General features: G+C 43.2%; 1 protein-coding gene and 1 pseudogene across 2 annotated transcripts; one reads left to right on the forward strand and one right to left on the reverse strand.

Moving 5' to 3' along the window:
* Window positions 1-1,354: 1,354 nt before the first annotated feature.
* EEPD1 (endonuclease/exonuclease/phosphatase family domain containing 1) lies at window positions 1,355-145,388 on the reverse strand. Of its 2 annotated transcripts, none has more exons than XM_077119891.1 (8): window positions 145,297-145,388; window positions 143,131-144,200; window positions 64,371-64,422; window positions 21,721-21,831; window positions 18,606-18,740; window positions 16,155-16,293; window positions 5,880-6,074; window positions 1,355-3,301 (listed from the first exon to the last, which is right to left on the reverse strand). In XM_077119891.1, the coding sequence occupies exons 2-8, from the start codon at window positions 144,006-144,008 to the stop codon at window positions 3,102-3,104; spliced, it is 1,710 nt and encodes a 569-aa protein (XP_076976006.1). In that variant the 5' UTR covers window positions 144,009-144,200; window positions 145,297-145,388; the 3' UTR covers window positions 1,355-3,101. The 2 variants fall into 2 exon arrangements, with proteins under 2 accessions (XP_076976006.1, XP_076975996.1); XM_077119881.1 differs by lacking the exon at window positions 145,297-145,388 and adding an exon at window positions 144,635-145,039.
* Window positions 145,389-254,695: 109,307 nt separating this feature from the next.
* On the forward strand, window positions 254,696-257,639 carry LOC143680993 (DNA mismatch repair protein Msh6 pseudogene; annotated as a pseudogene).
* Window positions 257,640-276,973: the final 19,334 nt, after the last annotated feature.

The raw sequence follows: 276,973 nt of genomic DNA on the forward strand, positions 1-276,973 counted from the left end.
ACTCAAACGTTGTGGTTGTCTCAGGTGCTGTGCCTACCTCCCATCCCCCAGGCGGTGGAGACCCACGTCACGCTGTGCAGGGGCACAGCCACAGATGCTGGAGAGGAAAACCCAGGACTCGGGTTCTCCCTGGATGGTATCTGCAAGGTAAGAGGACTGCAGTCATCAGAACAGAGATGTGCAAAGAACACATCTTTGGAAGGCTGCAGCTGTCTACTAAGGGCTAACCCCGTCTGCCTTGCCTTGGCATCCCTGGAACAGTGGTGAGGGACTCATAGCTTGCGCTCCGTTATTTAAGGCTCAGAAGGGCTGCTGGCTGCCCTTCAAACCAGCCCTGATCAATCTGTGAACAGCAAGAGGCAGGGCTGGTGCCAGCTGAGTAGACAGAGCGGCTGTGGGCCCTGTTTTGACCATTTCCTGCACAGACAGAAAATGACAGCCGTTTCTCATAGGCTCTCTTGAGGGACAATGGGCCAGAGAGAAAGAGTCCATTAGGCAGTGGCAGGAAGGGAGGGGCCCCAGGTCTCCCAGGGCACCCTGTGATAAGGATCCGAAGGCGCCAACTTGGTGTGTGGGGGTGGGGTGGGGAGGGGGGCTCTAGAACTCCTCTAGAGCTTAATTCCTCCACGCCTTTACCACCCCCGCCAACCTCAATTCCAGAAACCCAGCTTAGCTCAGCGGACGCCCCCCTGGCTTCTCCAACAAATGGCTTCACCATTATGCCCCTTCTCTGGCAGTCCTGAGAGGCAGCAGAAAGGAGGGCAGAAGAGAGCTGGAGGGAGGAGAGGAATTTAACAAAAGCGTCACATCTGTGACAGAGCTGGCGACAGGGTGGGAGGGAACTTTGGAGACAGATAGGCTCCTCAAACAAAGAGGAGCCCATACCAAACAAATAGAGCCAGAAGACACAAACAAAGAGGGCTCGGGCTAGAGTGCAAGCAGCTCTGCCTGTAGCCAGACTTCCTGAGCGACAGCTGGATGACATGCTGCCTGGGAGCTGGGGTGCAGCTGGGCTTTGCAGCCTCCCCGACTCCCCACTGCTTGCCCCGTACATATGTCATTTCATTGGCTAACAGGATTGAGGCATGTGGCTGGTGGATATGGGTGGCTGTATCTAGAGTTAAAATCTCCACCCGTACCCACCAGCCAGATGCCCAAATCCTTTGAACCAGATCTTTTTTGGCTCAGCTGGGAAGCAGACTTTTCTACCCCACTCCCAATACTTCTAATTCTAACATGGTTTGCGTCCAGGCTCAGCCTTCAGATGGAAGCCTGAGAGCATGGGGGTGGAGCTGCTCCCCCTCCCACCAGGGATCCCCCCCTCCCATCCCCCCACCCACCCCGAGTGGGCACATCTGATGCTCCCTGGAGCCAGGTGGCTCAAATGGCTCACCTTTGGTGGGAAACCGGGCACTGCTACCTTCCATACCCCACTCTGGCCCCAAGCCCCAAGAGGCTCAGGAGAGCTCCTGGCTCCTGTTTGGGACATGGGTCCTCATAGAGTGTTTCATGCGGAAAGAGGAATAAACCCTCAGCTTCCACATAAATGGGAATAACCTAGGTATTCTAACCACCTGACTTATACCTTCACCATTAACTTTTTTTTTTTTTTTTTTGGGGCACGGGCAGGCACCGGGAATCGAACCTGAGTCTCTGGCACGGCAGGGGAGAACTCTGCCACTGCACCACCATCGCCTGCCCACCATCAACTTTTGTACTTTTACAACATTATTGTTAGCAAGCATAAAATTGATATGGAAGCACGGGCTTTGGACTCAGAAAACCTTGAGTTTGAATCCATCTGTTTACTTACTACTGTGGGACCTTTAAGGGGTTAAGTTTGTTGAGCCTCAGTTTCTGCAGCTGTGAAATAGGTATTGCAATCCTGGCTGGCCTCATGGGTTGCTATAAGAGGTCAGTGTGATAATGCACCGAAATGAGAACTTAGTTTGTGCAGGATGCCCAGCAGCAGCTAAGGCAGGCTTGCTCCCTCTCTCTCACCCCCTGGCCACAAAAAAGGAGGCTCCTTTGACACTCAAGGGTCAGCTTAGCAACCCGGTTTTGGCTTTGCTTCTGGGCTAAGCTTCCTCATGTATCTAGGATCAACACGTATTCCTCAGAATCAAAGCGAGGCTCTGAGCAATGAATCTAACTGAACATCAGGGTCAGTGAGGAAGGGGGAATCATCCTGAGTTCTCGACTCCTGCAAAGGGAATCTAAGCCAGGTGGCTCAGAAGCAGGAATGGTGCTCTAAGGCAAAAGAGAGCCCACGAGGCAAAGGAGTCAGAGATGAAGGGCCAGCTGAGAGGGAGGAAACGTTACCAGCTCTCGTCTCACTTCCATTTACCATTTTATAAGGATCTCAGGTCAGCAGTGGGGACACGAGAAGCACCTCTGCAAGGTCTTGAGGCAGGGGTGTATGTGGAACAGCTGCCGGGAGGGGCCCGCCCAGGACCCCGCCAGCCTTGAGGCAGCTCCATGCCAGAGGCAGGGGAAGAGGATGGCAAAGTGCACGCGGCAGGGAATCACCCCAGGCTCTCCCTGCCCGCAGGCAGATTCATCTCTGTTTATTATTATTTTTTTTCAAAACAACACTAAAAATCACCACTCAAAATATTTGAGAAGAGTGCTCATCACAGATAAAAGCTTTAGATAATTTGCTGCCAGAAAGTCCCATCCCACTGGTCAGAAATGAGCTTCCCTGTCACTACTCAGACGTCTGGTGGGCAGCCAAGAGGTCTCCCACCCTCTGCTCTTCTCAGCCTCCGTTTCTGCTCTCCTTACACGACACCCACTGAAGAGGAAGATGCCCCAGTCCACTGCCGAGGTTAGCAGCATCCATCCAGTAAAGGGCATTTCATTTCTTCAAGGGGCTTCTGCCCTGAGCATCCAGGTACAGCAAGTGTCCAACACACTGCCCTTCTCCCCGAGGAGGGGTCTGAAGATGACCATGCGGAAGGCTGGCAGGCCGAGGCCCCCCTGATGATGCTCTCAGAATGAAGAGGAAAAGGCAGTCGGGTCCATGGCTGCGTCTCCTCCACGCAGAAGGGCCTTGACTGGGCTCTCCTGGGTCAGAGGTTGGAGAAATCGCTTTAGTGCCATCATCGCTCATGCTTACTGTTGGCTTCGCTCTGCTCCAGGGTGACCCCACTGCCATTCCGAGGGCCCTCCTTTCTGTTCCAGTCCCTTTCGATGTAGATCTCAGCTAGCACGGGGCAGTGTTCAGAAGCCACTCCACCCCAGGACCAGTTATCTGGAATCCAAGGGTTGGTGAGACCTTCTCTTACAACAGCCCAGTGACCTGCAAGGAGAGAGAACAAAGGCCCAGAAATGAGAACAGAGGGCTGGCTGGGATTACGGGCTGGGAGGTGGAGGGGTTTTGCTGCAAGGCTGGATTCCCTGACGATACATCTCAGTTATCTGGTTTCCTGTGCAAAGGGCATGTCTTGCCAATTGGACTTTCTGGGTAAATAAGGGTTTGCACATTTGGGCACCAAAACTACTCAGGGGCCAGACTTCCTGCCCATTCGAATGCAATGCCACCATATAGTTTACTGCCTCATCCTTTATGACCCCCTTCTAATCTGATCAGCAAGAATATGTATTTGACACAAGGACAGATGCCTCATAAGGATATCCAAAGTTAAAGTCCTACTTTGCAAAGCAAAAGACACAATGGGGTGAGGGTGGGGGTATAATTTCTTTCTATAAAAAAAGGTAAAAAGGAGAAATTTACAGTTTTATGAGAAGGAACAGGTATTTAAAAAATAAAGATTTACAAATACATAAAACAGGAGCAGGAGGTGTACTTGAAAAACAATTAAATAACAGTTACAAAAATTACCGAATGGTTTGAAAGCAATGGTTGTGGTCATCAGCGATAGGCAATATCACATTAGTGTAAGACCCACGGGAGACAGAGCAGGGAGGGAGGTCCCAATACAGCCTGGGCTTTGGTCAGCCAGCCCAACCCTGGGATGGCAGCGGATGAAATGATTTCTGACCTCCTTCCAGCTCTGTCATCTCCAGCTCTCTTTCCAAGAGCAGGTGCCTTCCATGACACTCATGCCCGGGAACCCAGCAGCTCAGAGCTGGGTTTTGCCCCTGCCAGGAGCGTGTTTCTTCAGACTGCATCGTGCCCAGTTGGATGATCAAGTCATTTTCCCTGAGACCATGTCCATCAGTCTTTGGATCCTCCAAGGAGAGAGAATCCAAAAAGAAATCGATGCCCAGAGAAAGGCAGAAGAAACTGGTGGAAAAGCCCAGACTGGAAATTCTAGTCTTGAGGCTCTCAACCCCGGCTGCACATTAGACACTCTCACAGCGAGGCTCAGACATTGGTCCTTTCCCCCACTCTAAACTCTTGCTCAGCGTAAGATATGTCTGCTGGCTCTCTGTGAAGCTTCCAGCCAGCATTGAGAAGTGTTGTCTTTGACTTCCATCAAGAGTCCCTATAGAATTTTCAATATTTCTGATGAATTCTTCATGATCCAAGTCTGCTCAACAGGTGACTAGCTTGGGGGCAGAGATCTCTGCTTTTCAGGGCAGAGATGACACAGCACATCCTGGTTGCAACGGAGTCCTTCCTAAAGCACTCTCCCATCCACTGTGAGGCTCGGTGACGTGCCGCCCTCCCCCAACAGGGAACTGACAGCAAGCCAGTGGTCCTCATCCCACAGCACTGCGCCTGAATGCTACAGGGCCTGATCAACACTTAAGTGTCCTTAGAATTAGGGTAACTAACCAGTTTATCTCTGAATTAGGACCCTGCTAGCCTAAAACCAGGTGACCACGCTTCACAGTTTGCCTGGGACATACCTGGTATACACCTGTTGTAGATCAAGGAATGTCTTATTATTTTTAACACCCCCTTTTACTCTTAAAAGTATCTGTCATGGTCAGGTTCATGTGTCAACTTGGCCAAGTGTTGGTACTTGTTTGGTTGGGCAAATGCTGGCCTGTCTGTCGTGATGAGGACATTTCATAGAATTAAATCATGATCACGCCAGCTGCATCCACAGCTGATTCCATTTGTAATCAGCCAAGGGTAGTGTTTTCTGCAGTGAAATGAGTGATGCTCAATCTAATCACTGGAAGCCTTTTAAGGAGGATTCAGAAGAGACAGGCTCTCTTCCTACTTCACCCGGCGAGCCTCTCCTGTGTTGTTTGTCCAGACCCTCCATTGGAATTGTCAGCTTCACAGCCTGCCCTGTGGATTGTGGACACTGCGTTCCCACAGTTATGTGAGATACTTTTATACATTTTATATTTGCGAGTGTTTCCTACTGATTCTGTTTCTCTAGAGAACCCTAACTAATACAGTATCTTTCCGTCAACAACCAGATAAACAAAATATGGAACACCCAAACAATGGAATAATCCCAGCTATAAAAAGCAATGAAGTCTGATCACAAGCGACAACACAGATGAACCCTGAAAGCATAACATTGAGAAAAATAAGCCAGACACAAAAGGACAAATATTGTATGACTCCAATTATAGGAGATATTCAGAATGAACAAATTCATAGAGACACAAAGTAGAAGATTAGAGGTGCTTAGGGGCTGAGGGGAAAGGAGAATGGGGAGTCATCTCTTTGGGGTGACGGAAAAGTATTGGTAAAGGACAGTTGCTATGGGAGCCCATTAACACCACTGAACTGTACGTGTAAAAATGATTAAAGTGGCAAATTACATATTACATGTATGTTACCACATAATTTTTTTAAGTGTCATTGCTCGAATGATGATTAGACAATACCTGAATGATAACCCTATAAATTCCCGACTGCCCCCCAAACCAGCCCACCTGGAGCTGTGAGTGCAGACGGCCTTTTCTCAACTCCTGTTCTGAGCAGGAGCGAGTGATTTCCCCCTCACCTGTGAAGACCTTCTTCAAGCTTTTACTGATCCAGATGTTGTCCAGAGACTTTGAGCCTTGAGGATTCTTGGTGCTAATGTTGGTGAAGGTGCTTGCAGGGATCAGGTGGTGGAATTTTTCTTTCCTCAAGATGTCACAGTCACTGCTATCTGGCCCTTGACCGAAATCCCCTAAAATAATCACATCTTTCTCTCCTGTTAGTGGAAGAAAGAGAAAGAGAAATTTAAGCGCTGGTGGGGAAGAAAAGCCTGACAATGACCACAGCCCATTTAAGGGCATCTCCATTAGCTAATGGACTTCCTAGGGTCAGGAATGTGGGCATGGTTCTCACTCTCGCAGTTTTTCCAAACTCCTGGTAGAAATAAACAACCTATCTTAAGCATTTAAGAGTAGGTTAAAAAAAAAAAAAGACTAAGTTAGTAGTGCATTTGGAAATGTAGGGCTAGGGTGGGGTGCAATGCAGAGATCAATTCAGGCCCCTGGGCTCTCTTGGAAAAAGGCCTAAGAGTCTTGCCAGATTTTTTTTTTTTTTCAAACAGTCAACAATGTTGAGTTTATTTTGACAATGGAAACAAACTCCGCCAGTGACATCCACAGAGGGCACTTTATGGGAGAGGGGTAGCATTTTCTAGTTTCCTGAACTAGTTCTAGTGCCCATGAACACTGCATTGTGAAAAATTTATTATTATTTTTTAAATGCTTTATATTGTGAAATACGACATATACAAAAAGTAAAAACTAAAAATAGATGCAATAATTTTCAGAGTATATTTTAACAAGTAGCTACAGAACAGATGTCAAAATTGGGTATGGGTTACTGTCTAGTTGCTCCAAAATACAGGAGGCTGAAAGGATCATCAATATAGTGAGTCATACTCTTCTGTTAAATCCTACCTTCTCTATTATATCTCTTCCTTCTCCATTGATCCTATCCCAATCTATTGGGTCTTGGGGCTCAGCCCATTCTAACCTTGTCATGTTGAAAAGGGATATCGACAATATAGGATAGGAGGATGGAATTAGTCAATGTTCTTGGAGAGGCTGGTCCCTCTGGGTTTCAAGATTTATCTATGCTAAGAACTCTCTGAAGTTTCAAGAAAGTAAACTTAGTGCATGAACTTTTGTCCAGTCTCAGTTAGAGCCCAAGGTGTTCTTTAGGGTTAACAGGAGTGAAATTGGTTTGGGTTTGGCAAACAGTGGCAATGAGCAATATCTAGCTGAAGCTTGCATGAGAGCAGCCTACCAAATAGCCTCTCAGCTTGAACTCTCTTAGCCACTGACACCTTATTTTGCTAAATTTCGTTCCCCCTTTGGTCAGAAGGCATTAGTGATCCCATGATACCAGGGCCAGGTTCACCCCTGGGAATCATGTCTTACATTTTCAGAAACATGCAATGGGGAGGGCAATACTTTTACTTGCAGAGCTGTTGCCCAGATTTTTAATGAAGGTTCAATGAAAAGTACTGAGCAACTTCTTAGGGCCTACATGTGCAGGGGACTCAGAGATGAATAAAGTACAAGCTCTGCTCTCAAGGAGCTCACGACCTAATGGGAAAGACACACTAGAAAACAGACAAGAGTAGCACACAGGAGAAAATTAAAAAAGATGTACAGAGACTAATGTAGCACAGGGGAAGGTGGTCAGGAAACGTTCCCTGGAGGAGGAAAGCTTGATTTATGTCTTAGAGGATGCACAGGAGTTAAAAGCAGTCTGGTTGTCTGAAGTGGAGGAGGGGAAGCAGTAAGTAGTGGGAGATTTCTGGAGTATCAGATGATAAGAAACCAGCTGCCAAGGATAAGGCTGAAGATGCAAGCAGCAGCTTCCCCTTGATTTCGAATGTGTGCTCTATCTCCCTGAGGGTCAAGTTTAGATCAATGGACCTGGGAATGGTTGGGTCTTCCTGGCATTCAATGAGCAGCCCATAGCACTGATTATAATGTACATAATTTACCATTCTTTTGCCCTTGGTCTTTTTTTTAAGCTGTTTCCCAATATTCACTATTGTAAATAATGTTGAAGCGAATATCTCATTCAAAAATCTGTGTCCCTGTTTTCTTTATGTCTTCAGTGTAGAGTCCCTGTTAAAAAGTATGGCCACTGTTAAGGACCTTGACACATGTTGTCAACCTGCTTTCCAAAGGATGCTCCAATTTCAACATTCTCTAGCAACTAGGGCCATACCCCATACTGTACCAATGCTATTACCCTTAAAAAAGAAATTTGAATGTGGAAATGGTGCCTTCTTTCTGTTTGGTTTCTTTGATTACACTTTTATATGCTCATCAACTATTTGTATTTTTCTGTTCTTACAAAGTATTAGCATTTTATTTATTAATTTATATGAGTTCTTTAAATATTAAAAATATTAACCCTTCATCATATGGAGGAAATATTTTTTGTAGTTTGTCATCTGCCTTTTCATTTGGTCTATGACCAAATTAAGGCACACAGGAGTTAACATTTTCCTGGAGTGCCTCCTCAATCAAAGATTCACTTTCTTCATGGTTTTGTTTCTTGAACTTCATTTACTCTTTAAATCTACCTGCAATTTATTTTAACACAACAATGTAAGGAATAAATTTAATGTTAAACCACTTGTGTCACCATCGTTTCTTGAAAAGATCCTTTCTTTCTCAACTGAATTGTTATGTCATTCTTCAATTTTATGGAAACTAGGTCTGTTTCTGAGCTTTATTCTCCTTCATTCTTTTTATTTTTATGGTGGAAAAAACTTACATTTTGAATTAGCCAGCTGGACTCATCTTAGATGATCTCAATTCCTTTGGCAGCACCTAAAGCATCTATTTTGGTTTGCTAAGCTGCCGGAACACAATATACCAGAAAGGGAATGGCTTTTAAAAAGGAAATTTATTACATGTTTACAATTCTAAGGCCATAAATGCACACAAACTAAGGCATCCAGAGAAAGATATCCTGACTCAAGGAAGGCCATGCGTTCAGAACACTTCTGTCAGCCGGGAGGCACATGCTGGTCCTTTGGCTGCTGGTTTTAAACAGCTTCCTCAGGGGTATTTTCTTTGTATATCTCCAAATGTCTGGTTCTCACATTGGCCCTAGGGTTTCTCCAAAATGTTCCCTCTTTTAAAGTTCTCCAGTAAACTAATCAAGACCCAACCTGAATGGAGGAACTCACACCTCCATGAAAACAATCCAAAATTTCCACCCTAAACAATAGGTCTGGTCCCACAAACCTGGATTAGAATTAAAACATGGCTTTTCTGGGGTAAATAATAGTTTCAAACCGGCATAGCATCACAGTAGGAGCCTGTGGAATATAAGCCTTCTTCTCTATCAGGCCTCATCCCGGTGTTGACCTTGGCTACTGTCAAGGTCACAGAGCTTCTTCACAGCCTGTCCAATGGTCCCTGTTGGCCTTGAGGTCCACAGCAGCTACAAGTCTACCGTTGTCTTTGATTTTCTTCACAGCTGACTCAGTGGTCAGGGGACACTTGATGATGGAGTAGTGGACAAGCTCGTTTCTCCTGCGGTGCTCACCTGAGGATATACGGGCTGTCTTGGAGATGCAGTGTCTGAGGCCACCAGAAGGAGGTGACGTGCAGATCTTTTTGCTATGGACGCCTGTCAGTACTGCCTTCTTGGCTTTCACAGCCTTTGCTTTGGCTTTCATTCTGGAAGGGGCAGGGACCTCCTTCTTCACTTTTGGTGCCATCTTCATGTAAAGGTCACTTCCATTCTTTTCTATGTCTATTCCTGAACCAGTCTCAGTGTGTTAGTTCGCAAGTTGCAAGCACGCGATAGACCAGAACTGGAGTGGCTTTTACGTTTGGGGTTTTTTTTTTTTTTTAATTGGAGTGGCTTTTAAAGAGGGAAATTCAGTAAGTTACAAGTTTACAGTCTAAGTCTATAAAAATGTCTCCAATAAGGCATGCTTTGAGAGATACCTTAATTCAAGGAAGGCCAATGGAGCTGGAACCCCTCTGTCACCTGGGCAATCACAGGGCTGGCATCTGCTGGTCCCTTGCTCCAGGGCTCTGTTGCTTTCAGCCTCTGTTCCTGTGGGGGTTCCTCACTTTGCTTCTCCAGGGCTGACTTTCACCTCTTGGCTTCCCTTGGCTCTCTCCAGGTTCTGGCTTGCTCAACATCCCACAGCAACATCTGCTGGGCTCCAAGCATCTCCACACATCCGTGTCTCTGATCTCCAAGTGTCAGCATCTGTGTCGGCTCTGGGCTCTGTCAGCCCTGAGGCTTCAGTCATTGCTGTCAGCTCTCTCCAAAATGTTTCCTTTTAAAGGATTCCGGTAAACTAATCAAGACCCATCTGAATGGGTGGAGTCACATCTCCATCTAATCAAACGTCACACCCACAATCGGGTGTGTCACATCTTTGTGGAGATAAGCTAATCGAAAGTTTCCAGTTTACGATACTGAATCAAGATTAAAAGAAACAGCTGCCTCCACAAGATTGGATCAGGATTAAAACATGGCTTTTCTGGGGTACACTATATTTTCAAAGCTGCACAACCAGAATATGCTTTAATATTATTCTCTTCAACATGTTTACATAGTCTCATGGCATTAACATTTTGATTATGAACTTTTGCAATTAAGCTAATATTAACTCTCTCGAAGAGCCCTATTCTTGGCTGCCAGAGCAGGCTGCTGCCTGTTCCTTGTACCTCCTCCTCGATACTCTACACATATACGAGCAAACCCAATACTTAATTTCACACAAATGATAGCAGCTTCAAATATCAGTCTCTACCTTACCTATTTCAATTATTCAAGTATCCTAGAGATGGATCTGCTTCAAATCAGGAGTTTTCAAATTTTTCTTTTTCTTTTTTTCAAATGGGATTTTTTTTTCTTTTTCAGCGGACATTATTCCTTTTTCAAACAGGGGACTCCTTGATCAAATGAAATTCTGTAGGAAAGCCCACAAAATAAAGTGGGAAAACGTGGAGGTGTTGTGACTGAAGCAGGGGAACCTCTCTAAAGAGCCCAGAGGGCAGTAGGGGCTTCAAAAAATATTAATGGTCGGGGGGTTCCACCCCCAGACACTGGGGTCCCTCCAAAGTTCTGAGATTTCGCATTTCCACTCTTTCTGGGGGTAGCCAGGCTTGTGAACCACCTGAGGCCACTAATGAGCTCACTTTGAAACCCATTGTGGCAAACCTACACCGTACATTGGTAATTCGAAATGCTAAATCTCCCCCAAGAACATGCTGTACTCCTCCATTTATTCACATCCTTTAAAAAAAATGCTCTTCAATAAAATGTCATAGTTTTCTTCATTTTACTATCATAGTTTTAGGTATTTTATATTTTTAATTTTTTATGATGAATGGGATCTTTGTTTTCTCCTACTGTATTTTCCTACTGGTTACTGCTGATATGTACAAAAGGTACTAATTTTTTGTATTTTCATTTTGTAAACAACCACCACTGAAAATTCTCTTATTGGGACTAATAGTTTCTTAACTAACTTTTTAAAGTGTAACAAACAAAAAATTATATCATCTAAAGCAGCAATAATTTTCTCCTTTCTCATCAATATTTATATCTCATTTCATTTTATGGATTAAAGTCGGAGGAGGAGTGGTCACAGGGAGTTATTAAAAACAAAACAAACCCCCAAGGGCAGCATATTTGAAAGCAGCGGTTCTTGGTCCTTGTTCTAAATGAAAGTAGCTTGATGGTTCTGGGTGTAGAATCTGGCTTTGCCACATAGCAGCTCTGTGACCTTGGGCACATATTTTCCAGTTCATAAAAGAAGAGAACAATCACTTTCCCCCAGGTTGTAGTGAGGGTCGGATGAGCTAATGGAAGTGCTGGTACAGGGCACCTCGCCTTTAATTCAGGGTCCCCCTTCTCTTCAAGTTTCTTGAGTCAGATCAACAAGAGTTTGTTAGAGACATCCAGCAGAAGTTAATTATTTGCATATAAATAATGAGGTCTCCAAGGCGATGTCAGGGCAAATATGGAAAGGTTTTTCTCTTTACAGAATCCTAAACATTTCCCTCACAATTTTATTTGCATTAGTAAGTGGGAAAATAATGAAGAAAGAATTTTTCCAAGCCAAGTGAGCAGAAATTCTGAGAGAAGGACCCCCAGCCCAGTGACTGTCACCATAAGGGGCGGTATTTATGCCCAACTCCACCCCACACCCCTACCCCCTCACCCCTCCACCCTGCAAGTTCCGTTCCTAAAGGAGGGCCAAAGTTATGCTCACACGTGGCAAATCTCTTTCCTTAGAGGGAACTTGCAGTATTAGGTGCTGGAAGGAAAAGAGAAGGTGAAATGAGAGAAGCCACCACCAGAGGGCACTCATGCCTTCCGGATGCCGGCCGTACAAGAAGGCGCGAGTAACCAAAAGGAGTGGGAAGGAGACTCCCTACACCAGTTGTGCTGTCGCCCTTTTTTTAAAAAAGCAATTTAATTCAGATACATTCATATACTATATAATCATCCGAAGTATACAACAAATGGTTCACAGTATCATCATACGTTGTGCATTCATCACTACTATCAATTTAGAACACTTTCATTACTCCAAAGAAAAAAAAAATTTTTAAAGTAAAAAAGAACACCCTAAGCCCCTTAACCCCCCCACTATTTTTTTATTTATTTTTGTCTTTATTATCTTACTCATCTGTTCATACCCCAGATAAAAGGAGCATCAGATGCAAGGTTTTCACAATCACACAGTCACATTATAAAAGTGATATAATTACGCAGTCTTCTTCAAGAAACAAGGCCACTGGAACACAGCCCTGCAGTTTCAGGTACTTCCCCCCACCCACTCCAGTACACCACAAACTAATAAGGAATATCTATATAATGCATAAGAATAACCTCCAGGATAACCTCTCGACTCTGAAATCTTCCAGCCACTAACACTTTATTTTGTCTCATTTCTCTCCTCCCCCTTTTGGTCAAGGTCTTCTCAATCCCTTGATGCCAGGTCCCAGCTCATCCCGAGAGTTCTGTCCCATGTTGACAGGAAGACTTACACCCCTAGGAGTCATGTCCCATGTAGGGGGGAGGGTAATGAGTTTACTTACAGAGTGTATGCCCTATTTGTGCATCTCACTTCACATCATAAGCACCCTGGCACCCACGTCCCAACTCCCAACAGGAAAGTCGAAAAGAACACGACTAAGGATGACCACTCCTACCTGGACACCACGATCGGCCCTTTGCTGAGCCCTTATCATTGTGTGCCAGGGGTGGTGCTGAGAAGTCCGTCAGCTGCACCTCATCCAACTGTCACAACCCTGTGGGGCAGGTGCTCCTACCCCCTTCTCTGCAGGTGAGAGGCTGAGGCTGCTCCCAGTCGCCCAGCCAGCCCTCAAACCCAGGGCTCCTAACCAGGCAGACCGACAAAGGGTGAGAGCGGAAGCCCCACAAGACCTAGGCAGGCATCTGCTACGTTACACAGTGCCTGCCCTGTGGTAGACCTCGACACGCAAACACAAGCTGAAGGAACAAACACACGAGCATGAGGATAACACCTGAGAATTACACTGCAATTTGTTTCTGGAAGAAAAAAAGAGAATGATGCTATGTTTATTGAATACGAAGGAAAAATGAAGTTCATAAAAAAGACGGAGGCAAAGGTCCCCCTAAGAGGAGGGGGATTTGCATTGGGGTACAAACTGAAAAGGTCTGGGCTAAAGGAGACGATTCTGAAACTAGGATGGATGCTAGTGACAGGTACCAGTTAACCTGGCTCTGAGTAGTTTTAGGAATGAAAACAGCAGTTTGCTTTTTGCAAATCTGGATGCAACTAGATTTCCTATGACACATCTGCTTCTGGGTGAGTCTGTGTTGGTGATGACAGCGAGGCGGGTCTTATCTCTGAGAATCAGAAGCCTGCTGGGCAGGGGTCCCCATTCTCCTCCAGAGGCCATCGGTCTGGGGTAGAGGCAAGTTCCTATAATTATAAACGCCAGTGGTAACAGCAGGAACCGGTCCCCAAGAAGGGCTCATCCTACCCACAGGTCGAGCATCACACGCGCCTGTTTCGCTCTTGTGGCTTTCCCAGAACAAGACCCACTCCTCAAGCCGTGGTGGGGTCGGACAGAAGGAACTTCCACCAGGGGCTGGCACACTACCCACTGGCATGCACATTCCAGGCACAGGCAGGAAGCTGCTATCAAATTGGCTTTGTTTGCTCTTGTGATAGAAGTCCATGGAACGAAGACAAAGCCTTTGTGTTAGCTGACCCTCCTCTGCTAATCCCTTTGCCCTTGTTTTACCTCGGGCGGGCTGGAGCACTGCCGGGATGGCCGGCTGCAGTGTCACCAGTCAACCATGAAGCGCATGTGAATTACAAGCAGGGGGGCGTGGACAACACGAGCTGCAGTTCATACGTGGACATGTCAAGGTCGCGCCAGGCTGCGGATCGATAGTCCCTTGGAAACCTGAGACAATAACCTGCCCAGGTTTAATGGCAAACACCTGACCACTCCCTGCATGTCAGAAAAAAACAGTGACGGCCTGAGGCTATCAGAGACCTTACGACTGGCATCTCTCCTTTCTGCTTCCGCGGAAAACAAAGCTGGAGAATGAGAACAACAGAAATGTCCATAGATTCTAAAACGTCACAAAGTCATCCTCTCAAATGGGTTAGAAACTAAATGTGGATGAACAGTTCCCCATACAGCTACTGTTTGGCTAGAATAGCAAACACCTTTTCTGATTTTATTTTTAGCCTGAGGATTCATAATTTAAATAGACTGTTGGGTAGAGCACATCCTAATTCATTTATAGGCTTGCACTTTGTCTGAAATATATTTGAAGCTGACTCTTCATGAGCCACCCACAGTGAGGGGCCAGTTTAGTAAGGAAAAGCCTTAGGAAGGCCAAACAATATTGGTCAAGACTCAAGAATATAGAATTCCAGGCCTCCAGTGCAAATATTCCCCAAAAGAAGGTTGGTGCTTTGAAAGCCAAAACCAAACTGAAAAAGTCGATGACCTTACGGCCTTGTCAAGTTTTCCTTTGGTTTCCTAGTAAACCAAGCACAGAAAACCTCCTCTGTTAGTTAGCAGCAGAATCTAGAAAGTGAAGAGCCCGCTTTTCTTCTGAAATTCTGCATTTTTCAATGCTCTCTTAATTCTTCTGGTGTTTTAATAGTTTAGGTTCACTGAGCCCCTATCACATGTTACCCTGTTTACCCCCTGAAAATCCCCGAGAAGTAAGCCTTGTCAGTTTTTATTTACAGATGGGGCCTCGACATGGTCTGGGGACCTGAGTTCCTACAGTGGGTAAAGAGGCTGAGATTAAAGTCCAGCTTTTCTGCAGGCTCAGAATTCCTTCGGTGCTCCCAGCAGGCAGAAAACCTCAATGTGCTACTACTCAGGAATTTAACAATGCCCTTGTCACCTCCCCTCCCTCTTTTATCAGAAGAGCACGGAAATTTGCAGGGAGTACCACTGAAGGGGTCCCCCAAGGCAGCAGATTCAGGATGAGTTGTCCTAGGGGGAGGGTTTCTGACATTTTTTTGTTTCCTTAATTCTTTTCGTCAAAGAGAGGTGGAAGAGCCAGAAACCTGATAACTTGGAACCGATATGCTTGGTCAAGAAAGACAAAGTTGTGGGAAGGCAGGGGTGGCAGGCTCCATCAGATGCAGGGTACTCTGATTTGAAACTATTATGTACCCCAGAAAAGTCCTGTTCTTCCAATCCTGATCCAATATTGTAGGGTGGGATCTTTTGATTAGGTTGTTTCATGGAGATGTGATACTTCCGCTTGTGGGTGTGACCTTTGGATTAGATGGAGGTGTGACCCCGCCTATTTAAGGTGAGTCGTGATTAGTTTACTGGAGTCCTTAAAAGAGCCGACACAGAGCTCAGATGCAGACATTAGGAAATGCTTGAAGTGGTGACACACAGACGCTTGGCAAGCTGTTAGAAACCAGAGCTCAGCAGACACTGCCACGTGCCTGCCCAGCTGACAGAGGAAACCCAGATGCCATCCAGCCTCTTTCTTGGGTCAAGGTAGCTTTCTCTGGATGCCTGAGTTTGAACATTTTTTATGGTCTTAGAACTATAAACTTGTAACTTAATAAATCCCCTTTATAAAAGCCAACCCGTTTCTGGCATATTGCATGCCGGCAGCATCAGCAAACTAAAGCACAGGGGTTTGCTCTTCCCCTGTACCCATGGTGTGTGTGACTGCGGACAGGACGTCCAGGCTGAGTGATGGTAACCGGGCTGAGGAGGCAGCTCTCTGCCTGCCCTGCGAAGTGGGAGCTGTGGCTGAGCCACAGAGGAAGACCATCTCCTACCTTTCAGGGTCTCCTGCAGGGTCTGCGCAAAGCTCGCTAGCCGGTGGCCATCACTGTGATTCTTGCTTGGATTCTCACCCCCTGGATGGGTCAGGGTTGCCAGGTGAAGGTTAACAAGGGTCAAGTCGTTGCTTCCCACCTGGACAACAGGAAGCAAAGGAAAAGGGAAGGGCTTAGAGGCTCATGTTTCTTGTGTCAGTTACAACCACCTCCTACACAAAGCTGGCCCACCAAAAAAAACAGGGCTAGCTCACACCCGGCAAGATAATGCTTTGCAAGATGTTGCAGTTTCACATTTCCCCGAGGCACCTGCAGGAACAACCCCTATCTTGTCCTAAAGTCCAGGCCCCAGCACTGCATTCCGACTCCTCCTTAGGGCCTGAGGAACAGGGGCACAGCTAGAAGCATCAGGATTTGTGTCCTCCTAAGCAACCATAAAGGAGGAGGAGGTGGCTCCAGCAGCTGGCTGTTATCAAGAACTTAGGGCTCTTACCATCTGGCCAGGCTGTGAGTCCCTTGCTGGGACCCACTGCCGGGATCCACCTCTATCCCCTCCTCCACACATCCCAGACTCCCCGGTGTTCTGACCCCTCTGGAGATCACTTTGCCTGAACCTCACTTTAATCTGATTCCCAAAGTGCGAAAAAGCAAAGCTCACTGAACATTTGGCAGCACAGGACGTGCATCCCTAAGGCTAGATCGTGGGTGGTTTCCAGCACAAAGCATAAGCACTAAGGCAGAGTATATCTCCTAAGCACTGCAGCGTTCCTCAGCTGCTCAGGGTTTTGCAATCCTACCCTTCTACTTGCCATGGCAACAAACACTGCACACTGCCAGGAAGGGAGTGGGTGCAGGGGGAGCCCCCAGGAAGTGGAGATGCCCATTTTGTCTTTCGGATGTGGGCTCAGTTTATCATCATCATCTACACCACCCGACCTGAAAGCTCTGCAGCTGCAGCTCTCTGACCGCCAAAGGAAGCATCTTAGGGTCCTGGGGTGGGAAAGCCTGCGTGGGGAGGAAAGCCTGTCTGCACGGCATCTCTGCAACATGCCGCTTGCCTGCCCTGGAATGTGACATGATGTATAAGAGGCTGAATGCCGATCTAGGGGGCTGCTTTATTGAAAGGATTTGGGCCAATCACTCACGACACAATAGCATCTCCTGAGATCCCATTAAGAAAAGCCTTTTAGTGACATTGGCTGGCTCTGGCTAGTGGCCGCTGGCCAGAGCCAGTACTGCCACCTTACATAAAAAAGGGAGCCAGTGTGGGGCTAGGAGGCTTTAAAGAAGACTCCTGCTAACTTACACAGAACCCCAACGACATGGCAGCAGCCGGTGTGAGAGGAGCCTGGGCCTGGCTGCACACACCCCGGTGTACAAGTGCACACACACACACCTATCGACAACCACAGCCACGAGTGGGAGAGGCGCTCTGGGCCTATGTGAGTTCCCAGCCAGCCAATTCCAGGACCACAGAGCAACTGCGCTAGGGTTTGACGAGGCACTCAGGCTCCACAACTGCTTTGGAGCCCACGAGGCGGAGGGAGCCCCAGCACACAGTCGGCCGGGCCTTGCTGGGCTCTGCAGCCAGGGCCCACCCATGCAAAATCCCGTGGTTTTAGAGGTAAGAATTGCCGCAGGCGTAAGGTCCCTCAATCACCAGCTGGGGGATGCGTTTTGACTGCTGGCATCTCCTCCCTCCTGCTGTCCAGCTTTGGACCATTTTGCTGTTGGTCAACACTTTCCAGGCGCGCCGCGGGGGACATCGGGGAGGCAGTGCTGAGGTCTCGCTGCTTCTAGACTCTGACAGCAGCTCCCTTGAGGAAGAGACTCATCTGGGTATGTCCTTTTTGGGGTTGCCCTGGCCCCGCATCCCAGAAACTCCTCCCAAATCCCCTCTCCCTGGCCCTGTAAATAGAAATGAGCCCCCCAGGACTCCTCCTCCTCCCTGGTAATAAAGGAATCAGGGCTGAGAAACAGTGGTGCAAAAGAGGCAGCTCACAGCAGCTCTGCTCACCAGCGGTTCCCAGACCTTGGTATCCAGGGGGGCCAAAAGAATCCTTGAAGGCGTTTTGAAAAAGTGACAATCCTGGGCCCTACCCCAGAAATTCTGGTTCTACATGTCTGGGATCAAGTCCAGGAATCTCTGATTTAAAACCTTCCCAGACATGAGTCAGCTCTGGGAGCTGGCATCTGCTCTCCTTCCTTCTCTTTCCTGCCCAGATGTTGTAGCAGTTGGTGGAGCCCGGAGGCCCTCGGCCCCCTTTCATTCCTGCCCTGGGAACCTCAGGGCTGGGTGCGGCCCCCACCCTAAGAGAGGACAAAACCAAGTCAAAAGGATGGGGCTCCTCTCGCTCACAGTTTTAGAAAAAGAAACTCGGCCCCCCCCCCCCCCCCCCCCCCCCCCCCCCCCCCCCGCTGGTAGGAAGGAGCAGTGGAGGCTCACATTACCTTGAAGCGTGCGAGGTAAGGGCTGGGACTCGCAGGCTTCCCGTGCCCGTTGTTTGGCGCACTCTCCTGTGAGCTGGCATCTCTCAGCTCCACACCAGCCGAGGCGTCCCACAGGAAGCCTGGGTAGCCCACGCCCTGCAGGGAAGAGGGAGGCAGAGCTGGTGAAAAGCAGGCGTGCAGAGGGGCCTGACCTGCTGTCGGAGTTGGAGCCACAGGTCAGCAAGGCTCAACCCAGCCCTGGCATGGCCGGGCAGCAGGGTCCGCTCCGAGGCCCCGAGGTGACAGGCTCAGGGGCTGTGGGGAAAACAAAAGCAGGCCTTGGAAGCCAAGGCACATTCCTCTTGCACCACCCCCACTACCCCCTCCCCCCAAAAAAACCATTTCACACAGCACCAATTTCAGGCCTTTAGATAGAGTCAGGGTTACCTGGGCTCTTCCTTTTGGGAACAGTAGGCCCTGATGAAGCATGGTGTTACTGTTTTAATTATCACAGCCCTGAGGAAGCAATTCATAGCCCCACGAGCCAGGGGTGTGTGTCGGGGGGGGGGGGGCTGGGGGACGCCTACAGGGGCAGAGAGATGGGGCGGTGTGGGCAGGCCAGGTGGCACTGCTAACCCTCATTCTCTAGCTGTCAGAGAAGTCGCTCTGAACCTGCCTGCTTGTGGAGAGAGGAAATGCTCTCCTAGACAGCACTTCCCCTGCAGTGAGCAGTGTCACCTGAGGGATGACACCGTGAAAGGGGGGAGAAACGAGTGCCTGGCCATCCACCCCGCATTTCTGCAGACCACCAACCTCAGCTCAGGTCGGCACACCCAGCAGCTCGGCCGAAGGACAGGTCCTCAGGAAGGGGCAGGGGATGGACGAGGGAATGCCACCAGGCGCTGTGCATTGCTACCTACTTGCCTATCCACGGGAGACAGCACTGATTTACGACCGAAGACCTCGGTCCTAGTCCCGGCCACTTCACCACGGGACCTCGGGCGAGCCACTAGGTTTTTCTAAACCTCTATTTCTGCTGGAATAAAATGAGGTTAACTATGATCTGCTGTGTCAGCTTCCAGGCATTAACTCCCCATTTACTGCCTCCTATGACGTGCTGCCAGACTACCCTTCCTGAAGGGTCCAGGTCTTCTCCTGCTCAAGCACCTTCGGTGGCTCCCGGAGGCCCCTTCACCATGCACCCCTGGCAGCGCTGAGCCCCTCTTGCTTCCACACTTCTGTGCCTGCTGTTCCTTCTGCTGCTGGATTCTTACCATCCTCTGGGAGCCTCTCCAAACCCCCTGACTCAGGGTGGGGCCCTCTCTCTCTCTTCTCCATTCAAATACCTGGACCTCAACAGGAGCCGTGAGAGAAGCAAAGCCTTTAGAGGCCGAGAGTGCTAACTGGGCTTTCACATCCAAACTCCACCTCCCTTCCGACGGCTGGCTTTTAGGCAAATCATTTAATCTCATCAGATCTCCTCATCTGTAAAACTGCCCCTCCAGCTGCGGTGGGAGGATCAGAGAAAGGAATAAGCGGCGCCTGTGGACATCAATCCAGGCCTCTATCTCTCCGAAAGCAGTTGCTCCTACCATTGTCACATGCTTTTTTTAGAGTAAAAACTGAGTATGAGTGACCTGTGGAAGTATTCTGTTTGGCCCACACAGAGTTTTAACTTTTTTTTTGGATTACTGGCCCACATTTAAAATTCAAGAAATTTCACACTAAAATCCAGGTATTTGCATCTCGTGAGAAACTGGGAGATTTGGCCACCAGGGGCTGGCACCCCTCCATGATGACCCTGGAGAGACAGGGACCCGGCGGCGGCCTCGAGAGAGGTGAGAGCCCGGGTTCCGCCAGCCGTGCCCGCCCTGCTTCCTCACGGACACTGCTGGCCCCTGACCTGTGTGCTGTGGACGAAGCACCGCAACCCGCCCTGCTTTACAGATCCTTCTGGCCACGCAGCAGCTCAGCCGACGGACACATCAAGCTGAGGAAGGGGCCATTACTCCCATTTCACAGTAAGAGAAGTGAGGCTAAGTGGTTTAAGCAGTGAGAGCTCAGGTCTCCCTGTGCCCACACACTGCCCTCCAATGGCCTTTGTGCCTCGCCCTGGACTGGGCGTCCCCGTCTTGTCCCTCCAGCAGGCTCTAGGCTCACTGAAAATGCACTAACAAGGAAATCTATAAAGACAGAAAATAGATTCGTGGTGGCTTAGGTCTGGGGGAGGGTATACCTATTTTTAAGCAGCAGCTAAAAAGATGGTAAAGGCTTATTGTCAATAAACAATAAGATACTTTAATCTAGTATACATTCATGACTGAAAGCGCAGCTTATCAATGTCAATCACATAAATGCAAGTCATGTGTCTGTAAACATGACACATATAAGGGGTTGCGAAGAGCCAGATAATTAAACAATATTAGGTATATTGAGATAAAAAACCTATCTGCATTGATAGGAAAATTATGTAATGACATATAACTATTTATCATTAACTATAAGAGTGATAAACTATCAGGAACGTTGTTTAAAATCTGATTTTTAAAAATCTGAAACTCTAATGACCTTGAAAATTCCAAGGTGAGTAAAAACGAGTCTTGATGATGATACGGAAGAGTAAAACTGTATTTATATACAGAGATTTGCCCACATCTGTGTGGGCGATGCTCATGAAAGAAAGCTCAAAATCAAAATCTACTGAAAATATCAATAGAACATTTCTACACGCACAAATTTCTCCAATGAAAACAAACAATTCATGTATGAATTAAGGAGCATCTGAAGTTTTCAGTCAGTGAACAATGGGGCAAAGCTGCAGAGTGAGGACTGTGGTGATGAGAAGATGAGGACACAAAACAAAAATATCCCGTTAGCTTTTGGCCCCTGGCAGGACTTCCCCTTCCCCTCAAGTTCCCAGCACCCCATTTCCATCTGGGCAGCATGCCATTCCCAATTTAAACATGAAAGAAAAGATGGCATTCTGAAAAGAATAGCAAAGATTGAAAAAAAGTGGGCAGAAATACAAAATTGCATGGACAACGGTGGCAAAATAAACTGTAAAATGTCCTAGCAGCAGGAAAGAGCAAGTTCAAACAGAAGGACCTGGAAGCCCAGGTCCCGCAGACGCGCTCACCTTCCGGAGCCGGCTGGAGGGCTTCTCTGCCACCGCCACCTTCCAGCATCCTCGGGGGCCCCTCCACTTGCGGATGTTGGGCAGGATTGGCTGGTTTAGCTCCGTACAAAACTGCGAAGACAGAGCAGAGGTTGGGATATGTGCCTGCCATGGCAGGCCTGAGAAGCCAGAAGCTGGTATGGTTTGGCTTCACTCAACAGCCCTACCCAGAGACTTCTCAAACTCCATCCCTGTCTTCTCAGAAATACAGGGGTTGCGAAGAGCCAGATAATTAAACAAGGACCACAAACAAAAAAGCAAACTGTCCATCTATGAAACACAAAATGATAGCCCAGGGACTCTCAGATCATAGAAATACAGCATTTCCTCCACAGTGTTCAAAAAGAGTCATCAGAATCCTTTCTTTCTGTATAAAACCAATGGATTCAAGATCCCTGGAAGGCTCAGATAAGCTTTAAATCCAAAGAGGAGAGAAGATGAATACATGATGTCTCTTCTCCTTGGAGCTTAGTTTAGAGAGGACAAAAAAGCATCCCTGGCTTCATCTTGAGCTACCATTTTGTTCACTTGGTTTTCTTATGAGAAGAAAGCCACAGTGGCACGCATGGCCACTATTTCCCAAGGATGTGGGTGCAGCATGGACTTTTAGTTTATGTTGTATCTCACCAAGGCACAATAATGTCCTATCTGCACAGGCAAAATTAAGCAAAGTGTTCAAAGACTACCGACCTTAGAGTACATAGATAGTTTCTCTAATTTATGCCTCAAGCACAGCCCCCCTGCCTGCACTTGGTTCTTTTGAGGGTTCCCAGAAGTTGGCTCTGCTTTCTAGAGGAACTCTGACCTCCTTGGTGACATCCATTTCCCCCTTCACTTTCTGCGTCTGGGAGCATCTCACTAACCTCTTTCTCTACCTAGCCCTTCAAGCAAGGCTCTTCTCGGCATCTTTCTAGGCTTCTCACCTTCTCTATAACAAACTGTCCTTAAATAACCTTTTTTTTTTGTATGCTGTATGTTGGGGGTCACATTTCATTCTTTTTCCATGTGACTATCCTATTACTGCAGCACCAATTGCTGAAATTTTTTTTGGGGGGGGTGATGGGAGTGCATGGGCCGGGAATCGAACCTGGGTCTCCCGCATGGCAGGTAAGAATTCTACCACTGAACTACCCTTGAAACCCCCTAAATAATCTTATTTAGTCTCTTATCTAGAGGGCGTGATGGCCACATAGACATACCACCTCTGCGCTTCTCAAAGTATAGTCCAGGGACCAGTAGCATCAGCACAACCCAGGAGATTGTAGGAATTTCTCAGACTCATCCCAGACCTACCCAGTCCGAACCTTTGGAGAGGGGCTCAGTGATTTGTATTTTAATGAGCCTTCCAGGTGATCCTCCCCCAGCATCTGCCCCAGATGCCGTGTAGACAGCGTAGCTGCCAGCCCCCTCAAGACATGCTGTCCAGGGTGTGCTCTTTGCCCTCACACAGCTCATACCATAAGGGGGAAGATGTGACATAAGCAAGTACTCAGTCCATAATTTCTATAGTGACTAGCACTGTGGAGAAAATAAAACTGGACAAGGGGAGGGAAAGTGCTGGAAGTCTGCTTTAGGTAAGGGCTATTAGAGTGAGTTATGCTGCTTTTACAGTTAGCTGTTTGTCTGTCTTCCCCCAATAGGGGATGCCATAAGTACAGGTACAGTGCTGAATCATCTTTATAAACTCCATAACTAGGGCCGAGCCTGGTGCCCAGCAACACTCTCCAAACATTTGCTGGGCGCATCAGTAAACTCAAGGGGAGACCACAGTCTTCAAATCTGTGCGTGGCAAATAAAAGGGAGATTCCTCGTTGGAGCTCATTTTCAGAATATATGCCCCTACTTTGTCTCACCTTTTGCACAAAAAATGCATTCTACACTGCTTAGTTGGTCTGGGGAAATGTTCTCTTCGGACTTTGGTCATTGGTGGTTTTATAGGTCCACTTTCAGCACTGCCCAGAGCAAACCACGGAACAAACGTGGGCAGTGTCACTCCTGACAGGGGGCTCGCGACAGGCACCGTTTCGGGATGGAGAGCGAAGCTCTTTGGGAACCGCAGCCAGGATTTATAGACTAGAACACTTCAGGGATCCAGACAGTAAATGTGCTTCACAAAGGGTCCAATTTCCTGCCAGGGAATCATCTGTTTGCTGAGTGATCCTCCGCGCTGAATCTAAGAATCATTCCAAATGAGACCCGCTCTCCAGGGCATCTCTGGTGCCTCCTGTTCTCCACACAGGGGGCCCCCACACCTGACTGCTCATCCGAGTCTCCTAGGCAGCCCCCCGGGAAGCTCTGTTTCTTAAAACCCCCCAGGTAAGGAGACCAACCAGCCCCATTAGAGCACCCCAGCACCTCGGCGGGCACCTGCCTGGCTGTGAAGGTCATCTGCAGACAACCTCTGTCAACACAGTGGTTCTCCCTTGAGAAAACCACCCATCTGTTCTAACCCCTCAGAGGACCCTCAGAAACCTTAGGACCGGTGAATCTCCCATTCGCTCCCCAAACCCCAGCCCGGCCTAAACATTCCCATATCTTCACCATTCCCGGCAACACCAAATCAGTCAGAGAGTCTGGAGGTGGAAGAGGGGGCAGAGGCTGACATCGTTGTTGTCAGCTCTCAGAGATGGTCTTTCGGGACTAAGGCTATTCTGGCCAAAGTGTTGGCATCGGCCTCACCTGGGAACCTGATAAAAATGCAAGTTTGCAGACCCCACCCCAGACCTCCTGAGTCAGAATCTCGGGGTGGGGGCAGAGGGCAGCAATCTTGTGCTTTAATTGGCCCTCCGGATGATCCTAACACAAATTAAAGTTTGTCTTCCTGGAAGAAGGAAAGACCTCTTCATTGTTCTTTGGTTTTCAAATTTTACGTTGTATATTTTCATATTTCAAAAGCTTTCTCTAACAGGTGAGCTCCAGGGAACCTAAGGAACCATAAGATCCCTGAGCCCTAAGGGCCGTCTTTACTTTTACATCACAAACCTTGTTCTGTATAACCTCCCTCAGCACACGGAGTACATCATCCCTCTCTCTGCCCCTCCTCCCTCATCTCTTATGTTACTGGGAAATGAGCCATAATTTAATGGGGGATGGGGGGAAGTGTTTATGGCTGAAAGCATTTTATACCCCAAATTTCATGATCGGAGTTAAGTAAGGGGTAGCTACTTTCTTCTATTTGTAGGACCGGAAAAAAAAGAATTGTGAGTTTGTTCACTTGGCTGACTCTTGCACTAACAATTTACAGCCAGCCTCAAGAGGAAGCACCTTTTAGATCCCTGCCCCTCAAAGTGTGTGGTCCATGGACCAACAGCTTGGCCCTCACCCAGGAGCCTGTTAGGAATGCAGAATCTCAGGCCGCACCTCAGACCTGCTGCATCAGAATCTGCATTTTAAGAGGGTCCTGGAGTGATGTGCAACACGGTCAACCACCCTGGGCTCCACTGGTTTCTCTAGTACCAGACCCGATGGGGGTGGGGGGTGGGGGATGTTGACATACTTTAGCCCCCACCCACCAGCAGCTGGTCAGAACACCTGATCAGCAATGCCTACTCCACCCCACCCACCGTCGCCACATGGGGCTGCAGAGTTAGAAATGTTAACCCCCAAGTCCCAAATGCCCAAGGTACTGCTATTTGCAAATGTCAAGCCTTCAAAGAAAAGGTGACTGTGGGCTGTGGCCTTCGGCTGCAGATATTCTGCATCTCAGATTTGCTCTGAATCAGCTGACTCTGATTATCTCAGTGACAAAAAAGGATTGTCACTGCAATTTTTGCTTGCAGATCTTTGGATATTTTTTTTCCTTTCTTTTTAGCCTCCCAGTCCTGAAAAGAATATTCTTTAATTCACCTGGTGCTGACTGGGAAATAAAAATAGTACAGGAGTTCTGACTTTACTTAGTGCCCTATACAGCCCCCACCGAGCTCGTTAAAATGAAACCAGTGTTAAAATGAAACCTGGTGCCCCAGGAGCAATTTAAAAGACGTCTCATTAGTGGTGACTGCACAAGTTAGGTGAGGCAGAGGATCAAGAGTATTTTCTGATAAAAACTTCCAAAAATTTCAAATGGTCACCTGCATTCATCCTGCGTCCTGGGCAGGGTGGGGTTGGGGTGGGTTGCTGTCACTTCGAACCCTCAGGGTCAAACTTCCAGTGGAGGTTGCCTGAATTGGATGTGTTTCCCTTGCTTTCCTAATTCTGGAGGCGACTTTTCTTTGACAACGAGTTTTTCACATGTGATCAACAAATTTCCTTTTCACACTCAGTAGAAGCTATTGAAAACATAATACATTTTGGTAGCTAAAGAAGCATAGGTGAAGGCGGGCCACAGTGGCTCAGCAGGCAGAGTTCTGGCCTGCCATGCCGGAGACCCAGGTTCAATTCCTGGTGCCTGCCCATGTAAAAAACCAAATAAAAAAAAAAGAAGTAAAGGTGACTTCTGCTTATAACAACAAAGTTCCTTCACAGAAGAAAGAAACAAGCCCCCATCACAGGTCCTGCAAGATCAAGAGACCGAAATGTCACCTGAATCCTAAGTGTAACAGTCAAGTCAGAGAGACATATTATTGGTGAACGCGGACTTGGTCCTTGTCAGCACCTTCAAGCATATGAATGTTATGGCCGAGATTGGGAGCCAGTCCTTCTGTGGCTATCAGCACGTGATCACATGGAGGTGTGAACTTCAGGAACAATAAGGGTCATTAGGAAATGTCAAATGTACTCTGAAAGAAAATTGAGTAATGCAAAATTCAAATTAGGTCTCATGTAGACCAAATATTAAGTAGAACAAATAAGCCTACCAAAGTTTTCCTGGAATATTTAGACTTTAAGATGTTGACATTTTGAAAGCCTTATGTCCCACCAAGACAGAAATATACTTACTTGGCTTAGTTTGACTAAGCATTAAGTACCTTAATTCCTATGAAGAACCTCAGAGGCTCCCTGTGTTGGACACTGGCTCTCTGCAGAGATACCACCACTCAAATGCAGACACAGGGATGTACCCCAGGTGGGAAGAAAGGTCCAATGTGTGACAGAGAACAGTGTCTTGTGGCTCCAGGACCACTCTGAACTGCTCACACAGTTCTGCTAGAGCAATGCCACTAAGATATATTCCCAGAAGCCCAGGAGTCTGTGGAGTGAGAAAAAGGAGGGCATCTTCCTTGGAAGCTCAATGAGCAAAATTTTTGCGCATCAAAAGAAAGAGCTGGGGCCATGGCTCAGTGGCAGAATTCTCACCTGCCATATCCAGAGACCTAGGTTTAATTCCCAAGCCTGCCCATTGGAGGAAAAAAGAAAGAAAGAAAGAAAGAAAGAGCTGGGCTTTTGTTTCCTTGAGGCTTCAGAGATTTCCTTGGAACACCAACCTTTACGGGCTGCTCAGGTGAGAGAAGGGCATGGAGAAGCTTTGGGACCCTGGGCACCTCATTTAACACCTCTGAGTCTCAGTTTTCCCACCTGTAAAGTGAAGGGATTGGAAAAGATTGCTCCATCCAAGGGCACTTATGGTTCTGAAGTTATACAATTCTAGAACTCTAGGAGGGGAGGGTGGAGAAAAGAGGGCCAGGCTAGAGGAAAGGGGGAGAGAAGTTAAAAGTGGAAGAGAAAACACAGGATTCTAATAAACTTTCAAACCCCTTTTCACCTCCGTTCATGTGACCGTGACCATGACCATGCACATGCTACAAAGAACGGGACCCTGTTGAGACGACATTGGGCTAATTTTCCAAAGACTTCGTTCCTCTAAATAGGAAGAGTGTATTCCACCCTTCAAAAAATGGACAAGTTCCACCCAAAGACCACAGCTAAACTGCCTGGGATAAGAGCTTACTATTAATAGGCAGTAATGATAATAGGTTAAGTTTGGGTAAATCCAACAATTGTAAAAAGACACAGGTGGCCAATAATCTAAAGCAGGTTAACTTCAAAATCCTGTAACAATTACAGGGAAAAGGAATGGGGAGGGGAAGGGAAGGGATACAACATTTATAAGTGCCAGTTATAAGGTAGGTGCTTTTCACATGTTATCCCATTTAATCCTAATGACAACTCTGTGAGACAGGTAGTGACATTCCCATTTTACACATGAGGAAACTGAGGCTCAAAAGGTAACACTGCCAAGGTCACTCACCAACGGGCAGGATGAAAACCCAGTTTTGGTTATCTAATGCTCAAATGCATTGAGACAGGAAGCTCAGAAAACACTAATTAAAGCAATTTACTGGTGCAACGTGTGTCTGTATATGCACACGGCTCCACACATGTTCCAACTTTCGGGTCCTCTGGAGCAAAACCCTGACACAACCAGCACACTGCTGAAGTCAGATTCGTCAGTTGTGCCCCAGGTGGCACAGGAGCTGGTGACCCGGTTCTCAGAAGGAAGCCAATCTTCTTTCTAACGAGGCCTGGAGTTGGGGGTCCCTGCTGGACACATCCACACCAGGTCACACAGCCCAGTGATCAGAGCCTGTCAAGGGAGACCCTTCTGGAAAGGCCCAGACCGTGTCCTTCTTTGTAAGGCAGGTCCTTCATCAGTCCATCCACAAGCCACTCCAAGGTCAGCTCTTGGACATGCCATTTCCACGGGGCCCAGAAAGGAATTCTGGATGACTTTTCATCCTTGTTTAAACATCCTTATCATGCTGAGGAAGATAAAAAGCAAACAAGGAAGCATTCCATCCACCCCACAACCAGCTAATTATTAGCTGTTTTTACAGAGCCAAGGGAGTGACACACATGCACCCCTGTCCATGGAAGGCTGCTGGATATGTTAACCGCTCTGTGCTCCCCAGTGATGACAACCACATGTTTCCTGAGCAAGACGGTTAAAAATAAGGAAGGGAGAGGGGAGGTCTTCAAAGGTTATTGAAGGAGGTTTTTTTTTTTTTGCAAGGGTGCTTGTAAAACCAAAAGCAAGAAGGATTCAATGCTTCCATGGAGACTGAAGCTCAGGAACAGGGAGGGAGACACACTGGGCATGGAAACCCCTGTGTTAGGGACTGTCCCCTTCAGCACCTGTCATCATCATTCATTTCTCCAAAGGTCTTTATTTATTTTAAAAATATTTTTATTGACAAATCTTCACACCTACAGTCCACACATAGTGTACAATGACTCACAATATCAACATATAGTTGTGTATTCATCACCATGATCATTTTTTAGAACATTTGCATCACTCCAGGAAAAGAAAGAAAAAAAGAAAAAAAAAAAAAAACTCATACATCCCATACTTCTTTCCCCTTTCCCTCTCATTGACCACTAGTATTTCCATCTACCCAATTTATTTTACCTCTTACCCCTATTATTTTATTTATTTTTTATTCATTTTTTTTATCCATCTGTCCATACCTGGATAAAAGGAACATCAGACACAAAGTTTTCACAATCACACATAACGTAAAAGTTATATCTTAATACAATCGTGTTCAAGAATCAAGGCTACTGGAACACAGCTCAACAGTTTCAGGCACTTCCCTCCAGCCACTCTAACACATGCTAAATTTAAAAGGGGTATCTATATAATGTGTAAGAATAATCTCCAGGATAACCTCTCCACTCTGTTTGAAATCTATTAGCCACTGAAAGTTTATTTTGTTTCATTTCTTTCTTCCCCTTCCTGGTCAAGAAGACTTTCTCAATCCCTTGATGCCAGGTCCTGGATTCATCCCAGGATTTCTGTCCCAAGTTACCAGGGAGATTTACACCCCTGGGAGTCATGTCCCACATAGGAGGGAGAGCAGTGAGTTAACCTGCCGAATTGGCTTAGAGAGAGAGAGAGGCCACATCTGAGCAAGAAAAGAGGTTCTCTGGGGGTGACTCTTAGGCATCAATTCTAGTAGGCTTAGCTTATCCTTCACAGGCATAAGTTCATGTGGGCAAACCCTAAGATTGTGAGCTCGGCCTATTCATTTAGTTGTCCCCACTTCTTGAAAGAATATCAGTTCTTCAAATAGGGACGTTGAATATTTCCTCCTTCCTCCCCAGTCCACCAAGGGAACTCTGAAAACACTTCTTTATTCACTGCCCAAATTACTTGGGATATATCAAATTACTTGGATATCACATTAACCTGGACAAACCAAAAAAATCTCAAGTCCTATTCAAGATTCCATGTATTTATGGTGTTCAACTAAACTGATCATATAAGTTAGATTAGGTAACGCGCTACCCAAAAAATAAATTTTGCACCAAATAACATCTCTCCCTTTGGTCTCACACAGAAGTTGAAGTTTAAAAATATGGGCAATATCATCCTTTACCCTGTATTATCATCTACCTTAGTCCTATCCAGATCAGCTTCCTTCATATCTCCAGTTGAAGCCTGATCCCTTTTTCAACTTTCCAAACAGTAGTTCCTATATGGGGTACTGCTGACTTTCACAGCTTCAGAGCTCTAACTCCGAGACTAAGACGTCACATAAATATCTGAAGTTTCTGGGAACGACCAGGATACATACAAACTTCTCAGTATCTCAGAATTTAGAAATAACAGTTACAACTCCTGAATATATGTGACTGCTGAAAGAGCTTACAATTTAGGACCCTTTACAACAGGCCCCAACCTGATAATCCATGTTCTTGACTTCAGTTTACCGAGTTTTTATATCATAGTTCGTCCAATTGAGTGAGGCCTGATAATATTTGCCTTTTTGTTTCTAACATTTCATTCAACATATAGTCCTGAAGGTTCATTCACCTGGCTGCATACCTCATAACTTCATTTCTTCTTGCAACCAGTCAGTAGTCCATTGTATGTATATAGCACAGTTTTCCCTTCCTTCCCTCAGCGGTTGAAGCCTTAGGCCACCTCCATCCATCCTGAATCACAAACACCCTTCAAAGGTCTTTAGATGCTAAGACTATTTTTTTTAAGACTTCACTTCCCTTTTATAATGTGATTTTAAATACTTTTTAAATATTTTTAATTGCAAAACAGATAAATATATATAAGTTGTTAAACTTTTTGTTAAAATGCACTTTGAAATGTACTACAATAAATATAAACATATATATAACATAAATAAATATAAATATGTATAAATTTCAAAGTACATTTTAATAAGAAGTTTCAGAACAAATTTCAAAGTATGGTATGGATTACAGTTCCATTATTCCAGACATTTCCTTGAGCTGCTCTAAAATACTGGAGACTAAAAAGAAATATCAATATAATGACTCAGTAGTCACACTCATTTGTTAAATCCTATCTTCTCTGATACAACTCCTCCCTCTTCTTCGATCCTTCTCCAAATCTTAAGGGATATTTGGGCAATGACCATTCTAACTTCTTCATGTTGAAAAGGAGTGTCACCATTTGGGGGTAGGGAGACAGAACTGGTTGATATTCTTGGAGAGACTGGTAATTCTGGGTTTCAGGGCTTATCTGGAATAAGAACTATCTGGAGGTTATAGGTTTCTGGAAAATAAACCTAGTGAGTGAAACTTCTATAGAGTCTCAGATAGAGCCTTGGGAATTTTTTAGGGTTTACAGGAATACTGTTGATTGGGGCTTGACATACCATGGAAATTAGCAATATCTAGCTGAAGCTTGCATAAGACTAGCCTCCAGAATAGCCTCTTGGCTCCATTTGAAATCTCTTAGCCACTGATACCTTATTTTGTTAACTTTTCTTTTCACCAGGTGCTAAGACTCTTAATCTTAGATGGGAGTTAAGGCTGATAGTAGCTTCATGATTTTTTTCACTTTCTTTTTCTGCTGGCACTTTTTTTAAAATTAAAAAAAATTTTTTAAACATAACATACAAACATGAACATTCTTACCATATGATCATTCCATTCTTGGTATATAATTAATAACTCACAATACCATCACATAGTTGCATATTCATCACCATGATCATTTCTTAGAACATTTGCATCAATTTAGAAAAAAGAAGAAAAAGAAAAAAACACACATACCATACCCCTTACCCCTCCCTCTCATTGGCTGCTAGTATTTCCATCTATCCAATATATTTTAGCCCTGGTTTCCCCTATTTTTTTCTATACCTTTACCACTTCCTTTCATTGGTCACTAGCTTTCAATCTACTAAATTTATTTTAACATTTGTTCCCCCATTTATTTTTAATTATTATTATTTTTCAATTTTAAATAATTATTATTTATTTTTAAATAGTTATTATTTATTTTTAATCCATATGTTTTACTCATCTGTCCATACCGTAGATAAAAGAGCATCAGACACAAGGTTTTCACAATCATACAGTCACATTGTGAAAGCTATACCATTATACAATCATCTTCAAGAAACATGGCTACTGGAACACAGCTCTACATTTTCAGGCACTTCCCTCCAGCCTCTCCAATACACCTTAACTAAAAATGTGATATCTACATAATGGGTAAGAATAACCTCCAGGATAACCTCTTGACTCTGTTTGGAATCTCTCAGCCATTGACACTTTATTTTGTATCATTTCGATCTTCCCCCTTCTGGTCAAGAAGATTCTCTCAATCCCTTGTGCTGAGTCCCAGCTCATTCTAGGATTTCTGTCCCATATTGCCAGGGAGATCCACACCCCTGGGAGTCATGTCCCAGGTAGAGAGGGGAAGGGCAGTGAATTTGCTTGTTGTGTTGGCTGAGAGAGAGGCCACATCTCAGTAACAAAAGAGGTTCTCTTGGGCGTGACACTTAGGCCTAATTTTACGTAGGCTTAGCCTATCCTTTGTGGAGATAAGTTTCATATGAACAAATCCCAAGATTGGGGGCTCAGCCTATTGCTTTGGTTGTCCCCACTGCTTGTGAGAGTATCAAGAATTCTCCACTTGGGGAAGTTGAATTTTCCCCCTTTCTTACCATTCCCCCAAGGGGACTTTGAAATACTTTTTTACTCACTGTTCAAATCACTCTGGGATTTACTGGGGCATCACTCTGGAAAAACCTACAAAATCTCATGCCCTACTCAAGGTTCCATGTACTTATGGTGTTCAATTAAGCTGTCCACATAAGTTATATTAGGAAATGCACTAGTCAAAATATAGATTTTGTACCAAATATTTTTTGCTTTAGTCTCACACATAAGTTAAAGTATTCTTCTCCCTCATGCAAAAACATTTTTAAATTTGAACATTAGAGTATATCATTATACACTCTAGGCATTCCTAGATTATACCATATCAGTCTTTATCATCTATCTTACCTTCTGATTTCATTTGTGGCCCCTGGCCTCCTCCCTCTATCATTCTCACATTCAGCTTCATTCAGTGTACTAACATTATTTTATTACAGTTAGGTAGTATTGTGCTATCCATTTCTGAATTTTTACTATCAGTCCAGTTGCACAATCTGTATCCCTTCAGTTCCAGTTACCCAATATCTAACCTATTTCTATCTCCTGATGGTCTCTGTTCTTACTTGAAATTCTCCAAATTCATTCACTAATGTTAGTTTCTATCAGTGAGGCCATACAGTATTTGTATTTTTGTTTCTGGCTAATCTCACTCAGCATAATGTCCTCAAGGTCCATCCATGTTGTTACATACTTCATAACTTCATTCTGTTTTATAGCTGCATAATATTCCATCGTATGTATATACCACAGCTTGTTCAGCCACTCGTACATTTATGGACATTTGGGCTCTTTCCATCTCTTGGCAATTGTAGATAATGCTGCTATAAAGGTTGGTGTGCAAATGTCCGTTTGTGTCCTTGCCCTCATGTTCTCTGAGTAGATGCCTAGCAATGGTATTGCCAGATCATATGGCAATTTCATACTAAGCTTCCTGAAGAACCACCAAACTGCCTTCCACAGCAGTTGTACCATTTTACATTCCCACCAACAGTGGATAAGTGTGCCTCTTTCTCCACATCCTCTCTAGCACTTGTCGTTTTCTGTTTTATTGATAATGGCCATTCTGGTGAGTGTCAGATGATATCTTGTTGTGATTTGAATTGCATTTCCCTAATAGCCAGGGAAGTTGAGCATCTTTTCATGTGTCTTTTGGCCATTTGTATTTCCTCTTCTGAGAAGTGTCTGTTCACGTCTTTTGACCATTTTGTAATTGGGTTCTTTTGTCTTTCTGTTGTTGAATTGAACAATCTCTTTGTATATTCTGGATACTAGACCTTTATCTGATATATCATTTCCAAATATTGTCTCCCATTGTGTAGGCTGTCTTTTTACTTTTCTGACAAAGTTCTTTGATGCACAAAAGTGTTTAATTTTGAGGAGTTCCATTTATTTATTTATTTCTTCAATGCTCATGCTTTGGGTGTTAGGTCTAGGAAACCGCCTCCTATTGTAAGATTTATAAGATATTTCTCAACATTTTCTTCTAAAATTGTTATGGTCTTAAATCTACTGTTTAGGTCTTTCATCCACTTTGAGTTAATTTTTGTATAGGGTGTGAGATATGGATCCTCTTTCATTCTTTTGCATGTAGATATCCAGTCCTCTAGGCACCATTTATTGAAAAGACTGTTTCAATGAGTTGGTTTGACTGCCTTCTCAAACATCAATTGTCCATAGATGAGAGGGTATATTTTTGAATAATCTATTTGATTCCACTGGTCAGTATATCTGTCTTTTTGCCAGTACCATGCTGTTTTGACCACTGTAACTTTGTAATACATCTTAAAGTGAGGTAATATGAGACCTCCGACTTCATTTTTCTTTCTCAGGATATTTTTAGCTATTCGGGGCACCCTGCTCTTCCAGGTAAATTTGGTTATTCATTTTTATTTCTAAAAAGTAAGTTTTTGGGATTTTAATTGGTACTGCATTGAATCTATAAATCAATTTAGGTAGAACTGACTTCTTAACTATATTTAGTCTTCCAATCCATGAACACAGTATGCCCTTCCATTTATTTAGGTATTCTGTGATTTCTTTTAGCAATTTCTTATAGTTTTCTTTGTATAGGTCTTTTGTATCCTTAGTTAAATTTATTCTTAAATATTTTTTTCTTTCGGTTGCAATTGCAAATGGAATTTTTTTCTTGATTTCCCCCTCACATTGTTCATTACCAGTATACAGAAACACTACAGATTTTTGAGTGTTGATCTTGTAACCTGCCACTTTGCTGTACTCATTTATTAGTTGTAGTAGTTTTGCTGTGGATTTATCTGGGTTTTCGACATATAGTATCACATCATCTGCAAATAGTGAGAGTTTTACTTCTTTATTCCCAATTTTGATGCCTTGTATTTCTTTTTCTTGTCTAATTGCTCTGGCTAGAACTGTCCACACAATGTTGAATAACAATGGTGATAGTGGACATCCTTGTCTTATTCCTGATCTTAGGGGTAAAGTTTTCAGTTTTTCCCCATTGAGGATGATGTTAGCTGTGGGTTTTTCATATATTCCCTTTATCACGTTGAGGAAGTTCTTTTCTATTCCTATCCTTTGAAGTGTTTTCAACAAGACAGGATGCTAAATTTTGTCAAATGCCATTTCTGCATCAATCTAGATGATTATGTGGCTTTTCTGCTTTGATTTGTTAATATCATGTATTACACTAATTGATTTTCTTATATTGAACCATCCTTGCATATCTGGGATGAATCTTACTTGGTCTTGGTGTATAATTTTTTTAATGTGCTGCTGGATTCAATTTGCAAGAATTTTGTTGAGGATTTTTGTATCTATATTCACTAAGAGATTGGTCTGTAGCTTTCTTGTAATATCTTTGTCTGGCTTTGATATGAGGGTGATGTTGGCTTCATAAAATGAGTTAGGTAGCCTTCCCTCTTCTTCAATTTTTTTTGAAGAGTTTAAGCAGGATTGGTACTAATTCTTTCTTGAATGTTTGCTAGAATTCACATGCAAAGCCATCTGGTCCTTGACTTTTCTTTTTTGGGAGCCTCTTAATGACTGATTCAATTTTTACTTGTGATTGGTTTGTTAAGGTCATCTATTACTTCCTGAGTCAATGTTGGTTGTTCATACCTTTCAGGGAAGTTGTCCACTTCATCTACAGTGTCTAGCTTATTAGCATAAAGCTATTCATAGTATCCTCTCATTACCTCCTTTATTTCTGCGGGGTCAGTGGTTATGTCTCCTCTTCCATTTCTGATTTTATTTATTTGCATCCTCCTCTTCTATTTGTCAACCTCACTAAGGGTCCATCAATCTCACTGGTTTTCTCATAGAAGCAACTTCTGCTTTTGTTGATTTTCTCAGTTGCTTTCATGTTCTCAATTTCATTTATTCCAGCTCTAATCTTTGTTATTTCTTTCCTCTTGCTTGCTTTCAGGTTAGTTTGCTGTTCTTTCTCTAGTTCTTCCAAGTGGACAGTTAATTCCTCAATTTTTGCTGTTTCTTCTTTTTTGATATAGGCATTTAGGGCAATAAATTTTCCTCTTAGCACTGCCTTTGCTGCATCCCATAAATTTTGATATGCTGTGTTTTCATTTTCATCTGCCTCGAGATATTTACTGATTTCTCCTGTAATTTCGTCCTTGACCCACTGGTTGTTTAAGAGTGTGTTGTTGAGCCTCCATATATTTGTGAATTTTATGGCCCTCTGCCTATCATTGATTTCCAACTTCATTCCTTTATGATCTAAGAAAGTGTTTCGTATGATTTTAATCTTCTTAAATTTATTGAGATTTGCTTTGTGACCCAGTATATGGTCTATCCTTGAGAATGATCCATGAGCACTTGAGAAAAAGGTGAATCCTGCTGTTGTGGGGTGTAATGTTCTATAAATGTCTGTTAAGTCTAATTTGTTTATTATATTATTCAAATTCTGTTTCTTTATCAATCCTCTGTCTAGATGCTCTGTCCATTGATGAGAGTGGGGAATTGAAGTCTCTAACTATTATGGTAGATGTGTCTATTTCTCTTTTCAGTGTTTTCCTCATGTATTTTAGAGCATTCTGGCTCAGTGCATAAATATTTATGATTGTTATTCCTTCTTGTTGAATTGTTTCCTTTTATTAATACATAGTGTCCTTCTTTGTCTCTTCTAATTGTTTTACATTTGAAGTCTAATTTGTTAAATATTAGTATAGCTACTTCTGCTCTTTTCTGATTGTTTTTTGCATAAAATATATTTTCCAAACCTTTCACTTTCAACCTATATTTATCCTTGGGTCTAAGATGTGTCTCCTGTAGATAGTATACATATGGGTCCTGTTTTTCAATCCATTCTGCCAGTCTACGTCTTTTGATTGGAATTAATGATTTAATCCAGTAACATTTAGTGTTATTACTGTAAGGGCAGTACTTTCTTCTACCATTTTGCCTTTTGGATTTCATATGTCATATCTAATTTTTCTTCTCTTTACTTTTACTGATAGTCTTCATTTCTACACTCTTCTCCACACTTCTCTCTCCTGTCTTTTCCTATCTGTCTTTAGTGCTCCCTTTAGTATTTCTTGCAGAGCTGGTCTCTTGGTCACAAATTCTCTCAGTGCTTTTTTGTCTGAAAATGTTTTAATTTCCCCCTCAGTTTTGAAGGACAATTTTGATGGACACAGAATTCTTGGTTGGCAGTTTTTCTCTTTGAGAATCTTAAATATGTCTTATTGGGCCTCCCTCATATGTGATGGATTATTTTTCCCTTACTCCTTTCAAGATTCTCTCTTTCTCTTTGACATCTGACATTCTGATTAGTATCTTGGCGTATGTCTATTTGGATCTATTCTAGTTGGGGTATGCTGTACTTATTGGGTCTGTAATTTTAAGTCTTTCATAAGAGTAGTTTTTCTCCCCCTTTTTCCTTCTCTTCTCCTTCTGGGACATCCACAACACATATATTCATGCATTTCATGTTGTCATTCAATTTTGTGAGTCCCTGCTCATATTTTTCCATTCTTTTCCCTGTAATTTCTTTTGCTTGTCACATTTCAGATGTTTCATCCTCCAGTTCACTGATCCTATCTTCTGCCTCTTGAAATGTAACACTGTAGGTTTCCATTGTTTTTTTCATCTCTTCTACTATGCCTTTCATTCCCGTAAGTTCCGTGATTTGTTTTTTCAGAGTTTTGATTTCTTCTTTTTGTTCGTTCCTTGCCTTCTTTATATCCTCCCTCAATTCACTGATTTTATTTTTTTTTTATTAATGGAAAGAAAAAAAAAAAAGAAACTAACACAACATTTAGAAATCATACCGTTCTACATATGCACTCAGTAATTCTTAAGATCATCACATAGATGTATGATCATCGTTTCTTAGTACATTTGCATCGGTTTAGAGGAACTAGCAACACAACAGAAAAAGATATAAAATGTTAATATAAAGAAAAGAAATAAAAGTAGTAATAATAGTAAAAAACAACAACAAACAAACAAACAAGCAAACAAAAACAAAAAAACCCTATAGCTCAGATGCAGCTTCATTCAGTGTTTTAACATGATTACTTTACAATTAGGTATTATTGTGCTGTCCATTTTTGAGTTTTTGTATCTAGTCCTGTTGCACAGTCTGTATCCCTTCAGCTTCAATTACCCATTGTCTTACCCTGTTTCTAACTCCTGCTGAACTCTGTTACCAATGACATATTTCAAGTTTATTCTCGAATGTCCGTTCACATCAGTGGGACCATACAGTATTTGTCCTTTAGTTTTTGGCTAGACTCACTCAGCATAATATTCTCTAGGTCCATCCATGTTATTACATGGTTCATAAGTTTATCTTGTCTTAAAGCTGCATAATATTCCATCGTATGTATATACCACAGTTTGTTTAGCCACTCTTCTGTTGATGGAGATTTTGGCTGTTTCCATCTCTTTGCAATTGTAAATAACGCTGCTATAAACATTGGTGTGCAAATGTCCGTTTGTGTCTTTGCCCTTAAGTCCTTTGAGTAGATACCTAGCAATGGTATTGCTGGGTCGTATGGCAATTCTATATTCAGCTTTTTGAGGAACCGCCAAACTGCCTTCCACAGTGGTTGCACCCTTTGACATTCCCACCAACAGTGGATAAGTGTGCCTCTTTCTCCGCATCCTCTCCAGCACTTGTCATTTTCTGTTTTGTTGATAATGGCCATTCTTGTGGGTGTGAGATGATATCTCATTGTGGTTTTGATTTGCATTTCTCTAATGGCCAGGGACATTGAGCATCTCTTCATGTGCCTCTTGGCCATCCGTATTTCTTCTTCTGGTAGGTGTCTGTTCAAGTCTTTTTCCCATTTTGTAATTGGGTTGGCTGTCTTTTTGTTGTTGAGTTGAACAATCTCTTTATAAATTCTGGATACTAGACCTTTATCTGATATGTCGTTTCCAAATATTGTCTCCCATTGTGTAGGCTGTCTTTCTACTTTCTACTTTTTTGATGAGGTTTTCCATGTCTGTTTGAACATTATGAATTAATTGTTTCAACTCCTGTATCTCATTTGAATTTTCCGTTTGTTCCTTTGATTGGGACATATCTTCAATTTTCCTAGTATGATTTGTTATTTTTTGCTGGTGTCTAGGCATTTAATTTCCTTAATTAGTTTATTTTGGAGATTGTTTTCACTTTTCTTACCTAGGATTTTCTTTCTGGATGACTTTGTTGTCTATCTGTTCTTTGACATTGAGTTCAGCTTATTCTAGACCTCTAGCTTTTGTTTAGCAGATCAGAATTTTTCAATTCTTGTTTTCTTATTTCTTGCCCTGCCTGCATGGTGCCTTTTTTTCCCCCCTTAGGAGGGTCTATTTAGGTATTATAGACCCCAGTCAGATTTCCCCAGACCAAACTAGCCTCCTCTCAGGAGGAAAGAGTCACCTGCATCAGTTTTCCCTGAGGATGAAACCCAGCAGGTTGAAAGACTTTCATATGAAGTCTCTGGACTCAGTGTTTTTCCTATCCTGCCCAGTATGTGGTGCTTGTCTGTCTGGGGGTCCCACCAGCATAAGGTGATGTGGTACCTTTAACTTCAGCAGACTGTCCCTTCTGGGGGTATGGTGGAGACAGAGGAGAGGTTGTAGGCTGGCTTTAATTGCTTCACTTTTCCAGACCCTGGGGTCTCAATTCCTTGACGGAGGGATTCCACCTGAGCTGGTCCCTACCCCTTTCCTGAGGAAGGCAGAGGCTCCAGACAAATTCGCAAACAAGCTTAATTCTGCCCCTGCCTGGAGCAGTTAGGAGCCTGAGAAGCCCTGCAGCTGTATCCAAAGAATACTCAAGTCCTAGAAACACAGCCACAAAAAAGAAAAAGAAAAAGAAAAATCCTTTTCAGAGCAGGACCTCCATTCAGGTTTGCCAATCAAGAGCTTAAATTGGTATGTTGCTGTGTGTACCTCCAGGTCCTATGTGCCCCCTCCTTTTCCTTCAGGGCCCAGACCCTTTTGAGTATTTCATGCTGTTTGATCCAAAAAACCTCTGTTTTATTTTTCTTTTTCCGTCAGCCCTGCCCCCTCTGCACAGGGGCAAACCCCAACAACTTCAGCTTTTACTCGAGGTTCAGCTGAGCTGGGGACCTATTTTTAGTAGTCAGAATTTGTTAATTCCACAATTGGCATTTGGTTGTGCTCAGCCCCTGCTGCTGGTAAAGTCTCTTTCCTTTCCCCTCTGGGAAGCAGCCTGTTGGAGAGGGCGCTGGCCACCGTGGCTTGAGGAACTCATGGCTCTGGGGGGGCTCGCAGCCGGTCCAGCCAGTCCAGACTGGGGTACGCTGTGTGTCTGGTCACTGACGGGGCCCCTGCAGTTGTTCTGTACTGTTCCTGACTATTTACTAGCTGCTCTGGAGGACGAACTAAATCCCACACCTATAAGCTGCCATCTTGGCTCTGGAATCTTTCCCTTCCTTTTTAAATTGAGGGCTAGTCCCTGAAATAAATAAGTACTAATTCATTATAGGATAATTTGGAAAACAGAGAAACAGAAAAAATGACATACAATAACCACGTGCAAAGACAACTACTGCTACCATTTTTGGTAAATTTCCTTCTAGGTTCTTTCCCATGCATTTTATTAAAATAATGATCTCTATTCAAACACACACGTGTGCGCACACACACACACTTCAGCATTGTGCTTTTCCCACTTACAATTGTGCCAAATTAGTAGAAACTCTTCTAAGATCCCTTTACAGGCTAACATACTCTCCCATGGATATAGCTTACCACCCCCTGCTGATGGAAGGAGTTTTTGCCTTTTTGAGCCTCATGTTTTTTTCCATTATAGATACCCTGAAGATGCCTTACAGGGCAGCAATAAAAGCTCATTCATTCTACTTTCACATCGTCAAAATTTTCATCTACATTTTTTTTACAATCCTGAGTCAGGAGAGTTTAAACATAGTGTATTTTTTTGTGTGAAAGTAAATGAGTTATTTTAATTATTTTGATTTTTAAAAAGATACATAGGTGTGATGAGCAGACACAGCACAGCCTCGAGAATGAATGGCCAAGGATGGTGACCCCTTGAAATGAACCATCAGAAGGAAAGTGGCACTTCTTTTTTAATCTCTGACCCACACAACAGACGTGAGTCTTCATAAATAGCTTAGTTTCTTTCATCTCAAGATAAACAATTCTCATGCTTATTTTTCTCCCCTTTGCTTTGTTTTTAGTAAAACGACTCTGTATAAGTTGTCTGGATGGCAACCTGTACTTTTTGGGCCCTCGGGCGCTTCTGAAGCCACACACGAGCTGAGTGTTTGGCCTCTGGTGTTTAGAAGGGCTGGGGGGATGGTACGTCAGGATGCAGTGGGAATGTCAACCATCTGCCCGGGCGTCTTCAACAGAACCTGCCCGGACTAGAAGGATATACTACCTCCTTCACTTGGATTTCTCTTCTGTGGAAAAAGAGCCCTTCCCACCTTTTAAATGCTTAGGTGGGGCCACATTCATCCTTTAATAGTGAGGCTAAGAACAGACTCTACAAAATGCTGCCTGGATTCAAATTCTGCACCTGCCACTTGCCAAGAATTTAGACTTTGGGCACATGACTACCTTCCCTGTGCCTCAGTTTCCTCATCTGAGCAAACAAGCATTGTCCCCACCTTACCAGTTTGACATTTCTAAAGTAGGTGGCAGGGGGCCTGGCACACAGCACATCTCCCTATGTAGTGCAGTTATTCTACAAACTGGGGCCACCCCCTCCAGACTGGGCTGCAAAGAGAAGGATCCCTCTTCAACTTTCCATATCTGATGGCACAACTTCCCAAACACACCAGTTTTTTGTTTTTTGATTTTTTTGGGGGGGGTGGTTTAGGAGAAAGGGCCTAGAGTCAGTACATTGCATGATAGGAAGTAGAGTTTCCTAAAATAAAGCAATGCAGGCACAGATGAAGGGACAGGAAACTGTAGTTGCCAGTATTCTCCTCTGATGTGGAGAATGGCTTCATTCAATTATTCAGTGAAAAGGTGACAAGCACCAACTGTGTGTCCATCACTGAGCTCGGCTCTGGAGCTACTGAGGTAAGCATAAGGCACAGTCCCTGCCCACCCTGAGGTTACAGTCCAGGGATGAGGAGAGCTGGGGTGGGAGAGGGAGGCCCATAGTTAATAACCAAATAATCATCTAAATGATTCCATCTAAATGGAATCAGTGCTCCAAAGAGGTGGTTTAAGGAGCATGTGTGCTCCTTGAGGGTGGCAGTGGGGTGATGCTTGAGTTCAGAACTCAAGGGTGAGGAGTTAACTAGGCAAAGAGTAGAGTCCTCTATGCAGCAGGGACAGCACATGCAAAGGGCCTACGGAGGGACAAAGCGTGGAGAATTTGTAGGACAGATGGTGAGGGGGCACAAAGGGAGATGAGCCCCAAGGGGAGGTCAGAAGCTGGATCATGAAGGCCTCCAGGAGTCCTGACCGGAATTTGGTCCTGATGCTACAAGGCATCTCACATTGCTGGAGCGTGTGAGCAGGGGTGAATGACTGACTGCATTTTGAAAAGATCATGGGGCTGCAGTATGAGCACAGATTGGATTAGCACTAGAGGGTTTGCAGCTATATCAGCCAAGTAGTGCGGCAAGAGATGAGAGAAGCTTGACTAGAAGGAGAACCATGGACAAATTTGAGATACAACTGGGAGATAACACTGACTTGGGTCTCAGGAGCCAGCTGATCAGCCCCAGGAGAGGACAGCACTCCCTTTGTCTAGCAGCCAGGCAGGACTGGGTCTGACCTCTGTGGCAATCTGCAAAGAACCCAAAGACCCCTGTTCTGGGTCCCTTTTGTCCCTGTTTGTGAGCACACATAAACACACACACACACATACACGCACCTCTTGAGACCTGGGATCTTTTCCGCACCCCAGTTCCTGAGTTGGATGACCACATCATGCCACAATGTCTGCTCAGGGCAAGCAGCCTCTGCTGGGTCTCCCAAGGCCTGGGAGCCTCCCACTGAGCCCACAAATGCCACAGAAGTCCCTGTTGGCCACCCCCAGAGGCACCTTCCCACCTGGAAGCACCCAGAGCTGACAGCTGTCCCCTGCCATATCACAGCCCCCCAGAAGCTTGGGGGTTTGGGGGTTCTGGAGCGCAGGACCTTCCTCTTCCATCCATGCTCCCTTCCCTTGCTTTCTATGTATACTTTCCTAGAATCTTTCCACTTTTTTTTTTTTTTTTGGCATGGGCAGGCTCCGGGAATTGAAACCGGATTTCTGGCATGGTGGCACCTGCCATGAAGGTGAGAATTCTGCCGCTGAGACACTGTTACCACCACCTGACCTTTCACTTTTTTAAAAAAACTGGTTTTGTGGGGGAGAATAAGGAATGTTTATCTTTTTTCCTCTTTTCTTTTTTTTTCATAAATTTCAAAGTATAGTTTGTAACAAATAGTTATAGAGCAAATTTCAAAGTATGGTATGGGTTTCAGTTCCCCAAATTCAGGTATTTTCTTCTGGCTATTCTAACACACTAGAGACAAACAAGAAATATCAATATAATGATTCAGTTGTCACAATCATTTGTTAAATCCTAACTTCTCTGTTATAACTCTTTCCTCTCATTTGATCCTTCTCCCAATCTTTAGGGGTACTGGGGCAATGACCATGGTAACTTCATGTTGAAAAGGGGTGTCGACATTATGGGGTAGGGGGACGCGACTAAGTGATGTTCATGGAGAGGCTGGTGCCTCTGGGTTTCAGGGCTTATCTGGCCTAGGAACCATCTAGAAGTTTTAAGTTTATGAAAAATAAACTTAGTGAGTGAAACTTTTATGATCCTTTTATTTTGTAATCCTGGGCCAGGTTTAAAAAAAAGAGCGAGGTGACTGACCTTTTACTTTTTTCAGTGACCACATTTTTCTTACTAATGTACCTAGAGCTGTTTAAATTAGATTAAATTTCTCTTCTGGAAACACACACACACACTCAAAGTGACTTGGCTGATGGATGAGATGCTGAAGGCAAAGCAGAGGAGCCACTCTTTTCTGTCAGCCAACACTTCTGCAGCATTTTTAGTATGTATCAGCTATTACTCCAGGCTATGGATGCTCAAGCCGACCGTCCCTCATGGAGCCCCGTCAGGCGGTGAGCAAGGAGGTCAGGCCCACCGCACTGGGGAAGCTGCCTCTGGACAGGGTTTATTTACGTGTTCTTTCCAAGCAGAATTTTCAAGCACCTATGAGAGGAGCTCACGGACCCGTAATTCTTGGAATACTGGCTCTTTGAAGCTTGTAAAAGACAGTTTTAGGGCAAATAAAATAAGTACATATTCCCAAATTAGGCACTAAACTTATGAGTAATGATTGAAACTAATTATTCTAAGTGGAAGCTGGTCTGAAAACAGAAATGAGTTTTAGAGGCTTTCGTGGCTATTTTGGGAATGTGTAGGAAAGCTGCAGGCAGACTTCAGCACACCCTGAGTCACAGCAGAAGTGCTGGGATGGCCACGCCACGGCTCACTCCCAACGCACCATTCCACAGACTCCAATGTTTCCGCAGGCATGATGAGCATGCCAGTAACGAGGGGCAGCGACACAGACTGTCAACTGCCGCTTCCTGCTGAAATAAACCAAAAATTTGAAAGGAAATGTCAACCCTAGATGTTACAATATGTATTGTAAATAAATAGGCAAGAAGGTATCGTCCTGAGCGTCTGAGAAGAAGAGAACTTATTTCCTAAGAAAAGCCATGTTGATTTTGTCAACCATAGAGCTTGCTTTTCTAGAGCCTTCTCCCCTTTTGAATATTTTCAGGTGACTAAGGTGCAAAAAATAGGGAAACTGGTTGTAGAGGAGTTGCTGTCTCTGAACCCAAACAAATAACCCCCAAGTATAATTTATTATTAGAATCATTTTTATCACTGAGTTTTCAGAAGTCAGATATGACACCAAAAAGGAGAGAGACCAAGAAAGGAAAGATGGAAGGAGACAGAAAGTTGACACAAAAGGAAAGGAAAATGATTTTTAGGTTCCTAAATCCAAAGGAAACAACTTGCAAGTAGAAGGAAGCTGGCAGTTTACCTGACCTCCCCATCCTTACAATCGTAGACAAATACCCCAATTTTTTTTAAACTCCTGGGATATATATTTTTCAGCCCCTAAACACTGAAGACTAGCTTGCTCTTAGATTCACACACGACTGCAAGGCTCCCGAACTTCCCACATGTTTCTGTGAACAACCCAGAGTTATTTAAGGACCTGCACATTATAAAGAATCAGTACTTATGGGACCTCAGGGAAACTGCTCTGGTTGCCATTTTTCCTGTAAAATGCCAGCCTTCAGCTGTTCTAAATGGTGCTTATGCAGTCTGCTTTCCCCAGCAGCAATAATCAAAGAAATAAAGACTTCAAAGCTGTGGGTGAAAGTATTACTGATTCATAACTTATTTTATTTTGATTTACATATGCCAAATCTTAATTTTTAAAGCTTGCATATTTCCTATTTTATTTCAGGGCAAACCACCTAGATTTGATTGTTCTTTTTTGGGCGGGCAGCAAGGAGTGAAAAAAACATGCACTTTTTCACTCCCGGACTCTTTATGACAATAAGAACTTTAGGTGCAAATTCATGAAATAGCAATTTTCTCATTTTGGTGAACGTCTTGAGACTTGTTGGTTGGAAAGTCAAATCCCCAAAGTACCTCACAGTCAAACTTCTTTTCCATTATATCTTTGGCCAGAGGCACTGAGAAACAGGCAGACTGCCTGATGTTAGCTTCAAAGGTTTTTCTTGCCCCTTCCAACAGACTGAGAGTGGGCGTAGTGAAAGCAAATAGGACAAAGAGAAGACGGCATTAAAAGAAAATTGAGTTGAGTACTCAAAGCAAGGGCCTATCACGGATGCCATGACTGTGCCCTGGAAGGAACAAGGAGATGCATAATGTTAATAAATCATCATAACCATAGCGGCTACCATTTAATGAGTGTTCTCTGTGTGTCAAGCACCACTGCAGGCCCTTTACACCTGCTGCCTGGGAGTACCCCAAATGTGGCTCTACGAGGGAGGCATTATCATCACTGCTGAATCAGTGAGGACTTGGGGCTGAGAGGGGTTGAGTAACAGGCTCAAGATCACCCAAAGGGTACGTGGCTCAGCCTGGATCCAAATCTGCATCTATCTGACTCCACGATGCCACTTGGCTTCCCTCTGAAGGAACTCTAAGGAGGGGGATAATATGATCACACTTGTGTTTTAGAAGGTAACACTATAAATGAGAGATTGAAAAAAAATGAAATTGGAGAGACCAAGTAGTAATTTTACGTGCTTAAATTTTTTTCTCTGCTTTCAAATTTTCTAGAAATTTCACTTTTCTAGCCACAGTTTAAATATTGGAGTTTGAACCTGAATTGGTTCAAATTAATTGATTTGAACCTTACCCTTACAGCAGACAAACACATACACAGACACACTCACAATGCTCTTTCATTAATACAAGCTGATTGAGGTAAGGCTGTTGCTAAGTGAATTAAGCACAAGAAAAAAAAACCATGAAAAATGTCCCTGCCACATCTTGAAATGAAGGGCACAAACACTTGTTATTTCTTCCCTTACTCAAAAATACAGCCACACAAACTAGGTGTATAACAAGGATGTCTGGGTGAAGAGAAACACAATGAACAATCTATATGGAGCAATTCATTCACCAATTAGGATTGCAGAGAGTAGGAGGGAAGACAGGGCTTGCTTTGATATAGGAGATTAGCAACAATTCAAAGCGGGTCCCTTCATTTTGTTACCAAAGGCAAAAAGGCTTTAATGATCCTTACAGGGAACTGAATCATGTTCTCCACCAAAGACATCTTTAAGCCTTAATCCCTTGTTCTGTGGGGGTGAACCCATGTAAGTAGGACCTTGGCAGACGTTATCATTAGTTAAGGTAAGGACAATTCATTATTGTGGTTGAAACCAACCAGTACTTGATCTTTGTTGTAGCAACCTTGGCAAACTAAGCTCTCTCTCAGCAAAACCCCAGTAACCATCACGTTCTTTTATAGGTTCATCCCTTTGCCTTGTCAATGCTGAGGGTCTTGATTTAATTCTTGGCACTTTAAAAAAATATATTTTTGTTGATAAATGTTCACACACATACATTCCGTACATGGTGTACAATCAATGTCTCACAATATCACAACACAGTTGTGTATTCATCACCATGATAATTTTTTTTAGAACATTTGCATCACTGCAGAAAAAGAAATAAAAAGAAAACAGAAAAAACTCTCTCTATATATATCCCATACCCCTTAACCCTCCCTCTCATTGATCACTAGTATTTCAATCTAACCAGTTTATTTTACCCCTTACGCCCCATTATTTATTTATTTATTTATTTATTAATTATCCGTTTTTTTTACTCATCTGTCCATACCCTGTATAAAAGGAGTATCAGACACAAAGTTTTCACAATCACACAATCACACTGTAAAAGTTGTATCGTTATACAACCATCTTCAAGAATCAAGGCTATTGGAATACAGCTCAACAGTTTCAAGTACTTCCCTCCAGCCACTCCAATGAATCATAAACCAAAAAGGGATATCTATATAACACATAAGAATAACCCCAGGACAACCTCTTGACTCTGCTTGAAATTTCTCAGCCACTGAAACTTTATTTTGTCTCATTTCTCTCCTCCCCCTTTTGGTCAAGAAGACTTCCTCAATCTCTTGATGCCGGGCCCTGGCTCATCCCAGGAGTTCTGTCCCATGTCATTTGGGAGATTTATACCCCTGGGAGTCATGTCCCATGTAGGGGGGAGGGCACTGAGTTCACCTGCCGAGTTGACTTAGAGAGACAGGCCACATTTGAGCAACAAAAGAGGCTCTCTGGGGGTGACTCAAGCATAATTATAAGTAGGCTTAGGCTATTCTTTGCAGCAATAAATTTCATAGAGGTAAACTCCAAGATCGAGGGCTCAGACTATTGATTTGGTTGTCCCCACTTCTTGTGAAAATATCAGGCCTTCCCCAAATGGAAAAGTTGAATATTTCCTCCTTTCTCCCCAGTCCCCCAAGGGGACTTTGCAAATACTTCTTTATTCACTGCCCAAATTACTCTGGGATATATCAGGGCAACATACTAACTTGGACAAACCAACAAGATCTCATGTCCTTATTTAAGATTCCATGTACTTACGGTGTTCAAACAAAAATGACCATACAAGTTAAATTAGGTAATCTGCTACCCAAAACATAAATCTTGCGCCAATTAAACATCTCTCCTTTTGGCCTCACACAGAAGTAGAAGTTTTAAAATACAGTCCTGGGCACTTTTGATCCTTGCAGATCCTGGAGCTGAACTCACTGGAAAGATGCTCCGAGGCTCAACAGTGAATCTAAGGAGCCATTTAAATAGAACTCTTAGATGTCTACTTGTGTAGAATGCCAGTAACAGATACTGAGAGGACAGATCATTTTAGAGTAACTCACAGATGGGCTACTGCCTTGTTTTCCCTGGCTGTCTTTTTCTGTCCTAATTAAGTCTGCATATTAAAATGAGTCTGCAATTCACAAACAAGAACTAGGTGGGGAAGGTTTAGGGCAAGGGAAGGAATGGGGCAGCAGTACAATTGGAGTATGGTGGGGAAGTTCAAGATTCAGAAGAGAGTCATGGATAATGATCATAAGGGATGTCAGCATATTTTTCTGAATTTCTACAAAGAGAGATGAAAAAGTTTGAGAGCAGGCCAGATGCTTTCCCAGAAGTTCAGAATCTTGTGAAGGACGAAACTCACCATTTCAATGCCTTCTGAAGGCTAATAAAAATATTTTATCAGCTGTAGGAATTACTCATTTTAAAGGGGTAGTTAATTTGACAGAACCTCACTGAATTAATTCTGGCAAAGCAAGCCCTACTGACCAGCTCAATCTGGATATTTTACCCGCTGAGAACATCTAGCATAAATGCTTTCAGCAATTCAGCAAAGCAATTTCACCTGTCTGTCCTTCTCTTTCATTTAAAATTACTGGTTAGACAAAATTTTGCTGAATACAAAATTATGCTCTAAAGAAATGAATGAATGAATCATTCACAAAAATCTCAGAATTCTCTAAAAAAATGTGAATTGAAAGTTCTCTCAGTACCAGCTAACTGCCAGAATTTCCTGATATGAGAATGTGGACTGAATAAAACTCGAAATTGCACAACTCCCATCACCCGGACCATGTGTGTGTATGTGTGCATGTGCGTGCGTGCGTGTGTGTGTGTGTGTGTGTATGAGGAGGAGGTGGCTGCATGTGTCAGATTACGACGGGAGAGAAATGAGTTAGTGGGGTATTTTCCTTCTGTGGAAAAGCAAGGCAGAGTCAGCAAATTAACAAGTCCTTAGGCAGGAGAGAAAAGTCCTTAGGAGATAACCAGAGTAAGCCCTCTTCCCCAATTTCAAGCTGTAAATGGACAAGGACAGCAGTTTTCAAACATTTTGACCATGACTTACAGCAATAAATAAATTTTTACATGGCATCCTGGTATGTTGTGTCTGTCCATCCATCTGTTCCTTCACACATGTATACATATACATATAAACTGAAACAAATGCTGGTTGAGGTTCACTAAACTGATTTTACGACCCATGATTTGTCAGACAAGCTTAGGTGTGTCTAAATATGAATTCTTTGGTCCTTTAAGAATATCATGCCCTGGGTGCAAATTTCTCTCCTTTCTTTTCATCCTCTTTTTGCCAAAACCATATGAAATATTTTGTTAGACTTTATGCAAATAATGCCTTAGAAATCTCCTTGGCAAAGGAACCTGCATTACTAAAACCAGAGTAGCACTGGGATATTGAGGAAGTGTGAGTTACTCTTCAGAAACCTGATAAATGAAATAACACCCTTTTAGTAAACATGGTGGCCACCACCCCCAGGAATACACCCGGCTTTCAAAAGTCACTCATTCCCAATAAGCTTAACAGTTCCTTAGGAGAAATCATGCACACCACAGGCAGTGGAATGACTGAGTCAAAGAAAAAGAAAAATCATGCAAACAATAACCATAAGAAAGCTGGAGTGGCTAAATAATATCAAACAAAGCAGATTTTAGAGTAAAAATTTACTAGAGATAAAGAGGGACATTGTATAATGGTAAAATGCCAAACTAGCAGAAAGATATAACAGTGTAAACATACATGCACCTACCAAGAGAGTCCTAAAATACATGAAGCAAAAAACAGGTATGAAAGGAGAAATAGAAAATTCAACAAGAATGGTTGGAGTTCACAGTACCCTACTTTCAGTAATGGACAGGAAAACTAGGTGGAAGATCAACAAGGAAACAGAAGATTCGAACACTGTAAATCAACCAGACCTAACACGTAGCTATAAAACATTCCACCCAACAACAGCAGCAAACACATTCATCTCAATTGCACGTGGAACATTCTCCCGGATAAACCATATGCTAGGCCACAGAACAAGCCTCGATAAATTTAAAAGGACTGAAATCATACAAAGTATGTTTCTGACCACAATGGAATGAAATTAAAAATCAAGACAGAAAGAAATTTAAGAAGCTCACAAATACATGGAAATTAAGCAACACACTAATAAATAAACAATGGGTCAAAGAAGAAATCACAGGGAACATTAGAACATAAGTTCACATGAATGAAAATGAAGGAATGAAGGCACTACTTATATGAAACAGCTAAAACAAAGCTTAGAGGGAAATTAATAGTTATAAACACCTATATTTTAAAAATAAAGATCTCAAATCAATAACTTAACTTTACACCCTAGTTTGCTCTTCTTTTCTCAAAAGAGCACACTAGAAACAAAGCATAGAATAATAAAAAAAAATCTGTTAAAAATAATATAACAGAGGAGAGAAAAACTATAGAGAAAAATCAATGACACCAAAAGGTGGTTCTTTGAAAAGATCTACAAAATTGACAAACCTTTAGCTAAACTGACTAAGAGAGAGAAGACCCAAATTACTATATAATGATAGAGAGGTCATTACCACCAACCTTACAGAAATTAAAAAGATTATAAGGGAAGGCTATGAAGACCAATAAATTAGGTAACTTCGAGGAAATGGAGAATTTCCCAGAAGTACACAAAAGTCATTTGTAGACTAGAATGAAAAGCTCTGGTCCCTTCTTTTCTGCACTGCTGCTAAGATTTTTATCATAAAGCCTACAATAGTAACGTTTTATTCCTCTGAAACATGGGACACAGCCCACAATTGGCAAAATGTGTTAAGTCTGGCCAGAGTATTGGCAGATGCAGCTCATGTCTTCTCCTCTGTATTTTCCATTTGCGACCAGGACATACTGCACTGGCTCTGTGGTTTCTCCTTCATTTCTACATCAGCTTGGAACATTCTTCCCCCTGCCTATCTGAAAATATATTCCACACATCATCTCCCTGATGCCTTTCCTGGAGTATGAACCTTTCTACCTCCTTTCATGCCCCGCCCCATACATATTTCTTTTGGGCACATATAACATCTTATTGCATATTCATGTCTGTTCCCCTCACTAGCCTGAGCTCCCTGAAGACCAGGACCCCTGTTTTGATATTTCTCCCAAAGACCTCCAGTTTCTGCCTGTGCTTGGTTGCCCAACAGACTTGGAAGTATCCTTGGAGGGAAAGAGAAACAAGACGTGGATCTTTCCCAAGGCTGGTTCCTTCTTACAAGGATCAAATCCCCTACAGTTTCTGCCTGTTTTGAGCTACTATCCAATGCCTTCAACAGTTTTGTTTATATTTCATCCAGCATATCTAATTCTTATTTGAGAGAGGGTCAATCCAAAAGAAGCTACTCTGCTATTATCAGAACAGGAACTTTCAGATACCCTCACACAAGAGGAAAGGGCATCTGAAGAAGAGAGGATCAGCATGGAGAATGTTTTAAGGCGGACACACTAAGCTTAAAGTCATGGGCTGTGCAAATTCATAAAACCAGCTCACCATTTATGAGCCACATTGAGAGGCCAGCCAAACTCTCCATTTGATGGCATTAGGATTCTCAGTAAAACATGGAGAGGGGTGATTTTTCAAGGATCACATAAACCTGGCTCTCCTATATGCATCTGGTCCTGAACTGACCTTGAGGTCCCAATAAAATGACTTTTCTGCCCTTGCTGTAGGCTCCGCCTGCTCCTGAGCCTGAGATCCATATGGTCACTGTGAGATTTCCATTTCTTTTATCTTTAGATTTAGAAGCAATTAGGGGGACCAAGAAGTAGTACTGGAACTTCTAGAGTATGCACAAAAATGAATCAAAACAACAAAGATAGCATCATCAAAATGCAACTTACAATCATTGTACCTAAATGGCTTTAAAGCTTAAAAATACATTTTTACTATAAAATTAATATATATTTATTATAACAATAGTAATAGGTATACAGAAGTTATGAACCTCCCCCCAAAAATTGCAATATAAATTAATTCCATGTAAAATTATTTCACAATACTTTTTAAAAATTGAAAGAAACATTTTTAAATTAAAATTTTGCAGTTTATGTTAGAAGTTGGTATGAGAAGCTATGATTTATCAGGTTAACTGGGACAGGGCCTGGCTCCCGAGCATTATGGACAGCTGACTAGAGATAAAGGCTGGATGTAGGGTGAGATTTTACTTTCAAGAAACCTAACAGTAGGAAAAAGACGAGAAATAGGACAGCAACAAAGAGGAAAGCAGGGCAAGCACTGACATATTTCAGGTTTAGGGAGACCTAAGTATGTCTGAAGTTACCAGTGAAGTTACACAGATCCTTTCCAAACCAGAAAATTCTCCTGGAATAGCCAGTATGGGACTGGACCATAACCCACAGAAAGATAAAGGAAGGGATGTTGTTTCTGGGCAAATGGGACACAGTTATGCCTTAACCCTGACCTGAATCTACACACAGCTATCCCTCCCACTGGCCTTGGGCTCCGTCCATGCCTTGCTGGTAATGGTTGATCTTTCCCACTACTGGAAACCCTTCCTCACTAGGCTACTGTTTTGGAGCTGAGAGAATATTTTCCAACACTCCCATGGTGGAGAAATGAATCCTATCTTCACCATGGACCAGAGCTATGAGCCTTAGGGCAACCTGTAAATGCAACTGTATTTTTTTTTGGAGGGGATGAGGGTTGTTCTAGTTTGAAAGCTGCCAGAAAGTGAAATACCAGAAATGAAATGGCTTTTAAAAGAGGAAATTTAATAAGTTGCAAGCTTACAGTTCTAAGGCCATGAAAATGTTCAAATTAAGGCAAGGCTACAGAAATGTGCAAATTAAGGATCCAGGGAAAGATAGCCTAGTTCGAGAAGGCCAATGAAGTTCAGGGTTTCTCTCTCAACTGGAAAGACACATGGCGAGCATGGTGAAGTCTGCTAGCTTTCTCTCCAGGCTTTTGTAATGGCTTCCTCGGGGGCGTTTTCTTTCTTCATCTCCAGTGGCCTCTGACTGTGGGCTCTGGTTGCTCTCAAGCTTTTTCCAAAATGTTTCCCTCTTTAAGGGCTCCAGTAAGCAACCCCACTTGAATGGGTAGACACAATCTCCATGGAAACCATATAATCAGAAGTCATCACCCACAATTGGGAGGAACATATCTCCATGGAAACAATAAAAAAGATCCCACCCAGCAATACTGAATGAAGATTAAAGGACATGGCTTTTCTGAGGCACATAATAGATTCAAATTGGTACAAGGGCATATAGCTTTCACCTCATACTTAAAGGGGTCACTGGCCAAGCATCACTGATCTAGAGCAGATGTTGTCAAACTCCCTCTGGGGAAAGGGACGAATAGTAAATATTTTAGGCTTTGTAGGCTATACTGTCTCTGTGGCAATTACTGCTGCTGTAGCACATAAATGAATAGGCTGTGTTCCAATAAAACTTCATTTATAAAAATAAGCAGTGGGCCGGCTTTGCCCCACAGGTTTGCACTTGGTTTGCCCCCTCCACATCCCACGCCCTCACTTCCATCCCCTGCAAGGTCTCCTGGGCACTCGGAGGTTCCTCTCCAACCCTGTACCACCTTACTCTTTAAGTTCCCTGGTTCTCTTCAACCTCCTTGACCCTTCTTCTTGCTTTTCCAACTGCCAATGCCAGAAGGGGTAACTCAGTCTTAAAAAAATTGACTCCAGGAATAAGAAACAATGATAAAGGAAATTTAAAATGGAAAAAAAACACCCTTAAGTCACCTCATTATGGTTTTTCATATTTCCTTGACATATGTACACATTAGGATAGGGTCCCATCCCAACACCTGGTTGTGGTCTGTCTTTCTTTTCTTTTTTTTTTGCAGCTCTTACCACTATTGCACTTATCTAAACACGTGTGTAACTGTTAATGTTTTTCCCACTAATCACAATTCAAGTTCCACAAAGATAAAAGTTTTGGTCATAACTGTTTATAGCTTCCAGACTAATACAATGCCTACCAAGAGGTGCTCAATGAATACCGGCTGAAACAATAAATGCATAACTTTATATAGTAGTGATCACAGCAGGTATAACAGGTCATTCTCCCTTTTTAAAATAAAAAGTATTATATCATCAGCATTCCACAAAGCTGTTTATAGTGGCCACATACCAGTGTCCATCAGGCAGAGCTAGCACAGATTGTTAAACCACTCCCTTCCTACCGAGCACTGGACTTCCTTCCAAGTTCCCCTAATTATAAAGTATCCTTTAACGTGCTTATTATTTTTCCATTTTTATGGGCCACTTCCTGGAACGGAATCACTGGTCAAAGGGCTGGGGCATCTCAAAGGCTCAAATGTTGCCAAAGCACTTATGAAAGGACAGCACATTCACCGGCCGCCAGCAATGAATGAGGACCCTGGTTTCATTACCACTTCAAGATTACATGTCATGGTTTTGAAAACTTTGCTAATGGGATAAATTTAAAATGACCCCTCCTTGTTTCACTTGCATCTCTTTGACAGCTGATGAAGCTAAAAGGAATTGAAAAGTTCTTTTGGGAACTCTCCTGTCTGCCCACTTCAAGTAAAAGCTTGTCATAAAAACAGGAAGATCAATGCCAATTTACATGGCATCTTGTGATGATTTTAAAAGAATAAAGAAAATATGCATCATCTTCCTTTTTTAAAAAATGAACTGTGAAGCCTGACTAATAATTCACCAGGATGCAGTTGAGGAATTGAGCCCTGCCCGCCCCCCACCTCTGCAAGCCAAGAGAACTTTCTGCAACAGAAAGGAGGGGTCCAAGCCTGTGGGTCGCTAAGCAGAGTCTGGGAGTGGTTGTGGAGGCCCCAGGAGGAACCTGAGCTCGAGTCCCACACTAACTTCCCCAATTCTGCTTAATGGCCCTTTCAAAGAAAAATAGCGAGCTTCCGCCGAAAGGGATTTAGCCAGAAAAATAACTACAAGTTTAATCACGAATAAACGCCGATCTGGTTAAGCCCACAAAAATCAATCCAACAGATACATGAAGACTGAACACTCAGAAGGGCATTCCAGATTAAGCTCAGACTACATGAAGCATGGGAGAAAATCTGAAGAATCTCATTTGATACTTTTAAAAGAACACGAACTATTATGCTAGCATGTAAATAGAGTCTGGAGGCAATTCACTTTGACAGAGTCCAAATAAAGGATGTGTCTGCTGCATGTCCTCAGCCTTTCCCTTAGTCTTCCTTGGACCTTACACTGGGTGGCCAGGCAGCCCTCACAACATTGCACTTTCCTTCACCCTGACAGTCTCCACATCTGCATTCCAGAACTGCCTACTGCCCAGTCCCCACCCCCTACTGCCCCTTCAGCTGGACTAATTAGTGCTTGTGGTAGTTAGATTCAGTTGTCAACTTGGCAGGTGAAAGCACCTAGTTCTGTTGCTGTGGACATGAGCCAATGGTACGTGAACCTCATCTGTTGCTCATTATATCTGCAGTCGGCTAGGAGGCGTGCCTGCTGCAATGAATGATGTTTGACTTAATTGGCTGGTGCTTAAATGAGAGAGCTCAATGTAGCACAGCCCAAGCAGCTTGATATACCTCAACTCAGCACTCTCAGCTCAGCCCAGGCCTTTGGAGATGCAGAAAAAAATCACCCTGGGGAAAGACATCGGAACCCAGAGGCCTGGAGAGAAGGCCAGCAGAGACCACCCTGTGCCTTCCCACATAAGAAAGAACCTCAGTTGAAATTTACCTGCCTTTCCTCTGAAGAACTAACAAAATAAATCCCCTTTTATTAAAAGCCAATCTGTCTCTGGTGTGTCATATTCCGGCAGCTAGCAAACTAGAACAGTGCTCCTGGAGACAAACAGCAAACGTTGCTGTTTCACTACAAGTAACACTGTTGGGAGAACTGGGTCTCAGTTCTCCATCTTCTGAGCCAGAACTGACTCTTGGGGCCTGCTTCCATCCCTGGAAAATGTGGACACAGAGACTTTCACTATGTCTGCTAAGGCTGATGTTTAGATTAAATGAGATCATCTGATGATCTCATTAAATAATGGAGACCAGGCAATTGGGTTGGTGGTTCTGGTTCAGCCAACACACCTGCTACGGGGCCTGGGGCAGGCAATTCAACTCCCTCGGCCTCAATGTCCTGTCCGCAAAATGACAGGTGTTAAGGATTGAATTGTGTCCCCCAACAAAAGACTCGTCTGAGTTCTAACGTCCTATTCTGTGGATGTGAACCCATTTGTAAATAGGAACTTTGGAGATGCAGTAAGTTAAGGTGAGGACAAAGTGAATAAGGGTGGGCCCCAATCCAGTATGACTGGGGCCTTTACAAGCAGAGGAAATTTGGATGCAGTCACATTAGGAGAAGCCAGAGAAGGAGGGAAGGATCACCATATGATGGAGGCACAGACGTACCTACAAGCCAAAGAACCCCAAGGCTTGCCAGCAAGCAATACCTGAACACTACCGACTCCAGGAGAAAGCACGGCTTGGTAATAACTTGATGTTGGACTTCTAGCTTCCAAAACTGTGAGACAACAAATCCCTGGTCGCTTAAGCCAACCAGTTTGTGGTATTTGTCACAGCAGCCTTGGCAAACTAAAATTACAGAGTTGGATTAGATGGTTTTCAAAGTCCCCCTCAGTTCTGACATTCTGGGATTCCATACATGCCACTCGATTTTGAAGTATTTTTATAACTCTATCTCTTTTGGCACATAGGGCAATTTAGGTACACAGCAAGCCCTCAACTGTTGCCCAAATTAAATTAATTGGAAGTCCAAATTACAGTGAAAAGTATTCTGAAAGCATGTAATAAAAGATCTTATACATGTGCATGTTCAGAGAACATCAGCAATTACAGATCTAAGATCTTCGCATCCTGAGGTTATTCACACACATCTAGGTAAACACGGGCTACCTCCCATTTCCTTCTGAAAATTCCCAGGAAACTTCAACTTCTAATTCCAATGGTTCCCATCACAAGGGTTCACCTGGAAGAGCTGCTGACTAACCCACAGTATGCAAAATTAAGTTAGATTTTTCTTGTCCCTGAATGTATACTTTATCACATGCCTAAAGTGCCAAAAGAGGTCTTAGAGACATCCGATCTACCTGCAGGAGAAATGAATGGAGCTTGACCTCAAAGCTTGAATTCTAAGAAAGAGACCTGGTAGCAAAAGGCCTGGAAGAAGTGTTAGGCACCTTCTCCTAGACAATTTGATAGGTTGTGTGTTGGGGGTAGGGGACAGCTTCTTTCTTAACATCTTCTACTGGCAATAGTTCAATCTCAAGTTGACTTCTCAAGAGAGGAGAAGTAGAGGAGAAAGAATACAGTAATAATGATGATGATGCCAAGAGCAGCAGCTAATTAGTGGTAGGGACAAGATTAGCTTCTAGTGCTCTGATGCCTACTGTGTGTGTGTATGTGTGTGTGTATATCATCACTTTTATTACACACATTGTTTCAGTTTGCTAAAGCTGCTAGAATGTAATATACTAGAAATGGATAGGCTTTTATAAAGGGGGTGTTCTAGTTTGCCAGCTGCCGGAATGCAATACACCATAAATGGAACAGCTTTTAAAAGAGGGAATTTAATGAGTTGCTAGTTTACAGTTCTAAGGCTGAGAAAATGTCCCAATTAAAACAAGTCTATAGAACTGTCCACTCTAAGGCATCCATCCAGGGAAAGATACCTTGGTTCAAGAAGGCCAATGAAGTTCAGAGTTTCTCTCTCAAGTGAGAAGGCATATGGCGAACACAGTCAAGGCTTCTCTCTCTCGGCTGGAAGGGCACATGGTGAACCCGGCGTCATCTGCTAGCTTTCTCTCCTGGCTTCCGGTTTCATGAAGCTCCCCGGGAGGCATTTTCCTTTCTTCATCTCCAAAGGTCACTGGCTGGTGGACTCTCTACTTCATGGTGCTGCAGCATTCTCTGCTCTCTCTGAATCTCCCATTCTCCAAAATGTTTCCTCTTTTATAGGACTCCAGTATACCAATCAAGACCCACCCAAATGGGTGGAGACATGTCGTCACCTAATCCAGTTTAACAACCACTCTTGACTAAATCACATCTCCAGGGAGATGATCTGATTACAGTTTCAAACATACAGTATTGAATTAGGAATTGTTCTATCTTTATGAAATGGGATTTTGATTAAAACATGGCTTTTCTAGGGGGCATACATCCTTCCAAACCAGCACAGGGGGTTTATTAGGTTACAAATTTACAGTTTTAAGGCCATGAGAATGTCCAAGTTGAAGGCATCAACAAGATGATACCTAGCCTAGGAAGAAAGGCTGCTGGCATCTGTTAGCTGGGAAGGTACGTGGCCAGTGTCTGCTGGTCCTTGCTTCTAGTTCATTGTTTTCAGCTTCTGATTCCAGCGGCTTCCTCTCTGTCTCTTGTGGGTTTTCTCTTAGCATCTCTGGGACTTTTCTCTCTAAGCATTTGTGGGTCCTCTCAGCTTCTGGATTTAATTTCTTAGCTTCTCTGCTCTCTCCAGGTTCTGGGTCCTTCAGGCTCCGTGCATCCTTGCTTCGCATCTCCCAGGGCATTTTCATCACCAAGCATCTGCTCTTTGAGGACTCCAGTAAGCAGATTAAGATCCATCTTGAATGGGCAGGATCACATCTCCAAGGAAGCAACCTAATCAAAAGGTCCCATCCAACAACAGGCCTACCCCCACAGGATTAGATTATAAGAACATGGCTTTTCTGGGGGTACATAACAGATTCAAACCAGCAAACACCATAGCATGGAACGCTTACACAAGTCCCAGTGAGCTAGGTATTAGTGTGGCCCCCATGTTATTAAGAAATGGAGGCTTGTCAGCAAGCTGCTCAAGAGGTCACCCAGCAGTGACCAGTAGAGTTAGTCCAGCCCTGTCTTTAGGGGCTCAGATCCCAGTCCTAGAAAGATGGGCAGGAACTCAGTGGGCTTCTGATTAATAGGAAGGGTCCTGGATTTGGGGGGAGGGACAGAGGCTAGGACTGGGGGTGGTTGTGAGTGGGCGGCCGTGCCTCCAAGGCTACCTCACACAGGCAGCTTTTCAGGCAGGCCTTGGTCTGTGGTCGGGTCAGCTGCGCGCCCCACCCTCCAACCCTACCAGGGAAAGGATGACCTCCAGCTGCAGTCACCAGCCAAACTATTGTTTGTAGTTTTGGAGGAAGCTGTTTGAAAGGGTGGTTGAAAAACGATCTTTCTAAATCAAGCTGTACCAATATTTTTATTTCCTTTCATGCAATACCATGTTTAGAGGAATTAGATGGGCTTGTTTATAAAGCCTGGGAAACAAGTGTGTGAGACTTAAGTTTAGAAAATCAGAAGGGTTCCACTCTTCAAGTAAAGAGAACAGAGAGCTTTATGTCGGGCACCTTTCTTAGAGCCAGTCCTTGGTCTCAAGATCTAACGAATGTTTGATCAAAAGGCACTTATAAACCCCAAATGCCTTTTCATAGAAATGTTCCACATCCTGACATTCACCCATATTAGATCATCTGCTCATGGTTTCTACAAATTTTTAAAAGAAGAAATTGGTGGAGAAACACAGATCAGTTAATTGTAAGGTCTGCAGTGTGTAGTTAGAGTCAGTTGTCAACTTGACAAGGTAAAGATGCCTAGTTATATTGCTGTGGACAACAATCAATGGCATGTGAACCTCATCTGTTGCTGATTACATCTGCAGTTGGTTAGGAGGCGTGCCTGCTGCAATGAATGATGTTTGATTTAATTGGCTGGTGCTTAAATGAGAGAGCTCAAGGTAGAACAGCCCAAGCAGCTCAGCATACCTTATCTCATCACTCGCAGCTCAGCCCAGGCCTTTGGAGATGCAGAAAGAAATCACCCTGGGGAAAGTTGTTGGAACCCAGAGGCCTGGAGAGAAGGTCAGCAGAGACCACCCTGTGCCTTCCCATGTAAGAAAGAACCTCAATTGAAAGTTAGCTGCCTTTCCTCTGAAGAACTAACGAAATAAATCCCCTTTTATTGAAAGTCAATCCGTCTCTGGTGTGTTGTATTCCGGCAGCTAGCAAACTAGATCAATAAGTAAGGGATCAATGCTGCTTGTCTGGCAGCTGGCTTTATATAATGTCTGTGGAGAAGAGAAAGGGAGAGACTTACCCCCAGGTTACCCCAGTCTTCTCTCCAATCTACTGCATCTAAATTAACACAAAGGATCTGAAGAGGTAAAAACTGGAACTTCCCAACCGTGTGACGGGTCACTGGGCATGTGCTTGCCTCTCACCTCTTCCCAGAAAGTGTGGGCTGATGGTGAGTGGGGCAGACGAAGCCAAAGGTCCAGAGCTCAGTAAGGAATACTGGGGTAAGAAGTGAGCAAAAGGGTGGGCCGCGGTGGCTCAGCGGGCAAAGTGCTTGCCTGCTATGCCGGAGGACCTCGGTTCGATTCCCGGCCCCAGCCCATGTAACAAAAACGGAGAAACAGAGTACAATAAAACAAGAAAATGTTTAAAAATGTTTCCCTTTCTTCCTTCCTTCCTTCCTTCTATCCTTCCTTCCTTCTCTCTGTCTTTCCTTTAAAAAAAAAAAAAAAAAAAAGAAGTGAGCAAAAATTCTAGAAAACTAAGCAGAGGCAAATCTCCCCCTCTTCACAATATGACCAAGGACCCACCCTATAAAATGAAAGCAACAGCAGGAAGGAACCGCAGAAAAGCAGGCTGTGAGAGGAGGAAAGGAGGCCCAGAGAGGGAGGCACTCCGCCTGGTCCTGCTGTCTCCCCAGAGCTGGCTCTACATTCTACAGAAACCAGGAACATCTCAGCATGTCTGAAAATGGAAAGGCCTTCCTAAACCAGGTGAAGTACTAGACAAATGGCTCAGAACCATAACCGGAAATACAAAGATCATGATAACAATAAACTAGATACTCTAGTATTAGCAGGAAAAAGCCCTAGAAGTCCTATTTCCTAGACAACAAAACAACACTGCTCCTTTTCAGCCTTTTGTATTATGTTTTAAGTCAATGGAGTATTCTACTATGTAAACTGAACCCACATGCACATGATGAGAATGACCCCTTCGGAAGAACGTCCATTCGGAAGCATGTTCAGGTCTCCACTACTGGGACTGACTGTCCAGAAATGAACCCCCAACCGGGCCAGGTCTCAGGAGCTCAGTGATAGGGAGACACCATGGTCAGGTGCCATTCGAATTCCAGGTGGAAAATATTCCGAGTTTTGAGGTCTGCTGGATGCATCTCATTGAAGCCCTTCTTGCTGGTCCTACTTGTGAAATGACTATTTTCTTCAAGAGAGGAAGAAGCAGGCAAACTAAAGTTTAAAATGGGATTCTGACAAACAGAATGGTGACGTTTGCTTTTTCTGTTTTGGTGTGAGATAAAGAGCTTAATTGGCCCCAAAAGCAAAAAGGTGACACCTCCCAGGCTCTTTCTGAAGCTGGACTAATCAATACTAGTGATGACAAATGATACTCTAGAGCAGCACTTCTCAGACTGTCATGTGCAAGTGCATCACCTGGGGTCTCCTTAAAAATGCACACTCTGGTTCAGGGGCCTGGGGTGGGGCCTAAGATTCTTCTTTTCCAAAACTCTTCTGACGCTGCTGGTCTGCGGACCACACTTGGAATCGCAGAGCTCTATCCACAATTTACAAAGAACTTCTCGGTGGTTCAGGTACAAGAGAATCTCTAAATCATGAGGCTCTTTGGGGGAACTTATCTTATTCCCACATGTAAACTGGAACAAACACATACAGAAGATAATACCATACCATGTGCCACTTATCATGTGCCACTCAAAATGGAACACACTACCAAGCTCAGGATAACCAGAAGGTGGAGGAAGAGGAGGGGAAGGTGAAAACAACACACACAGCAGCTAATTTTTGGGAACCACTGAGAATCAGGCACAGTGCTAAGTCCTTTACTCAGCACTGCATTGCTGGGCCACTTAACCTTCTCAAAACCTCTGTGAATTGGGGATTACAACAATTCTCATTTCACAGGCCAGGAAACTGCAACACAGAGAGGTAAAGCGACCCAAGATAATCCAGCTAGGAAGGGGGAGGCAGGCTAGGATCCAGACAGGCTGAATCTCTACTTTACCCAGCCTTCTCCCTCAAGATAGAGTCCACAGGGCAGCCCAGTTGGCTCTGAAGCCCCCACAGCAAGCTAGACCCCATTGTGCTGTGAGATTTTGTCATCAATATCCATTCACTGGATTGGCCAGGTGGCCTCACAAAATTGGATATTAACAAAGCTGAAAAGACCTCATCAATGGTTCTGGTGCCTGTGTTTTCATTATACTAACGCATCTTAACCACGGGGAACTGAATGGGTTTGCCAGCTTTCTCTGATGATTTTTATTGAGGAGCAAAACAAGTAACTTCAGCAATTACTGAGAAGAGAAATTTTGGGTGGGGTAACTGCTTAAAAATAACTTTCATACACCCTTCTACCCAGAATAACCAAACATTTCCATTTTGCCCCATTTACTTCATCTTTCATGCTTGTCCTTTCTCCCTCTGGTTCTCACTCATCGATAAACACTCACTTTTTTTTTTTTTCAGAATCACTTGGGAATACGTTATAAACATCATGCCCCTTTACAGTTAAATTTGTCAGGGTGTAATTCTTAAGAACAAGGCCATTTTTCTTACACAATCACTAGACAGTTATCAACTTCCGCAGAAGTAACACTGATGAAACACTTTTATCTAACCTGCCATCTACACTCCAGTGCTGTCCTACGGCCTACGAACATCCTTTATAACCAGACTTAGTGTTTTTTCACTGGTTGGATATATATATTAAGAATCAATATAAGTAATGAAGAATTAACAGTAATAGAGCGTTTGGGCATTACCTTAACTCCCTGGGTCCTCATGTCACCTCTCTGAGGCCAGGCAGGCAGCCCTCTCCTTGCTCTACCCACAATGGGAATGAGGCTGAAGGGACTTCAGTACAGAGCAGAGCTTGGTCCCTTCCTTTTACATCACTGCTTCATTCTTATTTTTAAGACTTTACTTGTTTTGGTGTCAGCCAGCAGGTAGACAACTAGTGCAAAATTGTAAATCCTAAAAATAACACATTATATTTTGAGGGCTTATCTCTCCAGCTGTTTTATTTTATGTCAATGTTATAGATTCTAATTAGTACCCGTAGCTAATACACACTCAGGGAGGGACCTAAGCTACCCCAGGGAGCAACTTGGTGTGAGCTGGGAGATCCATGGGGCTGGGGGGAGGCAGAGTGGAAACAGGAAGGGCCTGTTTGGCACCTGCCCAGCCTGCTTCGTGGAACCCACCACACCCCAGACCCACAACGACAAAGGAGTCCAGTTGCACACTTGACTTGCATGTAGGACGCCTAGCCAACTGGATGTCTCTTCCAGGGCATAGTAAAAAAAATTAATTTGGGAGTGGGGATGGCATTTTCCAGTTCTCAGAAATAGCCTAAAAAAGGACTCAAACTCACGAGCTTGCTTGTTAAATAGAAAAGCCTTGCTTTTAGAAATGGAACTATTAGGGTTCAAATCCTCCTTCGGCTATTTAGTTTTCCTTGGGAAAATCACCTGACCCCATAGAGCCCGAACTCCTTCACCTACAAACCCAGACGATGCGCACACTGGGTAGCAATGGTGAGAGAAGCGCGAGGATGCAGAAACGGCTGGCCAGTGCAGAGTCAGGCACATGGGAGGGTGTCCAGCAGGACAAGCCTCTGCTCTGCACACAACCCAAAAGGAGCCCAGCAAAGCTGAGTCTATATGTGCTAATGGGATATGAGCACTATGGTAAGTTTTGATGAAAATCCTATATGATTCACGGACCGTTGAGATCACAAAAAGAACAATGTGTGGTAAGAGCTGCCTCCAGTGACAGGGAGTTGGATTTTTCCAGTATGTGGACTGGAGGAGACCCCGGCCTCAACGGGGAACTCTGCTTTAGCTGGTGAATGTGGGATAGAAAAAGTAAAATAATGTACCTTTTCCAGGGCCTCTCTGTCAAGTAGTTCTTGCACAGCTAGAAGCTTGATGCTGTAAGAGAGAAAAAGAAAAAAACTCACTTGAAAACAAATAACTTTATGTCACCAGGCATCACACAAGCCAGAAGAACAAAAGTCTGAAATTTCAACCTGTATCTCTATATCACCTCCCATCTTAAGGTAACCTTTAGTTTGAACTGAGATGACCATTTCTGAACTATTAAAAATGTTCTAAATTCTAAAAGTAACATCAGGAAGATTAAAAAACAAAACAAAACAGTCACCCCTGTTCAATATGCACCTGCTGTCCCTTTGGTGACAATGAGAAAGGGCTTAAAGTCGCTACTTAGAAAGAGGGCCTGCTCAGGTGTGAACCAAACATTTATTGCACCTAACTGTGTGCAGGTGGCCAAGGACACAAGAAGGTTATGACACAATCCCAGCCTGGAAGAACTCATGGTCTCTGGGAGGATGTGGTGGGAACAGGAATAAAACATGCATTGTGACAAGTGGACATGCTGGGGAGCCGAGAGAACCCAGCCAGGTGAAGATTGGAAAGAGGGGGGACTTGCCCCAAGGGGATCTGCAGTGCAACACAGGGTCAAAGGCTCCAGGGGGAGATGGAGGGCCCGGGGTGTATATAACTGCCCAGCTTCCAGCTTAGTGACCTAAGTCCAGACTGCAACCGGCCACCTGGATGGATAAGCAAGTTCAGAAACAGGTGCAGCTTCTTCTGACCTGTTGCTTTCGAGATGCTTGTGAACACACTGGGTAGGCAGCTGAAGCTGTAAGGGAAGCTTGGGCTGGACTCACCAGCATATGATCTGAAACATGAGATTTGATGAGATCTTTTGAGGGAGTGGGTCTGCTGCAGGTGGTGTTATGATGGCCCCTTCCCAACCCATCCTCCCGATACCCCAGCTAATCTGCTTGTGGTCACTGGTCACTGTACCTCTCCCCCCACCTGCCTGGCCAGGTTACACTGAGAGGAGACAAGAGCTCAACTTGTACCATGAGTGCACCACAAAAGGAGTTATGCCCACGATAAGGTTCTCCTTCATTTATAGAATTCTTCACAGCCTCTGTACAAGTAAGCAAGCACTGTCCAAACAAATGCAACAGCTTATTTAAAAAGCAACTCTGGTACAAAATAAAAGTTTCTGTGGCTGAGAGATTTCACACAGAGTTGAGAGGTTATCCTGGAGGTTATTCTTATGCATTATATAGATATCCTCTTGAGTTTATGGTGTATTGGAGTGACTGGAGGGAGTACCTGACTGTAGAGCTGTGTTCCAGTAGCCTTGACTCTTAAGGATGATTGGATAATGATACAGCTTTTATAATATGACCGTGTGATTGTGAAAACCTTCTGTCTAATGCTCCTTTTATCCAGGGTATGGACAAATGAGTAAAAAATATGGATAATAAATAGATAATAGGGAGAATAAGGATTAAAATAAATTAGGTAGATGGAAATACTAGTGGTCAATGAGAGGGAGGGGTAAGGGGTAGGGGATGCATGAGTTTTTTCTTTTTTCTTTTTACTTCTCTTTCTGGAGTGATGCAAACGTTCTAAAAATGATCATGTTGATGAATACACAACTATGTGATGATATTGTGAGCCACTGATTGTACACCATGTGTGGGCTGTGTGTGTGTGAAATTTGTCAATAAAAATATTAAAAAAAAAAAAAAAGCAGTTCCAAGAAATGCAATAAGACTTTGAAAGCTTATAAGATATCACCGCCACCAATTTAGCAAATCCTGCAGCAGATGGATAGGCTCTGGGCATTCACTCTGCTCCAACCATGCTGGCTTCTGTTGTGTCTCTGGACCACTTTTATTTTTGCTATTTCTTTGGCTTAGAAGGGTCTTATCCAAGATCTTTACAGTACTGACTGTCTCATCATGTCATTCTGTTCTAAACTCAGATGCCATCTCCTCCAGGCAGCCTTCACTGAACGCCCAAGGTAAGGCAAGATCTCAAGTCCCCACATTTTATCTTCTTCAGAGCACATATTGATACCGAAGGCATTTATTTGTTTGGGTGCATTTATGAGTCTCCTCCCAACGAGTGTGGAACCTTCCTGAGACCAGGGACTCAAACATTATTGCTCATCACTACATCTGCAATATCTACAAAGGACGTGAGGGAAACATTCAAGGGATATTCACTGATTGAATGAGTGGGCCTGGAGGCCTGTAGACCAAGTCATGATTACAGCTCACCCATTCCAGCTTGGGTGGATAAAATAACAGCCCAGGCCTCAGTTTCTCCATCTCAAAAAGAGTGCCTCAAACAAGAGGACTGGATTGATTTTTCCTTGGTGGAAGATGCTATGTGCATTTGCATAATCACTGCCATTAACAAAATATGTCTGAGGGCAGGTCAAAGCTACCAGTTAGTCCTGTGCATGTTCTGGTTCCCAATGGACTAATCTGGATGCCAGTTTACTGATCTGGAAAGCAACATATATGCCAAGTGTGAGTTTCCAATTGTACCTCAAGTTTCAGAAGCTTAAATTACCTCTGAAATAACCACTGGAAAATATTTATACTGGAAGGACTTCCAGTTCCTAGCTATGGTTCCTCCCCTCTTCTCTATGATCCTGAAGTCCAATTTAGTATCCGATATCAATAGGTAAAAATACTGCTAAGGTATTCACCTCTCTTTTTCTCCCTGTTCACAAAGATGCTACAATTCAAACCACTATAGAACATAATTTGAAAACCAAAAGTTTCATGCTCTTGAATGAAAATGAAAACAACTTAAGTGAGTCTTTTTGAAGTCAAACCTTAAGAACACCACACACTGACAGGGAAGTAGATTGGCAAACGATGGTGTATGCTTACGAACAAAGGTTGTGCTGCTACAAAAAGGAACTAAGTTGTGAAGCATGCAACGATGTGAATGAACATGTGGGATATTTGGTGAGACAAAATAAGCCAAAAACAAAAGAACAAGAATGGTATGGTCACCTTTACAGAATGCTTATAAGAAAACAGGGGCCTAGATTGTAAGCTTTTAGAGCAGACATATTAAGTCTGGAGTGGGGATTATTATTTCTGGATTTTGAGTGGCTGTTTTATATATATAACCTGATATTTAGAGATAAGAACGAAGCGACCAGGTTGGGGTTAAAGTAATTCAGAACATAAGGATAAGGAAGACAGTGTCTATATTTTAGAACCACACATAGTCTTTGAGACCAATGGAAGAAAGGTTTATTTGGTCTGGAACTGAAATGTTCTGTAGTGCATAATCTAACTCAACCTATCTGTATAGCTCATTTGAACAACTGAAACACAGGGAGCCCAGAATAAGAAAGAGATCCTTTAATCCTGTATAGATTATTGTAATGCCTGGATATATCCTAGAGTAAATTAAGCAGATAATCAAAAAGTATTAGCAAAGTCCCTTGAGGGATGGGAGAAAGAATATGGAACTATTAAACCTTACCACCGGGAATCCCCTGATACTGTCAAACTTTAGAAACACCCCAGTCAATAGGCCATGCCCTTGATCATGAAGCTTAATCTTGTGAAGCTTCTATAGGTCATGAAGAAGCTTAGACTACCTATAGGCATGCCTAAGAGTTACTTCTGGAGGACCTCTTTTGTTGCTCAGATGTGGCCTCAGTCTCTCTAAGCCCAACTCTGCAAGGGAAATCATTGCCCTCTCCACTATGTGGGACATGACATCCAGGGGTTAAATTCTCCCTGGAGATGTGGGAGAGGACTCCCAGGGATGAATCCAGACCTGGCACTGTGGGATCAACAATTCCATCCTGACCAAAAGGGGGGAAAGAAGTGCAATTAATAAAGTATCAGTGGCAGAGAGAGTCAAATAGAGTTGAGAGGCTACTCTGGAGGTTGCTCTTACACAAGCTTCAGTTAGACCTTGCTACCTATCATAGCCTGCCAACCCCCATTCCACCCAAGCCTAAAGAACACTTAGGACAATATATAAGATTCCACAAGAGTTCCAGGCACCAGAGTAACTTTCCAGAAACCTACAACCTCCAGATGGGTCCCTGGTCCAGATAAGCCCTGAAACCTAGAGGGCTCAGCTGCTCCAGAAGATCAGATAGTTCCATCTCCCTACCTCATACTAGTGACAGACCCTTCCAATATGAAAAATTTAGAATGGCCATAGCCCAAACACCCCTAGAGAGGAATGGAAAAATCAAAGGTGATGGTGGAATTATACAGAGACGATAGGATTTAACAAATGAATATGAATGCTGAATCATTAAATTGATATCTCTTTTAGTCTCCAGTATTTTAGAGCCACTAGAAGTAAAAACCTAAAAGTGTGGATTTGTAACCCATGTCAAACTCTGAAATATGTTCTACAACTAATTGTGGTGCTGTGCTTTGAAATTTATAGCTTTTTTGTATATATGTTATTTTTCACAAAAAAAGAAGGAAAAAAGTTGATTGTGATGATAAAAAAATATTTAAAGGTGCATGGGTGGTTCAGTGGTAGAATGCTCACTGTTCATATGAGACACCCAGGTTCGATTCCCAGACTGTGCACCCAAAAAATATATATATAATTAAACCTTCTAGCCTCCTATATTCTGGAGCAGCTAGAAGGAAAAGTCTGAGAGGATCATTTGGTAGCCCCTGACAAACTCTGGCATCTGTCCTGTAACTAATTGTTGAAGAATGCTTTGAAAACTACTGCTTTTTTATTTCTTTGCTTTGTATATATGTTATACTATACAATAAAAAAATGTTAAAAATAAAAAAATCTTACAAATGCAACTCCCTGCTTTGAATGCTTTATTTTCCCTTAGAATGGGGAGACCAAAGACTTGGTATGCACATTGCTACTCAACTCCCACACCCCTTTCCATGGCACTTTTCCCCAGTGAAGTTGGATAAGCTTCAGAATCCTTCACAACACTCCAACGAGGCACAACCGAGCTACTGAAATTTGCATGTGAGATGAAATTTATTAAAAGTTTGCTCTAAAACCAATACCAATTGGTATCAGTGTATCAATACATTGGGGAAGGGGCCAAAAAAAGTAGTGACATTTTCACACAACTAAAACACGGCAACAAGGGATGGGATAGCTCTAGGGACAGAGAGAGAGGACATGGAGATGATGGGACAGAAAGATCTATACAGTTAGTGTTTCAAAATGAGGATAACACTTGTTAAAAAGCTACAGCTCTAGCTGTTTGTGACCCTGGACCTCTTCAGCAGGCCGTGCTTTTTCCTTCTTCAAGCTAGAGTCTTTAAAAGTACTCTAAGATGTTTCCTGTCATATTCGCCATCCTGCTGTTATTTCTTACCTTACTGGAAACACTCCAAGTGCGGGGTATTTATTTTAGTGTTTGTGATAACAGATTCTTTCAGCGCTTCAGATACTCCCTGGGAGAAAATTTCACACATGTGAAACAGCAACGAAGCCATTTCTCAACCGTCCGTGCGCCATCACTGAACTTCTCGATGTCTTGAGAGTCTGATCTCTCATATTCCATTTTGCCGCTTCGTTCCCTCCCTCCTTCGTTTTATTCCTTCCTCCTTTCCTTTCTTCCCCATGCTTCGAATATCTCCTGTATTTCAGAAACCATGCCAGGCAGCATGACGATCAAGAACACGGTCAAATCCCTGCCCTCAACAGGCTCCGAGGAGCAAGGATGCTGCCTGGGCACATGCCCAGTGAGGCGTCTGAGAAGTCTACTGGGTTCCAAATGGACCGCAGAGCTGGGTAAACAGAGCATGTCTGCCAGGCAGCCCGGGAGTATGTCAGCATGCTCCAAAAACAGCAGCACACAGGTCAAATGGGAGCTGCAATTAACTGTCATTCCTTTTTCTGCACTCTACTTTTAGAAGAGGGACCAATCACATGAAAGCAGGTGGCAGCAGCGATTTAGAAAAATGACAACGTCAAGGGCAAGTCCTGAACACACAAACAGCTCAGCCGCCCATGAGGCAGCCTTAGAGAGACCTAAACATGTGCAGTTCGTATTTGCTAAATCAACTACATGGAGGTGAGGTGGTTAAGGGCGGGTATCTTAGTGGGAAATCTGACACAGTGAAGTCTATCACTGAATGAGGAGAGGTGATGCGGAAAGTGCCAGCACACACCAGCAGGAGAGAGGAACAGAAGCAGAGCTCAAGGGCAGAGGAGAGAGGCCACCCCTGCAGTCTGGGGGTGGACGGGGCTACACACGGAGCAATCTTCAGAGGCCCCTGGAAAGGCAGATATGAGATCATTCTAGAGGTGCTGCAAAAGCACTGACTGTCCAGAAACTCATGCTTCTAGGATGGATTAAAACTTAAAGGGGCACCAGAGTCAAGAATCATTCTAGCTTCCTTACCTCTGAAAATTCTAGCACTTTGAATTTCACCTCCATGTATTAAGTGACACAATATAATGTATGGGATATAGTAACACAATACATGCATAAAGAAAGTAATACATGGATGGATGGATCCATTCGTTCATTTAATGAATGAAATATTTAAAGGTGACAAATTACGTGCCAGACACTAGTGGGTGCTGGGGATACAATGATGAACAGATGCAGCCTCTACCTCAAGGACCAGGTGAGGTGAGTGTTTTCATGAGGCAGGTGTAAGGGCTATATGGCAATCTAGGAAGGGCATTTCACCAGTGCAGGGAGGCTTCTTGGGAAGTGACTTCTAAGCTGATGCCTGTGGCTTGTGAGGATAAGAGAAGGATTAGAGGATTCCAGTTAGGGTGGAAGAAAAGACACACGCAAAGGAAGAGGTAGTGCACTAGCATGGCCCACCAAGACAGCAGGCAGACCATGGAACATGCGGTGCCTATGGGGGCCTACGGATCATTCTGCAGAAGCAGGTAGGCCAAGGCTACTTAGAGCTGGGTAGGCCACATGAAGGAGTGTGGGTGGTATTTGGAGGGCAAGGAGTAGCCACCAATGGTTTAGGGCAGTCGTATGGGATAGGGCCAGGACATGGAAGATTCCCCAAAAAGGGATAAGGATGGCTGCAAGTCTGGGGAATGCTGGTGCTAAGTAAGAGATGATGGTGGCTTGTACAAGTGGCAACAGGCTAATTCTAGATGATCAGCAGTTGGCAGGACCTGATGTCTGAGTGGAGGTAGGGGATGAGAAAGACATATCCAGTTTGTGAAATGGGAGCTACAGGAGCCATCTGCTCAGGGGGTAAAGCAGGGTGGAGGGGCTGAGGTCAGCCTTGGATGTGCCTGGGGTACCCTTGAGTGGGGATGTTATCAGGCAGCGGGCAAGTTCTGGGCTCTAGATTCGGATATCACAAGGGTGTAGATGGTCACTGAAGGGACGAGCCTGCCCAGGAGGCTGTGTGGAGTGAGGGGACAGCCAGGGGCAGAATCCCAAACAGCATCAACATTTGACAGAGAGGCAAAGAGGTAATGAACCGGAGCCTGTAATGGAAACAGAGAAGGAACTGTCGGACAGATAGTAGGGAAACGCAGAGCACCTGAACAAAAGCCAAGGGGGAGAGCAGTGCAAGAAAGCAGGGAAAGGCAACAAGTTCAGATTTTTTCAGAAATTGAGGTAAGTTAAGGTTGCTGCTCTTGGTGAGAACAGTTTTGGGGGGTGGGAAGGGGTGGGGTGGAGACAAAATCAGGTGTCAGTGGTGATGTGTGAACAGAGATGAAGACTGAAAAGTAAAGAGCTTAAAATCTATACAGAAGAGGTAAGGAGGTAGCACTATTTGCCATGGAGTAGAATGCAAAGCTGAGGTCTCACCTATCCATGTGGTAGCTGCAATGAATGAAGTGCAAACAGCCTCCCTTTCTCAAGGTGGTATGGCTCTCTCTCTCTCTCTGTCCCCTGCCCCCCAATCCTCCCACCCAACAATTGCAGAGCCAATTTTTCTCTCAGAGCATAATCACCATTTCCAAGATTGGTGGGGTGGGAATAAAGGTTGTGAAGGTTTTCAACAACGACTGCCCAGGGGTTGTTTTGTCTTCCAATACAGTATTCCACAATGTCCTCTGCAGGAACAGAGGAAGAAAACATGAAGACACTCAAACTCAACAGCCCACATAAAAAACCAGAGTCTCCAGCTACCCTGGCCATGTAAATTCTACATCCAGTTTACCAGTCCAGATGGTCTTGGTCTCAGGGATTAGAACAAGGCAAATGAGTAGGGGGAGGAGTTTTCACAGGCATCTTCAGTGTTCAGGCAGCCTTCTAGGAAGGGAGAGGAGGAACAAAAGGAGAGGATGGAGAGAAGGTGCAATCACAGCCAGGGCTCAGTGACAAGGGACAATGGCCAGTCTATCACAGGGTCCCTGTGCAGGACACTGGGATCACTTTAGGAAGTTTCATGGAAGGGAAATTCTATAACTGTCAATCTAGTGGTCTCCCTTCCCCTTCACTGAAGGTTCCAAATAACTTCCTCTGAGTAAAGTAGAGCTCTTTTTCTTTTCCCTTGATCACCAGATTTTAGAAGACCATAATGGTGTCTGAGGCAGACTTGTGTCTCTAATGCTTTATTTTATTCCACCATCAGCTCAGGGCTGGGAAAACCAAGGTGACCTCAGCCTCAGGAGGTCAGTGACATGCCTGGAAGAAGGGAACAGACTCCTGGGGTAGGTGCTACTTTTCTCAGATATTTCCTCTACCAGCATTGCTTTCCCAACATTGCCAAAACACATGCTTGCAGGCTCACCCCTTCCTTTCCAAAAACAAATTGCTGGATTAGTATAATTTTAGCACCAGAGCAATCTAAATAAAATTTAGATTTAGAGTAGCTATTTGGCAGGTTTTAACAAAGAAGAGCCTGCAAAACAGTGTGGGCAAGAAATTTCTTTCCCAAGAGTCCCCCATGGTTTTTGTTTTATTCAAGTTTTCTAGCGCTTGTGCCAATTACAGTAATTTCTATTTTCTTGGAAAACTGTTCAAGCCATTCAGATTTTCACATTTTTTGAGCACAGTAATTACATTTAACGTAAAAACATCTGAATCTATAGTTTTTCTGCCTTTCTCATTCTTCAATGTGTATAGATTATTTTTCCTCTTTATAAAAATTAGATTTGTGATAAATAAGTCTAGTTTTTGTTATTCTGAAAAAAACAGCATCTGGATTTATCAATTCTATTTTTGCCTAATTAATTAAGATCTACATTTATCTTCATTAATTCCTGTCTTCAACCTCCCATTGTCTTCTTTACTCACTCTTTTTATATTCTTGAGTTGGATGTGTTGCCGGACAAAGGTGGTCAATTCTTTTGCACCATGTGCTCAAATGACCCATTCCTGAGACACTGAGGTCTCAAAGCAGGAGAGTTTATCGCTAGATGCAAAGCAGGAGATCAGATGGCCTATCGGCCTAAAACTCTGTCTCTCTGAACGGCAGCAACTTTGATAGTTTTATAGTATCAAAAGATGGGCAGGTTTTGGGGTAATGAGCACAATTGCTCCAGAGGATGTAGTAAGAGGTGATTTAATTACTGAGCATGCACAGACTGATTACATGCCTTATCAAAGAATGTATGTAAGAAATGGTGGCTTTATCTTGAAGATGGGCATGATTTTTAGTATTATAACGAGGTATAGGTGACTTGAAGGTTAAAGGTTAAGCTGTTGTATATGTCAGGTGGGGCCCATTTTGTTTAGTTTCAGCTTCGGTTATCAAGATAACTTTGGATTTGGGGTGGGTTAATGCTGGACTGACCCAAAATCGTTCATTAATAAACACTAGGGGCTGTCTTTAGTGATCACAAGACTCTAAAGCCAAAAAAAAAAACGGATAAAATGGATACAAGTGAGTGTCAGTCACAAGGTCTTCAAAATCATAAGAGTACATGATAAAGGTTATATAGTCCTTATCAGAAATGAAGGCAGTGGATTACAGTTCAAAGATTTCAGGTATTTTCATGTGTCTACTCCATTATACCAGAAAGCAAAAAGGAATATCTATATAATGTTTCAGCAACCATAACTATCCCTTAAATCCTAACTTCTCAGTCACAGATGTCCCTTTACTATTTAAATCATTCAGATTTCTTCTCCATCAGGCCATAAGAATTTCTCTAAATATATATATTCATCCTTATTTCAAATTTTGTATGCATCCTTCTCCTTGTTACTTTCTACATAGTCTGCAGCTACAGTTTTGCTCTCTTGTTGAACCCAATAGTTATTCAGATGTGCTTTTTAAAATATCTCTAAGTAATAGGGTTTAAAATTTTTTTAACTTGTATTTTCTATAATTTTAGTGCTTTGAAGTTAGAGGAAGTACTCTGTACATTTATACTTTTAAAATGTATTAGTACTTCTTTTTGTTTTTGCCTAATTTATGAAGTTTTACTTTTCTATTTCCCAGTGTTTCGGTAATCCATTCACTTGTTTTGGGGGATACCAATTTTTACCTTTAAGTTTTCATATCAGTGTAGGGGAAAAATAGAGGGCCCTGGAGTCAGTCTGCCTGGGGTTTAAGTGGTACAACCCACTGGTTGTAGGATCTTAAAGAACCTTTAAGAACTCAGCAGGAGGGAGGCAGGGGGGGGCCTGCCACCCACCTTAGCTACTATGAGGAGAGATGGCGATGGGAAGTTCTTAGCACACTGCTTAGCTCATAGTAAGCTCCCATAAAAGTTAGATAATATTACTAACATTACTCAGCTCTTTCTTTAGCCATTAACACTTCTCTAAAGATTAAAACAAAGAACGACACATTTTTTTGTTTGGTCTCCAACCTACTTCAGACAAGTAACATAAACCTTGATCTCCCCTTCCCTTTTTATGACATTCATTAATAATACTTTAGGGTTTAGATCCAGAATACAGTCCTATCATTGTCTTTCCATTATATAGCTTATCATCAGAACAATTTGTGACATTTGTATTTATTAGATAACCAGAATTGTAAGAATTTAAACTGTATCTAGTTTTACTAATTCCAGTCCTTATGTGACCTACTCTTTTTGTGTGTGTGTGTGAAACATATATACAAAAAAGCAATAAATTTCCAGGTACATTTTAACAAGTAGCTATAGAACAGATTTTAAAGTTTATGGGTTACAGTTCCATGATTTTTCATTTTTTCTTCTAGCTGCTCCAAGACACTGGAGACCAACAGAAATAACAATTCAATGATTCAGCAATTACACTCATTTCTTAAATCCTATCTTCTCTGTTATACTCCTCCTTCTCTTTAAATAGCATATATACATAAATGCAATAAATTCTAAAGTACATCGCAACAATTAGTTGTAGGACAGATTTCAGAGTCTGGTATGAGTTACAACTCCACAATTTTAGGTTTTTATTTTTAGCTGCTTTAAGGTACTGGAGGCTAAAAGAAATATCAGCATAAGAATTTAGCACCCACTCTCATTTGTCAAACCCGACCTTCTCATGTAACTCCACCATCATCTTTGATCTTTCTCCCACTCTTTAGGGGTTTTTAGACTGTGCCCATTCTAACTTTTTCATGTTGGAAGGAGCTGTCAATGATGTGGGATAGAGGATGGAACTAGCTGATGTTCTGGAAGGGCTGGTCCCTCTGCATTTCAGGACTTATCTGGTTCAGGGACCTATCTGGAGGCTGTAGATTTTGGAAAGTTACTCTAGTGCATGGAACCTTTGTAGAATCTTAAATAATGCCGTAGGTGTTCTTTAGGAGCGAAAGGAATGGTTTCAGTTGGGGTTTAGCAAGCTATGATAGGTAGCAATGTCTAACTGAAGCATGCATATGAGTGACCTCCAGAGTAGCCTCTCAACCCTATTTGAACTTTCTCAGCCACTAATAGCTTATTTGTTACACTTCTTTTCCCCGTTTTGGTCAGGATGACATTGTTGATCCCACGGTGACAGGTCAGGCTCATCCCTCGGGGTCATCTCCCACACCACCAGGGAGACTTTCATCCCTGGATGTCATGTCCCACACAGGGAGTGGGCAATGGTTTCACTTGCAGAGCTGGCCTCATGTGATCTATTCTTGAGTTCTATTTTGCCTCTTGAGCATTTCTGACATATCTTTAAGCAAATTTTACAGAAATGAACTTGTTTGTATCTTTTTCCAAGTCCTTGTATATCTGAGAAAGTCTTTCTAATTGGCTTCATACACAAAATACAACTCAGTTGACTTTAAAATTGTTGGGTTGCAACATAACTCCTAAAACATTGTTGACGGTTTGCAAACCTGTTAAATGGAAGAACTTTTTAAGTTTAAGATTCCCAGGCCCCACACCTAGGTAGTTATATTAGAAGGCCTGAGGATGTATCTGAATTAAAAAAAAAAAATCCCGATGGCTCCATTCTTCTGACATGTTCAGAAGCTTCTTTGCATACATCACTTCTTTATAACAAAGTCAATTTGATTATGGTTACTCGTTTCTCTGCTTGGAAGCTCATGACATACTTTTTTTCCTTTATCTCTGTGATTCTATACTTTGCACAGGGCATGCCCAGATGTGAGCTGCTTTTCTCTGAGTTTGGTCAAGGGGTGGTGAGTGATACTCACACACAGTCTCTAACACAGCTCTGATGACTGATCACTAATGCTGAGAATCTGAATGTTGGCTGTCAGGTGTTTCCCAAGGCTATAACCTCATCTTTTTTTTTTTTTTCTTTCTTCCTTGTATTTTCCAGAACAGTTTCTCATCTTTATCTTTTACTCATATCACGGTTAGACCTTTCATAGCATAGTATCAGTGTCCTGTGGCTGCTGTAACAAATGACCACAAGCTGGGTCTTAAACAACAGACATTTATTTTCTCACAGACTTTTATTTTCTCACAGTTCTGGAGATCAAAAGTAAAAAATCAGCATCCCTGGGCTAAAATCAAGGTGTCTGCAGGCTGTGCTCCTGTTGGCGGGCCTTGGGGAGAATCTGCTCTTGCCTCTCCCAGATTCTGGTGGCTGCTGGCATTCCTTGACTTGTAACTCCATCATTCCAAACTCTGCCTTCAGAGTCACATTGCCTCCTCTCCTTCTGTCTGTCATCAAATCTCCTTATAAATCTCCTCTTATAAGGATGTCTGTGCTTGCATATAGGGCCCACCGAGATAGCCTCAACATCTCAAGATCCGTAAGTGAATCACATCTGCAAGTCCTTTTTTTTTTCCTTTTGTCATATAAAGTAACATTCACAGGTTCTAGGGAGTGGTATGGAGAGTACCTTTTCTTTGGGGAGGAAGGTTTTTTAGTTTCCTTGGCTGCTCAAGCAAATACCAATGCAATGGTTCAGCTTTAAAAAAAAGGGAATTTATTCACTCATGTTTTGAGGCTGGAAAAAAATAAAAATCAAGGCATCATCAATGCAATGCTTCCTTTGCACAGATTAATGTTCTGAGGCTGAGTACAGGTGATTCTTGGTCCTTCGCTTGTCACATGGTAAAGCACATGGTGGTGTATGCTGGTCTCTCCCTTCTCTTCTGGATTCCTTCAATGTTCAGCCTCTTGCTTCCTGTGACTTTTCTCTCTCTGTTTGAACTTTATTCTGTTTATAAAGGACTACAGTAATAGGATTAAGACCCATCCTAAATGAATTGGGCTACTCCTTAACTGAAGACACCTCATCATAAGTTCTTGCTTACAATGGGTTCACACCCACAGGAATGGCATACACCTAAGAATACATTTTTCTGGGGTACATACAGTTTCAAACTTCAGCCTACCTCACATTAATGTCATTTCATACTCTTGATAATTCAGACTGTAGTGCTTCTATTGGATGTTGTTTCCTCAAAATCTTTCCTTACTTAATCTACCTCCATTTTGCTTCATTCTGTTGCCTTTTTACATCAACACATTCTTTTCTTATGCTTTTCTGTTCCTATTCCAGAGAGGCCATGTCTTTTTGTAGAATACTGAAGATGCCACACACTTTCCCAAAAAGCGTGTTGCAGCCCCTCACTTTGGGGGAACACAACTATTAGAATGCACGGAAACCATGTCAGTTTCCCCCTACTTCCCATCTGGTAGTATTCTGGTGTTTTTCTTTCTCTACTTGTTTAACTGTGGGGTAGAAAGGAAAAGTAGATCAGTTCTATACCTGCAATTTGCCTCAAGTCCATTTGTCAGGAATTTAACAATGAGAAGGTACCAGATTGATTTCTGCTTTTTTGTTTTTCAGGTGGGTTGGCGGTGGTTGTGCAGCGGGGTCTCCTCTTCACGAATCTTCCTGTCATGAGCTGCGTCCTGGGCACAGCGTCCTCAGTCCAGCACCATTTGTCGCACCCCTAACATCAGCCTTCCAAGATGCTAGTATTTGTCAGCACTCCTTAGTTTTTGCTGGCTTGTGAGTTCGTTATTTTCCTGTGTTCTCAGGAAGAAATGAGAAGGGGCTGCAAGCCACAGGATGGAGGCTATGACTTCTTGAAGCCGCAGCTAGTGGTATCCGCAGCAAACACTTCCAGAGATGGCGCGGGAAAAAGTCTCTCGCTCTTTCTCTCTCTCACATACACACACACACAAATACACAGGCGGATTTGTTTTTCTCTCAGGAAGGTTTGGCTCCTCAGGTTCACAGCAGCTCCCGGCTCTTGAGTACCTGGCAGGCACCCCCCGCCTGGCTCCCAGGGAAACCCACAGCCTGGACTCAGGACCTGTGCCTTCTGGCAACCTTTTCAAGCACAAACCACTGGAACTGCAAGGTGAGGAAGCTGGCTGTCCACTGAAAACAGCTGAAGGCAAGAAACCAAAGGCCTGCCGGCTGGGCACTGGAAGGCAGTTGGCTCAGTATGGAGACTGGGAAACAGCTTTTCATATACCCACATATTTTTGTCCAGCAATAAACTTCCTACTTAATGCCACTTTTTAAAAGGTCAAAGAAAACACTTAACCTAATTTAAAAGGGCTTTAGGCCCACGGAAAGCCCATTAGAAAGCTAATGGCATGGTTTAACTGCAGGTTAAAACTACAGTACACTGGGAAATTTTATTCCTGGGGTGCCTGAAAGAAAAGAAACAGGAAGTGACTGGCATGTGGAGATAACCAATAAAGAGAGAAAGAAAATGCCATGACCCGAGTGCCTACAAGATGTCAGGGTCCGCTAGGCCTTTATTATCTTATTTCAAACTCTGGGATTGATTATATGATTTATATGTTAAAATATTTGTTTTCCAACATTCTCCTTCTTACTCCTGGTTTTTGGATATTTCAATCCTCAATTGGACAGGGAGGGAATTCAGTTCTCCTTTTACAGCTTCAGAAAGATTAACTGGCTTGTGAAAAGTCCACAGAATTGGGCCCAGGTCTGTAGGACTTAAAAGCACTTGCCACTTTTTATTCATTCAACAAATATTACTGAGCCTCTACTATATGCCAGGCAGGGTTCTAGACACCAGAGTAGAGCAAGGAACACAACAAAGCCGTTACTCTCAGGAAGCTTATATTCCACTGGGAGGCGGGGAGCAAGGTTCTGCTGGAAAGTGTCTAAGCACTGGCTCTCTGGGGTCTGCACTGCCTTGGCCCATTTCCACGGTGGAAATACCACGGCCCTTTTCAAGCCACCAGCCTGAGGCGACTGAACATAGAGTGGGGAAGAGATGTGCACAATCAGCTTTTGTGTGCCTGTTCACACCAGCTCCAGCACACCAACGGTGAGGAGGGGTGACAACCGATAATCATACAACATGCAGTATTCTACTGTAGATCTTAATTATGAATTGAATATATGATAAATTATACAGTTATAGAATATTTGTAGTGGTGATGAGCTTATAAAAAATAAAGCAGGGTACAGCAGTAGTGAGTGGCCAGCATACTGTGGACAAGCTATTATATATGAGGTGGTCATCTGTCTTACCAATGACCTCGATCAGAGACCAAATTTCCTCATCTGTAGCATCTGGATAATGGTATTTCACAAAAAGAACTTAGATTACTTCTGACTAGCTTCTAAGGAACTCCTCTCATATCCCTGTGGACTTCCAGACCCAACCGGAAGCTCTGGGCTCCATGTAAAATCGCCACATTGTTTCTCTCCAGCGTATCCTGTCAGGCTCTAGTCTCACGTGTTTTAAATTCAGAGAAACCTGTTAGTTTAAGGAGTTCCTTTTATTTACCAAAGGTCCCTCCTAATCTATACCAAATCACCATTTTTCTCCTTCCATTGGTCCATCTCTGTCCTTCTCTTCTTCCTCCTAATGTTTCAATCCTGTCCGTCAAACCACACGAAATGAACTGACTTTACACTTGCTCACACATTCCCGGCCAAGAAATGTGTGACATTTGCACGGAATGTGCAGTATAAAGAATTCCTCCTGGGGAACTTCGGAGGAAATGAGGTCCGCTCTGCCCTCAGCCCCTCCCGCCCAATGCCCAACTCTATAAAAACTAGAGCTACAGTTATGCCTAGCAAAGCTTATATAACTACTGTTTTTAGCTTTTCATTGCCACCATCTTAAGAATTTAGGCCTTTACTTTGCTGGGAAGGATAAGAGCAATGAACTGAATGTACAAGAGGGAAAAAAAGAGAAATTTCCGCTTTCACAGCACATTGGGTCTTGCCTGGAAATTGGAAAATTATTTGACACAATACAGTGTCTGTGATTCTAACTCAATGCTCCAGCCAAAATGCTTCATCTGGACTACAGTGCTAACCTTTCCCCTCTTGTCAAGGTTTCTCTTCCTTTTAGGCCCACGGAATTCACCTCTGGGTTTTGTCAGAGGCTTGTTAATCAGCAATGAGCAAACGTCAACCCTCACTGTAAAGCAAACTGGTCAGTGAGATTCTCTGGGCAGGGTTGTTTGAAGCAACAATTGTAAGGGTGTACTTCACAAGAAGCTATTTTTTTAAAGAGATAATTTACAATGTACACATTTATTGCAGAAAATTTAGAAAACACAGCAAAAAATTAAAGAAATAAAAGAAACATCAATGCTAATTGTGCTACCCAGGAATTACCACTAACATCTTGATGTGTATCTTTCAGACTTAAAAAAAAAAGTGTAAACATTTTTAAAAAGTGAGATCATATTGTACATGCTATTTTCTATTATATTTTTTTAGTAGAACAAAAACAAAAACCCTCAAAAGATTTCACATTTTCTATTATTTTTTAAGTTGCCATCAAGTGAAGTTATAAACTATTGTTGTTATTACTGACATACAGTTTCATGTCATTGAAGTATCATGTGATAATTTTAATTAAGATATATATGCTATCATGTAATAAGCTTTGTTGAATATCAAGGCTATTTCAAATTTTTTACCATTTCAATGATTAGTTGGGTAAAAGGCCTGGAGCATGCTACTTTCTGCACTTTACTAGACTTAAAGAATAAAAAATAAATTCACAGGTGTGCTAAATGAAGGGCTGTGTTCATTTTTAAGGTTTTTGATAACTTTTACAGACTACTTTGCAAACTGAGACCTCAACCAGCAGTTGTAATAACTCATACTCTCCCTGGCCCTGGGTAATTTTTTTTAAGCCTTACCAATCTGCTGGGTAGAAAACGGTCTTAAGGTATTTAAGCTTATATTTATTTGGCCACTAGAAGAACCGAACGTTTATTGGCCATTTTCAATTCTTTCCTCAGAACTAGGGAGTGGTGTTGAAGGGAGGGTGCAGTCCCAGGGAAATGCCTCCTGCCTCACCCCTCTCCCCACCAGGCAACCTGAAAAGCCCCAGGGCCTGCAGCAGCCCTATTCAGCAGAATCTATTAACAATCCAGTTTCTGTAATTGAGCTGAAGTTCTGCAGCCTTCTCTAACCTTCCTCTCCTTTGTTAATTGAATGTATTTCTCTGGATACTCAGAGGGCAGATTCTCAAATATCCTCAACAGATATAAAATATTTTGCCCCCAAAAAAGTTCTGCACAGAGGTGGGGAAGGGCAAGACAGCGTGATTAAAGCCCACTTACTGGGGAGGAAAAAAAAAAGAGGCATTTGAAAAGATTTACACATTTGCTTCAAATCATATGGTAAACTAGAACCAGAGTTCAGGCCTCCCACCTTCCCTGTGACGCTGGAAAAGAGGACGATTTACCCACAAGTGTAGTTACACAGCCTAGCCACCCACTTTGAAGGAGGGAAAGAAAATCAAACCACAGACCCCATATGCTCAAGGAAAACAATTCTTCCTCCTATCAGGAATTTTTTAAAAAAAGGTTCTTAAAGAACACCAAATGCTCCAAGCTCAATTCCAAAGCAGGTAGAAAAGAACTCAACTAAGTGCAAGGAAGAGAGGCCACCTGCACAGGGTACGGAGACAAAGAGCACACAGCCAGGGTCTGCAGGAAGCTCATGGGGTTGTCCAGAAGAGGAGAGAGGAGCGCCCCAGCGACAGCACACTCACTCACTAACCCTTTCTTCCCACCCAGGAAGAGCCCTAAAACCAGGGGAAGGCGCTTGGTCCTCGATCCTCAGGATCTGCCTTGCACGGCAACTCTGCGCTCCACTGTGCAGAACCAATTGGAACAAAATTGCCAGGCGGCCAGACACAACTGGGCACTTAGACTTGGCTGAGGGCCTTGGTCGTCTGTGAAATTTCAACCCCTAGTTTCTGGAGTCAAATTCAGATGTGTCAGGATCTGTTTGTTCTTGGGGAACCGTACCTCTACACTGCAAAGAGGAGGGAAACCACTCTCTCCGACAAAGAACATCTGCTGCAGGATGTCAAGCTCCTTGAAAGTTAACAGCTGCAGCGGCAGTAGCAGCCAGCCAGGCGGGCTTTTATCACCCAAGGTACGCTTGGGGGCCTGAGGACCCTGTATGGTGTGTGCTGCCCAGACCGAGATGCTGCGGGACAGGGAGCCAGCTGGTGGGCCGGCTCTGGCTTTCGTTAAGCAACGACATCTCACCGTGGCTTCAAAGCTACGGGTCCCAGACACCACCGCTATGAATTCCAGTTGCTCTGGGTGAAACCTTATCCTACAGCCTGTAAGGCTGGCCCTCTGATCCTTCAGTCTTTGATTTAAAATGCCAAATTCAGAAAGGAACAGGAGGCCCCCGCCCCTCTTCCTGGCTCAGAACCTTTGCGGTGCAGTCAGGCAGGCAGAGCTGCCTACCCAGCAGAAACTGCTGACCTGGTCATATGGAAACCTCTATCTTTGTCTGCCCAATGCTCCAAGCTCAGGGAATTCCAAAGCAGGTTTTAAGTTGACACCTTCAAAAGCTCTTCCAAAGTGAAGGCTGGAGGGAAACACACAATCCTTTCTTGGAGGCTCCAGCATAAATGTCAGCCCATGCTAGCTAATTTTGCTACAACCGCTTGCTCGTAGTCCTTGAGTCAGGACAGTGGCTCTCAAGCTTTAGCAAGAGGCTTATTAAAACTCTCGTTGCTGGGCCCCATTCCCAGAGTCCTGAATTTAAGTGGGTCTGAGAGAGGGCCCAAGAATTTGCATTTCTAAAAAAGTTCCCCAGGAACTTTAGGAACCACTGAATTAGGGCATAATATTGAACTAATAATGCCATTTTCATGAAGATTTCAACACAGCCAACTTTACATAGCACACATTCAAGATTTCTCTGATCAGACTTATAGGGTGGAGAGCACAACTGAAAGGCTGTCAGAAGGACACAGCAATGGCTCTCTGAGGGTGTAAGATGGAGTAGGACAGCTTTAATTTCAAACATCTACTGCCTCCATCTTCTAGCAGGACATCTACTTCCTACTGACACTCTGAAAATTCAAATGTCTATAGCCTGGGGTCAACCCAGGAGTCAACCCAGATGACCTTAAGTCATGATCAATTTGCTCTCTGACCTCCTTCTCTTTCTTACATATTCCTCATACCCTCTCTACTGTCCCTCTCACATCAGAAGACCTTCTACTCCTTCTTTCCAAAGATCTGAGCTCCTAACTGACTGATCAGATTTACCCCTTTCTCCTAGAACCTGCTTTCACCCCAACTTTAGAACTGCTTTCTCCATAGATCTATCTGGACCTTGTCTTCCTTTTTTCTTTCCCCCCTATTTGGCGCTTAGAAAGCCAATTCTTTCCTAGGAAAAATAAGCTGTTCCTATATACTTTCCTAGTTGTTTTATGGCTTAATTTGAAATGTCTAATTGGACTTTATTTTGACATATGTTGTTAAGAAGAGGATCTAATTATTTTTGCTTTGGTCATTTACTAAGCTGTCCATCCTTCTCCACACTGATTTGTGAAGTTCAGTTGCTGTGTATTAAATTCTCAGAAATGCTAGAGTGTTCTACTTTTCTAGCTGCTGGAATGAATGCCATACACCAAAAACAAAATGGCTTTTAAAAGGGGGAATTTAATAAGCTGCTAGTTTACCGTTTTAAGGCCAAGAAAATGTCCCAACTAAAGCAAGTCTATAGAAATGTCCAACTAAGGCATCCAGGGAAAGATACCTTGGTTCGATGAACTTCAGGGTTTCTCTCTTAAGTGGAAGGGCACATGGTAAGCACAGTCAGCATTTCTCTCTCATCTGGAAAGGCACATAGTGAACACGGTCAGGGTTCCTCTCTCATCTGGAAAGACACATGGCGAACACAGCATCATCTGCTAGCTTCTTCTCTCCTAGCTTCTGGTTTCATGAAGCTCCCCAGGAGGCATTTTCCTTCTTCATCTCCAAAGGTCACTGGCTTGTGGACTATCTGCTTTGTGGTGCTGCTCTTTCTGAATCTCCTATTCCCCAAAATGTTTCCTCTTTTATAGGACTCCAGTAAACCAATCATGACCCACCCAAATGGGTGGAGACATGTCGTCACCTAATTCAGTTTAACAACCACTCTTGACTAAATCGTATCATCCAGGGAGATGATCTGATCATAGTTTCAAACATACAGTATTGAATAGGGATTATTCTACCGTTATGAAATGGGATTTTGATTAACACATGGCTTTTCTAGGGGGCTGTGCTGGTTTGAAAGGAAGTATGCCCCCTAAGAAAAGCCATGTTTTAATATGGATCCCATTTCTTAAAGGTAGAATAGTCTCTATTCAATGCTGTGTATTTGGGACTGTGATGGGATCATCTCCCTGGTTGATGAGATTTAGTTAAGAACGGTTGTTAAACTGGATTAGGGGACGACATGTCTTCACCCATTTGAGTGGGTCTTGATTAGTTTCTGAAGTCCTATAAAAGAGGAAACATTTTGGAGAATGAGAGACTCAGAGAGAGAGCAGAGAATGCTGCAGCACCACAAAGCAGAGAGTCCACGAGCCAGTGACCTTTGGAGATGAAGAAGGAAAACGCCTCCCGGGGAGCTTCATGAAATCGGAAGCCAGGAGAGAAAGCTAGCAGATAATGCTGTGTTCACCATGTGCCCTTCCAGCTGAGAGAGAAACCCTGAACTTCATCAGCCTTCTTGAACCAAGGTATCTTTCCCTGGATGCCTTTGATTGGACATTTCTATAGACTTGTTTTAATTGGGACATTTTCTCGGCCTTAGAACTGTAAACTAGCAACTCATTAAATTCCCCTTGTTAAAAGCCACTCCGCTTCTGGTATGTTGCATTCCAGCAGCTAGCAAACTAGAACAGGGGCATACATCCTTTCAAACCAGCACACGGAGTTTTCTGAGTTGTCTGTTCTGTTCTTTTAATCTGGAACTCTACTCAGACATTAATCATGCTAGTTTAATTACTGTACATTTATAATGTTTTACCATCATGCTTTCATGTATTCACTCAACAAATATTTACTCAGCTCCCATTATGTGCCAGGCACCTTTATGGGCACCAAGGATACAGCAGCAAACATGCAAAGCACTTTATCTGTGTGCTCCTTGTCCAGTGAGGGTGATGAACAATGAACAAGTACTCCTAACCAGCACCACCTCCACCACTGAGTGAATATGTCCTCTGTATGCCCAGCTCTGTCAGGCACTTTCATGTCACATTTAGTCCTCACGACAGTCCCATGACATAGGTTTTACTATTTCCATTTAACAGATGAGGATAACTGATGCCCAAATGGGCCACACAGCAGGAAGTGGCAAAGCCAGGTGTGAATGCAAGCCATGTGAGTCACAGCCCATGCTATGAACCACCCCGCCATAAATAAACTCTCTGGTTCAGATGAAAATGGAGATTAGAGAATGCAAGGAAAGAATGCTACTTAGAGCTGCCAGGGAAGGCCTCTCGGGGGAAGTGGTATTTGAGCAGATAACCTGAATCATAAGGACTGAGCCATGAGAAGGCTGAGGCCAAAAAGAAAAAGTTCTATTTGGAGGCAGCATCATATGAAGTGGGTATTGTAGGCTGAAGTGTGTCCCCCCAAAAGATATTCAAGTCCTAATCACCAGTACCTCACGTGACTTCACTGGGAAAAATGTCATTGCAAATGTAATTAGTTAAGATGAGGCCAAACTGGAGAAGGGTGACCCCTATTCGGTTCTACTACTGTCCTTATAAGAAGAGGAAATTTGGAGACAGATACACACAGCCAGGAGAGAACAGCATGTGACAATGAAAGCAGAGACCGGCATACTGCAGCTGCAAGCCGAGAACACCAAGGCTTGTTGGCAAACCGTGAGAAGTCAGAAAAGGCAAGGAAGGCTCTTCCCCTATGGGGAACACGGACCTACTGCCACCTCGAGGTTGCCCTTCTGGTCCCTACAACCACGAGAAAATAAACTCCTGTTACGTCAAGCAGCCAAGTTTGTGGTACTCTACTTCAGCACCCCTAAATTAAACTAAGACAGTGGGCATGAGCTTGGTGTTTTCAAGGAAGAGAAAGAAGCCTGAGCAGCTGGAGCTCAGCAAGTGTGAGGACCGTAGGAGGCGATGTCCCTGAGGACAGCCAAGGGGCTGGTCCTGGGAAAGAATGGAGATTTTATTCTAGGATGCCACAATTCGATGAAATCTGATTCACGTTTTTAAAGAGATCACTCTGGAGGGTGTGTGGGAAACAAACTGAAGGCGATATCATTACCCTTGGTAAAAAGCACTTCTTGGCTATTTTCAGCTTTTTAATTCCTTTGGGAGAAGTTTAGAATAATTCTGTTGTGTTCCCAAAAAGTCCACTGGGATTTAATTAGAATCATTAAATTCCCTATGTATTAATTTGGAAGAACTATCATCCTTATAAAATGAGGTCTTCTCTTCCAGGAACCTGGCATATCTTTTCAGTTATTCAAGTCACTTAAAAATCTATCAGTGGGGTGGGGATGGGGGGCGGTGCAAGGGTGGATCAGTGGCAGAATTCTCATCTGCTATGTGGGAGACCCGGGTTTGAGTCCCAGCCCATGCACTTCCCAAACAAACAAACAAGCAAACTAACAAATGAAAAACCAAAATAACAAAAATTCAGCAAATGGTGCTGCAATAAGGGGATACTCACATGGAAAAAGAATGAAATGTGACCCCGCCAATACAGCATACCAAAAAAAAAAATCTATCAGTATGGGTGCAAAGTTGGTTCAGTAGTAGAATTCTCGCCTGCCATGCAGGAGACCCTGGTTCAATTCCTGGCCTGTTCACTTCCCTCCCCCTGCAAAAGAAAGTTCAACAAATAGTGCTGCAATAACGGGATACTCACATGGAAAAAGAATGAAATGTGACCTCCACCATACAAAAAAAATATATATATCAGTAACAAATTTGAAGTTTCCTTCAAAAAATCCAACCTGCATTTTGGGATTTTCATTATCACTCACCTGCACTAAAACTGGGGCCCCCTTCCCTCGATTCTGTCCCCGCCTGCCCCGCCTGCCTACTAGATGTCCTGCCAGGCTCAGAACCCACAGCCGGCTTCCTGCCATTGGAGGAGTCATGGCCCCCCTCTCCTGCACTGAGTGAACTCAGCTGCCCCTAGAGCCAACCTGGGCAACGCGCCCTTTCCTGGAAGACCACATGGCTTCTCTGAAGTGAGAGGGTCCTCACTGAGACCCACTGTTCTTCCTCCTCCTCCCCTCAGGGAGACCCTCGCACTAATAAGGGCTGCCCAGGTATGTCTGCCCTGTGAACCTCCAGGAGCCCACCTCATGCGAAGGTTGGATGAACAAACCTGTCAGGGCCTACCTAATGTCTTCTCCTGTCAAAGGAATGTAACGGCGATTCTCTCTCAGCTTCCCCAGGTAAGTGAGAGCAAATGCCAAACTTCTCCACAGCGTCTCTGTGGTTTTCAGGTTCAGGCATCAGCTTGGCCGGGTGATGGTGTCTTGTACTGTTTCTGTGGACTTGAACCATTAGCATGTGAAACTCATCTATAGCTGAGTACCTCTGTGGTCAGCTAAGGGGCATGCCTTCCACAATGAGTGACGGTTAATTTAATTAGCTGGGGGCTTAAAAGAGAGAGGGCAGAAGAGAGCTCAATGCAGCACAGCCCAAGCACTCAGCTCTCGTAACTCAGTCCAGGTGCAGCAATCGCCCAGGGAAAAGATACTGGGACCCAGAAGCCGGGAGAGAAGGCCAGCAGACATCACCCTGTGCCTCCCCCTGTAAGAAAGCCTCAGATGAAAGTTAGCTGTCTTTCCTCTGAAGGACTATAAGTTTTTAACTAAATAAATCCCCTTTTATTAAAAGCCAATCCACCCCCAGTGGATTGCATTCTGGCAGCTCTGGCAGACTAAACCAGCTCCAACACTGTTCTGGAAGGGAAGCGAAGGTCAGGATGGAGGTCCTGCTCTCCCTAGGAGACTCAAGTAATCTCTCCGGGAGACTCCCAAAGGTGCTCCCTGCAGGCAGTACCTCAGACTTCCTGAGGACAAACGACCTGCGCCCATTCACTGCTGGAGGCAATACTTTGGTGCTGTGGGAGACACCTGCCCTGCTGTTCAAGTAGCAGTGAACACCCCATGCGACGTCACCCCCTGAAGTGGGTGCAGGTTTGGGACAATGGTGTTTAATTAGGGCCTCGGGGGCCACAGAAGGCAAGTCGACCAACTTCCAGGCCTCGGCCGAAAGCCATGAGGAAAAAGACTGCACCCATGGCAGTACACTTGAAAATGGAACTGTGAAATCACAGGACAGAGAGAAAGGAACAAAACAGCGTGGGAAGAGGGAGGGTCATGGTTGTTATATAGGACTTAATGGGAAACAATGCAAACATACAGATTTGACCTCAAGAAGAGAGGAAAGAAGATGCTGGGTGTTCTACTTTGCTAGCTGCCGGAATGCAATATATCAGAAATGGAATGGCTTTTAAAAAGGGGAATTTAATAAGTTTCTAATTTACAGTTCTAAGGCCAAGAAAATGTCCCAATTAAAACATGTCTATAGATATGTCCAATCAAAGGCATCCAGGGAAAGATACCTTGGTTCAAGAAGGCTGATGAAGTTCAGAGTTTCTCTCTCAGCTGAGAAGGCACATGGTGAACATGGTCAGGGTCCCTCTCTCATCTGGAAGGGCACATGGTGAACATGGCATCATCTGCTAGCTTCTTCTCTCGGCTTCCTGTTTCAAGAAGCTCCCTGGGAGGCATTTTCCTTCTTCATCTCCAAAGGTCGCTGGCTGGTAAACTCTGCTTCTCCTGGCTATGTCATTCTTCTCTGCTCCCTCCAAATCTCTCATTCTCCAACACATCTCCTCTTTTATAAGACTCCAATAAACCAATCAAGACCCACCCAAATGGGTGGGGACATGTCTTCACCTAATCCAGTTTAACAACCACTTTCGACTAAATCACATCATCCAGGGAGATGATCAGATTACAGTTTCAAACACACAGTATTGAATAGGGATTATTCTACCTTGATGAAATGGGATTTTGATTAAAACATGGCTTTTCTAGGGGCATATATCCTTTTAAACCAGCACACTGGGAAAGGGACCTCTTTCTATGAATATGTTGTTAGAAATAATATGTTGAGGATAATCTGGACTTAGGCAGACTTATAATGACAGGAGACTACAATTATTCCTCCACCCAACAGAGGCAGACCTGTCCCACAGAGGGCTCCTTTCCCAAGCCTGTTGGGCCTTAATGATCTTGAATCCCAATAGCCAATGCTGCCCATTTTCCCAAAGGCTACACTGGAGTCCTGGAACCTACCACTCCCATTCCATGTCCATTCCAATGGGACAGGGGCCACAGCTGCCACAATGGAGGGACAGGCAGGAGATGGCATGCTTCACCCAGAGCCAGGAACCAGTGGGCCTCAGCTGCTCATCCTAGGCCTTGGCTGGGGCAGGATCACCTGGCTTGGTGGCTTGTGAGAAAAGAGAGAGCTTTTGAAATGCAGAGAAAGGCTGGCCCTGGGCCCTGGTGCTCTGGTCTTGTGAGTAAAAGAGGACAGAGAAGGGAAATCAAGGGAGACAGAGCTGAGGAAGCAAGTTTAGTCTTTGATTCTGGAAATGAAGGTTGATGAGCATGCCAACAGATGTTCCACTGAGAGCTTCAACCACTAAGACTGTAGCCAGAGGCAACATGCTGGAAATTAATGCCTGTCCTTCCTGAGCCTTAGTTTTCATATCTGCAAAATGGGGCTAAAAGTAGTTATGATGAGACATTCAGATGCTCAGTCAGCCTCTACTGTGACCACAGCCACCCCCCAAGTCCCAAAAGAGCCAGCCCCAGGCCAAGTAACTCTTTAATCACTAGGCCAGCTGTGGCTCACAAACCACAATGTGGTCTCCTGATAATCTGCACTCAATGGCACACAGCCCATACGATTCCTTTGGCCTGGGATACTCAGTGTTGACTCCCTTTAAAACCCAGTAATTCATGCTAGCCATCAGAGATTCACACTAAATCGACTGACAACAACCAACAGCAGGATGGGAGAACATACTCCAACCTTGTGCACCCATGCAGATGACTCTAACTGATAAGGGCACTCATAAGCTAAGCTCAGGCATGGCCTTAAAGTCCTCACGACCTTTCCACACAGTCCCTACAATCAAACAAGAGCTGGTGATGAGCAAGAAAACCCCCTGCTGGCCTGGGTCAGCTGCCAACATTTTTTTGCAGAATGTGAAGCTTAACACCTCAATGAATTAGGTTTCTAAGTCAGCACAATAAAATGAGTGGCTGGCTTGAAAGTCAAACAGACCTAGGAGCCAAGCTGGTTGACTTAACAAGTTAGAGCAAATACTTTTATAGTGTGTTTACCATGTGCCCAGCACAGTCTTCACTTTAACACCTATTCCCCACCGTAATTCCTACACTGAGCTGGTAGAGTAGGTAGTGCTATTACCCCCAGTCTACAGATGAGGACACCAAAGCACAGACAGATAACCCAATTTGCAAAGGCCGAATGCCTAGCAAGTGGCAGAGCTGAGGTTTGAGGCCAGCCAGTCTAGCTCCAGGTCTGTGCTCTAAACCTCACTGGTATAGATTCCCCAGCTGTAATGGGCATCAGAGCTGCCTGGAAGGCTGATGAAAGCACAGCTGGCTGGGCCCCACCCCGGCGTGCTCATTCAGTAGGTCTGAGGTGGGGAAAGGAATGTGCTTTCTAATAAGCTCCCAAAGGGATGCTGACTGCAGATCCAGGGGACAACTGCCTCAAATGAGGATAAGCTCAAGGAGCAGCTGTGTGCCATTCATGGGGCTACCTAGGAAAAGTACTTCACAGGGCTCCTGGCACAAAAATATTGTTTCCTTTCCCTCTGAATCAGGTGAGTTTCACCATCAGCCAGCAGAGGGGAGGGGTAGGACATCTGCTTTCCTTTGTTTCTAAAACTCTATCCCGTGGCACCATCAGAGCATCAGCAGCCACTGCTGACCACTCTATTCCAGGGAAAGGGCACACCCGCTAATGCACAACCACTGAGAACTAAACCATCTCCCCATTACCTGGGCCCGAGGCATCAGCATGGATGAAATCTCAGCAGAGGCCACACTGCATCACCATCAAAGCCACTAGGCACAAATTCTACAAGCACCGAGTGGCACCCATACTTAGAATTTTGCATTTCTAAATATCAATATCTAAATTTTGCTAACTTTGCTAACTCTTTAAAAAGAGCTGCCAGGAAGGGGGGGGGGGGGAAGGAGGGGAATTCAGGCCTCAGTTTGTTTGTATGTTTGTTTGTGTATGTATGTATGTATATATGCATGTATTCATCACCATGATCATTTTTTTTTTTTTTTTTTTTTTTTTTTTTTTAAAGGAAAGACAGAGAGAAGGAAGGAAGGATAGAAGGAAGGAAGAGAGGAAGAAAGGGAAACATCTTTTAAACATTTTCTTGTTTTATTGTATTTTGTTTCTCCGTTTTCGTTACATGGGCTGGGGCCGGGAATCGAACCGAGGCCCTCCGGCATAGCAGGCAAGCACTTTGCCCGCTGAGCCACCGCGGCCCACCCCACCATGATCATTTTTTAAGAACATTTGCATCACTCCAGAAAAAGAAGTAAAAAGAAAAAAGAAAAAACTCATGCATCCCATACCCTCTACTCCTCCCTCTCATTGACCACTACCATTTTCATCTATTCAATTTATTTTACCCTTTGTCCCTCCATTATTCAGTTATTGTTATCCGTATTTTTTACTCATCTCTCTATACCCTGGATAAAAGGAGCATCAGACACAAGGTTTGCCAAATCACACAGTCACATTTTAAACGTTATATCTTTATACAATTGTTTTCATGAATCAAGGCTCTTGGAACACAGCTCAACAGTTTCAGGTACTTCCCTTCTGCCACACTAATACCCCAGTTTATTTTTAGCAGAAGGTTTTCCCAGCTCCATAACTTGTCACTCTGGCAGGCCCCGTGGGCTCCCACCCCCAGGACGGCCACATCGGGGATCTGCAACCCCTGAAACCTGGCCCAGGGCAACCTCTGAACTGGAGTGACCTGGCCAGCTGGCTCAGCCCCAGGCAGACAGCTCACTCGGGTCACTAGCATTCACACTTTAAAAGGAGGAACACACTGATGAGATAAAAATAAACTGCTGAGCACAGAGGAGGCTCACCACTGCTGCAAGGCCTCATCCCTCTTCCACCCTAGTGGGGGCTGAGGGCCTTGTGTGGACAAAAGGCAAGGGCCAGGCTCCATATCTGGGTTAACAAATCCTGCACCGAGATTACAGATGGGCAGCCAGTTCACCCAGGGTTCTACGCATCCAAGAAACACTGATTTCTCCTCCCGGGGGGCCTCCAGATGTTTCTCCCCAAGGACTTCCAGACAACTATAATAGAAACCCTCAAGAATTTAAACTCAAGAATTGAGTTTAAAGCTAGCATCTTTAGTGCACTTTAGGTGAGGATGCTGCAGAGATGCATGTAAAATATTCTTATTGCAGACATCAAAACAAAAACTGGGGAGGCTGCCAGCAGGAAAGAGCCCTGGAATTGAGGTTACCTGATCAGCAGGCCCCTCTCACCCCGCCCCCACCCCACCAACCCCTTCTGAAGACCTTGCCCAAGGAATCCCCTTCTCCAGATGAACAGCCACTCTAGGATGACTCGCTGAAACTCCTGGGCTCCAGGCCTGTCTCCTGGTGAACCTGCGGTATGATTTCAGGCAGGTGGCCTCACCTGTCTGGGACTGTGACAGGAGGCATACCTGCCTTGGAAGTTCTCACCCAAGTGGCACAGGGTCGGTACACCCTCATCAGCAAAGGTCTCCCCATTCTTAACTTTCTGCCCCTTAAATATCCCCTCCCCAATGTCTTGGGCAGAATTAAAGTGTCTCCTGTGTTTTCAGAGCACTTGTTCATATGTTCTCACTACAGCTCTAAACACTGACATCATGACTTGTCCTTTTGTTCCTCCAGAATCTCCACCCCAACAAAACAAATCAGGGTCTAGCACCTAACAGACCCCCAACAAATATTTGCTGAAGGAATGGCACCCGCCTGCCTCCTTCAGAATTTTAGGTACGAAGGGAGACGTACAGGAAATTTCCTATCAACAGAAAAGCCCTATGAAAATATAAAGAACATACTGCTGTCTGCAACTAGGGTTATTAAGGTTTAAAGCTTTTTTAAAAAAATGGTAGAACATCAGGGGACCCTGTGTCAAATGCTGCAGTGATCTCGCCGGCTCAGGCAGCCACCCTGCAGGCTGTCCAGCCTCTCTGTAAGGGGCCGAGTGACAGAACTTTCTAGATCTGCAATGTCCGATAGAGACGACACCTGTGGCTATTTGGCACTTGAAAGATGGCAAGTCTGAACTGAAACGTGTTATTATGGGTAAATTACACATCTGATTTCAAAGAGTACATGAAGAGAATGTACAATATTTCATTAATGATTTTTAATATTGATTACATGTACAAATGATAATATCTTGGATACTGGACTAAGGAAACATATTAAAATTAATGTCACCTCTTTCTTCTCACTTTTTTTTGAATGTGCCACCTGAATATTTTAAATTACACATGTGGTTCACACTGTATTTCAAATAAACAGTGCTGTGCTAGCTTGTACTTCAAGAATCATTCTCTCTGATACAGCACCGGAGCCCAAGGACATTGGCCCATTTCTTTGGATTCTTAGGATGAAATCCTATTCCTTAATCTCTCTGTTCTAGGATTTAGCCTTCATTCAGGCTTCTGGAGCCAGAAGAACCTGTGTGGCCCAGGTCAGGGTGGTCCAGCTTACAGACAGCAGTCTGCAAATCCTCTGGCCTGAACATGCACGGGACCAGCGGGTGAATGAAGAAGCAGTGGCCTCGATTCAGCTGGTCCTGGCGGCGTGAGCTCATTTGTACTCGTCGGATCCCTGAATTTATTTAGGTCAGTGGCCCCATTACCCCAGAATCCGAGAAAGAGTTTCTATGGGATTTTGTCTTTGCCACTCTGCCACCTTTGTCCCCTTGTTGCAGAAAACACCCTATTTCTAAGGTGCTAAAACTGTAAAAAAAATAGCCAAGATCTGCTTTACATGTGATTCCCATTAAAAATGGGCTGCCTGCTTTGGGATCCTGTTACAGTTTTCAAAAATTAAATATATAATTCAAAAAATAAAAATAGCCCTTCAGGGCGGGCCGCGGTGGCTCAGCGGGCAAAGTGCTTGCCTGCCATGCCGGAGGACCTCGGTTCGATTCCCGGCCCCAGCCCATGTAAAAAACAAACAAACAAACAAAATACAATAAAACAAGAAAATGTTTAAAGATGTTTCCTTTCCTTCCTTCTATCCTTCCTTCCTTCTCTCTGTCTTTCCTTCCCTTCCTCCCTCTCTCTTTAAAAAAAAAAAAAAAAAAAAAATAGCCCTTCATTGGAGAGAAAAGAATCACACTCCATGTTTTCAGTCCGCAGGTCCGTTTTCCAGATCATGCTTAGCACAAATGCATGTCCCGTTCCCTGCTCAGGGCTGGGACTGAGAACCAAGGGCTGCCATAGGCAATGGAACTCGAATCTCCTTGCAAAGCCCAGGAGAGGCCAGAAATATATCACAGGCCACTCCTTCCTGTCTCATGCAAAATATAGGACATGTCTTCCACACTGCGAAATAATCATGAAGCGATAATGAAATAATATAGAGGTGTGAACAAGAATGAATCTTCGGAGAGCCTGGAGACAAAGACGAATTCTTTTCTTCTGTAGTTTTTCTTCTAAATTATTTTACATTTATACAAATAATACATGACTACATTATTCTTATTAAAAATCCCAATAACACAGGAGTGAATGAAGGTTCATACCACTGCCACCTCCAGACCCTGGTCTTGGTTCAGTAATGCTTGTTCCTGATGAAATGTGATGACCGTTTGCTCCTTGAGCGTGGGGCTCCATGCACACCTAGCACCCCCACCCTACTGACAATCAACATGGCTAGGAGGTGGGGTGACCCCCCACCAGACAAGCTAGTGAGGGGGAGCAGAAAAGCCCTTGGAGCAATGCTCCCAGCTTTATGCACAGGTAACCTTTTATCCCATCTTATATCGATTACTGATTGGTCTTCGCCGCCAGTTCCTAGAGGGTAAGAGCCATGACTTATTCATCCCTATGGCCCCAGGATCCAATACAGAATCTGGTACCCAAGAAGTAACCAACTAACATTTGCTACACTGCTCCGTGGCTCACCTTGTTTTGCACAGTCACAGAGAAGTTTCCAGTCCCTCAGGAACAGAAGGGAGGCCCTCCAGAAGCAGAGGTGAAGGGAAGGCAGAGGGCAAGCGCACCCAGGAAAGTGGCAGCCCCAGCTTGTGCAATATGGGAGAGCATCATCTGCTTGCTAGGCTCAGGACTGCAAAGAATCCTGGGAGCCATACACCCCTGAGCGATGTGGGGGCTCCAGGAGGCAAGGTTGGCACCTCGTTAGGCGGGCAAACAGCCCACACCCATGCACCAAAGGGACTTTCTGCAGGGGGCCTACTGGCTGGGGAGTGGGCCTGCTGGAGGGTCTCATGCACAGTTTCCACCCTCCAAAGTCTGTTTCAGCCACCAGCAAAATCTACATTAGCCCACCCATATTGCCTAACACTGCTTTTATCCTCCTTGCCCAATCAGCAAACCTTTACAGAGCCAGTACCCTGCTGGTGGACAGGGTTAAACTGAAGACATGGGAATTTTCAGTCTAATTAAAAGACACTAAGCCAAGGGATTGGAGTTAACTAACAATGAGAGGCATAGGATGGGCAGGGGAGTGATCCCGGCCTAAGTGGTCGAGGGCCCAAAGCCTTGCTCCCTCCCCAGATCCCTGGGCCATAAGCTCCTGTATTCAGTAAACTCACTGGGAATACCTCTCACCTCACAGGCCACCATGAGGTCACTAGCCAGCCAAACAAAGGGAAGAGGATAAGAGAGAAGGGAGTGGAGACTTGTTCTATACAGGACAATAGGGAACATATACCAAAGCTGAGCAGTACACATTTCCAGCATTAACTTATGGGAAAACTTATGCATCATAAAGACGCATCCACCAGAATGCTTATTACAGAGTTGTTGAAAACATCAACTAAACAAAAGAAAGAGGGAAAAGCTTAAATGTCAACTGACCAAGATTAAACCAGATTAAAACAATACCTATCTCATAGGGTTGTGTGATGATAATGATAAAGTGAGTACATACATAAAGCTTAAAGCTTAGAACAGTGTCTGGCACAGGCACGTTCTATATAAAAGTTACTTATCATTTTTGCTACTACCATTCTTAGATAAATTATGATGCTTTTATCTAATGCACTCATTTTAAAAGCTACAAAAAAAAGAGGATTTAATGACACAAGGAAAAGACTGAATTACTACTGAGTAAAAAAGGTGGTTTATAAAACTACGTATCAGTGTGACCCCAATTTTGTAATACAAACATATTTATTTGTGAACACAAAATAAAGGCTGGAACTGCATATGCTGAGGTAGTAAGAGCAGGTATGCCAGCTGATGGCATCAAGGGTGATTTTTTTTTTTAGTATTTGTGCTTTTCTGATGCCTCTCAATTTTCACAGTAAAAATGTATTATTTTTACAACATTTTTTTCTAATAAAAAATTGAGAACAACAAATTTTGGCTCATTGCCCAATTTTCATTATACCGACTGGCTGATTTCTCTTAGCTCTTGCAAACGAGAGTTCAGGGTCTATTTTTACTGTCATGTCTCTATCCCCCTAGAGATAATGATTACTCCCACGGGCAGCTTTTTAAAATGACTATACAGTCCTTCTATAACAGCTAATTACCTCTGAGCCCTTCAGTTGAGTCTAAAAGAGAACCAGAATTTTAAAAACACCAAGCCTCACACGCACCGTGGAAAGGATACCCAAAATTGCAGGGGCATTAATTTAGAGTTTCTGGTGGTTTTCCGCTTTCCTCTGCTCCCCTATTAGTAAGGGAAGTGGAAGGGAAGGAAAATGACCACAAATTGGGAAAGGGAAGTATGGTGTGGGCACAACCTCACTGAGCTCTTTTCATCCCATCTGAGCTCAATCGGCACCAGCCCCAGCCCAAGCCCCAGGGAATGGATGTGCCAAAGCCCTTGTGTCTAGCTGGAGGGGAGCTACAGGTGCTACACAGTATATCCCATGCACAGGAACAAAAAGGGAGCGTTCTGCCTGGTCTCCCAGCTGCCATTCTCCCCCTCTTTGGAAAACAGAGACCCAAACCCAGAACCTGACACTTGCCCTTGACACGCCGTGAGTGACCACCAGCACATCCAGCCCCACCAGAGAGCAGTGGGCAAGTGCGGGCACGCAGGAAGATGCCTGCTGGGTCATCCCTTCTACCCTGTTTCAGACCCCAAGAGAACGGGTCAGCATAGCTTAAGGTTCAAGAGCTGGGCTCTGGACTTGGGGAGCTAAGGGTTCAAATCCCAGCTCTATTTATAAGCTATATGGCTTCAGACTCACTAGAACACTTCTGAGGCCCAAGGTCCAGGGTGGCCCCACCTTACAGGGTGGTGGTGAAGGTTAAGTATAAGGCAAACAAAGCACATGCCACGGTTCTCGTGCATACAGAACCCTCCAAAAATGTTAGCTTAGTTTCGAAATAACCTCTGTGCCACCACATGATTCTAGCTGAGAGGTATTAGCTGCAAGAGCCAAGGCTCCATCATGTCCCATGGACACCCTCATGGCAGCTGGACTCCAGCCCCATTCCCACAGAGCCAGGCTACCTTGGTCCGCAGCACACGTTGACCTTGTGGAGCCCCAGGCGTGTCTGGCACAGCCCAATAAACAGGGTGAGAAACCCAAGCCCCCACAGAGAAGAAACAGCCCTCCCCAGCAAGGCTGTAGCCCAGGTGAACTCAGGCAAAGGTCCTGGCCAAAATTCCAGGCTGCGGGCAGGACCTCAAGTCCCCTGTAACCCCTGGGGAAGAGAATTCCACACAAGTATCTGGCCTGGGTCTCATGCTGACATTTGCTCTAACTCATGTTCACATTTCTCAATTGTCCTATGCACTCTTGTTCCACTCTGGGCCACTCCCACAAGGAGAAGGCAAGTTGCTCTCTTGGCTTGGGAACAACTTCTGTGTCAAGTCCTTGAGTAGAACAGTGTCTCAAACTTGAATCTTAGATCACCTGGGGATCCTGCTAAAATGCGGACTCTTTACTCAACAGGTCTTGGCTGGGGCCCGAGATTCTGCATTCCTAATGAGCTCCCCGGTGAAGCCAGTGCCACTGGTGCAGGGACCACAGCTTGGGTAGCAGAGGCTAGAAGTCTTTGAGTGAGAGCTCCTTTAGGAAGTCAGAGCTGGTAAAACAGCAGTTGAGCTAGGAGCTACCAGGACTCATGTGGCAAGAACCAGAGAGTTTCTCATCTGTGGAACCAGTTTTCTAGTCCTTAAGAGAATATGAATGTACAGGTTTCTGAAAATACCACAGGAGAGTGTGTGTGAGTCGGGGCTGGCAGAGATATGGGACAGGTCAGGGTAAAGGACGGAAGGTGAGAAAGAAGGTAAGTGATATTTTAGGAAGGGGGCAGGAGAAAGGAGGAGAAGGTTGAGTCCTATGGGTTAACACAGGATACAGCACCTCCTTTATCATCCCAATAACTCTTAGAGGCTGGCAATTTATTCTCATTTACAGGCAAGGAAACAGATGCTTGGAGAGGTAATGTGACTGCCCATGTCACACGGCTAATCATTATCAGGACCAAGATATAAACCCAGAGTAGTCCTTTCTCTCTCCAAAACCCCAGAGGTTTCCCTCCACACTTTGATATGGAAACGATGTGGGGACCCTTCATCCAGCTTCCTCAAATGTTAACATCTTACATAAGCACAGAATAATTAACAAAACCAGGGAATTTATGCTGATACAATGCTACTAATAACTTCACAGACTATATTCAAAGTTGACCAACCATCCACTAATATTCTTTTCTGGGTCCAAGGTCCCAAATCCAGGGGTGAGTTGTCATATCTCCTTGTCTCCTCCAACCTGGGGCAGTTCCTAGTCTTCCTGTGACTTTCATGTCCTTGACATTTTTGAGGAACACTGGCCAGTTACTTGTAAGATGTCTCTCCCCTTGGGTTTGTCAGTTGGTTCCTTCCGATTAAATTCTCACGATGCATTTTTGGCAAAAATACCACAGAATTGATGTCCTTGTCTCAGGGCATCATACCAGGAGATCCATGAGGCAGATCTGTCTCCTTATTGGTGACATTAACATCGATCTCCTGGTGAAGGAGGCGTCTGCCAGGTTCTCCACCGGAGCGTCAGCACTTCCCTCCGTCATTAATGAGCATTTGGTAGGAGATACTTCGGGATGTTCACATCTTAACAGGTGACTCTGATGCACTCTCCTGTTTGAGAATCACCCATCTCAAGGAGCAGTGTGTACAGACAGGACTCAAAACCCGGCTCCCTGTCTGCTAGCAGAGAACTGGCACAATGGGCCGACCTGCAGAAGACTCCAGCAATTATCTGCAATGACAACTCAGGCATGAACCTGGCCTGGGAAATTCCATGACCTCAGTTACAAAAAGCAGACCAAAACAAAACAAGAATATAAACAAACTTCGGTATCAGCCTCCCGGCAGTTGAGTAACAAATCTAGCACCCCACAGTGTCGCTGCTAATAAGCTGGAAGGCACAAGTAAGGATTCCCTAAAAAAAAGTTTTTCTTTCTAGAATTGGGCTCTTATTTTGAGGAAAGCTGAGCATGCTCAAAGACAGATAATACGGAAGACATACCTATCGTTCTGAGATGAGAGCAGGGAGAACTGAAGATCTAGAAGGGCAGTAATCAAGGCTCCATTTATAAATGCCTCTGTATGCATTGGGGTGGGACGCCCCAAACCCACAGGTGTGGGGAAGGGGGTGAGGGGCATCATAGGCACCTGGGGGCTTTTCCCGAACCACACTGTCCCTCACATACAGCCCCTCTGTTCTGATACTCACCCCAATCCATGCCCTCCAGGTACAGCAGTCATCCCCCACTGCTGGGGGGTACCCTGGTTTCCCAAGGTGGTTTGCCCAATGCTTCAGTATGTATGGTGAAGGCTGGTGCCCTCTGTGACCACAAGTGATATTGTCTTCATGTTAAGGAAGAAGATGCTGTGACTCAGAGCAGACGCAACTGCCCAGCAAAGGGGGAAGTAGAGAGCTGAACCCGGCCTACGCACTGGCAGACTGTGCTCTCCCCTCTATTTTCCCAACAGCTCTGCAGAACTGGCCCAGGGTAACCCACATGCCCATCCAGAGAGCCCAACGGCATCCTGGAAGTTTCAGGAGAAACCATGGAATTTAGCTGGGGCCACGAGGCCTGTATCTCCCATAAGTGCCATGCTCCTGCCACACCTAACCTCTCAGCCAAATCCCAACCCACACCCCACCCATGCGCCATGAAAATAAACAGAAAAATTTAAATGCTAAAGGTAGAGGATAATGAACTTTTAGTAATAATAATAAAAATATATTTCCCCTTTCTATCAATTCTTTATCATCAAGATACTCTTCTTACTGGAAAACCAAGGTGACTCCATTTCTTTTTTTTTTTAACTCATGAAAAGACATCATTTATCTCAAACATGTTTACTAGTCAACTTTCACATATTTTCTTGGTCTTTTTATATATATATATATATATATTTTTTTTTAATTTATTTATTAATTTAAAAAAATTTAACAAATTCACAGTATCATCACTTAGTTGCATATTCATCATTTCTTAGAACAATTCAGAAAAAGAAATAAAACGAAAACAGAGAAAAAAAAATTATACATACCATACCCCTTACCCCTTGCTTTCATTAGCATTTCAAACTAAATTTATTTTAACATTTGTTCCCCCTATTATTCTTTTTATTCCATATGTTTATATTCCATATGTTTATTCCATCTGTTGACAAGGTAGATAAAAGGAGCATCAGACACAAGGTTTTCACAGTCACACAGTCACACTGTGAAAGCTATATCATTATACAATCATCATCAAGAAACGTGGCTACTGGAACACAGCTCTACATTTTCAGGCAGTTCCCTCCAGCCTCTCCTTGGATAACAAGGAGTGATATCTTGGATAACAAGGTGATATCTACTTAATGCATAAGAATAACCTCCAGGATAACCTCTCAACTCTGTTTGGAATCTCTCAGCCATTGACACTTTGTCTCATTTCATTCTTCCCCCTTTTGGTTGAGAAGGTTTTCTCAATTCCTTGATGCTGAGTCTCAGCTCATTCTAGGATTTCTGTCCCACGTTGCCAGGAAGGTCCACACCCCTGGGAGTCATGTCCCACATAGACAGGGGGAGGGCGGTGAGTTTGCTTGTTGTGTTGGCTGGAGAGAAAGGCCACATCTGGTGACTCCATTTCTTAATTTCCAAAGGAGAAACTGCTGGTGAGGGGTTGTCCTTGATAAATGTGCTCAGTTGGCATGTGCCAAGTGCTGGCAAGAAACTTACTTCCAGAGAACCTTTTTTCTGATTTCTTTGAGAAAAAAAAGAGCCCCTATTCCTCAGGACACACCTGCACATGTGGCTCAAGCTCCAATGGAAAGCATTCTGCAGAATGCACCATGCAGAACTTCTGTGTCTCAAGTTTGGACCGGCCTGAAGAGTGTGAAATCTTGAGGCCTGCGGGCAGTGTGTAGGGCCCTCTGCCACCATGCAGGAGGAAATGGGGAAATGAGAAGGTCTCCTGGGGCCTCAGCTGTGGTCCCTGTCCTCCTTATGGAGAGCTCCCCGAAAATCTAGAAAGGTACCTCATATACCACTGGCTATGCTGTGAGGCCAAAACTGAAAGTCAATTGGTCCCCCAAGAAGGTGGGACTGGACAGGAGGGAGATGGGCTTCAACAGAGTGACCCCCAATCACACACGCACCCCAAGAGACAGCCTCTCGCTGGAGCCTCTGGGGAATGGGGACTATGAAGACCAAAGCACCAAGAAGCCTGCAATCACTGCTTGACAGATGGTGTTCACCTTGTCTCCCCATGCTAAGAAAAACAGAATCTTTCAAAGCTTTCCTTTTTATTTTCAGAGAGGAAGGTATTGACCTTACAGCATGAAGAGCTCAGTAACGTGTGTGCAGACTCAGAGAGTACACTGCTGACTTTCACACGTTTTCTCAGATTTCTTAAATAAAATTAGAAAGGTCACTACAAACTCAGAGCACAAAGGTATCAGGCCATATCTGATGGCCTCCTTGGTTTCCTTTATAGATCATCAGGAGGGAAGGCATTGTTCAGGCTCATTTTCCCAGTGTGAAGTGGGTAAGAGAATCGCGGACGCCAGTGTTCCATCAAGGAAGCTGCCCACCGGGCCTGGCTCTGACCCGGACTTCCTGGTCAGGGGTGCTCTAGGTCTGGCAAAATTTCCCCGGGAGCAAAACAGGTGTGCTTCTCCTTCCCCCTTTCCTACCCAAGGTCTGTAAAGCCTCAAGTCCCTTCAAGAAATGCTTCACAAAGGACAGCCCACCGTCCATCTACCCCAGAACATTTGGGATTTTATTAGAGCTTATGATTGCTTGTTCTGACCCCAAATTTACTGAATCAGTAAGGGACGCTGCATCACTAAAGAGATGCCCAAGTGAATCTCTGGTAGAGGGAGATTTGAGGACCACTGCTATAAGCCAGAAAGAACAATCAGAGTTGGTATCTTCTGTCATCCCTGGATTAGAGCAGAATTTTGAAAAGCCATATAGGGGCTTTTCCTGGGAGAGTAAGATCTGAGATCAGAATATGTGAGCTCTGAGGGGATGAGATTCAGAAAGCTTACATTCTGATGCAAGGGGAGCCTGGAGGTAAGTACCAGAAAGAAGGTGGCAGCATGAGGAGTGAGGACTGAGAAGTCCTGTGTGTTACCCAGGCACAAGGGGATATGCATCTTGGAGGACAGTCCCAAGGAATGGAAGTAGCAGTATGCCAAAAGAACTATGAGGGTAAAAATCACCTACTTAAAAATTCTGCCTCAGGTTGGAGCTGGAGTTCATTTTTTCTTTCATTCATTCATTCATTCATTCATTCATTCAAGGATTTCTTCTTCCAAAATGCACTTGAGGTGTCTGGACCTGAATCTGACTCTAAAGCATGAAGTTAGCTCCTCATATGTCCAAGCTATTGCTCAAGAGGCCCTTAGGTTCTGGAAGATGCGCGAAGTGAGATGATGTCTGTTATTAGGGGCGTCCCACTGAACATCAGTACCTCAGATGTCCCTGAAGGTGTTCTTAAATAAACGACCTTGGTTCTTTATTTTTGACCTAACAAGGGAAACAGCCATAATTCTTCTAGAATGAAAACAGCTGAAAATTTGTAGTTCTATGTAAACAAAATAAACCAATCTCAGGAGTGGCAGGGACAAACTGGGTAGGGTTGAGAGGCTCAGGCAAAACTCTCCAAACCTTGGATATTATGTCCAAGACTTAATTCTACTTTCAGCTCCACCACAGCATGGTGACATGTCCCACCCACCCCCCAATCTGCCTTAGAACAGAGTGACCATTATTCTGGACAAAGCTGATTGGCTACTGGTTACCTACGAAGGTGGAACTGAGATCCCGACACCTGAGTTCCTCAGAAAACACAGATCTGGGACATATTTCCTTAACCAAAGTCTGCACAGCGTGGAATGCAAAACGATACCCCACAGTGTCTTAAAGGCAATGTCTGAAGGCCACGTACTGGAGTTTTTTAGACAGTTACTCCTACTCGGAGAGAATCTGGCCACCTCAGAGTCCTACACCCCAGCAACACCTAATAATGAACACACCAGAGCTTCCCTGGCCTTCCTGCCCCATCCTTTGCTCCCTCTACACATCCCTCTGCTCTCAGGGCAACGGCCTCAGCTCTGAGCAGCCTTCCCCAGCTGCAGGGAGCAGTCCCTCCCTTCCTGTCCAGCCTCCATTCCCCCATACCTTTCCTCAGACTCCAGCCATGCTTCCTTCCACCTGCTGGACTCTCTCCTGCCTCCAGGCTTCCGGGCCTCCATGCCATCCTCCCCTCTAGAACTCTGTCCTCTGGGTCTCTTCCTGGTCTCACTTCTTGCTGGCACTTCACATCTCATCATTCACTATCAGTTTTTCCAGGACCCTTCCCAGAACCTACCCACCCCAGGCCTGTTTAGCATCACTGTCATCACACAGGCTCAGGGCTCAAGAGCCCCACACCCCAGGAGGTCTGGGCCCAGCCAGCATCAGCCCTGTGGTCCTGACCCAGGAACGGTTCTGGGCCCGGCTGTCCCTCCCCAGAGGGTGAACCCTCCCCTGCACACCTCGTTCTAATGACCTGAACCGCATACAGAAGGTAGGAGAGCAGAAATACTCCATCAGCAGGCCACAACTAGGGACAGGGAAAAAGCATGCTCCCCACTCAGATGCTTTCCATTGCTTGATCCAGAAGGTTTCTGGTTTCATCCATGGAAGCACAACCAAATTCCAAAGGTAGTCCAAGGAGTACCATTTCTATTACTCTTAGATTTTAATCTCTTTTTTTTTCAGATAAAGGGAGTTGGGTTACATAATATGACTTTAGCAAACCAGGTCCACCCAGTATCCCTTAATGTCGAGACACAGGCCAGTGATCAGTTAAGATACTTGACCCGATTCAGTTTGGCACCCTTTATACTACCACATCAAGTGGTGCACTTGTACATTTGTGATTTCTGTACTTTTCAGTCTATACATGTTAAAAATTATTCAAATTTCTTTAAAAAAAGAGAAAGTAGAGAAAGAAATGCATGCACACAAAAGATGATCGGCATCACTGCCCTGAAATTTGTTAAGGACAATGAAGGGCTCTTTGCTTTGTATATATCTTATATCACAGGATAAAAACAGTTAAAAAAAAACACAATGAAGGGTGTCAGCTCCCCCCACAGACAAGAGTTTCCTGCCCAACCTGGTCAAGCTGGCGTTCCCTGTGCTGCTGCCCAGAAATGCCTCATACAGAGTTTCTCCCTCGATTCACATGACCCCAGGAGTTTGCTGCATCTGTTCTTCTGCGTTCTTCCCTTTTAAAAATAATTTGTGGTTTGTGTGTTTTTACACAATACAGATTAGCCTGCTGTGGATGCGTCACTGCTCACAGGCCGTCACTCACGGCTTTTAAAAATAAAAATCGCATCTGCAATGCAAAGCTCATGTGCTCCCCTTTTTAGAAAAGGGCAAAAGATCTGGGGGCCTGGCGCCTGCTTTTAGATTCGACTCAGGCCTCCACAGACCCATGAGCAGCCTATAAAGAGAAGGCATTTTAACCTTGGGAAAAGACTTGGCACTACTAAACCTTTACCTCCCTGTCAGGGGCCGGGGGCAGGAATCAGCTTCAGGAAGCCCAGACTCAGGAGCCAGAAAAGGTGGCTTATGCAGTGTGGGTCACAAACTGTCCCCATGATCAGCTCCCTCAGATTAGCAAAAAAAGGACGACCTCTTGAAAGGCATCTGACCAGAGATGGAGCACTCCTCTCTGGGCTGCACAGAGCACCTGGCTGAGTCTATTTTTAATCGGAAGTGCCTGGGACTTGTGCTGCCCGGAAGGGCTCAAACTTGACCATGCAGCTGCACACACTGAGTCATTCATTCACCATCTGAGGGGTCATCTCTCTTCTTCAGGATGTGATGGGGGAGACGTCTCACAACAGAAAACAAAGGATATTTAGTTCTAGCCAGTCCTACCCCTGGGTCTCCACTGGGGTGGGGCTAAGACTCCTCAGCCCAGGTGGCAGCTGCTTCCAAGGTGCCGGAAGCAATGGCGGAGCCACTGGGGTCTCTGTCCCTTGTCTCCATCTCTCTCCCAGTCTGACTCTCCGCCCTTTCCTCTCCCTCTTTCCATCTCTCTGATCTGCAGCTCCTACCCTCTCCCACATTTACCTTTACAGCTGTGCCAGAAAGGTCCCGCCTATAGCAAGGGATAGGGGCTGAACATACATTTGGGGTTTTTTAATTTATTTTTAAAATACTTTTACTGACAAACCTTCACATGCATATAGTCTGTACATGGTTACAATCAATGGCCCACAGTATCATCACATAATTGTGTATCCATCACCATGACCAATTCAGAACATCTGTATCACTCCAGAAAAAAAAAGAAAAAGAAAAAAATTCATACATCCCAAACCTCTTGCCCCTCCCTCTCACTGACCACTAGTATTTCCATCTACTCAATTTATTTCACCTCTTATCCCCACTAGATTTGGGGTTCTTAAAAAAACATTTTCAGACTGGCTAGCCTAGGGCCACTGTCTCCTTGCCCTCTTACTCACTCTTGTCCTTCCAAGCACTGTGCTAAATCTTAGAACCAGTCACCAAGCTGCCCAAGACAATGGATCTGGAACAAGCCAATACTTCTCAGGAGAATCTGTTTCCTTAAAAGAAACAATGGACACTTCCTGATCTGATATCAATATGGTTACTTCCAAGCACTGTTTGAGCCCATGGCCAGACAAGGGAACTTTTAGGTTCCTGAGTAGAAGAGAATGTAGAAATCATTTCAAGTTGAGAAACCTCTTCAGCAGTTTTCTGGGGAAGAGGTCACTGACCGGTAATGACTTAAGGGAAAGCGGCTAGTAAGTGACCAAAAAAGAGGAAGCCCAAGTGTTCTAGGTATGAGTGCAAGTCACACTCCAGCCAGTCCCGGGTCTACGGTGAAGGGACACAACCTGAGAGGTCAGAGCCCCAGGAAGAATGTGCAATCATTTGGGGGTGAGTGGGTTTCTCCCCTCTAAAAACAGTTCTGGGGATAACCAAGCTCCAGGCTTTATCCCCAACCTGGCCCTCTCCCTTCCAAAGAGCTATTTGTTTTATAACGGTACTCAGATTAGTATTATTTTTGTATGCCAGGCTTCCATTTGGAATCAGAGACTCAGGAGAACTAAAATAAACCTAATGGAACAAAGGCACCTTGATGGAAGTTGCCAGATGTTTTCCCCTCTTGCAAGTCCAAAACGGATGCCAACCTGTGTGCTCACTGTTCAAACAGCTTTCATCCACATGAATGGAACATGGGCTTCAGAATGAAATGTGCAGCACTTGAAAAAGCAAACAAGAATCCTTTTCTTCCAGGGGTGAAAGTCTCCCTGGTGGTGTGGGAGATGACTCCCAGGGACGAGCCTGGCCCTAGCACAGTGGGATCAACAATGCCATCCTGACCAAAAGGGGGAAAAGAAGTGGAACAAATAAGGTATCAGTGGCTACGACAGTTCAAATAGAGTCCAGAGGCTACTCTGGCGGTGACTCTTATACAAGCTTCAGTTAGACACTGCTACCTGTCATAGCTTGTCAAACCCCAATCAAAACCATTCCAGTCAATCCTAAAGAACACCCAGGGCAAATCATAAGATCCTACAGAGGTTCCATGCACTAGGGTAACTTTCCAGAAACCTACAACCTCCAGATGGATATGCGGACCAGATAAGTACTGAAATGCAGAGGGGGGCCAGCCCTTCCAGAACATCAACTAGTTCCATCCCCCTTATCCCATATTATCAACAGCACCGTTTACATGAAAAAGTTAAGAGTAGGCATAGCCCAAATACCCCTAAAAAATGGGAGAAAGATCAAAGGTGATGGTGGAGTTATACAGAGAAGGTCAAGTTTAACATACGAGTATGAGTGAAAAATCATTATACTGATATTTCTTTTAGCCTCCAGTACCTTAAAGCAGCTAGAAATAAAAACCTAAAATTATGGACTTGTAAACCATATCAAACTCTGAAATCTGTTCAACAATTAATTGTTGCGAAGTACTTTAAAATTTATTGTTTTTTTGTATATATGTTATTTAAAGAGAAGGAGTATAACAAAGAAGATAGGATTTAACAAATGAGTATGACAGCTTAACCATTATATTGATATTTCTGTTGGTCTCCAGTGTCATGGAGCAGCTAGAAGAAAAAACAAAAAATTGTGGAACTGTAACCCATACCAAACTTTAAAATCTGTTCTATAACTACTTGTTAAAATGTACTCGGAAATTAGAGAGCCTCTTCTGTTGCTCAGATGTGGCCTCTCTCTCCAGTCAACACAACAAGCAACCTCACCACCCTCCCCCTGTCTACATGCGACATGACTCACAGGGGTGTGGACCTTCCTGGAAACGTGGGACAGAAATCCTAGAATGAGCTGAGACTCAGCATCAAGGGACTGAGAAAAACCCTAGAATGAGCTGAGACTTAGCATCAAGGGATTGAGAAAAACCCTAGAATGAGCTGAGACTTAGCAGCAAGGGATTGAGAAAACCTTCTCTACCAAAAGGGGGAACAGTAAAATGAGACAAAGTGTCAATGGCTGAGAGATTCCAAACAGAGTCGAGAGGTTATCCTGGAGGTTATTCTTAGGCATTAAGTACATATCACCTTGTTATTCAAGATGTAATAGAGAGGCTGGCGGGAACTGACTAAAAATGTAGAGCTGTATTCCAGTAGCCGTGTTTCTTGAGGATGACTGAATAATGATACAGCTTTCACAATGTGACTGTATGATTATGAAAACCTTGTGCCTGATGCTCCTTTTATCTACCTTGTCAACAAATGAGTAGAACATATGGAATAAAAATAAATAATAGGGGGAAAAATGCACTTGAAAATTTATTGCTTTTTTTGGTAATTACGTTATATTTCATAATAAAAAAAATGTTTAAAAAGAAATAAGAATCCTTTTCTTGGTCAGGATGATCCTGACTTTTCACTGACTATATTACAAGAATCAGGGTGTGAGTCCAAACAAAAAGTAATGGTTAGCATGTTTACTATCTATTGGGACCCATCCTAAAAATGCAGAAAGGTTCATTTTATTACCTTAATTTTATAGGAGGGGAAACTGAGGCATGGGAAGGTTACATAATTTGCCTAACGTGTGAGACACACCAAGCATCAGACATAGGCTTTAAACCAATTTAACTGACAGATTCCCACTTTTAACCAAGGCTAGAGAACCCGAGTAGGGAAACGTGAGATAATCGATTTCTTGGGAGCCTTCCTTGCAGGTCATCTTGGGCAGTGGTGGGGTCGTGCACTTTTTTCTATCCCCAGAGCAACTTGTGGACCTCCTGACCCTTGGCTCAATAAACACCTACTGGTTGGATTTCAAGATCTGCACATTCACCAAAAATCTCCCTAGAAAAAATAATACAGTAAGAGAACTTCAAACAGATTTAAGAAAATTAATGTCCACTCAATCATAAAGAAGTTGGGTATGGTTCGCCATAGCTATTGCATATTTAACACCACCACCAGTATTAATATTTCCAGACTAAATAAAAACCATTTGCTGATTTTTTTTCTCTAGGACTTGACATTAAAAAAAAAAAAATCCCTATTTTTTCAACCAGACAAGTGTTTCCTTCAGAATTGAGATCATTAGTCATCTTGGAATTTCTATTAATTGGATGGATCCACAAATTATCCTGAGCCCAGTTTGGGCCAGTTGCTGGCTAGGTCCCTTTCTGGTCACGAATGCAATGGCTGTCCTTGTGGCTTTTCGCCTCCTGTGGTGGCTGGTCCATTGGAAAGGGTCTGACTCCACTATCACCACCACCTGCGGGGGCCAGGGCAAAGGGTGGGAATGTCTCAAAAGTGTTGGTTACTGCATCAGATTACTGAAGCTTGCCACTCACTGTGACTGCCAGTTGAACCCACTGAATGACACTCAATTTTTCATGCATAAACAGGTATTTTTTTTAAACACAGAAATCAATATTCGGTAATAAGTTAAGAAGCATTTCCAAATATTATATACATTATATAAATCTTTCATAATAACATCAGAGGTAACCAATGGGACCTCACAAGCACTTTTCTACTTGTTTCCCAAAACACATTTAAGAATAAATTTCAGTAATTCGCTACTTACATATTTCAGAGCTAGATTTTTTTAAACATTTTTATTGCAAACAACAAACAAAAGTACAAACATCCTTGACATACAAACATACTTGACATGTTATAATCAATGGCTTCCAATATCATCACATAGTTGTATATTCATCATTGTGATCATTTTTTTTAACACTTAGAGCTCTATATTTTTTAATGCAATATGTTTTCATTTCAGCAGATAAACAGGAATAAGGGCAAGAGGAAAAGGATATAGCATGAAACACAACCTATTTACTGAGATCTTCACCTAAGAGAAAGAAAGGTGCTGATGAGAATTTTAATTTTTATTGAAGCTGATTACTGATTTATGAATCTTTGGAATTAGCCAGACCCTAATTCCAACACAGAGGAATCCCTGTAGGACCAGATGACAGCCACTGAGCCTGAGTGTCTCAGTACCAGTTACAACACCTCTGCCTGCAGCATCATACAGTTTCCCAACAGTGTTGGGGGAACTGAGTACCACCAGCATACCTTCTACACTGCAAACTCCATAATGTACTTACAGGGGCTACACACAGAATACCAACACCATTACACTGCTGTAACTGACCAACTTCAATGAGAACAGAGGTGCCTCTTTCTCCCATTTCTGGAAAATACAAAAAAAATCAGTTTTGCTATGTTGATTACCAAACATAGCATATGTCCTATAAAATTCTGTGGTAATAACCGAGCTTATGGGAAAAAAAGATAGGGACAGACCATTCAAGATGGATGCAAATTTGTGCCTAGAAAATTAATAAGACAGTATTAACTGCCAGTATAGCTTTTAAAAAATGGGTAATGAGTCATAAGTTAAAAAAGTAAAAAGGTGAAGGTGGCTTGATGGAGGCAGAGGGGAGCAGAGGCTGTCGAGATTTAACAAGAAGGATAAAATGCACAAAGTTCAGAGAAACATGCAAAACCATTTGTGAAACAGAGCATGTGGTCAAAACAATTCAGGAGGAAAGTGAAAGGGTACCTTGCATTCAGCTACTACAACATATTAACATGCTGGGAAAAACTTAACTTCCATTATAAGATGACATCATTCCTACATGTGTGACCATCATAGCATATAAGCCAACTTGGAAGAGAAACACGTGTTGTAGCAAAACACGCTGGTATCTGACATTTCCAGTAGTAGTTTAAGGCTATTAAAAGAATGGTGAGCTTACTGAATTTTAAGTAGTCTGAATTGTGCCTACACTTCCACCCAATAAGCACACACTCATGTATCCTTAACCGAACATTCATTTTGAATTACTTTTAATGGCCATCCTGGAGTCCTATTTTCCCTAGATCAGTAAAGAAATTTTGACTTGTTCTTGAAGACATAAACAATTAGGATGCTGCTAAATTTTCACAACATAACTACACAGAAGGAATGTGAAGACTCATTTTTGCTGCCTTTCAATGAGGCTGACAGAATCCTGTAAGATTCCTGATGAAGGCTAGGGATGGGGCCAGAGAAAGGAGCCATGCCTCTCCCTCTGGGCATCACACTGTTCTCAGGCTAACCCTATCTATGGAGTCACTTTCCAAAGAGACCCCCTGTCCCACGGATCTTTCCTCACTGGTCATTTCCACCCTTCATCGAGCCAGCAGTTAGAGGTGACCTGGGGAAACAGGAGACTGCATAGATACCGAGGAAGGGGAAGACTGTATTTGCTTCCTAGGGCCACTCTAGCAAACCACCACAAACTGGATGGCTTGAAACAGAAGAAATGTATTCTCACATAGTTCAGGAGGCCAGAAGTCTAAATCAGGAAGTCAGCAGGGCCACGTTTCTAAGGGCAGACTCTGTCCCATGACTCTGTCCTGGCTTCTGGGAGTTGCCAGCAATACTTGGCATTCCTTGGCTGGTAACTCCATCTTTCAAACTCTGCCTCGTCTTCACATGGTCTTCTCCATGTGTCCGCTCTGCACCTCCGTGTCTAAATTCCCTCTCTGCTCTCTTACAGAGCCACTGGTCACTGGCTTTAGGGTCTACTCTACCCCTTTATGGTCTCCTCCTAACTTGCTTATACCTGCAAAGATCCCATTTCTCATTAAGGTCATATTCGCAGGTTCCAAGGATTAGAACTTTGATATGTCTTGGAGGGGGAGACAAGTGAACAGAAGGAAGGAAAAAGGCAGAAGAAAGAGGTGTGCAGCTACCCAGAGGCGGCCAAGCCCAGAGGAGGTGCTGCAGTGGGGCCTGAGCACCCACAAAGCCTAAGCCATGTGGACTCTGGATCCCAGGGGATTGCAAAACTAAGATCACATGTTATGTTGCTGGTTTTCTGCAAACGTCAGCAAGAAACCACTCCACTAAGCAAAATAAATACAGGCTCCAGAAAAGAAAAGGTGACGTTAAATGTGTTTCAAATATCTATTTATGAGTAATAGCCAATTATACTTTTTCTGGGGTTAAAAGGTCTCTTTCACCAGTGGTAAAGAGATATTCTGATTTAGGCTGTGCACTGTAATGCAAGGTAAGGGCTTAAAAGAAACCTGATATGGAACATCTGATCTCTGCAAAACCTAACAACATGCAAAACAAACATGCTGCCACTGACACAGAGGGCACAGGGTGAAGCAACAAGGCTGCTTAGGAACCACGTGCAGACACAGATGTGTGATTTTCCTTCCCTTACAGGATGCTAATATCTGATGAGAAGCCTTCATGCATTGGAAAAGGCACTACCATTCTAGGGTAGAAATATGGTGGGCTGGGCCCTTGGGAGTTACGGCAAGAGATACAGGAATTTGCATGCGCTACAACCACTGGTAACTCACATTTGGCACACAGACGCATGCTGCTAGTGTGAGCAATAAAATAAAATTCATTTAAAAGCATTACTCAAATTGTAGCAACTTTTCACCAGGTATTTTCTCAATCAGATACCAAATGCTGGCCATTCTACTTCTACTTCTTTCCCACATGCACAAGACACATACAGGAAGGTCTGGAATAGTCCTCTTTGTAATAACCAAAAAAACCATGGAAGCAAACCACACCCACCACCAGTAGAGGGGATAAGGACATTGTGGTGTGCTCACACGGCGGGATGCTGCACAGCAGTGAAACTGAATAAGTTAGCGCTTATGTGCCCCAGCATGGATGAATCTCAGGCAAGCTGCAGAGGAATATAGGGTGTGTTATTTCACTTATGCGAAGCACGACAGTGCATCTATTTACATAGGCAGTAAAATTCTCAAAAATAGCAAGGGAATGATGAACACAAACTTCCAGCAAGCAAGTTATCTCAGTGTGGGGTGAGCTCACAGGAAACCTCAAAAATGACGATGCTCTTTTTCTTAAGTTGGGTAATATGGGTTGTTTACTGTATCAGTAATTCAGTAAGATAGCTTACAGATACTTCAGAAAAGTTTCATTTAACAAAAATGCTTTTTTTTAAAAGCAAAAGAAGTCAATCTGCTGCCTGCATGAGAGAGAGCTCTAAGGAGTCTTTTGAGCCACAAACTGAAGGGATTGCAAATCTTCAGGAGAAGGAAGAGATGCAGATTTGTTGTTCCACAGCTTTCTCCTGTCCTCACCTGGTCTCAGGTATGATGCTCCCAGGGCGCACCGGAATCGAGACTCTCTGCCATCACTCAGAAAAGAGGGACTCGGGACTGAACATTGTCTGTAGGCTGCTGGTTCTAACGCCACATATTTCTGAGAGGTGGTCAAAACACAACAGTGCCCTGCGGCAGGGGTCAGAAAACTATATCCCCTGGGCCACATCCAGCCTACCACCTGTTTTAAGGATGGTTTTTACATTTTTAAGTGGTTGAAAAAATCTCAAAAGAAGAACATTTTGTGACATGGGAAAATTATATGAATTCAAAATGTCAGCGTCCATAAAGTTGTATTGGAGGAACACAGTCACGCTCCTTCATTTACACAGTATCCACAGCTGCTTTCGTTACACAACAGTTGACCTGGGTAGTACAACAGAGACTACATAGCATGCACAGCCTAAAACTTTTACTACCCTATCCTTGACAGAAAATGTTTGTTGACTCCTGCACTAGAGAAAAAACTGGAGGAAAAAAAAATTGGCTCAACCACAGAAGAACCCAAGACACAGAATTTGCTTCTTGGCTTATACTGAACCTCATCCCACAAAGAATCTGTGACTGCATGTCAGAATATATCACAAAATATGTTATAGGTAAAAAGCCAGAGGCAGGAATAATGTGGATAGAATGGAAAGACAGGCCTACAGAGGGCTGAGGGTACAAAGTCAGCACAATTATCAATACTTTATAGAATATAAAACTGAGTTTTGAGCCTCCAGAGCAGAAAGGAATGTGACTGGGGAAAAAATCCATAGCCTGAGGAAAGTAAACAAAAACATAATAGTTCTTGGAGAAGATGCTCACTCTCCCATCAGATGCAGAGCCAACACCACGTACCTCTTTAGAGGCCGTCACCCACTGGCATGTCCTGACACCATCCCCACCGTGAGAGCAGCAGCAGGCTATGGGGCTTCCTGCAACAGACGCCAAGTGTGTCATCCTCCAGCAAAACCTGAAGGAGGCAATTCTGCAGAGCCCAGGGATTCAAATGTGAAGCTGCTCTTGGGCTGATCCAGAAGACTGATGTGGCTGGATTTCATCAAAAAGAGACGCATGCTCAGGCTTATTGGATCTTCATCATCTTCTCCTACGAGCCAAACTAAATCACGTGCCGGCCCAGTACAGAAATACGTGCTAAGCAAGCAAGGTTTTATTCCCTGTGGAGAACATGATGCTATGTGCGTACCATCTGCACACCCAGAGATACTTAAGAACAACCCACACTCAGCTGCTTAGATCTGGTGGGTGAACAGTTCTAACAAACTGGCATGTGAGCTGGCTCAGAATTGGGGAATTTATGACACGAGGATTAGCCACCTCTTGGACCCTCCTCTCTCTGGCCTGCCTAACTCCTGCCCATCTAACAGCTCCTGCCCACCTAACCCCAGAGCCTTAAGGTTGCCATGGCTACAGCTATCCACAGGAGAGAAGGAGTCAAATGTCACCATAACATCAACAGTCAAGTATAACTGGAAGTGGATACCAAAGGGGCATCTATCTACAGATAATGAAGTTCAAGCTGAGTAGGCAAAACTTTAAAAGGGCAAGAAGTCATGCGATTCTAGATTTAACATCTGGATGCCATTTGGTTTCCGGCATCTGCACATTGGTCCAACATCCATTTTCTAAAGGTCCTGCAGTCACTGCTTCCGTTTTAGGACAGCATGGACCAAGCTCCAAGTTCTGACCCTAACTTGGTCACCATCCAATTACAAGGTCCCTGGGCAAGTCCATAACTGTCTTATAAAGACTTGATGAATGGTGCCTGGATGCTCCATTAGAACTTAGGTAGTGCTAAGAGCTGCTGGTGATCAGTTTGGTTCTAATTACAGAAGAAGCATCAATCCATTTATGAAACTCTTTTGAAAAAACACATTAAAGATGCCATGTCTATTTATATATAATCTTTGAAGGGTAATATATTTTACTTGGTTAAAAAAATCAAGATGCTACAAAGAGAGAGATATAGAGAAATGTGGTTCCCACCCTCTGACCCTCCCTTCCTACAGGCCACTATGGAATACCCACTTTCTCTATTCTTTGGTGTCCAGCCAATGTCTCAATGCATTTATGGGTAAATATAAATGTACACTCTTCGTTTTTCCTCCCTTTCTTACGCAAAAATGCACGTGATACACACTGTTCTGTGCCTTACTTTTTCCCTTCAATAGTGTAGAATGGAGATCTTTCTATATGGGCCCCTTGGTCCTGTATTACGGCTGCAGAGTATTCTACTAGAAAGAGGCACCATGAGAGATTATTGTGGATACCTGGGCTGTTTCCCGCTGTTACAGACAAACCTGCAAGGTGCAATCTTATCCATATGTCGCTCAATGTGTGCAGGTTGGTTTGTAAGATGAATTTCCAGAAGCACATCGTAGGTTTCCATTTCCCCCCATGCTACTATTTCATATATCACCTTTATTTTTGTCAATGGCTCCAGTCAATGCTGAGAAATGTAAGAGATGGGAATTGGGGCAGTGAAAGTCTCAGGAGTCCTTGTTCTTTGTTATATTAGAGAAGGAATGATACATCAGGGCAAGGCAGTATCATCTTCCTGCCCTTTCTCCTCTCCCCCTTAGTAATACTGACAAAGAGGTGAAGAAAGGACAACTGAGCAGATGGGATGTAAAAATAAGTGTCCTTAACAAATGAAGGAAAAAGGAAGCTTCCCACTCCATTTAACATACAGTTCTATGGTGCTGAGGTCTTTAGGGGGTACTAAAAAACAACCTGGGCATTTCTTAACTCTGATGCCATATTTATTTATCCCCTACAGATTTATTTAGGCATTTACTCACATTCCCTCTAAAATGGGGTGGGTGGAGGTAAGTGAAGCAAGTAGAGGATCCACAGGGTAGAGGTCAAATGCAAGGTGCTTCTCAACTTGGCCACCCTCAACTTACAAATTCAACTCAAGACTTCTTTTCATGTCTCTCATGTGCCAGGCTGTGCTAGATGTTAGGAGATCTTAAGAAGCCCATGCAAAGTCAACCCTGGGAAGGACAGTACAATTCAACAGTCACCGAAACACACAGGTAGGCATGCGACACAAGGAGGGAATGGAGGCATGCAAGGAACTGCCCAATGCACCTTTGTGGGTACCCACTGCAAAGTGCTCCATGGATGAAAAGGAGCAGAGGCACAACAAGGGAAATAAAGGCAGTGGGGTGCAGGGGAGTGGGGAGTGGGTTGCAAGATAAAGAGGACATGTGGACAGGAGCCTGCTAGCAACCTGGTGGCTGCTCCTGTGGAATCAGGATGGTCTCCCCAAGGCTAGAGGCCTTCAAACTTCTGCCTGCACCAGCATTGCCAGGGAGCTGGTCAAATGCAAATTCCCCAGGGTCACCCATTCCTGAGGTGGGGCTCAGGAATCTACCCCCAAAAGCACCCCAGGTAATTCTTCTGCAGATTATCCAAGCCCAACTTTAGGAAAGTCTGCTGAAGGCAATGGAGGTGCGGGATGAATGGAGTGATGTGGCCCTAACTGTGTCAGAGGGCCACTCTGGAGCCCGCAAGGCGAGAGGAGGCAAGAGGTCATGGGGGCCGGGGCCCAGGTATGCCATTATGGGTGCCTGGGTTGTGAATTTACAGAGCAGGTGACAGAGCTGAAGTGGATGTGGCCAAACATAATTCTGAAACAAACCCACTGTCCCAAGGGACACAGAGCTGGGAAGGACAGTGTCCCAGAGGAAGTGATTTTAAATTGGGATCTGAAGTGTGAACTGGCATCAGTGAGTCAGCCGGCAGACAAATGTGGGTTCCTGAAATACACAACCAAGTGATCCAAGGCCTGTGTGTATATCCCCAAACCTCCCTGCATATCCCCAAACCTCCCTGCGCCACCCTGAGAGCTGCGAGTCCTGCCCCCAACACACACCTGGGCGTGTCTTAGAATGCGCTGATCAAGTGTCTCCAGCCTGCCTCCCTGGTCTAGGACAAGCTACAGCTCTCACTGCATCGACAGTCACAGAATCCTCCATATTCCCACAGCAGTGCCAGGGCAGGGCACAGCAGCCCTGATTTCCAGGTGGGAGAGTGGGCACACTTCTCAGCTACCCCAGAACAAGGAATGTAAGTGTGATCAGGGCCTGCAGGAGAGAAGGAAGAAATCCCCTTTGCCCTCCACTCCCAACCCCACTTGTGGTACCATCGAATGTGACATTTGGCACCACTTAAGACAAATGGGGGATCAGATAAGCAGCTGAGACACCTACTGCCCAGGTAGAGTTAGCACACACGGCCTCCTCTAGCTTGTACACCATTGTTCCAAGCATCCCAGGCCCGGCCCAGTACCTAATTCCTTACGCTACTAGTTCATTTTTGGTGGGAAAACGTCTTCATATAGTCTTTCCTATTGCTTTATAGTTCCTGCATCCAAATCCTTTAGGCTGGTGTGTTCTGGAGCCACCACTCACTCTGCCCAGCCCACCCCTCCCCATTTCAGGGAGCATCTAGGGGTCAGGGTCTGCAAAGCTCCTCAGGTCACTGTGAAGTTCAAAGAGGGCTGAGGACCAAGGCTGGTGCAGGGGTGGGGTGGGGGCTAGAGTCCAGGCGCCCCCAGCACCTGGGTCCCGAGCACTCAGACATGGTGTGTATGCTGTGAGCACAGTGGAGTTCTACCTACCACTTCCTTCCAGGAGAGGCTTCTGCTGATTTTAAGTCTATAAAACACTGTATGTAGAAAAGTTTTTATATAATCAGTATCCTGTTCCTAATTTTAAAATAATGCATCACTACCTCAACCACCTTTCAGCACTATCGGTAAAGTATTTTTGAGCATGTAGCCCCCAAATATGCACATATTACTGATTAATAAATCATATATAAGTGCTAATGTGATATTATGCACATTACACAGCCAAAATAGAAACATGAAAAGGATGAGATAAAATGGGCATAAACAGAAGTTCAGGGCAACCTCCAGCCTCTGCTGGCCCAGCTGTGGTGGGGGAAGGAAAGGAAGAAACCAGGGTAGAAGGGAGACCACTGGTCTCTTGGATTAAAACTGGGACCCTGCTTCATTCCAGTGTATTTTTAAAATGCATGCATGGGAAAAGTAAAGAGTAAAACAAAAGATGGCTTGAGGGGTTAACAGATGGTTAACAGGTAATCTCTTTTATTCCATGTAAATAGGGCTTTGAGGTCCTAGGGATCAGATGGATAAAGAATCTTCCCTTTAGAAAAACACCATCCCACATAATGCCATGACCATGATCATAATCCCCCTTTTAGTTTATATCAAACCTCTGGAAAACAGAAAGAAGTTTTCTCTGGAATCAAGACCCATGGAAACAAAGGGTTCTAGACGTAAAACTTTCTAAGATGAACAGGACAGCACTTGGATCAAGTTATTTGTCAAGGGCAATAAAAACAGGAAGGAAACTCAGACCTGCAGAGACACTTATTTTATAGGTACGTTCATGTAACAGGTACGAACTGATTGTCGACAGGGATGCGACCTCAACACACACAGGACAGGTTCTCTACCCACTGGGGCTCACAAGCACATGAGTAATTATGGTCGTTGTAATCCCAAGGGTGTCGTGAGGGGCACAAGGAATCAGGAGGGCCCAGGAGCCACACGGCGCGGGCATGTAAATGACAATCAGGCATTGGAGGAAGACCAGCCCAGACAGCGCCAGATGGGGACCTAGAAGAATTTTCAACTGGTTAGGGACATCAAGGACAGGCAGATGGCTGGAAAGGCTGGAGATGAGGCTAAAAAAAGTACCCAGGTAGGGCCCCCCTGTTAGGATGGGGAGCCTGCACTCTATCGAGAGGGCGATCTGAACCAAGCATTTTCAGAAAGGTTTCATTTTAGAAGTCCCTCTCCGATGGCAGCGTGTGGAGGGAGGCTCTGCAGCAGCTGGACCAGAGGGTCAGGATAAAGAGGGAAGTAGCAGTAGGATGACAGTGATAATGTCAGGTACCAGATGTGGTTGTTTACACTTATCAGTGCAGTTAATTCTGAAAACAACCCTCTGAGTAGGCACATTATCATTCCCACCTTCCAAGAGAGGAAGGGATTCAACAACTTGCCCTAAGTCAGCCACTTGTTGAACTGGAACAAGTGAGGAATAAAGAAACAACTGCTACGAGGCAAAAAAGCTGCTAATAAATCAAGTAGGATTTCACTTAAAGTTTACAGCAATAACTCTTTCATAGGGTTACTGAGGGATATAATTTACATGCCATAAAATATATTCCTATAAGCATACTATTCAATGATTATTAATTCTGGAACTGTTGCCACAATCCAGTTTTAGAACATTTCGATTATGCCAAAAACTTTCTTGTACCCATGTGCAGTCAATCCTGCTCCCACTGCCAACCCCAGACCACCACTAATCTGCTGTCTCTAAAAATATATGCAATGGCATTTTAAGTGAGAATTTACTTTAATCATTTTTGGATTTATTATTTTTTCTTTCACTGAAGACAGACTACAAGTACCTAAGCGCTACTTGAGGACAACCAGGCAGTTGTATTTTTAGCTCACACATACTTTATACTATATGCTATTTCCTTTCCACCTTTTTTCCTCGCTGACCAATGATTTATTCTGCTTTTTGGCATCCACAGTTTACTTTGAATTGTATTTACAAGAGAGGTCAACACATATCAAGTTAGCATAATCTAAAGTCAAATACAGTATCTTTTTGATTGTAAATGCTTTTCCATACCCAAAATGCACACTTTATTCCAATGAAACATTTTATTTTATGGGGGTCATTACTAAGTAAAAAATAATATGCCCCCAAAAGTACTGACACTAATACTTACATATCTCAAACTCTGTTAATATCTAACATACGTTACACACCATTTAAGGACATTTGTGTTTCTTAAGCCCCTGCTAATATTTTCTGCACATTTCACAACTACAATAATGATACCTCGTAGCATTTGGTCTGAAATAATTTTATTGGGATAATCCAAAAAGATGGATCTCTTATCCATCGCATAAGAGAACTTACTGGATTCTCCATGCTCCTGTGAGACCCAATTTTTCTGCCCTAAAACGAGGCATAGGGATAAGAAATCCTATTTCTTCTTTGCTTCTTTCGAATATCTGCTCTGTTCCTGAGTGTGTAAGGGAGAGGACTGTCTACAGGCTGCTCCTAGCAAAGGCATGGACCTCCCCAGAAGGTCTTGTTTATTCTTGTCGCAGCCTTTTTGTAGTTTATCTGCCCTCCGGGAACCTCTTCCTGTCCCATCCTGAGCTCACCCTGATCACCAGTAACTGGGTTGGTCTGTGGGTCTCACATTCCCACCCTTACTCAGTAAGTGCTAGCAGGGGGCAGGAGGCAGAAGAGCTTCCCTGGGCCTCAATTCCTGAGCCTGCCCTCTATGGAGACTCAGTGCCCACTGCATGTCCCACAGCTCCACCTGCAATGCCTGTGCCCAGCTGAGACCTTCTCCTCCACAGCTGCCCTCCTTCAAGCTCTCCAACTGTGAGAAGCCCACCCCATACTTATTCTCCACATCGCCAGGGCCAAGGAGCCTCTTGACTCCTCTTTCTTTCTGTCTCAGCCCCCCTGGCTCCACTTCCAACCAGCTAAGGCCCCAGGGTCCAGCACTTCTATATGCAGCAAGAGAAAATCAAAGTTAGCTAAGTAGGGGTCACCAGAGTAGATACCCCACACCTTGTGTCATCCTTAGGAACTGCTCTACAGCAGAGGTTTCCAGTCCAGGCAGGGCCAATTTCTCCCCAGAGGACATTTATTTGGCAATGCCTGGAGACATTTTTGGTTTCCACAACTTGGAGGGGGGCATGCAACAGGTATCAAGTGGGTAGAGGCCAGGGATGCTGTTAAACATTCTACAGGCTGACCCCCACAACAAAGAGCTGTCCAGCCTAAACATAACTAGAATGTGAATCTACAAGAATTTCAACATAAAAAGTAAAAAAACTTTTATGGAGAAGCTCTCAACAGTGTCAAGGCTGAGAAACCATGCTCATCCTTCTTTACATGTGATGCTGAGTATCAGCTCTTACTGATTCAATGATTGTTAAGCTTTTCATTTTAAAAATTGGTTTATTAGATACCTGCAAACTAATATTCACTGTGGCAATATTCACAATAGCCACAAGGTGAAAACAACTCAAGTGTCCATCAACAGATGAATGGATAAATAAAATGAGGTATATCCACACAGTGGAATATTACATAGCCATAAAAAGGAATGGAACTTTGATACATGGTACATCATGGATGAACCTTGAAAACATAATGCTGACTGCAATAAGCCACACAGTAAGACGACACTGTATGTATTCCATATAGTAGAATAAGCAAATTCAAAGAGAAAGTAGATTAGAGGTTATTAGGGGCTGAGGGAGGCAGGAATGGGGAGTTATTGCCTAACAGTTACAGAGTTTTTGTTCTGGGTGATGAAAAAGGTAGTGATGGTAGCACAATATTGTAAGTGTAGTTAATGTCTCTGAGTAGCACACTTAAAAGTGATTAAATTGGCAAATTTTGTTACATATATGTTATGTTATATATAACCACAATTTTTTTAAAAAAAAAGGATTTGTAGAAGACTCTGAGAGGCATGTAATAAAGTTCTTTGGTCCAGGTGTCCACACCTGTGCAAGATCCTGGCCTTGTGCACTGAAGACAAGCTTAGCTTTGTCCTATGCAAAAGATCTAAGTCATGGCAGCTGGCTCTGACTTAACCAGCCACCAGGTAAATTCCAGGTCATTTGGAAACCTGCTAATAGAAAGAACTTTCTAATTTTCACCTGCATTGCTTTTAAATTAAATCAGGTACCAGGTTCCAGTGGACTTGGCTGAACCTAACAAAAGAGGAGAAAGACAGATCATTAGATAGAAGGCAATGTTCGTCTAGGCCATCTACTGAAGCGATCCGAAGGCAAAGGGACGGGCAGGGTCTTAGAAGAAAGGAACAGCATGTGAAGGGCCCTGAAAACCCAAACTGATGAAAAGCTGGTAGCAAACGCCCCCCATTTGTCTGGCGGCTGCCTGGCAGAGCCCAGAGGCTGAGGAACATGGGCAGGAAGACAGTAATTGATGTACGGTCAGAAAAGGCCCAGAGCACTGGATTTCACACATGCCTTATATAGTGAAGTTCCCTCCTAGGCCCCTAGCCCAGAGCAGCTCGCCTTTTATCTGCTTTACATGTTGTGCTGTCCCACAAGATTTCACTGAAGGAAAGGTTTCCACTGCTGAAAGAGTTAAAAAAAAAAAAAAAAAAAAAAAAAACCACTGATCAAGAGCTTGGGGTACAGTGGCTCAACTGGATGTAGCAGTCACTATTCATAATCGCAAGAAACAGGAGTGAACACTTGCTGATTTAAGCAGAAAAGTGCCCCATTAAAAGGTTACTAAGGGCTGGGCAGTCAGGAACAAAAGCCAAACTGGTCTGGGAAAGCCCCTGTCGCCCACACTGGCAAACCCTCATGGCCGCAGCCTACGCAGCTGACAACGCCAGCCCAGGCCAGCACTTCCTGCTACTGGCCACACCGTCTGCTGCCCTGGAGACGTAATCGTGTGTAAACTGTCCCCATATCCAGAAGGAGCTCTCTATAGTCTCTCAAAGTTGGGGGCCCGGGCTTTTAAATCAGAGATTAGTACGGATGAACCAGCCCGCAGAACTCAGGCCCCAGCTGCAAAGAGTCCTGGGAAAATGAGCCTTTGCATCTTTAGCTCCCCCACAGGCCTCATTAGGAATGATATTTCCCAAACTCATAAAGGGTGGGGACAGGGGATCTAAAGAATAACAAACATCCATTCCAGTGCAATAGGAGGACACTGGATCTCTAAGACAAATTTGAAAGCACTGACAGGAAAGGGGAAAAAGGACCCAAGTATTATTTATAGTTTTTGTTCATTTTAAATAGTTCATTAAAAAAGTAAAGGCCCTACTTGAGCACAGACGACAAGCTTAGCTTTGTACTATGCAAAAGATCTAAGTCATGGCAGCTGGCTCTGACTTAACCAGCCACCAGGTAAATTCCAGGCCGTTTGGAAACCTGCTTATAGAAAGAAATTCCTAATTTTCACCTGCATTGCTTTTAAATTAAATCAGGTGCCAGGTACCAGTGGACTTGGCTGAAACTAACGAAAGAGGAGAGAGACAAATCATTAGATAGAAGGCAATGTACATCCAGCTGCACACAGATCTTCTCAAAAATACATACTCACTGAGAAAGTGAAAGAAGCAAAGACGCAATTAACAGTAAATATCTATTTTAAAAGATGGCATATTTATATCTCACACATACCCAGAGACTCTGTGGGTGGAGAGATGTGCAAACATATGTCTGTGGTCACACACATACAAATCCGTGGACATGTGAGAAGCAAAAGAGATTTATAAAAACAAGACCCAATAAATGATGTTTGAATTATAAAAGATAATTCCAAGGTCTTTGAGCTCAAATTTGACCTTTGATAAAGTCTGACTCACTGCTAAAGTTGATGTATAAAAAAATTTTTAAACATAAACATTTATATTGTAGACCACTATTACATTTGTTTGTTTTAAGTTAGTAGCATCTGTTTTGGTTTTTCTGCTAGATCTACTCATATTTATATATCTATTACTCATGCAAGAATATATATATGGCCAATCTAAGAGACCTGATTTATGCTTGAAAGATATGAACCATGGAGGAAGATAAAACGAATTTTAAAATATCCAGGGTAAGAACCTAAGGTGGAAGGAGATTTAACTGAGGTCTCCAAATACAAAGAAAGAGCCTTATAAAGAGATTTTGACTGGTTGGTTTTTACTTCTACTGAGGAAAATTTTGAAAAATGAACCTAAATTACAAGTAAATGATGTACAATAAGTGGAAGGAAAAGTATTGTAGTAAAACAGTTGGTTAAATATTGGAATGAGTACCTGAGTAAAACTGTAGAACTCTGTTCTCTGGGAATCTTTAAAAACAATGAATAGAAGTATCTAGGATTTAGCCTAACAAAAAAATGTATATGATCTTCAAGGAGAAAACTGTTAAGTTTTATTAAAAAAAAAAAAACAGAAAAACAGAAACATGAAATAAATGAAGAAGTAGAGATGTTCAAGGATAGAATAATTTAATGTTGCAAAGATGTCATATCTTCTAAAATTTTATCAATAGAGTCAGTGCAATTCCAGCCAAAACTCCAACAGCATATTTCGAGGAACTCAAACTGATAACTAAAATGTATACAGTTATAGAATTTTTTTAAGAAGAACCAAAAAGTGGATTCACCCTACTAGATACCACAGTATTAAAAACACTGTGGCAATGGCATAGGAATACACAAATAGACAACTAAAGCTTGATGTATACATATGATAAAGGTGACATACCAAATCAGTGGGGAAAGGATAAGTTGTTCATAGACAGTACTGGAAAAATTGAGAAATACAAAATTGGATCCTTATCTCACAACATATACAAAGGTAAATCCCAGATAGATTAAAAACCTACATGGGGAAGATAAAACTATAAAAACTCTTAGAGGAAATTATAAAAGTATAGCTTCAGGAACTTGGGGTGAGATGGATTTCTTCAACAACATCCAAAAGGAAAATGGATAGACTTGACCACATAAAAATGAATAATTTCTGCTCTGTGAAGGACACCAGGTAACAATAAACAGACTTTCTCCTAGAAGGTGAAAGACTAGGAGAAAATTTTTGCAAACTCTGAGACCAAGAAAGGATTCACTTCTAGAATATATATGAACACTTCAAAACCAATAACTAAAAAAAGAGGGTAATGTTTTAAAATGGGCAAAGATATGAGAAAAGCAATGCCCAAAGGGGAAATCCAAATGGCTGACAGGTATCTAAAGGGGATACTTGGCCTAACCAACAGCAGGATATCTGAGACAGCCTGGGTCTCTATTATCTGGAGAATGGATATAGGCACATAACAAACTACAAAGAGCAGTCAGAAGGAAAGAACCAGCTAGAAATCTTAAAAACAAAACATTGAATGAAGGTGGAGTATAGTGCTATAATTATAGATTAAAATACTACATTGATCAGGACATGATATTCAGGGGTGAAAGTCTCCCTGGTGGCATGGGAGAGGAGCCCCAGGGAGGAGCCTGGCCCTGGCACCATGGGATCAACAATGCCATCCTAATCAAAAGGGGGAAAAGAAGTGGAACAAATAAGGTATCAGTGGCTAAGAGAGCTCAAATAGAGTCCAACCAAAACCATTCTTGTCAATCCTAAAGAATACCTAGAGCATTATATAAGAACCTACAAAGGTTCCATGTACTTTGGTAACTCTCCAAAACCTACAAACCTCCAGATGAGTCCCTGGACAAGATAAGTCGTGAAATGGAGAGGGGCCAGCCCTTCCAGAACATCAACTAGTTCCATCCCTCATTCCATATTATAGACAGCCCTTCCAACATGAAAAAATTAAAATGGCATAGTCCAAATATCCGTAAACAGTGGGAGAAAGGTCAAAAGTGATGGTGAAGTTATACAGAGAAGTTTAGGTTTAACAAATGAGTACGAGCGCTGAATCATTATACTGATATTTCTTTTAGCCTCCAGTACCTAAAGCAGCTAGAAATAAAACCTAAAATTATGGAATTGTAACCCATACCAAACTCTGAAACCTTTTCTACAACTAACTGTTGTGATGTACTTTGGAATTTATTGCTTTTTATGTATATATGATTTTTTAAATTTTTTTTTATTTTTTATTAAACATCATGTAAGCACAAACATTCTTACCATATGATCTACAAGCACAAACATTCTTACCATATGATCATTCCATTTTTGATATATAATCAGTAACTCACAATATCATCACATAGTGTATATTCACCATCATGACCATTTCTTAGAACATTTACAATTCCAAAAAAGAAATAAAAAAATTCATACATACCCTACCCCTTACTCCTCCCTTTCATTGATCACTAGCATTTCATTCTACTAAATTTATTTTAACATTTGTTCCCCCATTATTTACTTATTTTTAATCTATATGTTATACTCATCTGTTGATAAGGTAGATAAAAGGAGCATCAGACATAAGGTTTTCACAGTCACACAGTCACACTGCGAAAGCTCTATCATTATACAATCATCTTCAAGAAACATGGTTACTGGAACACAGCTCTACATTTTCAGGCAGTTCCCTCCAGCCTCTCCATTATACCTTAACTAAAAACATGATATCTATATAACGTATAAGAATAACCTCCAGAATAATCTCTCAGCTCTGTTTGGAATCTCTCAGCCATTGACATTTTATTTTGTCTCATTTTGCTCTTCCCCCTTTTGGTTGAGAAGGTGTTCTCAATCCCTTGATGCTGAGTCTTAGCTCATTCTCGGATTTCTGTCCCACATTGCCAGGAAGGTCCACACCCCTGGGAGTCATGTCCCACGTAGAGAAGGGGAGGGCAGTGAGTTTGTTTGTTGTGTTGGCTGAGAGAGAGAGGCCACATCTGAGCAACAAAAGAGGTTCTCTGGGAGTGACTCTTTTATTTTTTTAATTTATTATTTTTTTTTCATGGGCACCAGGAATCGAACCTGGATCTCCGGAATGACAGGGATGGCAGGCAAGAGCTCTGCCACTGAGCCACCATGGCCTTCCCAACAAAAGAGGTTCTCTGGGAGTGACTCTAAGGCCTAATTTTAAGTAGGCTTAGCCTATTCTTTGCAGGGTTAAGTTTCATATGAACAAACCCCAAGATTGAGGGCTCAGCCTATTGCTTTTGCTGTCCCCTTTGCTTGTGAGTATATCAAGAATATCTACACCTGGGGAAGTTGAATTTTCCCCCTTTCTCACCATTCCCCCAAGGGGATTTTGTAAATACTTTTTAATTCACTGTTCAAATCTCTCTGGGATTTATTGGGGCATCACTCTGGACAACCCTACAAAATCTCACACCTTATTCAAGGTTCCATGTACTTATGGGGTTCAATCAAGCTGTTCACATAAGTTATATTAGGCACTGCACTAGTCAAAATATGAATTTTGTACCAAATAAACATTTTTTGCTTTAGTCTCACACATAAGTTAAAGTTTAAAATATTAACTATCATCTATTTTCAACACCCTGAAGTATTGACATTCCTTTCTTCTTCCTCGTGCAGAAGCTTTTAAACTTGCACGTTTAGTCACTATCATTATACACTCTAGGCATTCCTAGATTATACCATCTCAGCCTTTATTGTCTATCTTTCCTTCTGATTTCATTTGTGCCCCCAGGCCTCCTCCCTCTATCATTCTCACATTCAGCTTCATTCAGTGTACTAATATTATTGTATTACAGTTAGGTAATATTGTGTTATCCATTTCTGAATTGTACAATCTGTATCCCTTCAGCTCCAATTACCCAATATCTACCCTATTTCTATCTCTTGATGGTCTCTGTTACCAAATGGAGTTCTCCAAGTTCATTCACTGATGTTAGTTCATATCAATGAGACCATACAGTATTTGTCCTTTTGTTTCTGGCTAATCTCATTCAGCATAATGTCCTCAAGGTCCAGCCATGTTGTTACATAGTTCATAACTTTATTCTGTCTCACAGCTGCATAATATTACATTGTATGTATAAACCACTGTTGTTTAGCCACTCATCTGTTGATGGACATTTTGGCTGTTTGTATATATGTTATTAAAGAGAAGGAGGAGTATAACAGAGAAGATAGGATCTAACAATTGAGTATGATTGCTGAATCATTATACTGATGTTTCTGTTGGCCTCCAGTGTCTTGGAGCAGCTAGAAATTAAACGAAAAATTGTGGAACTGTAACCCATACCAAACTTTAAAATCTGTTCTATAACTACTTGTTAAAATGTACTTGGAAATTTAATGCTTTTTTTTGTATTTTGTATTTTTTTTTTATATTTCACAATAAAAAGTTTAAAAAGTACTACATTTATCAAGGATATGTCTAAGTACACATATTTAAAATTTTATTCTTGGAGTCTATGAGTGGGGGGAATAAATTGGGGAAGGGAATGGGGAAGAAAAGATATTTTTAAAATAAAACCAAATAGAAGTAAGACCTTGTACTGACTGATGGCAGATGCTGCAAACTGAAGAATATAATGACACAACATCACATTGGAGTTTGGGTCAAAAGAAAAAGTAAAAAACACACTCAGACATATTCATATATACACACACCCACATAAAAATTTTACATGTCTGCAATGACTTAGGCTGTAGTATGTAGAAGGTGCGTTTTAAAGGTTCTTTCCTGGTCCAGAGTCCTGTGATTTGCAGATAAGGTAATGAAATTTCCAAAACTCTCCTCTCATTACAAATCCTGGCATACTGTTAATTACATTTGGCTTTGGACAAAAAGAGCTAAATTTCTATCCAAAACACATAATTTAGATGTGAAAAATCAGAGGACACCAAGTACCTTTAAAGGACACCTGGAAAAGTTCATTTTAGGCAGAATGCTTCAGCCAAAATCATGAAGTGTGCCAAATGGAATTCTTTAGGTTCCTTCTCAGATGGGAGGTTTGCTTCTGTAGGAAGTCAGACACTTTTTCCTGTTATAAAGCAATTATTCTAGACTATGTTTCAGTATAATAACCCTAGGACTTAGGGTAAAGGAAGCAGGGGTCAGCACAAGGATTACTTTATATTTTATCATCTTGGAAACAGGTTGAAAAACACCCTTCCCCCTAGTTTGAACAGACATTTATCCACAGAGCATATAAAAATATCCATTAAGCACATGAACAATAATTAACATAATTAGCCATCAGCAAAATACAATAAAAACCACAAGGAGAGTCCACTGCACACTCACCAGGATGGCAACAAAGACAGATGATGATAAGTGTTAGCCAGAATGTGGAGGAAGTAGACCCCTCATACACTGCTAGTAGGAATGCAAAATGCTGCAGCCACTTTGGAAAATAGTATTGCAGGTTTAATATCTCAAAACGTTAAACACAGAGTTAGCACATGAGCCGGCAATTCCACTCCTAGATAGGTACTCATGAGGAATAAAAACACGTTGTGCTGGTTGAAGGTATTATATACCCCAGAAAAGCCATGTTTTAAACTTGACCCAATCTTGTGGGGGCAGCCATTTCTTTTAATCCTGATTCAATACTGTATGGCAGAATTTTCTGATTATCTCCACGGGATGTGGCACACCCAATTGTGGGTGAGATCTTTTGATTAGATGGAAATGTGACTTCACCCATTCCAGATAGGTCTTGATTTGTTTACGGGAGTCCTTTAAAAGAGGAAACATTTTGGAGAGAGCTCAGAACAGAAACATGGAAGTCTGGAGATGCTTGGAGCCCAACAAATGTTGCCAAGTGCCTTCTCATGAATTCTTAAGCAAGACAGAAACTGGAGAGAGCCAAAGAAAGCCACGAGATGAAAGCCAGACCCTGAGAAGCAAAGTGAGGAACCCCCACAGGACAGAGGCTGAAAGCAACAGAGCCCAGGAGTAAGGGACCAGCAAATGCCAGCTATGTATCTTCCCAGCTGACAGAGGTGTTCTAGACCCATCTGGCCTTCCTTGAATTAAGGTATTTTTACCTGGATGCCTCAGTGTGGACATTTTTATAGACTTAGAATGGTAACCTTGTAACACAATAAATTCCCTTTTTAAAAGCCTTCCATTTCTGGTATATTGCATTCCAGCAGCTTAACAAACTAATATACATATCCACACCAAAACTCATAAACCAATGTTCATACAAAAGCCAAAAGAAGTAGAAACAACCCAAATGTCCATCAACTTTCCCAATAGAGGAAAAAAAATGTGGTAAATCCATATAATGAAGTATTTTTCAGCCATAAAAAAGTAATGAAGCATTAATTCATGCTATATGAGGTGGATAAACCTTGAAAACATGTTACATGAAACAAGTCAAACACAAAAGGCCACACAGAGCATGATTCCACTTATGAAATGCCCAGAATAAGCAAATCCATATGACAGAAAGTAGATTAGTGGTTGCCAGAACCTGAGTGGAGGGAGGAATAGGGAGTGCTTGCCTTATCCCTAATGGGCATGAGATTTCCTCTTGGGCAATGAAAATTTTATAGAATTAGATATTGGTGATGGTTGCAAAACTCTGTGAATATACTAAAAAACACCAAATTATACATTTTTAAAGGGTGAATTGTATGATATGTGAATTATATCTCAATTTTAAAAAAACAAAAAGCCAGCCCACCCAGGGCCCAGCCTCCCAGCATATCTAACCTGGCAGGCTAGAACAGGGTGATTTACGACTTCCTGAAGGGCCAGATCCAAACCACTGCAGGACAGTACTCCGCAAGGACAGGGTGCTCCTACCCCCAATTCAATGTGTCCTCATAATCTCTAGATAGAAAAAGGCTTGGAAACATATGCCCCTTTGCAACCTCCTGTCCTACCCCACCCCTCCCCAGGTTTATGGATTCTCTGCATCTGATTCTAAAATAGAATTTGGGCACCAGGTAATTCTGCCTGGCTTTGAATTTCCACTTCATACTCATCAACCATGGAACTTTGGGTACTTTTTCTTAAATTCTCCTAGATGAGTTTCCTTATGTGTGAAATGGGATACTTTGCTTACCTCAATTTCAAACTGTGGGGATTAAAGTAGTTAAAGAACATAAAGGGCTTGGCAACAGCACTAGGGACAAAATAGATATTCAATAAACGTTAGAGGTGATTTATTCCTTCCACAAACTCCTGAGTCCTGCTGTGCCAAACTGAGCCATAGATACTTGGTCCTGCCCCAATCAAAAAGGCAATTGGCATCACACATGTAATTCCAAGGAAATGACTTAGGGTAGGGGAAATACGCTGACAGGGATGTAGGAAAGCCCCCAGATGGAGCGCTTAGCAACAGGGACAAGGAAGGGCCACATCAAGTTAGCTTCATGGTGGTGGCTCTGAGTCTCATCTTTCTATACCATTTCTAAAAGGGATGGAATCTGGTGTCCAGGATTTGACAAATTCAAGTGTCAACATGACCTGTAGCTAAGAGCATGCAAGGAACTTGGCAAACTGGCCTGTCTGCTGCCTTGGAAGGGCAGAAGGCTTCGGGTCACTGCTGTAGCTTCAGGAGAGAACCAGGACTGGCAAGTTCGAAGGACAGAAGTGGAAGGGAATGAATTCCAGCCCCCAAGCTTGTCCTCTTTTCAGAGGACATTGTCCTCTAGTCACTTCAATGTAGAATTTACATTGTGAAACAAGTACCTTGCAATCACCACCTATCCAGGAAAAACTCAGAGCAGTCAGGTTCCTCATAACCAACTAAGAAGAAAGACTTGAAGCAATTTTTCTTAAACCAGTTCATCTATAAGAACAGCTACTTTTCCTTCTAAGAATTGAAAAGTATTTGGCAGAAATACTTCTTGTTCCCTCTCTGCGGGGAAAAAAGGCCTCAGGGTTGGAAGAGACTTTTGTGATGAAAAAACATAAAAAGTTTGCATTTAAAAATACATTTATCAATACAATCTATAAAAATTCCATGGCTGTTCTGATGAACACAAACCGTTTGAAATCAGGAGTTTATGGATGGATGATTTTTCAGTCCTATATTTCACTCATCATCCAGTTTATTTTTATACCTTGCTATGGCTGATCAATGACAAGAAATTTCAGATTTTCAGAGATAAATGACAATGGTTTTTAACAACCACCCTGTAAACACAGGTGTTCTTCAATTAAATGTATCCCAAAGGGGCAACTTTTATTTCTAAATTGCATCTCTAACAATATCTAACAACTACCTGCATTTTTTATTATGAACGTCAGAAGCATTTAAAATTAACATAATACAAGATTACAAATCAACCCTAAAGAGTCTTACCTGCCCCTTCACTGAGTTCAGTGCATGTATATTGTAATAACATGGTTTCTCGGGCAATTTCACATACGTGGAAATGTAGTAAACATTTTTTTTTAATGAAACTTTAAAAATTCCATGCAGAATCGTTAGAAAAGGCAATAAACAGCTACAGCCTTGGGACACTGTCTTAGCCCCCATACCCCGAATCCAGTTCATCTGCTTAAATCCCACCCAGCTTACAGGCAGCTATCCAAGACTTTCACAAGCAGTCCACCTATGTCACCAAAGAAAATGATGACTCCTGTAAGTCTTGAATCAAGAGGAAGGCCCATTACTACTTCACCATTTTTATTTCTAAAATTTGTAAGAGATTTTGGGGGGAACTAGGGTAACATATCAATAAACTCTTGACCAGTTCTATTTGTGAGTCAATCTTGCAGAGAAAACAACGGTGTGTCTGCAATGTACATACACCCCAAATGCAGTGGCTCTTCATTATTTTCTATTTCCGCATTTGTGAATTTGCTGGCTTGCCAAAATCAATACTCACGGCACTTTCATGGTCATTCACCGACAGGCACAGAGAGGTGAAAGTTTGCGTCACCTGAGATGCACATTCCCAGCTGAGGTCAAGCAAGGCAAAGCGCTGCCTTTTTGTTTCAGCTCTCATACTGTGAATAAGTATTCTTTTCATGGTATATTTAGTGCCACATTTTTCATTTTTCTGTGCTTTCTGTGGGTGATTTCGCTGTTTCAAATGGTTCCCAAGCACAATGCTGAAGTGCTGTCTAGTGTTCCTAAATACAAGATAGCTGTGAAATGCCGGATGGAGAAAATATATGTGTTGGATAAGCTTTGTTCAGGCACGAGTTACAATACTGTTGGCAGCGAATTCAATGTGAATGAGTCAACAACACGTATTAAATAAGGTATCTTTAATCAGAACACACACAAAGCAAGGGTCTGTACTGATCCTGTAATGAAAATGTTAAGGCCAGTGGCTTGCAGGAACCTAATTGGTATCACCCCTAGAGTGACGGCTCAGAACTCACTAATTCAGTGTCTGCGGTGACATCATAGCACGACACGCCCATGAGTGATGAGAATCAATTGTACTGTAGCTAGACTAAATAAGCAATAGGGTTGGGACCCAGGTACTAGTGTTTGAAAAACACAACAGATGTTTTCCTAAACAACCTCTACTCAAGGGATTCACAGGCTGTCCCCACTTAGTTTGCAAAACATGCTGAGGAATGGCCAGAGCAAAGAGTACCCCCGGCAGGACCAGCTTCCACTCTTACTAGTGGCATCAGGCTGCTTACCTCAAGTCAGCTGCACTTGTCTGGATTTATCTATGCCGGTTGTACATATTACCATGGTCCTCTAAAATGTGCCATCGACTTAGGAAATACAAGTCTTAGCAGAAAGGGAAGTTGTTTCTAAGAAAACTAAGTGGAATGCTTGGAGAGATGCTATCAAAGCAAGTTGCTTAAAGAAACTGCTGTCAAAATAGGTGTGGGCAAGACAACTGCAGAAGACAAAGAAGTCAGAAAGATAGAGAGTATCCTGCACTCAGACTGCTTTGCAAATATCTTTAACTTCCTGCTCTAATTTGAAGAAACAAATACTAGCCCCCCACCCTGAATCCAGTTCATCTGCTTAAATCCCACCCAGCTTACAGGTAGCTACCCGAGACTTTCACAAGCAGTCCACCTATGTCCCCAAAGAAAATGATGACTCGTGCAGCTCCCTGATGACCGACCTTGAGCTCACGACCTTGCAGAACTCAAACCAAGTTAGAGATTGTGTGGTCTAGTATGTAAGGCTGGAGTGATGAGTAAAATACAAACACCTGGAAAAGTATTACTGAACTCAGAATAGATTTTTTATCATCAGGCTTTGCAGTCCAGCTACTTGGGTTCTAATCCAGGCTCCACCGCTTGAAAGCTGCCTGACCTTGGATAAAATGGCTCAGCCGGCCTTAGCCATCACCTCCGCATCTGTCGAAGGAGGATAATCAGGATGTGCACACTGAAGTGCTTAGCCCCAGGCCCCGCCCACAGTAACTGTCACTGCTAATCATCATGGTTGTTGGATTAGCACAACTGCAATTAAGCAGAAACTGAAAGACCAATCATCACCAGGTGAGGGAAGGGCATGAAGCAGTTTGCTCTTTAAAATGAGTCCTCAAATTAAAAGATTGGGAGATTGCTTTGTAAGTGACTGATAAAACAATCAGAAGCCACCTGTGGTAGTTAGGGTCAGGCATTCCACTTAGTTTTCTTAGAAACAACTTCCCTTTCTGCTAAGACTTGTATTTCCTAAGTCGATGGCACATTTTAGAGGACCATTGTAATATGTACATTGGTGCCTAGCTCTATTGCTGTGGACATGAGCCAATGGCACATGAAACTCATCTGTTCCTGATTACATCTGCAGTCAGCTAGGAGGCGTGCCTGCTGCAATGAATGATGTTTGATTTAATCAGCTGGTGCTTAAATGAGAGAGCGCAATATAGCACAGCCCAAGCAGCTCAGCATACCTCATCTCAGCACTCGCAGTTCAGCCCAGGCCTTTGGAAATGCAAAAAAGAATCACCCTGGGGAAAGTTGTCCAAACCCAGACGCCTGGAGAAAAGACGAGCAGAGATCACCCTGTGCCTTCCCATGTAAGAAAGAACCTCAGCTGAAAGTTAGCTGCCTTTCTTCTAAAGAACTATACGTTTTTAACTAAATAAATCTCCTTTTATTAAAAGCCAATCCATCTCTGGTGTGTTGCATTCTGGCAGCTTTGGCAGACTAAACCACCACCCACCAAGAAAGGAATGAAGGAAAGAAGGAACCCTGGGTCAACTGGCTGAGTTGAGTTCAAGACCTATTAGCAATCATCAGTACACTGAGGTCATGAAAATTTTTACCTTTTCCCGTTTAACAGTCTGCTAACAATTTTAAAAGTCAGACTTCATTCGCTTAACTGAAAATACATTTTGGAAAAGTTGCATTTTTTTTTTTATGGGATACTGGGTCAATATTTCAAAGAACAAAAAAACCACTTGAGACGTCCCACTTTAAAGGACACCAGGTTTTTAGCACAAGCTGAGAAAAGAAAAAGTTCTAATGTTTTCCCTTCAGCTTTCGGGCGAGTAGGCAAGACTGCAGCTCCCTATAACACAATAAACTCACAACTAAAACATATGCAACTTCAAGTGTGAGTAGTGAACAATAAATTCCCTTGGCCAAAGCACTTTATTTCAGAATTTGCAGTGGCCTCTAGATAAAACAATTGAAGGCCCAGCTTAATAGCTTAATCAGGTAGGGGCTAAACCAAAATAGAATTCACCGGAAACAAGGGCTCATTAGAAACAGACAAGAAAAAGTTAGGGAACTCTGCTCAGTAAAGAAAACACAAGTTTTTTATCTGACGCTTGGATAGAAGGATTCAAGACATTTCTTTATAATGAAACATATACAGTGAGCATATGGCACCAGGGTTTCTGTCCAGTGGAATTCAGCTCTGTGGGCAGCTGTTGAATTAAAATAAGAACTGCTCTCTCGAGCCAGGTCTGTGTACAGTCATCAAGATTAGGATCAGGAAGGTTCTAAGGTTCCCAAATATTTGTTCAGGCCTTGGAAGACTGTCAGGTAGAGAGGGGCATTTTTTGTGGCATCTTCTGGAGTTTTGGCGTTCCGGAGTCACTGGGGTGGAATTTCCACACAGCTGTATGTTGCCACACACAATGTGTCTATGCTGAGCAAATCAAATTTTAGTGAAATGCATTATTTTAATTGTATCAGGGGAAATCATTATTAAGGAATGGCAGGGTGAAACCGCCTTTAAGGTGGGGTGATTTTGAAATAAAAATAACATACCATGAATAATGCATACCTCACTGCTTCCTAAGCACTGGAATCTCTGACTGCAGAGATTCTCCTTGTGTTGGAGCCTGCTGTGCCCTCTCAGTATTTCAGATCATAAGCCTGAAGCGAATCAGACAGCCTCCTGACTCTGAACTGGTGGGGGTCATTTGGGGGGTTTCTGCCTTTCACCTGTGGGGCCTCCCAGACTCCACCCTCCCGTCCAGACTAGCTCCTTCCCAATCACCTGACTGCATCCTCACCCCTCATCTTTCCCCTGAGGCTCAGGCTTCTCTATATACCCCCGGAGCAAAGCAGATGGAGCCACAACCCCATGCCCTCTTGGGTCCCATAGGGAGCTTTACTTCCTCCTTCATAACATAATTCACCAGCCGAATGGGTGTCTTCTCTGAGACTGCAAGCTCCCTGGCCACTGACCTCGATCTCCCTGAGCCCCCACCTCACCTGACAGCACAGAGCAGGTGATCGATAAATGTTGAGTTAAATTTACGTCAATGTCTTTTGATAGAAATACCTGAAATCCCCCAAATATGCCCTTCATCTATATGTAATTGATACTACAAAGCCCATGTGGCTTCATCAAATGCCCTGTGTGTCCAGAGGACAGGCCATGTCTCTTATTTCAACCTCTATGGAACCAAATCTCACACCTGTCCAGACTCAGCAGTAGCACAGGGACCTCACAGGGAGCAGTGAGGTAAGTAAGCTGCAGCATGGTGACATAATACAGAGGCATCTAGCCAGCCCAGTCAACCCCAGGATTTCTTAAATGCCTCTGAGCCTAGCTTCTAGGGCTCTCACAGTATTTCAAATAGGCCACCAGTTAGTCCTCACAATATCCAAACTGGAGACAAGCCTCTCTAGGTTTTACTTTGAAAGGATCCCACCTCTTCACTCAGCTCCCCAGCTCCTGCTCTTTTTAGCTTAGACCCTGCCAACAGTCTCTTTGCTTAACTCTCAGGACCCCACTCCATGCAGACCCCAACAGCAGAATAGCCTGTTTAAGAGGTCATTTCATTGGCTCATAATCTGTGGCCTCCCTCTACTATTAACACAAAATCCTCAGATGTCCCACCCAATCTGGTCCTGCCTCTCTGCAACTCCACCCACCTGCCACACCCTGGGCTCTGGTGGCCTCTGTCCATCTCCAGAACAAGCGCTCTACCTTGCAGGGTCATTGCACCTGCTGGTCCCTCAGGTGGAACACTCTTTTCCCCAGGTTTTCCATGCCTGGCTCCTTCTCATCCATCAGTCTTCATCTGAGGCCTTCATTGATTTCCACCCCCCACCCCATCTATCTAAACAAGCGTCACTTCAACTTGTCTCCATCATCCTTCTCAATATTCACTGATATATGTAATTATTTATCTATTTATTGCCTTGTTTGTCCACCCTACCCCTTCCCAGGAAGCTCCACAAGAGCATGAACTTTGTCTTCTCCACTTCATTGCCAAGGTCTAAGGCAGAACCTGGTACCTAAGGAGAGCTCAAAAAACATCTGTTCAGTGAATGAATGATAAAAGAATGAATAGCCCCTGGGAGAATCAATATTATAAAATCCCCAAACAGTCTGAAATCAGACCCAAAATAGACCCAACTTTACTTGAAAGTCAAAAGTAAGTCCTTTTCCTTTAGGGAAATAAATCCCAAGGAGACAAACCATGGAGTTTTATGACCAAACCAGAATTTTCCTCCATTCACATTGTCTTCTCTAATTAATCCACAGCAGTCCTATTACTAATAACCTTTGTCTCTGGAAACGATTCAAAGCTCCTTGGCTGGGAAAACTGGAACTCCACCTTGGAGTCGGTCCCAAGGTCACAGACTTGCATTTCAGGGGCTGGGTGGAGGGGCTCTGACGCCCTCTGGGTCTGCTCACCTCTGGCCAGGAGCCCGTCCTTCAGAGGAACAAAAACAGGAAGGGAGCAGAGGCCTTCAGAGGCCTGTCCCAGCCCTGCTTCTCCCAAGACACTGATTCGGGGTCACCTAACACCCAAACAGAAAGGAAAGAGCAGATGGGTCCCGGGGTGCAGTGGGAACTTCCCCCTAGTTAGGAAACCCATTCTACCTCTTCAATCTGAAATCACACAGAACTGCCTGCTGGGCTTCAAGCCCTGAGTGCAACATGTGTATTTCTGAAGGTTGCAGGGATGCAATTTAATCTCTCTGAGCCCCAGTTTCCACGGTGGTCAAGAGGGATTTCACAATTTCTACTTTAAGGGGACTGCAAAGGCATTTGCCCCAGATATTACATCTGATTCCATTCACCTACCCCAACCATCTTCAATCCCCCAGGATGAGCCTATTACTCGTATAAGAAAAACACATCCAGGTATCAGTCATGTTCAGTGGCTTACCCCCAAAATCTGGATTTACCAGACTGTTTTGATGCTGAACTATATATGTGGGTCCACAGTTACTCAACTCTCAAATAACAGGCCAAGCTGATTCCTGAATCTGGCTTATGCACATACACAGTAGGCATTCAATACATAGTTTCCAATAAATGAAATCAAATGACAAAATAGCTTATACCAAAACTGGTCCTACTAATCAGGTCAAATAAAATGAATTCTCTCTTTTCACAATCAGTGCCAGGTACTAATCCACCTTGTGCTGTGATACTGCAGATGTATGGCAAGAAAACAGCTTTAAATCATTGCAAGGCTGCAGATTTTGATGTTCGAGTTCCCTTATGATACAGGCCAAGGGGGGAAAATGAGCAACTAGGAGGTTAAATCTCACTATTTCTTTTAGAGATTATCTAACACCTTCCCCAGGGCTTGTACTTTCAGTAACCAAAGGGACTTTCCAAAATAGAACAAATTAGAAAGCAAAAATTAAACACTCTTCATTTCATATGTGGATTGCAGAAGCATTCCTCTTTTGGTCTTGCTCCATAAATACTGAACAAGGGAAAACATTGCCCAAGACTGAGATTTGGCAAAGGAAACTGATGAAATCCATCGGTTCTGTGCTCAGGGTGATGTCCTGAGGGAGCCTGGTGACCCTGTGTTTGTGTTTGTCTACCTTTGTGCTGTCCTCCCTCAGGCTTACCACGTGTCAAACACACTTTGTTGTAGCACATCCATGCTCACCCACCAATGCAGCAACATTTCAGGGCAAGAAAGCACTCTGACTCCCATCCTGTAGAAGCACCCTTTCCTATTAAAGCAAAGTTACAGAAAGGAAAACCAAGAGTTAGCTAATTCGTTTGCAAAAAGAACTGCCCAAGAGTTTCTTTAAAATGGGATTTTTTTTTTTAATGTGACTGGTATACATTTTGGCAAGTATCCCCTGGTTAGGCAGAGTGTGGGATGACAGAACGAGAGGTAAGTAAAAGTGACGGACAGGCTTACAAACTACAGCTTGCTTGCAAAAAGTCAGAAGCTCTGGGTCCTAGCCCCAGTGGGTAACTAATGAGCTGTGTGACAGAGGCAAGTCATTTAACATCTTTGGTTGTAGTATCCTCACCCATAGATAGGGCATCATTAAGAAAAGTAAGCATTACTGACTTCTCAGTGTTACTGGAAAAAGCATGAATATGAAAGCTGCTGGAAAAATAAAGGCACATGCAGAAGTCTCATGAACTTTTTTATTATATGTATGAAAATATATATATGATATACAGACATATTTGAAAATAAAACCCAACCAAGAAATTACCTGCATCCATTCCTGCTCAAACTAAATGTATTCAGCTTACATTGCTATGTGAGAGATTTTTGTGAATTGGGATGAACCAACAGCTCCTGGAGTATGAGCACGACTGTCTCCAAAGACACAGGAACCACTGTCACCACCAGCCGTCTGTGGGTGCCAGGGGACAGCCATACTAGCTCTGCAGGGCTTTAGGCCCTACGCCTATCAGTTCATGTTTATTGGACACTAACAAAGTGCTGGAAGTACCTAGAGTACTGAACACAACGTGACCAGGCAAAAAGAGCCACCAACCTACAGGACGGCAGTTGTCACCTACTTTGATAAATGCGAGGGGGCACAAGTCAGCTTTTACACCCTACTGGGTTTGGGTGAGATATTCCTGCACAAAGACAGCAGTTTAATGGCTTCTGCTAATCATCATTATCCCTCTAGGAAGTCCAAAGGAGGAAAAAAAAAAAACAACATAAATCCTAACAACTGCACACTGGATGAGAGTTGTTCGCCCTCTTCCTCGGTGATTCCCTGGATACCCTGTCCCTGCGCTGCAGAGAAGAGCAGATGCTGAGGCTGGCCCTCTCTTGCTCATTTTCCCATTACCAACCCTTCACATTCATAGGTCCTAGAAGATGAACAAGCCCCGCAAACCCTGGCCAGAAGAAACGTGACAGGGTTAAATGACTATAGTGATAGAACAGTGAAAGGAAAAAACAGCAACTGGAAAGCGCTACATGAATTCATTGAGCTTTTCAAAAGAGTCAGTGCAGAGTTTTTTTAAGAGAAACCCAGTGGGACAACAGATTGCCCACCACAAAATATAATTATTCTCAGACTTCAGCGTGCATCAGCATCACCTGGAGATGATGGTAAAACACGGAAACCCAGTTTCCAAGTCAGTAGTTGATGCTGCCGGTGCAGGGAACATACTTTGAGAACCACTGTCACCAGCAAACGGGCAAGGACTGCCCAGTCATTCCCACTGGGGCAGCTTCAGATTCTGAGTCTGCCCTCACTACAGGTGCAACTACAGCACTTCATTCTACCACCACCAATGTCATGGCCACTCCCAAATCACCCACCCCTACCCAGGAAAACTCATGGTAGGAATCAGACAGCAGGCTCTCCCTTCCTCTACCTCTCCTCCCATTCATACACCCATGGTGCTAATGACAGGCGGAACAATTATCTAGCCATTCCTCATAAATATCTCCCAGAACTGAGTCCAACTCTCACTGCCATAAAAGATGATTTTGCAAATGGAGTGAGTTATGGAGCAAAACTGAGGACACAGCAGTACAGGAGGAGTGCTCCAGGGCTCCTCAGGTCCAATTCTCTGGCCGGCGCATGTCCCCTCTCCTCAGTGATGAGAGCGTACCACCGGGATGATGCCGGGGAACCATTCTGACCTGCTTTTCTCTTTGCTCATTTATCTGGATGCTCTGCCACACTGCATCGTGGTTCCTGCCGAGAACTCACTTCACATCACCAAACTGCTGCCTCACTAACAACTCCGTGCAAAGCAAAGCAGCAACCAGTCACCCACAGACTGCACCTCCGGTGGGTGGCAGGGCAAAATTCCTCAAGTCCAGAATGAGAACATTTCTGACCTGGAAGGGCTCATTAAAAATATTCCCTTCCTTCCCAAAGTTGATTACATTGTACACCACACTATTTTACTAACAGCAGGAGTTACTGCTACAATAATATTGTTCTGTTTTATGGGGGGTTAACGGAAGTGCCTACAGAGAGCAGTGTTGTGAATAATGGAAACAATCTGTAATAACAGCCAAACATACAATTCTCTTCTCTTCTGGTTCAAATAGGAAAATCTGGCCAATACGCACATTTGTCAGCTTGGCCTCATGTGGTCAAGAGACAGAAGGGGTTACACATATAGTGGGCAGCAACTGTGAGACTTAAAACCAACTTCTGGTTAAATAAGGAAAAAGAATGAAGTGTGATTTGTTCACAGCATCTTGGTATTCTTACACAATGGATGTGTTTGCAAATACCCAACCATTAAGATGATTTTGCTCATACAAATATGCATATTTGATAGAACAAACATGATTTTTCCTTTCATTAAAAAAAACCAGTTAGCTCTTTCTTACATGCAAAACTGTCCAATGGTTCTCTGGCTTGGAGTTTCTGATATGGTATAAACCTGATTCTCCAAAGCAGTAACATCAACCCAATCTCCACTTACCCCAAAATTATGAATCAATCTCAAGTATAACACATTCAAGACATGGGCCACAAGCCCAGACAGCTGTATTCAGAAAATTCTGGAGCAAGAGCACCTAGCTTCAGGTGACAATATTGTCTGGAGCCTCAAAAACACTGTTTAAATGCTCTTGCAACCCCCATACCCAAAAGAAGTCCATTCATTTGCATCCACATATACAAGTAAGCCATGCAAGAGGTACCTGCACCCCCAGCTCCCCTGGTGATTCCTGTGCTCACCTGTTCTCCAGTAGCGTCATGCACACCACCTCTCGCACCCCAGGGTTGTTTGCCTTCTCCATCGAGCAGCCCTGCAAGTTCCAGGTGGCCAGCCTCAGCACAGGCCGCCCCTCCCGGGTGCCTCCAAAGGCCTCCACCGAAGGCCGAGTGGAGATAATCTGGGTGGGTCCCCCTGGAGGCAGGTCCAGGTCCTCACTCTGCAGGCTCAGGGAGGTGGGGCTGGGGTGAGGCTTGGCTGTGAAGGTTAGGCCCCCATTGGTGTGGGTGGATGGGGGCCTGGACCGCTCAGCAAACACCTGGTGCCGAATCTTGTCCAGAAAGGTGGCATTGATGCCATCCATCCTCACCAGGTCCTCCACGCTGCGAAAGGGCCCATGCTCACGGCGGTAGTCCACGATGCCGAGGGCCATCTTCTCCGTGAGACCTCGCACGCTCATGAGCTGAGCCGGGGTGGCAGTGTTGATGTTGACACGAGGGGTGAGTGGCACGGAGGTGGCCAGGTGGTGAGGCTGCTGCTCGGCCAGCAGGTCCCGCCGCAGGGAGCTGGGAGAATGCTGTGCAGAGCTGCCCTTGCTGCTCACGCAGATCTCAAACTTGACCTGCTCTAGCTTGGTGGCCCCCACGCCGCTGACCAGTGCCAGGTCCTCTACCTTCTTGAAGCCTCCGATGTACTCACGGTACTCCACAATGCTGCGTGCCACAGCCCTGGTCACCCCAGGCAGGGTCATCAGCTCCTCCTCCGTGGCGGTGTTGATGTTGAGCCGCTCCTGATTCACCAGGATGTTGCTGAAGTTGCAGGCTGCACTGAACTTGCGGCTGTGGGACAGGTCTGAGGGGTCCCTGGGGATGGAGCGGTGGCAGCCCAGGGTGCTCCCCATTGCTGGCCAGAGTCAGGAGCCTAGGAAGGTCTCACCACCAGTGAAGAACGCTCTGGCTAGGGAGGAAGCCAGATGGACAGTACATGCACAGAAGAACAGAAGGTGCAGGATTCAGGAGCTGAGGCCGTTACCACAGGCACGGACCAAATCTTCCATGCCCAGAGAACCAAAAAGTGCCTTTCACTTAGCCACCTGGAAAACAAATTAATAAATACACAAATCGATTGAATTAATCAAGTGGCATTAGCACTCACTATCTACGGCTGGAGTTCTTAACCAGGAGTCCTGGGTTGGCGGTCGTCCACCAACCCCTGAAAATGCACAATTTATGTTGATTTTCCTCTGGAGAAATCGGGGTTTTATCCGATTTTTATCACCTTGGGGTCTAAAAAGGCTATGAGCCGCTTCTCTAGACAGGAGACTCATCCCCACAGCCCCAGCCTCTTCTCCCTGCCTCTCTTAACTCTGGCAGTGCTGGGGCCATCTCGGGCCCAGGACCAAAGGGAGGACGCACCCACCTCCGCGCCTGACACTCAGCACCACCTGCAAGTTGGAAACTCAGTCCTCCCCAGTGAGGGCGCTGGGAAAAGGCTTACCGACCCCACCGACCCGCCGCCGGCCCCCACCTGCGGTTCCTAAGCCCAAGCGAGAGCGCACCGGGCCCCTGTTCCAGCCCTGGTGACCGCGAGGTTAGGGGTCGGTGGTCGGGCCCCAGGCCCGGTCCCACTCCGCGTTGTGCCGCGCGTCCCGGCTCTTTCTGATGGAGAAACTCTCAGCGTCGCCCTCCCAGGGCGGATAGAGGGAGCAGGGCTACCCGGGGGTGACGGCGAAATCCGGACGCCGCGGCTGCACCAAGACTTGCGACGTCGCCGCAGCTGCGTTCACCCAGGCAAAAAGTCCTGCGCCCAACTCCGGCGCGGGATCCCGCAGAGCCGCGTCCACCCCCCTAACACTAGCGCCACCGCTCCCGCTCGCGGTCGGTGTCAAAGCCAAAGTCCCAGGCGCGCCACCGGCGCCTTCGCCGGCGCTCGCCCCGCCTCCCCCCCGCGCGGCAACTCCTCCCCCAGCTCGCCCAGCAACCGGGGCACGTGGGGGCGGGGCCCAGGAGCGCGAGAGGCGGGGCCCGGGCGCGTGAGGGTGGAAACCGGACCAGGGAGCGCGGAGGAGGACTGTGGAGCTCGGGGGCGGGGCCAGAGAACTGGGGCGGGGCCAGAAAACCGACAGACAAGGCCATAGCGCGCTGAAATGGAGCCCGGGCGCGTGGAGTGAAGAACAGGACGCAGGTTACCCGGTCGGAGAACGCGAGGGCAGGCCCTGGAGCGTCGGATGGCTGGCAGGGCGCGGGGGCGAGACCCGGGAGCGCGAGGGACTGTACCCGAGAGTACGGAGAGGAAGGCGGGAGCGCGAGGGGGCGGAGCCAGACGGCTTGGGGGCGGGGCTAGGGTCCTGCGGGCGGGGTAGAAGTCTGGGTTGGAGGAAGAATTATCCTCGGGTCTGCAGTTCCCTATCCTGGGTTGTGGCCGCGTTAGCTTGCGGGTGGAGGAGGGCTGACTGGGATAGAAGCTGAGTAGTGTGGCGCGGGGTGAGAACCTCTCGGTTGCTTTTTCGCGGGCCGAGCCCCACCGAGGTGAGGGGCGCACAGGAGGGCAAAACTTAGCCCGTCTTTAAGGTGTGCGGCGACAGGACGCCAGGCACTTCCTGTAGGGGAACCACCTCTGAGGGTCCGGGGTCTTTCCCGGTTCTGCACTCCAAAATTTGGCCGGGGACGGGACAAGCACAGACCAAATTCAGGCTGAAAACCTTCAAGAAGGGACTGAATGGGACCTTCCAAATTCTATAGGCCTCCTTGTTACTTACACGAGCGCGTTACCTTAGGTCTACCCGCAGAGAAATGTCCTCAAAAAAGCCCGCGACTACTTGAGGGCACACACTATTGCTTACTTAGATCTACTCACATTCATTACTCGTAGTGTTGTGCATTTGCACGTTTAGCTCGCCGAGTAAATATGGATACATATCTATAAGTATTGAATCTATTTCTTTAAAAAGGAAGGAAATGCTGGTTGGAAATGGAGACGGCTTCCCAAAACTCTGAACTGTTTTTGGATCCCATTGCTAAATAACAGTTTAAAGTTTACCAAGCCTGTTGCTTTACAGTGGACACACTGAGCTAGAGCGTTCGGTTAAGCAAACTGTACAGTGTTACTGTAGAATACTTTGACCCTGGACTGTCCTCCTGTGAAGTTTCATCCCCAACCTGTTTGACCGATGCTTCTGCTTTAAATTCCGAAAGCTGGGTCAGCAGAAACAGTAACTCTCAGGGAAGGCTGAGGGTACATCACATCTGAAATGAGGGGCAGCCAAGACTAGGGAAGAAAGTTATTGCCTTTCTGAATCGTGTTCTCTCGCTGTGTGTATTAGTCAGGACCCTCTTGGCTGCAGTAACAGAAACATAGGTCTAAGTAGTTTAAACAAAAGAGAATTTCCTGGTTCACCAGTGGAAAAGTTAAGGAATAGCTGAATGAAGCATATTACATCCAGGAGCTCAAATGATATCATCAGGACACGGTTTGATGCTCCCATCTCTTTTCTGTCTGTTGGCTTCATCTTCAGCAAGCTCCTCCACGTGATGGCAGGAATGGCCCTGCGGGAGCACTAAGCTACTTTATGCCACTCCATTCTTTTGTACTCCTGCTGTGGTAAGAGGGAAAAATTGTTCAAGAAAAGTGGGAAAATTCCTTTAGTGGCAAGAAAAGTCTGTTCAGCAAAACACCTGGGTGGATCATTGACTGTGGAAGAACAGCCTAGGGCAATGGCCATTTGGGCTTTAAAGGAACCACATATTTTATTATCTAAACCAAGCCACTTCAGTGGGTAGGAGAAGATATTATTTATAATTTCACTAGGACAACAGGCATGCTCTGGTATTGTTCTCTGGAAGCCTAAGCATATGCTCTCCCAGTAGAAATGAAACCAAGAGACAGCTAAACCACTTGTGCATTAATAAACAAACAAAACAAAAAATAGCAGGACCACAATGAGATGGCTAAATTTGACCATACCCAATGTAAGTGAAGACACAGAGCAATTGAAACTGTCAAACATTGCTGATGGGAATATAAAATGACACCAATGCTTTGAAAGTGAGTTTAGCAGTTTTTTAAAAAGTTAAACATACACCTACCATTCCACCCAAAATCATTATACTGAGTGAAAGAAGCTAGGCAAAAAAAAAAAAGAGTACATATTGTTTGTTTCCACTTAAATAAAACCCTAGAAAATACAAACTAACCTAGTTGGAGAGAAAGCAAATCACCGGTTGCCTGGGGATGTAGTAATGGGAGAATAGATTTAAAAAAATGGGATGAGGGAACTTTGAGAGGTGATGGAAATTTTGCTTATACCATGTTTTAGTTTGCAAAAGCTGCCAGAATGCAATATACCAGAACGGCTTTTAGAAAGGGAATTTATTAAGTTGCAAGTTTACAGTTCTAAGGCCATAGAATCCAAGGAAAGGGCTGATGACACTTGGGGTTTCTCTCTCAGCTGGGAAGACACTTGGGAACATCTGCTAGCTTTCTGTGCCAGCTTCTTCAAATGGCTTCCCTGGGGGCATTTTCTTCAAATGGCTCTAGCTGTGTGGGTTCTGTTGGCTCTGAAGCTTTTTCCAAAATGGTTCCCTCTTAAAGGGCTCCAGTAAGTGACCCCACCTTGAATGGGTAAAGATTCATCTCCATGAAAACCACCTAACCAAAAGGTACTACTCACAGTTGGGTGGGTCACATCTCCATAGAAACAATCATAAAGATCCCACCCAGCAATATTGAATGAGGATTAAAGAACATGGCTTTTCTGGGGTACACAACCGTTTCAAGCCAGCACAGACGGTGCTGGTTTCGTGGGTGCGTACATATGTCAAAATTGATCAAATTGTACATGTCAAATATGGGCAGTTTAGTGCACTTCAGTTATACTTCAGTAAAGCTGAAAGCAATCTTCAAAAAATAAAAAGGAATTCACTTTAGACTTAAAAGAGCTAGCAGAAGAAAGGACCAGTGAACATTCCTTAGTTAGAATTAGGAGTCCCTGGAGAGGTTTATTGGATGCCTTTAAGACTAATGATCTCTAATTGTCTACTTTATCTGCTGTGCTATTCTCTGATGTAAACCCCATCCTGAATGTTTAATAAGAAATGTAATGGGCTTGTACAAGTGCTGTTTAGGGGAAATGAGGTAAAGCCTACACTGTGTAGGTAGTGAAAGATAGTGAGAAGGGAACAGCTGAAATATACGAGTTGGAGGAAAGATCCAGGACTCACTGGAAGCAGAAAATCAGAATCTGAGGTGACCTGCTGAAATATCTGACTTTCAAGAAATCCCCATTGAGATTAGGAAGTTTGCTGAAGGTCCCATTTTATAGGTGACAGGGATTTGAGCCAATTTTATTTGGCTCTCAAATGACATGAGGGCCCCCAACTGACATCTGAGTTATACAAGTATGTCAAAGGGCAGGCAGTCATATCATCCAGCCAAGTACAGCATCCTATGACCACTGCTCCTTACAACATAGTTCTCACCTGAGGCCTTGGTCAGGGAGGGCTGAGGTCACTGGCCTTTGCTTCATAGTCAGCAGTTCCAAAGGTAAATGGTGATTCAGGAGAAGGGAGAGGTGGTAGAAGGTAAGAAGAAAAAGCAGTTTTTGATTTTCAGTTTCTGCAACCCACGGTGCTAGGCCCTAGAGATAAGATGCTGAGCAAGATACATGATTCCTCTATTCCCAGATAGGCCAGCAGGAATGCAGGCATTAAATCAGAAAGAGCAGTGCGTACTTCTTTAAAAAGCAGAGGAGGGAATACAGAGGTGAATTAAAAATAACTTAGTTTAGGGCACTTCCCTGGGAAGTGGGGGTTAAGATGAGATTTTAAAGATAACTCAATGATCCCAAGCCCCAATCCCTCAGTCCTTGCAGAGCAACTGCCATCTCCCCAGTCAATGGATTTCAGCCAGGCTGCTGACAGCTACCTTGGCACCAACAACTGTCCATCAGCCAAGCTGGATGCTGTCCTGAATGATCAGTGTGACAAACAGTGTTGCAGGAAGCAACATCTTCTATTGGTAGATTTGTCTCTCTCTATCAAATAGGCTCCTAGCATTCCCAACCTGAAGAAACACCAGACATTGGCAGTACACTTGAAAATTCTCAATCAGATCCTGCCTCACTGGGAATCATGGAGTAGATGGCACCAATGATCAGAGGCAGACACATGGAAAGTTGGCTTTCCTCAGCCTCCACATTAGGCTGCTCCTGGGTGTGGATGCCCAGCTGTGAATCCCACCATCAGAAGCATTTTCATCCGGTTCTCTAAATGAGACACAGAACAGTATGTGGTAGACTAATACGTTGGCAGCCCCCAGTGAATCCTAGTTCCCAGTATCCTCATCCTGTATAATCCCTTTACTCACAGACTCTGGGCTTGACCCTTGGACTTGCTTTGGCCGAAAGAACAAGAGGGAGGCAAGCAGAGGTTTAGTAAGCACTTGCCCACTATGGCTTGTTCCCTTACAATGTACCTCTTAGAATGCAGGTGCCATGCTATAGGGAATTCCAACTATCCTGTCGTGAGAGAGGCCACATGGAAGAGAACTACAGTGCCCCAGCCCACAATCAGCACTAAGGCCTCAAATGTGTGAGAGACATTCTCGGACCCAGCACGGGCACCTGCTGGATGCATCCACAGGAGTGACCCCAACAGAGACCACACGAGGTGAGAAACCACCTGGCTGAAGCCAGTCAAACGACAGAATAGTAAGGGGTCATGAATTGTTATTGTTTCAGGTTCTAAATATTGGAGTGCTTGTTTCACAGCAATATTTATCTTACAGACAGAACTCTCAGGCCTTGTTCTTCCAGCAAGGAAAACCAATGCAGCTCCTAAATAGAGTCCCCTATACAATTCCTTGAAATTTGTCCCATTCTTAGGATGGTCTTCTCAGGCTTTGGTTTCCTTTGGGTTACAGGAGAATTTTTGAAGGATTCAGGGTCCTACCCTTGCAAAGTTGTAGATAAGTGCCTTGTGCCAACTGTGGCAATAAAGCAGGGATGCTATTGATTTTTTTTTTCTTTTGCATGGGCAGGCACCGGGAATCGAACCTGGGTCTCGATGCTGTTGATTTTTAACTATTGTATTTAAACACAATAAATGAACAAATATTTTTAACACCTTTTCTTTCAAAATTAAGTTTTTTTAAAACCCAATCAATATATGGTAATTATAAAAATAAAATAAAATTTAGACCAGCAAAAAGCTCAACATAACAACACCAGTAATTTAATCAGTTCCTTCCTCCCCAGGCCACTCGGGTTAACATCTTGATGTTAATTAACTTGATGTTAATATTCTGTGACATGATATATGCTATGTAACATGCTGTGTAACATTCTACCTTCACCTTGTTTCCATGACAATAAAATTTTCCTGCAACCTGATTTATTTTTTTATTTTTATTTTTTTGCATGGGCAGGCACCAGGAAATGAACCCAGGTCTCCGGCATGGCAGATGAGAACGCTGCCTGCTGAGCCACCGTGGCCCACCCCTGAAGCCTGATTGTAAATGACTGCATCATAGTCCATCAAATGAATGTCAGAATATATTTTAACAAACCCCTTATTATTGGATATTTAGGTTGTTGCCAACATTGTGAAGCTAGAGTAAATAACTTTTGTAACTAAATTAAAAGAATCATGAAAAAAATTTTCCCCACTTAGCTTCCATCTGCCTATTTGCAGGTATGCCAGCCTGTTTGCCAAGGGGTCACTGTCTGATGATAAAAATAGAGAAACCTATTTCTTCTGGTCAAAAACAGCTTCCAGTCTTCTTGCATGCAAACCTGTACCTATTTAGGTTTTACTCAATGGCTTAGTATAAGCCCCCATAATATAGCTCAATACCAGTCAGAAACAAGCACCTCCATTCACAACTTCCTGGAACCAGACGTGTTATTTCTTCTTCCTTCAGTGAAGTTGGCCTTTTCCCAGGGAAGAAAATTCAAAGTCAGGGATGAAGCTTTAGCTGTACTTGTCAATTTCTTTGCGTCAAATTCCTCCTCTAAACTCAAAATCTGCAGACTGATATATAGCTTCATTTCTTAGCTGACAATTGAAGCCCTTTCCCATTTCTAAATCTTCTAAAATGCATTTTCTAATTGGCATTTTATTTCTTATGGTGCATTTGGCTGGAGTTCATTGTGGCAAAGCACCAACAAAACAGCACAGAAATGAAGAACAAGTACCATCAGAGGCCACTGTGTTGCTCCCCTCTCCAGAATTATTATTATAGAGAATAATATTCATTAATGTTTAAAGCTGATGTGATTATTATGATCATACCTCAGAACTCTAGCTTCCATTTGCTATATTCATTTCCTCTACAAAGCAACATTTCCAGTTAGTTTCAGACCTCCACCTTTTCACATTAGCAGTATATTCTTTCTTGTTTACTTAATTTGAGAGTTTAGGAAATAGTCTTCTTGGAAGAGTCGTTACTTTGGCTTCTGGGTGTCTTATAAGGACCCTTTTTTTAAGCACAAAGTAATCCAGAAGTAGAAGGGGTGAAGCAACTAATCTTACCTTCTGAAGAATCAGGCTCCTGGACCTTGAACTTATGGGAGTTGGGTGGGGTGGGGTGGAGGTTTCCTTTTGACAGCAGGAAGCAATGCTTTGGGAGGGAAAGGAGAGGGCCAGAGCAGGAGGCATTGATGCTGGAGCTTGGGGGAAGCCTCCTGTTCAGACCACCAGGCTGAGATCTCAGCCTGGCAGCAGAAGTGACAACCTAATTCCCCATCTACACTCGCGTCCATTCAACCTCAGGATGCTCTTTTCTGATTTTCCTCCTCTCTCCCAACATTGCAATTGGTGATTGGTGTTCTTTTTTTTTTTGGAGGTGTGGGTGGTGCATGGGCCCAGGTCTCCCACATGGCAGGCAAGCATTCTACCACAGAACTGGTGCTCATTTTTAACTGTATTTCTCCTAAATATTGGAAAATGAAAGGCAAGATGAGGCTGGTCCCTGACCCATACCGCCCCTTAAGAAATACCTCTGCAGGCTCTAAAGCAGTGTCCCCCAAAGTACAAAATAGTGGTGATAAGGAAGAAGAATTTAGGAGACACCAGACCCAGCATTATATAAGATTGAACAACTCAATGGACAAACTCTGTTTTTTGTTTCTCTTTCAGTCACTTGAATGGTGTCCAGGAGAGACTCAGTTTGGGGCCCCTGTAGCCATCTCACCATCTAACATTTGCTAATCTCTCTCAACAGAGAAAAGCTGGCCTTAGGCCTTAGAGTCTTGGCAGGTAACAGTATCTGGCTAGAATTTAACTGTATTGTTTTCTTTTGGTTGGGTTTATTTTTATGGCACATGATCCCTGAGTTTCCATATACAGTCAGACATTCCTACGTACAGATGGTGCTCAGACAGAGCCACAAATCTTGAGAGTGTATGAGCATGACTATGGTGTGAAAACAGGCAGAGGTTCTTCACCTTGGCAGCACATTAGAATCACCTGAGACACTTGTAAAAATCCCAATGCCCAGGCCCTTCCCAAGACCAATTACATCAGACTACCTGGGGCTGGGACCTGAGTATCAGTGTTCGTTACAGCTTTCCGAATGACTCCAGTGTGTAAGCAAGTAAGAGAACCACTGATTGAAAGCAATCTTGAGTCTGAGCCATTGCAAGTCAGCTTGTGATGGTGCATGAGCATTTCTTCCACACCAACGCACCAGGATCAGCTTTGGGAGCCTGGATATTCAATGGCCACGTCTAGCCACAGTCTTAAAATCTCAGCTCAAAGAATTATGGAATTGTTAAACCAGAGGGAGCCTGAGAGAGCCAAGTCCAGAAAACAGAGCCTAAAAAGGCTGAGAAACTTGTTCGGAGTAACTCTCTAAGACCCCAAGCAGGCCTCCTCCTGGACACGCTACTGCCACTCGGGGGATGTAATTGACTCAACTGCAAATTGATTCTGGAAGAAACTGCATTCCTTTTGAGGAATAAGCTAAAAAATAAAATTTGACAATTTGACTCTTCAACCCAGATGCTGAAAGCAGATAGGAAAGATGTTGTAGGGAGCCCAAGAGGCACCAGGGACATTCTCCAAATATGTTTCAAGGTTAAAAGTAATGGATTAAACTAATTGAAATGAGTTTAATCACTGCAGGGCTTCTCAGGGCCTTTAATTTACTAGTAGGCATAGGGAATCACCAGGAGGAGGACTGTATATGCAGTTCTTATTTACGCTTTTACATGGAACATTTTACAGGACTAGCCTTTCTTTAAAAAAAGACTCTAGGTGAAGTGAACATAATTTCCTAAAGCTCTGGCTCATTCTCTATCCCTCTTACCTCATGTGATGGTTAATTTCATATGTTAGCTTGGCTAGGTTATGGTGTCCAGTTGTTTATTCAAGCAAGGACTGGCATGATTTTTACTTTGAGGGTATTTCATGGAGAGATTTGCATCTGCAGTCAGTTGATTGCATCTACAGCTAACTGTATCTGCAATCAACAAAGGAGATTGGCCTCAGCAATGAAGGGAGTTTCCTGATCCATTCAATTGGAAGTCTTAAAGCCAGAACTGAGAATTTTATAAGGCAAAAAGAATTTTTACCTGTACTTCAGCCAGCCAGCTTCTGGGGAATTTAACTCTATCTTCATCAGAGTTTCCAGTTTGCAGTCTGCCCTACAGAATTCAGACTTGCCAATCCCTTGGTTCAGGGTCACGTGAACCAAGTCCTATAATAAATCTCTAATAAATCTAATAAACTGTAATAAATTAACATTCTATAAATAAATATACACACCTATATCTATATCTATATAGATATATCTATAGATATAGATACATTTTTCTCATAAATTCTCTTTCTCTGAAGAACACAGACTAATGCACCCTGCTCTATTTTTCTTAATAGTATCTATCACATATGTTTAATTATGCCTGTCTCTTCCCCACTAAAATATCAGCTCCTTGAGGAGAGGGACTTTGACTTAACTACTGTATCCCCAGCACCTCCAACAATGCTTAGCACTTAGTAACTGTGAAAAGAACTGACCATAAAATGGTCAGTAACCATGGTTACTTTTTTTATGGTTACATAAAAAAAGTAACCATGACTGCAGCCTAGTAGTTCTCCTCCAGTTCATAACTCTCACTATAACTTTAGGAAAAATTTGAGAATCTGCATGCTGTCAGGAAACAAAGAAATACCCCTAGTGACCCTGGGGCTAATGTACAGTCTTTGGCACTAATTAACTCTGTGACCTTGGGCAAATCAATTTACTTCCCCGGGCCTCATTTTTCTCCTGGTAAAGTGGTAAAATAAATCTACTGGATTAAACAACCTCCAAATGTTCTCTTCAGTTATTGTAGATTGGCTGGTTACACTAAAATATCTGATTAATTGTGAATTTTCTTGTTTCTCCTTGCAGTTCTATTGGTTTTTGCTTCATGTATTTTGAAACTCTGTTATCAGGCCCATAAATATTTAAGATTGTTATATATCCCCTTGATGAATTGACCATTTTATCATTATGAAATAACCTTTGTCCTTGATAATATTCTCTGCTCTGAAACCTGCTTTGTCTGATTTTAATATATCTACCTAGCTTTTAAAAAAATTATTGCTAGCATCTATATCTCTTCCCATCATTTTACTTTTGAGCTATTTGTGTCTTTATATTTAAAATGGGTTTCTTGTAGGGTTCTTGCTTTTTATCCATTCTCTCAATTTCTGCCTTTTATTTGAGGCTTTAGACCATTGAAAACAATTTTTTTGGTATGTTGTTTGGTGGGGTCACATTTCATTCCTTTTTCCCTGTGAATATCCCATTATTGCAACACCATTTGTTAATTTTTGTTTTTTTGTTTGCTTGTTGGTTGGTTTTGGGAAGTACATGGGCTGGGAATCGAACCTGGTCTCCTGCATGGCAGTGAGAATTCTACCACTAAACTACCGCTGCACCCCCTAGACCATTTAGATTTAATATGATTATTGATATGGTTAGGTTTAAATTGACCATCTTTCTGTTTGTTTTATGTTTGTCCCATTTGTTTCTTGTTCCTCTTTTCCTATTTTTCTGCCTTCTTTTGGACTGATTACTTTTCTGGTAAGAGCTTTAATGATATGCAATTCACATTTCATACAATTTACCCATTTAAAATATACAATTTAATGGTTTTTAGTATATCCACAGATATGCGCAACCATTACAACAGGCAACAGCAGAATATTTTCATCAACTTGAAAAGAAACCTTGGACCCTTTAGCTATCACTCCCAGTCTCCCCATGTGCCCCAACCCTAAGCAACCACTGATCTACCTTCTGTCTCAATGTTGCCTATTCTGGACATTTACTATAAATGGAATCTTATAATATGTAGTCTTTTGTAACTGGCTTCTTTTACGTTGCATGATATTTTCAAGGTCCATCCATAGTTTAGCATGTACCATGCTAAAATGCATCATGCTGAATGCATCAGTATTGCGTTCCTTTTTGTGTCCATATAATATTTTATTTACGGATATATCACATTTATTTATCCATTCATCAGTCGATGGACATTTATTTCCCCCCCACCTCTTAGCTATGCCGTTATGATCATTTGTGTGTAAATTTTGTGTGGATATGTTTTCATTTCTCTTGGGTATATACCTGGGAGTGGAATTGCTGGGATCTCTGTTTAACCTTTTGAGGAATTGCCAAACTGTTTTCCTAGAATCTGCACAATTTTACATTCCTGTCAGAAATGTATGAGGGTTATGATTTGTCCACATCCTTTCCAACACTTATAATGATCTGATTTATGATTCTAGCCATCCTAGTGGGTATAAAGTGGTATTTCACTGTGGTTTTGATTTGCATTCCCTGATGCTAATGATGTTGATCGTCTTTTTTATGTGTTTATTAGCCATTTGTATACCTTCTTTGATGGACAGATCCAATTTTATGATTTCATTTTGTTTACTTTGTTCACTTATTGGCTGTAACTTCATATTTTTATTTTAGTAATTGCTTTAGGGTTTCTAGTATATATTCTTAACTCATCACAGTCTATTTTCAAGTGATATTATACCACTTCATGTATAGTTCAAGAGTGAGTACATTTTTTATTTCTCCATTCCTGGCCTTTGTGCTATTGTTGTCATATATTTTACTTCATATATTATAACCTACCCCCCTACATTATTAATTTTGTTTAGCCAAACAATTATCTTTTTAAAATATTTAAATAATAAGAAAAACTCATATATTTACTCACATAGTTAACATTTCCAGTGCTCTTCATTCTTTTGTGTAGATTCATATTTCCATCTACCATTTTCCTTTGCCCTAAGGTCTTTCTTCTATATATATTTAGTGTGGGCCTGCTGGTGATGAAGTTTTTACTTTTTGCAAATGTGTGTAAAAGTCTGTTTCATTTTCATTTTTGAAAAATACTTTTGCTAGGTATAGAATTCTAGGTTGACAGTTTTTTCTTTCAGTACTTTACAAGCTATCACTGTGCTGTCTTCTTGCTTTCACTGTTTCCAAAGAAAAATCTGCTGTTATCCTTATCTTTGTTCCTCTGAATATAATGTATCTTTTTTCTCTGGCTGCTTTTAAGATTTTCTCTTTATCACTGTTTTTAAGCAATTTAGGATGTGTCTCTGTATGGCTTTCTTCATGTTTCTGTGCTTGGAATTGACTGAGCGTCTCATATTTGTGGGTTTAGAGTTGTCATGAACTTTGGGAAAATTTTGGCCATGATTTCTTTGAATGTTTTTTCAGTCTCTCTCTCTCGTCTCCTATGTGGGCTCTAATGACACATATATTAGACGGCTTGGAGTTGTCCTACAGCCATGATACTCAGGCATTCATAGTGTAGCAGGGACTGTATCAGGTTTGAGAACATTTGTTCCTCTTCATACTTTGAAGGGATTTAGTGAGTTCAAATATTTTTATGCACTGTCGCAAACTCTACTTTTCCATTGGTAGGACTACTATTTATTGGGCTGATTCCATGCCAGGTAAACACCAAACTCCCTGCATGTCTTATTTCCAAAATTCATTACCAACCCTGTAAGGATAGGGCAGGGTTTCCCAGCCTCAACACTATTGATATTTGGGGTCAAATAATTCTTTATTGTAGGATATTTAGCAGCATCCCTGGCCTCCTCTAGCCTCAGAGGAGGATGCTGGTAGCAACATCCCCTCCTCAATTGTGACAACTAAAAATGGTCTCCAGATCTCCCTGGGAACAGAACTCCCCAGTTGAGAACCACTGCAGGAGGGGGTTGGTGTCATTCCCATTTACCTATGAAGAAACCAAGGTTCATAGTGGTTAAGAGCCTTGCTTAGAGTCTCCAAGGAGGTGGGGGGGAGGGATTGGAGCCAGCTGGCTCCAAAGCTCACATTATTATGAATCCACTCTCATATGCAAGAAAAAAAAAAGCCTCATATAACTTTGTCTTTTATGCTAAATATACCTAGACACCTCTCTGAGAACCAAGAACAGGCCACAGAAGGAGAGATTAGATCCTCCTTGTTTACAGACAGGGCTCAAAGGGTTGGGTGCAACATGCTGCCTGCCACTGGCACCTAAATGTGATTCACCTTGAAGAGGGGGCAACCCCAGGTCCTCTGGGAGTCCTGACCACCCCCATATTTCTGCACTTGACAGGGTTTTCCCTTCTCCTTGTTCCCCAGTCAGTTATAATATCTGGCCATTCATCAAAGTAATTAAAGATATTTAACTTTGTTGCAACAGACATGCAAGTCAGACTGCACCTCCCATTAATCAAATGGGCAAGATAATAGGCAGGCAGTGAAATGACAACTCAGGGGCCCTTTCGAGATAACAGCTGCCCACTCAGATGCTTCGACATGCATGTGTCAGCAGCAGAATAACTGTCTTATCTTTTCATGACAGGAGGTACCATACTATTCTCCAAGATAAGGAGAAGCAACTTTGTAGAATCTGACCTGGTGGCCTTGGTTTACCTTGCAGGACACAGACAAACAGAGAGAAATGAACCTCTGACAACCATGAACATGACATGGACAGGAAATGACCAAAGGTAGCCAGGATCATTTTAAACCTAAAATCCAAAGCCATTGATTCTGGAAAAGTAAACAGGAAGCACCAAATAGACTCATAGACACTCAGACATTCTTTGGAGCTTAAGCAGCCCTTAGAGGTAATGTGTAACTCCAGTAGGAATTTCATCTTTCCCAGGCCCGTGAGATGTTCTATGTATGATGGATTCTGAGTACAAGTGCATGTGGAAGTGTTCTATAATTTATTCTCAGAGACGTTCATAACATATCAGCATACTAAAGACTGAGAAATGAAGATGCCCATTCAACTCCTTCAGGGGGGTGCAGTAGAGCATGCCTTGGAGTTTTACACTGATATAATCTAGCCCATTCAGTTTTGCAAAATTTGAGGCTGAGTCTCGGACAGAATAGGTCACCCAGACCTTTGCAACTCAAACTTATGCCTTCAGGTTCCAAATCCTGTAATGCTCTATCTTTTTTCTTTCCCCATTACCTAGTTTACTAATAACATTTGAGTGCTACCATGTGGTGACTGGGGACCGGGGGAATAATAATAAGGCAGGCCTTCCTTTCCATGGAATTAGCTATCTCTCCAGAGTAAATGAGTAACAAATAATGGAAAGAGGGTTATGGACTTAGAGAAGGGCAGAAGAGAATTGCTGACTTCGGATGAACATGGAACCAGTCGGCCTTGAGGTTTCAGGCTAGAGTAATGGTTTTCTAGTTAGTTCTGTCACAGTCCCTGCCACCCACTGCCTCTGCTGAGGAGAACCGCAGTCCAGAGCCCGGCTGACCACGCTGCCTCCGCAGGCTGCTCCGGAACCCGATAATGCTGCCTCTTGAATCAGGGGCAGCCAGCGCAGAAGCTTGCCGGACACTTAGCGTGCCTCTTCCGCCAATCTGATTCCTTCAAAATCTGAGCTGGGAGCTAGGGAGAAAGAGGCAGTGAGTAGCGTTTGCTGAAGATGAAAGAATGTGTGTGGAGAGAACCGGAGGTAGCGCTCTGAAGGGTTATGAGCAAGCCTGAGAGAAGAGGAAGCAAGCGCCGGGAGCGCGCAGGAGCTGTGAGGCGAACGAGGGTGAGCGGAGCACAGGAGACCCACAGGCAGGGCGAAGAAGAGAGGATGCACAGCCGTGGGAGGCCGCAGATTCCCGATACTCTCCCTGTGCCATTCAGGTTCTGGGAGGCCGGGCTGCATTACTGCTCTTGGGTTGCATTTGTGAACGGTCTCCTTCGGTGCCCCGCGGTACTCCACCCCCACCCACTCGCCCTACTTGAGATAGCCCTGAGCTAGAGAGGGGCTCTAGTCTTCGTCACCAGTGGAGCCAAACTCCGTCAGTAGAAGCTTTATCTTCTGAACCGTTCATCATTGTTCTATTTTCTCAGTTTAACGTGGAGCTGAGAACTGCCGTCCGGAACCCCGCCCACTGCAAAGAGCGCACTCTCGGTGCTAGGGGGCAGGACGGAAGTTCTGCACGCTTCCCTCCGCTCCGCTGGACGTTGCCTTTGACTCAGAGGAACCAACTTAGGAAACGAAGTCCCGAGCATTTCTTAGGGTGTGCAGAACTCAGACCTCTAATAGAGGGCCCGTGTGACAGTCCCACCCCGCTGAGATGAGCTTTCTGGGCCCCTGACGCGGGCGGGGAGTACCAGATGCAAAAAGACGTGAGATTCCCACGCTCTCAAGTACTGCCCCTTCGCCCCTTAGTTCTGGTCCCCCCCGAGGTCACCTTCCCAGGGCTATTACTGTGCTGGGTTTGGGGGGGTCACTTCCCCACTTGGGCTCTGAAGGAGTGTAGGAAGAAAGAGGGGGCGGTCAGAGCTGAAATGCTGAGCACTCAACTGAGGCGGAGAAAGTAGGGAACGAGGAAGCGCTTTCTCTGGGATCCTATCCCCCCACCTGCCTCTTCAAGGCTTACATCACAGGGAGCCTCCTTCAGAAGGAGAGAGTGGGAAGGCAGCCTGAGGCACAATTTCCAGGCCTGCCCTTGCCCCCTCCCCTCTCCCACACTTTTCAAGTGGGCTTTCTAAGATGTAAGCTTCCCAAGAGCGGGAATTATACCTCTGTTCACCAGCCCGTTTCTAGAACCGGCAGAGTGCCTGGCACAAGAGATTTTTTTTTTAATCAAATGATGTTCGATAAGTCCTTAACCCTTTAGAGTGAATTAAATCACCGTGTTCTTTTTCCAGTCCTCCCCGGTGCACTTCTACCCCCTTAGTTTAAAAACAACAACAAAATCGATGGAAAGGCCCCTTCACTGTGGAGAAGATTATTGAGTGCTGTCCCTCACAATCACCTGAGGGAGTTTTGAAAAATTGAGTATCTTTGGTTCCCACCTCTGAGATTCCTCTTTAGTAGGTTTGAAGTAAGACCCAGGAATCCTTACTTTTAAAAGCTTCACTGGTGATTATTATACATAGGTCCACTAGGAACCACGGTATTGAAGATAGAATTTCAGACCCTGTAAGAATTCGGGGAATGGTCTCATCATGACGCTACTATACAGGAGCTGCCTACTTGGCCTTCCCATCTGCCCTGTCCCACTGCTCTGTCTGAAGGCCAGCTGAGCTCCAGACCCCTATAATTTCCTGTTAATTGGGTCATCTCTGCCTGGCCTCTCAAACTTTACCTGTTCTAAGCTTAACTTGAAACTGCCCCCATCCGCACCTGGAAACCAGCTCTAGCCTTCCTGACCTGGAGAGACGGCAATTCCAATCTGCCAGTGGCTCAAAAATCTCGAAGTCAACCTTTTTCTCAGATCACATCTATTCTATCAACGATGGCTGGTGGCTCCACCTTTAAAATAAATCCCAAATTTGACCACTTACACACCGCCCCTGCCACCTGTTCATATCTTGCCTGGATTGTTGCACTAGCCTCCTAACAGACTAAAGGACCCTCCATGTCTGCCGTCATCTACTCCTAGCCCCTCCACCAGCTGTCCTATCTCTTTGTCCTCTTTCCATCTCGTTCTGACATCAGTCCCCTTTGATGTTTCTGGCACACACTAAGTGTCCTCCTGCCTCAGGGTCTTTGCACTTGCTCTTTGTTCCTCCTCGAAGGTGCATCCCCCAGAGAGCCACTTGGAGGGCTTCCTTACACCCTGCGGGTCTTCACCAAAAGGCCCCCCTCTAAAAGTCCAAACTTCCCATCCCCATTGCCAACGTTGTCTGTCTCCCTCCCCTGCTTTAGAGTTCACCTGAGGACTTAACACAATTTGCAGACTTGCTTATTTGTTTCTGCCTGACCCCTCCTGCTGGCGACTAGCACCAGGAGCTCAGGTCTGTAAGTCTGCTCTGTTCAGACTCTGGTCCACCAAATCTGCTCTGTGGACCCTGCCCCCTGCACCTGAAGGGCCTGGTACATAGCCACTCTCAACCCAGGCAGCTCCTCCCTCCTTCTCAGCCTCTCCCTCATGGCCCATCAGTCTCCGAGTCCTGCAGGGTTTTCCACTTTATTCTCTCTCATTTCCATCTTCTCTGTTCGCTTTCTCTCCCTGGAACTATTGCTAAAAGCCCCCATCCAGTGCTCTCCACATCTACTGAAAGACTTCTTTCTAAAAGTCAGCTCTACTGCCATCCTTCAGGGATACCCATTACTTTATGGGACACTGTTCAAACTCCCTGGCTTCATACACCAGGCCTCTGCATGGGGATCCTGCCTGCCTCTGCAGTTGCATCTGTGCACTGCCACCTCCAGGTACCCTCACACTGCAGGCTGTTTCCTCTCCTTGCTTCTGCATACATGGGTCTGTCTGCCTGGGATGCTATACTCATGCCCTGAACCCCACCCACCCCTACTCTAAGTGCAGCAAGCTCTTATTTAGCCTTCAAATTTTGGCTTATGGAACTGCTTTCAGAAAGGCTGCCAAGAATCCCCAGGAAAGCAGTAACCACTCCCTTTCTCCCTTAGTGGCCTGTGTGTACTTCAGCAGTGGCATTTGCCACCCTGTATGGTGGCCAGCTATTGCTTCCTGTCTCCATCATTAGTCCAGGTTCTCTGCATGCCTGGTCCCCCGCAATGGGTCTGATACTGACATTGTATTAGACCCCTGGATGTTTCCTGGATGAATAAATCTCCATAAATGTGAAATATGGCTTAACTCTTGCAATAATGCTCCACATATACATGGCACCTTTGCCAGCTAATGAACTCATTATCAATAGTGCCAAGAATGTTCCAGAATTCATCATCACAGTGTATGCCTGAAATCTGAGACAGAGGAGATAACTGAACTGTCAGGGGTACTAGTGCAGCTCAAGCTGAACTGGCTAACTAGCCTTCGTATATTTCTACCATTCCCATGTGTGTATGTGTGTGTATTTGTGTGAGTGTATATACATATGTGTGTATGTACATGTGTATGTATACATTAACATATAAATATGTATATATTATGTATACACTTTATCTATAATCTCTCAGGCATGGCTGGCTGAGTACTCTATACAACATATGATCCAGCCTTCTGTCTTCAGGCAGGTGAAGGGTTAAACCATCCAAACAAATGTTCTTTTTTTTTTCCTCAAAGTCTGTAGCTATAGTCTTTGCTTGGATGTACTTTTCTGATGTGTAGGGCCTTGTCACAAAAATCTCTCTAATATTCATTTTCATCCACTTTATTCTAAAATCATAGAAGGCCCTTAACTAATATTCTTATGAAAAATTCAGATTTATTGAAGACAGTAATTGCATGTATCACATGAGACATTTTTTAACTTTTCCACTCAAACTTTCCGTGTGATTTAGCTTGATATAATTCAAACGGCATCTTCTGAGCATGTTGTTCATTCATTTCATTCATAGAGTTGGTGAGTCATTTGACAAATGCTCATTGAATGTCAATCAGGTGGGAGAAATAGATGATGTACAGGTAAACAAATGAATAAAATGTTTGAATAATGATCAGTGCTGTGAATAATAGATTCAACGTGATAGAGAGTGCTATAATGAGGGGGTTCCTGCAGAGAGAACATCTGAAATGAAAGCGATGGCGAGGGGAGCCAGCTATGAAGGGATCTCAAGGGAACGGTGTCATGTGGAACACACGAAGGGATCTTGTCCTTGTCAGGCCGAGTTGCCAGCTCAATCCCTCTCTTCCCTGCAGGCTTTCCAGGTGCCACTGCCCAAGGCCCTCTGTACCATGGACATTTGTTTGTGCAGCTATCTCCAAGACCGAGCTCCTTGTGCCAGGAGTCAGACGTGGCCCACGCTTTTGACCTTTATCTGCTTGCAATGTTTGGCAAACAGGTGGAGTTCAATAAATGCCTGTGGCATGGCTGAATAACAATGACTCAACACACTGCACATAGTAGCCAGTCAGACAGTGGAGGGTCACAGTGCTGTGACAGAAAAAAGAATCCCTGGATCTGGCTGAAAAGTATATTTAAATTCTTGATTTATCTATAAATCATTCTCAGGAAAGGAAAAATAAGCATATAAAATAGCTATCAGGAAGGATCTTGACCATAAGTACATGTAAAAAAAAAAAAGAAAGAAAGAGGGAGAATCGTTTGGACTGCTGGTAAGAACGAAAGTTTTTGTCTTTGCTGTTAATTTCATCAGTTTTAGTCCAGAAGCCATTACTGTCCACAACCAGAAGGACTCCACATGCCACGCTATGATGAGGCTCCAGAATATTCTAAATTTTAAAATATAGCCAGAGCCCAACATAATCTTCAGGCTGGCAGGCAAGAATGAGGTGTTTATTATGCTGGGCAGAGCCATGCAGTGCGTGACTCAGCCTGTGGGAAATCTGGAGAGACGGCCAGGTGGCCACCTTCGAAAGAGCAGGGCACTCCCCCAGCGGGCCTGTGAACCTGACCATTTGTATGCTTTGCTCTGAGGACTCAGGGTCCTAAAGAAAATTCTAGAAGTTTAATTCAAATATTCTGGTCTAAAATTCTGCAAATTGGCTAATCTAAGGAGTCATTTTTGTGCCAACAGCAAACACCCTTATGGTAATTAGAGATGGTTGTACCCCAGATGATGCCACCGAACTTGCTATGGAAAACCTTTGTTTAAAAGTAATAATATAGGTAACATTTATCCAGTGCTGACTGTGTGCCAGGTGCCGAGCTAAACGCATTCATACCTTATCTTCATACAAACCTACGGGGCAAGTACTATTATTAACCTCATTTAACAGAAGAGGCAAACTGAAACTTGGAGAGATTAGATAACTGGCCCAAGTTCTCACAACAATGAGGGGCATTTGTCCTCTGGTCAAGAAGTCAATATCTCCATAGCAAGATTCCATTCTGTTATTAGGATTCATTCCGTATTAATCCTATTTGTAAAAGTAAAACCACAATGGTGCACGTTTAAGCAGCAATAATATTAAATGATAGTGCTCATTACTGAAATCGAGGCATTTATTGGAATTCTACTGTGAGAGGTTCCAGCACTTATACTTTAGAAATAAAACCAATCCAGTACATGCTATGATGTACAGCAGTAGCTAATATTTATTGGGCACTTGCTAGGTGACAGAAGTGAGATTCAAATCCAGACAATCTGACACCAAAATATAGGCCAGAAGGCCTCAAAGTGGCCTGGGTATTTCTGAAACCTTCCAGGGAGCCCACAAGATCAGAACTATTTTCCTAATAATACTAAGATATCATTAGCCTCTCATTCTCTCATGAGTGTACAGTGGAGTTTTCCGGAAGATATGTGCCGTGTGATAACATAAAGACTACAGCTGTCTTTTCGCAAACCATATATTAAGGAGATCTGCAAAAACATAAAATGATGCCACTCTTCTTACTCAGTGTTTTTGGGTTGGAAAATAAAACTGGTTTATTTTTATTTTACAATTACTAAATAAATTTTTAAGGGTTTTTTAGTTTTGATTTTTTTTTTTTTTTTTAAGAGGGAGGAAGGGAAGGAAAGACAGAGAGAAGGAAGGAAGGGAGGAAGAAAGGGAAACATCTTTAAACATTTTCTTGTTTTTATTGTATTTTGTTTGTTTGTTTTGTTTTTTACATGGGCTGGGGCCGGGAATCGAACCGAGGTCCTCCGGCATGGCAGGCAAGCACTTTGCCCGCTGAGCCACCGCGGCCCGCCCTAGTTTTGATTTTTAATATTTGATAGATAAAACCTATAAATGCATTTTATAGCCTTCAATAATTAATAGTAAAAAGAGTCCTGTGACCCTGAGGTTGGGGAGTTGCTGTAATGGGCAGTATCACCTTCCAGATTTGGTTGGATCATATACCTGCCCTGCAGCCCAGGCTTCTTCATGCCATAGATGTGAAAACAAGAGCTTGTGAGCCCCACTGCTAGTTCTGTCCAGCCTCAGGCCAGGCATCCTCTGCTGTGGTACCTGCTGGGGCCCACTGGCCCCCCATGGCAGAGAGGCTGCAAGGGGATTTGGCTATTCTGAATGGGTCACACCTATTGTTTTCCATCAGACGATGAACTCATGCTCTGTTCATATCAAGCCAATTCTTCCCTGTGCCTCCTTCTCTAAGTATCATGTCACAGCCTCATATTTATGAACCTTTACAATCTCCCTATGGAAAGCGGTATGTGGAAAACAGCAAGTTTATGGTCACTGGAGATTTTTCAGAGGTGGGGCAAACGTTCATCAGGGTGTGGTGGATGGGATTCCTGCAGCAGAAAAGAGTTGGTTGACTACATTCCCTGAGACCCCTTCCAAGTGAAGTCTCTGATGTCTCAGAAGAGCAGGTAACATTATTACTGATGAAACCAACTAGCTGGTGCTGCTTTTTGATCCAGTGAATCCTGGGAAGCAGCATTCATCAAGGGGCTTGCAATAAACCCTAACCCTAATGCATCTGGAGGCTGTCACCTTGTCTGTTGGCACATTTGCAGAGACCAAGGCATGAACAGCAGAAGTTAAGCCTAAGTCTATCAAGCAGAGCCAGGAGCATGAAACTCTCCTGTGGGGCAAGTGGGAGAACTGTGCTGTTCTGGCTATGCTGAATTTCTTTCCCTGAGCTCTGACTCCATCATTATTAATGAGGCCCATATTTGCATCACACTCTGCAGCACAAATTGTACCCCTACATATGTAGAACTTTATAGGATTTGTCATGAACAAATGGGAGCTCAGTCTTGCTAAGTGACTTGTGGAGTAAGTTTTCAGCAGAGCCCAAATTTGAACCATGCTCTCCTGGGTTCAGAACTCTGTCTATATTCCACAGCCAGCTCACTCACACCTGCAGAGGCGGGGAGGGCACAGGCTTCCGTGAAAATGAGGGAATGGGTTTCCACCTGGCTTTGGCCCAGATGGGAGATCCCTTATACCCTCAGGTCTTAGACTTTGGGCATGCCACAGTGATGCCAGTAACATCATTTGTAGACCAGTGTCTGAGCAAGAGGAATCAGCCAGGCACATCCAGATACCCCTAGGCAGGCAAAGAGGAGGGAAAGGAGGCAAGGAAACTCATCTTGGTCTTAATCTCTGTTCCAGCATTGTGCTAGACATTTTATTTAAAGGTAAAACTTTTTATTCAAATAAAACATTCATGCAGAAAAGTATTCAGTTCTTAAGTGTGTACCTGATAATTAAAAAAAAATTATTGTGGTGACATACATAACATAAAATTTGCCATTTTAGCCATTTCTAAGTGTACAATTCACTAGCATTAATTACATTCACAATGTTTTGCTACCATCACCATCATCTATTACCCAAAACTTTTTCATCACTCAAAACGAATTCTGTCCTAATAAGCAATATCTATACCCCACTGCTAGCTGCTGGTAATCTCCAGTCTACTTTCTCTTTCTATGAATTTGCTTATTCTAGATATTTTATATGTGTGGAATCACATGATGTGACCTTTCATATCTGGCTCATTTCACTTGGCTTAATGTTTTCAAGGTTCATCTGTGTGGTAGTGTATACTAGAAACTTCATTCTTTTTTATGAGTAATGCCAATAAATTTTCACAAAGTTGATACACTCATGTAACCAGCACCTATAGCCAGAAGCAGAATATTGCCAGCACCCCAGAAGTCTTCCTTGTGGCCCTTTCTATGCGCTGTCCTCAAAGGCAACCACTACTCTTGCTTCCAATCGCCTAGAGTAGTTTTGAGTGTTCTGAAGCTTATATAGATGGACATATAATAGATATTCTTTGGTGTCTGACTTTTCTCTTTCTCAACATTATGTGTGTGAGGTTTTTCCTTATTGTCATGTGTAGTTTGTTTATGCTCATTGCTGCATAGTAAATATGCCATGATTTACTTATTCATTCAACTATTGGTGGACATTTGGGTTGTCTGCAGTGTTTGGTTGTTATGAATAATGCAACGAACATTTTCTTGGATGTGCCTTTGGCGGAAATAGGCACCCATTTTCTCTTGGGTATGTAAACTAGAAGAGGGATTCCTGGTGGTATGACTTATGCACATTCAACTTTATAAGAAAATGCCAAATAGCTTACCAGCATGGGCCAATTCCTATTCTCACCTGCAGTGCATGGGTATTCAGGTTTCCTCATTCCCTTCCCAACTCTTGGTATAATTGTGCCACGCACTTTGGATGTGTCATTTTGAGACAGTCTAGGTAGTGGTTCTTATCCAGACGCCACCCTTTTACTAGCTGTGTGACCTTGGCCAAGTTCCCTAACCACTCTGTACCTCAACTTCCTCATCTGTTAAATGGGAAGGATGACAACAGTATCATCCTCTTGGGGTTATTGAAATTTTTCACACTACCTGTCACATGGTTACCATGCCACAAATGTTGGCTCTCACAGTCATTCCAAGTGGACACCAGGAGGCCTTCACAGTGGTCTTTAGGGGGACCTGTGAAGCCCCTACCCCTCTGCTTCTTTCATAGCCCATAGCTGGGCTTCCCGTGGATAAGATGCCAGATGGTACTTATGCCTGTACAGATGCCTGAGGAGGATGGCCCACATCTGAGAAATGAGCCAGGTGTGAATCAACTGAATGTGAAAAAAAAAAAAAACCCACAGAGGGTGAGGGGGGTGGGCTGCCACCTCTTGTCCCAAAATATTTTCCAAAGAAGAAAAGGACTGAAGAGATTCTATGACTTGTACTGATAATAGCCTTTGACTTCTCTTCTCACAACTTTTCCGCTCCTTTAAAACACACACAACTCCCTAATTGCTTTGAAAGAGTCAGTGGTTATGTAGAGAGCAGAAAGAGTGAGAAAAAAAAGGTAAAACATTCAGAACAAAGTGGAGAAATCAAATTACAACAACAGTTGCTCTGGTGGGCTATGCTTTGAAGTAAATTAAAGTCTAATCAATATTTCTTTTTATTTTTCTTGTTTTAGAAATGATTGTTCATTTCTTACCCCCACTTAGTTTTGTCTTAGAATTTGTGCCAGAGAAGAGGTTCTCCTAGGAAAAAAAAATTTTAAACCAAGCATTGCTGTGAATCATGCTACATTAAAAATGGAAGTTTGTAATCATGGCAACTGGTGGTACTGCAAAATAGAAGCACAATTCTCTATTAAAACTGCTTGGGACTAGCAGCACCCATGAGGAAAGTTTTTTAGTGAAAACCAATCCTGGTCATTTGTTAGGGCCAAATACAAAAGATGCCTTCTTGGAGTTGTGACCAATTGAAATGGAAGCAATTTCGGGAGGGGATGGAGTGGGGTGGGAGGGGACACAACATGACTGGCCGAGCACACTGTGCAGAGAAGCCCGCCCTGGGTCCCATGGGAGCAGGAAGTTCTGAAGAGCTAACTGGGCTTGGGGACAGCAGGGAAGGCTCTGCAGAGGTGGTGACATTTGGGCAAAGCCTCCCAGGGTGAGACATCATTCATCAAGAGGAGTAGAAGAAAAGGGTAAGATTTATCCTGGTAGAAAACTTGAGAATTTGGTTTGAACAGATGTCATTTTGAGGCCTGAATCAACTAGAAAACCAGACAATAGACCTGGGCTGGAGAAAGACATAATGGGGTCCTCGGATAATTGGTGTGAGGGCTTCTGCTTCCCACACTCAATAACAGTTTTATTAGTGTTATTTTAACTTACCCTCACCGTTAATGGCCTGCAGCCACCCACCCTCTAGGCGGCTTCCTGGCAACACCAGATCTCTGATCTAATTTTATCCCTGAGAAATTTGAATTTGGAAGAAACTGTGCAGAAGTCTCACTTGGGAGAAGGAAGCTGGTAGGAAACCAGCAGGCTCCAGGCACCTGGAGAGCACATGAGGTAAAGGGAGAAATTATGGGGGAGGATTTTATGTTGGCAAAACTCACAGAAGGCTGCGGGTTTGAGTGACAGCATTTTATACACACCACCCAGCCTTGCATTTACCCAGCTCTGGGAAAGGTGATACAGGTCTCCGGAATGTGTCCTGCCTGGCTCTGCAGCCATAGAATGACATTTCTGCCTGTAGAACAGAAAGGACCAATTAGTCTGATTGATTTGGGAGGATCCAGACGCCATCCTCCTTTGGTTGGCACTCCATCCATCATAAAAGGTTATATGTCCTCAGCATGTGAACGGATCTGCACAGAGGCAGGTTCACTTCTGGCCCAAAGGTGCAGAGGGAGGTGCATGAGTCCGGTGGAGAGGAGGAGATGGTCCATGCTGATAGGGAGATGGGCTTTCCCTCCTGGACAGGCTGACAGCCTCTGCCAAGCCCTTCTGAAGCCAGGATTCCCCTCGGCCTGTTTTCCCTGATACCTCAAGGATTTCTCCTCGATAATCTGGCCCACCAAACTTGATCAAAAGGTTCGATGCAATCCCAACCAAAATTCCAGCAGACATGTAGAAATTGAATTGATGCCGATTTAAAAATTTGTGTGGAAATACGAAGGACTAGAATTGTCAAGACAACCTTCAAGAAAAACTCAGTTGGAGGACTTAACAGTATCTGATTTCAAGGTTGGCTATAAAGCTGCAAGCAATAGGACAGTGAGGGGTGGGGATAAAGATAGACAAGCAGATCAATGGAAGAGGATAGGGAGTCCGGAAATGCATGCACATACAGAGACTCAACTACTAGAGAGAGGTGGCAGCACCCCTAAACGAGGAGAGGAAAGTCTTTTTTAAAAATAGTGCTGCAACAACTGGATATCTGCATGGAAACAAATGAACATAGATCCCTACTTCATGCCACACTCAAAAAATTAATCGGAGATGCATGAAAAATCTTAATGTAAAGCTTCAGCTCTAAAGTTCCTAGAAGAAAACATAGAAGAATACATCCTCCACCTGGGTTAGGCAATGTTTCTTAGGACAAATGAAAAAAAAAATCAGTAAATTGGACTCCCTCAAAATTAAAAACTTCTGTTTCTCAGAACAAAAAGAAATTGAAAAGACAAGCCTTACACTGGAGGAATATTTCTGATATATACATATATATTCCATATGTTTATATATAAATAAAAAGAAGAACTCCTATCCAGAATATATAATGAATTCCTAAATTCCTACAAAGCAGCAGTAAGATGACAAACAAAGGAACCTGTTACTGTAAAAGGAACATCCTCGGGTGGGCCACGGTAGCTCAGCAGGCTGAGTTCTCTCCTGCCCTGCCAGAGACCCAGGTTCGATTTCCAGTGCCTGCCCACGCAACAAAAAAAAAAGGAACATCCTCATCATTGTCTGGGCTTTAGTTTTCCTGCTTTGTTGCACACTTCCTTAACTGTATCTGAGAACAAGGTCAAGCAGCAGAAGGACAAAAGAAGAGAACAAAGCAAAAAAACGTACCACTCGGGACAGCAGCTTCTTTAGTCAGAGGAAAGAATTCCCTTCCCGCAGAATTCTAGGCATCTTTTTGGGGAAGGAATGGAAAAAAAAAAAGGATGTCCCCACCCTCCATGACCCTTGCAAGTCTCTTTTCCCACGCCTTAGATCAGAAGGAGGTTTCTTTGGTGCTCCTTCTGCTTGCGTTTGGTATGCGCTTCCAGGTTTTCAGGCCACTTTTGAATCCAGGCCAGATGAAAATGGGAAATGTACTGCAGGTTTAGTGGCACTACAAATTCTGATCTCCTTCCCCAGTCCACCTGCTACCATTTACTTCTCTGTGTCCTCAGAAAGTTGCTCCATACAATCAGTTCAGGATTTATAGCAGCATTCAGCAGGAAAGGCATGTAGAGTGTGCTTGCCCAGAACAGAAACACACACACACACAAATATAGATGTATAACCTATCGCAACGAATAGTTAAGAATCCCAGCAGTAAGCAAGAGGAATAATGACCACTTCTGATTTCCAGGATTGCCTCCCACGTGGCCTCCAGCAGCTGTGTTATTCCTGCTGGGCTGGGCAGGAAGTTGGCTGAGGCAGGCACTCTCTACTGGACCCCTCCTGAGGCCGAGCTATTTGAAGCAGCCCCTGACTCCCCAGATCCAAGTCCCAGTGTTCACCTTCACCCCAGAACTGTCGAGGAGTCAAGGTCCAGGTGGTCTTACATCGGGGCTTACCAGAGCCAATACAGGAGCATCAGGGATGAAGCCGAGCACGAGTGGCTGGGTGAGAGGTTTAGACATGGCTTCATAAGTAATAGGAAGCTGAAGAAGATTCTCTACCATTAAAACAATGCAGCTTGCATTTATCAAATCCTTCTGTTGCCAGAGAGTATGCTGTATCTCTCTGTATACATTGTTACGTTATTACATTTTATCTTCCCTGCAGGCTATGGTGTAGATACTATTTGCAGATGAGGAAGCTGCTTCCACTTGGAAGAGACACATGTTCCTAACATGAAGGCGGCAGGGAAGTGCAGTCCTATCCTGTGACAGGAAGGAGAAGGACTAGCTCGGGATTGCTTGTGAACAAACCTAAAAATGACCAGACACACTTATTACTCGGTGACCATGGGCATCAATTCCCTCTCCTGTAAAATGGGGATAATAATTGTGTCTATCTTCACTTACACATAGGACAAGGTTACATGTGTAACCTGCTTGACACAGTGACTGGCACATAGGACACCCTCTGTAAATACCCAGTATTATTTGTTTTTACGAGCTGTGTGGATCTTGCTGTACCAGCACATAGAGCTCTTTTTGAATCTCGGAGGACAAGCAGGTCTCTGGGACCGGACTCCATCCTAAGTGATAATTGGATGCTTGTTAGCACCCAGAGAGCTGACTTGACAGCTATTTAAAGCTTTCCCAAGAAAAACACCCCAGCTAAGTAGCTGTTTCTCGGTGGCAGTCAGATGGCCAGCACATTAAAATTACTTGGCATGACCCATATGGTCAAGTTTTTAAAGACCTCACCTATTCAAATAATTTGAAGAGAAAACTTTTTTCTCTCGGTTGCTGTGAAGAGGCAAAAAAGGTAACATGTATTTGTCTCCAGCACTTTTACTTAAAAGCAGCTTCCACGCAATTTGGGGAGGGTCTGATTAGCAAGGAGGAGTAATTTCTCCCACATAAGAGATGGAAGGAGTACCGGAGTCAACAATTTTCCATGGGGCTTCCTGAGAAAGCTGACAGGGAAAGGGGGTCAGAGGAGAGGAAGAGGGATGTGGGAGGGAGCAGAGAGGGGCAATCACATTGTGGGCGTGGAGGGACAATCACTCAGGAGCCCTGGGCGTAGCCATACTATATGTTCTGTTTGGTTCTCATGGTGAAACCTTGAGCAAATGGGTCTTGGCATGGACTAAAGAGGGAGAAGTATCACAGTGAGATCAGGGGCCGAGGAGTAAGCATGGACTTGTGGCAGCAGGTAAATCTCAGTCCTTAATAGATACTTGCTCTTGGCAAGCTGTTTAACCTGTTTGACGGAACCGAGGCTCAGCTGATTTCTTTATCTACAAAGTGGGTGCAAAAACACATCATAGAATTGTGGGGAAGAGTAAGTTGAGATTGTGCAGATGACCCAGCACTGGGAATTTGGTGCACAGGGGATGCCCCGTGAACGTTGTCTCCTTTTATCTCACCAACGTCAAATGAAACCAACCTGCCCTTCAAGATCTGGAGATTATCTCAATCACAGCCCCATCCAATGCACACCTTGGGAGTCTGTAAAGCTCCAGGCAACAAATTTCTTGCTCCCATTCTACTGAACTTTCTTCCACTCTGCAATCAGGTGTTTGATCTAATCTCCGCCGAACCCAGACATGGACTCAGCCCGAGACACACACAAACCATCATCATCATCATCATCCACCGAGGCCTTTCTATATGTCTGAGCCTTACTGGAAACTTAGGGCTATGGAGGAGATTTGCATTATAGAAACGTGGTAGTACAAACCGAGTATAGACAACTTGGTTTGTTTTTTGAAGTCTCTTGGATGTTTTGCTCACTCAGGCTCTCCTCTGGCCATGTTGCCACTCCACCCGTTTTGCCCCCTCTCCTCTGCCATTCTGGGCCCCCACTAGTAAACTTGTTTCTAATGTGAAGTGGTTTAGCTATCTCTTGGTAGTCTTCTTCCACTTCTAGCCCCAAGGCACTCCCCATCCACTTCCAAAAAGGTCATCCAGATATTTTCCTAAACAAGCATGATTCCTTCCCTTAGGACTCTGTGACCAGTTGCTCAAGTACAATGTATTTGTTTCCTCTACTACGTTAATTTCTGTACCAGTGTTCTCATAGCCAGAGGTGGCAGGGAAGAGGCGGTGTTAATACTCAACTCACCTCCTTGAGATCGGGGCCTGCTTGTCTAGACTACTAGCGTCTTCCCAGAGCTATGGCACAGTGCCTGGCACAAAATAGGCCCTCTGTAAACACGAGTGATCAGCTGATGGTATAAGTCATCTTAAGGTGCAAATTATATCAACAGTCCTTCTAGAATAGTGGAACCTCATTCTTTTCCACCACCAGAGGTTGTTAGATTTACTCCAATTGTGGAGTAAGACTGACCCGGCTTCTAACCCTACTTCAACTAACTGCCCGATGTTTGTCCTTGGGCAAATTAAACTAAGCCTCAATTTCATGATCTTTAAAATGGGGGTGATAATACAGACCCCCAGAGCCAAATTTACTGGACTACTGAAGCTTCAGCTTTAGCTTTGGTAGCCCTCACTCCTAAATAAATATCTGTGTTTACAATATCTAATTTCATCTTGTTCAATTTGTATTCTTTGTCTAAAATTGGCCCCCCAAATTGTATACAATCCAGGCACCACAAACTCTGGCCCCTGGGTGGTGGTGTGAGGAGAAAATGAGATGACATCTGAAAATGCTCGTGCCAAACCATTTGGAGCGTTCCATAAGTGAAGGCCATTGTGACGAGAGCCAGGGAGACTTTAATACTTTATTGGCCCCTCCACCCTCCACTAACAGCCTCTACAAATTTGGGCAAACTAGGGAAAGGGCCCCAGTCTGGTGTCTGTGGCCTCTGCCCAGGTTCTCACTGGCAGAGGCTGACCTCCACCCCCTCTTCTGGAGTATCAGGAACAGGATCCCCTGGCTCGTGTAGATGGAGCCTCTCAGTAGACGTCCAGCTCACAGGTGTCCTGTCAGTGTCCCTTCTGGTTGCCGAGGTAATGTCACATGGGAGGGAGCTGTACAGCCCCACCCTCTCCCCTCAGCAAAGGCCCTGGTGCAGCCCCTGATTCCAACCCACCATGATACACTCCGGCACTCCATTTCCTGGACCGCAGGTTCAGAGAATTAGATTATGGATTAAACACCATCCTTTATTCACTGTTGCTGGTTCCATCTGACCTCCTTTTGTTACTTAGTTGAGCTTTTGTTTTATTATTTATTGTAATAAAGTCCACACAACCATTATCCAGAATGAAAGATAGGTCCTTGACAGAAACCCACATTTAGCTCCTGTATTTCCAAGCTTCTGGATTTTAATCCAGAAAGGGTTGCAGCCCGGCCGACCAGCCAGCAGCTGCTGTGTACTACCAGCCGCCACCACCCCCTACCTCATTTCTTCATTTTGCACCACCAACCTCCCCTTGGCTACACATCTCTGAGAAGCACAAATCCATCATTTTAGCTATCCTGATAGCAGATAAGAGTTTTAGGTAGAGGAAGAAGTTAAAATCAATCATTTAAATGAGGTTTTTGAACATACATTTGTTCTCTCCTTCAATAAACATTTCTTGTCTTCCTGGGTTCTAGGTCTTGCAGGGTCATCAAGATGTTGTTGAAGTTCTGAAGAAAACCACCCATAATCTCCTGAGTTTTCTCTCCCAGAGGAGCAAATGGGTGCTCAGAGCAGTGACCACAGGCAGCGATGCAATATCCTAGAAGATGGGTAGCGTGGAGGGCTGAGGTGGGGGTGGCTGGGCACGAGCTGTACGTGTACAACCAAACTGAAAACTCACATTTCAAACTAGAAGCAGAAGGGAAACAGACAAGGCAGAACTTCCAGCCAGATCACCATTGTAAAGTGGGAAGCGAAGTGGTAGGAACCAAGGACACCAGCCAGAGCAGGAAGCTCACACAGAGGGTGAAGGCGGAGGCTGAGGGAGCTGGAGTGTGACAAGAGAGGCTTGCTTCCAGAGTTTTACAGTAGCACTGCTGCCACCTCAGCCTCCATCAGATGATTTCTGTCTTTCCCCCAGACCTTGCCAGACTAGAACAGAGCTTCTTAATCTGCTATTCTCTAAAATCACCTACAGCGTTTTTTTAAAACACCAGTGCCTACCTCCCACGCCTAGAAATTCAAATGTCATTGTCTGGGGTGGAGTCTTGGCATTGGCTGGTTTGTTAAAGTTCTCCAGGTGATTCTCATGTGCAGCCAGCCCATGCCCCGGTCTGCCTGGTGGCAGGCCTTATGGGAACAAGGCAAATTTTGGACATAGAAGGCTCATGGGCACTTCCAACTCAAGGCTCAAGGTTAAAGCTGACCTAGGTACCACCGAAGGACCAGGCCCTCTCTGCCACATCCCCTAGTTCCTTCCTTTAGTTACCCTAGGGGTCCAGGGGCTGCAGGATATAGCAGGAAGACAAGGCAAGCACAGAGGGCAGGGAATCAAGTCAGAAGGCCATGGGGGTAGTAAGCGCTCTCTCTCGAAGGACCTCACTTCTCCATCCTCCAACTTAAAGGCTGGCAGTTGGCACATATGCGGCTTAGAGACGACCAGACGGCAGTTTCCCCTTGGGCCCTGGAAGGCTGGTGGGCATCTCAGAGGTCATCCTGCTAACCATAGTTCCCCCAAATACTGGCCAGGGTATTGGGGGGGGAAGAAGCAGCCATTTCTGTGAAAAGGGGTTGTGCTGGTTTGAAAGGATGCATGGATCCTAGAAAAGCCATGTTTTAATCAAAATCCCACTTCATAAAGGCAGAATAATCCCTATTCGATATTGTATGTTTGCAACTGTAATCAGATCATCTCCCTGGAGATGTGATTTAATCAAGAGTGGTTGTTAAACTGGATTAGGTGACATGTCTCCATCCATTTAGGTGGGTCTTGATAAGTTTCTGAAGTCCTATAAAAGAAGAAACATTCTGGAGAATGAAGGAGATTTGGAGAGAGCAGAGAATGCTGCAGCACCACAAAGCAGAGAGTCCACGAGCCAGTGACCTTTGGAGATGAAGAAAGAAAACGCCTCCCAGGGAGCTTCATGAAACTGGAAGCCAGGAGAGAAAGTTAGCAGATGACACCGTATTCACTATGTGCCCTTCCAGATGAGAGAGGAAGCCTGACCGTGTTCACTCACTTGAGAGAAAAACCCTGAACTTCATCGGCCTTCTTGAACCAAGGTATCTTTCCCTGGATGGATGCCTTTGATTGGACATTTCTATAGACTTGTTTTAACTGGGACATTTTCTCGGCCTTAGAACTGTAAACTAGCAACTTATTAAATCCCCCCTTTTAAAAGCCATTCAGTTTCTGGTATATTGCATTCTGGCAGTTAGCAAACTAGAACAGGGGTGCTTTGGGTTGAAAAACAGAGAGAGCTATTATATGTGGACCAATCTCATCATAGCCATGTCTAGAACCCTACAGAGATTTTTCTAGGGCTGCCCTGATACTCTGTGTTTGGCTATTGGCCTGTGGGTGGGGTGACTGGTACAGAACTGTAGAGATTTGTTCAATGCCCTCCAGCACCAAGAGGCAAACATGGGCAGAGACTAGTCAACAAAGCAAGGATTTGGTGAAGGGATTTGATTGATAATTACAGGTGGCCATCGCTGGCTATAACAGGCGGATTTGTTGGGAGGAGGGATATAGAGTGTGCTTTCACTGAGGGATATTGCCTACCACCAGAATGGTGTCCTGATGTGGGAATGGGCAAGCTGGTGGCAAAAGCTTGGGCAATTGCACCCAAGAAACTCTTTCACCTGGGCTCAGGTGGTTAGTGTAGGAGGTGTGGTTGTGCTCGAGGCTGCCTGAGTGGAGCCCAGGTGATCCTGTGGGCTGTGTGGCAGACCTGAGAGTGTCATGGCTTGGGCTCCCCAGCTGGGGTATACAGCTGCCCCCACCCACTCCCTCCAACAGCAGCCACTCACTCCACGTTCTGCTTTCCCCATTACACCATGGTGAGTGGGTATCTGCATGGTTCCCATGCCGAACTGCCAACTCCTGTGTTTAGGAAAAGATGGGCAGAGAATCTCCTTGGGGCATTTCCTCTCCCAGATACACTGGTTGACAGAGACAGTAGAATTAAGAGATGGTAAAATGAAAGCTCTCAGAGAATGTGGTTCATCCAGTGAGCGGGTGTCAAGCCTCTAGGGCAGATGGGGTGATTTCCGGTGGCTATCGGCGCAGTCAGACCGTAGTTTCCCCACAGCAGGGTTCCTGCCCTCCTGTGGCAGAGCTCCTGTCCTCAAGTGGGGACACTAGTCTCTGGGGTTAGCTTTCCAGGGAAGATATTTCAAAGCAGAATTCCTGCATCCATCAAAGACAAATGGAAATCTCTGCGATGCACTGGAAGTGACCAACAATGCCAGCTACCCTTCAGTCTCCTGGGGCAATATTCCATCTTTTTCAACCCTGACTCGGCCCAGTCCTGCTGTCTCACACCCAGCTTCTCAGTGTGGCTCAGAGGTGCTGATGGGGAATTGGAGAAACATTGAATGATGTGGTATGATGCTAGACTCCAGGAGGTGAAATCATTTTCCCCTAACCTCCCGACCTCAGTAAGTACTAATTCCTTTGAAATAATTCAACATGAGAAGAAAGACTCTCCTAAATAAATATTACCTGCTTGAAAATCCCTTAAGTTTTTTTTCTGGTTTGTTCATTTGCTTTGTTTTTTTGCATGGGCAGGATCTGGGAATGGAACCCGGTCTCTGGCTTGGCAGGTGAGAACTCTGCCCCTGAGCCACCGTGGCCCGGTCATCTAAAATAAAAGTTTCTTTTATTTTGGAAAATCCAGTTTTCTATTTCTCCAATATTGCCTGTATTTAAAACTTTCTCTTGGTCGCAAAGAGCTCTGGGGTTTAATCTGTAACCTAGGATACACTGTCTATACAACGGTAAAGGAAAGAAGACTGGTAAGGTTTATTTCATTGAAACTTTATATAATTTCTTTGTGCAGTCTACTTAGGTCTAGGTATGGACAAATTAAACAGTAACATCTTACATTGCTGTGACTGGGGCAGGCTTGCAACAATATAAGAACAAGCACAAAATCAATGATTTCTTCTCCAAAGAGCTTTTTCCAGGTTGTACATAATCTGGAGGGTTTTTTTTTTCTTTTATCAGCACAAACCTGAGAATAGAAAACTTCTTCCCAAGGACCCAGCATAACTCAGAGATGAGGAGGTCAGGTGTAGGGACATAGCGTGGGCTGTCTCAGTGTGACCTTGCAGAGCCCATTACTCAGGTTCTGCACAGACCTGAGAGGTAGCAGGTAGCACCCAGCAGGACTTCTTACACACAGGACCCTGGAAACATGACCTTTGAGTGATTTTAACCAGAGATAAGGAGTCCCCTGGATCGGAAGCTCCCATGGAAGAGGTGACCATCCCAGGGCAGAGTAGAGGATGACAGGGAAGTGTACAGGCACAAAAGATCAATAGAGACTGAAAAAAAAAACCACAGTCACAGGAAGGGGCTGAAAGATTTCCTCCAACCACAACTGGCTAAGGTCTCACCAACATTTGTGTTACGGGCCTGGAAGGGCATATGGGAGACACGTTCTATACTTATTTGTCCTGGGTACATTCACGCTGAAGTTGATGATTTGATGAACTATATATAGTGTATTCTGTAGTGTAGGATTGGCCACAGGAGTGGAATTTAATCAGGACTGTTCTGAAAACAGATTTGCTTAATTAGAAAGCTCATTCATTCTTCCTAAAGGCAGGGAAATCTCTGGGTCTCTGATGGGTGATCTGGGGCTGACATAAGCATGCCGACGACATGGAACAGTGGGAGCTGACTGTCGACTTTATCTGGGTGTTGCTCTACAGCCAATCCATTGTCAGGTACGCCAAACTAACCACTGTCACTGCAGCTTCTGCATGGCCAGGCGTGAGAGGGAGAAGTGGATTTTGAGCCATGAATCATTTTCGAGGTCAGCTTTGTGGAGCCAGTCATTTTACTTCTGGAACATCTGTTACAGCAGAGGAAGGCAACTTGGTGGGAGAGGGTCCAAAGGAGATATGTGCTGCCTCTGAGGAGGACGGTCTTGGAGACATTCCACATTTGGGAATGTTTGTCGCTCCTGCAAAAAATGAATGCTTATTTGTATAAGCATTTGTGAAAAGGTTGGTGGTAGATGCTCAAGAAAAGTTTCAGGGATATTAGAAGGAGTGTGAGGCTCAGGTTGAATAGGAAACTCAAGTTGCTGGGTCTTATTAGAGCAAAAGTACAGCAATAACTACAACAAAAAGGTGGGTGAATAGAGACTCAGATAATGGAGAAAGAAACAGGAGGCATAATTTTTTGGTTACAGCCACATTTTCATGTCAATAGTTTATGAAGCATAATATAGAAAAGTGAGTAGGATGTGATTGACAAGCAAACTGGCTGATAGCACAGCAATGTGTAAAAAGGAAAAAGAAAAAAAGTTAATGCTTGTATTAGTTTCTTATTGCTACTATAATAAGTTGCCACAAGCTTAGTGGCTTAAAAAAAACAATTTATCACATTATAGTTCTCGAGGTCAGAAGTCCAACCTGGGTTTTAGTGGGCTAAAATCAGAGTGTTGGCCCAGCTGTGTTCCTTCTAAAGGTCCTAGGAATAATGTGTTTCCTTTCCTTTTCCAGTCGGTAGGGGCTGTCTGCACTCCTTGGCTCATGCACCCTTCTTCCTTTTTCAAAGTAAGTAGTGTGGCATCTTCAAATTTCTCTGTTTCTCTCTCTGACCTGTGTTTCCATCATTACATCTTGTTATGAGGGTGACTCTGACCCTCTTGCTTTACTTCTAGAAGGACTCTTGTCATTACTTTGGACCTACCCAGATAATCCAACATAATCTCTCCAGCTCAAATTCATTCATTTAAACATATATGCAAAGTCTCTTTTGCCGTGTGTTCTGGGTTGGGTTTTGTTCCTCCCAAAAGATATATTCAAGTCCTAATAAATACCTGTGAATGTGAACTTATTTGGAAATAGGGTCTTTGAAAATGTGATTAGTTAATAGGAGGCTAAACTGGAGTTTAAGTCACACTTAATCCAATGTGACTGGTGTCTGTATAAGAGGAAAGTTGAACATTAATGCACACGGAGACGAGAGGGAATGAGACCACGGGAAGCAGAGGAAGAGATTGGAGTGATGCATCTACTGGCCAAGGAACACCAAGGATTGCCAGCAAACACCAGAAGCTGGAAGAGGCAAGGAAGGATTCTCCCCTACAGCTTTCAAAGGGAGCATGGATTTGTTCACACCTTGAGTTTGGACTTTTAGCCTCCAGAAACAAAACTGCATTTTTATGCCACCCAGCTTGTGACACTTTGTTCAATGGAAGCCCTGGAAAACCAAGGCCCCAGGCCAAGTAATATATTCACAGATCCTGGGAATTAGTACATGGCTATTTTTTGTGGGGGAGGAGGGCATTTTTCAGTTGACCACCTGCTCTAGTTTGCTAGCTGCCAGAATGCAATACATCAGAAATGGAATGGCTTTTAAAAAGGGGAATTTAATAAATTGCTAGTTTACAGTTTTAAGGCCAAGAGAATGTCCCAATTAAAACAAGTCTATAGAAATGTCCAATCAAAGTCATCCAGGGAAAGATACCTTGGTTCAAGAAGGCCGATGAAGTTCAGGGTTTCTCTCTCAAGTGAGAAGGTACATGGTGAACACAGTCAGGGTTCCTCTCTCATCTGGAAAGGCACATGGTGAACACAGCATCATCTGCTACCTTCTTCTCCTGACTTTGTGTTTCATGAAGCTCCCCAAGAGGCATTTTCCTTCTTCATCTCCAAAGGTCACTGACTGGTAGACTCTGCTTCTCGTGGCTATGTCGTTCTCTGCTCTCTCAGAATCTCCTGCTTTCTCCATAATGTTTCCTCTTTTATAGGATTTCAGTAAACTAATCAAGACCCACCTGAATGGGTAGAGACATGTCACCACCTAATCCAGCTTAACAACCGCTCTTGATTAAGTCACATCTCCAGGGGGATGATCTAATTACAGATTCAAGCATACAGTACTGAATAGGGATTAGAAGAAACGGCTGCCTTTACAAAATGGGATTAGGATTAAAGCATGGTTTTTCTAGGGTACATACATCCTTTCAAACCAGCACACCACCACACTGTAAATGGTAAGTCTTAAAAAAAAACACCTTTATTTTAGAATAATTTTAGAGTTATAGAAAAGCTGCAAAAATAGTACTGAGAGTTGTGAGTCCGTTTTAAACATTTTTTCCATCCCTAGTTCAGGTTATACAAATGACTTCACATTAAAAAAATAATTGAAAACAAATGGGCCGTCTGTGAAAGTGCCTTGAGATCTTTGGAAGAAATATGTCATTTAGTACGAGGCATTCACAAAGCCACCAGCTTCTTCCTTTCTGGGGAACTTCCTGGGACTGATTCCACAGGGGACAGGGCCCAGACCTCATGATCACTGTCTGGCCTGTGCACAGGCAAAGTTAACACAACAGGTTCTCTGAACTTGTTGGGAAATGCATTTAACTCCAAAAAGTCCTGCTGGGTCACCTCCTCCCTCAGCTACTGCCTGGGGCACTTCCAGATTTTGCCACCTGTAGCTGGCTGGTAAGGTAGTATCTGAGAATCTTTGCCAGGCTGCCTACCTGAGTCACCTGTGCCTGTGCGATGCCACCAGCCCCAGCACCTGGCAAGCCATCTGTCCTCAAGAATGCATCCAGAAGGCTTAGGGAACATTCACTTCCCCCTGGCCAGCTCCTGCCTAAGAACCTTCCTCTTCATTTTGCTACTGTTTCTGGCTCTGGAATCATCTGTTGGTGGTTTGAGGCTACTGGTTGACTGGATGACTTTCCACCTCCAGGGTCTATCACAATCATCTACTGTACTTTTTAAAAATATGCATGGCAAAAAATGAATCTGGAATGTTATTTTGTACAGGGAAGTAAAATGCTGGCAACATGTCAAAAGGACACAGGAGGAGGACATAATGCTCAGTGAAATAAATCAGACACAAAAGGATAGATACTGTATGATTCTACTTTTATGACCATGTGTCATGGTTAGGGACAGGTGTCAACTTGGCCAAGTTGTGGTACCTGTTCATCTGATTGGGCAAGCGCTGGCCTGTCTGTTGCAATGAGGACATTTCATAGGATTAGGTCATGATCACGTCAGCTATATCCACAGCTGATTCCATTTGTAATCAGCCAAAGGGGAGTGTCTTCTGCAATTAGTGATGCTAAATGCAATCATGGGAAGCCTTTTAAGGAGGACTCAGAGGAGACAGGTTCCATTCTTGATTTGGCTGGTGAGCCTCTCCTGTGGAGTTCATCCAGGCCATCCATTGGAGTCATCGGCTTCGCAGCCTGCCCTGTGGATTTTGGACTCTGCGTTCCTACGGTCACGTCAGACACTTTCATAAATTTTATATTTGCCAGTGTTCCCTGTTGATTCTGTTTCTCTAGAGAACCCTAACTAATACATCTTGGTACCAGGAGTGGTTCTTAAGGAACAGAATCTTAAAAATGGGTTTTTATGAATGGTTTTCTACTCTGACTGGGCTCAGAGACACTAAGGACTCTGATTCCCGTAATCAGAATGACACTCCCAGTCCATGGACTGAGTTGGCAAAGGAGATAGTCAAAATATCATCATTCGATTCTCCTAATGCTTCGCTTGTACGAAGCCAGACTCTGGGGGATAATGTTTTTGACACCTTTACAGAGTTTTGTAGAAATAAGAGTTATAGAGATGTTGGTTGGTTGTTGTTAGATACACTGTCTACATTAAAGGGTGAAAGGGATGGGCTTAAGGCTTCAAACAAGAAGCTTAAGTGCCGTCTGAAAGATGTAGAGGTTTCTATGAGTATCCTGAAGGAAAATTTTATTTCCTGTAGCCGTAGACTTGAGGTCTCTGAAAATCAGTCTGAAAATCAGACTCAGAATCTTATTGTTAGAGTAGCAACTTTACAATGTAAACTGAAATCTCAGTCTTGCATGGTGTCTGCCGTTAAAGTGAGGGCATTGATTGGAAAGAAGTGGGACCCTGAAAAATGGGATGGTGACATATGGATTGATAATGATGTTGGGGGTGAGGTTAAAACCCTAGACCATGCTGAGCCTTCATTAGATAACCCTGTAATAATCTGCCCTGAGGACATAGCCGCCCCACCTCCAGCCTGCCTTGAGGAATTGGCCACCCAACCTCCTCCTGAAGGGATTAGCCCTAGAGTTATTAATCCTGTTTCACCAGATGAAACTACAAATGAAAGCCCTGAAGCAAATGGCTTGGAAGATATTTCTAATTCTTTTCATGACCCACCCCCACCACCCCTCATTTCTTCTAGACCTATAACTAGACTAAAGTCCCAACAGGCCCCTAAAGGTGAGGTACAAAGTATCACACATGAGGAGGTACGTTATACTCCAAAAGAACTGTGTGAGTTTTCCAATTTATATAGACAGAAATCAGGGGAATATGTGTGGCAATGGATTTTGAGAGTGTGGGATAATGGTGGGAGGAATATAAGGCTGGATCAGGCTGAATTTATTGATATGGGCCCACTAAGCAGAGATTCTGCATTCAGTGTTATAGCTAGAGCAGTTAGAAAAGGTGTTAACAGCTTGTGTGGGTGGTTGGTTGAAACATGGATCAAAAGGTGGCCAACATTACCTGAGGTTGAAATGCCAGAACTGCCCTGGTATAATGTAGATGAGAGGATCCAGAGGCTTAGAGAGATTGGGATGTTAGAGTGGATTTATCATGCAAAGCCTGCTCTTACACCCCAGGAATGTCCAGAGGATGCACCTTTTACCAGAACAGTGAGAAATAAGTTTGTGAGACTAGCACCATCATCCCTCAAGAGCTCTGTGGTTGCACTTCTCTGTAGGTCAGATATTACTGTAGGAACTGCTGTCACTGAGCTGGAATCCTTAAACACAATGGGGATGACAGGATCCCGAGTTGGCAGAAGCCAGGTGGCAGCACTTAATCACCAAAGACAGGGTAGACGCGGCTATTATAATAGACAACAAACTCAAAGGAGGCATCAAAATTATATGACACGCAGAGATTTGTGGCATTGGCTAGTAAATCATGGGGTGCCTAGAAATACAATAGAAGGGCAGTCTACTAAATTCTTGTTGGAGCTGTATAAACAAAAGAGTTCTAGGTCAAGGGAACAGAAGTCTAACCTGAATTACAAAAACACAGAGTCACGGCCCCTTAACCAATTTCCAGACTTGAAACAGTTTACAGACCCTGAGCCCCTTGAATGAAGGGGAGGCCAGGTCCCTATGGGGGAGAAACCTGTTACACTGCCACAAATTTATACTGTTAACCTTCCTCTAAGTCTTCCCCAAGGAGACCGATGGCCTTTTACCAGGGTAATTGTGCATTGGGGAAAAGGAAATGATCAGATATTTCGGGGATTATTAGACACTGGTTCAGAAGTGACATTAATTCCAGGAGACCCAAAACGTCACTCTGGACCACCAGTCAGAGTGGGGGCTTATGGAGGCCAGGTGATCAATGGAGTTTTAGCTCAGATCCGTCTCACGGTGGGTCCAGTGGGCCCCCGGACCCATCCTGTAGTTATTTCCCCAGTTCCGGAATGTATAATTGGCATAGACATACTGAGCAACTGGCAGAATCCCCACGTTGGTTCTCTAACTCGTGCAGTGAGGGCTATTATGGTGGGAAAGGCCGAGTGGAAGCCACTAGAACTGCCCCTACCAAGCAAAATAGTAAATCAAAAGCAATACCGTATTCCTGGAGGGATTGCAGAGATTACTGCCACTCTTAAGGACTTGAAAGATGCAGGGGTGGTGATTCCCACCACATCCCCGTTCAACTCTCCTATTTGGCCTGTGCAGAAAACAGATGGGTCTTGGAGAATGACAGTGGATTATCATAAACTCAACCAGGTGGTAACTCCAATTGCAGCTGCTGTTCCAGATGTAGTATCATTGCTTGAGCAAATCAATACATCCCCTGGTACCTGGTATGCAGCTATTGATCTGGCAAATGCTTTTTTCTCAATAGCTATTAGTAAGGACCACCAGAAACAGTTTGCTTTCAGCTGGCAAGGTCAGCAATATACTTTCACTGTCCTACCTCAGGGGTATATCAACTCTCCAGCCCTATGTCATAATCTTGTTCGCAGAGACCTTGATCGTTTCTGCCTCCCACAAGACATCACACTGGTCCATTATATTGATGATATCATGTTGATTGGACCTAGTGAGCAAGAAGTAGCAACTACTCTAGATTTACTGGTAAGGCATTTGCGTGTCAGAGGATGGGAGATAAATCCAACAAAAATACAGGGGCCTTCCACCTCAGTAAAATTTCTAGGTGTCCAGTGGTGTGGGGCATGTCGAGATATCCCTTCTAAGGTGAAGGATAAATTGCTGCATCTGGCCCCTCCCACATCCAAAAAAGAGGCACAACGCCTAGTTGGTCTTTTTGGATTTTGGCGACAACATATTCCTCATTTGGGTGTGCTACTCCGGCCCATTTATCGAGTGACCAGAAAAGCTGCTAATTTTGAGTGGGGACCTGAACAAGAGGAGGCTCTGTGACAGGTCCAGGCTGCTGTGCAAGCTGCTCTGCCACTTGGGCCTTATGATCCAGCAGATCCAATGGTACTGGAAGTGTCAGTGGCAAATAGAGATGCTGTCTGGAGCCTTTGGCAGGCCCCTATAGGAGAATCACAATGCAGACCCTTAGGATTTTGGAGCAAAGCCTTGCCATCTGCTGCAGATAACTACTCTCCTTTTGAGAAATAGCTTTTGGCCTGCTATTGGGCCTTAGTAGAGATTGAACGCTTAACCATGGGCCACCAAGTTACCATGAGACCTGAGTTGCCTATCATGAGTTGGGTGTTGTCTGACCCACCAAGCCATAAAGTTGGGCGTGCACAGCAGCACTCTATTGTAAAGTGGAAATGGTATATACGAGATAGAGCCAGGGCAGGTCCTGAAGGCACAAGTAAGTTACATGAAGAAGTGGCACAAATGCCCATGGTTTCCACTCCTGCTGCCACATTACCTTCTCTTTCCCAGACCAGAGCTATGGCCTCTTGGGGAGTTCCTTACAGTGAATTGACTGAGGAAGAGAAAACTCGGGCCTGGTTTACAGATGGTTCAGCACGATATGCAGGTACCACCCGAAAGTGGACAGCTGCAGCATTACAACCCCTTTCTGGGGTGTCCTTGAAGGACAGTGGTGAGGGGAAATCCTCCCAGTGGGCAGAACTTCGAGCAGTGCACCTGGTTGTTCATTTTGCTTGGAAGGAAAACTGGCCAGAGGTGTGTTTGTATACTGATTCATGGGCTGTTGCTAATGGTTTGGCTGGATGGTCAGGGATTTGGAAAGACCATAATTGGAAAATTGGTGACAAAGAGGTCTGGGGAAGAAGTATGTGGATAGACCTTTCTGAGTGGGCTAAAAACATGAAGATATTTGTGTCCCATGTGAATGCACACCAGAGGGTGACTTCAGCAGAGGAAGATTTTAATAATCAAGTGAATAAGATGACCCGTTCTATGGATACCAGTCAGCCTCTTTCCCCAGCAACTCCTGTTATTGCCCAATGGGCTCATGAACAAAGTGGTCATGGTGGTAGGGATGAAGGTTATGCATGGGCTCAGCAACATGGACTTCCACTCACCAAGGCTGACCTGGCTACAGCCACTGCTGAGTGCCCAATCTGCCAGCAGCAGAGACCCACACTCAGTCCCTGATATGGCACCATTCCCCGAGGTGACCAGCCAGCTACATGGTGGCAGGTTGATTACATTGGACCACTCCCTTCATGGAAGGGGCAGCAATTTGTTCTAACTGGAATAGACACATACTCTGGATATGGGTTTGCTTTCCCTGCACACAATGCTTCTGCCAAAACTGCTATCCATGGACTTACAGAATGCCTTATCCATCATCATGGTATTCCACATAGCATTGCTTCGGATCAAGGAACACACTTCACAGCAAATGAAGTGTGGGAATGGGCACATGCTCATGGAATTCTCTGCTCTTACCATGTTCCCCATCATCCAGAAGCAGCTGGATTGATAGAACGGTGGAATGGCCTTTTGAAAACTCAATTACGGTGCCAACTAGGTGGCAAAAACTTGAAAGGCTGGTAATGTTCTCCAGGAAGCTGTGTATGCTCTGAATCAGCGTCCGCTGTATGGTGCTGTTTCTCCCATAGCCAGGATCCATGGGTCCAGGAACCAAGGGGTGGAAATGGGTGTGGTGCCACTCACTATTACTCCTAGTGATCCACTAGGAAAATTTTTGCTTCCTGTCCCTGCTACCCTGAGTTCTGCTGGTCTACAGGTTTTAGTTCCAAAACAGGGTGTGCTTTCTCCAGGAGAAACAACAGTGATACCACTGAACTGGAAGTTAAGATTGCCACCTGGCCACTTTGGGCTACTTATGCCTCTGGATCAACACACCAAGAAGGGGATTACATTATTGTCTGGGGTAATTGACCCTGACTATCAGAAGGAAGTAGGACTGCAACTACATAATGGAGGTAAAGAAGAGTTTTCTTGGAATATAGGAGATCCCCTGGGGCGTCTATTAGTACTACCATGCCCTGTGATTAAAATCAATGGAAAACTGCAACAACACAATCCAGGCAGGACCACTAATGGCTCTGAGACTTCAGGAATGAAGGTTTGGGTCACCCCACCAGGCAAAGAACCACGGCCAGCTGAAGTGCTTGCTGAGGGGACAGGGAACATGGAATGGGTAGTGGAAGAAGGTAGTGATAAATATGAACTTCGACCACGTGATCAGTTACAGAAACGAGAACTGTAATGCTGTTTTGTTTGTGTTATATACTATTTAAGTTGTAAGATATCAAGTTTAAGAATGAATGTTGCCCAAGGATTTGCACCCTATTCTGGAGAGATTTAATGTGTTTCCAGTTATATGCAGGACAGTTGAGTATTGTCAGGTAAAAGAAAAAATGTGTGCTTATTTGTTTTCATTTGGAAATTAAGTATGGTCTAAGGTGATATATATATATATATAGGTGCCAAGTTGACAAGGGGTGGACTGTCATGGTTAGGGACAGGTGTCAACTTGGCCAAATTGTGGTACCTGTTCATCTGATTGGGCAAGCGCTGGCCTGTCTGTTGCAATGAGGACATTTCATAGGATTAGGTCATGATCACGTCAGCTACATCCACAGCTGATTCCATTTGTAATCAGCCAAAGGGGAGTGTCTTCTGCAATTAGTGATGCTAAATGCAATCATGGGAAGCCTTTTAAGGAGGACTCAGAGGAGACAGGTTCCATTTCTGCTTTGGCTGGTGAGCCTCTCCTGTGGAGTTCATCCAGGCCATTCATTGGAGTCATCGGCTTCGCAGCCTGCCCTGTGGATTTTGGACTCTGCGTTCCTACGGTCACGTCAGATACTTTCATAAATTTTATATTTGCAAGTGTTCCCTGTTGATTCTGTTTCTCTAGAGAACCCTAACTAATACACCATGGTAAAGGTAAAATCAGAGGCTTGTAATAGAGAATATAATGGACCTAGAGATACACAGAAGCTTGAGATGGGTGAAGAGTTTGCTAATGAGGTTTAATTTAATCATAAAGAATAGATAGAAGTGAAGGCAGTTCACTAGTGGGTCTGTAAGTGATATTACTATATTGAAGGTGAACGTGATTGAAAGGGTTCGTATAGACTCACATGTCCCACAAATTAACACTACTTATAAATAATTTCTTGCATGAACTACTGCAAAGATGTGAATCTTGTAAAAAAGAGTGTATAATTTTGAGGTATGGGGAAAAAACGTTATTGCTTGCTATGAACTATGTTTAATAGGAAAACATCAACAGTACCACAACAATACCAGGGGTATGTAATGGTGGGGGAGGGGGAGACAAGAGTTAGGGGGAGGTTTGGATTTTCTATTTGGTGAGGGTGTGTTTATTGGCTATCTTTCTTTTGGGGACTATGAAATTATCTAAAATTGACAGTGTTGATGGACTGTTGACTTTGGACATTATATATGAGGCCTAGTAGATGGAGATGGCTAAAAGATCCACTAAGAAGCAGAGTGGCGAACAACGGTGTAACATATGATCTAACATAGTGCTGCTACAAAAAGGAATGAAGTTGAGAGACATGTAATGATGTGAATGAACCTGTGGGACATTCGGTGAGGCAAAATAAGCCATAAACAAAAGAGCAAATATTGTATGATCTCATTTAGAAAATACTTATAAGAAATTTTGGGCCTAGATTGTAAGCTCTTATACCAGTCACATTTTGTCTGGAATAGTAATTGCTATTTCTGGATTTTGAGAGGCTGTTTTATATATGTATAACCTGATATTTAGAGATAAGAATGAAGTCAGTTGGGTTGGGATTAAGGCAATTCAGGGGTAAGAAAGACATTGCCTGTATTTTAGAACTTCACCTACTGTTTGAGACCAAAAGAAGAAAGTTATATTCTGTCCAGAACCTAAATTTTCTCTAGCATATAATCTAACTCAACCTATCTGGATGGATCATTTAAACAATCCAAACACATGGAGCCCAGAATAAGAATGAGAGCATTTAATCCTGTATAGCTTAATATAATGCCTGGATACATCCCAGAGTATATTAAGCAGATAATCAAAAAGTATTGACAAAGTCCCTTGAGGCATGGGAGAAAAATTACGGAACTATTAAACTTTACCACCCGGGAAACCCCAGATACTGTGTCAAATATTAGAGACACCCAAATCAATAGCCAAGCCCTTGATCATGAAGCTCCCTCTTGTGAAGTTTATGTATGTAGCAGAGAAGCTTAGCCTACCTATAGGTGTGCCTAAGAGTTACTTCTGGAGGACCTCTTTTGTTGCTCAGATGTGGCCTCTCTTTCTCTAAGCCCAACTCTGCAAGTGAACATTGCCCTCCCCACTACATGGAACATAACATCCAGAGATGAAAGTCTCCCTGGCAGTGTGGGAAATGACCCCTAGGGAGGAGCCTGGCACCATGGGACCAACAATTCCATCCTGACAAAAATGGGGAAAAGAAGCATAACAAATAAGGTATCGGTGGCTGAGAGAGTTCAAATAGAGTCAAGAGGCTACTCTGGAGGTCACTCTTACGCATGCTTCAGTCAGACATTAATACCTATCATGACTTGCCAACCCCCAACCAACACCATCCTGCCAATCCTAAAGAACACCTAGGGCATTACAAAAGATTCTACAAAGGTTCCATGCACTAGGGTAACTTTCCAGAAACTTACAACCTGCAGATGGGTCCCTGGACCAGATAAGTCCTGAGATGTAGAGCGGCCAGCCCTTCCAGAACATCAACTAGTTCCATCCCCCTATCACATATCAATAACAACCCCTTCCAACATGAAAAAGTCAGAATGGGCATAGCCCAAATACCCCTAAAGAGCGGGAGAAAGATCAAAGGTGATAGTGGAGTTATACAGAGAAGGTTGGGTTTAGCAAATGAGTATGAGAGCTGAATCATTATGCTGATATTTCTTTTAGCCTCCAGTACCTTAGAGCAGCTAGAAATAAAAATCTAAAATTGTGGAATTGTAACCCATACCAAATTCTGAAATCTGTTCTACAACTAATTGTGATGTACTTTGAAATTTATTGCTTTTATGTATATATGTTATTTAAAGAGAAGGAGGAATATAACAGTAAAGATAGGATTTAACAAATGAATATAACTGCTGAATCATATTGATATTCTGTTGGTCTCCAGTGTCTTGGAGAAGCTAGAAGAAAAAACAAAAAATCGTGGAATGTAACTGATACCAAACTTTAAAATTCATTCTATAATTACCTGTTAAAATGTACTTGGAAATTCATTGCTTTTTTTTGTACATAAGTTATATTTTACAATTAAAAAAATGAAGAAGAAAAAAGGGCATGGAAGCCAACTTGAGGGCTAAGTCTGGGACAATTTGAGCATCAAAATAACAGTGATAATAATTGATTATAAGTCATTGAATAATCAGAATTCACAAATCTATACTGATACAACTAACTAAATAAACAAGTCAATAAAAAAGAAATATTCTTGCTATAAAACAAACTGACAAAACAATCCTACTTCAGGGATTCACTGCCTGAAATGCTGCTTTAATGGGCCTGGAGTGGGGGCCAGCACTTTCTCTTAAAAATTCCGTAGATGACTATGATGGGCCATCAAACTTCAGAAATACTGGCTGAGCTTCTTTAAGTGGAGCACAGTGTCTTGCAGAAATTATAGAAGGAGCCAAATCATTTGTTGTCTCATAACTCATTCATTCATTCATGCATACTTTAATGAAACCTACTACGTGTCAGGAGATATACCAGACTGGGGATACAAGAGGAAATCACTTCCTGCCTGCCCAGAGCGCATAGTCTCAGGGTGACTTCAGCCGGCTAAACTGAGTCTCTTTGGAGATGGGCTCTGGGATTGTGGAGTCTGAATCAATGAGGGGGACTTGTGGCATGGCTCAGTAAGAGAACGGCAGACAAGACCAAGGGGAAAGCAGCGGTGTGGGGCTTTGAGTTGGGAGGCGGAGCATGAGGGAGGCTGGATGGAAGAGTTTAGGTTCCATCTGTAGGCAGTGGGCACAGCGAAGGGCTGCCGCAGGTGAGTGACGTAACCGCTGCCTCCCACACGCCCACCCTGTGCCAGGCACTGCCTGGGCACGTTTCGTCGACTGAGCCACTCACTCCTTGCCACAGCCCCGCCTCCCAGAGAAGGAAACATGCAGAGAGAAACAGAGGGACTTTCCAAAAGTCGCAGTGCTGGTAAACCCGGATCACACCCGAACGATCTGGCTCCAGACCGCAGGTGGACTCTGCAGCTGGGCTTTAAGTCCTGGCTTTTCAACCGGCCAGCAGCGTTGGCCTCACCTGGGAGCTCGTTAGAGACGCAGAACGTTGGGCTCCATCCCAGATCCACTGAGTCAGAATCTGCATTTCAACTTGGTCCCCAGTTATTATGGGTTGAATTGTGTCCTCCCAAAGCATATGTTGATGTTCTAACCCCATACTTTAGAATGTAAACTTATCTGGAAATAGGACTGTTGCAGATGGAATTAGTTAAGATGAGGTCATACTCCGACATGACTTGGGTCTTTTTAGGAAGGGGGACAGGAACACAGACACGGAAGCAACACCACTGACGACTGAGAGATTCAAGTGCTGCCACTACAAGCTGAGGACTGCCAAGGATGGCCCACAAACACCGGGAGCTCGAAGAGGGCAGGAAGGATCCACCCCGCGGCTTCTAGAGGGAGCTCAGCCCCGCTGACGCCTTGATTTTGGGCTTCTGGGTTCCAGACCTGTAAGACAGTGCATTTCTGTTGTTTTAGCCCCCCCGCCTCAGTTTGTGGTACTTACTTAGGCAGCCCCAGGAAGCTAAGACGCCTAGTGATTTGAATACACCTTGTGGTCTGAGAAGTCTGGTCTGGGTGGGTCTCCCTAGTGGCTTCCTGAAGGCTGGATTGAGGTGGGGGCAGAGCTGGGGCATGGGAACTCGGGAGACCGGGTAGATGATGTCTCCGTCTCAATCTCCGTCTCCATCTCCGTGTGAGCCAATGAGGGCTGGTGGCACCAACGCCGCTGTGTGCTGAAGCTGTCTTCGCTGCCACTGGGGCTGCACAGATGCAGCACCGCCGTGTCCACCCACCCGCGGTCGGTCAGTATGAGCCGACTCAGGGCTTTGCGGACTGATATTCAGCCTCGTTCTTGGTACCAATGAGATGCCCCAAACCAGCACTTCCTGGGAGTCCAACCTCCTCCACCTGAATGGCTGTCACATCTGCAAGGATCTCTCTCCTCCCCTGGGCCAGTCCAGGCACTTCCTGGGCCCAGCCTCATCATCCCTGCTGACCAGTGAGGAAACAATTCCTAGTTGCTCCTGGGGCAGGTCTGAGTAATGCCTGCCAAGCTGGCTGGAAAGTGGGTAGTGAGAGTGAGAATCCACCGATGGACAGGCCGGCATCCCCTGCAGGTGGCTGGAGCTCATCCACCAACAGAAAATAGAAAACCCAAGGCCAACGACACTGTCCTCATTTTTGCCAAATCATTTTTTTTTTGCTCAAAGCACCAATAATAAGTGTGAGAGGAGCGCCTACTCTCAAAGATTTAGAAAATAGATAAAAAGATGGATGGATGGGTAGGTAGGTGAAAAAGAGAAAGAGAAAGAGAATGATATGCAAATGTGGTAAGATGTTAAAAGTTGATGTAACTGGCATCTGGGTGAGGAGTATGTTGGAGTTCTCTGTATGGGTTTTGCATTTTTTTGCAACTGTCCTGTGAGTTTTAAACTATTTCAAAACTAAAAGTTTTTGTAAAAAAACATATTTAGTCTCCTGGACTTCAAGCAAATACCATGCAACGGTTTGATTTACTTACTGTTTTGAGGGAATTTATTTACTCACTGTTTTGAGGCTGAAAGGACATCCAAAGATTGTTGAATTCTGGGGCTGGCTGCTGGGCCATTCTTAGTCTTTAGTTTGCCACATGGGAAGACACATGGTGGCATCTCCTGGGCCCCCGCTTGTCTTCCAGGTAGGTTCCTTTGATATTCAGCTTCTGGCTGCTCCCTCTGAATTTCACTTTGCTTATAAAGGGCTCCAGTAATAGGATTATGACCGATACGGATCGAGGTTAACTAAATTAACCTCCTCAAAGGGTCCTACTTACATGGTTCTTACCCCACAAGAATGGGTTAAATGTGAGAGCATGCTTTTCTGGGGTGCATACAGCTTCAAACCACCATAGACATTTAGTGACAAAGCAAGGTGAAGAAAATAGAGAAATGCATGTTAATTTACAGCTGAAAAAAAAACATGTTAATAACTACTACAGAACAAGGGGTTTTCTATTCTGCGGAGTTGATTCCAACAGAGAAGGCTGGAGTATTAACTTATACAAAATGATGGGTATAATTTCTCTGAGTTTCAAGAATCACTAGTAACTCATATATTATTCAGGACTCAGCCTTAACTCCCATATGACCCGGTTATGGTCTTTCATCCTTGGCACCTGGCCTTGATGTTGCTCTCGCCCATCAATTTGCTCTGATGGAAGCCGCTATGCACTTCTTTTCCCAAGCTAGGATTTTGACTCAGAATTTGGGAGTCAAAGAGAAATGCGTTTCAATTTAAGACCCATCCAATAGCCATGAGGGAAATAACCAAGTCATTAAGATGTTCCCATGGCTCAGAAATAATATTAATAATAATTACTAACATCTATTGACATTCCCTCTCTAAAAAGTTTCACTGCCATGAAGTTGCCCCGAAATTCCCTGGGAAAAGGAAAAACTAGCATCTATTCCTATAGCCCCCACACTTGCCTCCACCACAGCAATGTGTGTTCACAGCATCCTCTTCTGTAATTGTCTTGAGTGTGTCTTGCTCCTCCTCTGAGCCCTTTGAGACCAGGGACTATGATTTCCATCTTGGTATCCCAACCAAACAGCCCAGTTCGCTAGTTCAGTAAATGATGTGGAGGGCGGTGGGCAGGCTGGGTTCAACCTGGGAATCCTGCATCTAGGAAAACTGGGAATGTGGACTTGGCAGGGCAGCACTGATCACCCATCCATCCACACACTCTTTCTGTTTCCAGATGGCTCAAGAGGGAGCCAGTCAAAGGGTGGGAAATAATTGAAGCAAAAAGGTAATATTGCAAGGCTCTCTGGGAATTAGAAAATGGATACAGTAATTTTGCAGAATAAGAGATGGCCAGGTTTCTGGGTGAGCCCAATGCTACCAAACCACTGGAAAAGTGAGCATTTCCAATCAGGAGAGGCAGCTGGCTGTAGTGGGGGCATAATGGCAACGATAGGAGTAGGCACTTGGGAGCTGGACAGTGCTCTCAGCAGGGTTCAGAGTGTCACGGTGAGGTATTTAGCTGGTTCCCAGGGCTGGCGTACTCCTGTCTTGCTGTATCTTCCCACTGCTGTGACTAGGGAGAATTTGATGAGGCTGGTGGAGGAGGGTGTGTGTGTGCTGTGTGAGCACCGATCGGTGGGATTCGTTGAGCGGTACCCTGGCCCCATTCATCTGTGCCAGCTTGGGCCACACAGCCCTGGAGTGAGCACTCTGGACAGATTAACTGCTGAGCCCCTGGCCAGCTGTGGGCAGGGTCTACCTCTGGAGTCAGGACAGACAGGCAACTGCCCCACACTAGCATGGTAAAGTGGGTCCCCGCGGAGCGGTACCTTCTGCCCCATTCTTTCCTTTTTCCTGTTGAGCCCTCTCCCAAGAATCCCGGTCTGTAAGTCAAATAGTTCTTGGGTCTCCAGAACATTTTCCCTCTATTTGGTCCCATTGGACTTGCACGGTCTTGGAACCGTGTGTCCACTTTTTGACGTCTCTGAGCCTCATTTTCTTCGTCTGTATGCAGGAGTATGTGTTAAGTAGGAGAACACATTTAAGGCACATAATGTCTCAAGAGAGTTAAATATCTATGCCTGAAAATTCTTGTTACATTAGTTATTACTTATAGTAGTATTTCACCCACCCACCCCACCCGCTCAGAGGAAGCTGCCGGGAAAGGATGGGCAAGGCAGGTGGGAAACCTGCCTGACTTCATTAAGAGTTTTTTTAAAATTCTGAGACCTGAAGCTGAGAGGGAGCCAGGAAGGTGGGTGGAGGGAAACAACCTCCTGCCCTTCCCAGTCAGGGTTCCCTTTACCCTTGGATAAGTTGCTTGGTTTGGGAAGGCTGCCCCCCAAAAGAGCATACTGCAGAACAGGAGTGGGTGACCCAGAAACAGAGGGGGATGCCCCTGGCCTGACTCCCTTACATGGACAATGGGAACAGGATTTCTGGGGTGCTGGGGACAAAGGGCCATTCACTCAGCCCCTCTGTGCCCTACTTTCCTCAGATACCCTTCTGCGTTCTCTGAGATCTCATGTCAAAAATTTAAAACAAAACAAAACAAAACACCCCAGCCAAAACCCTTCCTGCCAATCCTAAAGAACACCTAGGGTGTTATCTAACATTCTACAAAGGTTCCATGCACTAGGGTCACTTTCCCAAAATTTACAACCTCCAGATGAACTAGATAAGTCCTGAAATGCAGAGGGCCCAGCTTCTCCAGAACATCAACTAGTTCCATCCCCCTATCCCATATTATCGGCAGCCCCTTCCAACATGAAAAAGTTAGAATGGGCATAGCTCAAATACCCCTAGAGAGTGAGAGAAAGATTAAAGGTGATTGTGGCGTTATACAGAGAAGGTCAGGTTTAACATATGAGTAAGAGTGCTGAATCATTATATTGATATTTCTTTTGATCTCCAGTATCTTAGAGCAGCTAGAAGTAAAAACCTAAAATTATGGTATTGTAACCCATACCAAATTCTGAAATTTGTTCTACAACTAATTGTTGTGATATGATTTGAAATGTATTGCTTTTTTGTATATAAGTTTTTTTCACAAAAAAGAAAAAAAGTCAATTATGATAATAGATACAGAGCTATATGATGGTATTGTAAACCATTGATTGCACACTTTGGATGATTTCATGGTATGTGAATATATATCAATAAAAAATAACAAAACAAAACAAAAACCCCACAACATTTAAAAATTCACTGCTTGGCCAGATTATTAGTGTATTGAATGAAGAATGAAAGTGCCGTGCCTGGTGCACAGGCCAGATATTCTACCACTTCCGACAAAAACAGAGACGCTACCTTGTGTCATAAAAATCCATCTAGGAAAGAAAGGCACAGTATGTTCCAAAGAAACACAGCAGGCACAAGGAGCATTGTCAGTGATCAATGAGAACTGTAACTTGGGAGGCTTGGACAGGACTGGGGCTTCCCAACCAACCCAGGTGCACAAACTTTGCTGCAGTGCAGGAATCTCAACACAGAATGTGCAAGAGAAATTGCTTGGCTCCTTGCCATGCCACGTCCCAGCAACAAACCTTGGTTGTGGGAACTGTCTCTGGTTGCTCAAAGGGTTTCACCAAACATGGACTTCTGCCTTGAAACCCAGCCAGGATGCTTGGTTCTAGCTTTGTTTTGCCTTACATTGTTTAGCACCAGGTACTGTGTTAAGATTTGAAGAGCAAACTCTGGTGGGGTACGAGAGGTCGGTGGTGTTTCACATTACAGAGCATCTCCAGCAGTCGGTGGTTCAATGGAGTCAGGGCCTGGTGATCAAGCACTTACTTTCAGTAGAGCAGACATGGCCCTCGACACTGGGAGGGGCCCTGGGATGGCATGGCTCAGCAGTGCTCTAAGACTGGGTGGGACACTGAGGTCAGCCTTGCCTTCCTGACCTCAGAGAGGTCTAGGCCCCAACTAAGTTCATGTCTTCAGACCAAAAGGCAGTGGAAGAGGGGAGGGGAAATCCCATTTACTGACAGCTTCATGGACTGGACCCTATGCACTTGCCATCTTTATTCTCACAAGAACACCTAGAGAGAGGGCTTAAGGGGTCCATCGTAGGGGTAAGGAAGCCTTACTTTGGTAAAGTAACTTGCCCAGGGTCTCATGGCTTGAGGTCAGTGCTTGAAGCGTCTGACTCTAGACCCCTACTTTTTCACTGCATCCCCCTGGCCCCTGTCCTCAGTGCTGCACATTAGGGATCTGCTAACAATCGACTGTCACATGTGAGGGGATGCCAGGTGAGTCACGCTTCCAACCCTGGGGACGGGGTCTGTAGTGGGTTGAATTGTGCCTTCCCAAAAGAGCTGCCCAAGTGCTAGCCTCAGTACCTGTCACTGTGACCTTATTTGGAAACAGCGTCTTTGCAGAGGTGATTTGGTTAAGGATCTGGAGATGTGGAGGTCATCCTGTTTTTCAAGTGAGCCCTACATCCCAGAACCGGTTCCCTTATTAGAGAAAGGGGAGGGACATTAGACCCAGAGAGACACAGGGGAAGAGGTAGGAAGGCCACGTGAAGACGGAGGCAGACGTTGGGGGGATGCATATGACTACAAGCCAAGGAATTCCGAGGATTGCTGGTCACCATCAGGAGACAGAAGAGATGCACAGAACAGTCCTCCCTCAGAGACACCAGAAGGAACCAGCCCAGCCAACATCTTTATTTCAGACTTCTAGCCTCCAGAACTGTGAGATAATACACTTCTGGTGTTTGAAGCAACCAGATTTGTGATCATTTGTTACAGTAGCCCTAGGAAACTAAGACAGGCCCAATTTCCATAGCAAAGAGATTTCTTAGGTTGTGAGTATTATCTATGTTTCAAGCATAAGCTCCATTCATTCACCTTGTGAAGTGGGTTTTATGGTTATTATCCTCATTATCCAGGTGAAGAGACAGAGACCTTGATAACTTATCACATCCAGGCTGAGCCGGCATGTAGTGTGGACTCTGAACCCAGGCTCTCTGACACCAGACCTCGTGCCCCAGACATGATGAACCCAGGTAGGAGGAGTCCCTGCCCCAGGGGCAGAGTGGGCCAAGGCTCAGACCTGGGAAGGAGGTCCACTAACCGGCCAGGGGACCTCAGAGCTGCACAGGACCCTGCAGCCATCCAGGGCATCCCACCCCAACTAGTAGGTAGGGAACTGGACCAGAGAATTGCAGTGCCTTCCCCAGTGACACACAGCTCTGTGTGGCAGTCAGTGAGCGAGCTGAACACGCTGGTCTCTTCCATCCTTGTGTTCTGGAAATGCCCAGGGAGTGGGGTTGCCTCTCATCTGGGGTGGCGGTGAGGATCCCAGACCAAGGGGCCTTCCCTGGTATGTGCCTATTCCCTGCCCCTCCCCACCCATCTGGAGAGGATTTGCACCAGCAGAAGAGCCCTTAAATACAGCCCACAGGCCCGTGATCCTGTATAGCAATCCCCTAATTCCCAACACTCTGAAAACTCAAAGCTTGGCATAACTAATTTTGCAGAAAAACCTGATCTGAGAATTGACATGAGGCTATTTATAATCTTTATCCCACTTGGTGTGACTATGTCACTGCAGAAGTGTTAATGTGTTTCATTTCGGGGTGCTATCCCAGACCCTGTGGGTATTATGTAAGACACGGCACATATGCTCTAATTCCTTCCTGAAATATGAAAAGTTCTGAACTCTAAGAATACGCTTGGCCCAAGAATTTGGGGTTAGAGATCACAGCCCTCTTTTAATTTCTCCCAGAAGCTGAGCTACAGGCAGGACTGGGGCAGGTTCAGCCTGATCTCGGCTGGGGAAGGATTAGAGAGGTTGGAGGTTGGGCAGGCAATTCAGCCTCTCCTTTCCAAGGGGAGAGATTGTAAAACATGGACAAAAGATTAATTTGAATTTAGGCAGGAAAGAGAGAGCCAGGTGCAAACCCAAGTTCCCCTGCTTAAACGGGGTGCATGTGTTAGCACTGCACTTCAACTCTGAAAAATCTGTAAACATCTGTAAAATGGGAGCACCCCCACCTACTGCACAGGATTGTAGGGGGTGCAGGGGGAGGGTGATGAGCATTAAATGAGCATGTGTGCGGCCAAGTTCAGTGACTCAATAAATAGTATTTCCCTTTGTCCCCCACTTCCTTAATGAAATTCCTCACCAGAAGCTGGCCAAGCTACAAATTCTCAGAAAGAAGATAATGTTCTTTCCAATTCTTAATAACAAGTATTTGGTACCCGGAACCACGAGATTTTTCTGAGAGTGTCATAATCATGGTTTGCATTTGCTGAGCCCCTCCCAGTGAATCATCACTGAACTTTAAAATGTTCTATTAGCCTCCAGGCAAGCAGTGGGGGCTGGGTCCTCATCCAACACTGAACTTTAAAATGTTCTGTTAGCCTCCAGGCAAGCAGTGGGGGCTGGTCCTCATCCCACCACATTTGGGGGACAGAGACCAAGAACAGTGATGGCCAGGCCAAGGCTCTTGCCTGCTCTCAATAGCTATTAAAAGAGGTATCAATTTTTTAATGTCCCATTGACACATTGGGGTTCCCAGGGACTCTGGAGGCAGCATTTTCCATAAAACTTTAGACAAAGACCTTGGGGATTTACAGGGTGGGTTTGAAGCAGAGAGGGCCTACAGAATGATGCTGGAGGTGACAAAAACAATCTAGAATGCACATTTCCTTTTATTCAGCCAGTCTTCTCTTCTTTCATTTGAAACATGACATCTTTTCCTTGATTCACCTTACTGTCATTAAAATAATGACCTCAGCTAGTTGATCAATGAGAAGCATTTGGAGTGTTTAATTAGCCATAAGCTGGTGGGAGGCGGAGGTGATTAAAGCCCCATGTAGTCCAGGCCCCCCGCTGCCTGTCCCTGCTGGCCACACTTCAAAGGAGAGCTGTGAACCTGACTTTGAGGTTCTGCAGGGAGGGGCTGGCCATTAGGTTTGGGAGAGAGGAGGTTGTAGTTATAGTTTGTCCTGAGGGTTACCTGCTGCCTAAAAGTCTCAAAGTAATTTTCACACCAGGACAAACTATTCTTACCACTGGTTTCAGTGGAGAAGGTGAGGGGTTCTGAAATGTGCCTAGCTTCACAAGGTAACACAGCAGCAAGGTCACAGGTTGGTCAAATTTTGGGCCGGATGATGGAAAGGAAGGACATTCTAAAGGCCAACCCCAGGTCTGAGGTTCCACCTCTTGGTTTTCTCCTCTCGCCTGAGGGTAACAGGTGCTCTCTTTAGAAACTACTACTGACCTAGAGGGAGGTATGAAAATCTCTTTGGGTGTGTCCATAGGATGAGAGGGAGAAGACTGTGTAGTATGGGTGAAAAACTATTCATGGTAATGATTTTTTTTGATATAGTCTTCCCTCCCCTTGAGAATTATCAAGCAATGAACCCATTCATTCATTCACTCACTCATTCATTCATTCAACAACTTCTCCTAGGCTTACAGCACAAACTCAGCTCTTTTGTACACCCATAGCTTTACATATGCTGCTTTAATGGACTCTTGTGCATCCTTTAAAACACAGGCTCATCTGCCCCCTCCCCTGTCACCTGTTTTCTGCTGCTTCCCTAGAGAAGGTATCTCTTTCGCCCCTGAATCCCACCCCTCCTGCATAGCAAGTCTCTATTAAGCTGATAATTTTGTATCTAAAAATCTGATCATTTTTCTCTTTCAAGACCTTTTGCCTGTGAACTCTTTGAGGGAAGGAAACAGTGTGTATAGAAGTTGTTCAGTAAATGTTTGTTGAATGACTGAATGAAGGACTTTCCCACAGCGAGTAGCTTCTAAGGTTGACAAATTAAAATGGGTATGTTTGTGGGTTGGGGTGGTGGGACGGCTTGTCCTCAACACCCTGCTGCGTGACCTTGCTTCTGGGACTTTCTTAACTGGGTCTGGGAGGCTGTGGGGTGAGGTGTGGTGGACATTGTCAGTGCCCACCAGGTCCTCCTTGGCCCATCCCTCCTGTTCTGTGTGCCTCACCCTGGTTCCCTGAGCTTTGCTCCCAGGGCTTACCCCAGTAAAAGTCGCTCTATTACCTCTGGGCTACTGGAGCTAATTTGGAGGTACGTTCCGGGGAGCTGGGAGCAATGCCTGCCTGGTAGGGAAGGTGAACATCCAGTTGTCTTGCCTTGAGGACAACTTCTGAGATGTGATTTAACATTCTAGTGCTTCCTGCGGGTAGGGTTGGGCTTTGCCTGAAATCAGGCCCTTGCTTGAACAAATCTTTCCCCTTTGCTATCCTGCTCGCCCTCAGTCTCCCTAGTGAGCATTCCCTAGGCTGTCACTGGCACACAAATCCTTGGCTCAGGGTCTCCCTTTGGAAGCCCAGTTGAGAACACCTGGGTTCCAGTTCCAGCCCTGCCACTGTGGGCAAGAGCTTAACCTTTCTGTGAGTCAGTTACCCATTTGTCAAATGGAAATTAGAAGCATATCTATTTTCTTGTGCAGATTAAAGAAAGTGACGTTTGCACTTGGTATGTGTCAGGATTAATAATAATTGTTACTGGACTTGGTGGCAGAGGTGGCTAACTGTTCCACATCAATCTTCCCATTTTCCCCTTGGTAATAAAGCTCAATTTATAGCCAGCACACTCAGCCTCCCCAAACAAAGACTGTTTTTCCAGTCCCCACCCCGATGTAGGGTGTGACTAAATTCCAGCCAATTGGATTTGAGCAGAAGTAATGAGTGCAACTTATAGGTCTCATCTCTTGAAGAATGCTCTACATTCCTTTTTGTACCTTCCTGCTGGTTGGAATGTGGGCGTGATGCTAGGAAATGACACAGCTATCCTTGACATTGAGGTAGAAGCCATGGTGATTGTTTGGGGGGTTGGGGGAGGGGTTGCATGGTCCAGGAATCGAACCCAGGTCTCCCTCATGGAAGGTGAGCATTCTACCACTGAACCACTCAAGCACCCTAAAGCCATCTGTTGAGTTGATGGAGCAGGACGTCATGGGGAGTCTGGGTTCTGGACCCCACTGAGCTACAGCGCCAGCTCTAGACAACCTACCCAGGTAGTTATATAGGAGAGAAATCTCTAACTTATTTAAGACAATATATTGCGGCAGGAATCTCATGGCAACAGTGACCAAACCTGTATCTTTTAAAATATTTTTATTGACAAAGCCACACACAAATACAAACATTCTTAGCATACAAACATTCCATACTCGGTGTGCAATCAATGGCTCACAACATCATCACATAGTTGTATATTCATCATCATGATCATTTCTTAGAACATTTGCATCACTCCACAAAAAAGAAATAAAAAAAAAGACAAACTCATACATACCATACCTCTTACCCCTCCCTCTCATCGACCACTAGTATTTCCATCTACTCAATATATTTTAACCTTTGTTCCCCCTATTATTTGTTTTTCTAATTCATAGTTTTTACTCATCTGTCCACACTTAGATAAAGGGAACATCAGATACAAAGTTTTCACAATCACACAGTCACGTTGTAAATTTTGTATCTTCATACCATCATCTTCAAGAAACAAGTCTCTATAGTTTCAGGTACTTCCTTTTAGTCACTCAAATACACCATAAACTGAAAAGGGATATCTATATAATGCATAAGAATAACTTCCAGGATAATCTCTCAACTCTGAAATCTCTTAGCCACTGATGCTTTATTTTGTATCATTTCTCTCTTCCCCCTTTTGGTCAAGAAGGTTTTCTCAATCCCTTGATGGTGGGTCCCAGCTCATCCTGGGAGTTTGGTCTCACATTGCCAGGGAGAGTCACAGCCCTGGGAGTCACATCCCATGTAGGAGGGGAGGGCACTGGGTTTCCTTGCCATGTCGCACATCCGAGCAACAAAAGAGGCCAAACCTATATTTTAACTGCTACATACTCCCACTGGAACAGTCATTTTAGGAATGAACCCAGAAGTGTCCCGAAACAGCCAAATTCAACACTGACAAGAAAAAAATCCTGCCTAAGTTTGGGCTTGATTTCTTTCTCTCCCCTCCCTTGTGGGTCGCTGTCTCTTTTTTTGTATGAAAATGAATAAAAAGAGGAAGATATAATATAGAGAAGAAAAAATAGGAAGTGACAACTTTATTTATTTATTATTACTTTTTTTGGGCATGGGCAGGCTCCAGGAATTGAACCTGGGTCTCTGGCACAGAAGGCAAGAATTCTGTCACTGAGCCACTGGTGTACCACCCGGAAGTGACAACTTTAAAGAGAAGGTAATTTTAAATTATCACTTGAAACTGGTGGAAATAAGATGAAATTGGACAGGGAAAGCAGACATGTCCCCAGATAAAAATAGTCAGGCAGCCTTAATTTGAGAAGGTTTCCAAAATGCCTTTTCACTCACTTCCAAAGTTCACCAACAGAAACGGAATGGATAAGCCACATTTTTTCTGGTGGTGCTTGCTCCTGATGCAATGGCAGTTGGAAATGTTGTTGCCGATGCTGCAACACTTAGTAATTTTGTCCAAAAGTCAGGCAGTGATTGTTGCAATTTCTCCAAAGGTGAAAATAAACCCAGAAGAGATTGGGTTTATGTAATGGGTGCATTGACACAATTATTTGCTGCCTCTTTGGTGGTGTTTACTTAGTCACTGCTAGTGCCCAGGGCACCTTCAGGTCCTTGGAGTCAGGCACAGGGTGTGGAGATTTTTCTCATTGATAAGAGCCTGAGGCCAAAGGGAAAGGAGAAAAGATGGCTCTTTGGTGTGGGATCATTCTCTAGGGCCAGGTTTCTGCACTTTGTCACTTACTGACATTTTGGGCTGGATAATTCTTTGTTGTGGAGGGCTGTCCTGTGCATTGTAGGATATTTAGCAGCACCCTGACCTCTACTCAAGAGATGCCAGTAACGCCCTGTTTTGGTTTGTTAAAGCTGCTGGAATGCATTGTATCAGAGATGGGTTAGCTTTTAAAAAGGGAATTCTACTAAGTTATGCATTTACAGTTCTAAGGCCATAAAAATGTCCAAACTAAGGCATCCAGATAAAGATACCTTGACTCAAGAAAGGCCGATGGATCCAGAACACCTTTGTCAGCTGAGAAGGCACATGGTTGGCATTTGCTGGGGTCCTTGGCTTCCTGTTTCAAACAGCTTCTCTGGGAGTGTCTTCTTTCTGCATCTCCAAACGTCTAGGTCTTGGGTTAGCTCTTTCTATTGGCACTTCAAGCATCTGTTCTCCAAGTATCTAAGCTTCCTTCAAAATGTTTCCCCTTTTTAATTACTCTGATAAACTAATCAAGACCCATGTTGAATGAGGGGAGTCATATCTCCATCTAATCAAAAGGTTCCACCCATAACTGGGTGTGTTCCATCTCCATGGAAACAATAAATCAAAGTTTCCACCCCACTGTATTGAATCAGGATTAAAGAAATAAGTCTGGTCCCACAAGATTGGCTCAGGAAAAACACATGGCTTTTCTGGGGGTATATAACAGATTTAAACTGGCACACACCCTCTCTTTCAATTGTGCCAACCAAAAAAGTCCCCAGAAAATGCCACATGTTTTCTACGGGGTACAAAATTATCCCCAGTTGAGAACCATGGCTCTATGGTCTGGCTGTAAAGAGAGAAGGGTTGGAAGCAGCGCCTGAAGAAGTATTTTGTTTGTCTGGTTTTGAGTTTTTGCTTTCCTAAGACATCAGCAAACTCTGTAGCATTGGGAACACACATCTGTTTTGGACCCAATTGACAGAGGAAAGCTCAAAGGGTAGAAAAACATTCTCTATTCTTTATCAGAAGCCCAAAGAGTATAGATCACAGTGAAACAACCTCTTGAGCTGCCAACAAGGGCAGTACGCATGGTAAGAAAAAGGAGGATCAGAGGAGGAAGAAAAGAAGAAATGCCCAGCAGTACCTGATTTAAAACACTTTTGGCTCTCATTCCCCTTTGTCAGTGACTGGCCTAGGAATGGGCAAGTGACCCAACTTTGACCCATGGGATATAAGGGGAACTCTCTTAGGGGATAGTGGGAAAAGTTTCCCTCACTGATAATAGAGAGGTAACTGGTGAGAAAGCTCTTTTTCTACTCCCCTTTTCCCTTCCCCTTCCATGTCAGGATGTAATGCTTGGAGCTGTAGCAACCACTTGTAACCACGAAGCAAAAAGCAGATGTCAACCTACTGAAGAAATATGGAAGGCCTGAGTTCTTACAGACTTGGTTGACCCACTGAATCCACTCTGGGACCCTTTACCTTCAGACTTCTTATAAAGTAAGCAGTATATGTCCCTATGGTTTAAGCCATACTTTGTTGGGTTTTCTTTCACCACCAAGGCAAAATCTTGTGACTATAATTAATAGAATACCCAACTAAAAGAAGTTTATTTGGGGAAGGTTTTTTAAAAATCACCTAGAGGGAGCCCTGAAGTCAGTAGTTCCAAGGTTGGTTTGGTGGCTTTACAGTTTCAGGGCTCGGAGTTGACTTATACGTGATTTTCTTGTCTTTTCCCTCATGGTCACACTATGGCTGCCAGAGCACTAAATATCACGTCCTCACACAAGCTGTGTTCAAGACAGGAAGAAAGAAGCAAGTTCTCTTTACCTACTTCTCTCTCTGTCAGGGGATAAAATGCTTTGTTTTTGTTTTTGCCTGAAACTCCCAGCAAACTATCTCACTGGCCAAAAGGTCTCATTGGCCAAAACTAGATCACATACCTAGGCAGTCTGGGTCAGTGAATATTTGGCATTTTCATTCTTTATCTTGAGAGATAGGCTCTTCTAGAAAGGAAAAATGGGAATGGTGGGGGAATTGCGGGGGGGGGGGAATGTGTTGCTGTATCAGCAAATACAGTTCCTGCCACAAAATAATTGTCCGTGCCGCATAACATATTATCCAGAAAATCAGTATTTCCATATTGAGGCCTCCCACCCCAGCCCATTCCTAATTGTCCAGGAACTCTAGGCCTTATCCCACCTGAAGTGCACTGGTCTAGCTTCCATGCTTAAATAGGAGAGGGAACTAAAGTTGGTCAGTTTGGTTCTGGGGGTCTTTCTCTCAAACAAGGTGGCAGTCTGGTCCTCTGATAACAATGCTGTCCCATGCTGGGATGGCCCTTTGCTGGTAGGGAAGCCTGTCCAGGATGCAGTAGTTCTTCTATGAAAGGCAGTCACACAGGCCCAGCACCAAGTCAGCCAAGGGATTCAGTCAATAAGGGAGCTGCAGTCTTTGCTCCTGAGATGTCAGCTCCTAATGCTCATCCTCTGGGTTCATGCCAGTCCCAGAAGGTCTGGATGGGACCCTGAGCCACTGCTCACTTTCCTCCAAGTGAGCTCCCCTTCTCCCAGGACAGCTGCCTGACTCCCATGGACCTTAACACACCACTCCAGAGGCCCTCTCATGCCTCCAAGTCTACTCACAGTATTTGCTCTACTATGACATGCCTGTAGCCTGCTTTGCTGAAAAAAAGGAAAATAATAAAACAAAAGTTTAACCTCTGGTGGGGCCTAAATTTCTGATGTCATCCCCTGCTACATAAACATACGTGGCCCAGAGTTTAATTCTGGTGAGGGAATGTCCCCTCTGGCAAGGCCCCCACTACATCAAATTACAACCCCTAGGAAGATCTCATGGGGTTCCAGCCCATTCCGCCTGTGTAGTTCTAGTCACTGTTCTTGCCTTGAGTCCAGCAGTTGTCTGATCCATTGAGAAAGTTCCTTGTAAAAAGTGGGGCCTCACATTCACTCTCATTCCCTTGTTTTGATTCTGGAAGCTTGCGTTTGTTTTCAGACGTTGATGCCTGATAGCTTTTTCATTGACAATAGGGAGCAATTTGGCACACATATAATCCTGGATTACTGTTGATCAATATTTCATGGTATCTATTAGTCATTTGCATTTATAGAAACATGGCTTATTAAAAATTAAAGCTTTAATTGCTTTTTTCATGGTCGGGAATTTTTATCTTAGCTAAGTGGTCCTCCAAGTCCTGGGACCTGAGTTACCCAAAAGAATCAGGGAATCGAGTGATCCCATTGGTAGGACATGATGAGGTATATAAAATAATGAATAGCATTCCTTAGCTCAGGGGTGAGGTTGTGGGTTAAGGAAATGATTCAAAGTGTCATTCTTCTCTCTCAGAACGGGACACTTCTTTTTTTTTTTTAATTTTTTATTAATTAAAAAAAATTACAAGAAACAAACATTCCCAACACATACACTCAGCAATTCACAATATCATCACATAGTTACATATTCATCATCATGATCATTTCTCAGAACATTAGCGTCAATTCAGAAAAAGAAATAAAAAGACAACAGAAAAATATAACAAACAGAAAAAAAAAATTTTACAGGCCATACCCCTTACTGATCCCTTTCATTGATCACTAGCATTTCAAACTAAATCTATTTTAACATTTGTTCCCCCTATTATTTATTTTTATTCCATATGTTCCTCTCATCTGTTGACAAGGTAGATAAAAGGAGCATCAGACACAAGGTTTTCACAATCACACAGTCACATTGTGAAAGCTATATCATTATACAATCATCATCAAGAAACATGACTACTGGAACACAGCTCTACATTTTCAGGCAGTTCCCTCCAGCCTCTCCATTACATCTTGGACAACAAGGTGATATCTACTTAATGCATAAGAATAACCTCCAGGATAACCTCTCAACTCTGTTTGGAATCTCTCAGCCACTGAAACTTTGTCTCATTTCACTCTTCCCCCTTTTGGTGGAGAAGGTTTTCTCAATCCCTTGATGCTGGGTCTCAGCTCATTCTAGAGTTTTTCTCAATCCCTTGATGCTGAATCTCAGCTCATTCTGGGATTTCTGACCCACGTTGCCAGGAAGATCCACACCCCTGGTAGTCATGTCCCATGCAGAGAGGGGGAGGGTGGTGAGACTGCTCGTTGTGTTGGCTGGATAGAGAGGCCACATCTGAGCAACAAAAGAGGTTCTCTTGGGGGTGACTCTTAGGCTTAATTTTAAGTAGGCTTGACCTTTCCCCTGTGGGGTTAAGTTTCATATGAACAAACCCCAAGACTGAGGGCTCAGCCTATAGCTTTGGCTTGTGAGAATATCCGCACTACTTGTGAGAATATCAAGAATTCAACTTGGGGAAGTTGAGTTTTCCCCCGTGTCTCAGAACGGGACACTTCTTAATGGTAAACACAAATTGACTCCATGTTGGAAAATTTCAGACATGAGGACACCACAACCGTCCTGCTCATGAAAAGTGGCACATGTATAACCTGGCCTTGTGCACTGGTTTCTGCTGTGGTGGCAGTTTGGGTTCTTTCATATGGATTCAGCTTTCCTGATGTGTCTGATGCCACAGCCAGCAAACACATAGCATGTGGCATGGCTGGACTCTTAGCCAATCAGGTGAGCTTGGCCTGGGAGAGTTACCTGGGGAGCTAAGCTTCCTACTTGGGCCTTCTTAGCCAACAGACTCAGAGCTCACTTAGTCTTCCTGCCGTTGGGAAGAATAAATAAGTGTTTGAGCTTTGTTATTCTGTGCCTCTGTCATATCACTGCCCTCTTTTATTTTGGGGGCTTTTACTTAAATCCGACTTGGCGAATTTAAACGGGATTTGACTTCAGTCTCTTGGATCAGTCTCTTCGAGGGTGGATTTTCATATGAAGTTGGGGACTGTGAGTATTGACAAAGTAGAGCCTGCAGATTGCAAGGGCATGGAGGGAGAGTGAGGAGGGGCTCCTGATATTAAGGGGGAGGAGGGTCCATTTTGCCCTCATCAAAAGGCCTAGAGATCAGGCTGGAAGGTTAAATGAAGGAGGAAGCAAATGTAAATGAGACATGAGGCTCTTTGTGCGTACAGAAGCTGAAGTGTGGAAAGTGCTCTTAGTCTGAATATCAGAAAAACCTTCCCAGGGATATCTATGAATTTCTCATCTAATTGCTAATTAGACAAAAGCACAGCATTTCCGAGAGCCTATTTGAATTTCTGTTGATGCACTTTATAGATGAAAAAAAGTCTGTATGTCACCACAATTTAAAGCATTTCAACATGGAAATTACTTGGTTGAAAAGAGAACATTTCTTTTAACTCCTAAATTAAGCAGTGCTTTATCAAACCAAGTTTAAAGTAATATAATACTTTTAAACTTTATAATATGTGAATTGTCATGGGTTGTCACAGATTTATTACATTGGTCACCCAGTGCTGTGAAAGGTTTTGTGAGGAGAGTATAGTTATATTTAGAATAGGCAAGCAAAATATTTTTTCTTAAAGATTAATTTCTTTTTAAGCTCCACTAGATATACATAATTGTAACACCAATTAGTCTGTATTTCCACAATGTAATTTCCAACATTACACAAAACTCAAAAAATATAGGCCATACCTATAGGAGACAGCTTATTTTTTACATGTCACTCATGAGAGTTATTTATTTTAATGATTTCTTGAGTATATTTTCATAATACAGTATCCTATTTTTAAAATATGTGAAAGTAACTCTAGAAAATTAGCACTTTACTTCTAGAATAGTTCAAATTATTTCTTCAGCTGAATTCCTTAAGATTTGTAAAGCAAGTTGCTCTTTCAGATGAGCTGTGGGCGGTAACTTCCTGGAATTGTGGTGAAATGAACTCAATTGTGGTGAAATGAAATGAACAAAGTACTTCACGGTGAAAATGAAGAAAACAAGCATATCGGGAACACATTTTAGAATTTCAAAGAACTGAATTTTGTTATTATTATGCAGACGTAGCTCTAAAACATTTATTATTTTTTTCTACAGAACTTTGCCAGCGATGATCTCTTTGCTGAAGCTGTTCTGAAAAAAAGCCATGCATGGGAGTGAAATGCTCATATCCTTCCCTGGAATTGTCTGTTTTCTGCCTTACACAATCACTGAGTCTTAGTTATTTTGATGACATAGGCGGGTGATGAAGAAAAATGAAGGAACACAAAGGTAGTGCTTGCAGAAAAGAACCTAGAGAGCTGTCCCTCCTACGTGCACGGCTGGAAGGGCAGGGCTGGGTGTGAGCAGGGTGTGAGCAGGTGCCCCTGGGGCAGTCCACCATCCCTCCACAGCGCAGGGGAGTGTTCTCTATACACACCTCCTTACAGAACACATAAATCCAGGACAAAAACATTAACTACAAACCAACCAACCACCACTGCAACCATACCAATAAGTTTGAAGAGATCCACAGAACCAAAGGACGCCGATACGTCCACTTACTTCCTCTGACTACTCTGCTTTTAAAGCCCACAATGTATCAAGCATGGGGTGTCACTGAATAAGAGAATAAGCGGAATCTCTTCTATTTCGTCTAGTGAATTTTCAGCCCAGGCAGGATTTCCTGGACAACATCTCCAATGCTTAAAATGAGGGCAAGCAGTCAGGAAGAGTACCTCATCTTCATCGTTATTTAGAAACACTATAATAAGGAGGAAGGTTAAACACACATGTGCAAGTACCTGAAATAGACTAAATTTAACTAGTCAGTCTATGAGCCATTGTTAGCAGAATGTTGAAAAAATTACCAAAAAAAAAAAAACCCATTTTGCTACTTGAGTTGGAGAAGTTTTCTTATTATTTTAGTTTCTAGTGCATGAACTGATGGAAGTTGTCACATGTCCATAACCCTACTGAACCTTGCATGAGACTTCTTGGGAATTTTTTGTCTTCGGTGTCACCATTTATACTATCAGGGTTTTCAAATGGAAGACCATGAAATTTCACAGGGACATCCAGAGGTTCTCACAGAAAAACATTTACAGTGCAGCTGTATTAAAAACTGCAAGACAACCCCAGTATCTGCTAAAAAAAGAAAAAGAAAAAAAAGAAGGCAGCTTGCTTTCTCTTGTACCCTCTGTCTCCAAGGCTTCCAAATAGCAAAGCTCACAAGGCCTAAAACGATTTCTGCAAAGGAGCTGAGAAGTGGTTTATGGCACTGAGAGGGAAAATGTAGGGAGCAGGGCCGAGGAACTCACCCACACCACGTCCACAGTGGGATATCCACAACTCCCAAAGCCCTTTGGCTGTGCTGAGTAGAAATCAGCAGGTTTTGCAACCACCCTCGGCAGAGCTGAGTCTGAAGAATGGCTTTTCTTCAGCATGGTAAAGAAGCCCCAGCACTTTGAAAATGTCAACTCTGGTGTGTGGGAAGAACCAGGGCCCCGTGCTTAGCTGCTGCACCCAAGGCCACTGCCCCAAAAGCCCAATTCCCAGACCCAGCACCCCAGGGTAAGGGTCGCTCTGGGCCTTTCTCCGCTTCCGCATCTGGGAGCCTGGGGTAATGAAGATTTTTCTTTTTACTTCATCCCACCGCCTTTTTCTTTTAAAAATCATCATTTTTAAAAAGATTATACCTGTAATATTTCAAAGTCAAAATAATACAAGGCTTCCGACATAAATCAGCATCTTTTGCTCTACCCAGCCCTACTACCCACTTTCTCTTCCCACGGGAAAGCATTCGAACACTTTCAGCTCTTGCTTCTGGTGTTTACCTTCCTATTTAGAAAGCATACCCCTTAGTTTTGCACTTTTATGTATCCTCTATTGACTTTCCACTCTGGAAGATGAGGATTTAATTCTCTTTATCCTCCTCATACACTTTTACCCCATCTCCCTGATTTCCTGATAAAGTTATAGCACAATTAAAATATGTAAATCATTGCTCTGTTTATAGCATATGATTACAGATATTCTTCCCAACTGAGCCTAGTAGAATAGTATAGTAATTTCTTTTCTTGTTCTTGTGATTTCCTGGAATTAACAATTGTTTTTTTCGTTTTTTTCTTTTTGTTGTTTTAATTGCTGGCATCCTTCCTGGGGCCTGTGCCTTCTGATCCAATCTACACTGTTTGCTTTCCTTAACTGCTATACAGGGATTCCCTGGGTCAGTTACTCTGTTTCCTGGAGCCCACGTCTTATCTCCTGATGTATTCCCTGACTTTTCATTAGCACTCCCTCTGCAGTTTAGTTTTCAGGTGTCTCTGCTCTGCTGGGTCAATTACTACTCATCCGATCACTTTTCATCTTCCAAAAAGGTGTTGATCTCTTTTATCTGCTATTACTCCACCCTCCATTTCTTTAGTTCTTTGGGTTAGCACTAAAAAAAAAAAAAAAAAAAAAACTTTACTGACTTTTTAAAGGATTTCAGAAGGTAAAGAGATAAAAATGTACTCACTTTGCTTTGTTTGATTTATACTCTTCCTTCTTAGCCCCCAAATTTAAGACTTGATTCATAATTCACTTCCTGTTGGAGGTTTTCCCACTAACCTAACCATAGCCTAACTAAACCTCTATTCTGCATCGCTTCATGATATGGATATTTAATCTGTCATTGCCTTGCTCTGTACAGTGGATTTGTGCCTACAAAACTACCTAGACCCCACTTTTTATAAAGGCAATCCAGACATACTTCTAGCAATATAGAAGATACATTCTAGAGATACACTGACATTAGAATGTTCACAGCTAGAGAGAAATAGTTCTAGAGGCAAGTGTTGTCTTCAAATATTCATCCACAAGTTTCAGGAGCAAAAGAAGGGGAGGATAGCATAAGACTGGGAAGCAGAGAAGGGAGACAGCCAGACAGAAGGACACCTGCTGGCCAGTACAGTGTGGGTGAATGAGTATTTTATCATTGCTATCTCTTTAATTATATTAGATACGATCAGGTTAAGCAGTTATAACAAAGTCCCATAATCTGGTTGCTTAAATAAATACAAAGGTCTTTATTTCTCTCATTTGACATTCCGGCGGTAGGGGGCCCTACTTCACCTGCCATGTGGAGACCCTGGCTGTCACGCACACTTGCTGTGTGGCTTCCCTCTCCGTGTCTAAAGTAAGGAGGCGGGTAGGAAGATGTAGGTCCCTGACCTGGGCAGCAGGGAAGCTTGGAGGATTTCTCTCCTGAAATAATGAATCCAACTTACAGGAGCAGAGAGACACTCAAGCTCCTGGAGAGATACTGCTCTGTACGGTGAAGATGGTGAGAATTTCTCCTTTGCACATGGAATTTATTTCAAAGGAGGCTGTGCTTGCAGGATGTGGGGAGGGGTCTGGCAGAGGGGCAGTAGTTAAAGGATCTGACAAGGTGCCAGTAAGGAAAATGCTAGCTAAAGGAAGGCAGTAGGGAACTCCAGAAAAGTAAAGACTCCCTTTGCAAAGTGGCTAGGCCTCCAGAATGCTGGGTCACCTGGGGTCCTGTCCACCTGCAATGGAATGTCCATGTCTCCCCGTGAGACTGTGAGTTGTGTCCCAGCCAGCTGGCTACATGGTGTGTTCTCAGGTCCTTTGTGGGGCCAGGCATAAATATTTTAGGCTTTGCAGGCCATGCAGTCTCTATTGAAACTTCTCAACTCTGCCTTGGTAGTAGGAAAAAAGCCATAGTGCTGTGCCAATCAAGCCTTATTTACAAAAATAGGTGGCAGGCCAACTTTGGCCAGGGGGCCTGTTCTAGTTTGCTAGCTGCCGGAATGCAACACACCAGAGACGGATTGGCTTTTAATAAAAGGAGATTTATTTTGTGCGAAGGCACAGGATGGTCTCTGCTGGCCTTCTCTCCAGACCTCTGGGTTCCAACAACTTTCCCCAGGGTGACTTGTTTCTGCATCTCCAAAGGCCTGGCTGAGCTGCAGGTGCCGAGATGAGGTATGCTGAGCTGCTTTGGCTGGTCTACATTGAGCTCTCTCATTTAAGCACCAGCCAATTAAGTCTAACGTCATTCATTGCAGCAGGCACGCCTCCTAGCCGACTGCAGATGTAATGAGCAACAGATGAGGTTCACATGCCATTGGCTCATGTCCACAGCAACAGAACTAGGCACCTTCACCTGGCCAAGTTGACAACTGAATCTAACTACCACAGGGTCATAGGTTTCCAACCACTGCCTTTAGGATAGTGCTTTTCTATTTTTCTATTAAAATAATTCTAATGGCAGAGAAATGTAGATTTGAATCCCCCCCACCAAGGTTTTGCGGGTGGTGGTGGTGAGTGCTCAAAGAAGCCTGTTATAAGCATGAAACAATTTTGAAATCTCATGTATAATTACAAATTTGTACAAATTTTGTATTGTTCTTCATAACCCAGTATCTTGCTGATTAAGGAGAGAAAACATGGTAGAAGTTGAAGACAACTTGAATGATCTGGGGGCCTCTGTGAAGCTTTTTGCCCAAGACTCCTCTTTAGTGTAGGTAATTGGCCTGGCAATCCTCCAAGTCAATGGTCTTGTTTGAGTTGCCATGGAATCCGCAGTTAGAGGGAGAGGGATATAGTAATCCATTTATTGACCTCTTCCTTGCAACTGCTCCCTGTTTAGCTTTCCCTTTGGGCCTCTTACACCCTAGAAGGTGAAGCAGGGATGCTGTGGACTCTCACGAAGGCTCCACTCTGCCTTTCTCTTTAGGGGTTTGCTTACCTCTGCACTCCCACCATCAGAAATGGCAGCAGCTGAGGAAAATGGATTTACAGCTGGCACATTCTGCAGCCCTCTGAGAGGAAGAAAACAAACAGAGGGCCCAGGTGGGAGGAAGGGGCTCCCTCCTCATCCCCCCACTCTCCTGGCTTTGTTTTTATTTTGTCACAGGACTCATGTCATCTCAGCTCAGCAGGCTGGGGTTTGGGCTGTATTTTAACCAGATCTCTTTGATTCCAAACACAAGAAGAGGTACTTAAGCTCAGAGAAATCAACTGTAATTTTTCAGACTACGAAAGGATGTATTGTCTTTTCTGAAAGAGAGACCATTACCACCAGCCAGATTTGCTGGAAAGAATTGTACTTTTCTGTGTTTTTCTTTATTCGGAATACTGATCTGACTGCATGAACCCAGTAAATGCGATCAGTTGTTATTGAAAAACTCATTCTAGGTGAGCCAGATGCTAAGAGACAGAACAAGTGGTTACCATTCAATTGTTCCCTGTAACAATGTCATCAGAAAAAGCAGCCAGCCTGGAAAATCCAGTTCTAAAAAGCAGCTTTAACAGGGCCAGATTCATCCTAGTGTTTCACAAGCCTCTGTCGACATAGGCTTAGAAAAATGAGGGATAAACAATATGATGGAGAGAGGGGGGAAATAAACTAAAAATCTCAAACTGCCCATAACTCCTCCTTGATGCCCCAATCCACTTGTAGGTGGACTCAACTCTCCAGGGCAAAAACAGGTCTCAGGGATTTCTGGGGCCTCTGGGAAGGGATGTAAGGAATCCAAGCACACAGTCTAGATTTGAGCCCATTTGATCTGAATTTCAAAAGACAGAGCTCCTTATATGTCATTGGCATGGCAGCAATAGCACAAGCCAGGCACTATAATATGGCAGTTTGGGAATGTTTTAGAATGAATACCACCGATTATTGTCTTCCTAAGAGGAAGGCAGTTAAGATTTGAGGCTGGATTTCTTGGCAGTACCATAGTTACCTCTCCACCCAGCCTAGGGACAACCCAGCAGGAGGGAATATTAGACTCAGCTGTGTGGAATATCCACACTGGGAGCTGAGTAAGCCTCTTGGTTTTAGGGCTGTGGCCACAGCTCTGGGGACATGGGACTACTCTGATGACTGTGTCCTCCCACACAGGCTCCCTGGGAAAGGGGGCACAGAGTAGGTTATTCCATAAGCAAACAGACACTTATTATAGAATCAGATTCATGTAATGTTTTAAATTTGTAGAGCTGCTTTGCAGTTCATTGCACCAAAATCATCTTCCCAGCAACCCTGTGAGGTGGGTAAAGCATATATGTGAAAAGACGACAAAAAATCTGGTTGGGAACAGGGAAGTTCAATCAACAGGATTGACCCCTGTCAGCCCCCCTAAAGCAGGAAATGAGGTTGGCCGTAGGACTGAGGGAGGAAGGGACTTTTTCTGGAAGCTGGAGGATTGGAGGGGAGCATAGATGGGAAGGGGGAGTGCTGAACACAACCAGGTGCCACTGTTGAGCTGCCACTTTATCCCACTAAAAGAGAAATGAGCAATTAAAAAAAAACTCAAGGTGAGCAAATTAGGATATGAAAAGGCTAGTGATGAGCATTAAAATAAGTTAATCATAGAATTAAGGTTGAATAATTATTATATTTAGAGTAATAAACGTCAATAAAAATGTAAAAAAAAATTCTTGACGCTGGGCAAGATCTAAGTGAAGGAAGCCATTAACATACATTTGTTGTTTGCCTGCTATGTGTGTGTTACTGTTCTAGGTGCTTAGGATGCAGCAGTGAGCCAAACAAAGATCCCTGCCCTTGGCGAGTCCACATTCTAGCAGTTAAAGGTAGGCAATAAACAACAATTATAATAAACTCTTTGGAATTTTAGAAAGTGACAACTACTACGGAAAAAGAAAAGGCAGAGTAAGATGTAATAGGAGGACCAGGAAGCAGGTTGAGATGGGGACAGCTACAGCTGGGTGGATTTTTAGGAGAATAGGTTTTGGGGCTATGAACTTGGAGAAGTCTACAAGTTATATTAGAAATAAGTAGCAAAATGTCAAGCATGTAAAAATCTAGAGGTTGGGAAAGAGGTCTGGTCTGAGTTATATGCTTGGAAGCTGTTAGTGTAGCAATAGTATGTAAAGCCATGAGTTTGCATGGTTCATTGAGAAGTAGGTATACATGAGGAAGAGTAGGGGTTAAGCAGAGAACATAAAAATAGACCTGAATATTACACATTTGAATGGAAAGTGTGTTAGGGTTCTCTAGAGAAACAATCAACAAGATATATGCACATATGTCTGCGTGTGTACCCTTACATACATACGTATTTATTTTTAAGGAATTGGCTCATATGATTGTAGAAGCTGGCAAGTCCAGAATTTGTAGGGCAGGATAGCAGGTTGGAAAGAGTTTATGTTGCAGTCTGGAGGCAGAATTTTTTCTCTCAGAAACCTCAGTTTTTGCTCTTAAGGCCTTCAGCCAACTGGATGAGGCTCACACACTTATCTAGGGTCATCTCCTTTACAAAAATTTTCAACTGCTTGTAGATGCTAATCACAGCTACAAAATATTTTCAAAGCAATATCTAGACTAGTGGTTGGCCAAACTGGACATTACAGCCTAGCCAAGTTGACACACAAAATCAACCATCACAGGAAGTTTCCACAAAAATCAATTTTTTTGTGAATTACCCTATAAATGAAAAGCAATCACAATAATATTTCTAGAAATCTGCAAGAGGATTTTTTGAATCCTCCTGAAAGGTTGGGAAAGGTTGTTATTATTATTACTGTTTAGTAAGTGCTTACTATATTTCAGTTGCTGTATGTGCTAATTGATTTAATGCATAATTTTATGTTATTCCCCCTATAACCCTATGACACCATTATCATCCCAAATTATAAAGGAGACTGAAGCGCAGACTTGCCTAAAGATACTATCAGAATGAGAATACTTAGAAAGGCTAAGAAAATTTGAAAGAGATAGAATAATAAGAGGAAATTTAATCTACCTTATATCAAAACCTACTGTGAAACCATTGCTATTAAAAAGTAGACTCTTGGTAGAATGTATATCTTGGAACTTAGAAAATGATCAAGGTAGGATTTCATATCATTAAGGATGAATTGTATTGGAATGGTTGCATATCCACGGAGAAAAACAGGAACTTAGGTTTCTACATACAAGTGTGGCAACCGCGGAAGCATGTTGCTTAGACCTACCTTCAGAGACCCTGCACAGGGAGCATCGTTCTCCAATAGCTCCACCTGCAGCGCCTTTGGGATCTGCTGCAGCATTCAAGCTGTGGCCATGCTTTCCCCAGGCAACTGTAGTCCATGACAGCACAGTGGGGGTACTAGAGCCTGTGATTCTACCCAAGGTGAGACACCTTGATAGACCAGTTTTGCCCCTGTTGGGCTGGCCAAGGCTTTTCCAGAGCCTGCACTGTGGTCAAGACTATTAGTCCTTTCTTCCCACTGTCCATTCATAGATGTTAGACCTTCCTCATAATCTGAAGTCTTTCCCTGCTTATTCCTGCTCCCACTCCACTTTATCTTTCACAAGCACTACCCCTGAAATATCCCTTGCTCCTCAAGCCCCAAATTGATGTTTGCAACCCAGAGGATTTGAATTGACATGCACAAAAATTCCAGAAGAATAAGAGTTGTCTATAGAAATAAAAGCTATAAAACTGTTAGGAAAAAATATTGGAGAATATTTTTATAACTGTTGGGGTTGGTCTCCCTAAGCAAGAGTTAAAATCTGAAAACACAATAGATGAAATGGAATATTAGATTATGTAACAATCAAACCATGTACTACCATTGAAACCATGAACAAAGTTAAATACAGGTGTGCCAGATTATCTGTCAGCAACTCAGCACCTGACCCCCTCATACCTTTCCCGTGTATTGCGGGGCTAGAAGCCTGGGAACTATATATCCCAGATCCCTTGCCAGCAGGGTTCTGAGTTAGATGAGAGGTACCAATGAGAGGTACTCAAGCAATACTAAAAGGTAGGAAAAGGAAGAGGCAATATTTCTGTTCTGTTCCTGCGGCAATGTTGGGCATACACATGGTCTTCTGTACTCTTAGATTTTATAGTGGCTTCCAGGCATTTCCCTGCAAATCATCTGCTTTGGTGCTGCAGACTGCTGTAATAATCCCTGGTAGTTTTTCTAATTCCCACATCTTCCTGATTCCCTGAGAGCTAACTGCAAAGTTGAAAGCTAGCAGAGGTTTTCCTTCTTCTTTGTTCATGCAGTTCTAAGGTTCTTTTCCTACCTAGAGTTAAATTCTAGCTTAAGAAATGGTAAAGGCTCTCAATGGTGACCTATGAAGATGCTGGGGCTGCAGGAATTGTGACCATTTCATAAACCTGCTGTTTCTTCAGGAGGCACAGACTGAAAAGCCCTGGAGTCACACTGGGAAACTGCAACTCGACCAAGATATCTTTGGCATTTGAAATGGTAACATCTAGCCTTTAGCTCCCTCTTAATGGCAGGGCCTATGCCTGGGCCTTTTGCATAACTCTTTACTTAATCTTCATACCCTGTCGAGTGGAATGGCAGAAATTGGCTAGTGCTCACTAAATCCATTTCCTTCTTCTCTTGAGCATACAGACAGACTACATATTCCATGAAATCTTACTGAATAACCTAATAGACAATAATGAACTTCAGACAAACAGAGGTCCAGGAACAATGAACAACCCAGGAGCAATGAGCATCCTTAGTACCTAGATTGTGATCCTGAAATAGTATTTCCCACCAAAATAAACCACAGCACCTTGGGGTAATGGCCAATTCTAGGTGTGGGACAGAAATAGGATGAGCCTGGAACCTCTTGTCCTGCCAGACAGTGAAGAAGATATCAAAGACCACTAGAATTATGTCAAAAGGACTCAACAGCCAAATTGAAAAGGTTCCCAAAGGCCAAAGATGGGCAATTTGAGCTATAATAAGAGTGATTGCTGCAATAGATCTAAACCCACCAAGTATGCTTAAATGCATGAGTTTATAATGATATGTTAAAAAGTAATTGGTGACCTCCAGAGTATGATACAAAACGAATTATCCTGAAAAGTAGTGAATGAAGTGAAATAAGTATTTATCCTGCCTTCCCTTTAAGACCAGTAACAGTGGTACACACTGTACCACTCAGTCACCAAATAGTGAGTGAGGGAAAATATCTGTTCATAGAAATATTTTGCCTAATAAAGAAAGAACTTATGAAATTAGACTGTCACCATCTTGCTTCCACTGTGAATGAATGGAAACAGGCATTGAGCACCACAGTTGCCAACTGCACTAGAGACGGAGGATAACATTACATGCCTTTGGGTGAAAGAGCACACAGCTACCTGGATCTCAGGATCTGTCTGCTAATTGAATAAATTACAAAATGTCGCAGCTGGAATGGACCTCAGAATTCAATCTGAGAATTCCGCCCTCTCTATCCTTGGAGACCCACTTACTTGGGGATCTCCAGGGGGCTCATTTAAAATGTGGACCAGCCCCATGTGACCTGATGAAGCAGGGCCTCCCAGGGAGGGGCCCGGGACTCTACACAAGCTCCCGGAGCAACCCTGATGCTTACAGAAGATTGACAGCCAAGAGTCTAATCCAGCCACCTCTTTTTTTTCAGGTGAGGAAACAGAAGCACAGAGAGGAAGATTGGCTTACCATATTGTTGTGCAGCAGATTCACACAAGCCCAAGATTAGACTCTAGTTCTCCAATTCCTGGTTCTAGACCCTTCCCAGGGCATTCCCTCATTCCCCATCATGTAATAAGCTGCTGCAATATCCCGCGCCTTGTGTGAGCCTCAGGGAGTAATATGTTGAATGAAATAAACTTAGTCCCTGCCTTGATGGTGCTTACCACCCGACAGATGAGACCAACATTGATTTTTTTTTTTGACATGGGCAGGATCCAGGAATCGAACCTGGATCTCTAGCATGGCAGGTGAGAACTCTGCCACTGAGCCATCCAATACTGATTTTTAAATTCACATAATATATAATTACAGACTGTGAAGGTGTTCTGAGAGAAAGGTACAGAGGGCATCTCATCATGTCCAGGAGGGTGGGGCTGATGTCCGTGAGGAGGTGACAATTGAGCTGAGTTATGAGAGAGAAGTAGGTGTCAGGGGGAAGGCATCCAAGCAGAGGGACTGGCTTATATTATGGAAGGCTCTGAGGTCACAGGGAATTTGACTCAATCAAGGAATTAAAAAAAGTCCAAGGTCACTGAAGGACTCTTAAGGACCATGACTGAGGGAGCACTGAGATGGGCTTCCCAGAATGCTCCTGGAACAAGGCTTTCCAGCTCTGTATCTCCAACAGCAGCTCTCAATCCAGCTTGTGTATCCAAATCATCCTGGGCACTTAAAAATATATATTTCTGCTCTTGTCCAACACTATGAGTCTGATTCAGCAGAACTAGGGTAGAATCTAGAAATTTGTATTTTTTGAAGCCCCCTGTTTTATTCTAATGTGCAATCAGGAAATTTGAGGAAACTCAAATCTAAGTGGTGCTCTGGCTTAGAATTCCATCTCAGGACTTCAATGTGCTCATTTGTAAAGTGGCAATAAGAATACCAGCTTCATGGGGTTGGAGCAGGGTTGCACCAGATAATAGCTGCAAAGAACCAACTTGGAGCTAGGTGGTCCAATACCTGCTTGATACATAGTGCCTTGTATTAAATCCAGCTTTCTGGTTTCTAGGAGAGCTATTTTTAGAAGGAGGGATTATTTTTATCTGCCTGCATAATGTCTGCTTTCTGTGTGTGTATGTGTGTATGTGTGTGTGTGTTTGGGGACAGTACCTTGCATTGCCCCCTCCCAACCCCAGAATACCCATCCCTTCTACTTTCTACCCCTTCCTGAGAGCAGGAGATTTAGGGTCAAGGCTGTTTTAAGTCTCAGTACCCGCCCCCAGGAATGCTTTATTCCCAGCTGCCCATGTGGGTGAATAATCTTTTCCCTAAAAATAGACAGCAGGCATAGCTCCATCCAAACTGGATTTCACCTCTTGTTTTTAAGGCTGTCAATCTGGCAACCAGTGCTGAGGCTAAATTATCTTCTTACAAATCTTAAACGGTGAAGGGAAGGCCCCTCGGGTTTGAATTCTTGGCATTGGAATAGTTATGTGGCAAAATCTCCAGATATGAAAAATTAAGCAAGAGATTTGTTTGAACCACAACTATTTATCCTTGCAAAATCAGCTTCGACACTTGGACCATTTTAGCTGCCATCTAGCTCAACCTCCATATAATGAATAGAGGGGAGAAATGGGAGTCCAGGAATTCCTTCTGGAGATTGCCAAAAGTTTCTTTCAGGGCTAATGTCCCTTGTTTCCATTCTTAAAGGAAAGAAAAGGGGAGCACAAAATTGAAGGAAAAGAGGGGAAGGATACGACTGATTGGGAGAAGGAATGAAAAGCTAAAAGGAAGAACAGGAATGCCTGAGGTTGGGGTTTTCTGGTTGTCTTCTCTGGGTGCTGTTCCAGATTTCTCCACCATCCAGGCTTTTCCTTGCCATGACCCCTCTCCCAGAGCTGCTTCACCCTAAGAAGTCTAGGCCCCTTCTTTTATTCTCTCAAACACAATTAGCACAAGACAAACTTTACTGAATCCTTAGGGTGATGTAAAAGGATTATAATGCAGAAGGAAGTTTTTAAAATGGGATGGTTAGCTACCACCCAGTGTCCTCTAGAGACAGGCAGCCTTGTCCACCCACAAGGGGGCTCCCTTCTCGGTCTGGCCCTGAGGCCATAATGCATCGGTCAGGATCTTTCCTGAACTGCGGTGACTTCTCCAGCCTCGTCTCACCCAAGTGCAGGGCCCCCCTAACAACTTTCCCATCTATACCAGCCAAATGTCTTTCATACCATTATAGTCTCTGAGAGATCTTAGATCTTTCACGAGCCCAGGAAAACAAACCTATGCATTATCAATAATAGACTTCATAGCTCCATCTGAAGCACCGACGTGTGGATCAATTTCTGTGTTCGGGCTTCCCTGAGAGTAACAGGTAGGTGAATTCTTGCTTCCACTTCAGCAGCACAACCCCTTCAAATGTTAGTATTTTTCTATATCTAGCCTCAGGAAGACACTGCTGACATTTAAAAAATTTTAAAAAGAAAAATGTATAGAGAAGCTTGCCCCACCACTCTCGTATGCCTGGATTGAACTCTTGCTTCTCCTTCTGCCCTTTAGAAATCATCCATGGATTTCCACTGTGTCTGGGTCCACAGAAGAGGTCCCACAGAATTCAGGATTTCACTTCTGCACCCACATGTGCCTCCTTCCCTCCATCCCAGACACTAGGATTCAAGCAGGTCTGACTTTCTATATAGGAAGCACTGGTATTTGCTTCACTGGTATGACTTGAGACTCAAAGAGGAGACACCTTACCACCCAACAGCCACTTCCAGGTACTATTAAAGCCTAGCATCAAATATGAGTCTCTATTTTCAGTTGCTCATTTCTTGGTTCTAAAGAGATTTGGGGAAGTGGGAAACAATCAAAGGAGAAGGTTAATGGCTAATCATGCCACTGGATTGTGAATTCTCCCTTACTTGCTGCCCAACTGTAGGTTTCTTCCTTGAGCTGTAGAACCTCATTTGGGATAGTGAAATTAGCATAGGGATTTAAGCATAATGATTAGGAGGAAAAAAATAAGAAAAGAGTGCATAAATACTTACATTAAATAAATAATACTTTATAAATACAAATTCATATCTATAAACCAGGTAGTACCAAAAGGGAAATTTCTAAGTACTATCTGAACACCATGGCAATAACATTTTTTGTTCACTTCTTACTTGAGCCTAATTTCAGCTGTTTTACCAAATCAGGGTCCTTGTATTTGAATATCATGTTAAATCTATAAGTTATGGGTTATGAAGGTATGTAGGCCTCTAGGCCCCTCCATTAAAATCTTAATTCTCATAGTTGCATTTTCTAGTTTTTAAAATTAATTTGCTCATTATCAGTCAATCAACAATCACCTCTAGCTGGTCCCCCAGAAGACAATTACTCATCTCTCTACTCAACCTCTACATCACTGCGGGTGCCCCCCTTGCTTGAAGCCCACTCTTGCGACCACTCCCCTACTTCTGACTTGCTTCTTCCAAGTCCCAGAGGCTTAAGAAACAGGATGCTGAGTCCTCTTAGGATTACAGAGGGCATTTTCAAAGGTCTCAGGTTGACAGATGTTCCTGGCATGGAGTGTGGTGAGTCCAGTTTCATAAATGGGTAGGGTCAGATGTGTGTGGTAAGGAATATTATCCTCATTTTCCAGAGGAGAAAATTGATATAGTTACAAAGTGATCAAGTAACTGCCAAAGTAGAAAGTGGCCCATCTGAGATTCCAAATTCTCATGGATCAACCTCTGTAACCCATTTTGTGATTACTCGGAAATGCAACTGTGGGGAGTACCTTGGGTTGGTGTTTTGGGAAGGCAGAGCTAATGGAATTTTAGTGGGGTCCTTGATGTCCTTGGAACAAAGTTGGTATGCATACCTCATTCAATCCCAAATGGCATGTCTCATATGATTCTGGAGTGAACCAGAAACTTGTTTTAAATCTATCTGGAAGGGGAAACATTGACTCTAAACAGATGGAGCTCTGGCAAGCAGGTGCATGGAAACATAGGAAGCCCTGATTGGTAGCTGTTGATGACAACCTTATAGTCACTGTGGCTGGTCAGATGGCAAAGTCAGTCTGAATGTCTCTCCGCAGCTCAGACCCTCAATAATGCTAATTGCCATTGTTGGCAAACCCCAACCAACATCACTCCTGTTAACTCTTAAGAACACCTACGGCTCAAACTGAGACTCTGTGAAGTTTCCCTCACTCCACTTTCAGGGCTGCTAATGGGGTGGCAGATGTGGTACCATGGATAACTGCAATCCAGACACCAGCAAGGCCCCTCTGCAACTCCAGCTCCAAGTCTATCCTGCCTATCAATGTCGCTCACGTCACTTCAGCCCCCCTCACCAGTTTCCACCATACAAAATAAAAAAACCATTTAACACCAAGCATTTTAGACTAAGCATTTGGCCATTTTAGAATGGCTTAAAGGGTAGTGGAGCTGGGTCCCAGGAAAGCAAGAACAAACTCCTTCCACTGTCTCCTTCTCTCATTCTCCTCCCCCGCCCCCAAGGACTGACACAGACCTCTTCTTGTGCTTTTCTCTTCAGCGACAATCTTTATCTGGTCATGGCCTTGGTGCCTTACTCTCCTTCCCAAAGAGCTGATCAAAAAACTTCTTTCCCCCAAATACAGCACTTTCTCTAAGAGAAAGCCTGAGGAATAACATTTTTTTATCTCATTACATACCCATGGCTGGGAGATTTGACAAGGTCTTCTTTAGGATTTTTTAAATCCCATTAAGGTTTAATGATTTTTTTAATAAAAATTTGGGGAGTGAGACAAAGGGCATCCACAAAGAAGTTGAGAAACTTGAGTCTGTGGCCACTATTTATTTAAACTGCTGATCAGAAGCATATAGCTGTGAAAATGTTTGGGCATATCACACTGTCCATCAGATTGCATTTTGCTCAAGTTTCATTGCTGTCTGGGCTAAAGGTCTGATTTCATAATATGACATCCACAAATGCCATAATCTTCACTCATTTAAAGGTCATTTCCTCCATTTTCAGGAGGAAAGCATGAAAAGAATTCCATTTACAATAGCAACTGAAGAATAAAATATCTAGGAATAAATTTAACCAAGAATGTAAAGGAACTGAAATTTAAAAAATTAAAGATTGCTAAAAGAAATCAAAGAAGATCTAAGTAAATGGAAGAACAGTCCGTGCTCATGGATTGGACAATTAAATATAGTTAAGATGTCAATTCTACCCAAATTGATTCATAGTTTCAAAATTCCAATGGCCTACTTTGAAGAAATGGAAAAGCCTATGATCAAATTTGTTTGGAAGGGCAAAGGGTCCCAAATAGCTAAAACATCTTGAAAAAGAAGAACAAGGTTAGAAGATTCACACTGCCTGACTTTAAGGCACATTACCAAGCTGCATTGGTCAAAACAACATTGTACGTGAATAAAGCTAGACATATTTATCAATGGAAACAAACTGAGAGTTCAGAAACAGACCCACACATTTATGGTCAATTGATTTATTTTCTTTTTACGTTTTTTTTATTGTGAAATATGACATATATACAAAGAGAAGAAAGAAAAAGCAATAATTTTTAAAGTACAGTTCAAAAAGTAGCTACAGAACAGATTTCAGAGTTTATTATGGGTTACCATTCCACTATTTCAGATTTTTCCTTCTAGCTGCTCCAAAACATGGGAGGCTAAAAGAAATATCAATAAAATGATCCAACAATCATACTTATTTGTTAAATCCTATTTTCTCTGTTATAACTGCTCCTTCTCGTTTGATCCTACTCCCAATATGTAGGAATCTTTGGGCAATGCCTGTTGTGACTTTTTCATTTCAAAAAAGGATGTCAACGCTAAAGGATAGGGGGATATAATTAGTTAATAATCTTGGAAAGGCTGATCCCTCTGGGTTTCAGGACTTAACTTGCCTAGGAACACTGGAAATTATAGTTTTCAGGAAAGGAAACTTAATGCATGAAACTTTGATAGAGTCTCAGTTTGAGCCGTGGGTGTTCTTAAGAGTTAACAGGAATGATGTTGGTTGGGTTTTAACCAACAATGACAATTAACATAGAGCATATTCACATAGGCTCGCATAGAGCAGCCTCCAGAATAGCCTCTTGACTCCATTTAATCTCCCTTAGCCACTAATGCTTTTTTAACTACACTTCTTTTCCCTTTTTTTGGTCAGGAAGGTATTGTTGATCCTATAGTGGCAGGGCAAGACTCATACCTGGTAGTCATGTCCCACGTTGTCAGGGAGACTTTCACCCCTGAATGTCATGTCCCACATAGGGTGGATGGTAATGATTTTCCTTGTAGAGTTGGGTTGAGAGAGAGAGAGAGAGAGAGGCCACATCTGAGCAACAAAAGAGTTTTCCTACAAGCAACTCTTAGGCATAATTATGGGTAATCTTAGCTTCTCCATTACAAAAGAAATAACATTTGTAAGAGTAAGACTAAAATCAGGTCTTGGCCTATTTTTCTGGGGAGTCCCAACGGTTGAGAGGGAATCCAGGGGTACCCACAAGAGAAAGTTTAACAGGTCCATCTTTTTTTTTCTTCAGACCCTCAAGGGACTCTACCAATACTTTTTGATTATAAGTCCACCGTAGTCTGAGATGTATCCAGGTATTACATTAAGCTATACAGGACTAAAAGGTCTCATTCCAATTCTGGACTCTAGGAGTTTGGGTTGTTTAAATGACCTATCTAGACAGGTTGGCTTAGATTGTGTGTTACAGAAAATTTAGGTTCTATATACAATAAACCTCTCTGCCTTTGGCCTCATATAGTAGATGAAGGTTTAGAGTACACACACTATCATCTTTCACACTGTCTTCTGATTTACAGCCAGATTGGCTTCGTCTTTATCTCTAATGAAGCCTGATCTCTTTTTTGGTTACTTTAACTGTTATTGTATGTGGCTATGCTAACTTTCAGTGGTGCAGCTCCCCATTTCTCAGTTTTAGGTGTCACAGAGTTACTCAAAGTTCCAGGGAAATACCAGCTGGTATACATATAGCTCGGTGTTTCAGAATCTAGAAACACACTTACAACTTCATACTAAGTGTGGCTGCTATAAGGGCACACAATTTTCTTATAAGTATTTTCTTATATCTTAGTATATTTGTTCTTTTGTTTCTGGCTTATTTTGCACAACACACTGTCCCCAAGGTTTATTCAGTTCTTCGCATGCCTCACAGTGTCCTTCCGTTTTGTATCCACACCATATTCCAACATACAAATGTATTACCGTTCACCATTCTGCTTCTCGTTATTGTTCTCTTTGGCTCCCTCTGTCTATTGGGCATCATGAATAATGTCCAAAATAAACAAATCATGCCTTACAGTACCTTACATGGTTGTACAATCAGCAGCACTCTCAATTTTAGACAATTTTCATTGCTCCATAGAGACAAAGACGCAACAAACACACCCCCACCAAATATCAAGTCAAAAGAACCTCTTATCTCTTGTCCCTTCTACCCCCAATTAGTTGGCCCTGGTAGTTGTTGTTACTGTTGATGTCTTCCTGCTAATTACTGGTCATAGCATGCAATTTTAGTTTTCCCTCTAAACCCCTCAACTATTGACTCTGTCCAATATCAACTCTTTGAAATAGTTCATGAGAGAACGTATTTATAATTGTAGAGTTAATGGTGGGATACATGGCACTATACATCCCCTTTCAATCATATTCACCATGAATATGGCAATTTACTTATAACCCTGCTAATTAGTTACCATCACTTCTATCTGTTCCCTTGCATTTTAAGTTCAAGCTCATTGGTAGCCTTTCCCCTGTCTCTAGCTTTTGTGTACCTCTAGGTCCCCTATATTCTACAGTGTAACCTCTGAGATTACCTTTACCATGGTCATAATAGTGAAATCATACAGTATCTGTCCTTCCAGGTCTAACTTATTTTACTCAGCATTATGTCCTTAAGGTTCATCCACATTGTCATATGCTTTGGGACCTCATTTCATCTTATTGCTACATAATATTCAATCATATGTATATACCACATTTTGTCTATTCACTCCTCTGTTGGTGGGCCGTTGCATTGTTTCCACCTCTTGGCAATTGTGAACAATGCTGCTATGAACATCTGGGTGCAAACATTTGTTTATGTCACTGCCTTCAGTTCTTCTGGGTATATACTGAGTATCGGTATTGCTGAGTCATAGGGCAACTCAATATTTAGTTTTCTGAGGAATTGTCAAACTGTTTTTCACAGTGGTTGCACCATTATACATTCCCACCAACAGTGAATAAGTATTCTGATTTCTCCACATCTTCTCTAACATTTGTAGTTTTCTGTTTTTTTTTTAATATCAGCTATTCTTATTGGTGTGAGGTGATATCTTATTGTAGTCTTGATTTGTATTTCCCTTATAGCTAATGAAAATTAGCATCTCTTCATGTGATTTTTAGTCATCTGTACGTGCTTTTCAGAAAAGTGTCTATTCATATCCGGTGTCCGTTTTATAATTAGATTGTTTATTCTTTTGTTGTTGAGCTGTATAATTTCTTTATGTACACAGACTATCAAGCCTTTATTCAATATGTGGTTTCCAAATATTTTCTCCCATTGAAGTGGTTGACTTTTCACCTTCTTCTTTTTGTGTGCTGTGTGGCGGGGTCGCATTTCATTCTCTTTCCATGTGAGTATCCCATTGTTGCAGCACCATTTGTTGAATTTTTGCTTGTTTGGTTTTTTTGCTTGTTTCCTTGTTTATTTGTTTGGGAAGTGCATGGGTCTTTACCTTTTTGACAAAGGCTTTTGCAACACAGAAGTTAAAAGAATTCCCATTCGTCTATTTTTCTTTCACTGCTCATCTTTTAGGTATGAAGTTTAAGAAGCTACCTCCTATTACTAGATCTTGAAGATGTTCCCTATATTTTCTTCTAGAAATATGGTACTTGCTCTTATAATAGATCTTTAATCCATTTTGAATTAATTTTTGTATTAGGTGTAAGGAAGGGGTCCTCATTCGTTTTTTTTGGCTATTTTTATCTATAAGGAAGGGGTCCTCATTCATTCTTTTGGCTATTTATATCTAATTCTCCAAAGCCTATTTATTGAAAAGAAAATTCTGACCCAATTCATTGGATTTGGGGGCCTGATTAGAGATCAATTGTCCTTAGATTTGGCGGTCTATCTCTGCACTCTCTATTCGATTCCATTGGTTGATACTTCTACCTTTGTGCCAGCACCATGCTCTTTTGACCACTGTGGCTTTATACTAAGCTTTAAAATCAGGACTTGATAGTCTTCCCACCTTCTGTTTCTCTCCAACATTTGACAGTTTGATTAGTGCATGTCATGTAGTAAGTCTAATTGGAATTATTCTACTTGGGGTTCCTTGGGAATCTTTGATTTTCATATTTATGTTTTTTATAAGGGTTGGGAAGTTTTCCCCAATTAAATCTTCAACTAATCATCCATCCCTTTGCTCTTCTCTTCTCCTTGTAGGACACCAATGATTCTTACATTTGTGTGCTTCTTGTTATCCCACATTTCCCTAAGATCCAGTTCCATTTTTTCCAGTTTTCTTGCCATTTGATCTTTTGTGCACTCTAGTTCAATTATTCTGTCTTCTAGCTCACTTATTTTTCCTTCTGCTTCCTTGAATTTGCTGTAGTGTGTATGTTTCTAATTTGGTCTACTGTATCTTTCATCTCTGTGAGGTCTGCTATTTTTCTATTAACTCTTTGAATTCTTCATTATGCTCTTCTAGTGCCTTCCTGATATTCTTTATTTCTTTATAAATATCTGTTAGTAGTTGTTGCATATTATGTGACTCCTCCAGAGTTTTGATTTGATCATTTGGCTGGGCCATTTCTGCCTGGATCTTCATGTGCTTTATGATTTTCAGCTGTATTTGGGGCATTTGATCATCTTAATAACATTATTCTGCAAGTTGGTTTCTGTCACTCATCTAAAGTTTTGTATTTACTTGGTTTTGCAATGAAGGTTTCCTTTGGCACTCCGTTTGTCAGTAATTCCTTGCTGAACCAAGGTCTGGATTTCATGTAGGGGGTACAGTTCTATTTGGGGATCTATTAAAAGCTAGGCAGGGGTGAACAGGTAGTTCAGTGACAGAATGCCTGCCTTCCACATGGGAGACATTGGTTCAACTCCCAGCCCATGCACCCCCCCAAATTAATCAATTAATTAGTTAAAAACACCTCAGCATGCAGGCCCTGAAGTCAGAAAGAGATACTCTAAGATATGATGGGAATGAACTCAGACTAGTGCTCACAGAAGAGAGAGAAAATTACAAATAAATAAGTAAAAATAAATAATAATAATATAGAAAAAATATATTGAAAAAAGAACTTGGCAGATAGAATTTGCTCTTACCTCTTCTTCCCAGCAGGTGGTGCTCCCGAGGGACCTCCACCCAACTCAGGCCTGCCCCTCCCCAACTGCACCGCCAGCTAGGAAGATGGCGTGCATGGTGTTGGGGTCTGCTCCTGATGTACGGTGGCTAGAAGCACAGTCCTGGTACATAGGATGGGGGAGCTGATCCCTGAACAGCTGATTGCAGTAGCCGGTGCCCAACAGAACTGCTGTTCACCACATCTGGGGAGGGGGTGACTGATCCCAGCTCCTGGGGGTGTGGCTTTTTGCGCTGGTCAGCTAGACACCCACCTGGGCTCCCCATAGGTGCCTCCGGCTACAGAGCCAGGCGAGGAGGTTTCCCCAGCCAGCAGCTGAGACAGGTTAGATCAGAGGAACGGTCTGCTCCCTCGGATCTGCACTTCCCCGTGTGCTGCTACCCGGCCCTAGTGGTGTTACAGCCAAACAGACCCATCTGAACAGACCCATCGGCATCTCCCCATCCTGATCTCTCCCCCTTTCTCCTCCCTATGAAGTATTGAAGACCCTCTTTGACCACTTACCCCGTGGGACTATAGTCCCAGTCATTTTTTCCCTGTCCCGTGGTCAATTGGTTTTTGACTCTTAACTGGGGCAGAGCAGTCATTTAACAAATGGAGCTGAGAAAACTGAATATTCACCTGCAAAAGAATGAAAGAAGACCCCTATCTCACACCTTATCAAAATTAATTCAAAATGTTTCAAAGAACTAAATAGACGAGATAGGACCATAAAATTCCTAGAAGAAAATCTAATAAACCATCTTCAAGATCTTGTGGTAGGTAGGTAGAGGTTTCTTAGGCTTTACTCTCAAAGCACAAGCAACAAAAGAAAAAAAATAGATGAATGGGACCTCCTCAAAAATTAAAAACTTTTGTGCTTGGAAGGACTTTGTCAAGAAAGTGAAAAGGCAACCTACTCAATGGGAGAAAATATTTAGAAACCACATATCTAAGAAGGGTTTAATATTCAGAATACATAAAGAAATTCTACAACTCAACATAAAAAGACAAACAACCCAATTTAAAAATGGGTGAAAGACATGAATGGACGTTTTTACAAAGAGGAAATGCAGACGACTAAACAAATACATGAAAAATACTCAACATCACTAGCTATCAGGGAAATGCACATCAAAACCACAATGAGACATCATTTCACACCTATTAGAATGGTCACTAATAGAACAGATGGAAAACTGCAAATGTTGGAGAGGATGTGGAAAAATAGGAATATTTAGTCACTGTTGGAGGGAATGCAAAAGGGTACAGTCACTGTGGAAGAGAGTTTTCCGGTTCCTCATGGAAGCTAAGTATAGAGTTTCATTAGGAACCAGCGATCCCACAACTACATATCCTCAGAAGAACTAAAAGCAGGGATAAAAGCAGGAACATTTGCACACCAATGTTCATACTGTCAGTATTCACAAAAGATGGAAACAACCCAAATGTCCATCAACCAATGAATGGATAAAGAAACTGTGGCACATGCATATGATGGAGTATTATTCAGCAGTCAGAAGGATTGAAGTCCTGAAGCATGTGACAACATGGATGAACCTTGAGGACATCATGTTGAGGGAAATAAGTCAGACACAAAAGGACAAATACTGATGATCTCACTATTCTGAACTAATTATTATAAGTAAGTTCATAGAGTTAAAATCTAGACTATAGATTGCCAGAAGCTAGAATGAGGGGAGAGAATGGGGAGTGGGTGTTGAATCTGTGTAGAATTTTTAACTAGGTTGAATTTAAATGTTTGAAGATGGAAGGGGTGATGGTATTCAACAGCACAAAATTATGCATGTGATTGTGGCTGAAAGGGGAAAGTTTAGAGTCGTGTTTATCACTAGAAAGAAAGCTAGAGGATAAATCATGGAAATGTATAACACCGTGAACCATGTGGTGGATGATGACAGTGTTTACTACTAAAATATAAATGTTCTTTCATGAACTAGAACAAATATATGTCACTGTTATAAGGAGTTAATAATATCGTGATAATGGGAAAAATGCCTTATCACAAACTATGGACTATAGTTAACAGTAATATTTTAATATTTTTCATCAACAGTAATGAATGTACCACACCAATGCTAGGGGTCAATGATGGGAAGATATGGGTTATTTTGGGTTTTTTGTTTGTTTTTGAGTAATGAAAATGTGCTAAATTTGACTGTGATGATGAATGTACAACTATGTGTTGATACTGTAAACCATTAATTGTACACTTTGGATGGATTGTATAGTATGTGTTCTAGTTTGCTAGCTGCTGGAATGCAACATACCAGAATCAGAATGGCTTTTAAAAAGGGAAATTTAATAAGTTGCTAGTTTACAGTTCTAAGGCCAAGAAATTGTCCCAATTAAAACAAGTCTATAGAAATGTCCAATCAAAGCCATCCAGGGAACGATACCTTAGTTCAAGAAGGTTGATGATATTCAGGGTTTCTCTCTCATCTGGAAAGGCGCATGGTGAACACAGTCACAGTTTCTCTCTCAGCTGGAAGGGCACATGGTGAGCAAGGCGTCATCTGCTAGCTTTCCCTCCTGGCTTCCTGTTTCATGAAGCTCACCAGGAGGTGTTTTCCTTCTTCATCTCCAAAGGTCACTGGCTTGTGGGCTCTCTGCTTCTCATGCCTATGTCATTCTTCTCTGCTTTCTCTGAATCTCTCTCATTCTCCAAAATGTTTCCTCTTTAATAGGACTCCAGAAACTTATCAAGACCCACCCAAATGGGTGGAGACATGTCGTCACCTAATCCAGTTTAACAACCACTCTTGATTAAAGCATATCTCCAGGGAGATGATCTGACTACAAAGTGCTGGGAGGTAGGCCACAAAGGAAGCAGCTAGCCATTCCTGACGTCCCCATGTGTCAGTGGCGTGGAGAGTCACCCACATTCAGGATCAACAACCTCTTCCCTCCTTCTTGCCCACTACTAGCTGTTCCTCCTCCCAAATCATCTTTTCCTTCCAAACTGATTAAAGGCAAATTTAAGCACAACAACAGAAAGTTCATTTCCAACACTCAAACTATTTCAAGAATTTAGACATTACTTATGATATGAAAAATGTGCTTGACACAGGTATTGAAACAGAGTGTGCTATTAGTTAGGGCTCTTCAGGGAAACAGAACTGACAGGATTTATTTTTGTAAATCTTATGAGATTTATTTAGGAATTGGCTCACATGACCTTGAGGATTGGGAAGTCCAAATTCCATAAGGCAGGCTGCAAGTTGGGAACTCCAATGAAGGTTTTGAATTCCCCAGGAGAAGCTGGCTGGCTGAAGTCCTGATTGTAACTCTTCTTTCTGGCTGCCGAAATAATCAGTTCTCTCCTTAAGGCCTCAGCTGTTTTGATGAAACTTCTCTTGTTGCTGAAGGCAATCTCCTTTGTTGATTGTAGATGCAATCAGCCATTGATGCAATCAACAGACTAATGATTTAAGTTTAGGAAATCCTCCCAGTAACCATCTGGGCAGACTTGCTTCACCAAACAACCTGATACCATAACCTAGCCAACTTGTCACATGAACTTAGTCACAAACACTAATCAGTTTTAATGAATTATGGAACTATAGGTTGATTGTTGAAAGGAGCTTTCCATTTATCAAAGACATATTTCCTCAATGGAGTAATTATGATCATAGCTAATATTTATTAAGTGATTATAATATTTATATGGATCATTTAATTTAATCCTATGAAGAGGAGATTAGTATTATTCCCCTGGAAGAGAGATGAAAAGTGACGTTTGGAGAGAATAGGTGCTGCAAGTTTCCTCAGCTAGTAAGTTTTTAGGGTCAGGATTTCCATTTCAGTGGTGAGGCTCCAGTGCCCTGCTTTTGGCCACTGTCCCACTCTGACTCTGGTGTTCGAGGTACTGGCCTTCTCATAAATAAAGTATAAAGGGAACTTTTTTCAGTTGTGACCATCTGCAGATTCTAATGACTTAATCAAAAGTAGGAGAAGTTTCTCCATCTTCTGCCATCCTTGGTCTCTGTGGATTCCCCTGCTGCTTCCCCTACTGAGCGCTTAAAATCACCTTCTCCATCCAGCAGCCAGAATGGCCTCTGTCTCACATGGTCCTCTTCTACATCACAGCCTTTGCAGTCACTGTTCCCTCTGCCAGATGCTCTTCCTCCAGCAATCTGCTTGGCTGGCTCCGTCCATTGCTGTTTCAAACATCACCTCCACATCAAGACCTTTGCTGACCATTTCCCGAGTGATGAGCATAGGTCCCTGTTTATACCTAGTTTTTTCCTTCTTATTCATTGTTGGTCTACCCCCCGGGACTGTGAGGGCAGGGACCGCGTCTGTCTTGTTCCTACTGTGGTGAGAGCAGTGGGAGGAACATAGTGGACGATCAATAAATATCAGTTGAGTGAACAAATGAATGAGCAAATACCTTATAATTGTCAGCCAAGGTGAAAGCTCTAGGAGCCTAATATAGTGAAATCTCAAACAGAAACCCCTCTTTCACATATTTCAGTGTCTCAAGGCTGCAGAGGCATCAACTACATGCATGGTAAGTAGCCCCTTTGCAGTGGAAATGTAACTTTTGTATTACATTTCAGAACTAGGATTTTTTTGGCAATAGAGCTGCTAATTTTTCATAAGAGAAAGTAAGATAAAGAGGAATCTTGTCATGAGTCACTCACTGTCATACTCATAGGCCATGATCAGATTGGGATTTTAGGAACCCCTTTTATCAGTGGTGGCTTGGAATTTTGAACATCAGAAAAATACGTCCTCAATCTTAATCCATTCCTGTGGGCGTGAGCCCTTTGTAAATTTTGGCATGGGCAGGCAATGGGAATGGAACCACAGAGATAGAAGCCACAGGGAGCAGCCAGAACCTGGAGGTCAATGGATCCCAGAAGAGAAGGGAGAAGATGCCGCTAATTACATTACCACATGATAAAAAAGCCAAGGCACCCCAAAGATTGCCTATCAGTCAGAAATTACCAGCTCCAGGAAGAAGCAAGCCTTCTATACTCTGAAACCTTGAGACGACACATTCCTGTGGTATTTGTTTTAGCAGTTGAAAAACTAAAACGTTTTTGATGAGAGATTGTAGAGGGGCAGACTGGAGGCCAGGAGAGCAACGAGGTGGGAAGTGAGGGTGGCCTGAGCCAAGGACTGCCAGAGAGGCAGAGGGAGGCAGCGAGAGAATTTGGAGATGGATTGGGCCTGTGGGAGAGGCCTGGATTTTAGGCCCAGACAACTGAGACAATGGAGGGGTAGTAGCGAAGTCTTTTTCTATTACCAATCCTGTAGGTTTTTCTTTAAGTGTCTCAGAATTTCCTGTTCCCCATTCTCAAGGTGACTCTCTGATATGGCCTCTTGGCTCCCTGGCAGGAGGCCTTTCTGGCCCTTCCCTCTGTCCCCCACCCCTGCCTGTCCCGAACTGGCCCACCTCCTTAGATGCATCTGCACCACGATATCTCCAGTCCCAAAGTCAACAATCTGGATTTCCTGTTTTATCCAGATGGATCAAACTTTGCCCCTGTTTTGCGGTCCTCCTGTGATTTGACCCTTCTGCCTCTCCACACCAGTTTCCTAGTCCTCTTTCACAGAAGCCTCTCCTCAATCAGGCCAGCCTCCCCACAGTCTCAGTGTACTAATGACTGAGTACACTCCAGACTCTGTGCCTTTGCTCCTGCTTCCTCTCACCCAGCACAGACTCTGTGGTCTCTCCCATTCTTCAAGACCCCTGTCAAACCCTGCATCTCCCATGAGCTCCTTGCTTCTCTCCCCTCACTCCCATCTGATGACCGCCCCTCATACCTCACAAGCAAGGACATCAGCTAGGGCTTCCCTCATTTTCATGAGACTAGTTATGCCCACCTTCCTTTACCTGAATCCATAGTCTCTGCCTTCCCTCCTCTCACCTTCTATTGCCCATTACTCCTCACCAAACCAGGACTTTCCTCCTGCAATTGTCCCTTTTGACTGGCCCATTCCCAGCCACATTGGTATCTCTAATTTTGTCCTTCACATCACTTTCCTGCTGTTCCCTCAAATTCTCAGCTTCTCTTTGCAGTATAATTTATTGAAATAATTGACCATGGTTAGTTTCTACTTCCTCCATTCTATTCTTTCCTCAACCCATTCCATTTGGGTCTCCATTCCACATGCCTCTGAAAGTTCTCTCATCAGGATTACCAATGACATTGTGAGCCATTGATTGTACACCATGTATGGAATGTTTGTATGTTAAGACTTATCAATAAAAATATTTTTAAAAAAAGATTACCTATGACCTCTAGGTTGATAAATCTTTGGGTTACTTTTTTTTTTCTTTTGGCATGGGCAAGTCCCTGGAATCGAACCCACGTCTCCAGCATGGCAGGTGAGAATTCCACCATTGAGCTACCGTTGCACTGCCCTCTTGGTTACTTTTTGGTCCTCATTTTACTCAAGCTCTAGACAGTATTAAATACTACCCTCTTCTTCTTGAAACATCCCTGCCTCATGATCACCTGGTTTACATCTGACTTCACTGGATTCTCTTTAATCATCTTCTATTTAAGTTCTTAAAGGATTAGAGTATTTTTCCCTGGAGGGCTCAGCCTCCTTCTTTTCTCATTCTACATCTTTCTTTGAATAAACTCATTCAATCCATAACTTGTGGGATTTATCTCTAGCTCAACTTTCCCAAATTACAAATTCATATGTGTATTTGCCTTCTTGACTATACAATAAGCATATGTAATAGGCATTTCAACTTAAAATCCCCAAACTGAACTATTGATTGTCTCACTCTCCCTAAACATGTTCCTCCTCCAGCCAACCGCATCTCAGCAAATGGTACCATCATCTACCCACTAACTTTCTCTCTTCCTCTACATCCAATTAGTCAAAGATTCTTGTTGACTCAGTCTCAAAATATTTTCCACCTCCACACCTAACATAATCCAGGTCTTTACCATCTCTAGCCTGGACTACTGAGAAGACTCTACCTGTTCTCCCTGCCTCCAGCCCCCACACATTCCATTCTCTACAGATCTTCCAAAACAATTTTTACAAAATATAAAACTGGTGTCACTCCTTGGTTTCTCATTGTACCTGAAAGCTCTGTATACTAACCCATACACCCTACATGATAAGAACTCTGCTTAACACTATGATCTTTTTCATTACACCCTTTCATCTCTCCACTCCAACCACACTTGAATTCATTTTATTCTTCCAATGCATAAAATATGGTCCCAATTCAGGGTCTTTGAATTTGCTTGTCTCACAGCCTGAGTCACTCTTCCTCCAGATATGGCAGTGGTCTGCTCCTTCTGGTCATTCAGTTTCAGCTTAAATGTAAATTCCTCAGAGGGGCCTTCCTTGATCATCCATCTAAGGGGCTACCCCTCGGCTCTCCATTACATCATCCAATTTTATTTCCATTATAGCACTTATCACATATGATATTTTTTTATTTGTCTTGGTCCAGAACATGGCAAGCACTCAATGAATGTTCAAAGAATGAATGGGCAGATAAATTAATAAATATTTCATTAACTATTTCATCTTCTTTTGGTCTTCCTTTTAGAGCATGCCCCACTGAACCTTGTCTTATCTGTTCCATTAGATTTTCTCTTATTGTTGCCTGTATATCATGTATCTTTCTTTCTCATTCCTAGACTGTGAGTGTCTTGAGAGTAGGGCTTGCATCAGTTTTGGCAATTTGCCAGCCTCAGCACTGCAAACATATTAGACACTCACTGCTTCCTATTGTCATACTGCCATGATTTTCTTTAAAAAAAATTGTCCTCAGTCCCCTTGAATCATTGTTGAATTTACTGGAACAAATGTTTATTAATAATAATAGCCAACATTATTGACCACTTATATACCAGGCACTGTTCTAAATGCTTTTCATATTTTGTTTCATTTGATTCTCACAACCTCTTGAAGAAGGAACTATAACATCCCATGTTGTAGTGGAGGGAGCTGAAGCACAGAATGGTGAGTAACTTGTAGAGGTTAGCTACTGACTGAGCAGCCTAAGAGCAGGGAGAACCTGGGGTGGGGGGCAGGGGGTGGGAAGGTGAGTGAGAAACAGGTCTGTCCTTGTGAGGCTCACAGTCCCCTGTTCTAAAGGAAGTGGTCATGTTCCATTCATCTCAGAATGAGGAGTCAGTTCAAGAACCTTAGCCAAGATGCGCGTTGTCTGAGTCAACAGCCATGAGTTCAAGGTAGTGAAAAAGGAGTTTTCATATAGACACATGAGGTTAAAATTACAATGACCCAATATTCAGGCTTAGTTTTTCAAGAGCATGGTTAAAAGTCAGATATATCTGGGTTTTAATCTCAACTGTCATTAATTAGCTCTGGGACACTGAGGAAATTACCTTTTAGAGCCTCAGTTTATTAATCTGAAAAATTGGGTTGTTATCTAGTTATCTAATAGGATTGTGGTGAGACAATGCTTGCAATTCACTTAACATGATAAATGCTGAAAAAAAAAACTTAGAAGTGAATATTCTTATTTTATTCCTCAGAAGGGAATGGGTGATTTCTCAAACTACTGGAGTAAAGATGGATTTTTAAATAAATAATGCCAGATGACTGGGTAGCCATTTGGAAAAGGTAAAATTAGATCAGTACTTTACAGCATAAATATAAGAATAAGCTCCAAATGGAAAAAGATTAGTGGGTGGTGGCGGTGGTGGTGCATGGTCCGGGTATTGAACCCAGGTCTCCCACATGAAAGGCTAGCATTCTAACCACTGAACTACCTGGAAAAATATTTTAATGTAAAAAATGAAACCATGCAAGTACTAGTGGGAAACGTGGATGAATTCCTCTAACTTTGGTATAGGGAAAGGCTATTTAACTACGACTTACAATCCAGAGCAATAAAAGTAAAGACTGATAAATTTGATGACATAAATCTTTTTAAAACTATTATTTATGTTATTGCATGGCAAATAAATACCATAAGCAAAGTCAAAATACAGTTGGTAAAATAGGAGAAAATATTTCCAATATGTACCACAACCACAACCAAAATCATTCCGGCCAAACCCAAAGAACACCTAGGGCTTTATTTGAGATTCTCCAAAGGTTCTATGCACTATGATTACTTTCCAGAAAACTACAAACTCCAGATGGGTTCTTATGCCCAAAACCCAGCGGGGCCAGCCCCTCCAGAACATCATCTAGTTCCATCCCCCTATCCCATATTATCGACAGCCCCTTCCAACATGAAAAAATTAGACTGGGCAGAGCCCAAATACCCCTAAAGAGTAGGAGAAAGATCAAAGGAAAAGGTGAAATTATATAGAGAAAATAGGTTTTAACAAATGAGTATGATTGCTGAATCATTATGTTGATATTTCTTTTTGTCTCCAGTGTCTTGGAGCAGCAAGAAATAGAAACCTAAAATTGTGGAATTATAACCTATACCAAACTCTGAAATCTGTTCTATAGCTAATTGTTGCAGTGTGCTTTGAAATTTATTGCTTTTTTGTATAGATGTTATTTTACACAAAGAAAAATGCAAAAAAAAAAAAGACTATGCATATGTATCTGTTCATCTGTGCAAAAGAAATACAGGAAGGCCAGTGGCAATAGATTAATAGGGTTAATCTATTGCCACATAGAGAGAGGAGCCACATTTCTCTCAGAATGTCTTCTGCATAGCGTCACATATTAGAGTCATGGTACTGTTTCAAATACCTCCTTCTTCTACAAATTAAAATCAACTAGGATGTGGGTTGAGCCCAAAAAGGAATACAAGCCCACTGTATTTCAAATAAACGTTATAACCACACTGAAGGGGCTGGGGAAAGAAAGAACTAAGCTAAGTAACTTTGGAAAATAGTGTTTTGACTGAATACTATGAGGAAGGCTAAAGATTGAAAAAACTGCATATAAATACTGTAGCTTAGCTAGTAAATAAGTTCCCCACTGGGGCACAGGTCAGCGATTCTGAAGCTACTATAGTGTATACTCCCACTGAACAAGCAAGCAAATATATTGTGGATAATGAGAGTCAGGTTTCTCCTTGTCAGAGAAAGATATTACAAATAAGGAAAGGGGAAAAGCGATCATGAAGTTTGCAGTGTTGAATTGGGATTGGAAATATAAATATGAAATCATGCTTTAAAAAACTTTTTAAAAACATTCTGTAAGACCCCGGTTCAATTCCCAGACCATGCACCCACCCCCCCTCCCCCCCAAAAATGATAAAAAGTATATAATTCAAGTGTGCAATTTGATAAGTTTTAACCCTTGTGTATGTATATATCCACGAAACCATCACCGCAATCGAGAGAGTGGAAGTATCCCTCTCTCCCAAAGGTTTCTTCATGCTGTTTTTTAATCCCTCCCTGCCACCTCTACCACCTCACTTTATCCCTCCATCCCTAGGCAACTACTGATCTGCTTTCTGCCACTATAGATTAGTATTCATTTTCTAGAATTTTATATAAATGATGTCATACAGTGTGTACTTAGTTGTCTAGTTTCTTTTGCTCAGGATAATCATAGCATGTATCAATAGTTAATTTATTTTTATTGCTGAGCAGTATTCCATTGCACGGAGGGAAGTGCATGGGTGGGGAATTGAACCTGGATCTACTGCATGGCAGGCCAGAATTCTACCACTGAACTACCCTTGCACCCCCCCACAATAACTCTTTAGTTGTGGCTGTCTAGATGGGTTCTTTTCAGATACTTCCTTGAGAATCCATCTTCCTTTTAAAAATTCACCTAAAACAAGGAAGGTGATGCATGATGCCTGGTGAGTAGGGAGATGGAAGTACTAAGAAGCAGGGGACGGCAGAAGTGTCTGGAACAGAACCCGCAGCTGCCTCTGCAGGACCCACACATAGCTGTGCTTGGGACCAGCGTTGGAGTGCTCATCTCCCACCCTACTGCAGGCCTGAGTGGCCTTCAGTGGGTAGGGAGGGCCTGTGCACCCCTGAGGCTCAGCTGGGTCCACTGCTGGGGGCTGGTGACGTTGAGAATCCTTGTTACCACTGGTCTGGCCCTTGCAGTTTACCAGAGAGAGCTGGCTATCAAACCCAGCTCCATTGCTAAATTCTGTCTAATCCACCCAGAGACCTGGGAGGGTGAGGCTGGCCAGATCCAGTATTCAGGCCCTATGAGTTTCAGCATAAAGGAAACTGCTCCTCAGCACAAATTGTTAAGGAACTGATAACAATCTGTTGCCAAGGTAACTATTCTTCCAAGACAGTCACACAAAGAAATTACTCAGATAGTCAATAGTGATGTAATGTTGAACCCAGTAGCCATCTGGCGCCAAGTCAAAAAGCATAGCCAAGAGCCCATGCGCACTTTTTTCTTTGCTTGCAATTTTACTAAGAGCTCAGGCATGGGAACCTTGTCCTTAGCCCCCCTGGCCCTTACAGCCAGAGAGAGCAGCAGGATTTGTCACCATGCCTAGGAAATAGAAGTGGTCCTTTGTGGAACAACTTGTGAAGCTTATGGTGCCAAAGTCTTCCTTTTCCAGCTCTTGTAAATGCTCCTTGCAGAGGGGAGTCTAGAGAACAGCCTGTCAGCTCTTTTCAGGCTGGGAAAATCAGGCTTTCTGTCGCCTTGGGTAGGTTGAAGGACTTGGGTCACTGGTCATCAGCCCAAGATTTACACAGCGTAAAGGCAAAGAGGGATGGGAAACGTCAGACCTTTCACTGATTTAGATTCAGGCACTTTCAGAGCTGGAAGAAATCTTACCAGTCCTTGGGCACTGCCATTCCGCTCCCTCTAGCAATGAGAAATGGAGCCCAGAGAAGGTCACACAGCTCCGGGCCCATCTCCTGCCTGTCCAGGTCTGCACCATCCACTGCATTAGTCCATCCTCTGTCCCCAGCTCCACACAATAGCACTGCCATGCTCTTCTGAGCTTTAACAACCTCATTGTGAAGTGGAGATGAGAATATATACCAAAGATTTTAAGAACTGAATAAGCATGTCTGGCACATGTGAGTGCCTAGCAATTGGCAGAGGCTTCCCTTTGGGGCTTCCCCTTCTTACCAGGCCCCTCTCTTGGTGGTTTCCTACAGGATCCTTCACCTTGGACATTCACTGTCTGCTTTACTGGGTGTCCATGGCTCTAATGGTTTTTCTTTTCTTTTCTTTTTTTTTTTTTTTTTTACATATTTTTCTATTTAAGAAAACAAACAGTACACTTAGAACAACCAAAAACGGATATCTAAGTTAGCTTAACAGTAAGCATATTTAAATAAAGTATCTATATAATCATTGTAAAGCCTGTGTTTGTGCAGTAAGTTTCATAAACCAATCTAAAATTAAGGCAACAAGGAAAATATCTACATATTTGGATAGCAAAGTTCTTAAATTCTAAGGAACTAACTTAGATACCATTTGATCAGCTGTCAAAACTGTAAATGTTCTCAAAAATATCATGTAGAAAATTCATATAAATATCTGCATTGCTATAGTATTGACCTATGTTACTAAATATTTTCCTTATTTCAACAAATATGAAGATACAAATATTTTAACAATTAACATATGGAAATCTTAACCACCTAAAATGGATATCTTAGTTAGCTTATCCATAGGCATATTAAAATAAAAATCTAAGTAATCATTATAAAGCCATTTGTGCAATATGTTTCATAAACCAACTTAAAATTAAAGCAAGGTAGGAAAATATAATTACAGTTATCAGAGTTACTTGAATTCTAAATATTAAACAGTATCTTAAATACCATTTGATTAACTATCAAAACCGTGTATGTTCTCAAAATATCAAGTAAAAAGTTACTACAAATATCACCTTTGGGATGGTGGGACAATGGCACAGCAGGTAGAATTCTTGCCTGCCATGCCAGAGACCCAGGTTTGATTTCCAGTGCCTGCCCATGAAAAAAAAATCAACTTTGCTATAGTAGTGAGCTGTGTTATTAAATATTTTCAAATTTTTTATTTCAGGAATTTATTTTATCTAATATTACTATGACTGCCTATAGTTTTTTTAAAACCATTTTTTAGTTGTAAAATATAACATATATATACAAAGAAAAGAAAGAAAAAAGCAATAATTTTCAAAGCATACTTCAACAAGCAGCTGCAGAACAATTCTCAGAGTTTGTCATGGGCTACCATGCCCTCATCTCAGATTTTTCCTTCTAGCTGCTCCAAAACACTGGCAACTTTATCAGAGTCATAATAATGGAATCATACAGTATTTACCCTTTTGTGTCTGCCTTATTTCACTCAACATTATGTCCTCGAGGTTCATCCACGTTGTCATATGTTTTGGGACATCATTTTGTCTATATGTATAATATTCCATTGTATGTATGCACCACATTTTGTTTATTCACTTGTCTGTTGATGGGTGTAATGGCTTTTCATTCCAAGTGAATGTCACTCCTCAACTATTTCCTGAACACCTACTGTGTACAGGGCCTGTACTGAGGGCTGAGATTCCTGTCCCCTGGGGGCTCCCAGCCCAATGGGAGGAAGGGCAAGGAGACAAGCACAGAGCTGCAGCCTCAAAGAATCCCTCACCCAAGGAGAAACAAACACAGGCCAGGAGCATGCAGCAGAAGCTGCTTCCCTTCCCATCCCTTGGCTGAGTTGCCTCCATAAGTCTGCGTGAAGAACCAAGCAATGTCGGTCTCCTGCTTCCTGTGTTTAGGAATCTGCTTCCAGATTCCTAAGAAGCAGAGCCTGAGACAAACCTTCAGTGTCTGTGATGTATTGAAGGGGTGCTCTCAAAACAAGGGGAGTGAGGGAGGAAGAGGAAGGTAGGAGAAGGAGCTAAGCAAGATCTAGCTTCAGTCAGACCACACAGGAAGCTGGAAGCAAGAATTGCACCAAGGAGCTGACTCCAGCTTGAGACAAAATGGCTAGGCTTTTGTACCCTAGACCAGTCAGTTGTTAGCTCTGGGGTTTCCTGTCCCCTGGGGGCTCCCTCCCTTCTGAGGGAAGGTGGGTGGGTGTGCCCCAATGAGGCAGTTTGTTTGGGGCTGAGGACAATGCTTTAGGTAAGGGGCCACTCTGAGCCCTGAGCAGCCTCTGCTCATAGCATCTGGAGAATGGAGACACAGAGTCCTCCACTGTCCAGTTGAAGGTTTCAGCCCAACTAGGCTGGGTAGAGGGAGAACCTGGCGGGGGCAGCCACATGGAACTGGAGATAGAAGGTTTTAGAGTAGCAAAAGAAGAGAGGCCTTGAAATGCTGCAATGTGTGTGTGGGAGATAAAGAGAAGTAATTCTAGCAGCTGAAATGTACTGTGCTCTCACTGTATACCAGTTCTTGTGCCAAGCCTTGAATGAACTTGACCTCACTAATCCTCTCAAAACCCCTGTTAAACCATCCATCTTGTATGAGAGGAAACTGAGGCTCAGGAGGGTTAAGTCTATTACCCAATGTCACACAGGTAGGAAGGGCCAGCACAGATCTGGCACAGCACAGACACCCATCTGTCTTTCTCTGGACTCAAGGTCTTAACCCTTCACCACACTGCTTATTAAGGTGGCCAGACCTGTTTGAACAGGCAGCATTAGAGATGGGTCTTGCAAGAGAAAGTCAGATTTAACCAGAGAGAGTTGGGTGTGGCACAGGCCATTATAGGTGTGCAGCACAAACCAAGGTGGCAGTGGGAAAGTGGAAATGTTGGGGTCTGTGTATAGGGCATTAGATAGTTGGTAGAGGAGGCAGAGGGACTGAAGCCAGAGGGACATGCTAGTGCCATCTTGCAGGAACCTCACCTGCCAGCTTGTGGATCTGTATTTAGGTCCACAAGAGATGCCAAGGGGCCACCCAGGATGCTGCATTCAGGGCTAGGCTTTAGGAGCCTGCTCTTGCAGATGAACAGAGGCCTCAGCAGTCTTTCCAAACCTGGAATCGCTTCTGACTCTCCCCCTTCCTCTCACTCCCCTGTCCCCGTGGCCCAGCCCAGCTTTGCAGACCTGGCCAGCCTCACAAGCATCTGCTCCTTCTCTCTGACCCATGTCCACTACCTCCGCTCAGGTCCCTCTCCCCTTCCTTGTGGAGCTAGGCTGGACTGTCCTACTGGACCTCTCCTCCCTGTCTCATCTCTCTCCCTCCTGGCCATCAGCGAGGGCCTTGCAAACTGATCTTCCCCAAACAGTGCTCTGAACACATCAAAGCCCTGAGAAGGCCTTTCATGAAGTCCTCATCACCTGCTCCAATAAGCACAACCACCAGAGGTTGGCATTCAAGGCCTCCATGACATGGCCCCAGAGGTAGCTTTCTAGTATTTTCAGCACTCAGATGATTCGCAGTTCACTGACTCTGACCTGGAGGCCCCTGGCTTTATGGACTGCTTTTGCTCCTCCATACCTGATGTGGCCTCTCCCTGGATATTTGTCCATTGAAATATAAGTATTTTAGATCTAAAGGGAACCTTAGAAATGAAGACATCTTTCTAAGGCCCTGACTTGGTTTATGTGGGCCATTTCTCCAGTTTGTGTTTGCAATGAGCAACCTTGAGGAATGAGATTACCTCTCCTTCCTGGGCAAAGAAGAGGCTGCTATGAAGTGGCAGGTTCCCCAGGCCCAGTGTTCCTCTCCTGGACACAACCTACAATGTGTATGAGCATCCATCTGGCCCCACCCACCTGACCCCTGCAGGACTTGGGACGCAGGGAACTGACACCACTGTGCTAACAAACTCTGGCTCCTGCCATTGCTGTGAGTAACAATGCCTTTTGTCTCTGACTTAGGAGTGTCGTGTCTTCTATTAGTGTCCGTGAAACTGCAGCAGGCTAACTCATCAGCTTGCCAGTAGGGTAAAACCTCTTTCCCTTCACAGTCCTTGACATCTAGCAGTAGTCAAGACTTCTAGCTATAGCAGTCAACTTACTTTCTCCAAATAAACCTGGACAATTCCTACCTCGGACTCTTCCTGGCACTGAGGATATCCACAGCTCTCTCCACCTGCCCAAGTTCCAACTAACAAAACCAAGTAGCATCTCACTGCTTTTCATTCATAGCAGGTGTCCACTCTGAATGGTGGATCCTGCAGCAATGTCTGTAAAGCCCCTTCCTGCTGTCTTGGCTCCACCTTTGAGCTCTTCCTTCCTCATTTGACCTTCACCTTGCAGCAAAATCAAACCTCTATCTCTGTCCAAACATGCTGTGCCCTTTTCATGCTGTTCCTTCTAGGAATATTATTTACTCATTCCTCAAAAGTTCTGGAAACGCTATCTCCAGGATGCTTTCCCCACAGCCTTCCGAGTTCACTGAGTCCCCCCTCCCACTATGTTCCCATAGCACATCACACAAACCAGCATTACTTAGAACTTTAAATGCTGCCTAAATTCTCCACTCTTGCTGATTAGCAAGGTTCAGGGTGGATGAGCTCCTCAGGGGCAGCAGCTGTTTCTCACTCACCCCTGTATATACAATGGGCAGCTGGGATAGTACTGAATGAAAGAATGAGTGAGTGCCCACCCCGCTTTACTTACCTCACTGCCCAGACCACAGCGATCTCAGGCCTCTCAACTCCCATGGGACTGGTTTTCTTAAATGACAGCACGTGCGGGGATGAGGAGGCATTTCTCATATTCAACCTGAGAATATGTACCTGAGGGTCACGAGCATATATTCTTGTTCAGATTTTTCTAAGTCCGTAAATACTATGGATACTCACTGTTTGAAGATTTGATTGATTTTAGGTCACTTAGCTGTTTTTCTAGCTTTCAGCTTCAAAGACACATTGTTTTAAATAGCCCTAAAAACCTAATCATAATCTTACCTAACTTAATTTTCCTCACCTGCAAATCAGCAAGAAGTGCTATGGAGTTTGTTAAACCTGATTTAGGTTAATGGATAGAACACATGCTAACTTTTCGTCTATTTCTAACACCATAATTGGTTAGAATCAATTCTAACCAAATTGATCTCCTGGAGGAAGAGGAAGACACTTTACTCACTACCCTCTGGCCCATTCGCCATCTCTGACCAGTTTCCAGAAGGTGAATTTATTCAAGTTTGGACAAATATTTATCAAGCATTTAATAACATTCCCACCCCCAAGCACCTGGATCATGTCCCAGGCAATGCTTTGGCAGGGAAAGGAGCTCTGATTTTATTTATAGGTTGGGAAACTGAATATTTCACTGCAACATTGAAGTGAAAGCTGCCAACTGGTTGATCTGAAAATCTGAGAATCCAAAAAGATCATAAGCAAATATATGGATGGCTTTTTGACAATTCACTTCAGACACAGTTTGCCCTTCTCAGCTTTCTCCACTTGTCAGAGCATGCTTCTCCCAGGATCAGTCTGGAATGTTTAGCAGCTCACCCTAGAGAAGGATTTTCTTTGGGAGGAGAAAGTGGGTTAGCAGTCTGCAGAGCCGTGGGGCAGAGCTGTTCCTATGCTCTAGTGCAGACTAGAGGAGAGGAGAGAGCCAGGCGTCACTGCACAGCTCTTTCAATTTCTAGTTTAGTCCTTAGTAAAATTTGGAGTGTGGTGCAATGATTGAAATTGAAGTCTTTAAAGTCAAATAGATAAGCGTTCTAGTCCTAAAGCTGCCACTTAGCAATTGGATGACTGTGGATGGGCAAGTTTAGTTTATCTCTGAGCTAAATCAGGAAGAAAAACCCAACCCTCAGAGTCATCACACTTTAACCAGTTGATAAACTTCCAGCCCTCCTGACACTCCTACTCCTGTGGGGATACCCTTCAAACATCTGAGTGGCTTTCCCTGATATAACCCCACAGCCCCAAGAAGAGATGTGCTAGCATTTGTCTACATTTCAATCAGATTCCTTTCCTAAATGGGAAGCTCATTGCAGGCAAGTATCTGGTCTTGTCCACTTCTGTATGTTGGAGATATGATTGATTAACACGTGAGTGTCCTCTTCCTCCTCCCACTGCCAGCTAGCTAGAGAAAGTTTTGTCTTTGTCTACTCAGATCTTCCTCTCCTCTAACCTCTGAAAAAGAGTTTAGTCTCTATTGGCCAAATTATTGAATATTTGTGATAAAAGTGGAAACATGGGTAGAGAGAAACAGGACCTAAGCGAGAGGAGGGATGTCGATAGGATATAGCCGGAAAGGCTCAGTTAAGTGACATGTCAAAAAACTGAGATGGCCTTGGGAGAGCAGAAGGAGGAAAGTGACAGAGAAGACAAGCAGGCGGGTGTCAGAAGGAATTTGGCAAGCTAGATGTTCTGTGTATTAAGATGCTCAGGGGCATCTGCTACCTACTGGAAAAGAGACAAAAGAGAATTTGGAAGAGTTTCAGGAGTGATGAACTGGTGACTGTAAATATTACTCAAAAGATGCATGCAAAGAACTATAATTTGGTTTTAATTAGATGTAATTAAATTTTTCCTGTGTGGTTTTAAATGTGTCTCATTACATAAATTGATCCATATTCGGCACCAAAATATATCTAGGTTACACCCGTATCTTCAGCATCTAGGACAGGATCTAACACAGAGCGGGTATTTCAGCCAGCGGGTGGGACCAACTGCCTGAACACTGACAAACTGGCAGCCTTCAGTAGTTACTTGTTACTTGAGCCTCTCCCCTCACAGCCACAGTGAAGACACAAGAAACGGAGCTGGTGTCCCAAGTCACAGCAGTTTGGAAGGATATGCTCCATTTGCTAGATAACCATAATAGATAGCTTTAGGGATGTATTCTCAGCCCTTAGCAATCTCCCAGAAGCCATCGGCCTATTATATGATAGTGACTTCCCCTGCCACAATTGAGCTAAATGGAAACCATGTTTCTCTCTCCTCAGAGCTTGGAATTGGGACTCAGGTGTTGGCCTCAGACTGGGCTGGTTAGCTTGCGCAGATACGTAAACTCAGAGGCCATAAAGCAGTCAGGTTTGATTTTGTGCAGGACAAAGCAGTCAAAGTCTGTAGAAAGAGAATTAGAAAAATGGAGAAGTGAAAGAAGGAGAGATAAAGAGGTTGTGTACCCCAGGTTTCTTTGAGATTGCTTTCAAACAAATGTCCATTTTTGGGTTAAGCTCATTTGAGGTAGGTTTCTCTTAGCTTGACTAAGGCAATGACATCACGATCTTGAACGCCAGTCCCTTGGCCTTGCTCTCTGCTATCATCAGGATGGTTTCCATAGCCCTGGAAAGTACAGGCCACACGGTGTGGCAGGAGATGGTACAGTCTCCCAGGGGATGCATAGGTGGGTAATGTCTTACACACTGTTCAAGTACCACCTATGGGAACTTGGTCCATCCAGTATGGTTTCAGTCTCCCTTTGACACCAATGAAAAGAAAAATAAGAAAACTATGTTCTTCCAAATAGCAGGTCATCAGAACCAGCAAAGCAGCAAGCAATCAATGTTTTCTCCAGGAAATTGACAAACACTTTTAAAAATGTTACAGGTAATCAGAGATGCAAGAATAAGATTTAACTAATCACTGGCTTTGACCTCAGAAAAACCGAACCCAATGATGAAAATGTATAGACTTTGAAGAAAAAGCTTTCCAGGTGGTCGATAAAAGAACCCAATGTAGCCTGATTGCCATTTTAAATGTTGAAAGAGGGAAATATCTATTTTTTCTAACTTGGTTTTTATTCTCATCTGACATCAAAAGTAAAAAAAAAACACCATCTGCTCATAACCCTGCAAATGCATGGTCTGGGTGTTCCCGTGCTTGAATGCCCTGTTGAGATGGGAGCCCATGGCTTACACCCACCATGAATGCCTTAGAATTCTGCTTAAATAAGCAGAAAGCAATTCAGCAAGGTCCAAGACAGAAATGGGACTACGTTTAGTAAAATCTTGGTGTGAATGGCTACAAAGTTCTTAAAAGAAGATGAAAAATTGTAATACAAAGGTTTGAAAATTGTATTATTCTATAAAAATGTTGGGGAGCAAAAGGTGAGATTCTGTTTAGTTTTTCTGTGCTCCTCTTGAGTGCTGATGGCAGGAACGAAAAGTGGGAGTTTGGGGAGCATGATGGGTGGTGCTGGCTGCCTTTTTCCCTCACACCTTCCCATCTCCAGAGCAGCCCTTTCCAAAATTCTACCACCTTGTTCCATGACTTCTCCATGGGCTTTGGAAAAGAATATCACAGTCCCTCCTCTCTTCAGACCACATTTTAATGATATTATGATAACTATCAGCTAAGTCCCCACAACCAATCCAACTCCCTTTTCATCTGTTTTCATATTTTGGGCCTTAAAATTTCATTTCAAAAGAGGTTTTGCTGCTTAAAAAGAGGTGTGGAAACTCTCAGACACCACTCCAGAAGGAAGAATGAGGCCATTTTGTTTCTCTTCTTTGCAAGGCACTAACCACATGTATGGAACAGCAGCCCACTCCCTCCTCCGCACACTGGACGGTTTATCCTGGACCTCTTCCCCAAGGACTCGGCGCTCCAGCGCGCTCCTGTACCTGAACACAAGCTCCGCCCCCATTCACGCGTGCCTTAGTTCCCGCCTCCCTAAGCCTCAGCCCTCTCTTCCCCACCAGCCTGGCTGAGCTTAGCTGATGGGTCCTTTATTGCCAAACACGTTTCCTTTTGCAACAGCCTCTTCCCTGCCCACTGCCTGTTCCCCAGTTCCACTTGCAGTGGAAAGGAAAAAAATTTTAAAGCCACAACCCATGGAATCTGCTCTGAAAAGGGAAAATTATCCACCTTCTTCTCTTTATCTTACCGAGACTGTTATTCTGAGAAGAAAGCCCAGGTGCTCTGGCCTGAAGCCCTGTCCAGAAATTTTTCCTACAGCACTTTAAAGAAATAGTCATTTTGAAACTTCTGCCAGTTGTGCATGAGTGTGTGTGTGCGTGTATTTGTGTGTGTACATGTTCAAAGATGAAGATTTCTACCTAGGTCTTCTTTATTTGGAAAAAAATATATTAATGGCCCCTTTAGTGGGGTGTGGACTCATTGTTAATGGGTTTCTTCAAGATGTTACCTCAGTTAAGGTGGCCCAAAGACTCAAATTGTGTTTTTTTTTCAATCTATTAAATTTATTTTAACATTTGTTCCCCCATTATTCATTTATTTTAAATCCATATGTTTTACTTGTCTGTTGATAAAGTAGATAAAAGAAGCAACAGTCACAAGGTTTTCACAATCACACATTCACACTGTGAAAGGTATACCATTATACAATCATCTTCAAGAAACACGGCCACTGGAACACAGCTCTACATTTTCAGGCAGTTCCCTCCAACCTCTCCATTATACCCTAACTAAAACGGTGATAGTTGTATAATGTATAAGAATAACCTCCAGGAAACCTCTGGAATCTCTCAGCTGTTGACACTCTATTTTGTCTCATTTCGTTCCTCCCGCTTTTGGTCAAAAAGGTTTCTTGATGCTGAGTCTCAGCTCATTCTAGGATCTCTGTCCCACGTTGCCAGGAAGGTCCACACCCCTGGGAGCCATGTCCCATGAAGAGATGAGGAGGGCAGTGAGCCTGCTTGTCGTGTTGGCTGAGAAAGAGAGGCCACATTTGAGCAACAAAAGAGGTTCTCTGGGGGTGACTCTTAGGTCTAATTTTACATAGGCTTAGCCTATCCATTGCGGGGTTAAGGTTCGTATGAACAACCCTCGGATTGAGGGCTCCACCTATTGCTTTGGTTGTCCCCACTGCTTGTGAGACTATCAAGAATTCTCTACTTAGGGAAGTTGAGTTTTCCCCCTTTCTTGCCATTCTCCCAAGGAGGCTTTGCAAATACTTTTTTATTCACTGTTCAAATCACTCTGGGATTTATCAGGGCATCACTCTGACCAAACCTATAAAATCTCATGCCCAATTCAAGGTTCCATGTACTTATGGTGTTCAATTAAGCTGTCCACATAAGTTATATTAGGAAATGCACTAGTCAAAATATAAATTTTGTACCAAATAAAAATCAAATTGGGTTTTAATCTGATTAAAGAACTGGAGTCCTTTATAAGCAGAGTGAAAGAAAGAAAAAAAAAACCACAGGGAGCAACCAGAAACTGGAAGTCAACAAACTCCGGAACCCTGGAGAGATCACCATGTGCACTGCATGTGACAGAAAAGCCAAGGATCAAGGATTGGCAATCACCAGCCCTAGTAAACCATGGTCTTCTAGGAGACAGCATTGCCTTGATGATACCTTGATTTTGTACTTTTCTTAGCTTCAAAACCATGAGTCTATAGATTTCTGTTGTTTAAGCCAACTCATTTTGCATACTATTTGTTTAGCAGCCAGGAAACTAAAACCCAAAGTTATAGGAAAGCAGGCATCCTCATTGCCATTGAACCCAGTAAATCTTTGTGGGGCAAATTTGAAAATATACATCAAATGCCTTAAAAACATGTATTCCTTTTGATCCCAATATCTTAGTACTGAGAATCTATCCATTTTAAGAAACGGGGAGGGCAGGAAAAAATGAGAGATACCCAAATAGAGGATTAGTAAAGCACTTTAGGGTACAGTCTTTCATTGAATTACTTTGCAACTTTTAAAACCATTTAAAAATGATGTAAGAGAACAGAGCAGGCAAAGGATTACAATGTGCAGGCCCTCTGAAGTGGGCTGCCTAGAAGCCTGTCTTGAGAGGGATTCTAAAGTCTCATCTGGATCAGAATAAATTATCATAATCTATGGGTTCCTTTCCATCCTTGCAGTATAAGGGCCCATAATGACATGGAAAGTTGTTCTATTTTTTTTAAATAAAATTATGCAAATATACACATTAACAAAGAAGAAAAAACCTCATTGGTATGATGTAACAAGAAGGGAGCTTCACTTCTGTAATATTTTTCACCCAAATCCATAACCCACATCTAATCATGACAAAAAACATCAGACAAACCCAAACTGATGGACATTCTACAAAATACCCGACTGGTACTCTTCAAAAGTGCTACGGTCATGAAAAACAAAGGAAGACTGAGAAATTGTCACAGACTATAGGAGACTAAAGGTACATAATAACTAATGCAACATAATACCATGGATGGAATTTTAGAACAGAAAAAGGACATCTGTACAAAAACTAGTGAAATCAGAATAAAATCTTTAGTTAATAGTATTGTACAAGTGTTAATTTCTTAGATTTGACCAAAGTATTGTGGTTAGGTGAGATGTAAGCAATGAGAAAACTGAGAGAAGGGTATGTGGGAACTCTCCTTACGATCTTTGCAACTTTTCTGCGAGCATAAAATTGTTCCAAAATGGAAAGTTTTTTTAAATGGGGGAAATGCATAAAAATGAATCTAAAGATAAGCAAATCTTCAAGCTGCTGATTATTTCATCAATAATCAATAAAATAGATTTAAAAATTAGAAGTATTGTTTTAGTTTGTTATATGCTGCTGTAATGCAATATACCAGAAATGAAATGGCTTTTAAAAAGGGAATTTATTAAGTCACAAGTTTACAGATCTAAGCCCATCAAAATGACCAAATTAAGGCATCCAGAGAAAGACACCTTGACTGAAGAAAAGTCAATGGGCAGTCCCTTTAATTGCTTGGTCAGACAGAGGGGCTGGGATTTGCCAAGCATCTCTGTGTCCCAACAGAGCACCCTTTACAGCTTCTCCAAGTCTTCTGAACTGAACAATGCCAAGTGAGGGCCTCAAGCAAAGGCAGCACCGCCATCACCAGAGACTCTCCTTCTCCCAGTGGGGATACAGCCTGGAATGATGCTAGGTCTGGGCCCTTGGCAGGCTCTGAGTTGCCACCTGAGGCAAAGAACTTCAATGGAAGGCTTCGAAGGCTGGCAGCGCCTGCAGTCTCCACCAGTTTTTGTGACTTCTCACCAGGTGATTTGGTTTGGGCCAAGTTGGAGGGTTACCCTTGGTGGCCTTGCCTGGTTTTCAATTATCCTTTGATGGAACATTGATTCATGGATAAAGAATGTCAGAACATGTTCATGTACAGTTTTTTGGTGACAGCCCAACAAGGGGTTGGGTTAGCAAAAGGCTATTAAAACCATATACAGGTTCCAAATTGAAGGAAGCCCAGAAGGAAGGTCGTTTTTATAGTGCAAAGCCTGCAATTTTAGGACAATGTAACATGCAGATGAAGCCTTGAATAAAGACAAATTTAAGAAGCTTGAATTAGCAGTGTGTGATGAACCCTCAGAACCCAAAGAAGAGTAGGAGATTGAGGTAGGCGCAACCTATGTGTCAGATAAGAGTGAAGAAGATAATGAAATTGAAAGTGAAGAGGAAATGTTGCCTAAGATGTAAGGATCTAGGCGTAGTAACCACCAAATAAAAAAAACAAAGGGTCATATCAGGCTCTGAGAGTGACAGTGGTGGCTCTGATGTGGAATTCAAGCCAGATGCTAAGGAGGAAGGAAGCAGCAATGAAATAAGTAGTAGAGTGGGGAATAGTGAGAGAGAAGTCCCGGAGAGTGCAGTCAAAGTTCCTCCAAAGCAGAAGAGAATGTTGACTGGAAATGGCTTCCTTACAAGGAAAAGTTCAAGGAAGGAAATGTTCTTAGCCTCCAAATGAGCAACTGGCATTTCGTCAGAAACCAAGAGTACTTTCAGTGCTTTCTCTGCTACTCAAAATTCTGAATCCCAAGCCCACAGTAATGAAGGAGGTGATGACAGTAGTTGGCCAACTGTCTGATATTATGAAATTTTAGAGTGACTTAAGGAGGAAAGCAGAGGAGATGAATTCAGGAGGCAGCCTGATCACTCTGATTTTGATGCATCCACTCTCCATGTCCTTGAAAAGATTTCCTCAATTCCTGTACACTTTGGATGAGAAGAAAGTCGTGGTAGATTAAGTCTCAGAACTTTGATCTTGTCATCTTTTATAAAGTAGGAAAGTTCTATGAGCTATATCACATAGATGCTCTCATTGGAGTTAATGAACTAAGGCTGGTATTCATGAAAGGCAACTGGGCCTATTCTGGCTTCCATAAAATTCCATTTGATCAATATTCAGATTCCCTAGTGCAGAAGGGCTACAAAGTAGCATGAGTGGAACAGATTGAAACCCTGGAAATGATGGAGGCATGACGCCAAAGAATGGTACGTGTGTCTAAGAATGATAGAGTGGTGAGGAGGGGGATCTGTAGGGTCATTACCAAGGCTACACAGACCTACAGTGTGCTGGAAGGTGATCCCTCTGAGAATTACAGTAAATATCTTCTTAGGCTCAAAGTAAAAGAGGAAGGTTCTTCTGGCCACACTCGTGTGTATGGTGTGTACTTTGTTGATGCCTCCCTGGGAAAGCTTTACATAGGTCAGTTTTCAGGTGATTATCATTGCTCCAGGTTTAGGACTCTGGTGGCACTCTATCCTCTGGTACAAGTTTTGTTTAAGAAAGGTAATCTCTCAACAGAAACTAATATAATTCTGAGGGGTTCATTGTCCTCTTCCCTTCATGAAGGCCTGATATTAGGCTCCCAGTTTGGGGATATAGCCAAAACTTTTGAGAAATCTACTCAAAGAAAGATATTTTTACAGAAAAGCTAAATGAGGTCAATGGGGTGATGTTATCCCAAGTGTTTAAAGTATGATCTAAGAGTCTGATTCCAGTGGGTTGATACCAGGAGAGAACAGTGAATTGGCACTCTCTGCTCTAGGTGGTTCTGTCTTCCACCTCACAAAATGCCTTATTGATCAGGAGCTTTTATCAATGGTGAATTTTGTAGAATATATTCCCTTGGATTCTGACTTGGTTGGTGCTACAAGGCCTGGTGCTATCTTTGCTAAAGCAAATCAACAAACAATGCTAGATGCAGTGACATACCACTTGGAGATTTTTCTGAATGGGACAAATGGCTCTACTGAAGAAACCCTTCTAGAGAGGATTGATGTTTGTCATACTCCCTTTGGTAAGTGGCTTCTAAAGCAATGGCTATGTGCTGCACTCTGTACCCTATCAATGATCGCCTAGATGCCATAGAGGACCTCATGGTTGTACCTAACAAAATCTCTGAAGTTGTCAACTTTTTAAAGAAGCTCCCAGACCTTGAGAGACTACTCAGCAAAATTCATAATGTGGGGTCTCCCCTGAAGAGCCAGAACCACCTGACAGCAGGGCTGTAATGCAAGAAGAAACTATATACAGCAATATATATATACATACATAATCAATATATATCATATATATATTGATATATATATATATATTGATTTCCTTTCTTCTCTGGAAGGATTCAAAGTAATATGTAAAATTTAGGGATTATAAAGAGGTTGTTGATGACTTTAAGTTTAAAATCCCTAAGCAGGTCATTACTCTCCAGCCAAAAAAATCTTGCAGGCCGTTTTCCTGATTTGACTCTTGAATTGAACTGATAGGACACAGCCTTTGACCATGAAAAGGCTCGAAAGTCTGGACTGATCACTCCCAAAGTAGGATTTGACTCTGATTATGACCAAGCTCTTGCTGACATATGAGAAAAATGAACAAAGCCTCCTGAAGTACTTAGACAAGCAGTCAATTGTAGATGCTGAAGCTGTCCATAAGTTGTTGACTTTGATTAAGGAGTTATAGACTATATTGGAAGCTTTGACTTTCGACAAAGGTGGGAAATTGAGACAACATTATAATCTAATAAACTTTATTTTTTAAAAATAAAAAAATGGCTGATGTCTGTCACAGGGGAAGGACATGGTTGGTGTCTGCTGGTCCTTGTTCCCAGTTATGTTGTTTCCAGCTTCTGATGCCAGTGATTCCCTCTCTAAGCATCTGTGGACCTTCACTTGGCTTCTTTGGGTTCTGGCTTGCTTAGTATCTCATGGGAAGGCCCATGGGCATATCTGCTGGGCTATGCATCTCCAAACGTCTATGTCTAAGTGTCTGCTCTCTCTGTCAGCTCTGAGCTTTCTACAAAAGTCCTTTTTTAATGAACTCCAATAAACTAATTAAGACCCACCTTGAAGGGCAGAGTCACATCTCCTTCTAAGCAAAAGGTCACATCAACCATTGGGTGTATCACAACTCCATGGAAACAATTTAATCAAAGGTTTCCACCCTAAACAATAGGTGTGGCCCCACAAGATTGAATCAAGATTAAAACATGGCTTTTCTGGGGTATATAGTATTTTCAAAGCTGCACAGGTATATATAGCAAAATGCTAATAGCTGTTATCTCACGGCAGTGAGGTGATAGATATTACTTTTGCTACCTGCATTTAAAAATTTCCTATTATGACTAAATATTAATTTTGTAATAATTAATTAATTAACTAATTAATTTTGGGGGCATGGGCAGATTCTGGTAATTGAACCCATGTCTCCAGCATGGTAGGCGAGAGTTTTGACACTGAGCCACTGCTGCACTGCCCTATAATAATTATTTTAAAGGTAAGTGTTACTTTAAAAATAAAATAATATGTTGTCCCCTCTGATTCTGGGTTCTGAAAAGGCCCCAAGGCCAGTACATCACATCCATTGTAATCCAGTCTAGTGCTGGAAAGGAAATGAGAGAAAGCAAAGAGCTTTCCAGGAAAGCAGAGCATTGGCATGCAAAGTACGTTTAAACTCTGACAGAGCAGTGGTACACAAAGGCCTTTAGAACTTCTGGCAAGTGAGTGCACTCTTTGCATAAGCAAAAAAAGCATCTCAGCTGGGTCAGGGCGCCTCTTTCTGTGTCCTCCCTGCTGACAACCAGGAGGCAGGAAAGTTTTTTCAGGCTCCTGGGGCCTGCTGCTAATCACTGAAATGGGAACAGCAGAAATGTGTCCGGCTGCCAGAGATGAACACGGCAAATGCAAGGATGGGTGGGGGGCAAGATAGGGGGGAGCAACCCCTAGATGGTTATTCATGTGTAGAAGGGGTAAGTCAGGACCAGAAGGACAGTTGGCCAGACCAGGTAATGCTAATTCATCCGGTGGGTCCCTCCACCCATTAAGCCTCTCATATGTTCCCAGGATATGCAAAGTGTTAAGGAGAGCCATGTGCCTGCCCTGATGCACTCTGTACACCGAGGACAATGCCATACCATTTCTGTAATAAAGGTTAGGTGCAGGGTGGCACAGATGGCAAGGGGGAGAGACATGTCTGCCCTTGCACAGCAGTGAAGGGCTCAGTGGTAGGGTTTGGAGTAAGCAGACGATGGAAATAAAGCTCAGCTGCCAAAGCACAGATACTTACTGTTTCTCTCCCCATCTTCCAAAAGCCTTGATGAGTTCATAGGATCAAGAGTAAGCTTTTACACAAATTAGCCTACATTAAATCAGCCAGAGAACACAGTGATTCAAATTCCTGGCGGATACCCAGTAACTCACAGCAAGGAGATTTAGTTAAATGCAGCAGGGTTTCTGCAGAGTCTGCAGAGTTTCTTTCATAGTCTTGGTGAAAGTGCTATTGGGTCATTGCTTTGTTCAATTCATGCACTCATGAATAAAACTAACGTTTATTGAGCACCTACTTTGTGCCAGATTACAGCAATTCCAGATGAGCTAAGAAACAGAGCAGTGCAGGCTTTAGTGTAGATTTTACAAAATCTGCTACGGTGCATTAAAGCAAAAGTTGTGCTGAGCCCATTGCTTGGAGAGTTTCCCCAGGGAAACCACAAGCATCCTATTTAGCATGATATGGTCTCAGATTTTTTTCGGATTCATTTACCTCATCCCTTAAAGGCAAAAGAAAGAATAAAACCTATGACAAAAGAAGAGCTCTTTTAGAGTTAAGAGAAGATTCAGATAATTTCACTGTGGTTTCTGGAGCCTTCTCTGATAGTCAGGGGTTCATGACCCAAGGGCAAAGGTCGCTGGACAATAGGAGCATTTATGACCATGGTGACTATTTTAGGACAGTTTCAACAACGATACCAAACTAGCTTACATGGCAGAGTTGATTGGGAGAACAAAGTTAATTCATCTAAGGGAGGACCTGAGTGGAAGAAACAAGATTAGGGGCATGTAATTACGTTATTTGCCCTCAGTAACAGTGGGGACCAGAGCAAAAATACAAGTGAAGTTCCCTGGCCCTGACTCAATTCCTTCCTATCTATCTCTTCCCACAATTGTTTTCATGAGCATGTGTGTAGTGAGCTCAACCCAATCGGGGTATACTCCATACACATCAACTCCCATATGGGCACCTTTGTCAATCCCCTGGAACTAGGGTGCACAATCTGCTATTTGTAATTCGCTGGAGAAGATGGACTCAGGCAGGAGACCTGGAAGCATTTGGACCAGATATTCCAGGACCCCAATTAAAAAATGGGCAAACTTCCTTAGAACTGTAAACTTGTAACTTATTAAATTCCCCATTTAAAAAAAAATGGGCAAAGGATTGGAATAAACATTTCTCCAAAGAAAATACATAAATGGCCAATAAGACATGAAAACATGTTCAAATCATTAGTTATTAAGGAACTGCAAGTCCAAATGACATTGCAATACCATTTAATACCCTCTGGGATGGCTACTATTTGAAAAACACACAAACAAAAAAAACAAGTGTTGCCAAGGATGTGATGAAATAGGAACACTTGTACATTACTGGTGGGGATGTAAGATAGTTCAGCCACTGTGGAAGACAATTTAGTGGTTCTTCAAAAAACTATACATAGGATGCCCATATGACCCAACAACTCTACTTCTAGGTACATACCCTAAAGAACTGAAAATAGAAACTCAAATAGATACCTCTACATATTATATTCATAGCAGCATTACTCACAATAGTCAAAAGATCAAAACAACCCAGATGTCCATTGACAGATGAATGGATAAAAAAAATTATATGGTATATACATACATTGGAATATTGTCCAGCCATCAGAAAGAATGAAGCTCTGATACATGCTATAACATGGATGAACCTTGAAGACATTATGCCGAATGAAATAAGTCATATACAAAAGGGCAGACATTGTATTACTGTACTTATTTGATGTATCTAGAGTGAGCAAATTAATGGAGACAGAAAGTAGATTAGCAGTTTCCAGGGGTAGAGAAGAGAGGCGAATGGGGACTCATTGCTTAATGGGTACAGAGTTTCTATTTGGAATGATGAGAAAGTGTTGGTAACAGGTGGTGTTGATGGTAGCCTGACATTGTAAATATAATTAATGCCACTGAATTGTACACTTAAAAATGGTTAAAATAGCAAATTTTATGTTATATGTATATTACCACAATAAAATTTAAAAATAAAAATGGATTATAAACACATACTACATACTACATACTACAATGGATGAACCTCTAAAATTATGCTAAATGAAAGAAGTGAAAGACAAAAGGTCACATATCATATGAGTTCATTTATATGAAATATACAGATTAGGTAAATCCATAGAGACAGAAAGCAGATTAGTAGTTACTGGGGCTGGGGGAGGGTGTAAGTACCCATTAACTGCTTCATGGGTACAAGGTTTCCTTTTAGGATGATGAAAATGATTAGAACTAGATGAAGGTGTTGATTACAGAATTGTAAATCTACTAAGTGCCACTGAACAATTGTTCATACTTTGCTGGTTGGAATACAATGATACAGCCACTCTGGAAAACAGTTTGGCAGTTTCTTAAAAAGTAAATATGCCACTACCATACAGCCCAGTAATTGCATTCTTAGCGATCTGTCCCAGAGAAAGAAAACTCGGATTCACACAAAGCTCTCTATATAGATATTTATCCAGCCCTATTCATAATAGCCCCAGACTGGAAGCAACTCAGATATACTTCATGGGTGAATGGTAAAACAAACTGTGCTGCCGTGGAATTCTACTCAGCAGTAAAATGGATCAAACTATCAATACATGCCACAATCTGGATGAATTTCCAGAGAATTATGCTGAGTGAAAAAAGCCAACCCCAAAAGGTTACACGCCGTGTGATTTGACTTATGTAATATTTGAAATGAGAGAATTATGGAAACGAAGAAAAGATTAGTGGTTGCCAGGGGTTAAAGAAAGGGTAGGGTTGGGGGAAATAGGTGTGGCTGTAAAAGCGTAACAGGTGGGATTCTTTCAGTGATGGAAACATTCTGCATCCTGATTGTATCTATGTCAATATCCTGGTTGAGATATTGTACTATGGTTTTGTAAGATGCTATCACTAGGGGAAATTGGATAAAGTGTACACAGGATCTCTCTGTATTATTTTTTAAAACTGCATATGAATTTACAATTACCTCAAAAAAAACAAGTTACATACTGTATGATTCAATTTGAATAGCTCTCTGGAAAAGGCATAACTGCAGAGACAGAAAAAGATTTGTGACTTCCAGAATCTGGGAGTGGGGCGGGAGTATATTAGAAGGGGGACGAGGAAATTTTGGGGTATGATGTTTTATGTTTTGATTGTGGTGGTGGTTGCATGACTGTTTATGCTTACTAAAACTCAAGAGTTGTACAGTAAAAAGGATGGATTATACTGTAATTCATATAATACCTGTGCTGGTTTGAAACTGTAATGTACCCCTGAAAAGCCATGTTTTTTGACTCCTAATCCAATTTTGTGGGGGCAGCCCTGTTGTTTAGGGTATTGAACCTTTTAATTAGGTTGCTTCCATGCAGATGTGACACCCAAATGTGAGCGATTAGATCATTTCCACAGAAATGTGACCTGGCTCATTCAAGATGGGTCTTGATTAGTTTACTGAAGTCCTTTAAGAGGGGAACATTTTGGAGAAAGCCCAGATGCAGTCATTTGGAAATTCTTGGAGTGCTGACAGAGGTGCTTAGAGAGAGGCCATATGAAACCAGGACACAGATGTTTGAAGAGGAGAAATCTCTGGCCTGGGAGATGCTAAGCTAAGGATGAAACCCAGAGTTTTGCCCTGGAGAAGCTAAGTGAAGGCTCACAGATGCTCAGAGAGGAGGTCCCTGGAATCTGGAGCTGAAAGCAACAAAACCTGGAGTAAAATGCCAGCAGATGTCGCCATGTGCCTTCTCATGTGACAGACATTGGCCTTTCTATGGAGTTAGTATCTTTCTCTGGTTGTCTTAATCTGGCATTCTTATGACCTTAGAACTGTAAACTTGTAACTTAATAAATCCCCTCTGTAAAAGCCTAGCCATTTCTGGTATATTGCATTCTGGCAGCATTAGCAAACTAAAACAATACCTATAATCCATAAATTCATACAATACAATAAATCTGACTAAAAATACCATATCACATAATAAACTGAAAGTATAAATTTTATTGTATGTAAGTTATACTTCAATACGGTTGACTTAAACATAGATATCATGTGCCCAAAGTGGTGGGCCTCAACATATTTTTAGTCTCTTGAATGCTTTCTCCAAAGGAAATCTAACATGGACTTTTGTAACTGTACAACAGATCAAATCCAGAGCCCCTCTTGGATTGAGTAGGGAAGGTCCTGTGGAATCTCCATCTTCCACCACCCCAGCAGCTCCCTTGTCCCCAGGAAGAGTGGAAGAATTGTCATTCCAAGTCCCCAGGACCAGGGAGGTCAGACCCTAAGGCTTTGTGAGCTAGGGGGCCTGAGGAGGTGATCCTGAGAAGAACGGCTTTAATCAATGAACTTGGTTTCCTCATCAGCTACCTGGAAACTCTGAAGTCAACTCCTGACACCAGCGTGTGAGGTAATGAGTCTTTACCATGAACTGAGAGCTGTGGATGGGCCTGGAACAGAGACATGTTAGAAGCCCAAGGAGTAACTGATGCAGTGCAGCTGGATTCACTTATGGAGAGGCCTGAAGACATTCAAATAAAAACCAGGGCCCCCAGGCAAGGCCACTGTGACTGATGATGGCAGAGAAGTCTCACCAGGAACTTCTGTCCCACCCCAAATTCCCCAGCTTGAACATGAAAACCATATGATAGTTAAGGAGCTTTGCTATCCAAGCCTTCCCAGTTTACATGTTCTGATAAAGCAGCGAGTTTAGGGAGAAGGCGGGAAGGCAGGAACTGAGGCTGCTCAGAGCCTTTTCAGATTAATATGGTCATTGGGTATTAGTGGGGGCAGGGGGAGCTCAGGGCTCTTCCAACCCAACCCTCATGGCTTACAGATGGGAAACTGTTCTAGTTTGCTAGCTGCCGGAATGCAATATGCCAGAAACGGAATGGCTTTTAAAAAGGAGAATTTAATAAGTTGCTAGATTACAGTTCTAAGGCTGAGAAAATGTCCCAATTAAAACAAGTCTAGAGAAATGTCCAATTTAAGGCCTCCAAGGAAAGATACCTTGGTTCAAGAAGGCCAATGAAGTTCAGGGTTTCTCTCTCAGCTGTAAGGGTACATGGCGAACATGGCGGCATCTGCTGGCTTTCTCATGGCTCAACAAAAGGACTCTCTCCAAAATATTTCCTCTTTTAGAGGATTCCAGTAAGCAACTCCACCTTCAACGGGTGGAGACACACTTCCATGGGAATCATCTAATTAAAAGTTATCACCCACAATTGGGTGGGTCACATCTCCATGGGAACAATCAAAATGCTCCCACCCAGCAATACTGAAAGAAGATTAAAGGACATGGCTTTTCTGGGGTCTATCATAGATTCAAACCAGCACAGAAACTGAGGCCCCAGAGAGGTGAAGTGACTTGTGCATACTTACTCAGCTAACTTGTAGCAGAACCAGATTAGATCCCCCTATTAGAGCTTCTCTTAACACCCAATACTTTTCTTTCTTATCAAGAAGCTGAGATGCTAGGTGAGAGTCACACCACTTTTTAATTTTAATTTTTTTTAACTTTTAAGCTTGAAATAATTATCAATTCACATAAAGTTGCAAAGATGGTACAGAGAGGTCCTGTGTATCCTTCACCCAGTTTGCCCCAATAGTTACATCTTAAATAATTATGGTACAATATCAAAACCAGGAATTTGTCTTAGGTACCACTTGGAGCACACCATTTTCAAAAACCATGGCTAAAATGAAGGTCCAGGTTTCTTGACTTTTACTCTAGTACAATGGGAAATAAACATTTGTTTATGAACAAACGCTAGGCCCTGGAGATGCAATAATGATTAGAATCAGACACGGTTCCTGCCTTTACCACGTTTCATAGGAAGAAGACAAAATATTATGCTAAAACGGGGAATAATGAGGTGGCGCCTATTGCTATGAAAAAGGAGCACAAGGTGTGATAAGAGCCTGTAACAAGCTTGGATATAGGGCTGCCAGGTCGGACTTTACTGAGGAGAGGGTGCTAAACCCGGAGAACCACAGCTTAAGGAGAAGGAGGAGGTGTCAGCAAAGGACAGCAGGGAGAGAGGTTGCTTCAGGCAGAAGATAAAGAACCTCCAAAGGGCCCCACAGGGAGAGGGAGCAGCTTTGTAAGGGTGATGAAATCTGATGGCTTTCCTCCTAGGTAATGCTGCATCTGTTGGGTTGCATTAGGCTGCTGGTAAATAGAATACCAAACTAATAGAAATAGCATCTGCCCCTCCTCCTGCAGCATAACAAGAAGTTGACAGGTAGATAATTACTGTAATTACTGCAGCTGGTTCCCTGGAACTCCAGCCCTGTATCTGAACTCAAGAAGAAAAGGGAAAGGCCTCAAAGGCCAAGTCTGTCCCTCTTTATCAGGATTGGGTATAGATATGTTACCATCACACATTTAACTGAAAATCTTTCTATCTTTTTTAATGCTCTGAAATAATGTGCTCATCAGAAGGATTATCTGTAACTTGAAAATATGAAAGATATTACCTGAGCTTGGCAGCTTTTTAGGAAGGAGTTATTTGACAAATTTTCATCACTTCGATGATTATTGGTCTCTTCAGCTTTTTTTTTTTTTGTATAATTTACATTGCTTTAGGAAATCATTCACTGTATCTAGCTGTGAAAATTCATGAACTTAACACTATGACCGGATTGCCAGGCTCTGTGATGGTCACACTCAATGCCTTAAGGTAGAATATGCCCCTCAGCCCAGGTCTCTGAACTGGGAATTGTCCATAAGCCTGGTTGGAGGAGTTTCCCACCTGAATAGAAAAACTCCCTGCCTCATCAAAAGTTATTTCAATCTAAATAATGAGGGGGCTCCTACTTAAGGAGTGCAGAGGCTTCAAAAGCCCTACAAGACACTTCTCTGCCTATGGAAAAGGCTTTGTATGGTCAAGCAAAATATAATTTCAATTGTACAGCTCACTGGGTGGTTTGGGAAACTGAAATGAAGTTCCTAAAGCATCCAGCAGACATTAATTGACCCAATTAATTGGTTCAATTAATGACCACAAGTAAAATTTCATGCAATTTCACCTTTGCTAAACCTTTGAAATTCGGAGTTTCTCACTTAGAAAGGGCTGATTATCTGAGTTTTCACCTGTTCATGGAGAGTGAAAGAGGCCAGGGAGAGCAAACTACAGACATTGCAAGTGGACAGGTCTTCTTTCCTCCTCCCCCATTCTGTCTCTTGCTCCAAATAGCTCTGCATCAAAGAGACTCTGGGGAGTTCTTATCTCACAATTACCTGAGAACCAAGAGGCTCTTTTGAGGCACCACATTTTAAAGCTTCATCTATAAAGAGAGCTTCCTAAAAGCAGATTTGTACAGTTGCCTCTTACCACCACTGGAGCCGGACAACCAAAGTGAATCCTGGCTCCTTGGGATTTACCCCAGATTCACAGCTGTACCCTTTATAAGCTCCTTCTCTTGGGTGCCTTTGTCCTAACCCAATTTTAAGTGATGGAAATCTGTGTTTGGTGTTGACAAGTTGGGTTTCTAAAGAATTGCCTTCATCCAATGAAAGGGCAGGGTGCTGACCACTCAATTCTAACAACCAAAAACTGGAGGATCAGACCATCCTCTTTGTCAGATTCACAGCTTCATTGGATCTCTTTTCTTCCTGGTAGACATATGCGACAAAGGAAATGTGTTTGGAGACTGAAGTTGCCTGATCACCATGGAGATGAAGATGCGTTACTTGCATAGCACAGGAGGTCCTATATATTTAGCAATAGCAATGAGAAAAGCAGCTGTTGTGTTCATTTGGAGCATATTACTGGCTGGTATGAAGAAAATGCAGTTCCAAGAGAAAGACCTAGTTGTAATTTTGTTGAGGTCTAAACTCCTCCCCATGGAATAGTCCAGTTCTAATCAGCCTAACTTGGGGCAGGCAGCATGGTAAAGCAAAGCAGCCTTGGATCTGAACTCAGAAGTTCTGACAAATTGGCCCTGTGATCTGGAAACTGGAGTTGATATTAATTTAGGAGTTCCCATGAGTTAGACACTGTCAGAATCCTCACACCAACCCCAAAATGCAAGCACTCTTGTCGCTATTTTATAGGTGGGAAATGGGCTCAGAGAGGGTAAATAAATTGTCCAGGATATGGCAGAGCTGAGATATGAAAACAGGCAGTCTTCCTTTAAAGTTCAAACTGAACCCTCTCCAATTCTCTGTTTTCTTAACTGCAAAATGGGAATAGTAAAAGGTCCCACCCTTCTTGGGCAGGTCAAAGGAAAAGTGTGAATTGACAAGAGACATGAAGGGGATGTGAGAGGGACAGCAGGGTGGTGACTGAGAGAGCAGGCTCTGGGCATCAAAGGGGCAGGGAGGCTTCCGGGCCAGAAGTGATCAAACCTTGGGTACGTTGATGAGGAACTGGCCCAGAAACAAACTGTCAGAAGATCAAGTCCAAAAACAAATACGATTCACCTGGACACCTAGTGTATGCTAAAGGTGGCATTTCACAATTGTGGAAAGATGGTGGATTCTTCCATCAGTGGTGTGGGAATGATAAGCCAGTTATGGGAAATGAAAAGAGAACAGCTAACCCAAACTGAGGGTCACTAATGGCCCAGCCACTGTGCTTTGTGCATCCAACTGACTTCTCACGATAAGCTTATGAAATACATTCTAGGGTTATTCTCATTTTACAGAGAATCTAAGTAACTTGCCCAAGGCTACATGGTTTGTATCACACCCAGTTTTCTTTAGATTCCAAAACTCAGGCTCTTAGCCATTGCTATAAAATATGGTCAAAGCTCTCTCTTTACATCAAGGTAAATATCCAAGGGAGAGAAGATTTTAATATGAGATGAAACCATTTAAGTCTCAGAGGAAAATATGGGTGAATATTTTTATAACCTTCGGGTGGGAAAAGGCTTTGAAGCATGACACAGAAGCTGGAAACCATAAAAGAAAAGATTGATGAATTCAGCTACAAAAATGTTTTGAAGCTTTTTTAGAGCTCTAATGAGACGCTGCTTTCTTGTAAATGTGTTTGGGGAGATGGAAATGTAGTTGAGTATCTAAAGACCCAAGGGAGCCAGGATTGAACAGGATTGAACAGGAAATCTAGAAAATCCTGTTGTACAGACCACCAAAATCCAGACAGTTTGAATACAAAAGATTAAGTCCATCAGTTGCAGAAAGTCCAGTCACTGAAACTGGAGGCCAAAACCAGATGTTTGAAAGCAAATATGGATCCAGGTGTCTTCTAGCCTCCTGGGAACCACTGACAGAAGTATGCCTGGGACTCCCTTAGCACAAACACTTTTATGTGCATTAAGTGTGGAAGGATTGGACACATGCAAACGGCCAAGTAGTGATAACTGAATTATTAATTTGAGCCAAAAACAAAAGTAATTCAAAATCATTAATACTGCAAGAGACTAACTCCTGACTCATTCATACAGACCATTAGCCATCCTTATTGCATATTTGGAGAAACATCATCCTTCTAGATTGCCAAATTTAAGAACAGGGGCTAACTCAGCATGTTTTGCCATAATGGAGGATCTGCATAATATAAATAATTGATGTTTGTAGATAGTATCCAATGGTTCCAACCCCCTTATCTTATCTAATATTTGCAGGGAGATGGTAATTGTTAGTAACATTTAAGTGATTTTTCATCTTTTCTCTCTTCCTCTAACATGGTGAGTTTGCTAACTTAGAGAGCTGGTTGAGAGAAAGAGAGGAAAAGAAGGCCGAAACTGTAATTACCCATAAACAAGATGACCAGCTACCAAGTAACCAAGAGCCATCCATCCTGCCTAGTGTTAAGACAACTCTTGTTCCTTTCTAAGCACGCGCCATGTTTTAAGTGGGACATTGTGGGTTCCAGCGGTGGTGGAGCTCATGACCCCAAATTCTACAACCCAAAGAGGCACATGCTATTCTTAATTCATGGGTTTTAAATAAAAACAACAAAGAATGCTGGGCTTTATGGTTTGTCATCTCCCCTTTTCACATAAAAGATATTGGAAATAATTGTTTTTAATATACATAAGACAAAAAACTGTCATCCTAATTGTCCCTTCTGGACAGATCCAGTCACTTCTTGATGAGACCTCCTTCCTCCAGCCACCTCTACCCTAGTCCACACCTCAGGCCTTCTGGATTCAGTCTCTACAACTCTGTCTGGAGCATGTTAATCCCTGGATGAAAAACTCTGATGGTTTTCCTATTCTATGGAATAATGTCCATGCTCCTTAATTTCATATTCATAAATCTTTATAAAGTGATTCCCATGTGGTGACATTGTTTTGCTGACCTATATCCATCCCCAAGCCCCTTTTCACTTGCTGCTTTCCTTTGAAGGTGTGGGAAAAATTAAAAACTCACTTTTATAGTCTTTCTTGCAGCTATGTGTGACTTGAGGAAAAGCTTTTACATTCCAAATAAAAGGAACAGTGGCAATTGGACCGCCCTTCATCTTTCTTCCTGCCTTGAATGAGTATGTGATGCAGGATGTATTCAACCATCTTGTAACCATGAAACAACAAGGATGAAGGTAAATGGACAATACATAAGGAGGATAGAGTAGAAAGATGGACAGGGTTTTGATAATTATCATTGAGCCCCTGAACCAGCCCTGTACTGTCTACCTCCTAACTTCTTACAGGAGAAAAACAATGCTCTATTTGTTTAAGCCTCTGTTGCTTTTCTAACTTATACAACCTAAAAATAAAAATAAATAAAGAAAGAAAGTTTATTAAGTTGCAAAAGGTGTAAGTCAATAATTATCAATGGCTACTAAAATCATTTGGTAAAAGGTTTAAAGACAGAATTTTATAATAAAAGGATCAGGCTGACAACATATGAACCCACTGATGAAATTTAATATCACACACAAAAAGCAACAAACAATATATGTACCCCAAGTGATGCAATGGAGAGTACACAATACTTATGAAGTTTTTTTTGCCAAAAATTAAAACTGAATCTCATCAAGCCCATAGATTTAGTTACCAGATTATTGGAAATACAAGAGAAAATGTTACCTCCTTCCTTGGGATGCAGTCAGCAAAATCCAAAAAATGGGGACACTCTATAGAACATATGCCCTTGCTTCTTCAACAAATAAAGGGAAAGGAAGAAAAAAAGAGGAAACCTATTAACTAAATGAGTTGAGGCATATCAACCAAATACAGTATGTGCACCCTTTGTAGGGCCTGGTTTAAAACAAACCTACTATTCCTACTATTAATTCCTACTATTAAAGATTATTCAAAAATCTTTAATAGTAGGAATTAAAACACTGATTAGAAACTTAATGTTATTGAGGAATTATTATTAGTTTTGGCTACTGTAAAAGTATTTTAGTAGTATTTTTAAAAATGGGTCTATCTTTAAGATATAAATACCTCAGTAAAATTCCAATTGATAAATAAAGAAGAAATGATGGTGCTAGAAAATCACCATGTGACAAAAACCATAACAACTGTTGCAGGGAACAATCGTCAGTGAGTAGATGCTAAATTTAGGGGATAAAAATATGATGAGAAATAGGATATGTGCATGAACTTAAAGTATCTCCTTACAATATACTTATTAATTGCTAAGGGGCAAATAGAAACTTTATAAGGGAGAAGTTTGCAGATACCACAGGCATTAGTTTCTTGTTGCTGCTGATACAGATTACCACAAAATGTTAATGGCTTAAAACAACATATTTATTATCTTAAATTTCAGGAGGGCAAAAGTCCAAAATGGGTCTCACTGGGCTAAAATCAAGGTATCAGCAGGGCTGTGTTCCTATTGGAGGCTCTAGGGGGAGAATCTATTTCTTTGCCCTTTCTAGCTTCTAGAGGTTGTCTGCATTCCCTGCCTTGTGGAGTTCCATCAGTCTGACCTTTCTTCCATCACTACATCTCCTTCTCTGACCCTAACTCTCCTGCTTCCGCTTTTCATTTATAAAGACCTTATGATTACATTGGGTCCACTCCCTGTCTGAAGATCCTTAACTTAATCACATCTGCAAAAGCTCTTTTGCCATGTAAAGTAACATATTCATAGTTCTGGGGAACAGGACAAGTCTTTGGGGAATCCTTGCCTTTGTACTCTACCATTTTAACCAAGTGATCAGAGTTAACACTACCATTAACGAGACATGTTGATTTTTTTTTAAATAAAGAAGTAGTGAGTTTACAGAACAATCATGAATAAAATACAGGATTCATGTTCTCCACCCCATCACCAACACCTTGCATTGGTATGAAGCTTTTATAACCATTGATGATAGCACTTTTTAAAATAATCGTACTTTTTTTTTTAACAGTAGTTACCTTTGTGACAATTATGAAAGATTATTAAAATAATTCTATCATCCATTATTTACATTAGGTATATTTTTCCCTTGTATTACCACCTTGTATTAATATCAGTATTATAAATTTGTTATAGCTCATGAAAGAACGTTCTCATATTTGTACTATTGGCTACAGTACATCCTCTACAATAGGGTTCACTGTGCTGTACAGCCCTATGTTTTGTCTTTTTTTAAAACTTTTTTTATTAATTAAAAAAATTAACATACAAAACATTAAGATATCATTCCATTCTACATATACAATCAGTAATTCTTAATATCATTACATAGTTGCATATTCATCATTTCTTAGAACATTTGCATCGATTTAGAAAAAGAAATAAAAAGACAACAGAAAAAGAAATAAAATGATAATAGAGAAAAAAAAAGATTATACATACCATACCCCTTACCCCTTGCTTTCATTTACCACTAGCATTTCAAACTAAATTTATTTTAACATTTGTTCCCCTTGTTATTTATTTTTATTCCATATGTTCTACTCTTCTGTTGATAGAGTAGCTAAAAGGAGCATCAGACACAAGGTTTTCACATTCACAGAGTCTCACTGTGAAAGCTTTATCATTGTTCAATCATCATCAAGAAACATGGCTACTGGAACACAGCTCTACATTTTCAGGCAATTCCCTCCAGCCTCTCCGCTACATCTTGAACAACAAGGTGATATCTACTTAATGCATAAGGATAACATCCAGGATAACCTCTCGACTCTGTTTGGAATCTCTCAGCCATTGACACTTAGTCTCATTTCACTCTTCCCCCTTTGGTCGAGAAGGTTCTCTCAATCCCTTGATGTTAATTCTCAGCTCATTCTAGGGTTCTTCTCAGTCCCTTGATGCTGAGTCTCAGCTCATTCCAGGATCTCTGTCCCACGTTGCCAGGAAGGTCCACACCCCTGGGGGTCATGTCCCATGCAGAGAGGGGGAGGGTGGTGAGACTGCTCGTTGTGTTGGCTGGATAGAGAGGCCACATCTGAGCAACAAAAGAGGCTCTCTTGGGGGTGACTCTTAGGCCTAAATTTTAAGTAGACTTGACCTATCCTTTGTGGGGTTAAATTTCATATGAACAAACCCCAAGACTGGGGGCTCAGCCTATAGCTTTGGTTGTCCACACTGCTTGTGAGAATATCAAGAATTCTACTTGGGGAAGTTGAATTTCTCCCCACTCTCACCATTCCCCGGAGGGGGCTTGCAAATAATTTTCCAGTCACTGATCAAATCACTCTGAGATTCATCAGGGCATCACTCTGGACAAACCAGCAAAATCTCATGTCCTACCTGAGATTCCAAGTACTTATGACGTTCAATCAAACTATCTACATGAGTTATATTAGGAAATGCTCTAGTCAAAATCTAAATTTTGTAACAAATAAACATGTTTTGCTTTAGTCTCACACATAAGGTGACATTTTAAAGTATTAATTATCATCTATTTTCAGCACCCTGCAATAATGACATTCTTTTGTTCTTCCTCATGCAAAAACATTGTTAAAATTTGTACATTGTACATTTCACTATTATTATACACTCCAGGCATTCCTAGATTATACCGTCTCAATCTTTACCGTCTATCTTTCTTTCTGATTTCATTTATGTCTCCAGCCCTCCTCCCTCTATCATTCTTACATGCAGCTTCATTCAGTGTTTTAACATAATTACATTACAGTTAGGTAGTATTGTGCTGTCCATTTCTGAGTTTTTACATTCAGTCCTGTTGCCCAATCTGTATCGCTTCAGCTCCAATTACCCAATATCTCACCCTATTTCTATCTCCTGATGGTCTCTGTTACCAAGGAAATATTCCAAGTTTATTCACTAATGTCAGTTCATATCAGTGAGACTATACAGTATTTGTCCTTTTGTTTCTGGCTAATCACACTCAGCATAATGTCCTTAAGGTCCATTCATGTTGTTACATACTTCATAACTTTATTCTGTCTTACAGCTGCATAATATTCCATCTTATGTAAATGTCACAGTTTGTTTAGCCAACTGTCTGTTGATGGACATTTTGGCTGTTTCCATCTCTTGGTAATTGTTAATAATGCTGCTATAAACATTGGTGTGTAAATGTCCATTTGTGTCCTTGGCCTCGTGACCTTTGAGTAGAGACAGCATATAGATGGGTCCTGCTTTTAATCCATTCTGCCAGACTATGTCTTTTGATTGGAGAGTTTAATCCATTAACATTCAGTGTTATTACAGCATGGGTAGTACTTTCTTCTGCTATTTTGCCTTCTGGATTTTATATGTCATATCTAATTTTCCTTCTTTTTACCTTTACTCATAGTCTTCCTTTCTACACTCTTCTCCACACCTCTCTCTTCTGTCTTCGTATCTGTCTCTAGTGTTCCTTTTAGTATTTCTTGCAGAGCTGGTCTCTCGGTCACAAATTCTATCAGTGATTTTTTTGTCTGAAAATGTTTTAATTTCTCCCTCATTTTTGAAGGACAATTTTGCTGGATATAGAATTCTTGGTTGGCAGTTTTTCTCTTTTAATAATTTAAATATATTATCCCACTGTCTTCTCGCCTCCATGGTTTCTGCTGAGAGATCTGTGCATAATCTTATTGGGCTTCCCTTGTATGTGATGGATTGCTTTTCTCTTGGTGCTTTCAAGATCCTCTCTTTCTCTTTGACCTCTGACATTCTGATTATTAAATGTCTTGGAGTATGTCTATTTGGATCTATTCTCTTTGGGGTACGCTACACTTCTTGGATCTGTAATTTTAAGTCTTTCATAAGAGTTGGGAAATTTTCAGTGATAATTTCCTCCATCAGTTTTTCTCCTCCTTTTCCCTTCTCTTCTCCTTCTGGGACACCCACAACATGTATACTCGTGCACTTCATATTGTCTTTCAATTCCCTGAGTCCCTGCTCATATTTTTCCATTTTTTCCCTATAGTTCCTATTTCTTGTCGGATTTCAGATGTTCTGTCCTCCAGTTTTGAAATCCTATGTTCTGTCTCTCGAAATCTACCATTGTAGGTTTCCATTGTTTTTTTCATCTCTTCTACTGTGTCTTTCATTCCCATAAGTTCTGTGATTTGTTTTTTCAGACTTTCAGTTTCTTCTTTTTGTTCTTTCCTTGCCTTCTTTATATCCTCCCTCAATTCATTGATTTGGTTTTTGATGAGGTTTTCCATGTCTGTTCATACATTCTGAATTAATTGTTTCAGCTCCTGTATGTCATTTGAATTATTGGTTTGTTCCTTTGACTGGGCCATATCTTCAATTTTCCTAGTGTGATTTGTTATTTTTTGCTGGTGTCTAGGCATTTATTACCTTAATTGGTTTATTCTGGAGATTGCTTTCACTTCTTTTATCTAGGGTTTTCTTGCTGGATGAATTTGTTATCTATCTGTTCTTTGACATTCCGTTCAGCTTTATCTGGACCTTTAGCTTAAGTTTTGTTTAACAGAGGAGAATTTTTCAGTTCTTGTTTCTTGCCCTGCTTGTGTGGTGCCTTTCCCCCTACACACACACGTAGGAGGGTTTACTTAGATATTATAGACCCCAGCCAGATTTTCCCAGACCAAACTGGCCTCCTATCAGGAAGAAAGAGTCACCTGCATTGGTTTTCCCTGAGGGTAAGACCCAGCAGGTTGAAAGACTTTCCTGTGAAGTCTCTGGACTCTATTTTTCTTATCCTGCGCTGTGTGTGGCACTTGTCTGACTGCAGGTCCCACCAGCATAAGATGATGCGGTACATTTAACTTTGGCAGACTCTCCCCGCTGGGGGCATGGTGGAGACAAAGGAGAGGTTGTAGGCTGGTTTTAATGGCTTCAAATTACCAAGCCCTGATGTCTGAATTCCTTGATGGAGGGATTTCACCTGGGTGGGGCTTCACCCCTCCCCTGGGGAAGGCACAGGCTCCAGACAAGCCACCAAAAGAGCTCACTTCTGCCTATGCCTGGGGCAGTTGCAGCCTGAAAAGTCCTGCTGCTGTATCCAGAGGCAGTCAAGTCTTTGTAGATACACAGCCACAAAAACCTCTGTTTCCTTCTTTTTTTTCCCCCCTTTTCCTGTCAGTCCTGCCCCCTTGGCGCCTGGGCAAAAATGAGCAACCTCCACTTTGATCAGGTTCACCTATGCTGGGGGCCTATTTTTAGTAGTCAGAATTTGTTACTTAGTTCCACAATTGGCATTTGATAGTGCCCAGTCCCTGCTGCTGGTAAAGTCCTTTCCTTTCCCCTCTGGGAAGCAGCCTGTGGGGGAGGGGCTCTGGCTGCTGCAGCTTTGGAAACTCACGGTTCTGGGGGGTGCTCGCAGCCAGTCCAGCTGGTCCAGACTAGGGTACGCTGTGTGTCTGGTCACTGATGTGGCCCCAGGAGCTGTTCTGTACTGTTTCTGGTTATTTAGTAGTTGTTCTGGAGGACGAACTAAAACGTGCACGTTGCTAAGCCACCATCTTGACCTGGAACCTATATTTTGTCTTTTAATTTTTATTCTAGTAATACATACATCCTAAAGTTTTCTCTTTTAACCCCATTCACCTCTATAATTCAGAGCTGTTGATTACACACATAATAATGTGCTACCATCACCGTCATCCATTTTCAAATCTTTACTATCAGCCTAAATAGAAATTCTGTACAAGTTGAACATCAGCTCCCCATTCTCTAACACAGATCTTTCTCTTGGTAACATATTCTAGATTCTAACTCAATGAGCTTGTGTTTATTATAATTAGTTCATAATAGTGAGATCATACAATATTTGTCCATCTTTCTGGCTTATTTAATTCAACATTATGTCCTCAAAGGTCTTCCATGTTGTTGCATGCATCAGGAATTCATTCTTTCTTACAGTTGAATAATATCCCATATATATATATATACACACACACCACATTTTATTTATCCATTCATCAGTTGTTGGACACTTGGGTAGTTTCTATTTTTTGGCAATTGTGAATAATGTTGCTATAAACTTTGGTGTGCAAATGTCTGTTCAAGTCCCTGCTTTCAATTCTTCAGGGTATATAGGTAGTAGCAGAATTGCTGGGTCATATGGCAAGTCTATACTTAGCTTCCAGAGAACTGCCAAACTGTCTTCCACATCAGCTGCATGATTTTACATTCCCAACAGCAATGAATGAGTGTTCCTCTTTCTTCAAATCCTCCTCAACACTTGCAGTTTTCTGTTTAATAGTAGCCATTCCAGTAAGTATGAAATGACATCTGATTGTGGTTTTCATTTGCATTTCCCTAATTACTGTGTTAGTTTGCTGGCTGCCAGAATGTTATATACCAGAAATGGAATAAGGAATTTAATAAGTTACAAGTTTACAGTTCTAAGCCTATAAAAATGTCCAAACTAAGGCATCTAAGAAAAGATACTTTAATTCAAGAAAGGCTGATGCATCTGGAACACCTCTGTCAGTTGGGAAGGCTTGCT

This window comes from Tamandua tetradactyla, chromosome 1 (assembly GCF_023851605.1).
Source record: "Tamandua tetradactyla isolate mTamTet1 chromosome 1, mTamTet1.pri, whole genome shotgun sequence".
Taxonomy (NCBI): Eukaryota; Metazoa; Chordata; class Mammalia; order Pilosa; family Myrmecophagidae; genus Tamandua; species Tamandua tetradactyla.

Coding starts and splice junctions, on each gene's coding strand:
- EEPD1 (XM_077119891.1), bottom strand. CDS start 144,008: ATGGGGAGCACCCTGGGCTGCCACCGCTCCATCCCCAGGGACCCCTCA. Junction 18,741..21,720: donor CCTCCAGCCGGCTCCGGAAG/GTGAGCGCGTCT, acceptor TCTTCCCTGCAG/GGCGTGGGCTACCCAGGCTT. Junction 6,075..16,154: donor CCTGCAGGAGACCCTGAAAG/GTAGGAGATGGT, acceptor TTCCACTAACAG/GAGAGAAAGATGTGATTATT.